Source organism: Anas acuta, chromosome 5, assembly GCF_963932015.1.
Source record: "Anas acuta chromosome 5, bAnaAcu1.1, whole genome shotgun sequence".
Lineage (NCBI taxonomy): Eukaryota > Metazoa > Chordata > Aves > Anseriformes > Anatidae > Anas > Anas acuta.
In genome coordinates this window covers 8,143,207-8,431,564 of record NC_088983.1, presented here as the reverse complement: position 1 = coordinate 8,431,564, position 288,358 = coordinate 8,143,207, and the positions used below count along the sequence as shown (strand labels likewise).

The following is a 288,358-nucleotide window of genomic DNA, read 5'->3' as shown; positions in this document are numbered from 1 at the left end:
AGGAATGTGTTTTACATTTCAAAATCTTCTGATGCTTGCCTGAGTGAGGGAAGAGAAAAAGGAGGACTTTTTCATGAATATCTGCCATGTTTTTTTTTGCAGCTGTGCCCACTGGCACTTCTGAGACTGCATGCACACTGTGTCAGCAGTTCCCGGTTTCAGGGGATTTCAGATTATGCTGGAAAAGATCCCTTCCCAGTTAGAATTTGGAATTCAAAGGCCTCAGCCCAGGAGCAGAATATTTCATCTCTCTTTTTCCATGGGTATTACTTATTCATATTTTTTGAAGTGAACAATTTTATTATTTTTTTTTAGCTTCCACTTTACAAACCGAAAGCCATGTAGCTCCCACGCACACTGAAATGGTTGTTGTTTTGTTTGTTTGGTTGGTTGGTTGGTTGGTTTGGTTTGGTTTGGTTTTTGTTTCTTGGTTGGTTGTTTGCTTTATTTATTTATTTAAAAGGTTTGTTTGTGGGAACAGTTTTTACATATTCTACAGTGCTAAATTCTTCCACTTTAAGAAACGAAAGCCACCTCCAAGATGAGGAAATAAAGCCAGGCATGGGATGGAGGTTAAGCATAGGAAGAAGTCCCCCAGCCGTGCATTTGAACACCCCTGTCCTGGTGCACTACCCCTGGCAGCAGCCAGCTGCAAAGATATTTATTTTTATTCTAACTTCAATTTGGCTGTTGATCATGAAAATGTTTGTTCGAAAAAGACATTAACACTCATCAGCATGGTGTATCTTGTATGCTGAAGGCCTATGAGGACTCAAAAGCTGTTTTTCCCCATGGTTGATGGTTGTTCTGTTCGGTTCGGTTCGGTTCGGTTCGGTTCGGTTCTGTTCTGTTCTGTTCTGTTCTGTTCTATTCTGTTCTGTTCTGTTCTATTCTATTCTATTCTATTCTATCCCATGCTATCCCATGCTATCCCATGCTATAAAAGTCCTGACAGTGACCTTTCCAAGTTGTGTTTTAGAGGAAAAAAGAGAACTCTGTTCTGCTCTATGAATGGAAGAAGCTCTCAGGAAAACTCTGGCCTCTGGAGGCCAAGCCAGTGGCCCCAGCAGAGCACGGGAAAGGGGATTTTGTATTTGTCATTTTCAGCATTGTTTCTTTATTGCCAGGTTCAAGGTTGCCTCCTCAGAGTCTTGGTTGCTTTGAACCTTCCTCTGAGAGGCCTTACCATCCCCAGGTACCGCAGAGGGCTCTGTGGTCCTCTCCTTTGTGGACACCAAGCATATAAAAGCTATCCACTACACTGCTTGATTTTTCACTGCTTCAGTCTTTTATTGACTTTGGGATTAGTGGGAATTTTAAGAGTACGTGAAGCTGTGGCAGCATTTGGAAAATGTTCCCTCTCGTGTGAGCCTGGCTGGAAGCAAGGGCAGAGCCTCTGGAGACAGCACACGGCTGTGCTGCAGAGTTGCTTTCCAGGGACCCAAAGACGAACCATGAGTGCTTTCTTCTGACCACGTGTAATGCCTGCTCCTTTTTACATTCTTAAATTAAACTCTGGATTTAGCCAGTTACTCAAAGAGTAACTATTCCATGTCCACATGAATCTTGCCAAGGAACTTGTCAAGAACCCAAGATTGGGTGCTCTTATGATTTCCGGGGGAGGCTGTAGCCAAGCTCGTGAACACCTTATTCTGCTCCCAGACACATTTGCAAGTCCCCCTTAAGACATTGACCACAGCTCCCTCGAAACAGGCACTTTTAGGGAGAGAGCGATCCATCTGACCTGCTCTGGGCACCTACCTAATGACTAAATAAATTAAAACCTCAAAATGCCCTTTTATTTCCACTGGCTAGGAAAGGTGACAAGCTCAGATGCACCCGGATTACCTGGACATACCTGATGCAACTTCTCCAAGACTTTACAGAGTTTTTCTGAAACCTTTCCTGCAGGACGATGCAACAGGAAAGATACTGGGAAGACAATCAGGAAGATACAACAGGAAATCTGATGCAAGGCTCTGTCACCTTCTCTCCCTCATGTAGGGTGCCTAGGAGGCAGGGCAGAGGGGTGGAGAATGGGTTTGTGTGACATGTTCGGACCCCAGGCTGCTGTTTGGATAAGTCACGTTTCTTGTATCTCTTGCCTGGATGAGCTTATAAGTGCAAATACTTGCAACTTCAAATGTGTCCATTCATTATTGAGTAAGAAAGGGCACCAGAGGGCTTCTGTCAGAGGATAGAAATTATAAAAGAAGCCATAAGTGATGTTGGTAAAAAACATGCTGTTACCAGAGGAAGTAAGGGGGTATGTAGAAGGCAAAACCTCTTCATTTATTCCTCTGAGACACAATTAAAACCTCAGTGAAGATTTTTGGGAAGGACTGTGTTCTCCCTTCTGTTTCATGCACCACGCTCAAAACGAATTATGGCTTTGCAACAGAAGGAAGTCTTTCATCCCAGCTTTAGCCACTTGATTCAAAGCCTGAGAATAATGAACCCACAGGGCACCATTCTGCTTTTGCACCAGCACAAGCCAGAAACATCTCGTTTGCTGTTGGGAGGGTGTCTGTGGTGCAAAGCCTGGCGTGAGGTGAAGGAGAGATCATGACAGCAGAATAGGGCAGATCTGTGCAAATTCAGCCATGGGTCAGGGTGAGACCGGCCATCTGGGGATTAGTTGGTAACATTCAGAGTTGTTGCTGCATGCCCAGAAGGAGAGCCTTCTCTTTCAAAGAGCCAATTCATTTTTCATGGCAGTTTGGAGTTGGCTTTTTGGTTTTTTCTTTGCCCCCCAAACTCAGAATTGTGGTGCAAAGAAGCTGTTAGAGGTGGCATGTGATTTATAAAGAATTAGCATCTCCTTTAGGTCAGGATATATAACAAGATACTTGGAAATCAAAAGCCAGCTTTATATGGAAGATTCTTTTCATTCTTCTCCTTCAAATGTAGAGAAGAACATTGGCCCAAGGTTTGTAAAAGCTCAGATAACCCATGAAAAATGGGAAGTGCCTTTCTTCAGCTGAAAGAGTTCCTCTTTGTCAACTTAAATGCAATTTTATTTAATCTATTTAACCAGATGAGCTCCCAGGGCAGCCTACAAATGCAAACAGCAACCACAGAGCTTACGTCTGGAAGCCGTAAGACAATCTTTCTCTTCCTTTGATAAGACTGACATAACCCATCCTGGGCTTGAAATAATCATCATTGTGTCGCTAAACAGTCAGGGGCTGGAGAGTTTAAAATTCCCTGGATGGAGATGAAGTTTCCCATTCACTATAGGAGTTAATCTTTTTTTATTAGGGAAGTTAATGTGATATTGATTTTGTGCGGGGGAAAAAAATATACTGCCATATTGCGAAACATGCGAAGGGCGAAGAGGGCTGACAAAAGGAGATTAATACTTTTTATTCATTTTGAGAACATTCCCAGCAAATCTGTAATTGCCCAACACGTGAAGCTTTTTCTGTGAGGTTAAACATTTTACACTGTTCTTCTTGCAGCTACAAGTCTCTTTCTTTGCCTTTCTGAACACATACGTAAGAGAAGGGTAATATTATTCCTTGCTATGAAGTGTTGCAGTTAGGTAGCAGCTGTGATGGTATCAGCCAATATGTTGCTTTTAATGATCTCACTCATACATTATGAATGAGGAATGTGAAAGGCAGGAAAACACAGCGTACATAATCTTTAACTGTTCAGCTGCTAAAGAGCTTTCTGCATGAAAGTTACAGTCCCCCTGACTTTCTGGTTTGCAAGAACAACTTGGCATCGTGCTCGGCGTTAGATCAATGTGAAATGGAGATGTGGTCGAACCGCAAGCCATGTTAATAGGTTGTCAGGAGTTCAGAAAAAATCATGCCTTTAGGTTCAGTCTGCTTCGTTCCACCCCAATAAAATTAACCTGTTCATTTCAAAGCAGTGATTTTGCCTACCAGGGGACATGCCATGAGTTTGGATGCACGTGTTTAACAGATGGTGGGTCTTTGGGGTGCACTGCTGAGTCTGCAGCCCCATTTTGAGATGACACCAGAAAGGCTCCATTTCATGACCCTCAGATCAGACACCAGATTTTCATTACTCAGGGCTGGATTAGCCTTGCTGGGGCTTCTGAAACACCCAGCCTGACCGGCAAGGCCAGGTCGACCTCTGAAGGGGCACTGAGGCAGCCTGGCCCCATCCACACCGCAGGGACTCCTCAGCCCCACGGTCTCTGCTCACCCAGGTGCCACTTGGCCTGGCAGACATGAAATGTCTCTTCTCACCACTCAGGATGTCACCTTCACCCTCTTTTTCCTTTCCATCAGTTATTTCCCTCCTTGTGCTGGAGAATCAGGGGCTGGCTGTAAAGACATCCTATAGGATGCTCCAGGCAGCTGCGTGTGATCATTTGTTTTTTTCTCTTACACCGAAAGGCTTGATGTTTTAGCCCTGAGTCACCAGAGATGAGAATCAGTTGCAAACTTCTCTAATGCTGCAGGAAGCTGCTGAATCTTACAGCCTGTCCTTCCTACCTGATTATTGCCCTCTGCCTTACAGCAACCTTTTGAATACTGTGGCAACCCCCACCCCTCCAGCCAGGCTCCAGGTCCTTAGGCTCTTGGAGTGGTTTTGCTGGCTGACCTACACCAGCTCCCATCACAACCACCCCTGTGCAGGAGCCAGTTGCAAGCACTGAGTTCTAAATTACCTGCTGATGCCCCTTCTTCTTCCTACAAGAGGTTTTGCTGCAACTTAAAAGACATCCCAATTTACCTTACTGGAAATGAGTCTCTTTTTTTCCTTCCACATTAGTAGCCCACTAAATATATTGCAATATATCCTCTTTCCTTCATACAGGATTGCAACATTCCCCTTGCGCAATGAAAGATTTGGAAGATTCTTGCTCATTTATTTTCACTGCATAGTAAAGGCTTTCTCCAATTTGGGGGCTGATGGGGTCAGATAAGAGGGGGAACAGGTCTCATTCCTGTACTTCTCTCAGAACCTTCAGCCAAGGGCATTGGAGGTGAATACAGCAGAGGAGGAAGAGAGAAAAAGTCACCCCACCAAGGAAAGAAGAGTCTTGGAAGATCTTTCTGCAGCTTTTGAGTCTGAATTTTCTTTGTGCAAACTCATGTAAAATCAAAGCAGGAATCACATGGAGAAAATTTGCAGGTAGTTCATTGCAGGAAATGAAAGCAGATTTTAATTTCTCTTGCTAATTTTAGGATACCATCACTCTAGATGCATTTCTGGATTATATTTATATGCAAATGTTTTAATATGGATGATATATTGGGAGAGGAATATTCACTGCCCTACTGACACTCACGAAAAATGAATATTTACATCTGCTTCAGGAGTCAGTCTGTGCATGGAGGGCAGCCAGGAGGAGACTCTCAGAAATGTTGATTTTATCCCTTATAGGCAGGTATGCCGAGCTGCTCCTGTCTTCACAGCATGGCACCCACTCAAGAAGAAGAAGAAAAAAATAATGCAATCACCTCACTGCAGGGTTCCCTTGTTCTTGGCATGAGGATTACTGAAGACAGGACGGGAAGCACAATGTGCAAAGGAAGAAGGGCAGAAAAGTATCCCACTGCTCCTCATGAGCTCTGCATGCGCCTGCAGAGCATTCTCACATTCATCATGTGAGCACCTAAAGTAATATATGGTACATCTGGCTGCTTGCACATGGCTGGGGGGATTGCTCTGTGGCTTTTTTGTGGCATTTGTGCCAGTCTGCATCCTCTTGGACCTTGCCCCACTGATAACACCTTGTGTCAGACTGCAGCCTCCCTCCCACCAACCACTTGTGCTGAGCCACTTGTGCTGACCCTGTAGGGATTCCCTCACCTTGGGCATCTTCAGAGAGCTGCTGCTGCCAGGCTTCACCAGGGCTGGGGGAGTGAGAGCCTCGCTGGCCCCTGCGTGGCTGTATGTGCACGTTTGCTGGGGAGATGTGTCTGTGTGGGTGTCCATAAGAGGAGGACATGCAGAGGGGTCCTTGCCCCCAGCTTCTGCAGCCAATATCAGGTGAACATGCTGGACATGAGCTCCTCCATGGGCAGCCCTGGTGCCAGGTAGGCTGGGATAGGGGCACTTGAGCTGGGATTTGCTGGGGTGAGTGGTTCCACATTGTGCTGGGGCCCTGCTTGCAGCATGGGCAGGCTATGGGAGTCTGCACCAAGCTAGGTTCAGTCCTTCCACAGAGGCAGAACTGGTCAGAGATGGCTCCACTGGGGATATCTGGCATCCAGCATTTCTTTTGAGGTCACCTCTGAAAGTCAGAGCACGTAAGTTTAGGGCTACGCCTTAAAGAAATCCATTTTTGGCCACACCTCCCACTCCGTCCTCCTTCAGGCTCCTTGCAGACACATCGCCTTACAGACAGTGGCTGTGATCCAAGGCTGGACATGATGAACTGTGACTGTCCTTCTTCCTATTCCACTTCATTCTTTGGATTTTTTGTTTTTAAATTAATTCCCTCTGCCTTTCATTTACCATTTTAAGTGAGAAAATGCCTAACTGGTTTATAAATTAGTTTGCTCACACTTTGCTTTACCATTTTCTGCTTCTGTTTATTTAACATCTATGACTTCCACAAATATGACCACCTGTAGACAGCAGGCTTTTTTGTTCTAAGTCAGTTTTTGGCACCTTAACCTGCATTTTTTACACCCTTCACTAAATACTGTTGTAGTTAGATGCCTGCAAAGAGAGGCGTTTGCTTACTTCTAGGCACCATGCTAATATTTACATATCGGAAACACAGCAGTGTTTATTTTCTCTTGAGAAAAAAGCATTTTAAGATCTTTAAATGAAAGACACCGGACCAGGAAGGATGACTTTGTGTCCCACTGCGTGCTGTCCCAAGCGCTGTCCCCCAGAAAGCTGAGCAGTGTGGACCTCTTCACCCTCCTGTGCAGACTTCTTGGAGTGTAATGCCCTAATAATTCCACCAAGAAGAAGAAAAAAAGAAAAGTCTGATGAAATTTTTTCATTATTAGTAGTATCGGTGGGCTCTTTTGATGGCTGCAGCACATTGCAGTTCATCTCTGCCGTTTACTTATGGCATTATCTTACGTTCATTTCTCCTTCATAGGGAAAATAAAATATTTTGTTAGGCTGACAGATGAGGATTCATGCTCTGTTCTTTCAGTAATTTGGAAAATGAAAATATACTGCTCACAGGGTGGTGGGTTTTTTTGGACAGATCTATATTTTATCCTTTCATGTCAGAAGCGAGACAGATTAATGGCTTCTGGAATTTATTTCCAATGCTGATTTTGTTTCCAAAGTTTCAAGAGCGACGAGACAGATCCACAGTCCTCTCTCTCCGCTGGGAGAAGGAAGTGGCATCTGTTCCTGCTTTGTCCTCAGAGCTGCCAGCGAGGGTGTCTGGATCAACCATCCATCCTCTGCCAGCGCATCCAGTCAGCTGGCAAAGCGGGCCAGAGAGCCCTTTTCTGACGATGTAAATGAGGATTGGCCCGAAGTGCTCTAATACATGGGAAGGAGCCAATAGTCCCTCAGTTTGCTGAGGGAACAAAAGAGTTTTAAATCATCTTTGTTCTGCTCATTCTTGGGTCTTGTGCTAAGCAAAGCTCAGCTGGACTTAAAGACCTTGGCTTCCTGCTCTGGCTGTTACTCTGATTTCTGTTGCACTGGCTGTCCCGATGCTGAGATACACAGCAGGTACACTCAGCTTTCTGTCCTAAATGCTCAGCTTCACACGTGGCCACACTACCTTACAAGTGAGCTACTGCTTCTGCCTGGCCCTACTGCGAGCCAGAAGATCTGTGCTGCAGCTCCTCAATCCTTCTATGAATGTTTTGATCAGCCCCAGCTTTCTGGAAGGCATTTTTTATGTCTTTCTGGACGTTGCTGATCCAGGATGGTAGCTTGCCAGTTACAGGCAGCACAGGGTAGACACAATCCAAAGAGAGCCAGAAATACAGAGGGTTTGCACAGGGCAGCTCTCCCAGCCAGGAGAGACCTGAGCACGAGGCAGCACGGGGGGATGAAGGCGAGGGCCAAAGAAGCTGCTGGCTGCATCAGATGCTGTTTCACCCTCACCTCCCTGCTGACTACAATATGCCACTGAAGCCAAATCAGATCAGCATGGTGCTTGCTCTGATGCAATTTTCAGTGTGAACTGGAGCGGGAAGAATAGCATATCTGAACTCCAGAAGAAACCGTTCGCACACTGGCTTTCTGACACAACAGATGCCCAAGCCTCCCTCCCTCCCTCCCACAGCAATCTCTGCCTCTCTCCATAGCTTGTCGCTGAGCTGGAGCATATTTTATAATCCAGACTTGATTTAAGCTCTTCGGGTGAATGGTGAATTCACAACCTACTGATCTAAATTGTTCTAATTAACTAAATGGTTAAGAATTTTCTGACTCATCCCTTATCTGAATTTATCTGTCTTCAGCTTCCAGCTGCAAAATCTTATTATGCCGTTGTCAATGAGATTAAGGTTTCCCCTCCATGCAGGTACGCAGGGTGGCATTAATCTGTCCAGTCTGAGCCATCTGCAGTGTACATCTATATCTGCACCAATTGTTGGTGCAACTTGTACGGTCAAAGGAGAGAAGCAGAGCCTAACACAATGCAAATTACCTCCCTTAAAATGCCAAGTACAGATCATCCTGCAGAATTGGTGATTTCGGGTAATTTTTTTATTTTTATTTTTTTTTTTTTTTTCAAGCTCGACATCCAGCTCATCTGTAGACATCAGTATTTTAGGGAGGTGAACCTCCACAGCCTAGAAGTAGTCACCGCTTCACCTAGTGAAGCTATTTGGACCAAGTTATTGTTAAACCTGCTGAGGAAAAAAACCTTTATGAAGCTGATAGAAATGCCAGGCCTTGAGCATACTTCTTAGGAAGATTCAGCTCTGTTCTTCACTCTGTACCAGCAAATGTTGGTTGGTGGCTGGAAATTACTTTCATCTCACTGCAGAGAATCAGTGCCATGTCTATTTGTCACTTTGGTCCCATTTCAGCTTTCAGGGTTTATGCATGTGCAAATTATACCTGTTTCCTGCTTTCAGTGTTTGAGTTACCTGGAATTTATCTTGCTTCCCCGCAAATAGATTACACAGAAGAAAGAATGTTGATTTTAAAACTGAAGAAACAGTGGTGTAATATTTCCTTTCCTTCATCTGATCTGATTTAGAAATTATTTCTACCTCACCCATGGAAGAGAATAAACTGTCGGTGTTACATCCAAAGAGAGTTCAAAGCCTGTTTTTAACTATACGGAGAAATGGGTTAAAATCAATAAGATTCAGCTTTAATTGATTTCCTATAGGGAAGAGTCTGCCTTATAATATCTGAAAGCCATTAGTCAATGTCTCTTTGAAGTATTAAATTTATTATGAAAACCCTGAAGATATTCTATTTTAAATCCATGGAAGCTTATGTGCTTACTGGATTATAGCTGTGTATTAAATCTAACACTCACCATCTAATGGATCACAGCAGCATTTTCACACTGCTATCGTTGCTCTGAATCTCTTCTTGGTCCTGCACGCTCACACAACAGTACCTATAAAATGCCTTTCTGGCATTATGCCCACTTAATTATCATCCTGGGGATTATAATAATGGGAGCAAGGGGATCTCCTTGGAGAGTACAAGGCCCATGCGATAGCTCCTTTTTATCCTTTAATGTTTAGGACCTTCCTCCGGATGCTCCAGGTGCTGGTTTGGGCTGTTAGTGTGGTTCGCTGTGCTTGTCTGTGTGCCTAGCCATGGGATTTTCTGTCCCTGCGTGATGTTTATATTTACTGTGCCTCACACCAGCAAAAGTGTGACTCGGTGAACGTCCCTCACCTCCACGGTGCTACAGCACAGAGCACAGAGCGTCTCAGCTTGTGGCTGCAGGCTACATCCACTGATTAAACCCACTGAGCATAAGTAGCCCTGACAGCTCTATCAGTGGGATGTTTTATGGGGCTCCAGCCAACCCAGCACAACAGACAACCACTGGGATTTCTGCCCGGTGCTCATGCGCCACTGCTGGCTTTGCAAAGCACGCGCAAAGGCTGATGGAGGAGCAGGAAGGTCTAATGCTGAAATCATGCTTTAGAAAGGGGGGAGGCAGGGGGCAGCACGTTGATGAGACCTGAGCTTGCAGAGGAAGAAAGGGAAAGGAGTTAGGACAGCTTTTTCTCAAGCTGAATGATCTTGGTAGTCAAGGATAGTGGTGGCACCACAGGACCTGGGACATGGCTGTGGCCCCTGACTATACACCCTGGCCGCATCCTGGCTTTCCTGGGTGGGAGCCACCCTCTGCCTCTCCTTGGCAGAAAACCTGTGAGAAATGATCCAGTAAGAGCAAGGCTCATGTGTTACCTTATTTTATCAGATTCTCAGCCAGGATTTCTCCTGGTAGCAGAGAAAAAAACTTTTGTAGTAAATAAAAACACTGCATTTCCAAAGCTCCTACAGGGTGTATCTGCAGACATTTATTCGGCTGCTGAGGAAACATGCCCAGGTCCATTAACAGAGAAAACAATTTATTCCCAAGAAATAAAACTGCTGAAAGATGAAAAATTAATTTAGATCAGGGGCCTTGTGTCAAATAGATTGCCTTTCTGTTTATGAGCTAGAAACAATGTCTTTTTTTTTTTTTCTCTTCATCCTTTTAAAACTTCTTTATCAATGTCCTGAATTGTTCGAGCTTTGGCAGTTCTAGTTCATGAACTGGGGAATTAGGTTTTAATTCCTTGTCTTACCTTAACATCTTTAATAAATCAGAGTTTCATCTCCTATCTTTTTTTTTTCTTTCTTTCTTTTTTTTTTTTTTGAGGAGGAGGGAAGGCAAGTGAAGTTATGAAGTTATAGGAAATGTTCATGTTCAGAGCTATGCAAGAGGAGCCAGTTTCGATGTAGAATGAGCTGGGCACACCCAGGCACACAACTAGGGAATAAATTCACTCTCTAATTACTCGCAATTTTTGCCCCATGGAACATTCAAACTGGGAGTTTCTGCCACGTTACCAGAAATAGGGCATTTCCCAGGTGAATGTAAATGCCTGAATGCAATTCCCTCCTTCCCACCTCGGTGAGAGTGGAGCTTGCTCAGCACCATGGGGATCTGAGCCTGCCTGTGCATTGCAGCAGTGCAGAGCTGGGGCTGTAAAAAAGGTGATGCCCTTGGATGGGACAGAGTTTGGGCTGCTAAATCCAAAGCTATTAGCTCTGGGCGTGTAAGCTGCAGGCTGCAGAAGTATGGAAGTTTGGGTATACCCAGAGAGAAAATTGCTGTCTGCATGCTCTGTCCATTGCCCTTTCCTGAGTAGCTGCTGTTGGCCACTGGTGCAAACATGGCACTGGGTGAAACAAGCCCTTGGTCTGAGCAAAAGGGTTCTCCCAAGGCTTTAACATACTCTTGGAGATGTGGCACCTACACCAGTCTGAGCAAGCAGGAGCTTGTTCTCATTAGTCTAAATACAGATCTAAAATTTTCTCAGTTCTAGTTTTGTTCCTTTTCAGGAGTATTTTCTGCCACAATTTTCAAACTAATGTGGAATTGGAGGTGGGCTGATACTACTCCAGTGTCTTGGAAGTCAGTGTGGCTGCATTAAGAGCAAAGCTCTTCATCAAGCTACAGTCTTACACCAACATCACCAGGCTGAAAGGTTGGATTCTCACAGTCACATATGGAAAATATCCCCAGTAAAGGGATGCAGCATTTCACTGGTGTCCTGGAGAACCAAGGGAATAAGAGAATAAACAAATAAATAAACAAAACAAACCAAAACAAACAACTCCACAGCTATTTCTCACATCCCAAAGGCCTCTTCAGGCTGCTTTTGCTCATATAAATGAACAGAGTGCAGAAATGGCTGTTATTCGGGAATAAAACTGTCCCACTGAGGGACAGAGAGCTTGGATACTCCCGTACAAACCAGCCCATCCATTTGTGAGATCAGAAGTGTCACATCAGGAGTGTACAAGGCTCCTGAGGAAGGGCATTGAAGTAATTTCACCCAAACAGGACAATCCTGCTGATCATTGCTTGCTCTTGTCTAAAAGGCTGCAGTTGTCCAATCAGGGCAGAAGCAGCAGCACCCCAAGAAGCATCTGCAGCAATCACATCTTGATGAAAAGTGCTTACAAAATCAGCAAATGAAGAAAAATGTGCACGAGTTCTGCAGCCTGGAGGGTCATCCCTCCTCTTGTGCTGTTTGAAGTAAGTTTTGAAAGTTTTTGCAGTTATTTCAGAACAAACAAAATGATAATTTTAATTTTAGGAGTGGGACTTTTTATGCTTTTAAAATTAAATCCAGGCAAATTTTGAACTGAACTATCACTTCAAACTGTAAAAGTCAATACTTTGCATTTTAAACACATCAAGACAAAACATTATAATTTATTTAATCCCCAAAGTTCTCTTCTGAAGGTCAATGGGGCTCATTCTTATATATTAAAATGATTTTGTATATTCAAAATGAATGTACAAGTAATTTGCCTAATATAAGGAGATTTTAGTAATACAGTATTTGCCAGAAAATTCTTCTCCTCTAGTTAAAGGCTTTTTAATAGTGAATAGAAGACAGGGCTATTCCCTAAAGCCTAAATACTTTTACATATGGATGTAGGCAGTGGTTCACTAGGTCAAACAACTAATTTTAATTTACTCTTGCTAAGTAGAGCAACATTTTAGACTTTTTAATAAAGACTTATGATGAACTTTCATGCTATTATATCCAGAGTTTCCAAACCCTGTTTGCTGACTCAGCACATTTTCTCCTTTGTTTGCAAAGTTTCCAGTAACTATTCGGACTACAAAAAGGAATGTTAAATATTATTAGGGGGTTCATACTTTACTGTTTGTGAAGGCTTTGATGGGGTAAGAATCAAAAGTCTGGAAATGACAAAATCTGGTGCTCATAATGGAAGAAGAAAGGAGATTAAGTGTTTGGTGAGACTCAGCAAATGAGAGACTCATGGCTGGGTAAGTATTCCTGAGTCAAAAACACAGAATTATCAAAATGCTGTATTTGTATTCAGACTTTGTATTTCAAGTCTGAAAAGAAAAGAGAGATGATGTGATGGGGAACTGCAGATCTCTTCCATGAGAAAAATCACTTTCCTCCATGCTTAGATGCCTTGGCAAAACAGCACATATAAATATAATACAAGAAAATAATGTATTGATTTTGCCATTAAACATTATAACACACGCTCTGCTGTTCCAGGAAAGGTTAATCGTGTTGCCCAAAAGAGAAACATGCTATTATGTTCTAACCTATTCCTTTAAGTAATGAAAGAACATTTAAAAGGTATTACCGTAGGCCACAACAGAGTGTAGGAGAGGCTAACTATTAACTTAGCATACATGATGAGAAACAGGCATCAGTGCTTACTGGAGGGCCAGGCTTTGCCAAACATAGTTTAAAAGACCGTTTATTTGTTAATGTGCCAAAGGCATCATCAGCCCCCTCACTTGTCACCCATCCCTGTTTTCCTGCATACAAATGAGTTTCTTTTATTTCTCTACCTCCGTCCAGTGGTAGTAGCAGTTAAAGCAGAGTGAGGCAGAGACACTCAAGTAAACAAAAGGAACTTTGCAGTTCACCTTGGCGTGGTCAATGAATCTTGCCTGTCAGTCTGTGCCATCCATTCAGTAAAGCTCTGCTACACTCTATGTTTGTCAGGTACTATGACCCTGTGGCTACCCAGTCCAAGGCATGTCCTCCAGCCTAGCCAAATAAATCCCCTACACGTATCTTATGGAGAGAGACAGGTCCTTGTAGAAGGCAATTCATCTGAGCATAGATGCCTGTTTTAGACTCAGATGAATGATCCACTAGCAAAACCTCCTTTTGCCTAGAGTCTGAGCATCAAGATTAGAACTAATTTTCAGACAGCTAGATGTAGATGACTCAGTTTGAGATTAAGATATCTAAATGTAGTCTTTTTTTTTTTTTTTTTTTGGTGCAAGAGCTATCTGCCCACATTACTTTTACAAGTCATGGCATCTGTGGACAATGCCATCAGTAGAGCTGAGGGAGATGAGCACGCACTGTTGACTGCAGGATGGGATGAATTATAGAATATCCCGAGTCATAAGGGACCCACAGGGATCAATGAGTCCATCTTCTGGCTCCACAGAGGACCACCCAAAAAACAGACCATCTGTTTGAGGCTGTTGTCCAAGTGCTTCTTGAACTCCGGCAGGCTCAGTGCCATGATCACTGCCCTGGGGAGCCTTTTCCAGTGCCTGACCACCCTGTCAGTTAAGTCTTTCTCCAGACTTCACTGACTGTAAAGATAAGGGAGAAGAAAATCTGCTCAGTTCATACATTTTAAATCAAATCAGGATAAGAGTGGTTTATTGGTTTATTAGCGACATAAAATTAATGAGTAGTCAACTTATATTCAGAATCAATATTAGCAATACAACAGATAAACCACAATAAGACATGCTTACACAGCACTAATACACAACTAAAATTTTCTAAACACCTCTCTTTAACTAATTGCCCAAATTCCTGTGTGACACCTACACCCTCACTGAGTTGTATACACCCACTAATGTGGGTTACAAGCACAACCTCCCTGGAAATGTGGGTTCCCCTGCTCCACTCCCCTGCTGATGGAAGTGTGGGTGCTCCAGCTCCATGCACATCTGGGCTGCTGCCTGCAATCCCCTGCCGTGCACACCAAGAAGAAAAACCCCATGAATTCCCTTCTATGTGCACACCAGGTGGAGGTCTTGACCCTATGGGCATGTGCCCTGGGGTATATGAGAGGTGTTGGGAAGACTGGTGTATGTGACATGAGACCTAGGTGAGACCCACGACTTCCTGGATAGTAGTTGGAAGTCTGATAGGATATCCTAAAACATTTCAGTTGACATTGGACAACTACATCCAGGTAACTGAAACCAAGCTGTGTTCTGTCCTCCTCATGTCTGCATCAGGATAGGCGTTCAGATGGGCTGTGATCAACTAATCAGTCCCAGAGGCTCAGTCCCGTGAAAACTTCCAGATTTCATGCCTTGCTGCTTGTACCTTACACGCTTTCTGCTCCTGAACAAGTTTAATGGCTTTTTACCTTTAGCTAGAGTTCCTCCCTTAGTGAAATAAAATGATAGCTCTTTAGGCTCCATGCTCCAGTCCCTCCATCACCTTTACCATTAAGTACAATTCTCCTAAGAGCTGAGGAGGGAGTGATGGAGAGACGGGAGACATATCTAAGAGTGCAGGAAGCTCTGAGTGCTGAGGCATGCCCTTTTTGCAAAATTGTGAGTATGTGAATTGATTTAGATTTCAAGGAGATCAAAGCAGACTAGCAATTAACCATTTCCAGGAATGACAGGCTGACCCCTGCAGCGTAATGCATGGGGAAGGCATTTTTACTGCCAAGCCTGCTGTTTTATTCAAAGTTTGGGGTACGAAGTGCTGGTTAGCTTGATAGGGTCAGATCCTGTCTCAGTCCAGTCTTGCCACCTCCTGTCTCTTGGGGTCCATGTGTGATGGAAAGCGGTATATGGGAAAGGGGGTGTCACCAGGCTCTGCAATGTAGGATGATGGAGCACTGTGAGAAGACATCTTGTCCTGACCTTCCCAAACCAAAACCCAGGTTGTCCCGTTAGCTGCTGAGATGGCCATTTCATAACAGCATCCAGGATGAGTGTTTATTCTTCGTACCTGGAGAATTTCCCCTCTGCCTCCATCCCTTCAGCTTTCACTCCTCCTCTGTCCCAGAGCAAGCCATATCTTCCAGATCTTTTCATCCATACTTCTTCAGGAATATTTACTCAATTACTGGAGGATTAGTGGTTGTCACTCATGGCAGGAACGTGCTCCTTGCAGCTCCCCACAAACACGGCTGGCAGAGGCGCATTGCAGGTTTCTCAGGAGTGAAAGGGATGAAGCAAGTCTTCTGTTTAAATAGAAACAACCCAAAACTGGGAATTTGGCTGTATTTGAGTTTGATACTGAATGCTGTGTTATTGCCAAATCAGCCTCTTTCTCCTGTTCTTTTCAGATTGGTTTTGTTTCTGTAATGATCACATTCAAAAATACCCTTTAAATCTTTTTCAACTAAAAAAATGACTTTTTAATGACATGGAAGTTTTGATGGAACTGTTTCCATTTTCATTCTTTCTAAAAAAAGAGCTACAGCAAACTTTTTCAATTTGCGAACAGAAATTTAAATACATGACAAAAGCACAACATTTTCAATGACATTTTTCTTTCTTTTCATGTAAAAAAGATTATATATATATATATGTATATACATATTTATATCTTCCCAAAGCTGTTTTTACAAAGAAATACAGAAGAAGCTCTCAAAATTGTTGCAGATGACTTTTCTTTTTCAAATTTGGAACAAGAGATTGCTTATGGGGACTGCTGAAGCCAGTCCTTCTCTCACAGGTTCCCCACCAGGAGAGGAAGGAAGGTTGAAAAATTTACTGCATTAATCTATGAGCTCCCCATGGAACACATCCTCTTGCTTCGTGCTGGAGTTTCCCAGAAATTCATGTATTCTGGCATACATAGGCATTTGTTCAGTTTCAGACAATGGAAGATGTAAATTACAAAGAGGTGTTTTATGAAGACTCAAACCCTCAAACCCACAAGGCAGTTCAGGGGGACAGTGCACAACACTGGTGTTTACAGGGTGGTTATTTTTTTATTATTTTTTTATTTTTTTTGGTGACTCTAGAGTCTTTCTTGGTTTTATCTGCCACCTCTCTAACTGCTCAGTCTCCTCTAACATCTTCTACATCTTCTGCTGAATCCTTTTGGAAAAAAAAAAAATAAATCACTTCCTTCAACTATAAGGAATTGTGGTTTGTTTTCTACATAGTCATTGTATCCTTCTCCTCCAAGCTCTGTGCTTTCTGACTGCTTACAGGTGTTACAGACTTGCCAATACTCAATACTAAGCCCCTGGACGTCCACCAAATCCTATTGTCTGATTTCCCATTAATATCTGAAGGCATTTCATTTTATCTATTTAATCCACTCCTCTAGAGACTAATTTTTTCTCTCTAGGAGGATACTTACGCACTGCAACAAAGACCCCTTTCATACTTCTTTCTTCCTTTTTACATAATCCAAGCTATTTAAGACTCTGAGGCAAAGGCATTTTCAGGAGCCTTCCCATCATTTCACACCTATCTTCAACAGTTGCCTCAAATTTGGAACAGCTGTAACACCAAATGTGCATGCACAATCCAGCACTGCACAATGTACCACATCCTGGAGATCAGTGCCCTGCACCGAGGACAAATCTCCCTTTTCCTTCTCACTGGTCTCCTGGTTTGGCAGGCAAGGACTGCAATAGCAGGCTTAAAGCCATGGCATCATCTGGAGTACAGGGTGTGATTCCACTTACAATTGAGCAGCTTCTACATTATTAATCTGACATCCTCTCCAGAAGTAGTGCTTTCAAACACATATTTTATGCATGCTCTATATAGGTTTTACATGCTTTCTGTGTTCCCATATTTTGCACCTTTCTGTTAAAACTCAAGTTGTTAGAGGCCCAGGTTAGTAAGCAAACCAGATTGCTTAGATGACTAACTGGTACTTTAATTTATTCAACAATTTTTGCATGAGACAAATATTTCTTGACTTTTTTTTTTTTTTTTTTAATTTATTATTATTATTATTATCATCTTTTATTTTAATTCGGATCATTGCTTATCTGGTTGGATACTGTTTGGCCTAGAACTGAAAGAAATTTTGTTAAGCATGTGTGATACAGGTGCATCTTCCTGCTCCTCCTGCTAATACTATAAAATTGCTTATGGGAAGTTTATGTCTGTGATGCACCACCACTACTCATCTCTCAACTTCCTCTTGACAATTAGCCTATCTCAGTTCTTCTTTTAAAATTCTTCATATTGTTCTTAAGGATGGATTTTTCTCTGGTGCTTTTATACTCATTTATAACTTTTCTGTACCTCATTAACTTCTCATTTATATTGATTGCTAGCTACTTTCCTTTTTTTCCTCCATTTATTATATAGGGCTATTTTATTTCCAATTGCTGCTTGCCTTCCATCGCTGAACTAGGATGGCCTCTTGCCAAGGTTCTCAGCTTGACATCAGTTAGTCTGCCGATACACCGAGACTATGAGCCGCCATCCTGACCAGTAACGTCTCCTTGCTTCTTACTTTCTCCCTTTCCTCCCAGGCAGTCTGCCTGTCTCCAGCTATTGTCTCATTTCCTACTTAGACAAAAAGCTTTTTGGTCGGAGATTTCTGTCTTTGCACAATATCTACCAGGGTTTGATCTATTGCAAGAACTCAGTGACTCTAAGCTACAGGTTGATGCCCACCAGAGGAAACTACTTCAGAAGGTGCCACCAGGCAACTGCAGCAAACAAAATGCCCGTGAGAGCATGCATAGACCGTTTTGGCACAGAAGAAGGCAAGGTAGCTGAAACCACTGCTAAAGGTGTTTGCAATAACCCTGGCTCACTTTGTATTGAAATGGATTAGGGCTGCTCGCATGGTTGGTTGACTTGTGTCAGTCAAGCAGGGGGGTGGTTTTTATGTACAATAATCTCATAAATCTTCCTCAAATATCATGTGAGCAAATGATAATAATGAATTGAATACAGACACAGGACACCGATGTCTTTGACCCTGACTTTCTTTGATTGGTTTTCCCATGCACGAAATGAGAGACAGGAGGTAAAAGCTCCCTCACATTCTGGTTGCAGTAGAAGCCACCCTGGTGACGTGAATACCTGTTTCCCTTTCTCTAAATAACACACTGCTGCATGTCATGATCAGCGGCTTTGACTAATGTAATTATTAAATCCTCAAAAGTTGTACTTGCATTTGTCAAAACAGATCAAAGTTATGCTTTTATTAGTCTCCATGCATGCAGTGTGGGTCTGATAATACATCAGTTACTACTTATTATTCAACCGGTACAAGTGGAATGAAAGAAGAAAAAGAGGGTTTGTGTGTGTGTAATGCTATTTTTCAATTAGTCTGCTTGTGGTTTTCAGCATTAAATTGGATAAGTGAAAGATGGTGGATAGGACCCATCTGCCAGGAAATTGCTAGCATGTGGCCATCTGTTGCTATCCTGCATTTGATCAGTGGTACAGAGTGTGTGCTGATTAATTCATTCAAGTCCCTCTGAGGTACACAGCCTGACTAAGAATATACATCCTAATAAATAAAAACTCAATCAGTGAAAAGCATTTCATGCAAATATTGACTATTGTCACTGTTGTGTAGAACAAACATGAGGGACTCTTCCCCTTCCTTCTTCCCTCCTCTCCCTGCTCCAGCACAGCTAGGATCCCATCCGAAAGAAAACCAACTCAGCTGCTCGGAAGGAGCCATTCCCACGTACTGTGCAGCTCTCTCTGACATTGAATAAGTAGGCACTGTGGAGAGAATAGATCAAATTCTTGGCAGTTTTAAGCTCACTAATGGCAGGACACTTTCACCAAGGACTCAGTCCATCAGTTCATCTGAGGTGATCCATGCCCTGCTCCCCTCCTTTCACTGGGGGCTTCCAGGCTCAACTCTGCTTGTTGGGCACCTGCTGAATTAAAGTGCACCCTGAAAGTCCCTGCATGCCCTCAGGCCATGTCAGAGACACAGCCAAGGGTGGCCAAGAAAAGCAATGCGCATCTGGAGATCCTGTAGTCATCTGCATGGGATCCTGAAGGTGCATATGCTTTCCTCAGCTTAGCAAAAGGATCTGCACGTGTTAAATGTCCTATCTCTGAGCTTTCCAAAGGGAAAAGCCTATATGGCTCTTTTTGAAATAATAATAATAATAATAATAATAATAATAATAATAATAATAATAATAATAATAATAATAATAATAATAAATCAGCATTATTAATTAATTAATATATAAATTATGATATAATATAATACAATGTAATGATTATTATTTGTAATATAATTAACATAATATGATTACTTACTTAATAATAATAGTAATTTATTGTTATAATATATATATTGTTATATATTGTTAATATATGTAATATATTGTTTTATTATTATTATTATTATTATTATTATTATTATTATTATTATTATTATTATTATTATTATTATTATTATTATTATTATTATTATGTAATGGAAACAATTAAAAATTGGAAAATGATAAAATGTTTCAGGACACTGAAGTCCTTTTCCTCTTTTACCAGTCCTTCTCCTCCACTAGCTCAAGATGGATAAATTGGATCTTTCATACTTTTTCAGGGTAGTTACAATTTTCAAAAACCCATAAACTGTAGCCCCTCCAGCCCTAATCCTCAACATCTTCCACGTGTCTCCTCTGTTTCACCTCCCCGTGCCTTCTGCAGTTCATGTTGGCTTTTCCATGCCTATCAGATGTGGATAGCCAGGGAATCCTAACACCAGTCCATAGAACTTCTGGGGAGTCACATACCCTGGGATTACAATAAGGTGGATGACGGTGAGCTTTGAGATGCCACAAACTGTCACACACAGATGGAACTAGAGAAAGATGTGTTTACAGCAGCAAGCAGGCTTTCTGGAAGTAGTAGCAACTATTCTGAACTGCTTGGGCTTCAGATATCAGACAAAAGTATTAGAAGGCATTCTAATGCTTGACAACATTCCTCTATTCCCCATTATATTTTCATTGCACAACATCCGCTTGCAAGGTGACCAGGGCCAGATTCCTAAATTCTTTGAGTGAACAGTTAAAGGTCTGAATACATCACACTGTTTACCCTCTAGAGTGCAGAGACTAAATATTTCCACTTACCAAAAAATTGTTATAAAACATCTACTTTTGTGGCTGTTCGGTTAGCGCATCACAGCTTGCTTCGCTAGACTCATCATTGCTTTTATAGCCTTGATAAGGTTTATGATTGTTTTAATACATCAGGTCCTTGGGTAAACCCAGCGGTACCATCCGAGGCTTTCATTAGGGATGTTATAACTAAAAATAGCAGTCATGCTCAGAAGGCGTAGTGATCAAGTACATCCCTTGCTACACCAAATAACTCCCGTGTTTATCTTTTTCTCAAAACATGTTTTAAATGCTGTGTTGTGTTTTGTTTTGTTTTTTACAGCATTTTATTCTAACAAAAAGTTCATAGCCTTTGTCCTTCCTTTTGTCATGCTTAGGCGTGGAGGAGCAACAGAATGACTGAGCAGTGGTAAGAGCTGAATTAAGAATGCTATCTTCTACAAAGCAAAATCACAGATTAAGTTGCTTCCAGGGAGAACTATTTACTATTCAGCCTTCAAATAAAAAAGCGAATGAATAGTATCCCTTAGCAACCCTGACAAAATCCTTGATTTATAGCTGGAAATAAACAGTTAAGCTTTATTAGATACAATCACGTAAGTCCTCAAATCAGAGGTAATTCAAAGCTGGTGAGGTCCAGAATGCTGTATTTGAGCCTTCAGATTTGAGTTCAGTTTATCCATCTTTGCAAAATTAGCTTTGTCGAAGTTGCAAAATGTGACTGTAGCATTGAAGAAAGAATGAAATTCACCCAAGGTGGCAGCAGTCCTCAGCAGCACAGCACTCTGGCTCCTGGGAATTTGCTGGGCCCTTCTCCTTCCTCCTCCTCTTGCAGGATTTACACCACTACAGGGGTGAGTGAGCCTTCCAGTTTGGGCCATTTATGAGCAGGGTTGCACATGCCTGAAAGAGACAGGGACTTCGGGGCCTCAGCTACTGCTGGATTGCTGTATCATGGCCCTGTTCTAGATTCTAAGAATATTTAGAGGTTTAGGGACCAAACCTGGATGCAGCTCCAGTCAGCATGGGAGAACTGGCTGAAAATTCACTCGTAGAGAATCCGCAAGTCTCTGATCCTTTCTCCTGCAGACGGATTTCTGCCCCTGGGACATTCTAACCTGACGTGCTTAACAGCAGGGAGAAATGGCTTGAACAGAAAATAACTATCCTTAAACATTTGTTTTTGCTTTCTCTACTATTCAGCTCGACATTTTGAAGGTGGGTGACTGTCACTACGGGAGGTACTATGAGAATTAGTGGGATAGTCGTCTGCAAGTATTTTAGGTGTCTGTGATCATTGCAAAGATGCTTTTTACCTCCAATACCAAATTCTGGGTGGACAGAACTAATTAATTGGAGCTTATTTTAATATTAAATAGGAAGCCCTTGTTAGTAGAATCTCAGAGAAAAATGTCAAGGTTTAATTGCTTTCTGTGCTTTTGCATACACACACGTACATGCACACACAGAGCTGTCACAGATTTTCCTTCACACCTTTGGGGTTCAAGTGCTCTTCCCACGCTCTTCCTGATTTTGGGGATTTTTTCCAGGGGCCTGTGGGCTTCCACATTCCTCAGCACAGCAAGCTCGCAAACCAGCACTGCAGGCAGCCGAAGGACTGCCCCGTTACCTTGCAGATACCCAAGAGCAGAGCTTTGCATGACTAAGCCAGGAGCTTATTTATAGGTATTGTTAAACCCAGAGGAATGGTTTCCTTGTGCTTGTGGCAGTTACCATGACATTTCTCGTTAAAAAGAAAAGAAAAAGAAAGATTTAGGTAAAAGCAAATGTAATAAGCAGCCAAAAAAATAAAAATAAAAAATCCAAGGTAGACAACATTTTTGCAGACATTTTAAAACCAGAAATGGAGAGAGTTTGGAGAGCTGTAGCCATTGCTCTCACCCTGCTTGCATCCAGCCCACAGGCTGTCAGACTGAAGAGCTCTGTACAGCCCTGATGTGTCTGGAGACACTGCTTTTCATATTACCCCTGTCCTCAATTAACAAATGAAATTGTCACGACTAACAAAAGACTTTCCATGCCCATGACCCAAGCAGCTTTATGAGTGTTTAGCAGGCACCAGCCTCACGTCTGTAATACAGGGCTGTTTGCTTCCAGTACTGACTTATACAGTTCCCCAAATGCCTGTTTATTACAGGATGTGAGAATGATGGGACATACAGACATCTGTGTTAACCTCACTGTGTTCCCTGTCTGAGTCCTGCCCTAATTAAATTTGGGAGCCTGGTAATTTCTCCATGGACCAGTTTGCAACACAGACAGCAAGTTCTCTGCTGAGATAATGAAACTGTTATAATCTGTAGGATATGCTTTCCTGGGCTGCAGAGTTTATATTTGGGGTTAAAAAAAGAGCAGAAAAGGCTTGAGTTTTTATCATTTTTCCATCTAGATGGTAACTAGCAGTTCTTCAGCTCCCTGGGAATTCCCCGCATGCCACTGACACCGTGAATCACGGTGCTCAGCTCCATCTCTGATGCTCAAACATGTCGAAGTTCACTTTAATTTGTAACAGGCTGTACTGTGGGGCCCTTTAGAAGCCAACATGATATATTTGTTATCAGTAGCCGGTGCCTTTGTTTTTCTCAGTGAGCAGAACGAGACGCCAGCAACCCTGCTGTGCTGAGATGGAGCTGGAGAATAACACAGCTCAGGCTCCGTCCTCGCAGCCCGGTCTGCGGAGCGGGCTAACGCTGCTCTCAGCATTCGTCTGACATCCACTGGGACGTGCAGGGGGATGTATTATCTTTATTTATTGAGGCCCCCACCATGGTTTGGATCACTCCTTAACAAGGTCACCATAATCACATTGCAATCAGGCTGCCCTTTTCCTTCCCAGTCCTGTAATTAGTGTTTGCCCTTGTAACTGGAAGATTAACCACATGACCTATTATTAACCTCTCTTCACCTATTATGGTCTCTTTGGTGTTCTTTTTTAATGCAGATACTGTTGAAACAGGGGCTGGTTTAATTATATTGTATTAACATGGGAGAGATTCTCAAACATGTAGGGAATGTGGTGATTATAGATTTAATGATAACTGCAGTATCTGAAAGTGTAAATGTTGTATAATTAGAGCAACTCCAGTGCAACAACACATGGTACTCTGTGCTTGCTACAAATCACAGTGGCTCCACTGTACAAATTGATGACATATGCAGATACACTCTGTCCCGTGGAGCCCCATTTCAGGGCATCCAGTCCTGGTGTTGACAGTCAAGAGCCTGATTAGGGCTCATAGCCTCATTCCGGGTGGTTTTCAGCTTATCTCCATTTCAGCATCCTTTCCGTTGGGGGGAAATGTGCCTTCACACATTTCCCCAGTGCTCATCCTGCATCTCCACCAAGGCCTGAAGTGGTCCAGAGGCCACCTGGTCCAGCCAAAGGCAGGATGCAAGAGCAACAAAACGTAAGAGGAAGGATAATGATATCAGCAATTACATTACAGTTATTACAAACTATTAATGGCACTGAATCACGCTATCTAATCAGGTCCTCCTGAGATTTCTTATCCTGTGAGTCTAATTGAACAAAACCTGAATAATAAACATAAACAGAACACTGGTGACCAACAGACCACATCATTATTTGGGGACTGAGGGCTCTGAGCCAGCAGGCCTTTCATATGCTGTGAATAGTCCCTACTAAGAGAATTAAATAGAGAATAGTCTGTATAAATGTTTTTGGGACTGCAAGCCACCTCAAAAAGTACTTGACATTTACTCACAGGTAAAACAAGCAAAGTGAGTTGTACAAGTGATACTCTGAATTATTCATCCAGTTTTGGCTCATTGGGAATGTGCTCTCATATCCTTCAGCAAGCTGCTGAATTACCTGTTACCCTTTCCGGTATTAAGGTCATGCCCTGCATCACTGTAGGAATGTGTATGCATATATATATATCTCTCCTGGTCCTTGTACCGTGATTAGATCACCTAATGCCAGGTCAGAACAGTCTCCTCTCCAGAAACACACCGCACTTTTACTTAAAAACACACCAGTTTTACTTAAATGGCTAGAGGAGAGTGGATAATGAGTTAGGTTAGGTAACAATGCTAGCTGCCACAGAGTGGAGGAGGAAGCTGGCAGCAGCACCTAATAGCTTATTTCCACTTTCTGTTGGTTCTTTGATGCAAACTCTACATTTATAAAGTAAAAAACCTTCTCGGATGAACATCAATCTGATGCTGTGTTTCCCTTCCTACTCATGGCGCCCCAAGTAGACTATGTGGGACAGCTGATGGCCAGTCTATGGTCATGTCTGAACTGGTAGACCAAGAGCTTTTGCTGGCTGGTGATGATATTCTGACTGGTGATTGTGTACCCACCTGCCCAGCAGCTGGAACGCAGACTGGGAGAAACCTCATATTAAACACACTCAACTGCTGCTCTGTGTGAGTCCTGAAAGTCAGGGAGGGCATACAGTTTCACCCTGTAAAATGAATCAGGCAAAACAGAGCTACTGAACTTCCTTACTGTGCCTCTAAAGCAGCAGTGGGTGAAGCGACTCCTTGATATGGAAGGTCCCATATGCCTACTTTGTGCATACCCTGTCTCTACTTGTCCCCAGCCGGTCTAGCACCCAATCCATATTCTGCCAAACTTATGGACGATCCTTCTTGTTGAACCAGGGCCCAAGAGCTCAGATGTTGGTCTCATCCTTCATAAATTCCCCATGAGCTGCAGATGGCAAGGTCTCTTTCCATGTGATAGGATCATTTGCTGAAACTGTGGCCCCAGTGAAGACAACGGATGGCAGCACACACGCAAAGGCAAAGATATCATGGAGCTGTGGGCACCACCACTATGTGCACTTCTCTCTCTGCCATGGTGCATGGTTCTGGATCTCCAGTGCTGTAACTTAACAGCCATCAGCACCCAAGGGCTTCCAGTGCTGCCCATAGTCTTGGACTTTGTTATGTAGAATATAATTCTGGGCATAGGTGCTGCAGACATATCAATTGAGGTTAAATTCGGGGATATCCCACTGGAAAAAAAAAAAAAAAAAAAAAAGAAAAATGACAGGGACCAGCTCAGTAGGATGCCATCTTTTTATTTCTGTTAGCAAAAAGAAGTAACAAATTTAAGCAGCATTTTAATCTAACAGCTTCATAACAAGTAAAAAACAAAAAAGAAACAAACAGAAAAACTCCTATATAACTGCATTTGTCGTCAAGATTATCACTATAAATTCATCTCATAAGTCTTATCCCTCTAAAAATACCTATAAACACTTTATGTTTGATCTCTATTACAATTTGCTGTAATCACTAGAGAAAAATTTGAAAGCTGTCTAAATCTCACAAACAAGTAGAAAGGAGGATTTTTATGATTTATAGTGTAATCTCCTTTCCTCAGTTTTTAGGGGATATCAAAAGTGATAGTTTAATCACACATCTATCTATGACAGGAAATAAAGGAGAGACACACGTAATATAAAAGGAGAATTCAATCCAAGCAGATATTCTATATCGTCTGGTGATGGGAAAAAAATCACCCATGTTTGCTGCTAATTCAAACTCACTCACCATAGATTGCCTCTTAAAATATTTCATTTTCTACTTAATTTGTTTGCAGTGAGTCTGAATTGTACTAACTGATTCTCATTTTTCATCTACACGCAGCTCGATTGCTGTTGTTTTCTGATCTATGCAGCCAAGGAAATACCTCCAATGGGGACCTGACAGAGTTGTTGGGATCTCTTTGCACTTAGAATTTTGCTTTCTGGTAGCATTCAGATGGTACCTTCCCAAACATCCTGCAGGAGAAGTTGAGAAAACTGTGCTGCATTTTCAAGTGAATAAAAATGCTACTGTCATGTATTTTCCATGTCCAAAATCATGTATACTGTTACTTCCCCCTGTGTTGTTGGACAGATAAAGTATCTGAGATTCACAGGTCAACAATGATACGATTTACTTAGGAATGTTTATGTACTACTCCAATTTCTTAAGCCTGGACAAGTAACCATAGGAGACCTGATGTTCAGTGGGCCCAGAACTGAGGACAGAAATATCTGCCTGGGGGCTGAAATCAGTAAAGACCCCCTAACATTCAGAATCCATTTGATAGAGAGGAGAGAACCCACAGTAAACTCTGAGATCAAGAAACCATGGGGCTCTACTCCTCGTGAAGGGCAAAAATGGAACATAGGATGTCTCTTAGTGATTCTATTAACAAGGGACAAGACTTTATTTGGATCTGAATCACAAATACTTCTCTGTTGGCTGCAGTAGTACAGTCTTCCACATGTCTAGCAGCATGGTAGATGACATCTGGTGTAGACTGGAGAGAGGGCAAAGTCTTTCATTTAGTGGCATAATGACAGCAATTACTGGAACTCATCTGGTAGCAGGAGATGGTGATTTTCTTGTGGGCTTTAGGTTGAGGCTTCAGACAATTAGCAAACTTCTTAAAGTCCTACAGAGATGCATGCAGATGGAAGGGTGCACTCGGGTGTAACTTTTTTCATTCTTGCCACAATAACAAGAGAAAAGGAGAATGGAGCTCCCTATTTGTAAGAGTAATTATGTCAAAGTTCCCCAGGAAATACTGAACAAAGCATTTTTTAAAGCCATTGCTCTGTGCCACTGGATAGATTGTAGTCATGGCCCTCATTATCTTTGAAATTAACCATCCCTGGTGTAGAGTTATAAAATTTTCTTCATACCCATCTCTACATAGTTCCTATACCACTACAGACCTATTACCCCTCCATTGCTCCCCATGGCTGCCACATATTCTGGCCCAGAGCACTTCTCACTGCTGGGCATTAAGGCAAGCACTTGTTCTTGATCATTGCTGTCCTCCACCACTGTGATTCCCTCCAGATTCATGGCATCCAATATGTCTCTTACCATCAAAATGACAAGCCATAAACTTTACCCCCTTTTCAACACCAAGAGAAGGCCACTTGGATCAGTCTTGGAGGATCAGAAGTACAGACCTGAGTGTTACTGCTGTTTGCCATGCTCTGAGGTGCTTTTTCTAAAGTTGTTCTGCTTATTTATAAGCCACGTGTTCACATCTTTTACATGCAGTGGTTTATTTCTTCTGCTTAATGAAAGCTGATGCTTTACATGGAGAAAGGCCTTTTTTAGTGAATCATGCAGAGCATTCAGGACACAATTTGCCTGTAAGAAATCCCAGAGCAAATGTGACCTGACAACAGAAAGTTTGGTTCTTCATGCCCAGTTCCCAAAGATTTGCCAACATGAAAGCTACAATTTATGACTAATACAGCTGCAATACAGTATTTGGAAGAAAAAAAATATCATTGATTTACACAGAAAACTCTAATTTATGTATTATCGAAGTATATGACCTTCCTGAGCCAGAACAATTTTGGTACCATTCAAAGTGAGCATTTTCCAGAGCTATGGCACTATTTCAATGACAAAGAAGGGAGTGACATGAGCAGGCTGTAATTTCCCCATAGAACTTTGTGTGGGAGTTCAGCTGCATGCGTGCATGTGAGTGAAAAAGAAAGGGACAGGCAGAGAGAAGAAGAAACTTGCTGCATTATGCATTAATGTGAGTGTATGTAGGCAGAGCACAAGCCAGAATTTTCTCTCTTGGGGGCCCAGAGTTAGGTCCTTAACTTCGTATTGAGGTACTTATGCAGAAGTGCTCCAAATGAATTCCGGGAGTGCACAACTGCCCACTACTTCAATTATGGTCATATTAAGAACTCAGCATTCACTCACATTGTTTAGTCCACTTACAAATCTGAATGGCTTAGAATAATAGGAGCTTGCATTGCAATTGTTCACCCTAAACTCAAACAAACCCCCTTTTCTGACTTCTCTTTTTCAATGCTACTAAGAAAACATACTGCTCTGTAAAAACAAACAAATGAACAGTCTTCCACTCCCCAGCAATTTAGGAAATATGTTTGGTTTACCTGACACTGAGCAAAAAGAGGAATCCTATGAGAGCATCTCATAGGATGAGATTCCTAAAACCCTCTCACATTTTGGGACTGGCTCCTTATCCATGGTGAACAGGGAGGACTGTACCACCACCTTCCCTTGATAACAGAGCTACTCCTGATAAGGTCTGAGCACTAACCAGCAGCATGACAGTGAGGAAGTCTAGAGCAGCAAGAGGAAACACGCAGAGATATGAGACCCAGTTTTGGAAGATGACTTCTCATGTTGACTTCTGACAGGGCAGAGTTCAGCACTCTCAGAGCAAAACGGCCTCCTAAATTTGTGGTGTGGGGGAGGACAGGTGTTGCAGAAGTGCTCTTTTGCTCTTTGAGGAATTGGCAAGGTTTCCAGTGGCACCGATAGGACCTGTCTATGAAGGTGGGAGCTTAAAACACTAAGGATTAGGCCTCTTCCTAATTCCATGGAAAATATACATGTTTCTTCAGAAAACAGGCACTGGGGCCCAGGGGCTGCTAGGCTTTCACATGCCACACAAACAGCACCCAGTGCTCCAGCTCACCTCCATTGTGCTGACAGTCTGAGCACTCCCAAACCCTCCTGCCAAACCGCATCAGACTTTTGTGAAAATTGTCACAATTATATCCACAAGCTCTGAACTGAAAAAAATAATATATATATATATATATATATTTTATTTTTTTTTTTCTTAAAAAGAAAAAGCTCCATCCAAAGCTTTCAGCCTAACAGACAGCTTCTCCTGAAATGACAGCTCCTCCATGTGCCATGTTATCTAACACCCCAGTTGTATCTTTATACATCTCTGTCACCTCCTCTCAGGCTCACAGACCTAGAGCCTGGTACTTTCACGGCTATCATTTTGCCAAGCCTCGTCTCCAATGCTCTCTCAAACACAGGGCCATGCTGATTATTTCTTTGATTCTGCAGCATGTTCAAAGCCATTTGCTCTTTTCTTTCTTGCTGTTTCTGATCTGGGCTCCAGCCTCAAGAAGAGCACTTAAATGTATGCTATGCTTAAAGCTAGTCTCTATGTGATAGCCTGAAAGAAGATGATTTTCTGGATCAAGGTCCCCTTCATCAGGACTATTCTTAAATAGCCCAGTCTTTTTGAAGGAATGGGACGCTTAAATGATTATTCCACTCCCTGAATGTTTCTCCAAGACAAATGAAGATGGCTTACTGTCATGCACCTTGGAGCTGATGTCTTGGACACACTGAGCAATGAGTGTTCCTGCAGGGCTCTGCTGCTCATTGTTTCCTCAGCCCCTGGGGTTATTCCCTTCCCTGGTAGCCCAGCCTGCCCCAGGCTCAGCTTCCTTTTGCCAAGCAGCATGAAAAAACAGCAAAGACCCAAATATGTAAGGATCTCTGTGTGGTCCAGGTGGTTCATTCAGCAGTGCCTCCAGGAACGGATGCTATAGTTTAGCAGCTCCATCCCTACTATTTTTTGGGAGAGGGTATATAGAATAGAATATTCTGAGTCGTAAGGAACTCAACAAGGATCACTGAGTCCAATACGTGGCCCCACACAGGACACTAAAAATCAGACACGATGTCTGACAGCATTGTCCAAGTGCTTCTTGAACTCTGTCAGGCTCTGTGCTCTGACCACTGCCCTGGGGAGCCTGTCCCAGTGACTGACCACCCTCTGGGTGCAGAACCTTTCCCTAACCCCCAGCCTGACCCTCCCCTGTCCCAGCTCCATGCCGTCCCCTCGGGTCCTGTCGCTGTCCCCAGAGAGCAGAGCTCAGCGCCTGCCCCTCCGCTCCCCTCGTGAGGGAGCTGCAGGCCGCCATGAGGCCTCCCCTCAGCCTGCTCTGCTTGGGGCTGAGCAAACCAAGGCACCTCAGCCACTCCTCATACATCCTCCCCTTCAGACCCCCCACTATCTTTGTAGTCCTCCTTTGGGCACTCTTTAATAGTTTTATCTGCTTATCTTGTGGCACCCAGAACTGCACACAGTATTGGAGGTGAGGCTGCACCAGTGCAGAGCAGAGCGGGACAATCCCTTCCCTCACCTGGCCAGCAGTGCCATGCTTGATTGTCTCCAGGGTACAGTTGGCCTTTTGGCTGCCAGGGCCCGCTTCTAACTCATATTCAACTTGCCATCAACAAAAGGAGTTTTCTTATTCCTCAGAGATGTACTTTTGCTATCACAGCCTGCATCACATGTATCAAACTGCCCTGGCCCTTAGCCAGCTTTCTGTTATGGTTCATCAACTTCTGAAACACCCCAAAGTATTGTTCCTACATACATGTGCACCTGTTTATATGGGTCTATACGCACAGGAATGAATTAAACCCTGTAGCATTTCAATATTAGTTTCCTTTACAAAGGAAAAAGTAGGACAGACTTGTAGCATTTGTAATGATCATGAAGTGGATTCACAACAGACCTGAAGCTGAACTATTATCCCCACCTAACCATTTACAATCACCCCGTTAGTCCACTCCTTACGCTTCTTAGGAAAACTGAATGTTTCATGATATCGACAAGCAAAAATCTCCCACAGGACATTTTCTGACTTTCTGTGGTTTTTAACCACATCTTGTTAATATTCTTTTCTTTTTTTTTTTTTTTTTTTCCCTCTATTCTCTTCACAAACATTACTTCTTAAAAACTGTCAGATATTTCTGCACCCTTAAAAGTCACCCCAGATCCAATCATGCAATAAACTATAGCCCCAGATGGCTTACAATTCTCAATTATTTTTCTGAAGTCCTTGTATAACACAATGCTTGCAAGAAAGATGGAGAACTTCAGTGGTGTGGTGTTTTTGTTTTTTTTTAAGAATTAGTGTCAAAACAATTCTATCAGCCCATGGCACTAAATACTTTAATTACTGTTTCTTAATTTCAAGAGACAAAACTTCAATTATAATAACAGAAACATCCATCAGAGAAGGCATCTTTGCTTTATGATTAACAGTTGTCCTGATAAAACTCAGAGAGCAAGATATTTGCAGGACTATATTTTAAAAACATAAGCAGAGGGAAATGAGCTTGAGTGACAGAGGAATATTTAGTACCTTCTCTATTGCTTCAGGGGCAGTAGGGAAGTAGGAAATTAGGAACAGTTTCTGGCATGATAGCCCTCACTATTTATAGGATTATATGCCTGGATTAGCTAGTACAATTCTTAAGATATTCTCAAAAATCTTGCCTCTAAAGCCAACATTTTAGTCTCTTAAAAAAAAAAAAAAAAAAAAAAAATATTACAGAAGCAGCCTGTGCAGCTATTTGCCTACTGTCAGAGCTGAGTGTTGCAAGTGATGACATGAAGCCAAAGCTAATTTTGTACTCGAAGAGTTTCTAAAATCTGTGTACATAGAAACAGACTTTTTTTTTTTTTTTTTTTTTTTTTTTTTTTTTTTTTTTTATCAGCAGAGTAATAAGACTGTTTGTATTTTCCCCTGTATAAGTTCACTAGATCACTCTGCTTACAAAATTAGCTCTGGGCAGAACTCTTCCAGGAGCTGAAGTAGGACCTCTCTCCTACTATACTCTGAATCCGTTTTTCTTTCCTTTATTTTATTTTATTTTATTTTATTTTATTTTATTTTATTTTATTTTATTTTATTTTATTTTATTTTATTTATTTTTTCCTCTTATTAGTATACAAAATCCTTGGCAAAATTCAGGCATGATTATGCAAAGAGCCACTGGTCGAGCTTCGTTACAGCTGTTGGTAATGCTGCTCCCTGCCACAAGCCAGTATAGGTGTAGGGCTGCACTTTCTGTAGTCAGTCACAGTTTTATATGCCTGACCTGGACCATGGCAAGGGGGTACATCTGTCAGAAAGGCCTAAGCACTTGTGCTCTCTAAGAAATGTCCTAGAGGTATTTCAAGAGGGACCCTCTGAAATTGGGACACCTTGCATGACTAAAGACCTTGCAAGTTGAGTCCATTGTGATTTCCCATCCACTATAGTGTAACTGTGCATGTATTTTTGAGTTGAATACTTTTTTTTTTTTTTTTTTTTTTTAAACATATGCCCAACTGATGAAGAAAAAATGCCACCTCTATAGAAGAGGGACAATAATCCAGAAATTAACACTGCAGCCCCTCAACTCCTTGGCTACAGTGAACTCTGTGCTGAAAGCACACTGAAGAGAGCAAGCTGGATTCTCTTTTTCATTAAAATGAAGTTATCATAGTTTTCTGCTTCACATGGACCTTTTCAGTAAATGTTATTAATTGTAAAACATCCCTCTACAACACTGATGGGGATTCTTCAGATCGCTATCAAAACTTTGGAAATGAATATAATTCATCCCAATACCTTCCTGAGTGGGGAGTTGAAAAATAATTCAATCTTCCTGATAAATTTCCAAGTAAAAAAATTAGTAATCATCAGTTACAGGAATGTATGTGAGACCTAAGTGTTTAAATCTTTGTAGGAATTTGTAGTTAATATGCCTAGGCTAATTAAATGCAGCAAAGGCAGTCCAGGCTAAACTCTCTACAGCCAGGGAAGGGAACTGGAAGGATATGAAGGATGGGAGTTTGTAATAATATGAGCAAAATTGTAATCAAAGTCCTGTCTGAGTAGAAGCCTGCTAGAACAGTGCTCTAGCACAACACTCTTGAACACTGGAGAAGACTTCTGGGCCAAGGCTGCGAAACATGCTACCAATGTAGCTGGGTCTGGAGGACAGGAGTGAAAGGGTCTCCTGTCTTCTCTCACCTATCTCTTCTCCTTGGCCCATGTGCCCTATATCAGTCATATATCCCATAGCAGTAATTTGGAAGGGGAAGGACATAAAGGAGAGAAGGAATTCCCATGCAGGGAAATGTTCAGAGTCTGAACACATTGGAGAGGGAGCAGCCATGGAAGCTATCAGCCATTATCCCCACCGAAGAGATGGGAAAGTGAGGCACTGACATTATACCACGCTGCACCATCCCAAGCACTCTTGAATGCCACTGTTCAGATGCAGCTGGAGGCAGTCAATGGACTGCCTGCAGCCTGTGCAGGTGCTAGGAGCAAACCCAGCTCTCCATTTCAAGCAATTCAAGAAAGATACAGAATCATAGAATTATAGTATCATTTAGATTGGGAAAGACCTCTAAAATCATCAAGTCCAACCTTTAATCTAGCACTACCAAGTCCGCCACTAAACCATGTCCCTAAGCACCACTCAGCTACTTCCCCAGGCAGCCTGTTCCAATGCTTCACAACCCTTTCAGAGAAAAATTTTTACCTAATATCCTACCTAGGCCTCTGGGGGAGCTTCTTTAGTCTCTGTCATGTGGGAAGTCAGGCGGGGTTAGGAAGATCACTTCAAGCATTCAAACTCTGCAAAACTCTGGTGTCTCAGGCAATCAGCTGAACCCCAGGGCCCCACTTCCTCTCTGGAAGCTGCAAAGTGAAGTGTGTGTTGATCATTTGTGGCTGTAAAAATCCTTTCCTCACTGAAAGACGGAAGCCTTTCTTCTCTTGCGGTTTCATTAGTTTAGAAATCAAACAACCAGCTCTGAAGGCAGCTGCTGGGACACAGATCTGTGAGCTTTCCATTAACCCCCTCTTCGGGCTTCTCCTGCACAGGGATAACATACGTCTTCTTTCTAAGCATGGCAAGATCTTTAGTTGCGATGGGCTGCTCTTTCATGCAGGTTCTCATGCAGACATCGCCTCTTTTATCACACTGGCAGATGAGGATCAGCTTCCTAGGAGGAAAGTGGGCAATGACCCTGATCGATCGTCCATCACAGTAGCCTTGGCTGAGTTTCAAAACAGCTGGAAAAGCGCAACAAACAGAGGAGCCTCAGAGCAGAATACAAGCTGCCCTGCTCCAGGCTCGGTCTTGCACCTGCCAAAGTACATGGCAGCTCCTGACTAAATCCAGTGCAAAAAGGTGTTTTTTTTTTTTTTTTTTTTTTTTTTTTTTTTTTCTGGTGTCTGCAGTGATCAATGAGGAACCAGTGCAGAGTGCCTGAATCTCCTGCGGCAGAAAGCAAGGCAGGTGCCGGTGAATTGGATTGCCGTGAAAGTGGCTCTCAAAAGAACTGCTGGCTCCTACGAGGGCTCATGCAGGGTCGTTCATCACCATGGCAGATACCAAGCGCTATCAGCAGCATGGAAAAGAAATTAAAAGTGGGTAAAAAAGACCTTTCTGTTTAGCCAGAGGATAAGTAATAGATCAAAACATTTAAAGTGTCAGCATATTGCTGCAGCCCAGGCATGCAAGTGGGTTCCTGCAGTGTGACACACGGCAGAGTTGTCACCTATGTGATGGAGCATGTTGGTGGGCGATAACCAGGAGAAAAGTGTGAGTGACCTGTGGCAGCTCACTGCCGTACCCATGTATCAGGCTCCTGGCTGAGCTTGAGAGCAGAGTGGGGAGAGCAGCTATCCTGGCCACACAGGAGCAGGATGAGGCTGGACACAGGGCACGGGACTCTGCCCATTGCCTGCTTGGCCTTGGAGAGGTAGAACTGTTCCCCAAGGCAGTCTTCTAGTGGTTTTTTTTTCGTTTTTTTTTTTTTGTTTGTTTGTTTGTTTTTTGTTTTGTTTTTACTACAGTAAAGACACCATTTCCTGGATTATTAAATTTTCTTTTCAGTTTTGAGGCTTTGCAGAGGGTGCTTATGCATTTAATAGGACCACAGCATGCTCACTGCTGTACAGAAGGAGGAGCGAAGAAGCAATCCCTGCCTATTAGGAATATTTGCTGCTCTTTGACATTGAAATTTTAGTTCCTTAACTTACTCCCTCCAATTGCATTGGGTCAACATCTGCAGAGGTGAAGGTGAGCTCAGAGCAACCAAAGGAGACAGACCCAATTGCCACGTGCTTTCTCCCAGCAAGGTGCATTTGCATGCTCTGCATCAAGTCCCTGGCGTCACCTCAGCAGGTTTCAGTGGCTTTCCAGGAAAGTAGCACTGCCCACCCCACCTACCCCAATGAGTTAAACCCTTGCTGGGCTCTCACCAGCATTTTGCAGCTTCTTCTGTCACAGGGAGGGAGCAGAGCAAGCTGGCTTCTCCTTGAAATTCAGTTCATACATGCATAAAACCCCACAAGACAGCAGATAACCAAAGTTTTCAAATACATATCACCTCTGTAAACTTATTTCTTGCAGGGCAGGGACAGGAGTGGATCTCCAACTCCTAGTGACACACCTGTGCCAGCAGCCCCCAGCCAAATGTGTGCTCCTGGCTGTCATTTCCCCACCTTCCTGGGTCACTTGTCCCCCTGCTCCCTCCTGCCATGGTCCCGCTGCCTGGTGGGTTGGGGTGTGCTCACCTGCACCCAGCCTGGCTGTGTTCACTGGAGTGGCAGTAACAGCCTTGCAGACCTCCCCTTTCTAGCTGAGTGCAAACCTGCTGAATTTATCAAAATAAATAATATTTATATGTATTATGCATATATGTGAGGAAATGGGCTGTCTGGTGAATGCAGGCTTCTGAGCTTACCTGGACACAGAGAGCACGTACAGACCTCTCAGGATTATGTATCCTGTAGGCATGTCAAAGTGGCCAGAAAACAGAAAAGCAGCTGTGCATGTTTTTCTCTCTCCTCTCACTTCGGGACTAAGCCTATAAAATAATAATGTGTCTTTCTAGTATTATCATTTGTCTTTGATTTTCTGTAGAGAATTGCATAACAGCAACAGTCCTATTAGCATTCAGCACTCCATTTTTTGCTTTGTGCTTTCTCCCTTATTCTTTTGGCTTAATAAAGAAATGAATTTTGCATTTGCTAGTTGCCTGACAGCCCAGGAGGCTGGGCTGTCCCCTGTTTAGCTGTTAAATAGGAAAACATGGGACTCACCTATGTGGTAGTCCCTTCACAGTTTGCCAGCTCTGTCCATACAGTAGGAAGCAGGGAAATTCAGATCACATGAAACTGGTGATGCTGATGGGAACTTAAATGAGGAACAGGGACTGAAAGCTGCCACTGCCAGGGGCAATTAGTACTAGATGGCCACATTTATAAACCCTTGGGTATGAATAGGTTGAAAGGTGCTGTGTGCAAGGTCTGCTTTTGATCATGGGTAGCGTGGATCCAGCACATGGCAATGGGGTTTGCAATGCCTGGCTGCTTCAGAGGGGCTAAAGGCCGGGAAATATTTGCAAAGAGCTGCTGCCTTTAAACATTGCCTAAGATGCCTCAGTCAGCATGGAGGGGTGCAACATTTCCCCCACAAGGAATCAGCATCAAGTTTGAGGCCCAGAGCAGTGGGGCTGGCTCTCCAGAGCAGCAACCAAACCCAGCAGCAGCTTCTCTTAATCTGGTTGCACAGCTGCAGAGCATCACAGCTGGGTCAGAAACACTGCTCCGAGAGTGTGAAGGACTTGCCCCTCTCCCTCCCCCTTTGGGTAACGCTGTGGAATAAAATATTTTTTATTTCTAGTGCCAAGAGAGGAAAAGCAAATTTTCCAGGGAATGAAGGTTATTGAAATTTCTGGCACAGCCACTAGATGCCCCTGTTTTCTGATGAGCGCTGCAGAGCGGGGCATGCGCCGGGTGCCGCAGGCAGGGCCTGGAGTTGGAGCTCAAACTATGCAGAAATCCTGATTGTTTCAGCCTTTTCCTCCCTAATGACCTTCTAATTAGCTGGGACTTTGCTAGCAATTAGGAGAGATGGCGATGCACAGCAAATGGGAATGGTCTCATGCACCTGCCTTTTCTGCTCCTGTTTTGTGGTGGCTCTGGAGGAGGGGACATAAAGCTTGGTCACCGATGGGCTTGGACCTGCACACCCCATCACTGTGACCACACAGCCTGTGTGGGTGGATCTGTCCCTACCAGAAAAAGTCACTCTCCAGCAAAGCCATTAACCCAAGCGGAAACATTTCCCTAATTAATCCCAAAGTGTTTCCTCGAACATTGTGTGCAGGTCCCAAAAGGAAGCTGACGCCATTCAAGTGGGAATTTGGCACTTGGTCAGCTTTTGTGGCTCTCAAATTGCCGTGCCTCCAAAAGGTAAATACTTGGGTGCCATTCTTCCAGCCCAAGGCAAGGCAGGCAGCAATGGTCAGCACTTGGTAGGGAACATATTCAGCATTTGCTCTGTCTGGAGTGGTGCCTCCCCAAAATGCAATGAGCAAGGATTTATCTGACGGTCTCTTAATTGAGGGAGAGCAAATGTTGCTGCTCTGGTAGAGTCAGTTCCCCAGTAAGGTTCGAGGGGCTTGCACCAGCTTGTTTCCTCTTACCAAAGTCCACAGCAGGCCTTCAAGTAAATATTACAGTCAGTTACCCAGCTCAGAAATCCTGTAAGATATAGAGCGGTGATTTATTGATTCAAGTGCAAAAAGGCCTTGTTTGTGTCTGGGCACTCAGTCTCACAAGGGAAATGATAGAGCTTGAGCTTTTTCCTTAATGAGCTGAGTAAAGTGCTGGGAAACCTTCAGAAGAGAACAAAAGTGGGCTCTCAGGATGACAACACCTATAAAGGTCTTTTGCTGCCTAATTCTTCCTGTTTTCAGGAGCATGGTGCCTAATTAGCACTTGTGAGCGTGATGGGAGCTCAGGGGGCTGAGTCATCTGGCAAGGCGCACTTTTTTTGGTTGACACTGCAGGAGGAGTAAAGAACAGCTCTGAAAAGGAGGCACAAAATATTCCCAGCTACCTAGTATCACACACACCAAAAAATAAACAATCGAAACAAAACAACAACAAAAAAATGTATTGGGATCCAAAATACCTTTGCAGATGTCTAGAAACCAGTAGTTGGTTTATACATCACACACTGCAATTAAACAAAACAAAACAAAACAACAACAAAAAAATTCTTCCTTCCAGAAGCTCCAGATCAGGGTGCAACCCTTGTGGCACCACTCCTTCCAGCATCCTGCTGCACACAGCTGTGTTTGGTGCAGCCTAATCCACAGGTTTTTGGATGTGAGACATGAAAGTTGTGTAGCTGTCCTTAAGATCACGATGGTGCCAGCACAACAGCGTTTCAGGCAGACTTACATGGATGTGTTACTGACACTGTGCAGGCCAAGCCATTTCTCTGCAAGCCACACATCGCCTGCCATTTTTTCCTAAATTAAAAAAAGACTCAGATGCACAATAGAAAATGAAGCCTGGATTAACTGATATCTCTCTTCTCTCAGTGATTTGCTTGTGTTTTCCCTTGGGCCTGTGCTGCTCTGTAGGATTATGGTGTTCCAGAGTCATTGGCATCGATAACATGACGAAGAAATATGGAGGCTCCCCCCTCTAGGCTAATCCATGCCAAGAGGATACTGAAGGCAGGAGATAAAGGAGTCACTAACACTGAGCTGCATTTCACTTCTAAGAATTGCCTCCCAGAGGCTGCAGCCATTTTGCAACCTTTTTAATTTTCAGAGAAAATGCCTCCTGTGCACATAATTAAGAGTTTAATATGCCACAGGGTCCTGTTTATCACGATAACTTATTTTGCCAGAGAATGCATAGATAGAGTCTATTTTATAGATCCTTTGAATATCTTCCCACCAGTCCATTAGATGGGGCTGTGATACTGAGGATTTTAATCACTGATATTTATTATTCCATTATTATTCTTTTATTTTAATAAAGAAGCTGCATATTTCCTTTGTTTCGCAGATAGCAAGATCTGGTGAGGGATTTCAGAGCACAGATTAGTATGGTTACCCCCACCACTGACTAACTATGTTCACAAGTTTGCAGGGTGAACATCAGGCTGAGCTTTCTCTTCCCCTCTCAGCATCAGACAGGAGGTATGTGGATCCAAGGCAAAAACACCTGTAAACGTGCCATACATCACAAGACATATGGAAGCGGTCTTTAGTCTCCTGTGATGATTAATTGCACGTTCCCAGCTGGAATACAGTTCGAGCTCTCTATGCAGTTCTTCGGTAGGGAAAATAAATAAATAAAAAAGGTCTGTGTAATCGCTCTAACAACTGTGAGCAGAGGGCCCTGGAAATGGAACATGGCATCGGTGCAATGTCCTATTAGGAGTGCACATGAGATTTTATGGCAAAAAAGTCAAGATTGCTTTAGTTTCTCCATGATGCAGGATCATACAAAGGGCAAAAGTAACTGAACTGCGGTACCTCAACCAAGAGGGATGGCTGTAAGCATGCTTGAGTGGCCAGAGAACAAGTGAGTTAACACACACGCTGTGGATGTGTGTGTGTATGCTAATGCACGGTGATGGTTTCTGTGACAAATATAGTATATAAATCACGGTGCCTCATGACTCGCTTCCTTGCTGTTCCACTTTGGTTCCAGGAGGCAGACTGATTTCCAGCTGACTTCTCTCCCAGCTCCCCTGCTTGTATATGCTGGTGGACGATGTGCCCTTGTTTAGTTTCTTTTTTCTTCGTTGTGCAGAGGACACAGGGAAATAGAAAGTCAGCCAGATGCACATCGAGGTGAGCAGGGAGGGAGTGCCTGTGGTACATTAGCTGTTAGGAATCAGTATGAAGAAAAGCTTTTAGGATGCCAATCTCAAATGGTTCGGGCCAATGTTAACAGCCTCAAGCTATGCCAATTGGATTTATTTTCTCTTTTCACCTGTCAGCAATGACAGTGTTGATTGGTGAGCAGCGCAATGAAAATCCTGCAGTCCAGTGGGTCTGGTTTTGTTGTTGTTTGCTTTGGTTCAGCTTAACCAGAAAGCTGTGACGCATTGAGGCAGACCTCAAATACCCATCCCATTTTCTGTTTACTACCTGGCTGCAAACATCTCTCAGCTTAGGGAAGACGCAGATGCTGGTTTGGAGGAGTGGGAAGGAAGACGTGAGGGGACAGCCACCCCTGCTTACTCCCAGCTGTTACCCTCTGCAGCACATCTGGATCCTGTCCTGAGTCTGCCTCCTCCATGCCAAAGTAGCTCACAGAGGTCTGTGATCCTCTATTTTGGGAAGGAGAGCTACCACTGACCTTATTGTCAGGAGTACAGGGGGACAACACTTGCCTGTGCTGCAGACCTCCAGCTCTGCCTCAGCAGATGCATTTTTAAGTTGGTAATTTTCCATACCACTTTGCGCTGCAGACAAGGCCTATTGAATGGTGTAAAATAGAGAGTGCCTAACATGCACAAAATCCGTAATTATACATATCTCAGCAGAGACCTTCACTTCACACTCTTGCATTTTGCTAGGCTGAGGCACTCAGACAGTAGAGGAACAGCTGCTTCTGTTTCAGGTCAGTTAAGTGTTGCGTCAGGATCAAAACATTCCTGTAGGCTGCTGTAAAATACAGCATTTAAACTGAGAAATGACTGGTTTCTCCGCTCCTGTACTTGCCGGTTTCTTGCTACAAAAAGGGATATTGCTGGAGAAAATACCCCGAGTTCCAGTAGCCCTACCAAACCCATAAGGGTCACTGTCTTCACTGAGACTTAACTGAAATAGTTTGGGCTGGATCACTTAGAAAGGGATACTACTGGAAAGGCCATTATATATTTACCCTTTACAGTGGCCACAGCCAGGGTCTAGGGCATGATTTGATTTTCCAGTTAGAAAGCAAAGAAGAAATCAGGTGTTGTAAGTCTAGCATGCTGCACACCACGAACTGACTGCCAGCTTTATGTTGTAATGAATGCAAACACAGCACTGAGGCCACCAGTCCCTAACAGGCAATTCCTGGCTGTTCAAAAGTGCCCCAAATACAGGGATCTATTAATCCAGCTGTTGTCTCATCAGATGTATCTGCTTCATTCCTTGCTCCTAATTATTTCCTGTATTACAGTACCAGAGGAGCTAGCCTACAGGTGATTTTTAACATGCTGTTTGCAAAGAAAAGATGACATCTTTAATAACCGTAAAGCTGGTCTGTGACAAGTCATTGGTTGGCACCATCTGATCCTAACTGTTGTTTCCTTGGGCTGTCAGATAAAGGCAATAATCCTCTGATGTACAGCGACACCAGGACTCTGTGTCAACCTGCGCTGCCGGTAACCACCCACATCCTGTGACATCCAAGCTAAGCTGCACGTTTGCACAGATTGGCATTGTTTCCAGCGTAAATCATCCAGCAACACACCTTTCTGTAGGAAAATGATTTAGTGACCTCCCCCTCACCTGCAGGATCTATCTGCATACCTTATGAAGCAGCCTAAAGGAGCTATATGTGACAGAGGCAATACTGAGCTGCCTGTATCCCTGTAGCCTTTGTAGGTTTTAATGTCTTCCCTGATGTCAAGGAGTCAAAGAAGAGAGAAGAGAGACATATTCAATATTTTGGAACCTCAAAAGCATGCAGGAATGCCACTTCCATACAGAAACCCAAGCCTACTGGATTTCCTCTAGCAATGTTCCAGCTTAAGCTGGGGAAAGAGAGAGAGATCTCCTAGAGTTTTTCCTGCCTTGAGAATATCATCTCTACCTTTAGCCCTTTCATGATTCAGATATACCAAATCACCGCATAGACACAGCTGGAAATATTGGGCTCCACTTTGGGCCAAGTACGTTTTCCTGGAAGTGTCCTCTCTTCCATCTAAGCTGTGTTCTTGGCTTTTACATGTTTGACCAAGGTCTCCAGGCTTCTTGTGCATGGGCGGTGTGGTAGCTCCCAGGAATTTCACTGGCTGCTGCATGAGTATCAGCTATAAGCAATGACACTAACCCTTCTGGAATAGGACCTGTTGTCCATTTGATGTGCAGTTGGTCTGGGTACATACAGAGTGTCTGATGCATCTCAGAAGTGTTAGACTCAATGTTGTATACATATTTTGGACTTGGGTTGTCCATGACAGTTATGTCCCCTTTATGAAATGTGTTGCTATGCACTCAGTCTTCGTAGTGCAGAGATTGTTAACTTTTGATACGTAGAAAGTTTCAGATATCTCCAAAATTATGGTTGTATTTTAAAAAGTTAAACTAGATGACTGGCTAGGAGAACCAATCAGAGGTAAGGATGACAGGAAAGTGGTTCATTTTATTACATTTAGTCCCCCTCCATGTTTGACTTTATTAGCAATCTAGGATACAGCATTTTAAGTTTCCTAGAAATGGGTAAAGAAGTAAAGAATGCAATAGTTTCAAGGATACTAATGCTAAAATACTGTGAAAAATAAAATGAAATAAAAACTGCTAGGAAGAGGGGAAAACTGATGAATAAAATATGAAGATGCAATAGAAAGTGGAGGGGAAAACAATAAAAAAATCAAAAGAAAACAAGCACACAAACAAAAAAAGAACAACCTTCCTCCTTCTGAACACACATCCACAGAGCTCCACAGAGGCCAATTTAGCATGAGGAATTTGCATTGCTCTCAGTGGTTGTGTTGTGTCCTCTGATGGAAAGGACAAATTTGCCACTAATGAGGAAACCAGTTAAGCACCTGATTATCTCCCATCATGCGTCGAGGTCCCACTGACTTCAGCAAGTTGGTCAAAAGTCAATGTACAGCCACGTTTACTCACCCCTCGCTTTGGCTCGGAGTGCTTCAGGGCAGAGATTATGGCCACTTTAGGAATGTGAAACTGGTCATCAAATCCAGACCCTCCCAGTTGCAGGAACTATGGAGCAGATGTTAAGACCAGAGGGATCTTCACAACATCTGTTCTACATCTTATCCCTCCTCCCCAACAAGCTGCCAAATACTTCTTAAGACTCTCTAACATAGTCTGAACCTTTCTTTGCTTGTGGAGCATCTAGCACTGCTTTGGGTTCACTTATGTAGAAAACTATGCAGCTTGTTTTTTATCCCTGCTTGGGAGGGAAATGAGCTGTTATTATACAAATTCTACCAAAAGGAGTCCGTGACCACTCTTTGTCTTATTACCTATGCTAAATCCCTGAGCAAAAAATAATAATAATAATAAATAAATAATAATAATTTAAAGATTTTTTTGGTTTTAGTTGACTTCTTTTTTTATTATAATTATTATTTTTTAAGTACATGGTTTATGGTTACATTTTATGAAAAAGTCCATTGAAATTGAAAATGGTCATTTGAGTTTTGAGTTTTTAAGTTCGCAAGAGTTCACCTCTGCTGTTCCTTCCTCCTCACACTCTTTCCCTGCTCCACCATGGGATCTCTTCCATGAGATGCAGTCCTTCAAGAACTGCTCCAGTGTGGGACCTTCTCGTGGGTTGTTCATCAAGAATGTCTCCAGCATGGGTCCCACCGGCAGGGTACTGTCCACAAGGAACAGACTGCTCCAGCGTGGTCTCTGCTTCACGGACCACAGCTCCTGGCAGGATGCTGCTCCTGTACTGGCTCTCCATGGGCTGCAGCTTCCTCCGGGACATATCCACCTGCTGTGGCATGGAGTCCTCCTGGGCTGCAGGGGAACAGCGTGGTTGTCTCCATGGTCCTCTGCTCCAGTGCCTGGAACATCTCTTCCCCTTCCTTCTTCACTTACATTGGTGCCTGTAGAGTTTTCTTTCTTGTTTTCTCATTCCTCTCTCTCACAGCTGCTGCACAGCATTTTTACCCTTTCTTAAGTATGCTATAACAGAGGTGTTACCAGCATCACTGATGGGCTCAGCTTTGGCCAGTGATGGGTTGCTTTTAGAGTTGGTTGGAGCTGTCTCTTACCCAACATGGGGCAGCTCCTGGTCTCTTCTCACATAGGCCAACTCTGCAGTCCTGCACTACCAGGACATTGTCAAATAAACCCCATAAAGCTGGCCAAGCCAATTCATAAGTCCTGTCCAGTACTCCTGTAAATGAGGGACATCATTGATGAGTGAGGTGATGAGCAAAGGTATAATACAGCTGAGAAACTCTTCAAGGCTTAGTCTGGCATCCATCAAAACAAGCCTTCATATTGTCCTTGCCCACACAAGGTGATAACTGAAAAAATGAAAGAAGAAGGAAATCAAGCACAAAGATAAAAGAAAATAGATATAAAAAGGGGATTTGATTCATGTTTTGGGGCCAGTTTTGTAACACATTCTCTTCAGAGTCAAGTTCACCCAGCTTTTTTGCCACCCTGCGTTGGATACATGCTATCAGTGATTTGGCAGGGCTGGGAGAGCCAGGTTGCCCGGGTGAATGTATCTCACAGATGAATAATCAATTGGCAGCCAGTCCAGGCTGAACCCTGACTGACCTTGAAAACATTTTCTTAACTGCATGGGGAGAGGACTGAACTTCAATATTTAGTGTTTTGTTTACCCTCCTCATCTCTCCACTGCAGAGAATGAACCATCACTATAATTCATATTTTAAATACTCATCTTGTTTTCCCATGCTTCTGGCTGGAAACCAAGCAGCAGACATTTCAGTATTTTGGTGGAAACCTGTAGAAATTTCACTCAAGATGTGCGACTGCCAAGCAATGCCAAGGAATGATGCTACCTTGTGACAGAGGAGGAAAATCAGAGTTCCCTGTTTCTACAAGCTTAAAAAAAGACTACAGAGCTGTACATAGAAGAAACAAATATGTACATCCCAGCTAAGCAAGACAAAGCTACCCTTAAGCGATGGCACAAAAGTTCAATGAGATAATCACATTAGCATTACTGAACTAGCCATGCATGTGAAGCACAATACAGCTCCTATTTCCTATTTGTCTGCATTATGAATCTAAAATATTCATATTTTATTGTCCTGTGTTGACAGCAGACTGTTAGAACAGAAGAATGGCTGGCTTTCTGTCTGGAGTTTCATGTCTTATTTAATGCAAGCTTGAATGGCAAGCAGAATTAATCAGGTTCTCAGCTTCACTTTATCCAAGGTTATTTGCACTAACAGTCCTTAAATAGAGCTGGGGATGGGAGACTGGTGTCCTTTTCATCGGCTTTGATATATATATTCAACCTGCCCAAAAAATCCTAAGAGAATTGAGCACTCAACTCTTGAGCAGTTTCAGTAGGATTTTGAGACTTAACCTATTTATGCCTCTCTGAAAAGCCTTGAGTCAAGCAATGACGGGCACCAGGCTGCAGTGTGCTCTGCCCTGAGTGTCCTTCAGCCCCACGTTGGTGCTGCTGGGACCTGCCAAAACAGACATAGATGCAGTCCCCACCCAGCTCTACTGGAAGGCAGGCACTGGGGAATATCAGCCCGTGACAAAATATCAGATGTATCCAAAACACCATTTGTACTTTAACAACCTTTGGTGTTTTCCCATGTGTTTGCAAAGGATGGCCAGCCAGAGACAAGAAATGCAATGTTCTTTGTGCAGCATCCCAGTGGGAGGGCCTGGTGGAAACCCCAGGGGGACATCTGTGATGTCTTCATGGGCTTTGAGTTGAGGAGCAGGCGCATCCTGCTGGCCCAGCAGCAGCTGCTGTGGCCTCCCCATCAGAGGGGAAGGGGACAAGCTGGGTGTGCTCCCCGTGGAGAGGCTTTCCCAGATGACACGTACACGGGGCCCTCAGCACAGGTGTCCACAAGGAGCATGGAGGCAGCCTCTGTCACAGGGAACTACAGCAAGCAGCTTTGCCTCAAGAGCTCAGCGTGGTGGAAGGCCCTGAGCAACCCCATGCTGCCTGCCACGCATGCCTCAAAAGGAAGCTGTAATGAAAACAAGTGATTTTCAATAAAGCCTGTGCATTCATTTAGAAATAATGAAAACAAGCACAGAGCAACTGAGGAGCCCTTCTCAGGCTGTGTACCACTGCTCTCCGTGGTCACACTGTCACCACTACCCTCTAGAATGGGGTCCCAAGTAGATACAGCCATCTGCCACAAGGTGCTGTGGCCCCACAGAGAACTGCAAACTAAGAGTTCCCACTAAAATTAATGAGTTATAGAAGAAAAGAAAAGAAAAGAAAAGAAAAGAAAAGAAAAGAAAAGAAAAGAAAAGAAAAGAAAAGAAAAGAAAAGAAAAGAAAAGAAAAGAAAAGAAAAGAAAAGAAAAGAAAAGAAAAGAAAAGAAAAGAAAAGAAAAGAAAAGAAGAAAAGAAAAGAAAAGAAAAGAAAAGAAAAGAAAAGAAAAGAAAAGAAAAGAAAAGAAAAGAAAAGAAAAGAAAAGAAAAGAAAAGAAAAGAAAAGAAAAGAAAAGAAAAGAAAAGAAAAGAAAAGAAAAGAAAAGAAAAGAAAAGAAAAGAAAAGAAAAGAAAAGAAAAGAAAAGAAAAAAGGGAAGGGAAGGGAAGGGAAGGGAAGGGAAGGGAAGGGAAGGGAAGGGAAGGGAAGGGAAGGGAAGGGAAGGGAAGGGAAGGGAAGGGAAGGGAAGGGAAGGGAAGGGAAGGGAAGGGAAGGGAAGGGAAGGGAAGGGAAGGGAAGGGAAGGGAAGGGAAGGGAAGGGAAGGGAAGGGAAGGGAAGGGAAGGGAAGGGAAGGGAAGGGAAGGGAAGGGAAGGGAAGAAAAAGGGAATTTTCCAATTATTACTCAATTACTAAAATTGGTGTTGCAGGCTGTTTTTCCTCCAGCACCTTGCAGAGCTCCTGTGCACTTAAAGCAAGGAGAGAATTCCCTGCTCTAGTGTTTTTCATGGAGCACCAGCCTGTCTCCATCCCCTCCACAGGACCAGGACTGTTCTGGGCTCTTCTTTACCATGGGATTTCCTGCCCCACTGACTCCCCTGGGAGCTGGCTGCAGGCACTGCACAAATTCAGTGTGAATTCGTGCAGTCGTGACCACCTGCAGATATCTTCAACCCAGATTATTCACTGTTCTTCCTTTACCTCTTCTTAGTTCTCAAGAAGTCATGCTAAAAGAGAGGGAGAGGAAAAAAAAAAATATTTCTATGAAGCCATCTGAATTACCTAATGGTTTTATTGATCATGTTGCTTGGAAAGAAATACCCCTAAAGAGAGTAGTCTGCATCCCTGAAGGTTTTAACCTCTTTTCAGTTGAACCTGATGGTCACTGCATGAGGACTGTGATAGTCCAGGAGGATGAACTACTCCAATAGTATGTTTTAAAGAAAACATTAAATCATTGATTTTTATTTTATTTATTTTTTTTTTTTATAATGCATTTCACAAGCTCATCTCCCATACCACAACTCAGCAAATCAGGGTCTTCCTCTCTTGCTTGTGATGACTGCTCAGCTTCTAAAGCTTCTCGAAAAATCTTGCTGGATCCCCACATGGCTTGGCTGACACACTACGTGTTTAAATTAGTGATTAAAGAGATGACTTAAAGTTTTTGTTCTTACCTTTGTCACTGACTGGGTGTGCACTGGGTGTGCCTGTCCCTTTCTCTGTTTTGTCTGCTGAATGAAGCTGAAACCCAGCTGTACCATTGTCAGGCATTTGCAACAGCAGCAGAAGGATAAAAGCAGCAAGTTTTCCTACTTTCACTCTTCACCTTATCATCCTCCATCAATGCAACCCCACCAAATCTAAAGTTTAAAAATACATCCAATAATCATTTCTTCCTACAGCACAAACCCAAACTATTAAGGCAAACTAGTAATTATTCTTCCACACTAACATCAACATAAAGCAGATTAGAAGAATTAAATGCACAAGAGTGCAGTTCTTTTATGATTATGTACCCTTAATCTTCAGAAGATGGTTAATTACATTTTAAGCAGCATAAGAACCCTAACATATTTGTATGTTAATAAAAATTCTCACCAGGGGTTTAAATCTAACATGTAGTCACAGGTATAACTAATGGCATTTTTCAGTAATGCTGTGAAAAAAATATGCCTGTAAGTTAGTAGCTTCACACAGAAAACTGCTGGGAGTTTTTAATTTACTCTCTAACTATTCTCCTAATCATTCTCTTATCATGCTGGGATGGCTAAATGCATACAGATTATAATGATGGTGTGCACCCACCATAGCAGTGTCAGCAATGACATTTGTCAGTGTTTGAAGTCAGGCTGCTGCAATCAGAGCTCTGCAGCCCAGGGAAGGAGGGAAACAAACAGGGATGATACTGCAGCTCTGCAGTTTCACTAGAACTTGTGTTTGCTGGTTTAAGGTTTATTCCAGTGCAGAAAGGGATTAGCTTCTACCCAGCACAGGCCCAGACATCTGTCTGTGATTCAGAGCTTTTAGGACTACTTGTTAACTGTGTCATAGTCAGAGATTTTGAAGGTCCAAACAGATTTCTTTCCTAGAAATCCTCATAAGGTAAGACAGAGCCTGTCATTAACCCTGCTTCCAACCTCTGGGAAGCTGGACCACTGGCATTAGAAGTTGAATTCACATTCACTACCCAGGGGAGAGAGGGACTTATTTCTTCCACTGAATGGTAGAGCAAGCTCAAGGCAACGAGTATGATGGAGAACAGGAAAAAGAGGGAGCTGGTAATGTCTCCTGGAAGTGCTGAGGTCAGTGGTCACAGGCTTTGCCCCTCCATCGAGTATGTTTATTCTGTTGGCTGATCTGCATCATGGCAGTTTCCTCCATGGGAACCACCTGAGTTTCAGGGGAAGGAAAAAAAAAAAAAAAACAGAAAGAAAAAAAATGAAATTTTACGGCTTAACTTCATTTTTCTTTACTATTTGGTCATTTCTTCCCACAGTGGATTTTCCTCACGTCTGCCTCCTAATGCAGGCATTGTCATTCCGAAATATCCCCAGGGCATAAAAGATAATTTGGGGAAGGAGGAAAGAACAGAACTTTTGAAATATGTTGCCTAATTATTAGTATTCCTCATTCTGAGCCTTATTTGTGGCAGGGATGACTCATTGCCCTTGAACACCCACTGCCTATCTATTTCCTCTAATGTTGCTTTCCTTTTTGATTTCCCAGATACGGATAGCTGACTGCTTATCTATTCCTACCGTTAAAATGATGCATAACTGCTGCATTTTGTGGATGGAAACATTATGGCCACTGAAATGTCTTCACAGCCCCATTTGCTCATCTGCTGTTATTTACTTTCCAGCAGACAATATTCGGTCCACAGGCACACACAATGCCGAAGCCAGCACAACATTCATCACACTGATATCAAGACACTCAACGCACACCGCCACTGATCAACAGCAACAGCCTGGACTGGAGGATTTACAGAGCTCCCCATCTCCCCTCAGGCTCTCGTACACATTTCTGAGATTTGGAAGCTCTGGGAAGGAGCCAAGGCATGGCTACCTGCCAATGGGAGGGGTTCCCAAAATAAGGGAACAGAGAGACCCATGGTCAGAGCAACCTTCCTCTCTAGTAGACACAACGGTGCACAGGTTCCCTCCACGGCCTACAGGAAACCCTATAATAGTTGTGAGGACTGTGGCAATATTCAGCCAACTATTGGGACTCCATCGATGGGGAGCCAGCATGAGTGAGGATGTTGGTCTGGGGCTCTGTGGGGATGTGTTCTCTGCTTCTGGGTGAGTCAGCAACAGCATGGGCATCTCTGGAAGTTAGGTGGTAGGTCACAGGTAGGCAAGGGCCTGTACCTCACAGGGCTTTAGGTCTCTGGAGGTTGGGAGATTGTCACTGCATACCTGCCTCCTTTTATTGCTTCATTAGCATCCACCCTCAGCCACTTGTTGAGAAAACGTCCTCTGTCAGCTGGTGGCCATTCTGATATGCTTAGTGACTCATACTCCTAGAGAGAAAGCTCAGTTATTAGAGAGGGATGGAAAGTGAATTTTGTTGTGTGATGAAGCTCTTTTGTTTCACATTTCTTTCTTATTGATTCAGTCAGCATTCACGATGTGTCAAAACTTCTGGCTTCACATTTGCATCAAGATGCTCCTCAGCCCAGAGCAGAGAACTGCCACACAATGCTGAAAAAGAGCAAAACAACCACCAAAATAACGCATACAAAAAGGTGTGCGGATGATAGCAAACAAACAGAGACATTTGGAGAGTACTGGGGGTGGTAGGCAGCTGGCTGCGAGGCGAAGAGATCTGGGATGAAATACTCAGCCCATGCAGGACTGGGGCTCAGCCCAGCTGCTTCCCTGGAGCCAGATCTGCTCCAAGTTGACGTTTCCCTTTTCTTCCACATGGTTCTGAATTTTTATCTTTTTCTTTTGATGCCCTTTCAAGCAAGGAGCTTTGCCATATGGAAATTTGCAATTCCACCAGCTTGTAGTTGCCTCGTATCTGCCACATAAAACAAAGCCAGTCGCTCCCAACATCTGGAAATAGCTGGCTTGAGAGGTCAGAACCAGCTTCAAACAGCACTCACATTTGTGGAGCTTGTCCTCCAACCCGGGTTCACACAACTGTTTTGACACAACCAGAAAGACAAGTGTGTAATTTTTCTAAGATGTCTCTTAATGCAAGAACAAGGAACAGCTGTACCAGGTCAGCCTCCACTCCGTGTGCCCTTTCCAACCTGGACAGGAGTGGATAGACATGAAGGGAAGAGGATATGGGCATACCAGGTAGGTGGCCGTACCTCCTCAACACCTAATAATTGAAGTAAAATAATGTGGTCAGATATATATTTATTTCTTGTGGAGGAAGGGAGGGTGCAAAAAAAGGTGCTGATCTGAATATGACTATACAAATTTCTGATATTGTCAGCTGCTGCCCCAACCCCTGTTCTTCACCTCCTTCTTCAGGGTTTGAGCCTGTGTCTCCTATTTACAAATTACTTGGCTTCATGATGATCACTATGTGGAGTCATTACGGATATGAATATGCACAGAAGACTGGGAATAAAAATGGTGGAAACTTAAGGCTTTCACAAAAAAAAAAAAAAAAAAAAAAAAAAAAGATGCATTTAGGAACTCAATTTTACTCATCTTAAGGTTGTGTTCTGGAGCATTGGTGTTCAGGGTGGCATGTCACCATCACCAAGAGCAATTTCTCCCCACTTGTTTCAAGCAGCTATGAGGAGATTTTCAGTCATGCAGAAAACTTCATCTGTGTAAGCTGTGTTCTGGAAACCTCTGCTCACAAAAGGAAGAGATTTTATTGGGACACCTAGAGGGTAGGAGGTTGCACATTTCCCATTTGCATCCTCCCACCCCACTCCAGCTGGGTGTAAATCCTTCCTGCTCCTGGGGGTCCGTCCACCCTCACCTTCCTTTTACAGCCCTCTGGCTGAGATGAAGCCAAAAGCCATTACCCAGAAATATGAGAAATCACAGAGAATCAGGAAATGTGGGGTCACCTCCTTTCTTGGCCAGAGACTTGCCATGACTCTGAGCAGGTCACTTAGTCTTACATCCAGACCACAAGCAATGAAGGTTTCTTTGGTATTGTATTAATCTGTAATCAAAGTGTCACAAAAGGATTACAGGAATAAGATACTGCAGCAACAGAATATTTTTTATCTGAATGATCCCTTTGTTCCAGGAGTCTGTGTGTATTATTGTGTGCCTTTTTCACATCTGTTCATCACTTGAAGAAACTTTCTTTTGTCCCTTAGTAAGCTCAAGCATCATCACTCTGCCACGCTCCCCCACACCATTATTTTTAAATCTAAATACATTTTCTAAAGGTTATGACATGTTGTGTAATTAAAATCAAGTTGGCAGCAAAGAACAATTTCTTTCACTACAACCCTTTTCATGAGCTGTATAATTCTTCGTCTGGAAAGCAGGTGGGGAATTTGAAGTGCTCTCATGCTTACTGACAACAGCAAGGCTGAGGTCACGGACATGACTGGTGACAGTGGCTGTTCACTGTGACACTTCTTATGGGAGCCTAATTTTCAGAAGCTTTATGCAGTGTGTTCTGAAAATGAGATCTCAAGGAGTATTTCCTGTTAGCATCCCCAAATCAGAAATCGCTTCTGCAAGTCGTGACTTTTGCACTCACACTGGGGATTGCACAGTGTAGGAAAGGTGGAAGCTGCTCAGCACTTCCACTGCTCCTGAGGCTTTTTCTCTCTTTTAACTTCCCCCTGTTTTATATGAAGTAGTGTCCTTCTCCTTGTAGACTCCTTCCCAATATCTTGTAAAAGTAAATGAACTTTAAAATTGGAGGTGGTTCTCCAGAGAAGCAATTCAGCAATAATTCAGTCTACAGAAGTTCCCAAGTCTGTAATTTATTGATTTAGCTAACAGTTTGTACTGACTAGATAACAGTTTCCTATCTTATTGCCCTGTGTTTTCATTATACCCAACCTGTCTGGTAGAAGGAATATTAATCTTTGGCAGCTTACAATTGCTGTTAAACATCTCTAAACTCTCCTCTGCTTCATTTTGGAGTCTCTTAAAGTTTCCCAGTTTGGAGGGCTGGCAGAGATTTAAAGAAGATACACTTATTTTTTTCCCAAGAAAACCAACAAAAAATATTTTGATCTGCACTTTTGTCTCCAAAACAGAGACAGACGGTTCTGCACTTCTGGTGCTTGCACAAAATCCTCTGCTGCGCTTCCCATCCAGCCTGCAGAAAGTGTTCACGAGCTTTTCGTCACGTCACCCCTCCCTCTTCCTAGCCATAAATGCAGACAATATGTGGTTGCCTAGTAGAAGGAATAACAGAAAGCATCGATGCACTTTATGATGCTTGGCATGGAAGACAGGCTAGATCTTACGGTGTTTTTAAGACAGACTAGGTGCAGATTGCTGACACTTGTAGCTGAGAAAAGGTTCCCGAGGTCGGAGCTGCTAAAATCAACCCAGTAAAGAGGAGTGTGTGAGGAAAGTGGGAATAACACAAAGCAAATGTTGGGTGAATTTGCATTTGTGAAACATCTATATTTCAACAATAGTCAAGTGTTTTTTTTTTCTTGCTTTTGAAGGCTATTTGAGTGATGAAGTAGCTAAAGGCCTGCAAATTGTCCATCTAAATTGCAAAGGGAAAAAATAGGTAAGGAATTCAGAGTTCACATACATGTCGCAGTACTGACACATGCGTTGGAAGCGTTCTTGTGCTCTTACAGAAATGCTGGTCCCATGGTGCAGACAAGAACGGGAAAAGCCCTCATGACTCACACGACCAGTCACAGCTGAACAAATGCCAAGTGCATGCTCCCTGCTCAAAGAGAAAAGGTCCAAGGACATTTTTAGGCAAGGGAAGCAAAGAAGCCCTTGAATTCATCAGTTACTGCAAGCTACAGTTACCTAGCTGAGTTTGTCAGCTCAGACCAGGCTCATCTGATGAAGAGCTCTAAGCTCTGCAGCAGGTATTTAGGGACCACTTGTCCCATATGGCTGATGACAGTGTTAATAAGGAGGTCTGCTCAGGCCTAGGAGAACACAGCGCCCACAAGTCCCATGTGAAAGAAAGTTTACAAACTTTCTATTGCACTAATGGAGACATAGTTATTTGTCTGGCTTTGCGTGAAACCAACAGCTGTTTCTTCTTCATTATGTGCAATGGCACTATTTTGTAAGAAATAGAACAAACCAGATCAATGCCATCCTCCTAATACACCTACCTGCCCAAATTGGGATGTTTTTAATGAAGAAAATCTATATACTCTGCTCTGTTTAAACAGATGACATTACTAGAGCTGAGGCTTTGCTCCCAGGCAGATCCTGGCTTTATCATCATTTGCATCTTACCCTGAGAGCAGACCCGTTGGGTTTCCTATTTCTGGGACTGCCCACGTTAATAAGGAGACTGTAAAAGGATCTGCACAGATGCCCTACATGCCTGTGTAGTGCCCACCCCCTCACCAGAGCCCAAATACCCCCTGATATCACCTCCTCTGCCCTGTCTTTTGTACACCCTCTTGGACAAATAACCACAGGATGTTTCTTAACTTTCCCAATGTCCCAAAAGAAATAAAACAGCTTCCTCTGCCTTTTTCCCCTTTTCTTGATCTCTGTGATGATCAAGTGACTCTTCTGCTCCTCCTGCCATTACTTAGAGCCTGAGGACTGCAGCAGTCTAGACACATTAGCACTTCTAATGTGGAGCTCACAGACTGTATCAATTAGTGGGCTGGCTTCAGCCCACATATCCCAGGAGGCAGCACATAGCTTCTCCTAGGTTGTAGCGGTGATGAGCTTCAAGAGGTGGCAGAGAGCCCTCACCCAGGGGACTGGTTAGTGTGTGCTATCCCTGTCCCTCTTTGCAGGGCTGAGATTTGCTTTCTCATCTTACTTCTTTCCAAGATACCCGGTTTCTTATAGAGTCGATGGGGTCTTGGTGGGGCTTTTAATGCAGCTTACAGCTTTCTTCTACTAAGAAGGGTCAAGCCAATTCCCTCTGCATGGCAGAGCACATACTCAGCCCTTAAGCAATATTTTTGTTCCCCGAGCTTCATCCCACTCATAAACCAGCCACTGGGAACTTCTACATCTGCTTCTTTTCCTTCTGAAACAACCAAAGAGGATGAATCCCCATAACCCCACCGCCTCCACATCCAGCGGCACGGCTCCGGCTGAGGCAGCCTGTGTGACTCAGCTCTCCCTGCCAATGTGACAACCTTTGTTAGGAACAAAGCCTACGGTTTGGGTACCAAAATAAACCCAGCCTTGAGTCTGGCTGATGTCATCAGACAGGCTGCATAGTGTGGTTCCAGCTCTACTCTCCCATCCCTCTTCTTGGTTGTCTCACTCAACACCCCCCGAGCCCCCTGGGCTGCCTATTCCCAGGTGTGAACAAAGAAGTCTGAGCTGTGCTTTATCTTCTTCTGCTGACAAATGCCCCAGTTTGAACTTTCCAGCCAGTTATTCCAAGCTGTGGTAGCATTAATCAAGCTAATGATATCTGGTGATCTGGAGGAGAATCACTATTATATGGCAAAAAATAGAATCGCAAAGTTAATGGCGTATTGTACAATATCTGGGTTCCCTTGCCAGTCTGGACATAATATAAATGACTTCAGCTTCTCTCTCTTATTTATTTATGTATGTCTATGTATGTCTACTCTCTGGAGGGAAATTTGGTGTAGTGACAGTTATTGGAACCTTGCAGCTGTTCAAGGAGGAGATAGTTTAGCTGTTGGCTTTGCTACGCTGCTCACCCAAGGTTATTATGGCCATGGATGCCAGCGACAGCTCAGAGTCTCTCTTCTGCCCAGACACTTCATGCAAAATGTTTGTACTGAAGGTAGAAGACCTAGGATAAAGCCGTGGAGAAAAGAGATTGCAAATCTAAATGAAACCTCAATGACCTGTGGTTTGGGGGATACCAAATCAGCTGTGTGAGGAGAGGTAACAGCCATCACCTCTGTCTGCTCTGTTCCTTTAGAAAAGAAAAATAAAGCATGGCCCCTTTCCTGCAAACAATGCAGTGGTCAGGAAAGGATTTATCTTAAATCTGTCTGCAGTACTCACTGCTGGGTTTTATGATTGTGGCTCTTCAGCAATCCAAGAGCAATAAGAATAATTCAGTGACCAAAAATTCTCTTCACGTCCCTGTCAGAGCTCTGAGCTCTGAGCTTTGTGCCCATTGCTGAAAAACCAATTTAACCCTTTTAGTGTGCTGCCAAGAAGTATTGTTTGATACGAGATCTTCCAACCCCTGCCCAGCTTTTCCAATAAAGGCAGTGCTGAACAACCAAGGAGATAAGAGAGATGTTAGACACTGGCTAAACCCAAGAGCAGGATCCTTTATGAAAAGACGCTGAATGTCTCAGCTCTTTCTAAGCAGACATTTTGATCCAAGTTGCTTGTAAAGGAGGCTCATTCTGGTAATGGGTGCTCTGCAGTGTCTTCAGTGACACACAGACCCCAAAAGCCCATCCAGCCTCCTGTCCCTTCCTCCTTCTGGTTACACAGGTATCTTTGAAATAATAATAAGGCAGCATGATGCCTTTTTCCTCTCTAGTGATGTCTTTCTCTAAATTTGTCAGCCCTGGGCTCCCTGTTCAGGGTCCCTCAGAGGCACACCTTCAACCTGTTCACTCAGATCAGGCAGATCCCCTTGGCACTGTGACCCAGGCAGATTCGACTGGCGGTGGGAAGAAGCAAGCAGAGAAAGCCACCCCCCACCGCAGCACGTATTCAGAGCCAGAAAAAAAAACCCTCACATTTCCTCTTTGTGCTGGAAAAGCCTTTGGTGAGGATGGGGTGTCAGCTGGAGGACGTGTCCCCCAGGCACATGGGGTGCTGGAATGGGGCAGGCAGCATCTGGACCCCGGCCACATCCGGACCCCATCTGCAGCATGTCCGAGGGAGAGGCAGGAGAGCAGAGAAGCAGACTCCTGCAGACTGCTTTAGGAGGCAGCTCTGCTTCCCCATCTGACATCCCCTGCTTCCCCAGTCATGTGGTTTGCATTTGTCTCTTTTTCATGTGGAGACGTTGCTTTCAAAGCCATCAGCGGGGACGAACACAGCAGCCGTGCAGCCACTGCCAGCACGCTGCTCCCACCTGCAACTCGGCAGCTTCTGACAAAGTGGGAAATCCTGAGGGGGCTCGCATGGCTTTGGCAGGTTTGTTTTTCTCTTGCATGCAGACAGTCTCAATAAACAGCAGGAGAAGGTGTCAGGGACGTGGAAGCAGGAGAGAGGTAAGTTAATTAGGAGGCAGTGACAATTACTGTGATGTGTAATATCAATTCTTTCCTTCTGATAGAGAGCTTTTTTTTTTTTGGGGGGGGGGGGGAGGAGTGGGGATCTGCTGCCAGCCTTAGACCAAATGCCAAACAAATAGACATCAGCAGAGTCTTTGCCCTTGGAGCCACATGAAATCACCCCTGTGGAGGACCCGGCCCTGCCCATGGTGCACAGCCCCATGCCCCATGGCTGTCTCAGCACATCCCTCCTGGAGCTCAACACAGGCACTTACAGACAACCTTGGACTTCATCATACAGATCTATTATTTCTTATAAGATTCTTTGGTTTTATTCAAATCTCCACTAGGACTTGTCACAGAAAAGCCATGAGTTGTTTGTTGTTTTTTGTTTGTTTGTTTGTTTGTTTAAAAAAAAAAAGGAAATAAATAAATAAATAAAATAATAAAAACCACAAACAGAAACAGGACAGAGCTTTCCTGCTGTTGAGTCCAAATTCACACTAATGAGATCTGAGCAGATAAATAAGAGGCAGAGCAAGACGCATGACTCAGAGTGTGCTTGCACTGCACTGCAGTCAGCAGCACTGATTGAAGCTAGGTGGAAATACTCCCCCTGGCCTTCCTCTGGCCATGCTGAAGAAGCAGTGCAGGTTCATTAATGACCCCCTGAGTACCTCCAAGACCACAGGGACTTTAGCAGCTACTTCAGATTGCAGTCCAGCCTGCTATTTCCCTCTAACTAAGTTCCTGACCAAAACTATCATGACGAGGTTAGCACATACTGCAAACACTCCTCTAAGCACAAGGCCTTCAGATGACTATGGCTAACTCCAGGGGATCGATCCAAGTCTCAAAAATGTGTCCCATACTCTCACCTCAGCACTCTGGCTGTCCATCATTTCTCCACTTTGAGAGTGCTGGATTCAGTTGGATTAGTTTTGAAAGATATGTCTAATGTGATTAGCTGTGAATGATTAATTTTCAGCCAAAGCAGCTCCCTGGTTCACTTGCCTGCCCCATTTTGTGCTAGTGCTTGCATAAACCACCATATTGTTTGGGAGGAGGGAATATGAACCCATTCCTTTCTATACCAATGTAGATTCAGATCAGCGTAAGCAGATGGAAAAATTGCAGACAAAAGCACTGGAATGGGAGACCAGGATATCTGGACTGATTCCTACTCAAGCTCTGAACTGCCTGTAGAACCTTGTGCATCTGTTCCCACTTTTCTGCCTCTGTGAAATAGCCTCCCAGGATTTCCAGTGTGATAAAAGAAAAAAGATGACCAGGGCAACTAAGTGAAGAGAGGAAAGGAAAAGGAAAGTGAAAAGTGAAAAGAGTGTCTGGGGAAAGGACTCCCAGTGCAAACAGTGGTCTCGTAAACTAAGCTAACAAGACTTTTTAGGCACATCTAAAATATAATGTTTTGTTTGGAAACTTTGACATGAAATAAAGTTATTCATTACTAGCGATCATTTCAAAAATATGAAGATATTGTCCCCCATCATTTATGTCAGTTTTCATAGAAAAAAAAAAATAGCACTGATTAAGGGATTTTCAATGAATCTTTGTGCTTAAAAGAGTAAAGAAGGATTGTGATTCAGAAACCAGTAAAGCCACTGCTTGATACTTGATGTTGATGGCACCTACACTGTCAAAGTCCTCTAAACTCTACTTATCTCTTCTTCTAGCTCCAGCATCACATTACTTCCCAACAACCAATGTATGAAAGACCTCTCAGTTTTCTCTTCCTCAGTAGGGCAGGAGAAAGAAGAAACGTTTGCAGGGATTTCTACCTGTTAGTGAACATCAGTGAAATGGCACCGACGCTTTGTCAAGCCTGGGAGAAGAAAGGTTCTTCCTGCTCAGGTCACACTTTGACTCTCCTTAAAACTCTTGGATGCCTGCACCAAAGTATTGTTGCTTTGGTCCAAAGCTCTCTTTGTCCAGTCAGTGGCAAAATCATTTGTAGGGACAGCAGAATTGCAGATGACCTCATGGGCACTCATTAATTTTGTGTTTGCACTTCTAAATAGCATAAGGAGCATTTCCTACTTTTCATTTTCCATCTCCATGCTTCAGCTGCTGGAGTGAAAGGTCAAACTGGAAGCATTCACAAGCCAGCTGTGGGCAGCTCTCTGCCCACATGCTGTCCCTCCCTGTCATCCCAGGAGATGAACATTGCATGGCATTCTCGGCCATGAGCAAGACCTTGCCAAGGAGATTGCCCATGGAGAATCAACAAATTCAGCTGTCACTTTCTTGCAACATGTGCAGTGAGGGCTCCAGCTAAGAAGGGATATTTTTAGCCTGGAGGTACTCGGCCAACTGGCCAGAGGCTGTCCCTGGTGCTTGAGGATATAAAAGGAACAAGGAGGTCCCAGAGGTCCCAGTACTGTCTCTATTTTGGGAAATCTGATGGTGATCTCCTTTGCAAGGAAGGCTGTTCCCCTCCTTGTGAGCCAGTGTCACATGTCAATCAAAACTGAAAAATTCATGCAGTTCTCTGGCGAATGTGTCCTGAGCCATTGTAAGGGGGAAAATGTATATATCAAATAATATATCACAGTGCCCTGGGGAAAAGGAGGGGATGGGAGCTGCCCTGATATACATTATATTAAGTGTGCCTGGCATGCACAGTCATGTTACAGAGCCAGTCCTTGAGTTCCTCCTTGCCTTTTGCTGCCTATTATTAACTTGAAGGAGAAATGCTCTAAGTGGTGCAGGGAGTCAGGGACAGCTACTGCAACAATCATCATCTCCAAATCAATAATGGACACCATCCAGAGATGCTTCAGGATAAGAGGCATTTCACTTTCAGAAGACCAGTCCTTGAAGGGAAGCAGCTGGTATTGTTAAAGACACAATGAAACAGCAGAGTGGGGTAAAAAGTGCTAAGAAAAGAGTGTTCATCAAAAAGTTCTTTGTCACTTGATTAAGAGGGGAAAAAAAAGGGCCAAATTCTTAGCTATTTTCAGCCATCGTAGTCCACTGAGACTGATGAATCAAACTTGAACACTGACATTGGGCCTGTGCAAAAACTTGCAGCCAAAAAGGTCTGCCCTGCCTGAGGTTCAGGGCCCACTTTAACAAATGAATCTTTGGTGATGCTGCAGATGGCCCCAGTGCTTGCTCACACACACAGTCGGACACACACACACGAAGAGAGTCTAAGAAAGAAGATTTTCCTCCATTTTGCCAATTTAATTCAAGGCCCCAGCATCTCCTGGCCCCGTGTTTGGACCTGGCTGCACAGATGCAGCTGGCAGGAGGCAGGAGGCTGTCCTGCAGCTCCATTAAAAAACTCAGTAAGCTGTGGTAAAGCAACAGGACATCTGTAAGAAACACATGCAGGCTTGAGTTGAAGTTTTGGCTGAATTCAGTTATGTGCCAGTTAATCTCACAGCAAGGACTGTGTACCTGGGACAGTCAGTCCCTGGTTGTGATGCTGGCCTTGGGCTGCCCTGTGCAACCCTAAGCAGTCACCTCCATCCACTGTGGCATGGACAGACTTTCTGTGAAATGGGATAATATCATTTCCTAGGATTAGGAAAAAGCTTGACCACAGTAAGTACCGCCTGGATCATCTGCTCTTGCTCTCGGGAGCCTATGGAGAAATTACTGTATACAAACACTTCCAGTAACTGCTTTTGTAGATTCAGTAAACAAAGTGGTTAAAAATTATACCCTGGGTGAGTATCCAACAGTGTAACCTTTTAAGGTTGGAAATGAGTTCTGGATTGCCTGAGTAAAAACAGCTTTTAACTAACAGGATGGAGTCTAATGAGAGATCAATGTCTATTGTGGGAGAATTATCCCCCTCCCCAGGAAGCTGAAGGAGACATTTGCCACCGTGAGGAGAGCTGAGATGAGGGAAAGAGGCTGGGAAAATGAAATAGGTTTGATTTTTGGTCATCGGCACCATGAGAGCAAAACATGGTCACACTACAGCCTGAGAAGAAACTGCCTCTAAGACCCAGCCTATTCAGGATTTTTGTTTTCACATTCAACCATCCTGCAGAATCTTTAATTAAATGCACAGCACATACTAGCATACAAGCTAATAAAACACAATGAAGCCCAAAATCACTCCTTCAATATCCTCCCTTTGCTGGCCAAAGCAGTCAGGTCAGCGGGAGATGTGCCCTGAAGGTGAAGAGCCCTGCAAGTGCCAGAGCAGCCAGAGGAGGATGGGAGAAGAGAAGTCAAGATCTGAGGACTTTATAACCCCACTACCATACTACAAGCTCCAGATAGATAAAGCCAAATGTTGTTTAGGAAAAAAAAAAAAATCCCTATTGTAATCCCATTCATTACAATAAAGCAGATGGGATTTGGGAGACTCCAGTCTCATCACAGGGCTTTATAAAAGAAAGAATTGAAACTCTATAAGTGAAAATTGTGTAAGTGAAACACATCTTGTATAAACATTTGGAAAGGATGCTAAGGAGAATCATCAGATTTGCCAGCTGGGAAGGCATCTGTAAATTTCAACCAAAGGGCAAATTACAGAGCTGATCTGATATGATGAAAAGACTCTATCGACCTCTCTGGGCATTGGGTGAGATCACCAGTTTCACTGAGGAGTTATTGTAGGCATTTCTTCAGGTGATGAAGTTGTTTAATCTTAGGTATCTCGAAAGGAATAAGCAACACCATCTTTGTCATGTTGACTAGCCAGTGGATGAATAGGAAAGATAACTCGGGAATAAGTCACCCGAAATTAATTCACTGTTGTTGGAATGAGAGGGGGGTTGATAGAGAACATGCACACCTCTGCAAACCTCCTTTGGGTAAGATACTTCAGACAAACAGCCTCTAAAACTTTTGCACTGGGCTGGGAAAAATCCTGGATGTGGTGAACCATTCAGCACATCATAGCAATAAAAAGGCGAAAGATGAAAATTGTTGTACAGCTCGAGGCTGGCCTTCCTGAGCACTTGGCTTCTGTGCACCATCTTGGTTTATGAGCTTTCTGGGGGCAGCTGGGTTAATGGTCTTACAAATCAATTTTATGGACTCAAGGTGCCTGATTCTACTTTAACCAGAAAATCATGCTTTACCAATAAATTGGAACAGGGGAGATGGACTCGGTGGCTTCTTAACGTCTCTTCCAGCTCTGTCTGGAGAGGTTAGTGATGTCTGACCAGTCAGCATCATCTAGCTTCTGCCTCACACTTTCATTGCTACCAGCAGGTTCAGAGGCTCAGGATACTTTATGCCCTTGGAAGATGTGCTACAAGGAAGCAGGGCAGATCCAAGACATAATCAGAGCAATGCTGTTTAACCAACAAAAAAAAGGGAATTTGATCCAGATTTTCCCTCCTTGCTTGGGTGGCAGGATGATGACTACTGAGGAAAGCGTTTTGCCTATAACATTCCTGCTGAGGAAGCTGCAGTGGGGTGCATGGCTGTAAAGCATAGCAAGGCTTGTTAGCAGCTAATGCTCTTCTTGTGGGGTCGTCTTTGTGTTCTGATTATCTGCCTAAGTGCTTCCATGCCTCTCTGCATAACAGCTCAGCCATTTCTACCTGGGTGAGTGATAAGGGAATCCATCACCATTACCTGCATTACCTGCTCATGTTCCCTGAGTAGTTCTGCTCTATGAAGTGTTGATAATGCTGTGCTTGCCTCTTAACACATTTATTTCCCACTCCCTGCATTTAGTGTATATTTGATTATGTCGGAAGAAAATCTCATTCTGAAACTGGAAACCTCCCTGTGCACAGCTCCTCTGCTGCTGACCTTCTTCAAAGTCACAAAGACAGCCTGTGCCCTTTAGGGATTTCTCCTCATCTGGAATTAATAACTTTCTTCCCAGGATAATCACCTCTCTGTTCAGCTCATCATGAATTTCCTGTAAAATAAAATAAAATATTAAAAAATATAATAAAATATAATAAAATAGTAGTAATAATAAATAAATAAATAAATAAATAAATAGATAGATAGATAAACAGTCTACCTAAGAGCACTGTCCTAGATTTGGAGCACCTGGTGTCTTTTTAGTTACTCAGACACAGGTGAGAGTTTTCGTTTGTTTGTTTGTTTGTTTGCTTGTTTTATCTTACAGCTGACCCTGTTTTGTGAAAGTGGATAGACTAGAGACTTCTTGAGGTCACCTCCAACCTGAGTTATTCTCTAATTCCATGATTCAATCTTTTTATCTGAGCATTTTTATCTTTTTTATTCAAAGGCAATCAGAGGCTAGAATTGCCCATAGTATCAGTCATCAATGGAAACTTCTTACACCTTTCCTCCTACCTTTGTGCATCCACACACATGCTGTTTATAACACCTTTTCTTTCCTATGGCGATCCACAAAACTGAAATGTCAGATTTCCATCGTTTCTAGAGGAAGCTCAGCATCTTATTTGGGACATATGCATGTGTTGTCAACTTAGACTGAAATCCTTGGCATCTGATTCTATATGATTGAGGTTCCAACATCCTAGAAATGTCCCAGCTGGAACTCCAGAAGGAATCTGTGAATTTGCCCCCGCACTGGAGCAGAGTCACTTTATACCCTTATTATATCTCCTTTGCATGAGGCACATGCAACTGTTTGCTGAGTTCCTGTGGTGCCTTCCATACAAGTCACGATGGAGGCATCGCTTTGCACCACACACTCACTTCATCTGGAGTTTTCTTTGTAAGATTTAGGCCAGAAACCACAGCAGAACTCAGGAGATAAAAATCTTTGGTGTATTTTACTTTTTTTTAAATTATTATTATTGTTTTTGTTGTTGTTTGTTATTGTTTGTTTATTTGTTTCTTTCTCACAGAATAGAGTAACAGAAAGAAGAATGAAATAAAATCATAATTTCACCTTCTGTAAACAACTTTGTAGATAAATGCAATGAGATGTGTCCTGAATATGAATACTGCCAGGCAACTCTTTATAGATCTTAAGCTTGTATTGATCTGTGCATCCATAAAAGCTCTTGTTCATCAGGCATAAGAGAACAGACTCAGTATGCATGACCACACATGCCAATGCCAATGGAGCTATAAAGCTGCACCCTCAGAAAAATAAATTGTAAGTCAGATTTTAGTTCAAAAGAATGGAAATATGTGACATTAAGAATTAAAAATCAAAGTCTTCTGACCCAGATTAACTTTCTTTGCTCAATCACCCATACATAACATACTCTAAATCAGCTCCTGGAGATGTTCTTTTGCATGTTTTTCATGATTAATTGAATTAGCAATTGATTTGTATAATATGACTCACTTAGAAATAAAGACACACCAGCCTGACACCAGGCATACCATTCAGGTGGCAAGAAATAACAGGCCCTACAGTTAATATCACCCTGACTTTCCCGGGCAAAGCAGATTTGCTATTTACCAACCAGAGCATCAATTCTCAGAGAAAGATAAGAGTGTCTGTGCATGCTCTGTGTGTGTGCATACTAAACAAACATGCATGCACTTGCACTATAAATGCTTAAATAAGTGTAGGCATTGCCGGTTCTTTCTATGGCTGATTTACAGATGCTCTGCTGAACCCTGAACTTGGCCCTGTGTGGTACAAAACAAAATAAAACAGAAATGGTTTTCCTTTCAGGCCAGGGAAGGATTGGGAGAATCATTTAAGTTATTTAAGATCGGAGGTGGGTGCTTTAGTGATCCTTGGCCTAGGTTAGAGTAGAACATTCTCTGTTCTGGGCTTGGGTTACGTTTTAGGCCTCACTAGCAAGATTTGGGGCTGAGGCCTATAGGCTTATCTCAGGGCAGAGCTGGCAAGGAGGATGGAATAGAGACTGCAGGGACATGTAAGGTTCCACAGAGTCAAACTGGGATTAAATGGGGTGAGGGGAGAGAAGAGCCCCACAGTCCCTGTGCTTAGAGCTGGTGCTGGGGCCTGCAGAGCCACCCAGGCTGCATTTGCGTTGTTCTTCAGGAAAAGGTCAAGGCTGTGGTTAAAGTTCATCCGAACAAGATCCACAGACTGTTTTTTGACACGAATGACTGAGCCTACCCCATAGTCCAGCACCATGTATATGGCTGGTGGCTCATGGCTGAGGAGGCCTCATTCATGAGGAGGTCCTTGCCCTAAGCATCCCATCCATAGCATGCCATACCATGATTTTAACCCACCAGGGTGAAGCATTTAATTGCTGTGCCCCAAGAAATGACTGCATATATTGGTTCCTTAACTCAGCCGTGGCTCCTCTGGTCCTCTGACGCTGTGCGCCCTTATGAGGTGCTAAAAGCTTTCACAGGAGCACAGCGAAGGAGGGCGGCTAACAGCAGTGGGAAGAGATGACCTTTCCCCAGCCCAATTATTTTGATATTTAAAATGTGAATCCAGAAATAAGAGTTCATCATTTCCTGTGCTGGAGATCATTATGCAGTGAGAAATGGGCAATACTGTGAATTATTATAAACTGGCACCAGACCGAGACTGCTCTTTTCTTTCCCCTGTTCTTTTTCTTTCCCAAGAAACATCCCCATTTGTGGAGAGAAGCAGCGGCTTTTCATGAGAAAATAACATTTTTATGCCTGTCAAAATTTCCTTTCATTTATGCCAAGAAGTCACGACTGATGCCGTGTCTCCTTTTCTCCAGGGCGCGAATCTCTCTCCCAGCACCAGTTAAGTGGAGTGAAGAGCGAACTTTATCTTTCCTGTCAGCTTGGCGAGACACTACTGGGAATGGGAAGGCACAACAAGGAGACCATTTTCTTCTCCCTTCTTCCACACCAGTTTAACCCTGCTGTTCATGGCACACTGTAATGCTTGGATGGATATTGTTTAACCTGGTCTAAGCCATAGTCATTTCCAGAGTCTCGGGGTCATTTCCCCTTACCCACTGCACAATTCGGAAAAGCAATCTTGACTTGTTAAAAACAGCATCCCCATGTGGAAAAGGAACAGGGTTTCTTCCTATTTGTCTCAGAAATATTTTCACTTCTTTGGAGTGGGACTGCAATTTTTAAGAGGTTCTCGAGCAGGCAGGGCCTCACTGACGTAAAGACCTCAGGATTTGGCTCGCTGGTCATCAATCTGCATAAGCATGCAGCAACTATTTGGTCATTACCATAGTAATTCCACCCTTTCAGAATTTCTGTGCTATGCATACGCACGCTGGGGGAAAGAGAATCATTTTGTTCTCTGCAACTGCATCATTACATTAAAGCAGTGTCCCTGCTGGCCTCGGCTCCTGCCTGAATAGAGCTGCTCAGCAAAGTTGTGTAGTGCCTTGTTTTGTTCAGAAATGCTGATTCCTAGAAATGAAAACTGGCTTTGTGGGAAATGGTCAGTTTTGATGCATTTTTCAACTTTTTTTATTCTCCCTTTTTTCTCTTTAGAGAAAAGGGTTTTGAAACAGTGAATTAGCTGTAACATATTCAAAACAAAAAATGCTGGTTGCTTTTTCTGCCTAGAAAATTAATTACACTGGTTAGAACAAAAATATTTTGAAACTAGGGTTGCTTTGAGTCAAAGGGAAATATTTCTGATACTTGAATTGCCTTTTTCTGATTTTCATTTCTCAATTGTGTTTAGCTTTTGATGTTTTTACCCTCTTTAGGTCCAGATTTTTTTTTATTTTTTTTTTAATCTTAAAAAATATTTGCAGGGTGGGAAAATCATCTCCTGAAAGACCCCTGAGTGGATGTTTCAGTGCACATAACAAATGTTACAAAGCAAGTCACTGTTCTCATCTGTTCCTGGGGGACCTGGTACTACTAGCTTTTTTTTTTTTTTTTTTCTCCTTGGAAGACAAGTTATCTAGTGTAAAAAAATCATTGTGCTCTTTTAGGGAAAAACAAAACAAAACAAAACAAAACAAAAAAAAACAGGCTTGAGTCTTCTCTCGGTATTGTTTTTATTTTTCTTTTAGTCTATTGAACAGGGAGTGGGGTTTAAATCAAATGCTGTGATCTGGTGCCAGCTGCTGTTACAGGGCTGCAGAGGCAGTGGTATAACGTTCACGTGGAAGCCACTAAGAAGACAACAGCTGTGCTGTTATTGTTTCTGCAGGTATGGTCTGGGTAGAAAGGAAAGCCCAGATCTAGGATTGATCTCTTTGAAAGTAGTAAAATGACATCTATGCATCTCTGAGCAACCCAATCTCGTATCTCTGCCCATGTCGAGGGGTGGAACTAGATGATATTTAAGATCCCTTCCAACCCAAGCCATTCTATGTGTCTATGACTCTGATCTTTAAGCTGAAGTCTACCTGCATGTCAGTAACCAACACATACTAACTCTGGCACAAATTTGCTTCTTGTGTGCCAGCTGTGACCAGCAGCACCACTTTAGATTTGAATGTGCCCAAATCTGGAGATAATAAACTTGATCTTCCCTGCTAATGACTGCATGGAATGAGGACAAAAGAGATCAAAAGAAACAGCAGCAAATCTCAGTATTTGGGTTAAAGTTCAAGGCCACTTGGAGCTTCTCTGCACTTCTCAAACTGAGAAATCCTGCAGCGTTTCCAGCTAAGCTTTTTCTTGCGGTCTCCCCTTACACAATTGCACACCTCTCAGATCACTCGCTCTGGGAGGGTCTGGGCTGGCAAAACTTCCAGACAAAAATACTCCACGTCTTTGCTACAGGCTACACAAACAGCAGGTGAAAACATCACTGCGCTGCATGGATCTTCCTAGCAGCTGGCAGGCAGCTCACAGGGAGGTTAACTCTTCAGGGCTCGTCAGTAAGATGGTTTTCCTCAGGTGCTTCAGACTTCCAGCAGCAGTCTGAGGTAAAGGCTGAAAAAATAGTGTTGGTAGGGTGTTTTGAGTAGGCGTAATGTAGTTACAAGATTGAAGAGTGTTTATATGGTCAGCATGAAGAAAATACCATAAGATCTTCATCTGGACATAGATTGCTTTGCAAACTCATCTCAGAATGGCTTTACTGGAGCAACTGGTTCTCCCCTTTACAGCCTTATGGGGGCTCTGATTTTTGGCCGCACTAAGCAGCAGGCCACCAAGAAGGCTTTGCTCGAGCACTCAGTTGTATTACAGAAATGCTCTGTCCCTATCCTGACTTGAACCAAGTTTACCCAGTTTAGGGGAGCAACCAGGATCACAGCAAAAAGCAGGGGCAAGGTGGGGAAAACAGATCTGCTCTTCTCATCAGATCCTGCAAAGAGGGGAAGAGGAGTGTGATTAGGGAAGGTGGTGAGAAAGTCTCCCATTTTGCCAAGAAATGTGCCTCTTCTTTTGATCATCTGGCTAGTCCACATTTCCTGGGATTTTCCATGATTTAAATTCACCTTTGGTGATAGCAGTGAGATTACAGTCGTGATGTGGGGTTGGTCATGTTTAATTTTGCTGGCAACCCACCTCGAAAGTCAGTCCAATATGCTGAATCGTATCCATCAACTTCTCAAACTTTGGGCCCAGCACTGTAAGCAGGTTTTCATGTCTTTGGCAGTACGTTTTCATCTGTTGAAACTTTAGTCAGTAACAACAGTAAAGATTTAAAAAAAAAAAAAATGTAATGGGACTCAGAGAGTAGCTTGGCTATTAGAGTCAAGAGTGAAGGTCATCATTAGTTTGGCTGCTTAGCATAAAGACAAGCATTTTGCAAATACTATAAAAATATAAAGATGCTATAAAGGTATAAAGATTTTTTATTTTTTTTTAGAGGTTGTCTCCCAGCCATCAGGCACAAGGAGATTAATGTGTATTCAGTGCCAGCGTCCCAGGGTGTGTGTCAGAGCAGGGCAGTGCTGTGGTGGTGGGACTCAGGGCTAATTAACGCCCGACAATGTGTCCCCAATTCATACCGACACTAGAAACAGTGGCTGATAGGGAAATTCAGGCACAGCAGCTGCTCTTTTCACAGCGGTACAATAACTATCTCTTTAATGAGAAGGGATGTGGGGGAGGGATGCAGCCCAAATAACAGCACCTGCCTGCTTATGCCACACCGAAAATCGCAACAGCTAATCCTCCTTGCCTGTCATGTTAATTGTTACGAAGCTCCTTTTGATATCAAACTATTTGTCCTTTGACTGAAATAAATCAGGCCTTAAGCACCGCATTTATCTCACTGCGATACAGGACCAGAGGTGAGCGCTGCGGGGAGATTTATACAATGGGAGCAACATACAGCACGCCGGGGCAGTATTTATGGGCTCAGGATCTTTTCATCAGGAAAAGCAGTCTGTTGACATTGTTCACTACAAAGAAAAGTTCAAATGCTATATATTACACTACAGCCCTAATACACCATTTGACATAAGCGGGAGGTAAATAATGCAAAGGAGGAGGGGGAATGCCTGGCCGGCTTTTACACAGAGAGCTGCTTCCAGCTGGTTCAGCAAGGTATTTAAGACTTGTACACAAATATGGGGCCCAGTAGCTTCATCCAGAGAGTTTGAGCATTTGATACTGAGGTTATATTTAATGGCATTTGTTGAAGCTGGCTCACATTATGGAAAATTGACTTCTGCAGAGCCCTTGGTGTGCACAGGCACAGCCCTCTTGGCACAGGGAGGAGTAGAATCATAGAATCACAGAAACTGGAGAGCAGAGGATAATGTCACAGGGGCTGAAGCGGCCCTGTCCCCTGCCCTTCCCACCTGTTACCCTCCACCACTGTGGTAAACCTCTCATCCAAGATACTGGGAGAAGATTCTCAGAGAAAATCACATGGAAGAGACTTCCAGACGTGTAGCTCAGGGAGGCTAGAGGGTGGGAAGTGAGGAATGGAGCCTGGACTTGTTTGCTCTTACCAGCATGTATTGTCAACAAAACTTCACCATTTCTTACAAATGACTGTAAATGGCCCTATCTGAAGAGCTGAAATGACTTCAGACTTAAGCTATTTGGTCCTTTTTATTTGTTCCAACAGTGTCCGGATGCTTGTGTTGGGTCCTCTATTCCTCATGCAATCCCATCTGAAGAGGTCCCAGGCTAATTGCTCCTAAGGGTCTCAAGGGGATCTCCAAAAGCAGAACCAGGATCTGCAGGGGCGAACAAACTGGGTATTTGCTGTAAGCACTCTTTGCCTGCAGGGATGGCAGTAACAGCAGGCACAAACCTGCCTGAATTTCAGTAAGCACCAGTGAAAGCTATTGAAAATTTTCCTATATTCTTGGTGGAGAAAAAAAAAAAAAAAGAAAGAAAGAAAGTAGATACCCTACAGTGACAGCGTCATCCACAATCCCAGAAAATCCTGTTAATCTTTCACACCTCCTAAGAAACACCTGTCCTCTATTTTTACTGCTTGTGTTACTAATGGAAACCAACCAGTTTAACTTTGTTCATGCAAACGTGCCATTCTGCCTGGGAGAGGGAAACCAGCAACTCCCTTTCAGATCTGTCGGTGTCACTAGGACAAAGATCTTGGGGTGTGTTGATGGGGCAAGTCCCGGAGCAGTGTAGAAGTGTTTTACACCATCTCTTCTAGCAGGGGTGAAATGGAGCTTTTACTGATTAAATGAGGCTCCCTTGTCCCTCATTGTGGAGGCCTCTCTATCTCCAGAGAAATGCTTCTGGCCTTCAGTGGGCTCCTCCATGAGCTCCCCCGATGTGGGCAGTGGTGGGGAGGTCCTGCTGCCCCCAGCAAGGTGGTTGTGATCTCCATCCTCCTGTGCTACTCTATAGAGCAATGCCAAAGCCATGCCTGTGCCTAGGAAGGAACAAGGCTTACATCTTCCTTTAGACTTCAAGCAGGTTCCCAGGTTCCCTTTCTTCTCTTTGTCAATGCAAAGTCTGCCCCCAAAAAATCAAGCCAAGCACTGAGTAGTATCTGACCTCCCTGCTCCACATCTACGAAGCTCTTGCACAACCCCCTTGCCAGGAAGAATAAGCCTCACGGTGAAGCTGGAAAATGCTACCCCAACTGCTTCAGGTTACAAGGTGTGCTAGAAATTATCAAACAGGGAATCCAAACTGTGGGGAATTCACTCAGAAAAAAGCATTGCATATGGTCCCAGAGCTCAAGGCAGGCATATTTGGGGATGATCTCACCCCCTTTAAAGCCAAGGGCTTCTTTCTGTTCATTGAAGTAGTTGCACATAACAGTGAACACAGTTGCTTGCTGAGGAGGAGGCTGTGCTGTGCCACACTCATCAGCTCCAGCTCCTCTCCCAAACCTGAGCTGCCCCAGGGTCTGCTCTGCCTGGCTTCCAGTAGGAGCCAGATGAATCTGGGCAGTGAGTCAATGCCTTTCCTACACACCCACCAGCCAGTCCCCTGTTCCCAGTAAATCCTGAAGCCCATTGACTCATTTTATTCAGATCTCCCAGAGAGGCAGAAGTCCCAGAAATATTACACTCCATTTCTCATGAAAATAAGCAGCCTCTGCAGGAGAGAGAACCTGTTAGCACCATCACCATGGGGGAGGCTGAGCCATGAGCTTAATTAGACATGGGGGAATCTGTAGAGACAATTGTGTCCCAACAGCTGGAAAGCCTTCAGTCATATCTTGCAACTTATTAGACAGCAGAGAGTCAGAGGTGTGTAGCTCAGAAGGATGCCATTGCACTCTGCTCATACAACTGTTTGTTGTACAGTCCAGCCCAGCTGCTTTCAGCATCACATAAAATTAATCTTCTGTTTTAAAAATGTACATGTATATGCTTATAACTTCATACCGATGATGGCAATATGCCATAAGTACACAGGCCCATCCATCAGTGAGAGCATTTATGTCCTGTGCGTGGCACCAGGTGATATGTGCCTTGGGTACAGGAGCTGTGATGCTCCTGGCATCGTGCACCACACAGAGGTAACTCAAGGGTCCCACACCTGCTTCAAGACATCCTCAAGCCACCCATTGCTGTGGGCAGGGAAGGCAGTTCTGGGGAGACACTGCTCTCTGATGGCTGTTCTGCACCTTTTGTGGCCATCTGGGTGAGATGGTCTTACCTCGAGCCAGAGCATCCCTTCATGTGGTCTTTAATGCTTGTGAAGTTTCTTCCAAACTGGGCTGCACCATAAATACCAGAGCACACCCTGTTCCCAGTACATCACAGTTCTGGAGAAAGTTGTGGTTTATGTTTGCTTGTAATTGGCTTTTTTTTTTTTTTTTCTTTGCAGTTACAGCCTGCTTGAGATTGAGTTACGGTTGGTTTTGCTTTTCCAACTTTAACACCATTTTACAGCAAAGGACAGGTTTTCTGTGAGAAGTGCTGTTCGCAGGCGGTGAGGCTGTGTTTGCAGGCTGCAGGGAGTTTGAATTTTAATTTCTTAATGACATTCTTTTTGGCTCTGAAACTTTCTGGCTCCATTACATGCTTTTTGTTGTTGTTTCTGTTGAAATTTGCAATTAACAGCCTCGCTACGTGAAAAGCAAGCCGTGAAACTGGCACCGCAACCTGGGTCCTGGGTCACTGCAGAGCACATCCACCCATCTGTGCCCACCAGCATCTTCTTAGGGCAGAATCACCCATTTGCATTACTTTGACTCCTTCCTTTTTGAAGCCTTTTTGCTCTCTCATTAATTTGCTTTCAGTGTCACCGGCAGGTCTAATCTCTCATCAATATGTACAAATTCACCCCCTTCCCCACTCGCCTCCCTCCAGCTCTGGGAGGGGTGGTACCTGCAGCCCACACGCATCTCACCTCGCCTCGGATGTGTCTGTGAAGGTTTCGTCACTGTTTACAAACATGTTAGATCTGCCCAATGGTCCCTGCTCTGCCTTTCATGTTCTGTGCACAGCAAACAGTGCTGAGCTGCGCCTTGATCTGTAGTCAGCAAAATCACTTGCTCGCATTTTCTACATCAAAGCAGGGAGGGGAGGGGGGAGCAGCCATCTGGTGAATTAGCTCTAATAAAAATAAAAGGGGTCTCTTTGCATAATAGAGTATTAGGGGATGATACTGTGGGGTTGTTGGGACAAATGGCTCTAAAGGGTTTTGACAGCTCACAGGCATCTTGGCTTATGTTGCAATATAAACATCATGAAACCAGAGCTCCATTAGAGTCGGTGGCAGCATGTCTATTGATTGCAATGAGGCCATGATTCCTTCCCCGCATAAATGCCTCGGTCAGCTGAATCCCATTACAGCAATGTGCAAAGTGTTTATTCAATACGGTTGTGCATCGTTTGTTGCTCCTTCCTTCTACCATCCCTGTAAAGTTTCTGTAACAGTTCTACTGTTTTTTGCTCATCTAAGCCATTACACTGCTGGGATCTTTTGGTGACTTGTATGGGTTTCTTGAAATGCTTAAAAGTTGGTCCTCATTTGATCCTTATTTAACTTCTCTTTGTAGGAGAGCAGTCCTCCTGAAAAGGAAGGGGATTTTTCTTGAAGGCATCAGGACCCACGGGGGCCACAGCCTTTCCCTGGTCAGCAGTTAGCATCAGCTGTGTTCAGTTCACAACCAAAACTTTTAATTCCCATGTCTTAGGGAACAGTGAATGGTTATTGGCTTGTTTCTGGTTCCAGTTGTGGGTGAAAGGAGATTGTACTCAAGAAGATATAGATGAGGATGACTAGCAGGTGGGGAGATTTTATTTTTAAAGTAGGTCCAGTTTACAGGCAGCTGGCATCAGCTCAGATTTCATTTGGAAACTATCTGCTCCAATTTGCTGTACAAAGAGAAGAGATTAGGAGTCTATTTCTGTTTGATTCTGATCAGACCTCTCCCTTCCCTTCCACCACACATCCATCCACACAAAGATGCACACACTCTCACTTCCAATGTATTTGAGGCTCTGGCTCTGCTAAAGAGTCAAAACAGATCCATTATTTGGTGGATAAACAGAAGACTGGTTGGCTGAAAAGGACTTTCAGTGATGGGGAAATGGCCACAGGTGCCTCACTGCAGGGAAACCACACCTGAAAACACAGATGAAGAGTGGTTATAGCAGATTTTGTCAGAGGTGAAGTCCCACTTCTGTTGAGTTACTCATGCACTGGAAAGTAACCACAGACATGCTCCTTTGCAGGAGGTATCTGTGATTTGCATGTGGGTCTCCACTGTGCTACGGCTCACAGCAGAAACAGAGCTAATGATAACCTCTGTCCCAAAAAAAAGAAAACCTTGAAGAAGGAGGATGGAGGTTGGAGCAGGCTGCTCCAGTGCTGCAGAGCCCTTTCCATCTGTCCAACCTGAACGTCCCAATTCACAGTCAAGGCCACTGCCTCCTATTCAAGAACAGCTTGGTTCCTTCATCACTCTAACTGTCCTACTGGCAGCTGTAGGCTGCCATCTGCTTGGTCATTAGCCTCCTCCTGGCCATAAAAATCAAGCCCAGATGCCTTGGTGTCTCTTCATGGGGATTTGAGACCCAAGATCATCTCCACAGCACCCTTTCCAGTTTTTTTCCAGTCCTCTTGAACAGGAAGACCCCAAACTGAAAGTGATATTCCAGGTGTGGCCTCACCCATGCCAAGCAGAGGAGGAAGGTAACTTCATATAACCTTCTGGCCACGCTCCAGCTTGTGTAGCTCAGCATGTGGCTTGCCTTATCTGAGCTGAGAGCATATGGTTGGCTCAAATTTGTCATAGCATCCTACATCCTTTTCATCAGGGCTGCTTATCCAGGTGGTTGTGTCCTGACCTGTAGCCATGACTGGCATTGTTACAGCCCTTGTGTAGAACTTTGCGTGTCACCTTGTGAACTCCTTGGCTTTCTTCCCTCTTATGGCTATCCTATGTGTACATAGATATACATATGTACGTTCATAAGTATAAGGCAAGAACAGTGATATGGGAATTCAAAACTGCTGGGGTCTAGGCATTAAAATCTGAGGGGGATACATTAAACAAAAAGTTTCTGTGGTAGCTGAAATTGTCCTTATCAGTGAGAGAACATGCAGCTATGAAGTGATCCAGAAGACCCATCCTGCAATTTTGAAAGAGCTGACCTGTAAAATGCTGGTGTTTCCAAATCATGAAGACCTAATGCCGGTAATTAGGTTTGTGTCAACATCCTTTCCCTTAACTCTGCCTCACACAAGAGCAGACCTGACTCCTTCACTCAGTTACACTTCAAACTTCAGCAGTCCACAAGCCCTCAGCCTCTCCTGGGCAGCTGAGTTGATTTCTTGCCCAACACCCCAGCTGGGCAACTTCCAGCAGCTGCAGCAGAGGGGAGCAATGGAAAGCTGCTGGCTAAGTCAGGGCACTACAGATCAAACAGCAGATGAAGAAAAGCTGCTCCTCCTCCCAGCTCCCCCAGGGCTGGGTGCAACGATTTATGGAGAGAGCCTGGCAAGCAGGTGATGTGGGGCAGGAAAACGCCCATGAAGTGCAGTGACTTGAATTCACCAACTCATTTTGGACTCTCCTTAACAACCCCTTGCCAAAATTGAGTGACCTGAGTGACCCTGGTACAGGCACTGTATGATGATGCAGGACATAACCCCTTGCTCCCCTCTTCTCACCACAGAGGTTTAGCTACTCTGGGTTGTTGCTCTCCATGTTAATTGGCTGCATCCAATATTGTGCTCACTGCTAGCTGTGCCTCCCCTTTCAAGCAGTGGGCAGGTCCAACATCTGCTCTGGGCAGCTGAATTGCATTATAATGACTTCTTTTTAGCTGTGTTGCAGACTTTGTTAAGTCTCCCTGCTCCAGTAGTGCTGTTGCTGCTGCTCCCCAGTGCTTCCCCCAAGGGGCTGATATTGTTTCATGTTACTTCTTTGGCTCAGGGTTGCATTAATATTTGCTAAACAGAATCAGACCCTTTGTGAAGAAACAGCATTTGGCTCTAATAATTACCAAAAATCAATGTATTGCACTGAAGAAGGAAAAGAGTACAAGAAACACAAGGCAAGCATAGATCTCATTCCCCTGTGATGTTGTTTAGTTTCAAGACTTCTGTTTGTGTTCTCCTATATCATGGTACCCACCAGCTTCTCAGAAGCAGAAAGACACAATCTGCTTCAACAGCAGCATTTCTAGAAGCACTGAGCATGTGGGGGGACAAGTAGAGCCTCCTCGCAATGGAGCTGTCAACAGAGCAGCTATTTGTAACACCACAGCTTGGCGGACCTCCTCCTATTTAACTGCTTTCCCTTTTGGTTTTGTTCTGCACTTCGCAGCTCTGGAGGAACAGAGTAAAAGTTTTTCTGGTGTAGGAGTGTTGGTTTGAGTGGGGATGGAAGAAGCAAGGCTGCAGCAGAGCAATTATCAGCCAGCAGTTAATTACAGGTGGCCATGGGTGTGAGAGCCAGGGTGGCACCAGAAACAGAAGCTGAGGATGGGGGACAGGCAGAGGTGGTGGTGCCCCAAAGACATCCATAAAATTGTCTGACTATCATGCAAGGGGGCACTCAGTACATTGTAAAATACACATGATCTTATATACAAAGTGCTGGTGAGCCAGGCCATGCATGGCCAGAAATGAGGATGAGGGGAGCTGCACATAGACTGGCTCTTGCAAAGTCTGGCTGCATGAGGTCGCTGCATTATGCAGACATGGTGTTGCATGCTGCTGCTCAGGTGGGAATTCAGAAAATGAATGAAGCCATCTGCAACCATATTGTTTGGCTGTGAGTGGTTCCTGAACACCACATTGCTGAGAGAGCAATCTTAGCAGGTTTATTGTATGTTTTGGCTTACCGAAATAAACATTTTAAAATGTTCGGCAGTTGGAAGAGTCTGAGACGGAGCCTGGGTGCAGCTGTACCAGAACTGTTCACCTCCCCACCCTTTGTCTCCCCACCCTTTGTCTCCCCACCCGTATCCATTCTCTGCTTCCTCTTCATTCTCAGCCACCATCTCCAGAAGAAGCATCCTTCTGCAAAGCCTCTGCGAGAGGCAGCAAAGCTCAGATGCAGCAGGACGCAGGTGCTGCCCACCTAGTTTGGGATTCACCTCATCTAACTTGGAGCAAGTCCCCTTTGCCTCCTCTCATAGTTAGCTGAGAGAGACAGGCTGGGACTGATTTGTCTCGCTCCAGAGCAGATGTCAGAAGGAGATCAGCTGTATCACACGTCGGGTGTGCCTGGTTTTCATTCAGCATGAAGGGAATGTGACAGCTTGTCCCAATGAGGGGTGTGCAGCCAGGCAGCTCAGCCTGACCCAGATGCTCCCGTGAGCAGCTGGGTTCCCTGACCTCTGCCTATGGATGAAGCAATGCTCATCAAATCAGTTCCCACTATTATGGGCCCGCTGTTCCCAGCGGGGCATTCCCTTGGGGATCATGGACAGGTCTTCCCAGAGAGTCTCAGACCTCCATGAGGCCAGGGGAGAGGGCAGGAAAATGGCCGACCCGGTGTGGGCAATGCACATTGATCCCCCAGCAAAGTGCCACCAAGGGGCCTGTGGGGCCTGTGGAAATGAGACAATCCTGCCTTGCCCTCGTAGGGTTCATGGGGTACCTGGTGCTATGGCAGCGGCTGACAGCGTGACACAAATGAAGTCATCCTGCCCTGATGCTGTCTGGGAGTTTTATCACCACTGAGATCATGCTAGGCCTGCAGCCTGCTAACAAGCCCATATGAGGGACAGCACCTTCACAGGGAAAGGCTGAGCAGCTTGGCAGAAATCAGCACACAAAGTTTTCTCCCAGAAGGCAGTAAAGAAAGAGACCTTACTCTGCTTTGGGCTGAATTGGGGGCCTATGGGTGCTGTGCAGGCCTGCTGGGCCGGACAGGGAGTGGTGGTGACACTTCCCTGGGAAGCCACTGCCAGCCTGCCACTCCATGCATTCAGCACTTAAAACAAGACAGGGATTCGCTAGGTGCTATAAGCAGATTTTGTCATTATTTGAGAGCAAGACCATTCAGGAAGGCTGTGCTTGATGTGGACTGGTTTGAAGCCCAAGGTGAACACCCTGGGTCTCAAAATGAGGCAGCTTGTTCTAATTAATAGTACTTCATCATTTAGTCCTCAAAATGAGATGTACACTACAGCTAGTGAAATTAGACTCACATATGGAAGCCTGTCTACACTACTGTCCAGAAGAAGATGATCTCCTGAATGCAGAGAGAGCAAGGAGTGCTTGGTTCTGGGACCAGCAATGTCCTCACCTTTTCAGCAGCCAGACCTCGGCCATCAGTCCCTGAAATAATCAGTGGGCTGGAAGAGTATTTTCTCTGTTCCTCCTGGAAATGGCTCTGGATAACACGGCTTTACTGAACCCTACAAGTGCCATGATGATCAGGTCTGAACAAGCTCTCTTGCTCAGAGACTGCTTTCTGCTCCCAAATTCCCTGCTGTGCTGGTGGGGTGGCACAGTCCCATACCCCAGGGTCATGTCACTTCCCCCAGGGGTGCTGCCGCGGCCACGGGGCCGTGACAATCACTGATGGTTTCAATAACTTCCACTAAAAAGGACTTGTGCAACCTAAAAGCAAACAAGTAAACAATCTCTTGAAGAACACAAACATTTTTAAATCATTAATGCCACTAGTTCTTCATTTGTCACTCCCTGTGTTTAAAGTTGAACACATGTAGCAAAAATCAGCTTGCCAGGCTTGATTTCTGGCACCGTTTATAACTGCCAGCTAATTGTACTGAATGATACATCTACTTGATTTATTTGCTATTCAAATAAAAAAGCAGAACATAAGACAATCATCATGAAAATGTCTTGAATGCATCACATGAATGTGAGAGGGATTAATTTATTAATATTTAATCAGTGATTTGAAAAGGTGAAGTGTCTAAAAATGAAAAGGGTTATGAGAACTCCGTTAATGATGAAAGATGCAGGAGATATTTTATTTATGCAGCTTGACAGTATAACAGCCAGAACAATGCGACTCCAAGCAAGGGCGAAGAGACAGTCCCTGCAACGGAGAGTTTTTCTCAGGAGACAAATTCTGGATCCATTAAATTAACAGCTTTCCTCTCCAAGAACAGCTTCTGTGCATCAGAGAGGTTTAAGTAAGGCCAGGTCAGTGCAACGTGCTGCTGCTGGTGACATGGTGAGATGTGAGATGCTCACCCTTCACCCATGTTCCCAGACTTGGACCTCACCCAGTTTCTGCTCCCCTCCTCTGCCTCAGAGATAATGTGTTTCTTGCACAGAGAAACTCAGGGTCAGGATCTCCACAAGGCTTTTTGCTGCCAGGCACAGCTTTGAGCTGTTTTGTGTAACGTAGGCTGAAAATCTCTGCTTTTCATGTCTCGATACTAAATATATATATATAAATAGATTTGCGTGCACCTCATGTACCACAAACAGTTGAACATAAATCAAACTGCCTGCAGGCAACGCATTTAGCAAATGCACACCCATCTGAGGTGTGAGCAAGAAGTAACTTTCAAAGCTATCAAAGTCTAATATTTGCTTGGGTTGGGAGGCCAAACAAAGGCCAAACCTTTCCTCTGACTACCTTGTACGGTCTTCACTTTGATATAATCTCAGCTGTTCCTATATCATTTTTTGCACATGCAGATACCTTGGAAAATATTGGAAAAAGCTTGTTAAATTTTCTTCCTTCCCTAAACTTTCCTGACTGGTTTTCATAAAGAAAAGGCTACAGTGAGAAAGAATAAATCTTGAGAAACAATCTATACTGCAGGTGGACGGCTGTGACCACCACCAGCATTCAGAGTGTCAGAACATTCATTGCCTTGTCTCTTGGAGACCATTAGGTGGACTTCAGATCTCCTCTCGCTGAGGTGGTGGTGGTAAGGGTGGTGTAAGCACATGCACTTAAGCTCTGCAGAGTGGGCAGCTAAAATTTCATCCTTCCCATGCCACTGGGGTGAGGTGGAGTCCCCTAACCCTAACCCTCCTAGCTGATCTAGGCACCTCTTGCCTTGTATTCTGAATCCCCAAAGACAGTCAGGATGTTTTTCTCCCTGGGGAAGAGCACTGTGACTTGTTACCAGGTGCCAAAACCTCCATGAAATTCCACCGGGAAGGGGAACAGGAGCTCATGTGAGCTCTATGACAGAGCAGCACTTTTCTGTTTTCTGTCCTGTCATACTGTTTGTCCTCACACAGCTCCTCTCAGGCCAGTGTCAGCCATGACAGACAAAAAACACTTATTGCCCTGGGAGACTGAGAAGTAGCTACTATTTTGTACTGTGTAATCACTCTTTAGAGGACAGAGCACTGCTGAGACACAGGCTCTGGGTTCACGGGTTCAAGGGTTGGTTTTGCTTTAGACTCTGGGTGAACTGGGACAAAACACTTGTTCCCTCTGAACACTTTCATGTGCATTAACATTTTTCCCATTCTGGTTTACAGAAAGTTCATAAGAGTCAGGAGGTCATGAAATCTGAGAACAAAGGGTCTGACACATGTGGTGTTATCTTACAGTGATGATACCTACACCAGAAGGGAAAAGAACACACTCATAAACACAGCCTTACCCACACAGACAGGTATTTTACTTTGGGCAGTTTAGTTTCCTGATGGAAGAGTTGTCCCTGCTAAGCATCCTCGTAGGAGAGCAGGCTGTGACCTGAACAGCCCTGTGTTGGGGGTGACAAGGTGCCCCAGGTTTGTGGGGTGGCAATGGGCCCTGCGGCTCTCAGAGGTTCCTTGTTTGGGTGTCCTAAATGAAAGTTCATGTAGCTGGTGTACAGCTTCACCCCCACAGTGCAACTGAAAGCAGTGGAAGAAATCAATCTTTTTCTCTTTGGACTCAATTGAAAGTGGTTTTCTCATACCAGCACCTGTGGAGCTCAGGTTCTGGGTTGTATTTTTGATGGGTTTGGGCTATAAAAATCTTTTTTGTCATCTATTCATTAATGCCACATATAATTTGAAGTCCCTCTTAGCAGCTACACATTTATTCCTTTTCTTCTAAACTTAGATGTGAACTCTCCATTACTCATATACTTGCTAAATGATATCACTTAATAGGTTCTCTGTGCCTCTACCACATTTCCATAACTTGTTCTTTAATCTTCCTTTGATCCTGAATACCAGAGAGATTTATGTGTAATTTATTCTTACGTTGTTGTACTTGTTTAATCTTTCATTTTCAGTTGGATTCATTTTCAAACAAGAGTGCTTGTTATAGGTTCAGATTATTGTTGACAGTTGGGACCTACCTGCTCTTTCTGAGACAAGTTTCCATTATTGTGTTTTATCTTTATCAGTTCCTCTCAACGTGTATTTAACTCAAGGGCTCTGAGAGACTCAGTATAACTCCTTTCTACCTTCAAATAGAGATTGGGGTTTTCCCTTTCTTTGGCACATGCTTGATTAGCCCTTCTTGCTCTAAAGGCAAAAAATACTACATCCGTTTTTCCATCACAGGCAGTTTGCCTCTGATCTGTAACATCAGCTCCATCCCTTTCCCTCCCCTTTGATCAATGAATGAAACTCTTTTTTCTTCTTTTTTTTTTCCTCTTTTTTTTTTTTTTTCTTTTTTTTTTTTTTTCTTTCTATAAGGAGTAAGATATCGACAAATTTGGTGCCTTATGAACACCCATATTCTGGTAGGTCTAACAGATGACTGGGGTCTCTGAAGCAAGAGGAGTCTCTACCTTGCAGAGGTTCCCGAATTAAAGCTTCCAGCTGCCCTCAGAGTTAAACACACCAACAAAGAAACAAGTTTGCTCTCCAGGTCCATCTCTCCACCTGATTCTTCAAAACAAAAGAAAGATGAGCAAGCAGCTGGCCAGCCACTGCATGGTGCCGGTCAGACAGCTCACCAATGCCACAGAAGGTGATCCATGAGTGAACAGTTTCCCAGAGTTTATTTTGGATCAAAGGAAGAAGGTTGCCTTTGGGAAGAAGCTGTGGTAACTGAAGCAAAGAAGAAAAAACCTTCCCAGCTGAGACAGAGACAGCCCACGCCTTTTCAAACTATATCAATCCCTGAAGAGCCCTGGGTTCACTTTGAAATCTGAGACCAGCCTAGATTTTGCCATCAAAATAATGCTTGTATCAAAAGAAAGAAAAAAAAAAAAAAAAAAGTAAAAAGAAAGTAAAAAAGCAATCAAAGTTTCTAGCTTGCTTGAGAGTAAATAATTTGTATAATTTGTGAATACTATGTGGTATTCAAGACCTGCAAAGCAGACACCCTTCAGACAGATGGCATTATGCTCTGGAGTAACCCTGAAAATCTCAGTGCTGCTCTCCAGCTCTCACATCCGCTCCTGGGAAACTGAGGTTGGGGACAACCCCTTGGCAGGGAACTCGGTACTGGACACACGGCAGGGACACAGACAGTGGCTGGGCTGCATGCCAGGAGCCAGCACCACCAGCATCGCCAGCATCGCCAGGTCTCTTGGCAGCTCCATGCTGCCTTTCTGACGCAGAGCTGCTATAAATACTGCCTGGCAAGCTGGTGCTCCTTGGCAGCTCCAGGATCCCAGTGAACCTGCCTTTAGCAGCCTTGCTGATGTGGGAAATCTGAAATATTTGGGGGGGGAAAAAATAAAAAGGAAATTCTCTGAAAAAAAAAGAAACGATAAGGGCCTAAAAACTAAAGACAGATTCTAAGAGAGAGGAATAGTAATTTAAAGACAAAAAATAAAAGGTACAATTGGAGGAAACTCTTGGTTTAGTTCCCCATATGGGATATAGACTTATTGTAAAGGAAAAACCACAAAGTGAGGAAGCTAAAAGGAAAACAAAAAAGTTAACTCTGCATTGTGATGGTGCCAGGAGGAAAAAATATGGGAGAAAAAAAGCCCATCGTCTCGTTAAAATAGATTTAATCTCATCTCAGACCACAGATGCTAAAGTGATTTCATCATAATTGTATTGTTATGGAATGACTGTTCCGTGTAATCTTCACTCTGAATTTCTCGGCGTTATAATGTTTGATTATGAGGGGAGGGAGGTTCAGCATTAATTCTTCCATTCAGCTTTGAAGAGGTGTAAGTAGGTATCAGAAGAAGGGATGTCTAATGGCGAGACGTGCAAATTTTGTAAAGTTGGAGACATTTTAAAAAGCAATTTGGTAGCAGACTTGATGTTTTACAGCTTTTTATTCTTTTATTTTGTTTTCCAAAGTTGAAGGAGAGGAAAAAAAACTTCATTTTCAGACCCGCTCTCCATTCTGAGCTGCTACAAAGCCGGCTGGGATGTCCCTGGAGGACAACGGTGTGCTCATGGGCAATGCCCAGCATCACTCTCTTCCATAATGAAATTAGGACCTCACAGTCTATTCACAGTCCAGGTACAGACCCTGGATAGAATGTATAAGATCTCACAAAAAAACAACACATTAGGCCATGGCTGCTCCAAAGGCGAGTGGGAAGTGGGTGTCACCTTCATCTTCTTCTGTAGGTAGAAAACACAAGGAACTTACAGCACTCCCTTGCACAGCTGACATAACCTGGATGTCCTGTACGCTTGCTTAAGGCTGTGCTGGGTTATGATTAGTCCCTGAACAGGAATTGCAGCTCCACCCCAAATCCCATATCAGCACATCAGAGCGAAATCAGTCTGGAGATAACCAAGGAGCTAAAGGGCATTCAGCTGTGCTCCTCCTTATCTGGGCTTGCACGAGGAGGCCAAGCAAGTGGATGGGAACCTTGATGCATAATTAAGTGGTTCTGGCAGCAGAAAATACAATTAAACCTGGATTCCTACAGATTTGCCTCTGAAGTCTTATGTGTGTCTCCTTTACAAAGCCAATAGATGTCCTGCAGCATCTTCAGTGCAGGATGCCCTCCCCAGGCTCTCTCCTGACCACCTCTATCTCCTCCATGCTTTTTCACCTAGGGCACACAGTGGTGACAATACCGTCTTGTGATGTGTTCTCTATCTCCAATTTTTGGGCAAAAAGCAGGACACGGAGCAGCCAGGAGCTTTCTAGGGGGTCTGATTGGGCATTGATTCAGCTCTCCCCCCAGTCTCTCCTTTAATACAGTACCCTCTTTTTACAAAACTTGTCAAGATTTCATAGCTTGAAAACATTTAGTCCCCTGACAAATTCTGTTGACATTGGCCAACAGATTGAGAAGGTGTGCGGAAGGGCAGGGGGTGTGGGCAGGCAGACCAAGGGTTCGTTGTCTTCAGCCCTGAGGCTAAGAACCAAATTGCCAAAGAGAAAATTCAACCATTTCCCCAGGATGTGTGACTTGGACAGGAGTCAGGTGGGCCTGATCCTGCTGCGATGAATGAGAGGGAAGGCATCCAGCTCCAGCAAGAGCAGCCGGGTGGGTTCACACATTCCTATGGAGACTTTGTGCTGCCCTTTATCCCCTCTTGCTAGTAAAGCCCTGTAACTGGCAGCACTTTGGAGCATTACACAATAAACACTCAAAATGGTGACAGAAGGGGAACAGCTTGATCAGAGCCTGCTGCTGCCACTAATCTGCCTGCTTCAACTTCTGTTGTTGCTATTTTGGCTGCTGCTTCTTCCATATTGTCTCTTGCAGCATGTTCAAGAAAGCTGGGCTATTGATCCTAAACTCAGATACACCAAACTCAAGCAAAGACCGAGCAGGGAGATGCCAGAACAACATTCAAGTGGAAAAAAAAAAAAAAAAAAAAAAAAAAAAAAAGAAGTCTATGGCCAGATATCCCACTTTGGTTGCTGCCATTCGGGATAGACCAGAGCTGCAGTGCCATCATTTAACATGGTTTATCTACAACTAAACCAAAGGAAGCACACAGGGGGTTCAGGGCACTTCCTCACCGTCCAGCCCTAGGGAGCTTTGCAGGGAGCAAAGCCCTTGATAACTTTTCCCGTTACCAGTAGAGAGCATTCCTCATGCTAAGCTTGGGAAAGGAGAGTTTTGCAAATCCAGGAGCAATTTACAGCTTAAAATCAGGCTCCGGTCTGACTTTTAGACACAGGAAGGGCTATGCAGGGGCACTGCTGGAGCATCAGGAGGGTGCTGCACCATGCCACGGAGCCCTGCAGTCCTCGGGGCTCCTGCAAAGGGGGAAAGGCACACAGCTTGTGCCAGGGGAGGGGTGAAGAAGCATTAGCGGCGATGAGCTTTGCTGAAAGGCATGTTTTAAGGAGGAATATGAATGAATAAAAGGAACTGTTGCCCTCGAAGATGGGAGAGTGAAGGTGATGGTTATAGAGAGGTTTGGGCTTATTCAGTCCATCCTGGACTTGATGTGGCTTCAAGGCCGCTGTTGGAGGTTAGCTGCTGTTTGGATGATAAATAATTGCTCTCTCGATTAGAAGCACTTTGGGTTTGTGTCTGTCAACCCCTGTGTCACCACCACAGTGCCCTGCACAACCCCGACAAGCCCCAAAGGACACAGCAGGGTCAGGCTCCAGCCAGGGAGAAAACCCCATGAGAATGGCAACAGGAAGGTAGTGGAGACACAGCGACAGTGAGACACATGTCCTGCCAAGCTGGGATGGAGACCAAATATACACCAGGCTTTGGTTTGGTGCAAAGGGCTGACAGCTTGGGCCTGAGGAAGCAAAGAGCCACCAAGGAGCTGTGGAAATGATGGCGGGACAGGGTAGGAGAGATGCTGAGGGAGAGGGGAGGGAAAAGGTTTTATAGAAAGGATGTCTACATTTGCAGGAAGGCAGAGCTCCAAAGGTTTACTGACAGTTAAATATCATTCTCCTCAGTTAATTAGTTTCATAGCTACTGTTAACAATATATCAAGCGAGCTGGAAACCTTGCCAGCAGCACTGGGGAATGCACTGAAAATGCTGCGACCGAGCACCCTCCCATCGAAAAACCCCTGTGCCTGTGAGATAAACCCCTGACATGCACCAGGCGAGCAGCCCAGGTGCTATCCACAGGACCTGCTCGGCACCATTTCAATAGCACGGGGACATTTTTGATGTTGGAAGAAAGGGAAGTTTGGATGGCAGGATTCCTGTCTAGGTGCTTGTGGAGTTTGTCTCAAGCCACCTCTCCTCTCTGGGATCCTTCCAGGCTCATCCTCACCCCTTATAAAAGAACACAGGCTCCTGCATCTGTGCTGACTCTGTGACTTTTAAAACAAAGTAAGCTTGAGCTTGTGGTGAGGTCTTTCAGAAGTGTGAGATGTGCCACAAGACCTGGATAGTATTGCCCTCAACAGCTCACTCTCAGAAGACTACCATCCAAAAACCACTACTCCCTCGTGAAAATCTCGGCTTGCAGGGATGATTTTGTCATAGATTTACCATTAAAAAAAAAAAAAAAAAGTGTCTCCAAGTCTGGAGATACATTCCCCTCAGTTTGCATCCCACAATCCTGCACATATTTTTAGATCACGTTCATTGTTTTAGGAGTAACCAAACCCTCTGGCTGGCTCAGGTGCTCCTTTTTCCAAAGAAACATCAGGCAATTTGTTAAGGAAAAAAAAAAAAAAGAGGACAGGTGGAAGATAAATTCCCAAGATCAGGCATAACCTTCGCTCCCATAACTCATCTCACTCCAGACCAACGCAGGAGAATTATTCTGTAAATGTCATTTTCCTTTACCCACCTTCCCTGCTGCCAGCTCCCCGACACCTGTGGCAGGGAAGCGGTGGTGGTGGCACACCATATGGCCGCTGCTGCTCCACGCTGCTGCACATCAGCTGTGCAATGAAGCCAGCCTCGGGTGGTGTTTTTTTTTTTTTTCAGCAGGACTCTGCTTGCTTCTTTCACAACCCCAAAGCACATCTTGGATCTCACTGCTGCTGCTTGCCTCGGGATCTGTAAGGGAACTGCTCGCTGCAATAGATGAGCGACAGCGGTGGAGACCTGGCGGGTGACAGGGCACGATCACTGGCTGCATGCTTTGCCTGGTACTTTCAGTTCTTCTCCCTGACTATTTTCTGTTTCCCCACACGTCATGGTGCTCAGCACTGGCTCAGGACAGGATCATCACCTCCCTCCCAACAGATGAGGCTTCAGTGCTGCTGTGGACATCCACCCTGGGACACACTCCCTGTTTCGCACATCGATCTCTCCCAGGATGACAGCAGTTCAAAGCCACATGGCAGGGAATTATTTATCCTTTTTTAATGCCGTGGCTCAGGAAAAACTTTTTTTCTCTTGTACCCCTTTGGGGCATGAATCATCCAATGGGGATGCCTGTGCCAGACACGCAACCTTTGGGCTTAACACAATAAAACAAGCATCACCAGGCAGCAAAGCCCAGCAAAGGCAACCCAGCCCAAAGAGAAGTGCTCAGGGAAGCCTTTTGGCACCACAGCACCCCAGGAAGCCTTGGGGGTGTCCTAGAGCAGCCCCATGCTATTCCCCTGCTGCTGGAGGACGCAGACAAGGGGTGGCCAAGTGGGACAAAAGCCAACTCCCTGTCCCATCTCTGGAGCCAGCAGAGCAGCCTAGCAGGTCGGCAGGATAGCAAGACCTGCTCACCACACTGGGGTACAATTTAACGTTTGATTCAATGATGCTTGAGATGCCTCCGAGGAGGAACAGAGGAGGGGGCAGGGGATTTCCCAGCGCTAATTATCACGCAGTCATTAGCCAGAGCGGCTCCCCCTGCCAAGGGATTAGACAAAGCATTGTTCCTTACTCAATAAATCTTTACAACAAATGCCTAATTCTCCAGGCGCCATGTAGGAAGATTAATCCCAATCCCTCCCCACTCTTTTTTTTTCTTTTTTTTTTTTCCTAATGTCTGGGATCTCTCCCTGCTCCCCACAGCCCCAGCAGTTATGCTTCGAGGTGGCACGGGGAAGGTGCACAGTGGGCTGTTGGGGACAGGGATGGGGACAGGGATGGTGCCCCTCGAATGTGCCCAGTGAGCAGGATAGCAGCCCTGGGAGCACTCGCACTCCGGCAGCAGGGTCATCAGTGGGAAGCACATCCTAGGAGAGAGCCAGGACCCCATGGTCCTGCTTCAGGCTCCCCGGGTGCAGCCAGGCAATGGCAAGGCTGCTTTCATCTCCGAGTGGCATCATTGATGGGTCAGCTAATTAGCGGCTGAGTGGGTTGTAGTGGCTGGGAAATGCCTCTTGTCTGGACATGAGGGCTGTGGTGGGAATTTCAGCACAAACATTGGCTCCGGGAGAAGAGAAGACTGAGAAGGTGCTGCAGGGTACAACAGCAGGCTGAGGGGCTCCAGCTGGCCACAGGGATATTTCTTACAAACCAGGCTTTTAGCAGGAGCTAGGAGCAGCAAGTCAGGGCAGAGCCAAGTGCCTCCGTGCCACGCGACCTCAGGAGCCTCCTAAATTCCTCCGTTTTACCAGCTCCTGGAGGACAGTGGAGAAACCATGCCCTAATCCCGCTCCAGCATCCCCGTTACATGCACACTCAGAAAGACCTATGGCAATGTTACTCCAGAGTTTCCACACAGCGACACTGGAGTCAGTGCACGCAATCCTCCCTCGGCAGCGCCGGGGCTGTCAATCTTTTCACACCTGCTAAGTGGTAGAGTGCTTCTCCCAATTTACTTATCCATCATTTTTATTGAGAAATCTGCTCCAGTCCCACACAGTTATATGAGTTAATGGAACGGTGATTAGGGGATTCTGTGGGAATGAGCTGTGATTTCAGGCACGCCGGTGCAAAGCCGGCATGACACCGCGCTGCTCCCAGCACAGCTGCTGCGAGCAGGATTTGTTCCCTGTGCTGCGGGTTTCTGATCATTTGCATACTCCTTTGCTTGTTTTTATCATTTTAAATATATATATATATATATATACACTTATCATTTTTAAAGCCATATGGGCAATTATTTCTGGGTTCTTTAGCAGGGATATTGCTGTGCCAGCCTGCTCACTGGAGAGCCTTTCCTCCTGATTAACCCTCTTGGTGCCAGCTCGATCCCCACTGAGCCGTGGTGCAGTCACTGCTGCTAACCCCGCAGCGAAGGCAGGGAGCAAGCAGACTCCCTGTCCATGGAGGCACTGAGGCACAGAAACTGAGTCATACAGAGGAATACAAGAGCAAAATTCATGGAGAAGAAAAAAAAAAAAAAGGTTCCCATTGAGTCCCATTTCAGTAGGATATGAAGTCTGGGAGATGTCATCAGTCAGGCCCTGAATATCCTAAGTCCCTGAGCACTTCAGCACCTTCAAACATGGATGAGAGCTTTCACAAAGCATCACCTATTAAAAAAGCAGGAGGTTGGAGGTTAAAGCTTGACTTGTGAAGTTTAGAGAGCTCCTGCTCTACCTCTGCAGATAAATGTTCTGTTCTGAGCTCAGATCTGGGCACAGGCCAAGGAGGAGCAAGAGGGACCAAGAGGAGGGTCTGGGGGTGAGTGTGACTCCAGCAATGTCCCTAGTTTAGTCTCAGCTTGGTAATCTGCACAGTCAATAGGAAAGCCAAAGCGAGGTTAGTCTCAGCCAATCTACAAGATATTTTAAATATGTGTGTTGAAAGGCACCGAGGGACATTCCCATCTCATCAGGCCTGGTGTTAATGGAAACTGGGTAAGTGCTCGGTCATCCACAAGGGAACGGAGCATCACCCTGATGTCCTTAATCACACACAGCCCAGCAAAAAGCACCTGCAACAAGGCACCTGACCAGTACCTGTAACACACAGGAAACATCTGCTGCTCCTTTCAAATGCTCGTTTTGTGCTCCTGCCCCTCTGACCTGTTTGAAGCAGGGCTGGGATTTGGCCTCAGAGCTGATGGAGGAAACATCAGGACCCAGGGAGCAGGTGAGCAACCAGTAGGTCCCATCCAGTGCCCACCCTACAATCTCGTCACCCTATATATGCAATAGCAGGAGACGTTTGAGCTGGATCAAGACCTCTCTAATCTACAGAGAGCAGCCAGACGTTGAGAGCGAGCTTTTCTCAGCCACTACAAACTGTGTCAAATCTGCCTCAACCCAAGAGCTGCTGTTCTGCATGTCTTTGACAGTCAAGTAGCTTGTTTAGCACATATATATCACAAAGCTCCAGGAACCGAACTCTCTTTAAATGACAATTGATTAAACATTCAAGCTATATAAAGTACTGAAGTATTGTAAATACATTTTAAAAGGGAAAAAAAAATCTTTGAAATTCACTTTCAGCTTTCTTTTCAATTATTTATCACAGAATCTAAGCCCATTAAAGTCAGGCTTAATGGGCTTGTTTATATATTACAGAAAACATTCTGCTTTTAATTGCCTGCTGAAAGGCTCTTACACTCCTCTCAGCTTTGCAGCAGTACTTAACCGGAAGGCAGGAGCCCAGCCAGGCAGGAGGAGGGCAAATCCCCCCCCGCACCTCCATCCTGAGATGCTGGGGGGATGAGACCCCACCACGGAGACCAATCTGTCCACTCAGAGGCCCTTTTTGCTGGTGAAAACACCTCTGCTTTCCTCCCTGGTCAGGCAGTACATTAGGAGATTGTGTTGAGTTGTGTTGACTCTTCCCATTTTTTGTTGTGTTGTTGATATTCCTTCCCATTCTGCAGCAGACGCATTATCTTCATGGTGTCGTATCCATAGCTATTCCCATGGTGCAGAATTGTTTTGCCCATGGCTTCCCTTCCCAAGATCCCTCTTTTTCTCCCTCCTTGCTTGCTGGAAATGATCAAAGCTGTTTCCGTGAGGACTGCCACAACTGGAGACCCGTGATACTTCAGAGCTCGAGGCCCCCAAGCCCTGTAGCAGCACTCCCCAGTGGGTCAGACACTGGCTGCACCCTTCTGCTTAGCCAGCCGTATCAGGCTTGCAAAACAAGGCTGAGTATAGGCTGAAGGGCACAGCTAAACAAAACGCATCATTAATTGAGGAAATGAGATGTATTCAGCAGCAACTACCTGAGAACTGGGGAGGGAAATAAGTTTCTTCTCCTGGCATACATTGGTGAGACTCCAGAATAAATGTCTGTGTGGGCTGGGAACATTACTGCTGGGAGCTCCGAGGGACAGGGACAGCCGTCCTTGTCTGCCATTACTGATATTAAAATAATGAGTCTGTACAAAAAGTCCATACAGCATGGGAAAAAAATGCCAGCTGTGGCATTTCTTACTTTAAAACCCATTCCAGACACAATGATCAGTCTGAAGATAGAGGAACAAGTTCTCTGAATTCACTTCAGGGAAACAGTTCCAGTTTCTTCAGAAGCTGATCCTCAGGTACCTTAAGTTTGGAAGAAAAAGAAGAGTTGATGTCATAATGACTTCTGGATTTTGTGCTGAAATTACATTTTTGGCGCCGTTAAATCCCACTGTGTGCTATGGAGGATATAATGTAATACTCATCAGAGGCAGGCAGCAGTGAGGTTTACTGGCACTAAAATCAATAGGCACTGAATAAAATGGCTCCAAATGATTTAGGATCATGCACACATCTTCTTTTTGTAAGCTTAAAACCATTTGGAGAAGCATTAATTCATTAAAGGCCTCTTGAAGAATGTCATCATACTGTGTAGTCTGGGCCTGTGCACATCAACAGCATCATAGATTGTGGCTTTTATTAAGGAGGCTGGAGAATATAATTCTTCCTGGAGTACAACAGGCTTTAAAATACAGTGCACTTTGAGATCAAAACAATGTTTATAGCAATGTAGTTACTAAATATTTTAACATGTACAATATAAAACATAGTGCATCCTGGAATGTGAGTTTATGCTACTGAAGTAGCCACAAGATTGTCAGATCCATTACAAACCACCATGTAGAGTATTTTATTTGTTTCCATTTCCTCCTTTCTTTTTTTTCTTTTCTTTTCTTTCCTTTTTTTTTTTTTTTTTTTTTTTTTTAATTTGGCTGCATGATATTAAAATTTATTTTTACGTAGCAACACCAACCCAAAACTCCATGCCTTTTCTCTCAAACATCGTGCAGACACGCAATTAGCACGTCTGTCCCTATTTGCTTACTTCTGAATACGGGCATCTGTATTTTCACACCGGTAATCAAATCCCTTACTGGGAGGCACAATCTGATCCCACTGAAAGGAAGGTTGTCTGCAAATAAGCGGGGACCTCCACATTGCCTCACCCAACACAAGCTTGCAGCTCACAGTGCAACTGTGGCACAGAAGGTAAAACTCAGAGCTTCTCATTCTGAACACTGGTTGATGGAAATCAGGGTGGCTCACTGACCCTAATATGGGCTGTGGGCATGGGAGCCACTGACACAGCGTGTCCTACTGCACCTCTGCAAAGCAGATGGAGATGGGCTATGGCACATCTGCTGGGGGAGACACACAGCAGAAGCTCCATGCACAGCAGAGAGGAGGGATCTGCCACGGTGCTGAGATGTGGGCAATGGATCCCAGCAACTCAGCATGAGAGCAAGGCCCCTTTGATGTAGGGTCTCTCTTCCTGGGGGTGGGATTTCAAGTGCAGGAAGGGACGGCCCTGTCCCTCTCTGCCTGCCAAACCACAACAGAGAAGCTGACCATTAGCTTTAATACTTAAAATCAGGCCCTTCCTTTCAAACAGCTGTGGCTTCCCAAACTTTCTGAATTAGCTACAGTCAGCTCAGGGCTGTGCAGCTTTTGAAGTTCTCAGCGCTCCCAACACCAGGAGGGAGGGCTGGTTTCACGGGGCTGAGTGCTGTGCTCGGCTGGGACACAGCTGGCTTCACGCCACCCTGGAAACTTCTCTGTCTGCACCCGTTAAGGGGTTAGCTTAGGGACACCAAGGACACGTATCCAGCTGTTTACGGCTGTAAATCAGACACTGTGAGGCGTTGAATCACATCAGCTAACTCTCAGCCCTGACCCTGCCCAGCCCAGGTGATTCTCCATCGTCAGCCTGAGCTGGTTCCTAGGCTGGCTTTTTCCATTTTACTTTAAACAGAGTGGGATTTTCTTTCTCAAATGTTGGAAACGCAGCACAGGGACAACAGAATGAACTAGATTTGACCGGGGAGTGTGGGTAAAATTGAAGCGTGCTCTTTTGTCCTCATCACATATGTTTGACAGAGCCTTCTCACGAAGATTTTGACAGGACGTGGGATGGAATTTCTGTTGTCACTAGACAGGGGGAGACCTAAGTAAAAATAAATAAATAAATAGATAAAACAATAAAGGACATTTTGGCTCAATTCTGTTTTACAAAAATCATTTTCAAGGATCATTCTTTACTCCTCCGCACTCCAAAAACTAATTAGAAAACTTCTGAAACTGACCCATGAACATGTCCTTACACCTGGTTTGTTGTTCTTGTTGTTTGGCAAGAACAAAATACTTCACTAAGGCTGGAGTTAGTCACACGTGCACCCTGTCCAGCCTCCCCATCCAAAACCTAACTGCAGCACCCAGGCACCTCCACAAGGAGTGAAGGGTCCACACAGAAGCACGAGAAACTTGAAATTAGGAAAACAAATCATGGCTGAACCATCATGCACATGAAGGAGAAAGGTTAGTTATCTTTGTGTGAAATTCCTGGGCATCTTCCAGCAACTGAAGTTCAAAGAAAATTATGTTATTTGAGAAAGCTTTGAAAATATTCATTGAAAGTTACAAAAAATCACTACTCAAATTCCAGGGCTTTTTCCCCATTAATTGGAATGCAAAACAGGTTCCTGCCTGTCCTGATTTTTCCACCATTTTACCTGTTAGTAGAAAAACATCATCCTCCATGGAATAAGCTTCAAGATATCCACAGCCAAAGAAGAGCTGAAATTTCAGGATTTATTTCATAAATATTAATATTTGCATACCTAACAGTTTCCCTCTTTCCTTTACAGAGTTTATATTCAGGTGTCTGAAAACAGAAATATTCTGGGGCAGAAAAATACCACTGCTTCCTTTTCATTATCAATCTGATATTGCACTGCACTGCCTTCCCATGGGGTGGAAGCTCCTGGCTCCCACCAATTTCAGCAGAAGCTGGAGTGCCTTCTGCCAAAGGAAGGTCTCCTGATGCCACCACAGCACCCTGATGGCAGTGGTAGGATGCTCTGACAAACCAGATGGTGCCAGGAAATCAAGGCGGATGTTTTCCCTTCTCTCGCTGCTGTTTTTCGGAGCACTGCACAGGGTGATGCAGAGGAAGAACAGACACTGCAGAGCCACGAGCGTGTGCTGGCAGCAAAGCCTCCCTTTGGGAAGTTTTTCCTCCTGACATTTATCCCTGCTCCCAACTGACCCTTTAAATGGTGTTAGGGCTGCACCCTGTCTACAACTACCTATGGTCCATGTCTGCTGCCCCTAGGACTAGAGGGTCCCTCTGAGCAGAAGCAAAATCTTAAGCACAGGCTGAAATCCCAGGGAACACAGGGCACAAGCGGGCACAGACTCAGCCTACTCAGGACGCTTCTGCAGTTGGTCTCCTTGCGGAAAAGAAACTGCGCCATAACGTCTCATCCCCTCTCCAGGGAAATGCAAAGCAATCAAGTCATTTAAGAATATATTTCAAGCTCTTCATAGCAGGTGTGAGACACCATTCTCTGGCTGCTGACAGGAAATGTGTGTGCAATTCTCCTTGGTACCATGCTCAGAATGTGCATCTTAAGGGCTTGCTGCTTAAAAAATTCTGCAAAGTGTAAATGGCTCTCATAAAATCAGATAGTAAATTGTCTTCTCTGTTTGTCCTGAAAGTGCTCAGCCAGCTGGGTCTTTACTACACATCAGAGCCAGCCAGACAGCACATCACGGGGCCATAATGAAACCTCGTGTGGAGCAGACAAATCCAGGCTCAGAGTTCATCTTAGGAGGACTTTTCAAAAACAAAGTGGAGTTCAAGGTCCCATGGGCTGAGAACAAATTAAAACGGGAAATCAGCGTTTCCACAGTGGCTTTGTAAAAGCATTTCCCACACCTTCCTTTGCCATCCTGGCCATGGGATGGAGGAACTAGTGCAATATAAGCCAGCAGGCAGAGATGTATTCTCATGGGGAAAAAAAAATTGCAGCCATATAGGCACTGAAGCTTGCTACTCATCATAGGGGTCATAAAAAAAAAAAAAAAAAAAAAAAAAAAAAAAAAAAAGCATAGGAAAAGAAAACCAACGAAGAGCAAAGGAGAATTTTAAAGCCTCCTTTCCTTCCTGTTCCCAAAATAAAGGTGATTGCATAACAACAGCCTCTGCAGAGAAACTCAGCGGACGTGTGCAGGATCACAGCAGGAGAGGGGTTTGGACTTCACGCACTGTCCAGTCCGACCCTGAGCACCACCTCTCCTCCAAACACTGGTGGTGCGTGACGGGGATGCTGGCGGGGGACACCCCTGTCAATGGGGACTGTCAGCACCAGTGATGGAGGTGCCGGGCAGGAGGGAGCAGGCAGCCAAGTGGGGTGCCCCCCAGGAGCATCTGTTGAGGCTTGGGACATATGGAGTCTTTATTCCTCCTTGTGGAGGCACGAGCGCTTTCCTCACCTTCTGCCATCCTCCCATTGTGCAAGGGGCTGCGGCCGGCTCCAGGGACAGCTGCTGCCACAAAGCTGCCTCCTTGGGGATGCCACAAAGGGCCCGTCCCCTTGTCCCCTGCCTGAATCCCCTCCATCACCCTCATCAATCAAGGCAAGGCGTGCTAGGGGGGTGGCTGATATCTTGGCTCTGGTTACCAGGGGACACGGAGGGGGAAGATGAGGTCGTGTTTTTTTTTTCCCTTTATTTTTTATTTTTTTTTTTTTAAGGAAAAAAATGAAAGCTCAGAAAAAAGTCTGGTAGGCTGCACCTTCTGTGAAAGGGAAAACCATCCTCCTTTTGAATTTCTGTGAATTTTGAAATATGGATATTTAAAGATGTGGAGGAAAAAAAAAGTAGTCATCCAGAGCTAATTATACAGCTGTTGAAAAGCCCAGTAAATATGTTACTCAGGGATATATAATACCTTTGATGTAGTTGTAATCCGACTGAAGTTATTATAGGTTTTCACAGCTGCAAAGCAATCCAGCTTAGGAGCATTTTTCCCCCCCTTTTTTTCTCTTTTTTTTTTTTTTTTGGTAATTTGCAGAAGCAAAAAAGAAATTCTGCTGCCAAAGCAAAATGAAGATCCTCATATAAACACGGTAACACAGCCTAAGAAAAATTATACCAATGCTGAGCAGTATTAACCTGTCCTAAGGCTTAAAAGAGTTTACTGGATAATAAACGGCATCAGTGACTCCAAAAGGGCTAGATTTCAGAAAGGCTCTTCTTTAAGACAATTAAAGCCTTAAATAAAAGTGTGACTTTGCAGTTGGGAATTCTCCATTTCTTTCAAACCCACAATAAGTATAAGCTGTAAATGTTCTGAAAAAAAAACGTATGTACTGATGCATGAAATACAGGAAGCTTGCTAGTAAACTTCCAACATGTTCATTTAAATTGATCATGGAAGCAATAATATCACGGGGCTTTGTAAATGGATGGGTTAAGAGCTGGAACTTTATTGCTGTTTTCATTCCCTAGGGCCCTGTGGTAAAACAAGTCTCCACACAAGATCTCTAGGCACTGAATGAATTATTCACTCAGTTATGGGTCATTAAATGAGGCTGAGCAAGGGCCAGTGTCCATTATTACATTGTGGTGTATGAAAAAAGACTCATTTTGTGGAGATTGACATGGGCATACTCTCAGGATCCCTGGTCATCCCTGCTATGGCTTCTTTTGCACTCCTGGCAGTGTGGGGAGGCTGTGGAGCAGCAGCACAGCTGCACAAAATAAGGCAAAAGAGGTTTGAGGTTAAAACCACAGGTAAAGAGAGGCAACATTAAGCACATTCAGATGCTAATTGCAGAGGTGTCTAAACTGGTTTAAGCTGCTGTTGTCCTGGAGCTGCTTTTTGTCACCTTCTTGCTTGAAGTTGCATCCCCCAATACATGACCCAGGCACCCACAATTTCCAACTGCTTTTGCCGCACCCCCATAACACATAGATGGGCACTCCTGGTTTGGTTTTAGAGACCTCTGCTCAGTTTTAGTCACAGAAAGACAGAATGGTTGAGGATGGAAGGGACCTCTGCAGGTCATCTGGTCCAACCTCCCTGCTCAGGCAGGGACACCCAGAGGATGTTGTCCAGAACCAAGACACTTTTATTATTATTATTATTATTATTATTATTACTATTACTATTACTATTACTATTACTATTACTATTACTATTATTGTTATTATTATTGTTGTTATTGTTATTATTATTATTATTATTATTATTATTATTATTATTATTATTATTATTAGGGTTGGTAATTTCTAAGCCAAATTCAAAATACACTAAAGTAAGCTTTTTCTGAGAATGATGTTTCCCCCTAAAATTCATCACTCAGTTAATAAACATGGGGCAACTTCTTTGCAATGTCGAAAAGTGCTGAAATACAGCTTTGCCCCTTGTCTCATTTTCTCCTTGGAAAGAAGAGATTTTGACTGAGATCAGGAAAAGAGTGAAGCTGTTGTTATCTAAGTAGCCCATGTTTCTGGTCACAGGCGGGATCCTTCAAACACACCATTCTCTGGGGCCATCATAGCCCCTAATCCAGTGCTATCTTGTATGATCAGAGACAGATTTGTCAACATGTCCCTGTTTGCACTGTCTCCACGGGAATGATTTAGCCAGACTTTTCCATTAGAAGGGCAAAAATTTCAGTTCAAACTTCTGGGGCATTTTCAATCCAAAAAATGGCTAGAGTTTTGTTGACCTAGACATTTTGGAAGTTATCTTGATTTCTTCATGTTGTTTTAGTTGAAAAAAAAAAAAAAACAACTAACATTTTTAATTGACATTTTCTAAATGAAATATGATGGCTTTTCAGTCGAAATGACCTTTTGCTTATAAATTCAAAAGAAAAACACTTCACAAATCAGCAAAAACAAACCAAAAAGGCGGTGAGCCCTAACTGCTTTCCTCCCACTCTTTCAGAGCTGTCAGAAAACCAACAGAAAAAAAAAAAAAAAAAAAAGAGAGAGAGAGAGAGAGAGGGAAAGAAAAAAAGAAAAGGTTATTATCATGGCCACATTTCTTGCTGCTTACTCAAGCAAAATTCCCAGTAGTTCAAATCCCAAGGCCTCCTTTCAGTTTTCAATCAGACAAAGAGGCATCCACTGAAGTTAATGAGAAAGCATCCAAGGTATGAGTGAAAACTGAGAAAGGACTTCAGGATTTGTCTTAATGACTTAAAAAAAACTGTAGTCTGAGTAAGAAGGTATTTGTAATGAAATGTAAGCTCAAGATGCAGCAAATGCAATTTAGCCTGTTATATTGCTTTTCTTAGCCTTACTCTTTTTAATTTTATTGTTGAGCTCGACATACACAACTAGTCTCGAGGGGTGAGGAGGGAATATCTGTTCTCTAATACAGCCTTTCATTCTGAACCCTCAGTTCAAGCCCTTCAGGACACTAATTATCCAAAGCTGTTATCATCTGACAGCTGTCAATGGCCTCTGTGAAATGAGGTGGTGGTGGCAGTCATGCTCCCGGTGGGCATGTGTCAGCATCACACAAACACGACTACAGTCTGCCTGGTATTTTAGTTGGCAGCCTCAGAAAATCAAGCGGAGCATTTATGGCAACAAACTTATCTTATTCCTAGCAGGAGACACTTCTCCTCAGATCTAATGCAAAGGGGTGAGTTACTAAAGAGCATGTCCCCAAAGTGCTAATGGTGCTGGTGTATCAGTGAAGAGCATGTCCGGCTGGTGTTAATGCTGCAGGGCATCCTTAGTGATCTTCAGACTCCAGAGATGTCACCTGGACATGCTTCAGGGATGCTGACTCCAGGCGGGAAGATTAATTCAGTAATTAACACACTAACAGGCAATGGGCAGCTCTCGGTTGCAGACCCATTATGGATATGTTCATGCTCCCTCGGGCCCTCGTGTAGATCCTCGACCCATTTATCTTGCTATGTCCCAATTAGCTCAGGGTCAGGTACACAGCTCAATGGGCAAGCAACAGATTTGAGATTCCTCTCTGCTCCATCCCTCTGCTAAAAAGAAGCAGCTTTGTTCGGCAACAGATAGGGCTGCGTGGTCCTGCACCCAGGCACTGGCTTCAGAGAGAAAGAGGCTGTAAGCAATACTGCATCATAGCTATCCATCACCAATATTTCTCTATGTATCACCTTTCTTACCTCACAATCACCTAGGAATAGATTTACCAGACTTTCCCTGACCAAAACTGGACAGCTCTGCCTTGCTGTCCTTGTACCACTTTCCAGTTTTCACCCAGTTTCTAAGATTTGAATTATCTTTGAAATACCAGGTGAGGACATGTCTTTTTTTTTTTTTTTTTTTTTTTTTTTTTTTTTTTTCCTGCAGCACTGTCCCCATGCAAGCAGGAATGAGAGACCTCCCAAAGCAAGAGATGACAGGCATGCAAGGTCACTTTTGCAGCCTGGTGCATACGGCACTCAGCCAGACAGGTGAATCTCATTTTTGTTCCCTTCTCTGGGCATGTTTTCCATATCTGCATATTTTATCCCATGTCTGCTAGAGAAATGCTGGGGTTGCAACACATACAGGAGGTGCTCCAGCATGCACAGTGGGGTTTAATCTCCTTTCCAGAATTGTGCCCATAGGAAATATCAGGAAATTGGGGCTGGAATGAGTTTAGGTTGTTAAAACTGTTTTGCCAATAGCCCCATCATTAGGACATGACCCTCCCTCAGTTAATAGATCATTCAGATACTACAACAGTGTAGAGCATATGCAGCTAGTTAAATGACTTAAAATCAAGCAGGAGGGTAAAAATGAATAATAATAAATAAATTGCTGCCTCTTCTCTCTGTAACACCTCTCCCACTTCATTAGATAGAAATTCACTCCTCTGAATATGACAAACTGGGCCAAAAATTCCTGGCATAACTCAGTCATCCCACTAGCTGTGATGAGTAACCAGAGGAAATATAATTTACTTCTTTTCTAGAACTTGCACTGGAGGAGTAAAATTCAAGAAGGGGGCAAGAAAGAATATTGTGTAATAGAACATGATTTATGTACACGTCTTGGGCAGATAATTCAGGCTGAATGATGCTTAAAAGGCTATTATAGACTTGCTTCCAGCAAAGAAATAGCCTGTACTGCTATAAAATGTCTGCCCAGGGCACTTCAGTGAGTTTGGGATTCTCATTCTAGATTAGCCAGGGGAAATAGCTGAAGTCTTTGATAATGTAACCTTCTTTTTGATGATGCTGGAACAACTCTATGCTGTTAGCATAAGGCTGCTGGAGATGACTGAAATATGTATTTTTAAACATCCAATTGTTTAAAAAAATATTAGCTTTTTTTTTCACACTGAAATGTTGGAAGATCTTCCATTAGGCCAATTGGTTACTACACATTTTTAGACCCACACTGAACCAAATGTGATGGGTAAAGTCTCTCTGCCAGGTACTCTCAGTCAATCCATTTATAATAAGCAGAAATAATTGGGATTTCTTCCTTCCAGCCAGAAAATGCTGATTCAGGAACATGAACCTTTTTGGCAGAAACCCATTGGTTGGGAGAGACCTGCTGGGAAATGCTGGAAAATGCCTCCGAGCTGCAGGAAAGCTCCTGCTCTCGCACAGAGACCCACGAAAAGAGATGGGCACACGGACAGGTACTCACTGCTGCTGCATCTGCATGGTTGTAGCAACCAGCTACCACATCCCCCATTTGAGAGGGCATTTTTCACTTCATTTTGAACAGTTAATTCAGTGTGGAGGAGCAGACATCACTGCTAGCTGTAAAGACTGACAGAGCACACAGCCCAAACTGGCTGATGAAGACCAACATTATGTTGCAGCACACTGATCTGTCACAAACCTAGCGTGCATTTTATTTCTGCATACAAGCAGAAAATACTGAAGTCCCAGAAAAGTCCCATGGCATAGGAACATCAATTTCTACTCAGCTCAGATAAAGTGTTTTTAAAAGCCAGCTCCATCCTTGTCAGACATGGGCACTGTAACAAGCACAAGATTTTCATTATTAACACCCCAAAGTACAAAAACCCCAGAGACATGGTGGAAGGGCTCTTATCAGATATAAAAACCAGGATAGTATGCAGCAATAGCCAAAGGAAACATCATAAATTGAAACACTGGTATATAAAATGTATAGTGCAGGTGTTGTTTAGAGACACCATTTTAAAAGGCCCTGTAAAAGCTCAGGCATGACTTTTTTTACACCCAAAGAGTGGCATACCCTATTTTTCTCCTGTAGTTTAAATACTTGGACCTTTTGTAGGTAACATTGGATGAGCAAAACTGGAAGGCAAACTGCAGGCTTGCCCTATAAAACCCAAGGTGCAGAAGAAGACATACATAGGATTTCTCAGCCATTTTTTCCTTCCATCAGATTGAGCCCATGCCTGGAAAAGAAAAAATAATTGGAGCGGGGGGGTTCCAGGGAGGAGAAAATTTCCAAAGCAAGGCGAAAGAACAGCTGTGTTTAACTGTTGGCTTCAGTCTTGAATCTATTTCCTTGCACACATTTAACGGAGTATCTGTGTTTAGTCTAATGGAAAGCGTCTGTCTGAAGGTGCTCGCTATTCCTATGAACGTTTTCACAGACACTGTGCTCAGCCCCAGCTGGCTGGGCTGGTGCTGATGTCATTTCACACAGTGCTGACCAAAACACTCTTAACAGTTTTTTTGTTTTGTTTTGTGTTTTTTGTTTTTTTCTTATAGTAGCTCTTCTACCATTTCAAGGAAATGCAGATCAGCACACGGCAAATGCCTGTCCTGTGCTGTGCCTGCTGTGCTATGGAGGAGGGTTTCCAGATTTACCTGTCTCTTGTTTGGAAGGGAAGGCTTTCACATGGGGAAACTGCCATCCGTAGGTAGGTTCAGAGAAGAGTTAAGGTCAAGGACATTCAGCTTTAAAGCACTTTGCAGACAGATGACTTTGGGTAAAAGACAGAATTTGCACAGACTGGTGGGGGTCAAGGAAGAGAGGAGAGTAAGGAGTAGTAGGATGTTAGGACTATAAAACTTTAAAGACACTGACAAAAAGTGAGTTTTTCTTTCTCTGTGTCACCAATAAATAAAATGCTTTGTAGTCTCCCCTTGGCCGTGGATTGCTTGGGTTCTGGTTCAATAAATAGCTTATAGTAAAGGTAGATGCTTTTTACTCATCTTTCCTTCACTGCCTCTTTGAAGGCACGGACTGCTGACAGCTGCCCAGGAGCAGATACATACTGTTGCTTTCACAATGCAATTTAGCACACTTGAGTCTTTATTTTGAAATCTGGGAGCTCCCAGGATGACTGGGGCTGCCAGTCCCACTGGTTGGACTGGAGCCCTGGGTACCAGGCTGCTGGCACAGGCCAGGGGCTGGCTGGGGCAAGGTGCACCCCTCTTTTCCCAGAGCAGACATCTGATTGCAAAGGATGCACAGCAGGCATGTTGCACCAAGGCTGCCCTACAAAAGCCCTTGGCTTACAAATGCCTTATAATGCTTGCCCTAAGCTTAACATGGAGGGCACCATGGCACTTACCCATCACCCTGGCTTGCAGATCAGGGAATCAATGAGAGCAAGTGGGCAACTATCTCCAGAGATAAAGGACACTGTTGTTCAAAAAAAATGTACAGAAATTAGTGAATTACTGCCTGGCTTTTTAATTTCTTTTGCTGGGGTGCCTGGTCTGGCTAAAAGGCTTTGTATAAAAGGTCACCCACAAAGTCTGCCACCCGCGCTGAGCCTGGATGCACTGCACTCTGCTGGAGCAAGACTGCATGGTGCTGCTCCCCAGGGCCCCTCTGGAAAATGAGATCTGTATCTTGAAAAGTTAACCCCTTCCAGGACATTTCAAAGTAAACAACCACCATCTCAAAGGCTTTCTTCCCACTCAGAAAGAGCACATGGCAAACAAGCCCAGGCAGGTAGGGCAGAGGGAAGCAGGAGCTGGCAGCTCCATGACAAAACGGTCACAAAGCAATGCCTGCAGCCACAAACACGGGCATGCATTGTCCTTCACCCTACTGAGAAATCAGCCCTGGTGAAAAAGTGTCTTCTAGATCCTACTAGAGGTCAAACACTGCAAGCCTGTCCACAGACAAGCAATGCATACCTCTATGGAGGGGAATATTTTCCTTAAATAAGTGGCCAGAGGCTGTTTCATAACTTCCCTGAGGTATTGCTAAATTCTGCATAGGTGAAAAGATTCAACAGACTGACAAGGAAAAATGAGAGTTCAGTGCTTGGCAAGTCCACATGAGGTTGGACATTTCAGGATGACTTTATCCTCATACAGAAATTATCACCAGTCTTCAATCTTTCAAAACTCTTGCGTGATGTTTGAGTACTCAGGCTGACTCCAGCTACATTTCTTGCACTGCCTGCTCCCTTTTCTCAGCATATGTACTCTGCAGAAATTTCTTGCAGTTTCTTTCACTGTTCTTTATCCTTTTAACCTCTAAAAAGTATCACTGTTACGAAAGGTTGGTGTAGAGACACCCTCAACTGTTTCTATAAAATATGTTAATCTCTCCATCTATGAAGTTACCTTGTTTTTAATGGAGAAATCATCTTCCATTAATATTAAATTATAAAAAGTTCTTCATTACATCAAGGGCCAAGCTCTGCTCTCAGAAGTGCGCACACAACACTGCAGAAAGGAATGGTGGTTCCACACAAGAATCCAACAGCAACATCTGGTCCCAGATGTTTTATTTATTCGTAATTTAACACAGCATTATACAATATTCATCATTTTGCTGTTTTCCATTTCAATGCCTGTTATTTGTATGACTTTAAGAGGCTGCCTGAATGCATTTTTAGTGTTCAAACAAGGAGAAATGAGCACAGCAAAGCAAATCTGCACGTATTTCTGGAGGTTTGGAAGCCTTCCTGAGAAACTACACCCGTTCAAGCAGCAAGAGATGCTGAACCACCATAATTCCATGGGAAACCAATTGGGAAAGCACTTACGGTCTGCACAAGAAATGGGTTCCAAAAACCAGCGCAGCTCACAGACGAGATGTCCATAAATTTTAGGAGAAGCAACTGGCCGGAGAGCACATGGAAACCTCATGGTGCAGATGGATGAGAGGACAGGTCTCAGTGCAGCAGCTTGCAAAGTTTTTTCCCCATGTGAGTCCATCTGGTTCATCCCCATGGCAGGGGCCAGGCTGAATGTGAGGGCACAAAGGCCTGACGTGGGAGCTGTCATTCAGCCTTTCAAAATTGCTATAAAATCACTATAAACCAAGTAAAAACTTCTGAGTTACCTGATTTTGCTAATTTAATACGTTTACGTATTTTGTCCCCTGTTTTCAACTAAACTGGACTCCTCGTGCCTGTAAAGTTAATCCTTCTCATAAAACAGAAATCATTGTTAATATTTGCAAATCTTAACACTGGAATGGAAATGGTGACCTGTGGGACTGTCCCACTTTTCAAGCAATTGAAGCATTAAGACATAATTTATGCACTTGAGAAGAAATTTCCATATCACAGAGATTGCTTCATTCCTTGTTATGACTTATGAAGGGTGTTACTAGTAAATGAAACCACAGAGATCTGTATTACATAAGAACTTGTTTTGACATGTATAGTGCATCTTATTTATGGTGATAGTCCAAATGTATTGTACATTAAAAAGGCAACTAAACATTATTTCAAGGTAAAGCAAGATCATAGGATCTTTGTTTCACTGTGCATCAAAATCACAGACACTTTGGACAAGCAATTCGTTTGTTGGATGTTTTTGTTTGGTTGGCTGGTTTTGGGTATTTCTATGGAAGATGGTCCACTGGGGAAGGGAGGGACAGAGTGAGAAAAGGAGGGAAAAGAGGGGAAGGAGAGAGAGGGAGGAAAGGGAGGAAGGAAGGAAGGAAGGAAGGAAGGAAGGAAGGAAGGAAGGAAGGAAGGAAGGAAGGAAGGAAGGAAGGAAGGAAGGAAGGAAGGAAGGAAGGAAGGAAGGAAGGAAGGAAGGAAAGAGCTGAGGACTGGACTGCCACTGCACCGCCTGTGTTCTTCACGTGTGATCCACTATGAGCAGCTTCCCTGAGATGTTTCTCTGGGTTTCCTTACTCCCCATCACACCCATGTCAAGCAGGGCTTCTCATCTCTCTTGTGCTCCTTGACTCACCAGTAACTTTCTGCAGGGGAATTAAACCTTTTCTCCCCACAACTACTTTTCCTCCCCAATTCTGACCAGTCCCATGACACCCTTGTGAGCGTATTACCTGTTGCAATGTTTTGCTCTGGCTGGAAAAAAGCAGAAAAACAGGGATTCCTCTGAAATCCCTCCCTTAAACATGTTATGTGCTTTGAAACCTTATCTGGCATTTGCTGTAAGAGCTCTGGATAGAATTATTACACACGTAATTGTCTTTGCTACAGGCTTGATCCAGCTCCATCCACAGGCAAGAAGTTGTTCTACTGCTGAACCATGTACTTTATAGACATACAAGAGGGTTTACTTAATTAGGGCCCATAATACATCCCACAAAGATAGTCATCAAAATACCAGCTGGTGATCCCCTGCATAGCCACTTTCCCTGTGAATCAAAAATAAATTATTCTTTTTTCCCCCTTGTAGAAGAGTGTTGCAGAAAACAAGCTACTAAATTTTGCTTTTAGGGCTCTCAAAAGACTAGGCGAAATATATTAGCTGTCTGAGGACAGAGAACTTTCTATTCTTGGTGGAATTCTTGTTGGTTTAATTGGGCTTTGTAGAAAAAATAATGTTATTTTAAAGGAGCAACTATAGAGTGTGGGTGTATTTTTATGCACTCAATTGCTGGTGTAGTAAAAGTCTGTTGTAGAGTTAACCTTACACATATTTATTATTTTTTGTGATGTGTATAAACAGTAGTTGGATATTTTAAAAATATACACAAGTATTACCATTACACAGTTGTAACACGCCACCCAGAATACCAGCATTTGTTCTCTTGATGGAGATTACAGTCTGGGCAGCTGCGAGGGAGTTTTTAACCATTTCACAGCAATCTGGAGTTCAACCAGGGGATTAATTGTCCCACATTCCCATTTTCACAGGTTTTTTCCAGTTCTGAGCCTCCTGGCCTCCAAGCTGCAAGAAGCCTTAGCAACACTTTAACACCCACAGGTGTTACGTGTTTGCATTGCCCTGGTTAATGTGTCCGAAATTTAGGAAGCGGGAGCTGTGCGATTTTGGGCAGAAAAACACTATTCTGCTACTGTGCTTTCCAAAACAGGGGACTCTGAAGTGCTTCTGCTAAGCAGCAAGCTGGAATTTCAGTCTCTGTCCCTTACAAGTAATGACATTGAGAGTCTGGCTGGGGTTTCATCCACAGACGCTTGGAAAACACTAGGGCTTTCAAACCAAGAGGACAGACTGATTTCCATGCCTCCATAAGAAAAAGACCAGTGATGAAGAACTGGAGGGTAAACCTGAAACTTAAGGTTTCATCAGGCATATGGCACTTCACCTTCCTTCTTGACTCCTTAGATTCAAGAAGCCACTACACCACAGTTAAAGCTATATTAAGTTCAAGCCTCGAACTTGCCAGGTGCTCTGCTGTAGTCTTTTTCTAACCAGAGTACGTATCTTCCACTTCATAATGAGTCAAAGCCCCATTGCTAGTATGAACTGATCAACATGAACTAATTTAAGGAAGCTAATGCAGGAAAGACATTATAAATTATACCTTTTGCTTTGGCGGAATGAAAGTTTCAATGGGTGTCACAATGAACAATGTCAGGCTCTTTCCCTCACTTTTTAAAAGTAGAGGAAAGAAAAGAACAACCACACAGTGTTAAGAAAAGCAACCTGGCAAGGAGCTGCTTTAGCTGTGCTCTTGTGTAACGCCTAACTGTTGTCAGCAGGCTACAGTTGAACCTGCCCAAGGAAATCAGAGCTATGAGTCCGGATTCCTCTGTCAGCATAAGCTTTTCATTCACACCTTACTACAGCTCCTGACAGCTGTGGCTTCCTTGTCAGATTAGATGTATCAGGCCTCTGCATCTAATTCCAAGCCAAGTAAGTAAAATAAAAGATTATTAAAAACATGCCAGTTGCGAAAAGATCCGAATAGCTGTACTGAGTGTACAGTCCTAATTACGTTTCATTAATCCTGAGAGCAAAGGTGGGGAATCATGAACACAGACCAAGGCAAGTAATCCTATTCACTAGGAGTACAATGACTTCTTATGTCATACACAGCTAACAGTTGTTACTTATTTGTGGTGGTGTCTAATACAATCTCAGCATTTCCCAAACACCCAGAGTTCATTTGCTCTGCAAGAAATTCAAACCCAAAGGGGATGCATTACAAACCTGTGGGAGGATGCTGAAGATGTGGGCACCCTGCTCCCCAGCCTGTGACAAACTAAGGACAGCCCAGCCAGCATAGGCAGGCGATGAAATCTCTCTCAAACTTGCACTTCTGGCTCTGAAGCTGACTCACAGAGCCATGCTGCAGAGCACCCTTTTAAAACTCAGTACCTTGGCTGCCGACAGGCTGCTGCTCCCTCATGGGGGATGCCCACAACGGTTACCCTCAAGTCTCTCCCAGTACCAACAAAATGTCAAGGTACAAGTAAAGGTAGTTGTTATAGTGCAAATTTTGCAGGCGTGCAGAAACAGTGTCTGTAGTTAGGGATATTTCCTCCAAGAGGCATTTCTTTGTCTCATTACCTAAAAAGCTGAAAGGGCACTTGCATAACTCCTGTAGGTGGAAACCCAATCCTGAAAATCACAATCTGGGAGTGACATGTCCTTAAATACACATTTCCTGCATACTTGAGTCTTTCCCCAGTGTGAACCAAATGATTCACAGTGCTTCCTGAAGATACCAGCTATAACACAGCAAGGACTATGTGTTGTCTCCATCTGACAGAAGGGACACGAATGTTAGATGGAGCAACGCAAGAGTAGCTATTAGGTGCGAGAGTTTTGCTTAACTCTAAGCCATCACAAAGGAGATGCTCTCATCTCACCATCAGGTTGGAAGAAACCAAACTCTATAAATTGAGACCTACTTAACACAAATTATGTCTATTGTTTGTACAAACAACCGGCATAATTTATCATTGTCTCTTCAAAAATCCTGGGCATGGTGGTAACCAAATATTTCATAATATTTGGTTGCTGTGGAGGTAAAATATTTGGTTAGTGTGGAGGTAACTGTGTCATTTGGGATTTTTTTATTGTAAGAATACTGAAGGGTATTTTCCTTGATGTGCACAAAACTGGATGATAGGATTAATCTGAAATTCTTGTTTGAACTCACATGTCTAACATAAAAGGGCCAAAAAAGAGGAGTGTCCACATGTGTTTTCAGATGTCCACGTGTTTTCAAATGCATCAGTATATGTTATTGCCATTTTTAACTATATCAACATATTTGCAGCTGGCTATACGGGCTATTATATGAGATTTTATGAGATCTCATAAGAGATATTATGAGTGGTGAAGCCCCTGTGGATGCCCCGTCCTTGGAAGTGTTCAAAGCCAGGCTGGATGGGGCTTTGTGCAATGTGGTCTGTGGAAGGTGTCCCTGCCCACGGCAGGGGGTTGGAACTGGGTGATCTTTAAGGTCCCTTCTAACTCAAACCACTCTGATTCTATGATTCTAAAAAAGAAAAAGAAAAAGAAAAAGAAAAAAAAGAAAAAGAAAAAGACAAAGAAAAAGACAAAGAAAAAGACAAAGAAAAAGAAAAAGAAAAAGAAAAAGAAAAAGAAAAAGAAAAAGAAAAAGAAAAAGAAAAAGAAAAAGAAAAAGAAAAAGAAAAAGAAAAAGAAAAAGAAAAAGAAAAAAAAAGAAATGAAAAAAAAAGAAAAAAGAAAAAGAAATTAAAAAAAAAAGAAAAAAGGAAAAGGAAAGGGAAAAGGAAAAGGAAAAGGAAAAGGAAAAGGAAAAGGAAAAGGAAAAGGAAAAGGAAAAGGAAAAGGAAAAGGAAAAGGAAAAGGAAAAGGAAAAGGAAAAGGAAAAGGAAAAGGAAAAGGAAAAGGAAAAGGAAGGGGAGTAATTGTCACCTGCTGGAAAAACTTAACCAACTGGTGAATAGATGTGCTAAAACTCTTCAGAAAATGAAAAGGTCTCTCCTAAACAAGCAACTGAACAAGGCAATGAAATGTATGACATCCAGGACTGATGGGACCTGTCCAGAGCAGAAATGACTTTCACTGACACATTGAGGACACAGAACAGTTTCCTGCACTGGGGTCCTGTTGCAGACGATGATGTGTGGAGGGTCTCACTGCTGTGCAATGGCATGTACAGCAGAGCTGTGCTAAAGAGGAGTCCAGATCTTTTTTTGAAGGGAAAGAGCAGTCAGCCTGCTGAAAACTGAACCTCCAGTGCCAAATGTTACCATAAAAGAAGCTCAGACAAAGTCCACTGACAAGAAAAGTATTTCATCCTCCAGAAAACAAGTTTGGAAATCTTCTGAAAAGCTTTCTATCACTGCCTGTTCTTATGAGTGGTGTTTCTGACACAGACTGATCTCAGTGATCCTTCACTTGAGAAGTACACACAGCCTGTATTATCCTGCTAATTTCCTTCTGACTCAGTGCAGGATGCAGGTGGAATCTCTAACAATTTCATTGCAGTCATTCTGTCTTGGACTCTAATCTCAGCAGATCTCAAAGATAAGCAAAATCAAGGCAAAAGCCAACCAAAAAGTCGCCAAGAAAAATCCAAATGCTGAGGAGAGAGGCAGAATGACTCAGAGCTCTTTCCCAAGGGTTGTTTCTGAATCTGCTCTCTTAAAGAGGTTGCAGAGGCCACTGAAGAGTAGAATATACTTTCAGATCAAGCAAGTTTCAGATCTAGCCATTTATAATCATTAGCAAGATTGTATCACAGGATAGGACCTATGAGTTAGTGTCATGGCTAAGGGTATTGAATTAGGCATTGAACTAACTCAGAACCAAAGACAATCTATAGGTCACAAAAGGTTACAGATGATCTTCTGAAGGAAAAAGGAGCATTAGAAGAAATCCATCTCCCCCTTCACTGTCCTTTCTCTTACATCCAAAGCTGTCCTTTTTTGTCTCAATTAGAGCCTGCTTAATGGTGACTTTTTTTCAAGTAAGAGGCCACATTGCCTTTGCTTGCAAAGAAATGTGTCTTTTTGGCAAATGAATGGCAAACCATGCTTTCGGATCTGTGGCTGGAGAGCACTTCATAAAAATATTAACGTAATTTGGTGCTGTCATTTCTAAAGCATCTCTTTAATGAGGGGAGCTGTTTACCGGTGACTGAGGCAGGCGTTGCTATCTCAGAGATCATTTATATTTCACAACGCTGTCAAATCCTGACAAGCAGCAGATTGTAACAGGATGGCTTCTGCTTTTTGATGCAATGTTTGGTACTCTCCGCTCACATGTAAGCGGGCTTGCTGTTTGTACGTTGTCAAACGAGGGGAGAGCAGCTCCGAGGAGGGGGGTAGGTGTTTCTGCTCAGCCTGACACATTCAATTTACATCAGTTATGCTTGCAACGGGGTAAACATTTTTCTAAAAGAGGGTGTTGGCAACAGCAGTGGTTGTCTCAGCACTTATTGATATGCTTTTGCAACTCTCACCAGATGGGGAGGCGCGTGCCCCCCCACCAGCCAGCAGTCACTCACATCAGCTAGCTGGGGAATATTTTGCTGCCAGCGTGCACTCTTCTCTTTGGCCACTGCAGTTTTCTCCATCCCTGGTGGAGTCAGCCCAACTTCTTAGAGGGGGACAGTCAACGCAGTTCTGCTGAAGGAAGCAGAGACACGGACCGTGGCTGGCTGGGATTTGAGCTCTCCAGGCTGCAGCCTCATATTTTCTACGAGCAACTGGTCTCACTTAAAGCAGTTTTCCACAAAGACCAGTGCAAAACTGCACACTTCTGGCATGTCTCCTGCAGCACCTGGTATTACAAGAGTCAGGCAGCAAGCTTGTAGTGAACAAGCAAACTGCCAAACTAGCAGATTATAAAAGAAACTGAACTGAATTAAAGCTAAAATGAGGTTTGCTAGAAAGAGACGGCCCAGCTGCAGAAATAGCTGGAGCAACTCTTTGCGAGGTATTACTTCAACTTCTCCCCTACCCACCCTCCTCGCTTGCACCAAAACAATTTATGATCGTTTAAAACAATCATAATTGTTTTAAATGGTTAGCTGTGCCATCAAGCAGATTTTCAGCCCTCTGACGGACCCGGGCTTGGCGAAGCCGCAAGGCCCAGAGCCTGCCTCTTTGGAGGCCGCGGTAGCCCCGTAGCAGCGCAGAGGCAGCCGAGGTGATGGGAGAGTACAGATTTTACAGCCTTGTGTGCCATTCAGCAGCTTGCTGGGACATAAAGGCTCTGCTTTCATGCACGGCCAGTGCTGGCAGAAGGCCTGGGCTGTGCCCTTTCAGTTAAGACAAAGGCTCTCACACTGCGGCCTCCGGTGTGGAGAAATCTTTTGTGCGTGCGGAGCCGGCGGGAGAAGGAGCCTTCTGGTCCCTGAGATTATAAAGAAAACCTCTTCCTTCTGCACATGGGCCAGATGAAGAACTGGAGCAATAATGCCTTTTTATCACAGTAATTACAGTGCCCATTGTTTTAATGACAGTGTTGTTGGGAAACAGGAATAGGCCACAGTCCCAAGGAGTTGTTCCAGTGTACACAAATAAACGATTTATTATATTGTTGTCAGATTAGGCAGAACACTCAGCCTTTACTTATAGGACCATTTTCCCCCACAACCCTTTTGTGCATGTGTGTATTCGTTGTATTTAACAAGATTATGCAAACGACACGGTCCAGAGGAGACAAAAGGCCTTTTTCTCTGGAGAACTTCCTTCAGGACCTGCAAAGACAGGCTGGGACGAGTGAGGGAGACCTCATCTGACCACAAAGCAGCTTGCTTAATGTGTTATTTATTTACAGGGAAGCAATACTCTGCTCATAGAAAACATGCTTAAAATAAACTTTCAGACACACATCTATCTATGTTCCTGTGTGTGTGTTATCAAATAGAAAAGTACGCAGAAGCCTCTACAGGCTGAAAGGCCTAGGTTTAAGGAAAGTGGGTTTATAAAGGAAGTAAAGAAAAATGGCAATGAAGCAAAGTAGCTGTGCAGGAACTGAAATCAGTCCTGGAAGGAATTAATGTATCAGTGACTACTGCTAGAGATAGCTGGCAAGACATGGTGACTCACATTGGAACATATCTGGGAAAGTAATCTTGAAGAAAAGGGTCATGGTCTGGTGACTGCCTCAGTCACTGAGTGGGAAGCACAAACCCAGAGGGTTCCTCTGGGTACAGCTTACGGGATGTGGAGCACAAGGTCAAGACATGTCTTACCTCCAGCCCACAACAAAACTCAACGACCAGCCACGTTCTGAGTCAGTAGGACTTTTTGTTTCATCACTAGGGACAGATAGGCATCTGCAGAGGTCTGTGCTCCCTGTGGACGGCAGGAATCACCTCTGGCAGTGTTTCCTGCCCTCCACTGACTTTGGAGAGAGGAAGCCTGAAGCTTCGGCTATATGTTGGCTTGTAGATGGACAGAACTGGTTGCAGGGAGTCCCTTGCAGAGGAGTTTGTATAGTAAGAGATTGCTCACAGGCCAAGACAATGAAGATCACAGCTCTCTAAGAAAATTTGTAGACTATCTTTCTGAGTCTCAATTTGTAACAGCTCTTGGAAAATTAGAGGAGTCATGAAGCCTGGGAGTTGCTATTGTGTCAGTTTAGAAAGAGGCCACTGATAAAAACTTACATAACTATCGGTTGTTTCATCTGGAATTGATGGCACGCAAAATCTGATATGGGAGAAAATCAGGAAATAATTAACAGATAGTAGCATAATTAATGCAATCAAGATGAAATTATGGAGAATAAGCCTGATCGCAAAGAAAGTTCATTCTGTCTTCTTCAGGACATCAGCTGGTATGTTTGAGAAAGTTAGCTTTGTTCATAGAATCATAGAATATCCTGAGTTGGAAGGGACCCTTAAGGATCATCAAGTCCAACTCTTGACACCGCACAGGTCTACCCAAGTTCAGACCATGTGACTAAGTGCACAGCCCAATCTCTTCTTAAATTTGACATCAGGTACCACCTCTGGTTAGTCCTGTCTTCACTGTGCAGTTTGACATCGATGCTGCAAAAAGGATTTTGAAAAACTATGAAAAGTAAGAGATGACTTGATCTCATCCTGTTGAAAAGAAGATTTCTGTAATCAGATGTATACAGCGTGCCCTGGATGACGGCGCTAAACTGAAACTAAAGATAGGTGTAGGAAAATGAGATGTGCTTGTAAACATAATGGGCAATTATATATCAGAACAGTGTGTCCAGATATCTGCTAATTTTTCTGTCCTGCAGTAAAGTGTCTAAAATGTTTAAAACGCTATGAGGTCATTTGGCTTCTATCTGCATCCACTCGCTGTAGATAGACCCCAAATGCACTTAGCACTCTGTACACCTTGCTGAGCAGCAAACACAAGTTACAGTTCTGCAGTGCAGAGGGCATCAAGGGAGGGCTTGCTTTTGTGGACCCCTCAGCCTAGATGGCATGGGGCAGGACCCACCTTCTGATCAAATTCAGTAGTGCTTGAATGACATGACCCTGATTTACACACCTCCCATATTGTGCTTGTGCCACTCTCACCATAGATCCTCTGCTCCTTAATTGCACCTGACCTTCTCCACAAATGCAAAGGGCACCTTAGGATTTGGCTTATTAACCACCATAGCAGAAAGCCCTCGGGTAGTAATGGAGAGTAATTGGTATCATTCCAAGCTCACAATAATTTGTGACACTGGGATCAAATGTTTTCCAGTTTCAGGAGAATTTAGCTCACAGATTGTTACTAGTTTTGTTATGTTTTGTTTTGTTGGTTTTCTTTCTTTCTTTCTTTTTTTCCTTATTTATTTATTAATTTATTTTAGTTGGCAGATTGGAAATAGTAATTACAAAGTGATTTGAGCCTAATTCTCTTATGAAGTTTTTAGACTGAACTCTGGGAACTTGTTTTCTTTTATCATTTTTGGAGGCTTGTGATGGTGGTAGTACAGAGAAAAAAACAGACATACAATATTCACAGATTTGTAAAAGTACAAATCATTCAACCCTACAAAATTTCACTTTTGTTGATTCCAGGCCTAACACTTCAGGAAACCAATCTGATCCCATTCCATAGCAATTTAAAAAGGGCGAGGGATGGAAAATCAGTGCTGGTTTTGTAAGATTTTGTGTGTGTGTATGTGTGTGTGTGTGTGTGTGTGTGTGTGTGTGTGTGTGTTTAAACACTCTTACTTATTTTTAATTTGAAGTAGCTTAGCATCAACTCACAGCAAGTGGCTATTGCTACTTAAGAAGCTTTCCTGGCATTGAGAAGTAAACAATTGGGAAGAAAAAAAAAAAAAAAAACTTTCTGCAAAGTTGTGTTAAAATAATCATGAAGACAGAGCAAACCATCATCCATAACTTTGAAGATATTCTGTTTGACATTAATAAAGCTTAGTTGGATCACAGTCCGGGGATCAGCCAACTCAACTCACAGAGTGGAAAGCTGCTATTCAGTTCAGCAATATAGCTTGTGCTTTCCCCAGACAGCTTGCAGGCAAGTGATCAAGAGTAAGGTGCCTACTTTGATGCGTAAGTGGCTGGTTTCAAGGTGGACATTCTGCTTTGGTGCTGGGCTGCCCCTCAGGTGAGCTACACATGCAGTAAATGAATGTTTTAATGTGTTTTTTAATAAAACAAGGACAGCTGCCAAGTGAGGACCATGGTGTTTCATCTCTGGAGCATTTCTGCCATCTCTCTCCAATGCAAACCTTTGGCTGCAGTTGCTGCAAGCAAAATGCATTTGGTTAAAGCAAGAAGGGTAAGTCCAACTGGGCTAAATGTCATAGCTCCTGCAGCAGCCAATAAGTGCTTATTACTGCCTATGGAGGGTTGGCCAGGGTAGTAGGGAATGAGCCCAGCACACACACACGCACACACTCACTCCCTGGACAACAGTCAAGTCCCACACCTCACTGAATCCTACTAGCAAAGTGATAAAATAAGAACTGCCCTCACCCTCCTTGCAGGACAGAGGAAAAGCTGCATGTCTTCCCCTGTATGTTCAGAGACTGTACAGTTCAATGATAAAACAGAAAATTACCACTTTTTTTTTCTTCCCCTAACCTAGAATTCACTTTAAAAACAAACAAACAAACAAACAAACAAACAACAACAACAAACACATCCTTCTGGATCATTTAGGAATGTTGTGGTGTTACAAAATGAAAACTACCCTTCAGAGCACCAGCTCCATATACTTGCCAAGGCTGTTCTCGATGCATTTGATTTTAATTTAACCCTGCATTTCACCTTCACAGCAAATAATTTCACATACATGTACTAATTATTGATGGGGAAACCTCAGCAGGTTTTGAGTCTGGCTTCAGTTTAAAAAAGGAAAAATCTGGATGTTTTTTGTAAACCTCGTGAGGACAAATACACAGGAAATTGGAAAACTTGTCATAAGAACAAGGTTTCTTGTAAGACTTTTGCTTGTTTCAGTTTCATTTTGAGACAGAAACCAGAAATGACAGAACCTCCCTGGACATTTCTGAGCCATTATGCAGAGATGGTTCTAAAAGAGAGATCTTAAAACTGAATTGAATACAGATTTTAACTATTCTTTGGTTTTCCTGATTCCTGGCCTAGACAAAACTTGTCTTGACCTTATCTGTTTATAATACTACTGAAAAAGGAAAGAGAGAAAAAAAAAAGATTTTCTTGTTACACTTCTACCACTAGGGCATTATTTTTTTCCATGAGAATATTGCTTAAAGTAATATATTATGTGCATATATATATACACACACACACACACATATATATATATATGTACACACACACATAATAGAAGAAAACTGAAATCTGCAGAAAAAAAATGTTTTGGTAGATAATTCCATTTTTTGTTTGGGGATAAAAATCAAGATATTGTGCAAGGTTTTATGTTATTCTCTAGGGAGGGGTAAGATGAATGTCCAACAGCTTTTGAAAAAAAAAAAAAAAAAGGTTCAGGAGAAAATGCAGATTTTTTACACCTCCCTCTAAGCCCATATCTCTCCACAAATCCTGGTGTCATGGAGGCAGAAGTAGAGGCTTGGATCTCAGGAAGGAATTCCGAGAAAAGAAGACAAGGGACCGAAGTTTGCTGCATACCTTTTCCAGTGGCGTTGGCTGGGAAAGGATGCTGCCAAGGTACCCTGCATCTTGTAGGTAGGGTGTAAAATTGGCACAGCCATACCAGCTTGCTACCTGCCAAGCCAAACATCTTAGCTTTTGATTTTCCTGAGAAGGGTTTTCTGGAAAGACCTTTATATTTAAAAAACAAACAAACAAATGAAAAAAAAAAAAAAAAGCTTTTTGTTGTCTGTTCCTGTACAGTTGGATTACAAAAAAAAAAAAAAAATAATAAAATAAAATAAAAAGTCATTGCCACTCTTCAGCCATCCTCTGTCTGTCCTATTATCCTATGTATACCTGACTGGTGATTTTCTTGCTCCACAGCAACCCACACATTCTCCTTGCCTTCCTCTCTTAAAAGCAGTGTCAAGCCACTGAGACATTGACACCCCCGGCTCCCATCACACCCCCAGCACTCACCACCCCCTCACCAAGTTTCCCCAAAACATGCACAATGTTTTATCCCCAGATAATATTTTATTCCTGTCTTATATGAAGCAGCCAGCATGCCATGGCTAGATCAGTCTTCCCATTCCCTCCTGCTCCTCCTTTTTGCTTGTGGTGTCCAAACACTCTGCCAGTTGCCTCCTACCCAAGGTCAGAGCACTCAGGGAGGAGAAACCCTCTTTTTACTACATTTTACACCAATTATGGTGAAGTCCTGATTTCTGGCTTGAGCCAGTAGGTGCTGCTATGTTCAAACAATAAATAATAACCATTCTTAACCACAACCATTTAAAAATAATCATGTTTTGGCTCCCGAAACACTTAGCTGCTTTTATATTTGAATGCTCTCAATGTAACCCATGTAGGTTTAGCAGTGGTATTTGTTGTTCTGGGTGGTTAAAAACATTTCTTCTGAACAGGAGGATGCCAATCAATGCAGCTACACCACTGAACAAATACAACTCCCTGCTCCAATCCATAATCTGAAGAGTTATTTCTGTATCCACTTACAGAGGAAAGTCATTTTAAAGAAATACCACGGATAACAAACACAGCCTTCTCCACTATTACAATTTTCACACGTGGATGAGTTTGGGTGATTGTTCTTGGGCCATGACACTGGAGCAAAACAGTCAGCAAGTGAATTTATGTAGTGTATTCCTTTTATTGCATTTATATGTGGAAAGCGTGTTCATCCAAACAGGCACATCCTCATTGCAGGCTCTGCTCTCTGGCTCCCCTTTGCATATTATCCCTTCAGATAGCCAAGGAGAAGATACTGAGGAAGCTTCTTAAAAACAATGATTAGGTAAAACACAGCATTGATTCAAACAGGCAAGAGGGAGACAGCTCTGTCCCTTGGCCTCTGGACCTGTGAGGCCATCAGTAGCTGTCATTTATTCCTCCAGGTCTGCCACTGGTCTATGTTGATACCCCATGCAGGGATCTGTTTGTCACCATCTCTGTTTACTGGTTCTTAGTGGTTTAGGTGGGAGAAAAGGTACCTGCAGCCCAATGCTTCATATAGCCCATCACCACTGTGACATTTTTCTGGGTCAACCCTTATAGCATTTTGTTGTCCAACTAGCCAAAAGGGCTTCAAAATCTGCTTGCCACCATGAAATGGAAAGTTTCCCCATCTCAGGTGTGTGCTGCAGTACTGTGGGAGAAGAGCCACCTCCCCATGTGTTTGCACGCACAGGTCTCCGGTCCCTGCCCACCAGGGACTGGTCCCTGCTTGCCCCTGCGCCCAGTGAGCCCGGGCAGGATGGTCACTGCCCTGAAAGTGACTCAGAAAGCACTCAGGCACATAATCGTGCTTATTACCACAGAAAGAGCGGAAAGCAGGGGTCTCAGATTTCACCACAAGCCTTGTGTTATTAAATGCTTTAACCACGCTAGTCTAGAGGATAGTTGGCTGATTTTCTTCTTCTTTCAGACCAAAAAAAATGGTTAAAAAATGACAACAACTTTCCCTTTGAAGCTCATTTCATCAAGTGACTAGACCAAGATAGAGCTGAAAGAGAGGTGCAGAAATTGCGCTGTCAGTCAGAGATGGCAGGACTCAGATCATCCCCTACCTCCCATGCCACTAGAAAACTGAGTCACCCTTTCTTTAAGGTGGAACATCTGTATTATTTGGTTTTATTATTACAGGAAAAGGTGCTGTGGGGGTGATTCCCAAGGTCTTCTTTTCCAGCCACTCCCTTATGAATCCTTTCCTCCCTCTAATGACTGTCAGGAAACTTTGGACATCTGTACCTAACATAAGCATTCAGCTGCTAATATTTAGGTGTAGAAGTGGATTGTCCTTGGAAAATAAGAAAGCACTAGCTCCGAGGGTAGGAAAGCTGTTTAGGATGGGCATGTCCCAGATCTTACTGCCTGCTCAAAATCCCAGAGAAATGCCCTGGCCACCAGGTTTTGACGTATTATTAAGTACAAGTGTGCATTGATCATGTACTTTGAAAACTTCAGTGTCTTTCACAAGTCAGTGTGGTTTCCTCATGCCCAATTTCTGATGTGTATCATTGAAGGAAAAAATCCATTAATACAGTTGCCAAGCATCATCTCAGAACTCAGAGAACAGAAGGCAAATGACTCTGATAATTGACTTTTCATGACTTCCAAGGCAATCACAGGATTTTCTGGAATCCATCTAAGTTTTGAGGCATTGGCAGTTCTGTGAAGCTGCTCTGTGATAACCACACGGACAACAGGGGAGATGGTGCCTCTGGACTTTGCTTCAGTATTAAGCAGGTGCAAATTCATTGCTTATGGAGTTGGTTGCTGCATCATTATTCCAGGGCTTCTGCCAGCTTTGGCTAACTCACCAGCTGATGCACCTCACACCTAAATCACCAATAAATACACAACATTCATCATCATTAATCGTATAAGTAGGGCTAGAATATAGCTGGGGAAGGGAAGAGAGGTGCAAGTGCTTCACTTTCCTTCTGAAGGGGGGACAGGGAGTGGGCAGCCCTGGGGTCTCTCTGCAACCCCCATGATGGGCACTGGTTGTTCAAATCTGTCTGAAGAGCCCCACCGGGACCAGGCTCTGATTCCACAGAAAGCTATGCTGCCGTTTTAATTAAACCACTTCATGCCAACAGCAACAAGTTACCCTAATGAGAGCAGATGTATCCAGTAAACAGTGGCATGTTTTTAGTTTAATCTACTTAAACCCTGATATATTCTAATTCCTAAGTAAATACCTTAGTGGCCGGTAAAATGAGGAACAGATGATAAAAGAAGAAGTTTGCTTGTGACCCTTGAGACACGACTATAATGTTTGGCTTGGCATCATTAATCTTATGGTCAGAAGAATACAGCCTCAGCATGTTTAATGTGAGAGAGAGCTGCTCACAATGAAGTTTCTTCTCTACAGTGCCCTCTGCAAACAGTAATTTCCACATTTTTCTCTCTTCCCTCTAATTAGGTTCCCTTTGGCCTGACACACTCTGAAAGCATTGCCAGCTGAAGAGACCTATCTATCTCCTCTCTTGAATAAAAACATGAGCTAATAGAGTTGAAGGTATTTAAGCACAGAGAAATGTATAAGGTATCAGATGCCTCAAGATAACTGATTCTTAAAGAACAGCACCTTAAATAAATCCTTTCAAAATGCTCTCTCAAGCTGATGGGTAAATAATTAATTGCTCTCCAGAGTGTCAATAAAAATCAATCCTCTGACATGAGGTTAAATGAATGGGAATTTTGTCACCAGTTTCAGTGGGGCCAGCATTTCACTGTACACAACATGGCTAGATATGATATAGACCATTTTTTTAATTTTGTAGGAGAAAGACTCCATCTCAATCTGACAAACTTTTGATGTCAGCAGCTAACTGCAAAAAATGAGTTCTATGAAAAACATAGATGGCTTTGATTTCCTCCCTCCTCTGCAACCAGTGAGAAACAGCTCTTGATACTTACTGAACTGATCAAAACACTCATTTCAAATAATGCATGTTATGAATTTTGCTCTTTCTATGGTTAGTGAATCATTGGCAAATTGATCCTGATTCCTGGAAATGTCATTCTTAAGCAGGCTATGATTAGTGACTAGTATCACACAATATTTTCTCATCAGCTGCCTGTTTGCAAGCCTGTAACCTTTAGGTATTCAGTATCCAGATTTTATAATTGGTGACTTCAATCACAAGGCTTATACTCCCTGATTGGATGATATGCATTTCAAAATAAAGTCTTCCCAAAAGATAAATGAAATCTTCTATCCTACATATAACACTTGTGACATACAAATATCATGACAAATAAACAAAGCTATTTGCACAGAGAACAACCGATTTACAACCCCAACTTCATCAAGCTAAAGGAAGTACTTTCACTAAAAACAAAATACACTGTTGTATTTTATTTTATTTTATTTTTTGATTCACTCCATTCAGAAACATCCCCATGTCATCACACTCCATCCATGGATTCCTACTTGGGGTCCAGTGGGACCCAGAATCACACTTGGGTCTGACACAGATCACAAGCTGTGTGATCATAAGCTTCCCTTATCTATGCAAAGTGCCTCATTTAATGGTCCTTCACACCATGTAAAAACTGAAAGGAACTTGACAATATCACAAGCAGTTGATATTATATCAGGAAGAAAAAATAAATAAAGTCAAAGTATGACTGTAGTTAATTTCATTAAGTGGTTTCCTATCTCCTGGGCTGACACATGAGGTGACTAAGAATGAATCATGCCAGGTTGCCTATTTATTGATAGATTTGCATAACAGCTGAAGCACAGTGCATTGAGACTGGCCATTTATTGGTTCACCAAAAGTTTGTGACAAGCCGGGGCTTATTCTGTGACTGATCCATTCCCTTGCAGATAGCGCTGTTGTAACTTGCCATGGAGTGACGCCTCCTCTTAGTAATGCTAAGAGGTAAACGTGTGTGAAGCTGCTTACTTAGACAAAACTATTTTTTTTTTCCTTCTCCATGATAGGAAACTTAAGATGCTTTTCCAGATTCCAAATGGAAAGTTGAAGACCATAAATCATTCCTTGTGAGTGTTATCTTTTATATGCCCCTCAGGTTTAGGCTCAGGGAGGAATTTGATGTAAAGAACACAAATCCTTGGAGAAAAAGGGAAATTATTTTTTTAAAAATAGTTGTTGAAAGTTATGCATACAGAAGTGATTAACAAATAACAGGATTTGTACTTGTTCTCTTTGCAGACCACTAAAAATTCTCCCCTCACCAGGCTGGCATATTAGCAAATCATACGATTTGTACCACTTTCTGAGCCTGTTCTAAAGAAATGAAAAAAAGAACAACAGGGAGGCAGAGAAAACAACTGCAAGTGAAAACAGTCATCTTCCCCACTGTACTTTCCATAAAAAGATTTCCTCCCCTCTATTAAGGTGAAGTACCTTGTTAATCCTCATGCAGCCAATGAGTGCTTTTTTCCCCACTCTTCTTCAAAATGGGATTATTATTTTTTTTTCCTTTTTAAATATAGGTTATTAGAAATAGAAGAGCTGCAAAAGCCAGTTTCAGACTGAGCCTTGTTCATGTTCACCCCTGCTTGCTGGCCAGCTGCACCATTTTGCAGCCAAACCCCATTCAAGCTGTCCGTGAAAGTCGCTGCCTTTAAGCAGACTCCCCCTGACATAACACAACAAAATTACTGCTCCACCAACACAGGTGCATTTACTTTGTCTGCCCTATAAATCTGGCCTAGAGGATGACTTATATAAATAAAGTGAATGATTTTGTACTTGTAAGGACTTGATAGGGGTCAGCGATTTGCTGAACACTAGCAGAATTTCTCAGCTCAGAGTGGGTGAACCAGGAGGGCTTAATGCAAAGTGTTAGATTATCCAGGCGTGATGGCTTAATACAAGTGGGAGTAAGGCATAATACAGGGAATCATTACTCAGACACGTGCATTTATGAAATCATTATTGGGCTAAAGCAGTTCATTTGTCTGCCTTTTTAACTACAGACCTTTGGTTCGAAGAAGACCAACCGTGTATCCACTAGTAGGAGCTCTGGGCTGAACCCTGATCACCTGTAAATGAGGATTTTCCATTAACCACTTGATGCCCCGAGCTTGCTCCTTCTGGAAAGGTGCCAGGCTCATTTCTGTCCCTCTCCAGGTGGAGGAGAGATGCCAGAGGCATCTTGTCTTTGTTAGGTTAATTTGGAGAGGCTCTGGGCTCTCAGGGAACGCTAGCTCCTGATTGAATGAGACACTGTGAACCCTTCAATTTTCACTTATTTCTTCTATGCTTACTTTTATTTGAACAGATTTTGCTGGGCTTATTTGAGGCCTTGTCAATACTCTTTTGTGACCAAAAAATCAGTCCTGCTCTGGCCTTGATTAAAAAGGCATAGAGGCAAGTATTAAAAGGCTTTGTCTTTTCCAGTTCAACAAGCCTGTGGGTCTCATTGTCGGCTGCCTTCCTTCAGCTGTCTCACCACAAAAAGCAGATGTTGTAGGCAGCCATTTGCATTGGGTGATGTGTGGGAGAGGAGAGCTTTGTCTGTATGAACACCCTCCTTGGCCCTTGGCTTCACCTCAGCTCTTCAGGGACATCTCTCCTCCAAGGCACTGTATGGCCTGGAGAAGCACCAAGTAGCGGTGAGGACAAAACAACCCCAACCCCTTCCCACACATCCCACCCTCCTTCACCTTCAACCATCACTGTGAGGACACAAAGAGGAAACACCAAGCCCAGCCCAAATGAAAACAATCCTTGGCAGTATAAACCATGTCAGAATGATTTTATACAATACTGCCAACAAAAACATGAATCTTGTCTTCTAATCCTTCTCCTGTTTGTATCCAGCACTACAGCCTCAGATTTGAAGTCTTTCTTGGAAAACGTAGGGGCAGGATGTTCTCCCCAGATGATCTTATTTCCAGCTATCTCTTGCCCGTCAACTGTTTCGGCTGAGGTACATTTAGGAATGAGTTTGCTGCTTGCAGAGATGAAGGACAGCAGGAAAGGCTCTGCCCAAGTCAGCAGTGTCTGTGTTTGAATAAGATCAGGGTCAAGCACTCAGTAACTCTGAATAAGACATGTGAAGCATCTGATCATCACCAGAGTTAGCTTTTTCTGCTTATGCCTGACCTCTGGCAAGTTTGCTTTTATCTCTACCTTTTCAGTAATACCATTTCTCAAAGACTGTTGGGCCTAAAATGAGATGCTTCTGATCACAGATCAGTCATTACACCAAAAATACAGGGCCTGCACACAGGAACTCGAAGCAGCCAGGATATTCATTTGAATTCTTTAAAGAATTTGCCTCAGACTTGCTGGTTTTGTTTTCCATGTTTTCCCAATGTTAGCCAAAAAGCAAATCTATTTCAAACAAATTTTAAATATTTCAGGACACTTTTTCAGAGCATCAAAATTCAGATATGGTATTACTCAGAACAGAAAATATATGGTATGAATGGTATTACTCAGAACAGAAATTCAAACTTCAAGAGACACACTCATCTACCAGGGAACAGATCCTACCAGGGAACAGACACACCTAATAAAAATAGCTCAAGTTGCAAACTTTGAATGTGAAATGCTCCCAGCAAATTGCTCTCCAAGAAGCTGCCAGAGAAGAATGATTTCCAGAAGTGATTCAGCAAACAGCTCAAGAAAATTACAATCTCTTCGTGGACGATTCACAAATGGAAGATGCAGTTTGTTGAATGATATTCATTACAAACAATTCTTCTGCCTATATTTATCCCTGTGAAAACAGTCAGGGCTCTCAGGTGGGCCCTTTAACATTTACAAAACCTGTAATGCACAGTGTCTCCAGGCCAGGCAATTTTATGCAGAACTTTTGCACAAAGTAATAAAGAAATTATGCCTAATGTCTAAAACAAGATATGGTGAAAGATTTTCCTCTTTTTCCTGTTTTTCCTGTTTTCCCTTTCCACATCGTGTAGCGATTATTGCACAAAGGGCAGTAATACTACCTTAGATAATGTAATGTCATCCTGAAGGACTGCATTTTTCAAGCAGTGCCTTTTTTTTTGGAGGTGAGGGAGTTTTTGCTTTTGTGTGGCAACACTGACAGAAGCTGGACTACAGGGTCATTTCTGTGTGCCTTTGCCAACATGATATGCATCTTTAGCAGTTTCTACCAGAGAAGCACTCTAAGTTTATAAAGCATGTCCTGAAAAACAAAGTAGGAAGAAATTGATTTTCACATTGTTTTTCTCAATTCCCAAGGGCTGGATTCACTTGCAAAATAAAAAGTTGGGCCATGAGATCAGTGGGATTTCTTCAGAGCCTCCTTCTCAAGTGTCTGGTGCTGGCCTCACAAAAGCCCAAGGGGACACAAGAGAGAAAGGATAACCAGGGAGACACAAGAACTGCTATTTCCTAAAATGCACAGCATCGTTCCTTGGTACATGCTCCTGTCTTGTTTGAAAAAAAAAAAAAAAAGTTGGAAAGCTTAATATTTTTATTATTACTGTTATTATTTAATGACAGTTTTACGATAGCTCGGTTTGTTTGCTGTTTCCTTCTTGTGGTAATGTCAGCTGTTCTGGAATTATATTTATATCAAAAAGAGACAAACATTTTCTGCCATTCTCCTGCCTTGCCTGGTTATTCCCTCACTGCTAAATCCCTCGGGAAGCAAACAGAAGCTTCAGGGATTAGCAGCAAGGCCAGCGGAGGCTTCGCTGCTCAGCTGTGTTTGCCCACTGAGTCACAGCTTGGTGTCTGCCTTGGGTGCAATGGGGCTGGGGAGACCTCTCCCTGCTCCTGCCTGGACCTGCCACCTTGGAACATGTGGTACGTGAGCTCCCGAGCCGAAAACAAGTGGTTTGCCAGGTGCTGGCAATAGCATCACTGCTCAGGGCTTGCTCCTAGTCCTTTTTTTTTTTTTTTTTTTTTAATTTCCTAGGGTGCAGAAGCCCATGTGCACATGCACTCATAAATTCTCCCCTCCCAGCTGACAACCCCCCGGGGTGGCCTGAGCACCCTGTACTCACCGGAGGGAGATTGGCAGCGCCACGGCGTGATTCATCACATCGGAGGAAGACATCGAGACAAAGGGAGTCTTTTATTCAAGAGGGAACTCGAACAGTTGCTAGTGCTGCAAAATCAAGAGAAGTTTGATAAATAAAAGTTCAATTAGGTTTAACAAAGGCTGGGGTACCTCTGTGCTGTCAAAACAGAGACACCGCTTCAGCTGCCTCAGAGCACAGAGCCTCAGAGCACAGAGCATCTTTAGCACAAAGCCTGTAGATAACAGAATGACATATATTTTTTCTTTGTTTTATTTTTTTCGGTGTATTATTTTAATAGCTTTATTATTATTAAAATACAGATGGTATACCCAAAATACTTTGGAGTATTTTATTCAACATTTTAAGTCTTCCTAGACTCAGCTGTCAGGCTGACACAGGGCACTGAAAAATAAGAAAGTTTCCTCCTCTGTTCTTTCCACAATACTTGACACAGCAGTGAGGCTAAAGTAGTGAAGAAGACACAGTATCACCCAAAAATGTATTTCAAAAGGAGTGTCAGAGGGCAGATTAGGGATGAGGCAGGCTGTCTGGATGCCCATTCCCATACATTGCAATGAGCTGGTAAACAACAGTGAGGAGCTGAAAGCCACCAAGAGGTGTCAGTGCAGAAAATCACTGAAACCATAGTGAAACCACACCTCTGTAGGGCAGCTCTGGGGCTGAGCAGAGCCTGGCACTCCCATAGATTCACAGCGATGCTGCTTGGTGGTGACTGGAAATCTCTAGCACAACCTCTGCCTGAACCGAGACGATCGCCCACATAAGATGACATCAGCCAGCAGACTGGCAGGAAAACTATAATCATGAATAAGAAGGGACAGAGTTAATGAGGTCCTGGGAAGTAAAGAGTCAGAAAGAACGAGCGTTGAGGATCAAGGAAAGGTCATGTATGGCACAGACTTGAAGGCTGTTTTCCACAGAAGGGTCTCGCATCTGCTTCTGGACTCCACAAGCACTGAGGCATCACATCCCACAGTCCCCTAGATGGTTTCCTGTTTCCATGGGTTTCACCTACCATGGTGTATCAATCTGCTGTCCCTTATCTTAAACTCTAGATGTACTTTCCCTGAAACTGGTCTTGAACCTGTTATCTGAGGCAAAACAAGCGAGGACAGTCAGATTGATTTGGAAGTAAATGAACCCATGCTTCCTCATTGCACTCTCTACAGTCATAAGCCTGCCTTTCCCATGAACGTTTGAAACTTGGCAGCTCGGTTTTGCTTTGCTTGTTATTGGGAGTGATTGCCCTGGCAGGGATCCTGAACCAGCACACCACATGCAGTGGGACATTCTCTGCATCTCGTTCAGAGCCTTAGGGAGCCAGGTTTCCACAAAAGAAATTGGGTTTGGAAATTCTTTACCCTCCAGTAGAGCGAATGCATGAATATTTCTGTTCCTGACCTGATTTTCCATCAGTTCCAGGGGGTTTTTCAATTCTTTCTTTTCTCTTGATTAGTGGTGGAGAGACCGCCTTGCTTTGCTGTTTCTTTTCCAAGTTCACTGGCTAGCTGGTTCTGAATGTCCTGGGTGTTTCCCTGTCCCCTCCCCAGTAACCCTTTCCGGAGGTTTCCTGGTTAGGATTTTGATGCGTTTTGAATAGCCAGTTACTCCCAGCTGGTTTCTCTACCACTCCCTTCTGAGGTCAGCCCGCCAGAAGTCAGAGGAGGTGGAAGTCGCTCCTTTCGGCTCTCAGATGCTATTCCAAGAAAGATAGAAGCTGACCAGTCACAGACGGTGATGCTTTCTGCTCGCACGCCAGATCCACTCAATCACAGCCTTTCCCTGACTCACCGAATTACCTCACCTATCCTTTCTTCAAGTTGGGTCCCTAAATCACTAGGAAGATGACAGACATGCAACTGAGATAAACACCATGTGTCTGTTGGTGAGACGTGCCTAATGCCATGCTCACAGCAGTTCTGTGAGCAAGCTGTGTCAAAGCATCCTCTCCATCCTCAGAGACAAATTTTCTGCCCTCCATGCCCTTCTGTGACTTCCATGGCTTTATGGCAGGGCCTGAGGCAGACTAGGGTCATCTCTTTGCACTAATGGACAAAGCAAGGTCTGGTTTATCTCCAGCTATACACCAGAGCTCGCTTCCAAGTCTCACTTGTGTGAGAGTCCAGTTTGATCAGTTTGGATGCTGGGTGAGAATTGGCTCAAAGCCTTGATGTGAGCCCACTGACGCGAGCAAACTGATGTGAGCCCATACCCAAGAGGTCTCCTGAGCCCAGCCTACCTCCGGACAGTGTGCAAGATCCACCCGGGGTGATGGAAGAGGAGAAGCCACCTTTTGTGGCTGCACTGCCTCACCCCCAGGTTGGGAGCAGGCTCAATGCTTCTCATATCAGACAAATTTCATCCTGGTTGTGCAATGTTGTCAGAAGCCAGAGTGAGGAATGTTTGAGGGAGTTTTCCTTCTTTTGCAACTGGCGGCTGGCTTTCAAGTTACCTCCATGCAGCAAAGCTGTAGTCGCTCAGCTAATACCTATCTCCCATGTAAATGCAAGCTGAGTAATTACTGTGTAGCAGGGAAGGTTTTTTCAGTCATTTGTCTGTCCCTGAGACGTATGACTACATCCTGTCAGCATGTATCACAAGCACATCATTCGTGAGTTATTCCAGAAAAAAAGGAATAAATTATTTTTTGAGTCCTATACCCAATACTTGTAAAAAACTTGGTGCATTTAATTCACCCCAAAATTCTTGATTTGCTGGGTCAGCCTCTCCTGGCAATGCAACTTTGTGTATCCGTGATGTGATGTGCGGTATCAGTCTCTCCAGGTTCTTCTCCTTTTTTCTTCTTCCTTTAATGTATAACTTGCTCCCAGCAATCAATCTGAAAATACCAGCTAGTGTGAGGGAGCACGCTGTCAGTCCAACAAAGAAATAGAAGCTCTTCTATCAGATCCATGTTTTTCACAAAATTTACGGTTATAAGAAACTGCTTTTTACAATCAGATTATTCAGGTCGTGAAGAAATAAGGACGAAAACTGTCCACTGCATGTTTGAAAGAAAAAAAAAAAAAGAAAAAAAGAAAAAAGGAAAGAGATTTATCTCTAGTGGTTTCCACCTTATGGTGAAATCCATACCTACAAATTAAAATATTAAGTGATAATTGGTGTTTTATCAATAGAAACTGATTTAACAGTTGCCTATTACTCTTCCATTACAGGGCATGCACTATGAGGTATAAAATGTTTGACCTTTTATTCATGGGATTACAGCTCTTCTGGGACTACAAAATCCCTGGGAAGGGACCTCTGGCAGTCATCTGGTCCATCACCCTGCTCTCACGCAGGATCAGCTTGACCTGCACTGCTCCAGGAGGTCATTCTTAAGGACCCCAAGCGGCAGATTCCCTGACCTCCCTAAGCAATCTCAGTTTCACTGAAGACTTCCACAACCAAAACATTAGCTGCTTATTTCTACTAATGAGATACACTGGCTGAGGCAGCCTTGCACATATCCACTGCCTGATGGGCACGTTCACCGTGGGTTATGTGGGCATCTCTTTAGCTGAAATCTCAGGAATCCTCACAGTAAAGAATTTGACAGTAAGGGCCCGATTTAACAACTATTTATGAAGGAGGGAGCGGTTTAGATGAATATGGATCTATCCATCTCCTATTCATGAGGCTCTATAGACATGAACCTTGAAATTCAGCTTGCCTGTGTGCTTGATGTTAGATGAATGTTAAAGTACTTTGATGAATTGAGCCCAAACATCCACGTTTCTCTTCCTTAAGTAGCTAAAGCAGTATTAATTAAAGAATTTGGACAGCACAAGAAACCTTAAATTGGCTGGCAATCAGTCACAGTAAAGTTAATCCCTGTGCTTGATTTCCTACGTCTGTGTGAGGGCAAGTGCAAATAAAGCACTACCACAAGTGAGTCTGATGCCATCTTCACACCAGTACAAAAAGATGGGCCTTTAACATCAGGCATGTAGTTACCTCTTCCATTTCAGAGTCTGACCATGTATTAACCCTCAATTTGTTTCCATTGCCTATTATTTCATAAGGATGTCTATCATCAAATGCAATACACAATTATAGGTTTAATAAATAAATAAATAAATAAATAAATCATGGCAGGCTTCATCTATAACACCACGAAGCAGCCTCAGAAAACTTCCCAGAACAGGAACGCTCTACTTAGATTCTGACAAAAGTGAGGGATGAAAGATCCTGGGAGATTCAGCCACCACAAAGTGGTAATAATGCGTTACTAGATATCCCACAATGATTTCAAGTTCTTGGCAAGCTGGTCATGTTGTCTGGGTTAGTGTAAACTTGTCTGTTCTGGATCTATGAATATCTGCAATACATCTTCACGTAAGAGTAACAAGTGGGAAATGTATGCAATTTCAACAGTGACGCTCAGTTACATTTACTCTTTTTTTTTTTTTTTTTTTTTTTTTTTTTTTTTTTTTTTTTTTAAGGAGAAATTAGCTGTCTTATTGCAAGCTGCATTATCAGGAACCTGTTGGCAGTCAGGTCTTCCTCGGGAAGCCTTCATGTTTCCTAGCTCCAGAGCTCTGTTGTTCAGAAATTTGACATCTGCAAAGACACATGCAGTTAATTCCATAAAAGTTTCAGATCATTTGCTGATTTATGCAGCGTTCCAGCCAGCTAAATTTGTCTCAATAATTAATGCATTTACACCAGCAAGCTGCCTTCCTTTTGAACCATCTTCAAAAATTGTCACTAGCCTCTTCACGTATCCTTCAGCAACCAAATAGAAATAAATGTATGTGTTCAGAGTCCATACTGTTGTGGTCCAGGCCAAACTCTAATTAATGAATGGTGTTTCAATGAATTACTTCTGTCTTCCAGCATTGATTAAGGATGATTGGTGACCATGGGGTGCCTTCAAGCAGTTAGCTTTTTGCAGAGAACTGTTTTGTTTGTGTTTTTTTGTTTGTTTGTTTGTTTGTTTTTTGACTTTTAAAATTGTGTTCGGATACTGTAGAGCACTATGATATGGAAAATACAAGGTCAAGTCGCTAGTTATGCTTGAGACAAAGCAGATTTTTTTTAATTTATTTTTTATTTTTATTTTTCTGTCCTACGGAATATGTGTGTTATGCACCATTGTTCATGTAAGTCCCAGAAGCTCCTGGCTAGCCCAGAGCTGGTAAATTAGCCAGAAGAGAACTGCTCCTATAGAGCTGAGTTAGCAGGGCCACCTCTATTGTACATCCACTGTGATGGATAAAATCCCTTAATCCCCACCAGAATAAGCACCAAGGCTGTGCCTTTGCTTTTCACCATTCTCCTGCCTTCTCTCTCAAATACCATCCAAAATCAGTCCATAACTGCAAAACAGTCCAGCAACACAAACCATAGAGGAAAACTGTTCACCAAAATGCTTTCCAAGCAGCTGTGGCTTGAGCAATGGTTTGGCTGGCTTTCCTCCCAACCCTCAAACAAGAGCAAGGCAATTACACTCCAAATATCTCAAAAGGAAAGCTTCTGTAATTGAAGATCTGCTTTTCACCCGGATATAGTGACTGGCTGAAAATTCCTTAGATAAGACCAGAGGGCTTGCCAATAGTGACTGCTCTAATTAAAAGCAAAACAATGTTAATTACTGCCACTTTGCTTCACACAACAGCAGCTTCCTGAAACAGTCACCTTGTTAGCCTGTGTCTGTCACTGTAAGAGAGGCCTCCATTCTGCAAATGTTGTCTGCTCAGGCAATGCAAACAAATAATCTCTCTAGAATTTTAGAAGAAAGCTGTAATTCCCCATGACTGAGATGAACACCCACGGTCAGTGTGCACCAGGTCTCCTCTCTTTCCATGTAACATTCTCCCACCTGTGGTGAAATGAGACTTCAGCCACCAGCTCTGAATCTCCAGCCTGGCTCACAGTCAAGCCATGCTCTTTCTGGCATTGTGCTTCACAACCTCCTGTCCTGACCCAGGTGGGTTAGATGATCAGTAGTGAAATGATGGTAGTGCCTTGACTGTGTATTTTAGGGTAAAGCTTCTGGAACTAGGGCTTATTAATTGCATGAGTGCTGGCAGCAATTTTCACTCCTATCTTCCACTGCTTTGTCACTTCTGCAGCCCTCGAGGATTAAGGGAAAAAAATGTTTTGTTTCTGAAGGAGCTGGAAATGGCTGATCCCCTGCAGAGAACAAATCTGGGTGAACAAAGGACCAGACTATCACTATTCTCAACACAGAGAATCCAAAGCAGAAAACTGTCTGCATGTATGTGCAGAGGAGAGGATGCTCAGTGTGTGGGTGCCAGGAAATGCAGTTTCTCACTTCCAAAGTAAAATCAGCTTATGTTTGAAGCATGACATGACTGCAGCCCTCACTGAGGGCTAGCTCCTCCGCCTGCCATGGGGAAATTACCATGACTCTAAAGCTGACATGATGGCTTGTGCAGCAAAATGCTGCTCTAAGCAGCAGGTGAAGCTAGTCAGCATCTGTAGGCTCAAGAACAAACAGAAACTCCTAGTCCCATGCTGCAGAGCACTGGACTTGAGCTGAGAGATTCCAACTGCCTTCACTAGACTCCAGTTCACAGTGTTCATTTAGGATGCTCACTGTTTACATTAAAAAGCAGACAGTGAGCTGGTTCACAGGCCTGAGCCAGCTGCAAAGCAACCACGCTACTGTTTGGTAGGGTTAGTCAGGCAGCATGAACTCATGGATGAAGCAGGGATGGGGGTTGGGATTTGTCTTTCAAGCAGCTGTGCAGACTTATATTGACTTTAACCAGCCAGGAGAGATCTCACCCATGCTGGATCCCCAAGCTTGGTGCAGTGTCTGGCAGGAACAGGCAGAGGGGCCTGGGAGCTTATAGTGTATCCATCTTCACAAGAGCCTTGCTCTTCCTCACCAACTTCTGCAGTGTTCAGCATGGGTAGGACTCCTACTCAAAGGTCCCAATTCAATCTCACTCATCTAACGCACCTCAAGTTAAAAAAGTATTAGAAACAATGAAATGAAATGATTACAACCTAAATCCCAGCAGTCAGGGAATGCGAGAGGTAAGATTTCAAGTGTAAAGTTAGTTTAGCTGTTCTGTCAGTAGAAAATATTTTCCACACTTGCTGTTTCCACTAATCTTTGTAGCAGCACCATACTGATGGCTCCATCAAATACACTTCCAGAAGAGCAGCCAGGTCAGAACAGCAGCATAGGTGATATTTTCTATCACTCCTTCCCTTTTTCACTGAGTGAACTCAAGCACACGGTCTTGTGTTGCGGTCAGAAGGGCTTGTTCTTCTCATTTTGTCACAGGGAGACTATTCCTATTGACAGCTTGGAGAAAGCCTGGTGTAGCTGCTCTGAAAGGGATGCCAAGCTCACATACTCTGCTCAGGTTCAGGTTAGGTATGTGCAGTGAAGGCACATTCACTGAGCAGATCCCACAATTTCCTCTGGAGGTCTGAGATGTACACAGGTGAAGGTTTGCATCCTCATCAAATCAAAGGGTTAAATGTGTCCCTGTGGAATAGCTTTACCTCCCTTTGGGATGCACAGTGCAGTGCCTTATCAGGATCTGTCAGATCTGCTTGGTGAATGCACTCTCCTTTACAGGGAGAGAAGTTTTCAGCTGTGATATAAAACCTCGAAGCAAGATATTTTGCATCTTTGCTCCCATTTGTTATTTAAGACACAGGGCTCCTCATGCTACATTGACCATACATAACAAATCGTTTCAAAGGTTGTTTTAGTATCTGTTCCACAAATCTACATAGGCATCCTCTCTGACACTTTATTAAAGCCAATAAACACATGCTTACAACCAAGAACTGCTGTAGCAGCACTTGGCTTTTTGACTGGGGTATCAATTCCCCCTTTGTGCACCAGAAAAGGGGGTATTTATTTAGTTGTGCTTCCTTCTCCTGGGCTCCACAGTTCATGCCGTTCCCAGTCATGCTCCATGGAACCTGGAGGATGTCAGCTTCACCGCTAATACAGCGGGAGCTGAACCTTGTCGGGATCAGCCAAGGATTTCATCAGTGCAAGGTCAGTGCCGACACCTCCCTCCCTTCCTGTGAGAAAACTCTGCTGTGAAGCAGCTTCCCGGCCCTGAGCTCTGTGGCACCGGGAGTGCTTTCTGGAAGCTGCAGATGCCATTTTGGGGCTGAGACGGCTATCGAGATCAAATTGCAGCCACCTGAGCGTAATGCGGGGAGCACTGCACACCGCAGAGCCAGCAGTGGTGCGAGGAGGTGCACACACGGGCTGGGCTGAGCTCTGCAGCGAGCCTCAGCAGCGGCTCTGTGTGAGAGGAGCTGAGCACAGGCAGGCAAAATGAAGGAGAAGAATTACTCCTGGCACTTCTCTTCAAGAGGAACATAGGCACAGGGGTCTGCATCCATGCACAAAAGTGTCCCTGTGCACAGGCACTCTCAACAGGGAGGCAAGCACATGAAGATATACATTAACCCAGGCAGCATCCTTGCTACTCCTGACCCTTTTTTCCATGCTGCTCTGCATTTTCCTTGGAATTTAGCAGTGTTAAGCCCTGTATGAGCACAGAAAGCCCTTTCAGCTTAGAGGCCTGGGCAATGTGTTTTACTGTATGCTATTTAATTTGGGTTCCTGCCTCCCTCAGAATCATGCCTGCCACAAGCCAGTATGAGTAAGTCGAGTTCCCAAAAGAAACAAAGCTTTTGGGGTCCCCTCACTTTTATGCTAAACACACAAAGAAAAAATCAGAAAATCAGTAGAAAAGATTAACCCCAAGTACTTCATTTGCTGGTCAGAAAGATTTGTTTCAGATATGATTCATCAGCAAATGGGACATGGAAGATCATCATTTTCACAAAGTGGCTTCAGAGGACAGAGCCAGACTTCAAATAAATGGTCGTGTTATTTAAAAGGTTGCAAAGTATTAGAATCAGAACGTGTTCCTCCCTAAGAAAAATAATAGGACAAAAATAGAAGATAATGAAGGAGGCATTAGGAAAATGTAGCAGCATGAAAGGCACTAAAAGCAGTTACACGGTGCAGATGGATGCATTAGGGGGGTCCTCTCCTGAGTCTAGAAGATCAGGCTCCAGAAGAGCACATGCAAAGAAACAAATCTTAACAGGGATGAATAGGGCAAGGAACTCACAATGAAGTGATTTCTAGGAGGTGGAGTAATCCTTGCTTCCAACTATCCCCTTTAGATAGGAGTTAATGTCCAGGTAATTGCTTAGCTTAAACAGTCTGAGTCTGTTGAACTGGTTGCCGCTGAGCAATGTTGAAGGTCAGGTCTTAATCTCCAACCTGTCTAAAAGAGAAGCTTCCACTTATACATTTGCTCAAATCACTCAGCAATACGGGTCTGATCTAAGATGCTGTTTCTTGCAATTTGCCAGGTTTTCTTTTCATATGATATTTAGAAAGCACTACCAAAATGTTTAAAAATAGGATGAAAGAAAACTTTTTAGCAATATTTGAAGAAAAGAAAAAACATTTCTTCATTTCCCATGCTATGTTCACGTACTGCACTAAAACTAATGAATAGTTTGGAAATCTCAACCTGTATATCCTAGAGGATGATAGAATGAGGATAATATTTAGATAGTGATGGCCCCACAATAGTTCCTAGGTAATGAGAGGGTAAAATCTTTATCAGATTTCTATTACCAGTAACACCTTTGTTATATATGTGCCATTGGTAATAGACTTTTCTGGGCATTTGTTTTTCAAACTCATTGGAGGTAAGCCCTACAAGTCCTGCTGTTCATGGGCCAAACAGAAAAAACAACACCTCTCTCAAATGCATCACCACTCTCTCTTTTGACTTCGTGGCACCCTAGACTTGTGAGCATTGCTGAATTTTCTGAGTTTCTCAGAGCCTGACAAGCAGCTCCTAGAGCTGCTGGCTGTTAGAGGCACCTCTGCCAAAACACACTGTGCGTGCAGGCACCGCGAGCTGTCAGATCCAGCAGGGACTCCGACAGCAAGCCCTGCCACTCAGGAATGAGTAACTCTCAGGTGCTTGTGATATCGTATCTGTTGACAGTCTGTCTGACTTATCCTTACGTTTCTCTGCCCACTTCTAACAGCCAGTCTGCAATAACAACAGCCCATGTGTGCACCAACGCTCAGGTGAGGTGGATGATACAGACCAGGACAGAAGCGTGCAACTCCTGGAAAACTCCAGCATGACCAAAAAGAGATATCACCAAGCAAAGCAATGATTTTTTTACATGAAACACTTTGGTGCATTTTGAGTTGCACTTGTGTTTCTGACTTTGGGTCTTTTTGTATTCCCTTTTTTTCTAATTTTAAATCCATACACCCTTATTAATATGAGGCAGTATCTGAGGTACTTTATTGCAGTTTGAAAGTACTGCAGCCCAGGTTCATGCCACCTAAACTGCACTGAAGTTGCTGTGCTTAAAGTTTTCCATTGCTGGTCTGAAGCCTTTAGTTGTGGCCAGCTATTATGTATGAAACTCAAGGCATAGAGACAAATGCTAAAGTAACAATCTAGCTTCAGTTTTCACCTCAGTTCTCCCTTCATAATAAAGTTAGCACTAAAAAGAGCTGAAGAGATAGGACAAGTGCCTTTGGACTGATGCAGAAATAAAAAAACTTACACTGTAATTTCCCTCTGTGCAAAGATTTCATCTTAGATAGACTATAAGCATAGGAATCACAAACCCAAATGGTCTATGCAAAATGTATGATCAATCAAAAAAGGAGGGAAGGAAGGGAGACTACATGGGGTGATGGAAGGCTCAAAACAGAAATTGCTGTTATTTCCAGTGTGATACTCTGGAAGGTAGCTATAAAAGCCACTTACTTCTCTTAAAGTACGATGCAATTTGTACCTAGCATGGTTGTCGTATCAGCCTGAGGTATCTGCAAACTATTGACTAGAGGACTCTGTATTTGTTACAGTGATTCACTGAGGTTTAACATTTGCTATCCTTTATCATAGCCTCACGCATCTGTATTTCTCCTTTAAAACATAGTTATTAGAGTTATTAAACCAAAGGCGCTACATCCTGAACAAATTTAGAGCCTAACTTCTGCTATAATACACCCATGCAGTCCCATGATAGATAGTTAGACAGATAGCTAGATAGACAGACAGACAGATGTCAAAAGACAATGTGAATGCATAATTAGACAAGCAATGAACCTAGTAGAAAAGCTTGGATGCCCTACCCTGCACACGCAGGGTATGCGCATTCAGAGTGTGGATGTGCCTACGTGTATGTGGATATATGCAAGAAAACACACCCTTTCTAAAATCAGATGCAGTTTAATATCAATTGCATCAAATCCTATCATAGATTTCCTCTCAAAACCGTATTAAATGTGGCAGGTTGGGCTGTAAAGATAGCAAACCACTATTTTCAGCTTTCTTTGCAACTTCTTAGGTTACCAAAATGTCTAGCTGCTGTGGAAAATCAGATGGGTCTGGAAATTTGCCCAAAACAGTTGCCAACTCAGTATATCTCTAATACTTGGAATCCTCTAAATATAGGCCTTTTATTCTGCAAGAAGCAGGCGCTGAGGACACTACTCTGCTTCCCGGAGCAGTGGTTTCATTTTCCCTTCCGAGACCCACGGTTCAAACTGAAGGGGGAACAAAGCACAAGCTGTTCTCCCTATTCAAATTAATTTATTTAATAAACAACTTAATAATTTCTTCTTTGTTACAGGGATTTTTTTAGGGTCTTTATTTTGGAAACATATTTTCTCCAGAGGAATTGCCAGGGGCCCATCTAGTCCAGTATCCTGTCTCTGACAGTAGCTAATGCCACGGAGAGTTATGGACTAACCTATTTATAAGGGAAGTTTCTTAGCCCTGAGGACTTTGAGGTTGTCTGTGCCTGGAAGCTTGTGAGTTTATAATGCTTATTTTTATCCATCCATACATAACCACAGATGCTCTCGCTAGCCCTCTCCAGCTCTAATCCTTCCTGCTAGACGCCCTGGCTCGGTGATGCCTAATGGCAGTGATTTCCCACAGGTTACTCGTGTGCTGCATTGCCAAGGGATAAATATGCCTCTCAGTGTTACTGGAAGTCCCTGTCTAATGAGGAGGGGGAGTAGCGAAGCCTGATTTGCATTCCCTGCACTATTTGATAGAGGGCGGGTGTACTTTTGGGAGTCTTTTTTCTTTTTTTCATTTTATCCCATTGCCTTCCATTTCTCCCTTCCCACACTTCTAATTTTTCACTGCCTCTTTTCAAAGAGCTCGCTGTGTCTTAGCATTTCTGTTATCCCACCTATAGCTCTTTTTCCCTCCCCCTCCCCCCCAGTATCTTCTTAGAAACGTAGGACTGGAAAGACTCAGGAGACTACTCCAAATCCATCAAGCTCCTTCTTAAAACTAGTCTGTAACACTCTCCCTCTTACTCCTGTAGGAGCTCACGGCTCTGATGGCTGCAAACCCCCACATGCTAATGTGGAGACTGTTTGCTGTGGCCCAGCTTACACTTTTTTTGTCCTTGTGACCGTCCAGGAGGTTTTCCACCCACCAGCTCTGTGTGTGGCTGATGTAGAGGGCATCCATCACCCCTCACATTGTAAACTTAACTGAAAAGGAGATGCTTTTCTTCTCTTTTCCCCAAAGATACCTTCCTCTATCCCCTTGCTCAGATGGAAATGTCAGTACTGCTGATCTGTGAAATGGTGAAACCTTCTCAATGTTGTGTGCTAAGGGCTTTCTTTCCCATTTTTATACATCCTTGAGTTTTATTTGCTCTCCTAACTGACCCTGCCCAGCGTGCAAGGAATATCACAGCCTTCCACAGGCCTGTTCCTGGGCAGTGACAGCTGCCCATGCACCCAGCAGAGACGTACCCAAACCTACCAGCTGTCTTCACACCCAGATCCAACACGGAGAGGCAGAGCAGGATTGATGTCTCAACTTGTATCAGTGGCAGGGATGCTCTGCAGATGGTACCCTCACCTCCTTCGGGTTCTGGGAACAGATGGTGCTGGTGCTGGCCAGAACCTGGCTGGGGAGCTGATTGTTCCTAAGAGCACGAGGGCACCATGGACGAGACTTTTCCAGCATGTGAAGTGGTGCCTCACCTCTTTTCCTCTTGAAAGACTGATTCAGAGTAGCATCCACTCACTGATAACCCAATTTCTAGGACCCAAGGAGCCATCTTGCTAGGTCAGACAGCAGGAGGGAGAGAGGGGTGGACAGCCCTTGTGCTCCCTGCAGGGGAGGTTAGAGATTTAGAGACCTTCATTAGGCAAAAGACTGACTGGAGATATTTCCTCACAGTCTGAGGCAAGGATGGGAGAGCTGATGTGCCCAGGGTTACCTACGCTGCTCCCTTGGCATCTCCCAGGTCCTGCTGGAGCTGCAGCCCTTCGTGGTGTGGGCTGATGAGCATGGGAGGGACGGGTCTGCCACAGGCAGAGCAGGATGGGGAGCATCAGGAGGTGGCAGGAGGTGGCTGCGTGAGGGCAGTGTCTGGCCAGGGCAAAACCACAGCTGATGCCACCCAGAGGAGAGGTAAGAGATGGGAGAAGAGGAGCTGCCTACACAGATGCTCTGTTGGGAAGGGCAGAGGTAGGAATGGGCACGGACAGCTCTGCCAGAGGGGACAGAGAGGGGACATTTGCTTCAGCTCACACCATGAGAGAAGTGAAAACCAGCCAACAGAGGCGGACTTTCATCTCAGTGCTGTGTTTCTTGCTCTTCACTAGCAGCAGGCTCCCCTTTCTAAGATTAAAGCTTCAGGAAGGCTCCAGGGCCTCAGCCTTCCTAATGCCTCTGCCCAACTCATGGCAGCAGTAGCCAGAAAGACAGAACACTTCAGTGACAGCCCACCAGCTAGAGGGGAAGACCAAAGGCCAACCATTACCAAATACCTTGATTAGCAAATATGTGCAGCCAGAAACAGCTAGATGATGCCTGAAGGGTGGAGAGAGTCCCATGATTAGAAATGGACTGGAAGGCAGCAAGGAACAACAGGAGTATCAAAGAAGGGTTTTGATGAACAGAGAGGTAAATTTTACACAGACAAGGCAAAGCACTGAGCTTTCTTACCTGTGCCACTGGGAGAAGGAAAGATATCAAAGGACATCAGGACAGAACTGAATGAAGCAAATAATTAGGCAAATTAAATACTTGCCTTCTTTGCACTCAGATATGCTGAGGCCATCACTCACTCTGGGACCTGCTAAGCCTGTTCAGGGAACGTAGCCCACTCCTCTCTGCACACAGCCAGAAGAGAGTAGCCTGAAACAGCTCCACCTGAACCACCCCAAACAGATGTGCATCTAACCAGGGTTAAAATCCCAGGGCTGGGGAGTCCACCCTCTCCCTAGACAATCCCTTCTAGCATTCGACAGTTCACTTCCAGAAGATTTTTCCTAACAATTAATCCATGTCTTTCCTTGTTCTAATGTCAGGACCTTGCTTCTTTTCCTATCACCTGCAGAAAAATGGGGAATGGATTTCTCTCTCTGTCTTTGCAGCCACCTTTTGCATATTTAGAGCCAGTTGCTGCATCTGCACTTTCACCACCCTCGCTGTCCAAGGCTGCTGGAAGGACCCCATTAGCACAGAAGCCAACAGTCTCACGTCTCTAATTTTGTCATCCCATAAACAACACCCATTTGTGCGTGGCCAGGCCACTATTCCCAGTTTATGGCCTAAATCCTAATGAGGCTACGTGACTTTCCTGAGGTCAAATGAAAATCCTTGGAGAGAAATAAGCTGAGCCTCCTGCTCTCCCTCTCCTCCAAGCCCACCTGCTGGTCTCTCCCCCTCCTGCTCCAGGAAGCAGGGTGAGAAGCGAATGCTGTAGGCTGTGTTCCTCCAAATGACTCACTTTCTCAGTGTTTTCATAACGTGGCAAAGAAGGTGACTCAGAAACAGCTCCTCAATAAATAAATCATGCATTGTTCACCAGGGGTGAGCTGCAAAAGGGACAGCGAGTCTTTTCAGTGCTGCACAAGCAGCTTACGTTGCACCTCCCGACCACTTCATGGCTGGAGTCTCTCCAACATCTACCAGACCGTTTAAGATAATCTGCCTGCTTTATCTTGCGAATGGTGCTGCGAGATTGTCTGGGGGGCCCTGTCCAAAAGGCAAGCCCCCCCGTTTATAAACACGTACTATTGGGCGGCCTCTCCTCGGCTCCCCCGCGGGGCAGCAGGTTGGAGAGGTGTGATTTTGCAGACAGGGAATGAGGCCCAGGGAGATTTGGTGACCAGCCAAGAATCACACAGGAAAGCCATGTCAGCTCCAGGAATTAAACCCCACTCTGCTGAGCCCCAGCCCGACCGTGCACTTGAGCCCAGCTCCTGCCTGTGACCGCAACAGTGGTTCATGCTGAGTGTGCAGGGCTCAAAAGCTGCCCGTGGAGCTCTACCAGAAAGGGGCTGGAGGCAAAGTATTTGGAACCACACTCCTGGTTACCTGGGTTTAGACATTTGGTTTTTAACCCTTCCACTGAAAAAGAGAGGACTTTCAAAAAGAATGAGTTATTTTCAGAGATCAGTTTTCCCACTGAGGGTCAGGGTGCTAGAAATAAGGGTGGATGGCTCCAGTCCTTGACTTGTTTCCAATTTTTATACTGTTCACGGGGATCTCCTTGCCCTCCACTGTCTCTGAATACAGCAGCTCCATAGGGGTACTTCATACTCCTCTGCCCTGCGTTGCCAGAGTGCCTCAGCATATTAAAAAAGAATGATTACTTTTTTTCTAAATTCTTCATTGAATTTTTCAAGGAAAAAAATATTATAAAATATAAGCCTTAAATCACCAAAGTCCTCGTCAGGATAACCACACCCTTGCAAAAGAGTGGATGCTGCTCCCAAGGGACATCATCTCATCATGCTGCTGAGGATGACTGCAGGCAGCAGCCAGCCCTGAAGCATCACTTACAGCACCCTGCCCATTTTCCTGCTTGACAAACTGCCTTCAGAGCTTTTCCAGCCTCCTCTTTGGTCCACTGGGAGCCTGAAAGTCCCTGAACTACCTCCAAAGCTCTGGGGTAATCCAAAGAATTTCAGATATTTACAGGGTGAGTAATATGCGAACACTTCTCTGTGCAAACGCCCATCTCTAACCTGTCCCAAAGAGAAACCTGATGGCACACACAGCCATCCTTACCAGATGCTTGTTTCCATGGAAGGAAAATCCAGACTTGCAGCCAAGATGCATACTTGATCTAGAAAATTAGGAAAGCAGGGCTGCAGGATACTCTTAGCCCAGTGTATAATAAGTGCAGTCACAGCCTGCACAAGTCTAAAATATATTTATATTTTCCAAAGATAAAAATCCAAAGTTGTCTTGATTTTCACACTGACCTGTCCCACTCATTTACCTCCTACTCCCAATCTGTGGGAAATCTTGAAACGTAATTTTGTTGCATTTCATAATAATACATATTTTTCCTTCCAAAATTAAAATTTCTAGTGAGCTCTGCTCATCAGCCCATTAGTACTATGTTAATAAGCAAACGTTATTTAAGCAGTGCTGCTCTCACACTACCTGATCTTTTATCGGTGTCTTTTAAAGAGAAGTTTAAAGGAAGAAGTCCTCTGAAGGCACAAAACTCCATTTTGAGTGACCAGGAAAACAGACCTCAATTCACTATAGAAGTGTTTGGTGCATTTTATGTAATCCCAAATTGTAGTATTTTGTGTTCCTTATTTATGAGTTCGGAGATTGGTAAACAACCACGGTATGTTTGGAATAGAATACTGATGTGATTTCCCAGGTGACAGGTTTAATACTCGATATATTCGATTCAAGAACTGACAGCTACAGTGTAGAGCAGGAAAGATTTGATTTAACAAGAGGTGCATCTAGCAGTTGGCAATTTGGTTAACACGGGAAGGAATTTGGTGTGCAACTTATCCATTCCCATCATAAAAGGTGAATAAGTTCAGCCAGCAGTGCCTGTGTTTCAGCACCCTGAATTAATTCCTCTCTATGCTCCATTTCAGCACATGAGATATGCATTTCCCAATTAATAAACATCTCATACTTGACTTCTTTGGTGTGTCAAGTACCTGCAGCATTTCCAAATACAGAGCAGCCTTCCAGCACCTCACCAGTGAGCGGCGGAGTGACCTGAGCACCCGAGGTGGACGCTTCATCATCCGCGCAGGAACTATGCAGGACCAGTGTCAGGGCGGGAGGTGAGAGCTCTTAAATCCTATGCATCTGCAACTAAGAAAACAAACAGAGAGGCAGGGCATTTTGGAAAGACAAAAGAAAAGGAAATATATCTTCAGGACAGATTTTCTTCCTCCTGAAGGGAAAATAAAAAATAAAAAAAAAAATAAAAAAAATAAAAAAGGAAAAAAAGAAAAGAAGAAAAGAAGAAAAGAAGAAAAGAAGAAAAAAAAAAAGAAAAAAGAAAAGTCACGGGAGGACAGAACTACTTTAATTTTGATGCAAGAGAGATCAACTGGGCTGAATTCACCAAGATGTGGACTTGCAGAAGCAGACCTTGCAAACCACAGCTTCTGTGTCAGTGGAAGGGGAGTGTGAAGGCATGTGTAAGGCACGTGTTGGGGTATTATTCCCAGAGCTCTCAGCTCTCACCTAGGGCAAATGGGGTGGAGGAGATGGGAGGGTGGGCTCTGGTCCCCGAGCATCTACACAAGAACAGAGATGGCTGGTACCAAGCAATGCAGGGAGGAAAAGTTGTACTGCATTTACTTACTTTCTCCAAAATAATTATAAAAAGAAAAAAAAAAAAAAGTATATTTCTCTTTTTCTTCTTTCTTTTCCAATGAAAAATTAGTGGTTTCTGAAAAAGGTGGACAGTTTCCTTATTTCTGGACAATATGAACATATACTCTTTTTTTTTTTCTTTTTTTTTTTTTTTTCCCCCAATAAAAAGTACTCAGTCCCCTTGCCCCCTCCTTCTCCTTGAGGAAATGACACCGTATCTTCTCAGAATCACAAAAAAGGAATGTTTATTTTTTCAGTGCAAGTATAGCAGTGATGACTATATATTTATATTTTTTCCCTTCTCTTCCTCTGGTAAGGAAGTGCAATGTGACCTTAAAACACCCGTATGACAAGCCCTGCAGAGGAGAGCCCAGCAGCAAGCAATATCTGAAGGCAAGAGGCTTGGGTGTCCCACATGTGCTGACCCCCCCATAGGGAAGATGGAGAAGGGGGTGTCCATGTCACTCGAAAGGAGCAAAGGGGTGGCAGGTCCAGGAAAATGTGACAGCTCTGCAGCACAGGCAACGGCTGCCGTTGGCTGATGTGACAAGGGCAGCTACTGGATGGCTGTGGGTGGCTTCAGCTCCTTGCCTGTCCCCATGTGTAATTTATGCAGGGCACAAAATCCAGCCTCTCGCCTGTAGCCATGCCCTGGCTCGCGCACACATGATCTGATTAACTCGAGTGAACGTGCAGAGGGTAAGGGGTTAACCTGTTCATTTGGAGTTCGGTTCCACTGCACTCATGAGAATTGAATCCACCGACACTTGCTCTCTCTCCAAATCACATTAGTCCTCCGGGTTCCACAGGGAAGGAGATAAAAAAAAAAAAAAAAAAAAAAAAAAAGGGAGAAGAAAACGAATGAGAAACCCCCAGAGCCTGATCAGACAGTGCTTACAATCTGGTTAGAAGGGTTTAGAGACTCACCGCCCCTCCGCTGCGAGGCGATACACAGATTTACTCGACTGCAGCAGCTCATCGGACTGTGTCCTGATGACAGACCCGTCCCTGCAATTAGCAGTGCTGTGCCTGGCTGTGCTCCCTCCTGGAAAACTGCGACCCACCAGAACACACCAGGGCTCAGCAGCTCATCCGCCAGCACAGGGTCAGGGCTGTCCCCAGGGATCAGAGCAGCTCCATCCAGGTGCCAGGGACATGGCCAGGCCCCCGAGCTGTTCAGCCAGAAGGGTTTCAGTGCTACTCCTTAACCGCAATCCCCTTTAAAAACACAGGCACAGTTTTTAATTAAGCCTTCGGTGTCTATTTTCAACACCAGATATCTTAGTGCTGCTGTCCTTTCTTTTTTAATCTAATTTGATTGGGAGTGTGTTTGGCCGTATCATATACATGACAAAAGGCGTTTTTTTTTTTCCTCATTGCCTCAAATTATTTTTCCAATCATGTTCTATATACTGTGCACAGGAGTGAATTATAAGGAGTTAGGCAACATACATGGTGCTAATTAGATAGGGGACGTAGAAGGCAATTTTTCCATGACTCCAGGGAAACCTTTCTGTTATGCTTATAAAGCAAATGCAAACGGCCACGCAATACAAAGTGCTTCTTAAAAATCAAGTTACACACCGAAATAAAATACTAAGAGCAAAATTAGTTTCTCCAATTTAATTCAGTAAAACTTTAATAGCATCTGACTGCTCTCTGCAAAAGTCATTAAAAAAATTATAAGGAATTCACAAATGACTGATAATATAAAAACACGGTGGCTCCGATTCTGCGTCCTGATGCAGCACAGCGCTGGAGCCCACACCTAATCCTGCGCTGCAGGAATGTGCTCACGGGCCAAAGTTAACAGCCAAAGTTGCACTGACTTCAGCAGGAGACTGATGTGGCGCGGGAGGACGTGGGAGCTTTGATCTAGTAGGAAAGGTTCAGGGAACATTCACAGCCCAAGCTGAGCCTTACGCACACATCAGTAATTGCGTGTGCTAATCAGGTAAACACTCCTGAAAATAGGACAAGCTTGAGCAGGAGAAAGGCAGGCAGAGTGAATTAGGCGAGCCAGTGGGTTTCTTTAATCTCTGACACCACAATAACCAGTGGAGGATGGTGGAAGTTTCGTGGCATGCACAATAAAATACAGAAGGAAATTTTCCTAAATGTCATTCAGTAACTACAGACAATAGCTCGTTCTCATGAAAACTGAACTGTTAGTAGCAGGAAGATGAGAGGAGGCAGAGCTGCCACGCACGCCTTTGCTACAGTGGCTCAGAAGAGCAGAGTGCTATGAAAAATACTCTCTGGAAGTGCAACTTTTCCAGGAGGGATTTACAGAGTTATAACCTACCTTCTGTATTTTCTTATTTTCTTTTGTGTTACATGAAGGGCATAATGCATGACTGATCAGACATGGAACTTTTCTTTCCTGCTAAGAATTTTTCCACCATTTTTGTGATGATTAACACTCCTTCATTAAAATGCTGGGTCCCCCCTGGCCAGAGCAAAGCTGTGCATGCCTTATACCCTGCTCTTAATAATGTTTCTAAGGTCATAAATCTTATCAATTAATATTTCAGGGTGATTCATACCATTTCTAATATGCAGTAGCGGGGCAGGATCTTGCAGATAAAAATATTTTCTGAACAGATTCAAAATAATTGCTTTTTGAAATTGCTGATGGGGGTTCTGCCACTCAAGCGGTTAAGCCTGAAAATGTGCTTAAGAGATTAAACAAGGAAAACTGAGCTGGTCTGGAAGCTGGCCCCTTTCCATGTGCTGAAGAGTTGTCACTACTCCAGCTGCAAGGAGATGAGTTAGGATTTGCTTTGGTTCATCCTGCACACAAGAGGTACAAGGTACAGAAGTTGTTGTGTTCAACCAGGCTTTGCACAGCTTTTGCACGCAGCCACTAAGGCACTGAGGGATTCAGCCAAGGCAAATACATGTGCCAGGGAGCGATATGGTACTTGGAAGAGGAAAACTGCTGCCATTGCATCCAAATAGGCAGCTTGCAGCTTCTGCAGTGAGGTTTGCAGGACGATAGCTGCAGCCCCAGCAGGACTAGAGATGTTTCACCACCGTGCATCCAGCAGGAGGGGACCTTTCCTGTCCTTCCCACAACAAGTTCCCCAACCTGCTTGTTCAAATTGTTCAAAAATACAATTTCTTATCAGGGTGGTACTTTCTGAGGAATCGTGCCCTGTGCTCAGGGCTTGTTTACTACATAAATAAGTGTTGGACCCATCATCAAACTATAATTTAATGTATGTGTGAGTGTATATGTACACACACACACCTCTCTGCTGTTCAATATTGTGTATTTGTACAGTGGTATACATGTTTTTATACATTCATTTATAAAAATAAACAACGAGGACGTCTTTGAAGTTTCTATGTATGCAAAACAAAAAGCAGATGGATTTTTTCTCTCTCTTTTTTTATATAAATAGAGTTGAATCACTGCATATTTAACACTCGTTTCTTCTAGAAGGAAAGCCTGGTGCTCAGCCTCCCAATGTACTTGTGGAGCCAAACTATCAGGTAATTAGAGGTTTTGGCTGCTCCCATATCAGGTGCCTAAAGACATGTCAAAGCTACTTAATTTCCCTACACTGCTATATCTAATCTTTCATATTCCATTTTCAGCAATTTTATGTACTGCAGTATTAAGAGAAGTGAAGTCTCTGGTCTGTCCTTGACATCTGGTTAAATGTCCTGATATCACAAACCTAAAACTCCCAAAGTAGCCAGAAAACCTTCATAAAACTGGAGAGGACCTAACCACTTAAACTTTTCTCTTTTTTCACTCTTTCTCTCAAAACCCAGTCTGTTTTTTCAGGCTGACATTTCCAAGGATGTCTTCCAGAGCTCCGTGCTTCATCTCCATGGGAAGTCTATGCAAAAAGTAAAGAAAGGGGGCAGCACACAAGTTAATTCAGTGTAAGCCACACCACTAGCCTAATTAACCCCCTGTGAAGCTGAAGAGATGTAGCTGAAAAGCTGTAGGTGAAAGCTGAGGGAGGTGCAGGACAAGGAAACCCATGCAGGAAGGTAAGCCAAGAAAGCAAGCCAAGAAAGAAGGCAAGGAAATGATGTTAAGAGGCCCCAAAGGCAGAAGGCAAAGCCCAAAGCTTCATAATAATTAACTCACAGGCTCTCCCTGGAGGCTCCCAACTTTGCATTCACAGAACTGCCCTACTTTCCTCTCTCAGGTGCTTTTGACTTTGCAGAGCAATTTCGTTACGTGCTTTCCACCAAGAGGGCTCCATCCCTCCCTGGTGCTGACTTCAGGAGCCAGCCACTCTCCTTGCTTTCACACATGGTAGAAATACGACACTGAGTCCTTTTTGAGGTAACTTTGTGCCTTCAAATAAATAAATAAATAAATCATTTCTGAGGAAAACGCCAGCCATGCCACACTAGTAGAGATGATGTATCAGGCAAAGGGGAAAGGTGAACAAGGCAATTAGTGGGACAATCTAACGTCTGAGCTACGAGCAGAGGGTTTGTTCTTCTGAAATTAAGCCTTGAATTTTATTCTCCATTAATAATGCAAAATTTGACTGATAAATAAAACATGATCAGTGGTGTGGAACAGAGATAATAACACAGGAATAAATGCTAATAACTATGCCATGCTCTCATGTAGCCAGCCTTCTAAATGCGAAAGGAGGAAAGCTACCTGTGATAATGGTAATGTGCTGAGTTTTGTGAATAGCTGACTTTTGCTTCTGATCTTGCTGTATCCAGTAGCATCTTCAAATTCTACATGGCATATGCTGTTTCTCTGAACACCAGACAAGTACCATACAAAAACAGATCATAAGGATGACACTATAAACATAAAATGTACATGCCTCAGTCCTTGAGACAATTTAATGCATGCTGATCTCCTACACTGCATAAATCTGAATTTTTAGGGAAATACATGTAGCAACAAAAATATCAACTTTTATCTCAAAAAAGTTGGATGATGCTTGAAACATCTCATCTTTGCCTGGATAGTAAATTTGTCCTAATCATACCATTCATCAAAGAAAGATCATAAAACCTTCCATCCCAAAGACCCAGGTACTTCATAGGATTAACTCCCCCCCCACCAAAAACAAACAAACAAACAAAAAAAAACATTACTTCTGATTACTTATTGGTTATTTTAAATTAGGTCAGACAGATTCAAAGAGCCTGTGAAATCCCATTTAGAAATAAGACAATCCAGAAAACATTTCACTGCAAGTAATATGCATTTTTATCATAAGTGAATTTTAGGGAACATACAGTACTTTTCTCCTCATTTCACATTGTTTTTCTGACATCTAGAATCCAAAACTTTCTGAATATAAAGCAGAGACTCAGGAAGTATCTTGGAAGTATCAAACTTGCACATCTGGAGTAGTAAAGAAGCAAGTGCAAATTCTTAGCTGGGATAGAGTTAATTTTCCTCCCCTAGTAGCCGGTATTGTACTGTGTCTGGGATTTAGGATGTGAATAATGCTGATAACATACCGATGTTAGTTGTTGTAGACCAGTGACTACACTAAGTCAAGGACTTCTCAGCTTCTTGTGCTGCCCTGGCAGCAAGGAGGCTGGAGGTGCACACGGAGCTGGGGGGGAGGGGGGGCACAACCAGGGCAGCTGACCCAAAGTGGACAAAGGGATATCCCATACCATGTGGTGTCATGCTGAACAATTAATATGGGCTGGCTTTGGTCCCTCTCTAACAGGCCTTGTGCTGGGGGCCCAGAGCTGAATGCAGAGCGCCTGGTGGGGTTTCATGAGAGCAGAGTACAGAGGGAGAATCCCCTCCCTCAACCTGCTGGCCACGCTGCTTTTGATACAAACCAGTATATGGTTGGTTTTCTGGGCTGCGAGCACACATTGCTGGCTCATATTCATTTGGTATTTGGTCCACCAGTATGCCTCTGAGCTGTTCTCAATCCACTTATCACCCTGTATTCATGCTTAGGATTGGCCTGACCCAGGTGCAGGACCTGTAGCTGGAGGACTGCACCCCATCATTGCCCAGGTTCAGATCATCCTTGTCTGGCAGAGAAATAACTTTTCAGAAAAATCTTTAGTTTTGTGCTTTCTTCTTGTCTTCTAAAAAAGGAAAACGCCGAATTTGAAAGACATTTAATTAAAAACGAAAGGGGATTACCACTTGATTAGCTGGGACTGGTTGGATGAGGGTATCCAAGGTAAAGTGTTCTCCAGCAGATCAAAGGCCTTTCCTATACAGCTATCCCATCACTTAATTAGACCAAATTACTTCTGAGACCTGATAAACCCTGGTCTAACAATCCTTTGCATGGAGAAGGGCCTCAGGTCCCCATTATACCAAGAAGATCAGCAATGCCAGCCACTGAGTGCCCAGAGCGCCAGGCTTCCCTGGTGCTCCTGCAGGAAAAGCACCTGTCTCAGGTAGAAGTACTCACATGGGCAATAAATATGTCTTGAAGCCTTCCAGCAGAGCACAGCAGAAAGCAGGTTTCTCAGCACTAACACAAGCAAATCTCACACAAGGAAGCTAGCAAGATTAAGTACAATATTAGGCTGCTGCCATGAATGGCTTTCCAACGGTGGTGCTATACCACGGTTATTTAACTAAATGTAGAACCCAGCTCCAGGGAAACACTTGAGAAGAGTGCTTGAGAAGAGAAAAGTACTTAGGAATTGGAACAAGGCCAGAAAGTGCTGACTTTAGTTTTCTCTCTTGCTCTGTTGTGTGTTGGATAGAGATGTTGGGTACACCGTAGTCACACGAGACAAGGTGAACTGATCTAACAACCAAAACGAGACATCCCCATGCACACCTTCACCCATCACAGTCCTAACTTTGTGCTAACTCCAATGCCCATCAGATCCCCTCGTGAGCTGACTTGCCTCACTAAAATGGAAGAAGACAGTCAGAAAAAGCTCTAACTCACAGATCCACACGAGCTCCCAGATCAGCACCAGCAGCACTGTCAAGCTGGGAGAAACTGGGAAGAGGAGAAAGAGGGAGAGAAACACGGAGTCACTCCTGTCACCACACCTTTTGTCATCAGCTGTTGGCCCATGGCCATACACAGCTGCCAGATGGGAGGGCAGCATGAGAATATACTGCTGGAATTCACTGTCTCATGAAAGTGTTCATAAAGCCCTAGCAATATAATGAGGGTGCATAAATCAGGCGATCAGTGCACTTCCCCTATGGAGAGGAAAGAAGAAGGCTGGTCTGAGCCAAAATCTGTAAAAATATAGAATCTCTTTCCACTATTACCCCAGGCTTGTGTTGGAAAGGTTTAAATCCTTCCTGAGTGCGGAAGAGGGGAGAGTGAGTTGAAATGGGGTCCAGCCGAGGACATGGCTTTCAGCACAAGGCCACGAGTTCCCCAGTGGGCAGCTGCCCCAAACCTCCTCTGCTCAGCTCTGTTTACCTTGCTGTCCTCTCCATGGGGTTTCCACCCACGCAGGGCAGGAGGAGAAAGAAAGCAGGAGGGTTTCTGCTGAAAACTGCAGAGTTGCAAAGCACGGAGCAGTTCACAGGCTGAAGAAAACGCAGTCTCTTGGATGCAAATTGCAGCACTGCAGAATTTCCATGGGGGATTTGGAAAGGTGTGAAGGGCAGCAAACCAATGGCAGGCAGTAGATTTATTTGAACAAGTTTTAGATGGCAGGTTAAGTCTGTATTTGATTATAGACTCTGTGTTTTAGCTGCCATTTTCTCGCTCTTTCTGAGAGGCTGACACTGTTTTGATAACCTTTCTTCCAGAAGCCTGCTGAGCCACCTAAGTGACACATCAAAAAGAGCTCAAATGTCAAGATCTGGGTGCTTTCTGCACTGTGCTGAGCCCTGTGGACCACTCATAACACCAATCACCTCTGCCCAGGTGGCCTGGCTTTCCTTTTGGTTGCTCTGCCCTATTTGTTCCCAGATAGGATCCCCACTTGAAAATCTCTTGCTTGCTCCAGCTTTTATGTACAGGTCCCCCGCACTCAGATCTGCCAGTGCAATAGCTGGTCTCACAGCCATTTTCTGTCTTGTCACTGCCTTCTTGCTCCAAAAAATCTTTATCTCGGAGCTGCAAAGGAAAAATTGTCCATAAAAAGGCAAGCTTCTCAGCTTAACTCCCATCTCTGCTGGAGCCGAAGGGAAATTTGCCAATGACTTGAACAACACCAGGAGATAACGCTCTTCCTTTATCTGCACATTAATGGTCTTCTGCTGCCAATCTCCCCAGCGAGACAGTCTTGTCAGTCCCGACACAGTGCACAAAGGCACTATTACTTATGTCTCTAACACAAGATAGGCCCATTAGACATTTTTCTCGTTGCCTTGGATAGAGTTACTGTGTGCTAATACACATGTAATTTGAACATCTGCTTTGGTTTCGCAAAAAGACAATAGCTTTTTGAATGGAGGAAAAAAAAATAAGGAAACAGTAGAAGCAAGCATCCTTGCACTAAATAGGATGACCCAGGACAGCCTTCACCCCAGGCTAAGGTGTGCAGCTGTATTGCAGAAGATGTCTCTTCTGCCTTGGACCACACAACCAGACATGGGGCTGAGGAACCCAGCTCCAACTTCCTACACATTTATCACTGCATGGGGAGAGAACAACCTCCCAGGATGTCAGCCTGGGAGAAGGAAACAGGGGGAACTGGGGACAAGATGGCATGCGGAGGATTTTGACCATCCCCGTATTTCAATAATCCTCATTCACGCTATATATGAGGAGGTTGTTCCATGGTGCATGAGATGATGAACACATTACTGCTTGCAGGGTCAACTCTGAAACTTAGTCCAAGCCAAATCCCAGGTAACACTCAGTGACCAAAAAGTTATTCTCAAGACTTTTCTTCATTATTAGTGCAGAGAACCAATAAGCCAATCTACAAATATACATATATTTGAGAAAAAGCAAACAGATGGATTACAGACATTGGTTGCCTATTATTTCACGCTTAAAAGACAAGCAAAATCTTCAGAAAATATGCATGGCTATTTCAGAAATAAAATTAGAATTAAGTAACACAATCTTTATTGGTTTTACTGTTGGCTATATATAGCGTGTCCAAAGCTGTGGAAACAGGAATAGCCTACCTTACTGCTTTAATGATTTCAATATGTACTGGTGTTCAGCTTTGGTAATCTATGGATACACACATAGATACAGGCACTGGGTGTGTTGCACACCTGGATGCATATGTACTATTTATCCCAGATCTCTTTGGGATAAAATAAAATAAAATAAAATAAAATAAAATAAAATAAAATAAAATAAAATAAAATAAAATAAAATAAAAAATAAAATAAAATAAAATAAAATAAAATAAAATAAAATAAAATAAAATAAAATAAAATAAAATAAAATAAAAAGATGAGGGGCATATATCAGAGTCACTGGTTATAAAGGATTTCCATATTGTGTTTACCCAGTCACTGTACCAGCATTATCTCTCCCTTCACACAATGTCCCCTTAAACCTTAAAGCATCCTTCCCAAATGTGTCCCAGAAGCTGGAGATCTTCCTTTTGATACAGGTTTGGCCTCAGGTAAATACGATTTGTCAAAGGAGCTATGCCAAGCATCAGCCCCCTAGTCTGCATGTCTACCCACACCTACATGTGGCAGAAAGAGGTGTTACCACTTACTACTTTACACTGCCTACACGCAATACAACCCTGCTCTCAACTGCTGCAAATTTTGCTAAATACTAACTAAAGGAGATAAAGTTTCCTATGTGGGTGTTCTCTTTCAGTCGAATTTTGCAATCCTTACCTAGGGGGGAAAAAGCAGGAAAAAAAAAAAAAATACCTATATTTCAAAATCCTGAGGAAATCCTTGTTTGGAGCTTACATTTGGGGGTAGGAGCTTGGCAGTGGTAGCTGGAGGGCAGGAGTTTAATCAAGGACATGCTTCCCACACCCCCACTAGATTAAAAAATTTTGCCCATATTTAGCCAAGTTTATACTTGAAAGATAACCAGTTCCAGAGGCTCACGCTCACTTCTCAGAGCCTGCCCTCCTTGCCCAGGCAAACAGGGTGTGAAGCAGCTTTACCCAAACCCTGTAGCTGCTGCCTGGGTCTATACCTGTGCTGAAAGCAAGGACATTATTTGTCCCCCTCATTCTCTCATCTGCATTTTTATGAGTAAATTAAGCAGCACCGAGGCCCGTAGCACAGTCTATAGTGTTTAATTATTAGCATGCTCCCTGGCACGGTTTTGGCTTGTCCTAGGGAGTACTCTCAGATACCATGTCTGGGCAGGGTTCAGAGAGCAGCACTTGCCAAGGGCTGTTCCCAGTAGGCAAAAAGGATAAAGCCATACTGTTATGGGAGGAAGAGAGTTTAGATGTATGGACGTGAGCCAGACTGTGCCACTTGCTTTTAGTGCCAGAGAATGGGCTCTGGCCCAGTTTAATTACAATGAAGACATATAATCAGCAACTCCTTCTCTGTCAGGCGTTGGCACCGAGGAAAGAGAAAAATCAAACTGTGTAGACGGAAAAGCTGAAGGCACTGGAGGGGGAGGGATGGCGGAGGGAGAGGGTAAACTGAGAGCTGGAGTTTGGGGTAGAAGATGGGAGTGGGAGCTGGTGCAAGGGAGAAGGTAGGAATGGATGGGAAGAGAGATAAGAGGTGGTGAAGAAGGACTTGGTAGGTGATGGGAATTGCTGTTTATTAAGTGGAATAAAATGAGGTTTCTGGTCAAAAATGGAGAACGAGATTAGGGGAAAAAAGAAAAAGAAGAAAAAGATGAGGGAAAAATGAGATGGTGGAAACTGATGGCTCAGAAGGATGGGGAAAAAAGTCAATCTGGACCAAGCAGAGGCTGAGAACAGTGAGAACTTCTGTACTCCAGAATGTATGGCTGGTTCTAGAAGAGAGCCCAGGCTTCATCATATTTTGTGCATTGCACACACATTTCTGAATCTCTATCTTTGGCTTTCACCTGTGTCTGATCTCATTCTTACAGGAGTAACTTAATCCTCCCATCTCGGCAGCCTCATGGTCAGACAGAAGAAATGTCAGAAACAGTTAAGGTAACCAGCCTGTGTGTAGCCCTGAGAGAAAACATGGAGCAGCAGTTTCCATCAATAACTCCCCACGGAGGTTTGGAATGGCTCCCTGTTCCCTTAAAGGTATCCTTGAAGAATCATTTTAATTAACCATTTACCTGCTGTACGTTGCCTGAGGCTTTCAGTAGCTAACACTGCAGTCACTTTAGCATCAGCTTGTCACTAGTCATATGAGCAGTCTAGGCAGGATGCACTTGCAGTCTTTGATTTCTGTCAAGAGAAGTACAAGCTCCACTAGGGTAAAAATCCATACTGGGAACCATTCCACCTGAAATTTGAGACACAAGGGGAGACCTCAGACTTCCTTCTCACTGCTACTGTAACATAAATATATCTTTCCTCTTTTTTTTTTTTTTCTTTGTAACAGAATATTTTACTGACCCTGGAAAAGAGAAATTCTCTTACCATGATCACTAACGAACAAAAAAGCAGAAAGCTCCCACTGCTATTGTGCTTGGAATATAATAGTCAAGGTTAGAGCATAATAGCTAAACAATATGCATTTGAAAGCCGTCAAGAGAATAGTGCTTTGTTCTAATGAAAAGGATTGAAATGTTTTCTACTGTCTGCCTTGACACCTCATGTTACAGTACTTGGAATTACTTCAGTCAGGGAAACTGTCACATCACTCATAAAGTGCCTATAGAGCAGCAGCACTGCAGCAGCAGCACCGAGCCAGGGCAGTGCACCCACAAACGGAGGATCATTTTTATCTTCGGTTACTGCCAGAACCACGTTTGCTTGGTGAACACCAGAAGAAAGTGTTTTTGGGCTGCTCTGGTATTTGTTTGTTTGTTTGTTTGTTTTCTTTTTTGGTTGCTCCTTTGGCACCACACCAGTGTATCTTGTGGGCCAAGACTCAGCACTTGGCAAGTTCAGTGACTGCATGGATTTTGCCAGTTATTTCAAGAAATAAACCAAATGATGGAAATTCTGGTTCTGACCACATCAGGAGGGCAAGCAATTCCAGCTACAGACTCTTCCTGGGTTGTTATCAGGCAGGTGTCCTAAGATGGGGGCAAATAAGGAACTCCCCTAACAGGGGCAAGCCCGGTTTTGTAGAGGGAGGAGGTGTATTATCAAGCTGGATGAGATGCTGTTGGGTTTTGGAAATACATAAGCTCAGAGTCAGGAAGCAATTACCCTTTCAGGTGTAAACCAGTTCCAGAAGGACATTCTGGCTTGTGGAAACAGCTCTGAGCAAAAACCTGCTTGGTTTGGAGGGTAATTAGTGAGATGGCAATTAAAGGCGCACTGAAGTCATTCCTCCTGCCCTCCTCCCCCACTAGTAAAGGACAGCCATGAACATAGTCTCATAGGATTAATTCATTCACAGTAATTGCACAAAATTGTGTAATGGGAAAGTACAAAAGCAAAGCTCTCTAAACCAAAATGAAAAAGAAAAAAGAGGGCAATGACACACAAAAATATTTAGCCAGTTCTTCTGGGGTGAGGCTCATTTTCAACTTTGTTAGTGTTTCATTCATGCAAAGGTAGATCTGCAGTCTTGTACTAAGTATTGCCAGGGAACCTAAACTGCATCCTTCTTATCACGCAGTACCAAGGTAGGGCAGCCCGGGGCACACAGAAGCAGTGAACTAGAAATGTAGAGACCTCTGATGTCAAAGACAGACAGATACTGAACCCTGACACACTCTCTCAGCTGGCTGATGTTACAGTTTTGGCCTGCAGGACCTAATTTTACCTCTCTCCTGCTCTGGGTACTTAAATCCTCATCTGGAACAAGCCTCAGACTAAACACCCACTTCCCTGGAGCAAAGCATCGCTCCTATTTTCATTTCTACCTGGGAACCATCCACCCCCTCTCCCTATCTAGCCTGGAACTAATCAGCCCCACATGTCTTTGCTATGCAGTAGTAATTACCCTCAACCTCAAGGCAGGGTTTTCACGCCTAAGCCAAGCATAAGTCAACAGAAAAACCTTCGCATCTATGAGCAGCAGGCATTCTCACCACTGGCTAGCAGGTCAAAGCTCCAGGGAAAATCTGGTAGCCAAAAGAGAGACACGGTTACACGGTCATTAAATGGTTCCTTACCCTGCTTTGGCACATCTCTTTCATGTGCTTCCATCCAGCCCCCTGGATATCCCCCAACCATCTGAATGCTATTTTCAGTACCTCCTTGTGTTGACTTTAGGTGTTTTCCCAGCAAACAATCCAGCACCGATATCCTGAAGAGTTGACAGGGAGGTCTGTCAGGGGGCAATTACTGAACTCCATTCTTCAAAATGGAACGGCCTTCAGGACAAGGTAGCCTGTGACAACAGGGAAAAAAAAAATCCAGTGTGTGCTCCACTTTAAGTAGCTCTTAGAAATGCTCAGTTTTAAGAACAAAACTCTCCTCACTCATCCAAGAAAATGAAACCTTAGTCCTCAGCTCAGTGAAATAATAAAGTGTTTTTATTTATTTATTTATTTATTAATGCTGAGGATACAGTTGGCATTAATTTAAAAAAAAAAAAAAATGTGTTCATGGTAATATTTTAAATGATCTTTCTTTAATTTAGCTGAAATAAAGAAGTTAATTAAGGGATAATATTCACGGTGTCGGAGTATATCAGGCAATAAATGTTTTTTGCAGGTAATTAAGAACTGAGTCTTTCTGATAACCACACAAGTGTACTGCAAGCTTATATTCCAATGCAATTAATATAGCTCCTATTTTTAACTATGTAAAATATGATGATGAAGGAAGGAACAATCTTAAAAATACTGTACAAAATACATTGCTCTTCATTCTTCACCAGAAGGCAGCTCGTCCTGTGAGAAATGCCAACATATTCATGAATTCTGGAACACTTAGGCTCAGGAATTTTAATAGGATAGGATAGGATAGGATAGGATAGGATAGGATAGGATAGGATAGGATAGGATAGGATAGGATAGGATAGGATAGGATAGAACAGTTGGAAGGGACCTTCAAGATCATCTAGTCCAACTGCCTGGGCTCTTCAGGGCTAATGAAAAGTTAGAGCATGGTATTGAGGTCATTATCCAAACATCTCTTCAACACTGACAGGCAAGGGGCATTGACTACCTTTCTAGGAAGACTGTTCCAGTGTTTGACTACCTTTGTGGTAAAGAATTTTTTCCTTATATCTACCCTGAACCTCCCCTGGCACAGCTTTATGCCATTCCTGTGTGTCCTGTCATCAGTTACCTGGGAGAAGAGATGGGTCCCTCCCTCTCAACTTCCTTTGCTCAGGAAGTTGTAGAGAGAGGAAGTTGTATTTTGAAATATTTTGTTATCAAATATAATCATTAAATTAGCTGTTAAATTCAGTAGCAATAACAAATATTGAAAATTGTTTAAAAAAAAATAGTTCTGACATGAGGGAAATACTATCAGAAAAGTAAATTTTGTTGTTGTTGTTGTTTGTTTGTTTTTTGATGCTGTCACTTTTTACTCAGGAGTTCACAGGCAAAAACTGGATTTTTATGATGTTGCCATTTTCTTGACCATATAGCCACATAGTATCTGAGAGGACACTAAGACACTGCTCACCAGGTCAGAGGCTCTGGGTTCAGTTTCTACCTCTGTTCTTCTATGGCTTGTTTATATCACCTCAGGCAAACCATTTAGCATCTCCAAGCCTTGATTTGATCTCAGTAGTCAAGGTAATATTTATTTTCCCCTGTCTTTGCCTTGTTTGGTTAGCTCATATGCTCTTTGAAGAAAGACCTGCCTTTTCCTCATTTAAATAACACCTCCCAAGAGGGCAAAGAGGAATAGCTTCATCTTGGTTGTACGTACAAATAATGAATGACATTCACCTGAATGGGTCTGCAGTCACCTTCAGCTCTTTGCTGATGTGATCCTGTGCTGTGGAAGTAACTGCATCCCTTGTGAAGCTGTGCACTGCACTCTCCCAGCCCAATCTTTTCCCTGTTTCGATAAAGCAGTTTTGACAAATGGGATCTTACTAGCAAAACTAGCAGTAGCAAAATGAAAAATAATGAGGCTAGGAAGCAGCGAGAAGCATAGGAACTAGTGTCTGAATAAAGGCATGGTGCTGCACGCCAAGGGCAATGCCTTTCTGATATCACCCCTAAGCTGCATTGCTGAGCAGCCAGTAAGCAAGGCTTACAGCAGGTCCGGAGGGATGGCACACACTCTGCTCCTGCTGAGAAGTACGCAGGACAGCAGATGCAGAAGTGGGATGCCACTTCATCACACCCTCTTCCAGGTCAAAGAAAACCAACTGAAATCCATAATAATACTACCATTGTCTTTGGATAGGGCGTGTGGGAGAATGGTGCAGCCCTCAGCGGGGCCGCCTACAGCCATAACCACTGCAGGTGTCAGAGGAGTTGCACGTCAGTGTCTGGGCTTTCAACCTTAGCTCCTTATTTTAATGGAAAGTTTAGCTAAATTTGGCTTGTTTCTCTGACAATACATGGAGGTAGAAGGACAGTGAGGAAAATCTCTGCTGTGTTTCAGAGTCATGGCAGGACAACAGAAAAAGTCTTGAGCTGTCCTTCCCCAGCTCTCCCTCCAAAATGTATTGTTGCTTTGTAGATAAAATATCATAGCTCAGATGAAAGAAATCACCTTTAACATCCAAAAGTATGAAATTCACTTCTTCAGCAGAGTCAAATTCCAGAGGCAGGGTTGGTTGGGGAAATGCATATACCAAAGTCGAGGACGGTGGGTCCCTGGGATGGTCCTTCCCATCAGCTGAAGTTTGTTTGAGGATCCTGGATCCACAGACCCAACTGGCCTGTTACCCAGAGCAGCCTCCTGAGCTAGAGCCAGATGAAGTGGCATCAATACCAAATCTCCAGCACAATGAGGGATTCACAGGAATACTCCTAGGGTACATATGTGGTCAAAGCCAAAATCTACCACTGTGGCAGGAGCTTGCTTCACGGTGACTGATCACAGGATTTTTCCATCTCAAGTGATAGCCAAAACAGACAATAAGCACTCAATAAAAACAGCTTAAAGGAAGCAGAGACACTAAGTGCAGGTCAGCTCCCAGTATCCAGACCAGGGCTCTGCTTAAAATCTGAGTCAAATTTTATTCAAAACTGAGATAAAGATTTCATTCTAAATGTCTCAGTTCAAAAGCTTTGTCACCTGCCAGCTGCAGGAAAAGACCCCTTCTTCTTGGAGTGGTGTGGTTCAGGCACTTCCCAAGGGGAAAGAATTAAAAACTGCCAATGGGACGATCAAAGATCATATTAAATTTCAAGAGCAATGGATTGTCCAACAGCCATAGAGTCCAATCTACCCTTTTCTTAATGTTAAACCAGTGCAGCTTCATATACGTTAATAGAGCTGCTTTTGTGCTGGGTTTTGTTTAAGCTTGTGTGGCTTAATTCACCAGCCCCTCAAACAACTGCCTTTAAAACTTGTCCTTTCCTCCTGACCTGCTTCACCCTTTCAGAGACAACACCAGAGGTTTTTCAACATGCATTTTCTGAATGCTTTCTATCAAAGTTGCCCCCCTCTTTTTCTTCATTTGGCTCAGCTCTGCTTTCCTGTGAATGTGCACAAGCTACTTTTAAGAAACTAGAAAAGGGCTGAAAGAAATAACATGCAGGCAAAGGAAGCCAAAAAAATGATGTATATATATATATATATATATATATATATTTATTTTTTTTTTTGGTTTGATTATTCAAATGTTCACGAGTTGTCAGGAAACTGGACAGGTAATACCTGTTCTAAACAGAGTCCTTAATTGTAAAAAATACTAAAAACTCAGCATTTCACTCCACTGAGATATGCCTCTGGCCACCCTTTTATTTTTCATGCTGTGTTTTCTGAAACATTACATTCAAGAGAATATATTCCCTTCAAATCATGTACACATGCATGTTTATTAAGTCATTACCATAGCCTTAAGTCCATAAAATCACTGTGGACTGCAATACCACATGTGCATCCAGCAATTAGATGAATAAATTAACCCTGAAAATTTTCTGCTTGGGGTGGAATAGAACAAGCAGTACTGTGAAAGTTGAAATAACACTCCAGAATGGAGAAATCATTTTGTATTTAAAAGACTGGTACCTGAACTAAAGCTCAGAAAAAAAATAAATAATAAAGCCACCACCTAATCATGCTGATGACTACCAATAGCTTGAAATTTCTGAAGTAAAAGGAGGAAAAAATAGTAAACACGGAGCTGGCAGAGCACAGAGTTCCAAAGTGCATTACTCCGTCAGTGTCATTTTCTATGCGGCAGTGTTCTTTCAATTATTTTTTCCCCTCTCTTCCTCTCTGGAAAGAAAATTGGCAGAAAAAGTTGCCTGCAGGATCAGAGAGGGGTATTTTTATCAACCTACGACTAGATTAAAAATCCTTTATCTGAAATGCAGCAGAGGACTGGCCTAAATTAAATCCCATCTCCCTTTGCTTCTAGGCTGTGAAGGAGTATCACACAAAGGGCATTTTGCTTAATTTGTATTATTTTTTAATTTCTCTTGTTTTTACTTGGCATTTGCATAACTTACCCATGCAAAAAGGAGCAAGGGGGGGAGCAGAGAGCTACACGGTGAATGTCCAAGGGGACATGCCAGATGGGGGCTGCTCACTAAAACCCCTGGTGGGCCCAGCAGTTGAGGGCACAGGGGTACATTGAGCCCAAAGCTCTGAGGGGCAACTTGTAGCCAGCACATCATTAGCCCGGACATCAGCTTTCTACACTTGCTGTCGTGCCCTCTTTATCTCCGCAGAGACTGTTCACATGGCAGAGCATTTGCAGAACCTGAGCTTGCATGAATTTTTAATGGTATTAATAATCACTGTTTGCAGTTTTGCACTGCAGCGTGACTACCAGAGAGCCTTTCAGTAACTGGGTCAACAGAAATGCCCTTTGTCACCATGCCCACCATGTTACTGACATAATCACCAGGTGTTAATTGTACCCACACAGATGTGCTCACTTAATTACGCCCATTTGATGCAAGCCTCTTTCACCTGCACAGCCCCAATGCCCAGGGGTGTTGATGTTGCAACAGAGATACAGTTTGATAAAAATGGGGAAGAAGACAGTAAACAAAGTCAGGAAACAGAGGCAGGAGCAAGGAGGTCCCAAGAAGGTGTCATCACTACCTAACTTGTTACCCTCTCTGCATAAATCCTTCTTTTTTTCCAGGAAGGACTTTAAAAATGTGGGTCTTTTCCCTTTCATATCTCTAAAGGACTCTACCGCTGAGAACAGCACTGGGTGAAGAATCAACAGACATCCTGTCCAGGATATTTGTGGGTGGTTGTGCCAATTTCTGTGCGGCTGGCTTCTCTGTCTCCATCTCATGTCAGAGTGTACAGGAGCAAACAGCTATTAATTTGGCTCAGCAGCGATTGCTGAGCACAGTGGCCTGGGCAGAGATTTTTCATTTCATTTTCATACATCATTTACAGCTTGCTGCAGCCATTCCAGAAAGTCAGCACCAATCTCCATAAGTTAACATGGAACAAACAGGAAAGGAGATAGAATTCTTCTGTTGTTATTTAAAAGTCTTGTCATGTCTGGGCACATTTGGTGCTACCACTGATTTCATTTTCAATATACTTCACTGATATAACAAAGTCATTTCCTTGAGAATACACAGGGGAGGCCTGGACAGCATTAATGTAGGGAAAAAAAAAAGGCAAACAAACATAGCCAATTTGCTCATAAGAAACCTATTGTCTGTAATGCCCTTTGCTTGTTGTTGGGTACTTTTTTGTGACATTTTATGTTAATGTGATGGGCCAGATTCTTACTTTCAGCATTCCTGTAAACCCCTTGTGTGTCCTCAAGGAGCAAATAGAATTTCTCCAGATTTATAAGTGTAACAAAGATGAGAATAAGGTCCTGAAGCTTTTCTAAAAGTAGCTCACAAAACTCCTCCTGCTTATTCCTCAGCTGAGACTGCTAAAAAAAAAAAAAAAAAAAAAAAAAAAAAAAAAAAAACAGGCAAAGGGTGCTCCAGAAATGTCCAAAAGCCCTTCTGCACCCAAGTTCAGACAATCATTATATCTGCTTTCTTTAATCATTTATCCCCTCTGCTTCAGTTGCACACTCTTGAAGAGAAGTATAATAATAACTCCTTTGCAGCCTCCAGTGGCTATAAGGAGGATTAATTAGTTAATGTTTGCACAGTACAGAGGCCAGACCCTGTGCTGATTTATGCTTGGTGTGTGTCAGCTGGGGTGGATTAAGATGTGAGCCAACACAGAATTGAGCCTCTCACAAAGAGCACACCAGGTCCAATGCTACTAATTTGCCATTTGCTTAGTTTTTTTCTGTCTTTATGATGGTTTCATGGAACTGGCATGGCTTCATACCTCTAGTGAGCTCTGTGCCTCAGTGACTGGGTGTGGGGACCCCGCCTGGTGGTGGTCTTCAGAGAACATCTGAGTCTGCAGAGGTGGAATTATAATAAGCAAACCCCCAGAAAAAGGAGTGGTGGCACAGGGCTCTGATTCCACAAAGCAGAGAACAAGCAGACTTTGCTACGAAACAAACTCAGGCAGTGGAGAAACTTACTTAAGGAGGCAAGTGTTTCCTGTGATCTCATAGATCTCTGATTTGCACAGGTGCAAGCAGTACACGTAGGTACTTTAGTAATACTGGTGAAGAAGCAATGGTGTATATCCGCAGAGTAATGCAAAGCAAGCAAAAAATTACTCTAGTTTTTTGTTGGTGGTGGTTTTGTTTTCCAAATGCAAAGGCTTCTAGGCAGTGATTGCATTTTACTGCATCAGAGCATATGGCACTATTACTTGATCCACTTACCAAGGGCAACATTAATGACTTTCCCTCAACCCAGCAGTGTACTCTGTTGAATGGTTAAAAGGATGTTCCAGTAAACAAAATGCTCAAAAGCTGGAGTCGGCTCTGTTATCCTTCTCCCCTTTGCCCTTTGAAACCAGGCCAGGAACATCTCATGTATCATACGAAAGGGCTGTCGTAGTGAGAGCGCAGTGACAGTCGTACTGATACCAGCTGCAGCAGTGAGCAGTGGTGTGCAGAGCAGATCTGCTGCTGAGCTCGATTTAGTGCCTGCCTGTTCCGGGAATCATGAGAAAAGGCAAAAATACAGTATTATTCCCCCCATGCAAACTCAGTCCCAGTGTAATTTTTCCAGGAGGTGCACCCAATAGACTTCCTACAATATTCAAAGAATAATATTTGGATGAGCTTTCACAGGAAACAGGCCAGATTAATTTCTGTGAAGGAATAAGAAGCTTTGATGCTTATTGTTGCCATCTATGTTAGCTGCCCAAAACCAGACAGTGTAAATAGCACTTGTGAAATAATTGTAGTGCTGAAATCACCTTAATGTGCAGTATACAGTAATAATCCTGATCATCCAAACATCCTGACAGATACTAAACTTCAGAATATATAAAGCAAAAACATGCCAAAGAGGAGAATAGAATTTAAAAAAAAAAAAAAAAAAAAAAAAAAAAAAAAAAAAAAAAACTGTATTTAAGACTACCATGGCTTACACAGCACCTTTTGTCAGGATCAGCTCTCAGGATGTCTGCTAATGGAAGAATCTTGCCAGGGAAGGTTCTTTGCCTTGCTGAAGTTAATAGCTAACTGAATTCAATGGAGTAAAATTCCTCTCTCCCTGTGTGCTCAGTGGAATACCGCACTTGTTTAGTCCCTTATACTTGGTCCTACTGCCCTCTGCTACATGAAACATTACTGCATTCCCAGATAAAATTTTCTCTTTTTGTTGCCTCAGTCATTGGCCCATAAAAACAGCTTCAATTGATAGAATTGTTAATTGCAGGAATGGGGAAATAGATCTGCCATCAATGTTAATGTTCTTTGATAAGTAGCTGTCTAGAAATCACTTCAAAGTAAAGGAGAGACATTGAAGTAATTTCCATCGAGAACAGTGCTTGATAGACAGACACATGAGCAGGTAAATAGAACCCTAAGTTAGCAGGATGGCACATACATATTTATATATAAATGCATGCTGATGTAAAAGGGCGCTTTCAACAGATACAAAGAGATACGAAATATTTTGGTGAGTCACTCTATTAACCAGGCTCAAGAGCCATTAAATGAGTCAGGAATTGGTAGGCTAGAAGAAGACAACAGGCTCCTGGTGACCCTCTCACAGGAAAAAAAAAATAAAAAAATGAGGGAGTATTTCCTGAAATTGCAAGGACAAATGAAAGGACAAAACAACTACGACAAAGAGTCAGAACAAGAGTGACAGCCCGAGAAAGGTAGCTTGAAATACTGAAGTAGACATGAAGAATTCCAGTCATGGCTTTGAGGAGACTCTGAGCCAATCAGTCACAGAATGGCATAGAGTGAAAGTGAAGAAGATTAAAAGGATTTAAAATAGAATGTGTTAATAGAAAGAATAGGAAGTCTGAGTAGTGAATAAACAGGAAGGAATTTAAAAGTATTTGTTAAATTAAATGAATCTGTGAGTTAAAAAATAAAATAAAAAAAAAAAAAAAACTTTTTATGAGCTTTAATTGAAGATGCTCCAAGCACAGACTGATGTAGGGGTATCGATAAAAGATTTTTAGGGACAAAAACTCCAAAAACAAATCCTAAGGAAGAGGGAAGCTTGGAAAATATCCAAAAGGGATTATCACATAAGAGACAAAGCAGGAACACTGCTTCTTTATATTCCTCTTCACATTAAACTGCTAGTAAGCCGATGTTTTTCAAAGCAACCACAAAAAATTGATCATCAGAGTGATGTGCATATGACCAGTCTGGAAGCGTCAAAGTAGGAGTTCACCAGTCTGATCTGTGTGCAGTCAAAAAAAGGATCATTCATCGCAGTATTACAGCGGTGTCTAGGGGCCAGGCTATGATCTCTTTGTTCTAGGCTCTGAACAAACATTGCAGAGAGAGTTTGTTGGAGGAACTAATGACCTTAATAGGCAAGACAAAAGGTTGGGGAATGAAAAAATCCAGGGAAAATGGACTACTCTCCCCACATGTGCCAAGACAGGTCTACATCCTTGTATCAGCTAGGGCCAACTTCCAAGAGTGGGGTAGAAGACCCCAGTCCTTTGAACATACAACCATTGCTGAGCACGTTTGTCAATGGCACATTGCCATTTACCTTTGATTTGGGGGCAGAGGGGCATAAGTCAAAACTTAGACCTCCTAGGAAGCTGCAGGACAAAAAAATGTAGCTTGTACTTTTTGTAGCTGTGAGGAGGCTGACTGCAGCATATGTGAAAGATTAAAAGAACATCAGGCAGCTGTTAGAGGTTTGCAAGTTATGAACTCAGCTTTGGCAGCATCTTCTGTGAACAGAGAGGTAGACAGAAGTGGATAAAATTTGGTAGCGGAGTCCAGCGATCTTGGTGGATTCACAGGATTTCTGCCCCTAAGAATGCTGTTGCATAGCTACGCCATACATGAGACCATTTTTTTGGCCATATTTATTAACCAGTCACATTTTCTTAACCATTTGACCTCACCTACCTTTATTCCTTAGACAACACTGAGCGCTGGTCTGTGCTTCCCTGGCATTTCTCTCTGTGACCTGCTGCCTACCAGAGCCCAGAGAAAAAACTGACTCTACTTCCAAATGAAAAGGTGCCTGGAAATTAAACAGAAATGGCAAGCACATACTGTGCAGAGCTGAGTGTTACCCTGGCCTTTATAAGAATTCAAAGGAAGGAAAACCAAATATAAATTACTGTTATCTTCCTGTGTTAGCTCTGCCCATGACCTTGGAATCATTTTGGAGGCACTGTAAGCTGTAGTACACTAAGGTCCTTGGTTTGTCACTGGACACGGGGTCATAGAAGCAGCCCTACAGACTAGAAGTCCATCTTGCCCCAAACAATGGCCAAAGGCAGATGTCCCACGCAGGACATCAGAGAAAGATCATTTCCTTAGAATAAACACTTTGGTTTCAACAGCTTTCTGAGTCAGAGGTGCTGTCAGTAGTTTTCACTAGCTGTTTTCTTCCATTAATCTCTCTAGTTTTTTGGGGTCGTTTTGTTGTTGTGAGATTTTGTGTATCTGTTTTTCTTTTGGTTTTGTATTTGTTTTTAATCTATATAAACAAGCATAGCAACGTGTGGCAAGAAGAAATTTCACACAGCTACGTGCTATGTGAAATAAAGCATTTCTTTCTGCCTGCTTTGAACAAAATATCTGCCCGTTTCTCCTGATAACCTCTTCTATTCCCTTAAATGGGAGAGGATAATGAACAATTCTTCCTTATTTACCATCTTTATGATATCCTATCCATCAATATAGATACCTTCTCCAGCTTATCCTTTCTCCAGCTTAAATACTTTTATTCGGGTCAGTTTTTCCTTAGACAGAAGCTCTTCCACGTTTTACTCTTGCTGCCCATCTCTGAACCTATTCCATTTGTGCTGTATCCTTTATGAGATGGGATGTACCAGAAATGCATACAGCAATAAAGAGTTACAAAGTGACATAAAATTGCTCTGTATTGTGTTCTCTCTTCCTCTCTAGATTTTTTAACATTTGATTTACTTCTTTATCAATATCACAGATGATGTACCACGTCATTAAAGAAGGAAATTTGAGAGAAATAAATACAGTTTCATAGATACAGAAGCTACTACTTGCAGCATGGCCAAACAGACTTATATGTAATTGCCAACAAATTAATTCACCAAAGAGTGCTGAACCACTGATGCTATTTTAGGCTTCGTTTTGGTAAATAGCAAGCACATTACAGGAGAAGCGATCAAAGAAAATAACCTTTGACTGAGCAATCACAAGTTGATTCAGTTTAAATTAAATGGAAGAGTAAACAAAAATAGGTCTGTAATTAAGGTTCTACATTTCAAATGGGCAGAATCTGAGAAATTAAGGGAACTAATTAGTGAACTCAACTGGACTAAAGAACTGAAAGTCCTGAATGTGGGAAAGGCCTGAGATTCCTTTCAGCCAAAAGTATAGAAACTACCTCCAGCACATCTCCCAAGCCAGGGAAAAACAAAGCCTGTAAAATTACTCTAAATTTAAGTGAATGAGTAAGCCACCTCAACAAAGGATAATAGCAATCAACCAAGAGCCAGCAAAGAATGGAAAAAAAAGACAGCTCAGCAAAGTGAAGGTACTTTAGAGGTCAAGAAGCTTGAGAATAAAATGAGAAATGCCAGAAGTTAAGCAGAATGAGGCCTTGCAAGGGGTAGATTTAAACAGAAACGTACCTTTCAGCCCTATGAATAAAATAAACAGTGGGGAAAGGAGTGGGGTAGCTAGGCAGAACTTAAAAACTTGAAGGTCCCTGCCCCAAAATTAAATGGATAACTTACACTGATATTTCAGCAAAGATAACAGTGATAAAGAATGGTAGCTGATGATGATGATAACAAAAGGATGACAAGGACCAAATCTGAGAGAGAAGCTGAGCTCAGACAGCTCAATGTCATCAGTAGCATCTCTGTCTTCTCAGGGTTGCAGCTACCAGCGTGAGCCAGCATACTGAATCAGAGAGTTGGTAGATGGGAGAGTGCAAAGAAAGGGGAGAGAAAAGGAAAGGGAATGGGAGATGAGGGGAATTACGCAAGCTAAGAAAGGAGTGTAAGATGAACTGTGTGAAGTACTGTTGAATTGTCCCCAGGCACTTGTCCTTGTAACTCCAGAGGCAGTGAAGACCCCAGCAGGACAAGAAGCATTTTCACCCCCTATACCTGTGCTCGCCTTCTTTAAGAGCAGATGATTAGCTCCAAAAGCTCCTTTCACTTCATTCCTTCTTATGGGAGAGATGCAAATTTGAAAAATCTTCCAAACAATCTTGAGAAGAGCTGGAGTGGGCTAATGAGAGTGTTCTCCTATATAAATATTGGCTATTGGTTAGTCTCCAAAAATCCTTGGAACAAATGGGATGACCTTTTTGTTTGGGAGAGCTTAAAATGTGAATCTCCCTGCAGGGAAAATGCAAGAGAAAAGCCTCTAGGCAATTTCTCACTGCTCAATTTCTGTGTTAATACCATTCTAAATTAGAGCAAAATTAAGTAAATTTTGTTCTGCATGGGGAGGGCTAATCAGGTGGGGATCTAGTCTACCTGAGCTACTAAGTGAGACAATAACTCACTTAAAAAATTATTTAGCTATCAGCTGAGAAACACATCACTCTCATTTGGCAGGGCATGCACAACTCACAAGACATTAATCAGGTATCCATTGGAGAAGAAAATAGTGATACTTTTACAATAGACTGTAATTTCAAGGGTGGTTAATAAGTGAATAAATAAAACAGCCAGCCATCAGTACCAGTAGGTGCATTTTTTTTTTTTCTCTAGAGAGTTCCATTAAAAGAGTCACACAGCACTTCCATCACATTGAAGTCAGACTGAAATATCTCCCTGACCCCAGATGCACTGTGCAGCCTTCCATCTTGCACCATATTCTTCAAGGAGCCTCACAATGAAGAGCTTCGTCACCTTTTCTTGCTGTACTCAGGACTTTCACATGCAGCATCTGTCCTACCAAATACCCCATCATGGAGTCCAAGCCGTGCTCAGCGTCTGCTCTGGAAAATACGCTGAAATCAGCAGCAGCTGGAAGTCCGAAGTCCTTTGAAAATTATGGTCTCAGTCACATTGCAGAGCATCAGCCATAGGGTTGCCAGGTTTTCAGGAAGCATCCGACATCCTATGCCTACGTTTCACAGATGGTCTGTGCATGGAAACACATGGCATTTATTGTGCATATATAGACCATCTGTCCAGTGTAGAGACCAAAGGCCCACGGCTCCTGGAAGTTCTGGACACACCTCATGTGCTCTATAACTTATCTTTGTGCATGCAGGGAACGTAGCTGAAGTTTTTACTCTGCCTGAGCACTCAGAGCCTCTGAAATCCCAGTCAGAGGTAAAAAATTGCATAACTTCAAATTCCTTGGGGAAGAGGGTGCATGTTCACAGTGTACAATTACCACACTCACTGCCACAGGGGACAACTGGAGCTGCTGCCACATGTATCCCAGGGTCAATGCTCCTGGAATAAAGGAACATAAAGATCTAACACAGTTTCCCCTATGGTCAAGTTCCCCAGCCACCTCTTCCCACAGCTCTTTCAGAAAGGTGTTGCAAGGAGCATGAAGCCGGTAAATCTCAGAAGGCACAGCTTCTCTGGGGTCATTCTCAGTCAGTGCCATCCAACCTTTTGGGAGGGTGGCAGGTCCCTACACAACTTTCAAGCTGTGATGCTGTCATTTGTTCAGAAATGTTTTTTTTTCTTTATTGTCTAGGCAATCACAAATGCATGAATACCACACTGAGCTGCAAGGCATTTCTTGGACCTCCTGTAAAGGCAAAGAGTTGCACAGGATCTTCTCCAGCACCAGGGAGATACACCCACCTCTCAGGAGTCGCACATACATGTGCAAATTGCTGCTCCTGGTGGGAAGCAGCACACCCACATGTGATTATAATATACCCCCTAATAGAAAGCAAGTTATATAGAGCTGATCGGTATATTTGATACCTGGATATTTCAGGCAGCCCTGCCCTGAGGTTCTTCTCCGAATCGTCCGATCCCATGTCACCTCAGCTGTAGCTCGGTGGGTGGAGAGGAAGAGTGATGATAGCGTATGACTTCTCCAAAGGTTACACCTGCCAGACGGAAAGGCCTCCTGAAGATGCAGTAGCAGCTAGAGGTTACTCAGCTGCTCGCCACCTCTCGCTTTCTGTTCTCCACATAAAGGGCAGCCGAGCAATTACTGAAGGAAAGGAATGAGCCACCTACGCCTGCACACGTGAGGATCCCATCACACAAGCATAAATCCTGAGTCGATGGCATTAAAATGCAGCCTGAAAAACACCGGCTTTGACAAAGCTCTGCTAGCACTGTTTAATCACAGAAAGGTCCCTGGGTGCTGACCAGACCGAGAATACCTATGTGCTGCCACCACTAGCTAAATGACACCATGGGGACCTGCCAGGCAGAGCAGGAGCTGCAGACAGGGACACCCCTGCAATAACAATGTGCCCAGCAGGAGACAGCCTCATGTGCTTTCAGCAAACACCCCCTCACCCTCCTTGAACGCCCTGCTCAGCATGTGTCCCTTGGGGCAGCAAGGAGGTGGAAAGCAGCCCTGGATGGAGGATGCTAGAGTGGGAGGCCTGTTACAGAGTCTGTGACAGCACAGCCCATGTCCTGGGGGAAGACTGATGGAAGGGACTCATGTCCTGATGGCTGGGCTCACCCACACCCACAGAGCACACTCAGAAAACCACCAGATCTTGTGAAGCCATAAGAAAAAGAATCAACTCAACTGAACAAAACTGAACAGCTCAACTGAATGAAGAACAAGCAAGGTGGGGACCCGCCACCACTGTCTGAGGAAGAGGAAGGCAGCGTAGCCGGACAGCCTGCTTGCCATCTGGGAGCAACAGGAGAGCCATGAAGGTGAGCCTGGGAGAGGGGAAATGACTCAGGGCTCGCAGCGTCAGGCAAATGGGAGGCATAAATAAGAACAGACACCCAGATGCTTAGAGCCGGGCGGCCACAGGAGATAGCCAGATTAGAAAAGGCAAATAAATGTGTGTGGGAGTGGATATGAGATCAGAGAAGCAGGGTCAGGCGAGTTCAAAAACAAGCTCTGGAAGTCCTTTGCATGCTACTGAGCTCGATGGTGAGGAAAGGAAGCCTTTGAAAGTGGTGAAGGGACAGGGTGATATAATACCACAGCCTGCGTGAAGAGAATAGCATGGCTTCGGCATAATGAAAATCTCAGTGCACTATTCTTCTCTCGCTTAGCCTCGTTTAAATCATGAATAATGACATGGCAAACTACAACAGGTTAAATCCGGTGGGAGGGAGAGAAGAATCACATCCCTTTTGTTTAGAAGGGACCCACAAAAAAAAAATGCAATAGGAGATTTACAGCAGTCAAGAGGAAAACCATGATGGATGACATGAATAGGCATTGAATCAGCAGAGCTGTGACTGTGTAAGGTCTGGAGGAGGAAGCAAAGGAGACTGCAGGTGCTGGAGGCTAAGCAAAATTAAGGGCAAGTAAAATTCAGTATAGTTTCAGTTAGAGATATAGCTTTGCCACATGCCCCATAACAAGGCTTCCTTTTCTAACTACAGATGTGAAGCAAGGAATGATGGTGCTAGCACACATGGATCCACGCTAATCTCTTCAGAGGACTTGATAAGGGAGGCCAGTGCTTCCGCCACCTCCTTTTCTAGAGGCTGAACTACTTGAAAAAGTCTGCTAAAAATATACACGGAACCAGCCATTACTTTGCCATGAAATCGGTTGTTCTGGCTCCCACATGACAGCTGTGCAGCTGCGGATGGCGGAGGGCAAGCTGAGTCGGAAGGGTGTGGGGACCCTATCTGTGCTTTTGAAACATGGTCCTCACATGAGTAAGGAATTACACATTGTGAGACCTTACTTTGAATGTGACTTGCTCCCAAGTCACCAGCTAGACACCCTATTTTGCAGCCACACACTTACCAGAGAGCTCCAAACATTCTGGTGCCTGCTACAGCGTGTGTTAAACCAGAGGTAGGCTGCAACGCAGTTTATCATGCAGAGAAATCTCTCCAGAGATGTTGTCATTTTAGATGGAGTTTGCAGGGCAAGAGGTTACATGAGATACCTTTTAAGACAGATAATAGTTGCTTCATTCATCACAAGGAAAGAAAAATGAGTTTGAGACTCCATAAAAGAATAGTTTAGGGGTCATAATTTTGTGTTTATGCACTTCTGATGTAAAAACAGAATTTCTAATGAAGAATGAATATGAAAAATCCTTGGGGATTGTAAGTGAATCTCCATACTTTAAACTGGCCCTCGTACATAGTCTTGCAGTGCACCATCAAATGCATAATATACATCCCACTACCAATGTCTTATCAAAAATGACAAATACTGCCTAGCCATGCTGTTTCTGCAAGAGATGCAGGCTTCTGTTTATTTCTCATTTGGAAAAAAATGACACTGATAGCAAGCAAGAGATTAGTGTGTGTTGCTGGATACGAAGAATAGCAGTGGTGGAAAATATCCCCTATTCCCAAATGATAGGGATGAGTATATCTAATTAAAAAGTAATCTTTTATTGTCTGCCAACTCAATCTAAGTTTCAATATACAAACCAGCAATTACAGGAAGTAGATAATCAGTTATGCATTTAAAAGACTTTCTGCTGAATTACATGTCCTTTAATTTGATGTACATTTTTAAAAAAATGTATTTTGGGGAAGTGAAGGAGAAGCAGTTGCTATACTAGAAATGGACTTACTCTATCCATGGCCAACAGAAACTATCTGGAGTAACAAAAATGAATCATCTTATTTTAGACCATGTGTCACAAGTACCTCCAAGAGCTAAATTTCAATGCCCCAAGCCACCTTGTATCTATGTTATCCTTCCAAGTTTTGAAGCACAAACATCGCTGAATTTTAAGATATGAAAATGAATGCTAAATGCTTTAAAGTTGTGTCTGGCACATACATCTATGCAATGATGGTACTAGCTGCATCCACATTTTTCTCTTATATACATGCTTAATACACAACAACTGCTACGGAGATTACAGTGCAGTGGTGCATCCTTTTCAAACCACGTTCAGGATGCCAAACCTTCTGCAGATAGTAAGACAGAGGATGTAAATGTCAGGCTTAAAATATTCTGGGTTAGAAGCCGATGCAGGCATCCTCTTACTGTAAGCAAGGCCCAGGAGTGAATGTCATTTCAGCAGCATGTTTCTGCCATTATCACAACCTCAGTGCTCATTAAAGCCTGTTCAAGTGTTCCTCACAAAAGACAGAGGAGGGTGTGCTGGTTTGCAGACACACCACAGGTATGAAGGGGCAAGGGGAAAAAAAGTGAGGGGGCCTTACAAATTGTTTCACAATTACAGATACCTTTTGGTAATTTTCATCTTCCAAGATGCACTGCTAAGCATTGCTAGATCCCCCACATCTTCTCTGTTTGCTAGTGTGTGCTAGTGTGTAGTGCTGTTTGCCCTATCACACAATTCCCTCCAGAAAAACTTGTAGCCCTCTCCTTTAAATGTGACCTTTTAACAGTGATGGGTATCATTACAACTTCCTCATAACAAATTTTTGCTACAGGCACAAATTCTTCCTCCGCACCTGGCAGTCCACGGCACTGGGTAGCTATAAATCTAGCTGTAATATCTATGGAATTAAACATCTGATTGGGTCTTCTCTTTTTAGAATTCTGGGGGATTTTTTTTTGTTTTAATGCAAAATAACCCATACAAATGTATGCATCTATGATCCCTAGGCATGCAGGGGTGACTCTCTCCAATCTTAGCTTAGATTAAGCTTGTTTTTCCATCAGCTCACCAGCATGTTCAGAAAGCGTTCTCCCTTTCTGCAGTGTTCAGGACTGAGCACATTCCTGCTCTCCAATACAGGCTGTAAATTGCAGACAGTGAAGCTCCTTCAATGGCCTAGAAAGACAAAGGGGTGACAAGGTCCTGGAGAAGGTCGGCTTTGGCACAGGTGCTCCATGCAGGGCTGCAGGCCTTCCTCCCACATCCACTGATGAAGAAGATGGGGGCAAAGTGCAGACTCTAGGCCACAGGGCTAAGACAGCAACGTTTAAGCTGATTGATAGCTCCAGAAGGTAGAGAGGAATCTGTCTGCTTCGTCTCCATGTTCTCCACTTTTGAGCAATCACTCCAACTCAGATGTGAGCTGCTGCCAAAAAAATTCAAAACCATTTCCTTTGAATTGCAGGGTAAGGGATTACCAATTTCCCAGCCATACTTATGAGCAGATTTATGTTCATCCCAGATTGCTAGAGGAAAAAATGTCACTGGCATCCCACTGCAGCTGTGTCTATCCCACTCAAGTGTGAGATATCAGATTGGCACCAGCCCACTTATCCTGACTAATTGGATAAAATTATTGACTTCCTGCAATTTAGTGTTTTATCGGGAATTTGTTTGTAAGGGAACCTTGGAATTGCCAGGTTTTAGTTAGTAGTGCTTTTATGTTTTGGTTTGCCTGGACAGCTGCTAGGTGGCAATGCTCTTATCGCTCTTTGCATGACCATTTTGTGAAGGTGAAGAGATTCGAAGGAGATGTCTAAGAAGAGCTTCATTTTCAGCTGTTGCTGATGCGTCTTACTTACATGGGTTCACTGTTTAATAGGAAGGGCTATTGGTATTTGGCCTTTATTTACTAGCTATTAATACATTAAAATTATCACCCAGATATATTTTAATATACATAAATCTCATTCTCTCAAGCCAATATCTATTCTTTGATGAACACTCCTCTTAGCATTTCAGAAGATATTGATTATAACACCTTTCACCTCTGAAGTAAGCCTATATATTGCTGCAACAGCCATTTTAAGGTGACAAACAGAAAAGTTAAACCTTACCTCAACAGATTTTATTCTGATTAAAAAAAAAAAAAAAACAAAAAAAAACAAAAAAAAAACAAACAGTTGTTTTTACCTTAAGGCTCTTTAGGCTTATTTTCTATAGGAAAGAATTTCCAGAAAAGTGCCAGTATGTATGCGTTAATTAAAATGGCTTTGTTGATCTCTGTCAAGGCCTCTTTCCCAACCCTCTGCTTAAGAAGTACTGTCCTCCTTCTCAAAGAGTTTTCCCATTGTCCCCAGTCCTCATGCAAAATCCTAAAATATGCAATTAGCTAAGCAGGTCACAGATAGAAAAAGAACATTCCAGTTTCAAGAGGAATTTTTGGCAACACAATGCTCAAGTAGTTTGCAAGCAGGCTGAAGCTGTGCTTGGAGCCAAGGGAAGCTATGTGGACAGCACTGGCAAGTTTGGCTGGCGCTGTTGCATCCTGTCTCCCAGTAAGGTTATTAGTTCCAGCTCAGCACCATGTTCACATGGCTTCAGTGACAAGGAACACGGGCAGACCACACTCATCTCTGCCTGGATGATATCTTGCAGACACTAACAAATCCTCTATTATCCCCCTTTGGATTAGGAACAGGACTCCACAATGCCTCTGCAAAATCAAATGATTTTTTCTCCTGGACAACCACCCCTAGCAGGAAGAAGCAACATATCCCTTTGCCAGTGCTCAGTTCAGCAAGGGACATTTAATTCCTTACTGTGCAATTCCTCCTTCTGTCTGCTTACTTCTTCATGAAGAGATGTTCATTTCACTCCAGCCAGATGCCTGAGCACACACCATTGCATTGGTTCTGGAGAGGACTGCTGGGGATTCTGGCATTAGCCAGAGCTCCCAGCACAGCCAGGTGGGTGGACCTGGGGGAAATTCAAAGACTGAAACTGGAAAAGAGAAGAGAGAGAAAATAAATTTTCAGCACACGTAAAAGCAATCTAAGAAATACACGTTCCTTGAATAATAACTAGTTAAAATGCAGTTTCCAAAGAACACGTTTCCTTAAATACCATATAGTCAAGTTACTTGGTCATATTGCTTGGCCTCAGCTATGCCAGAGGTCAGGCTTGAGGCTCGTAATGGTCCCTACTGGCTGTGAAAGTCCATGAGTGAATATTCACTTGCAGTTTCACATTTTCTGAAAAATGTATTCCAGCCTCTACTTTATATCCAGATAACACGGCTGATAATGAGTAAAAAAAAGGCTTTAAATGAACAGAGTAAATCAATAGGGATGCAAAAGGATTTTCTCTGAGTACCAAGATACACCTCTCACAAAGGAGACAATAGCCTGCCTAGTTTTCCCCAGGGTTTCTCAATTAATAAATATGTTTTCATTATGGTGATGATGATGGTATGTGGTAAAGTTGTATAAGAAACAAGACAAGCAGCAAGAAGGAAATGCATTTTACCATACATCAGGTATTGCCTTTTAGGATCAAGCAGTCATTTCTGGCCTGCACTAAGAATGTGCATTAGAGAAGCACAAACTGGTGTCTCCTAAAAGAAAGCAAGACCTATAGGAGCTACAGAAGGCGGCAGTGCTGACTTTCCTTTCCACCCTTCTCACATCCCATCAACCTGTCAGGACGATGGCTCTGTCTTCCTTGGCTGAGCCTTGGCTGGCTCCTCATACTTGTAAGGGCAAAACAGTGAAGACGAAGAATATTTCCTCCCTTTCTGACTCCCATGAAATTCTCAGTCTAATCTGAAGCCTTTTAATCTGTGAAATGATCCAGAAACACCAATGTGAGTCACACCAGTTCCTGACAGAAACTTTAACTTTCCTAATCATGCTGGGCCTCTCATGTAACTGATCAACACATGGCAAAATGATTATACCTTTACTCCTGACCCTAAGTATATCCTTAGCAGGAATGATGTATATTTGCTTTGTTCACCTGAGCTCCTCAGGACTCAATAGCTTGCAAGTCTCGATTGCAATCCTGACCTGTGTCTATCATGGTTATTGTTCCTTTCACTCCAACATGCCTGGGTCTGAGTGACTCAGAACTAGTTTTTTAGAACAAGACAGGAAATTTGTCTGCCCATGGTTATTAGTTCACCCTTCTTCCACCCTACACTGACCCACTAAATCTGCTGCAGTTGTGTCACCCTGTATTTAGCTCTGATTCACTTTAAAATACAAGTAGTTTGGGGCAGAAACCACATAGTCCCGGCTGAGAAGGATTTTAATCCTTGTGCCTATAGATATTAGCCAAGAAAATCCCATGAAATCAAAGGGAAATAATTTATTCCACATACAGCTACCCTAGGGCACTATCACCATCATCCAAAGTATTGTTTTCAGAGATAGGCCACTGGCTGAATAGGACTGTGGTGACAAACCAGTCTTGCAGTTCTGAGGTTTCTTAAAGCACAATCTTCATTTATGGTGGCTGCCAAATCCTGAATAATTTACCACCTTATGTCAAAGTGGTTGGATCTGTGCACCATAATTGCAGATGATGTCAGCTCAGGGATTTGTCCTGGGAGGCTAAAAGCCACTGCAGAGCCATTGTCTCTTGTGGCCATTTTTTCAGCTCCTAAAGCAACAAGTAATTCAGAAGTATAGGTCTGAAAAAAGATAACCTATAATTAATATCCTACACACACAGTTAAAATGCTGTTGAGAAGGATGGAGAGCAGCTGATTTACAGTCACTGAAGTCTGATCTCAGCAGCAGTTCTGATCAGCTGCAGCAAGTGAAGAATTTCACTAGTGGTGGCAAAGGCACCTGGTCTGAGTGACAGGACGCACCAGACTGGCAGGACTGTATATTACTAAGACAGACCACTGTCACCGAGAAACTCCTCACCCAAGCAGATACCTGTTCCTGGTTTGGAAATCCGTCTGTGTTGTACATGAACAGTGGGATGCAGAGCCCAGGCCAATGCAAGGGGCACTGCAGACTCCTGAGTCCCCTTTCTGCAAAGAACCTGTTCCTGGAAATGCTGGGAGCCAGAACAGGCATGCACTGCTTGTAGCATGCCCAGGAGCAAAGGGAAGAAGACAATCTCTCATATCCATTTTACCATCCCTTTCTGAGTTGTGGAGTCAGACTGTAACACTAATACCAGAGCTAAGGAGTAGAGGGAGGAGGTGGAGGGACTAGAGAGACAGGAGGACACTCGGGTGCAACTGGACTCAACAGCTGGTTGGTGAAGGCTTACAGCTAGGACAATATTCCTCTTTGTGCCTAACATGCAATTATGTTTATTTTGTCATTTATAGGGTTCAAATCATTTTTTACTCAACTGCTTAACTTGAAGTTGTGCTTATACACACAGCACAACCAGTATGAAGCTAAGATAAAGCCTCTGACTTGCACTTTTTGTTTTTCCAGAGGAATTACAAGGATGTCACCACCCTGCAGGTTCTGACATGACAGATCTTCCCCAGAACTGCAACACAGAACAACAGACTGAGTCATGCCTGAGAGTGCTACCCACGGAAATTTCCCAGCAGGCTGGGCTGGCTGGTCTCACCTCCTGAGCCTGACATTGCTAAAGAGCAGCCTGATGTGCGATAATTAATCAAGTAGCTCTTGTGGAGCCAGGCACAGTCCATGTATGCAGTAAAACACAGGGATGGTTCAACTCCATTCAGAACACAAGGGCCCAGCCTGGAGCTGGCATTCATTGCTAAGCTTTAACTTGTTTGCAGGATGTGAGGATTTGGCTCACTTCAGTTACCCATAGATTTACCTGTTGCCTCGAGCAGCTTTCAGGGGAAATAGACAAAAAGCTAACATTACAAAGAGAAAAGAAGAAAGTCTTGGGAGGTCTGAATGGGTCTCTGAGAGATGCAGAACTATGACTCATTACCATGGTCTCCAGGTCTCCCCAGGGCTCAGGGACAGGGTGTCTGCTCAGAGGGAAGATAACTCCAAAGCCACCTTGTTTTTCCCATTAAGTTACTCTGGGCACAGATAGCTGGTTTCCACACAGCTTTACATTTACTAGTAATCAAATATCAGACCCAGCTGATTACTTGACCTCATACAAACAAAGTTTAAAGGCTACAGTTATGTTCAAGCTGCTATGCTAAAGTTTACAATGTTTTATTGCAGTGCAGTTCCCAGGACTGGCATTCTGGCACTGCAGGCAATTCCCATATGGCAACTGTAAAGTACTTGCAAATATCCAAGAGAAATACTAACATAGTAAAAGGGGAAATATGTTTCTTGCACAGCTTTGAGCCATTTTATTTTTCTTGACATGGAAGATGGGGAGATGGGGGATCAGGATGTCCTATACTGCAGGTATTCTTGACTCCTAGCTGTTCAGGGAAGGAAGCCCTTTAAGCCAGTGTTTCAAAGCCCCTTGCTCGTCATTTGGATAGAAACAGCGTAGACTGAAGTCTCAGAGGGAGTAAAAGAGATGGGGCTAAAGTTAAATAGTGCAAAAGAAGTGCAGCTAGGAATGAAGGCCATGAGCAAGCCTCCTCTGGGAACTTTGCACTTGGGCTCTTGACAGAATGGAGGAGCTGCAAGAAATAAGGGACAGAATTACCATGGAGAAGGTGGCCCCTGGTGGAGCAGAACCTGACTCACATGACAGAACAATTCAGGAATATCTGATAATATCCTGACAAGGAACTTGACAGAGACCTCCCTCTTACGCAGGTTTGCCAGGGAACAGTCATTTTCAGGAAATCCCTTTGTCTTTGCTTTGTCCTCGCCCACATAACCAAAGGTGAAATGATCATAACCAGAAGTTACAGGACCATAAACCAGAGGCTATTCTTGCTACCACCATTCACTTATCAGTTTGGAACATGTCTCCCTAGGGTGATTCTGTAGCAAGGGTGAATGCTGTTGCAGCTCCTAGCTTAATTCTGCAGCAGATTCCATAAAAATATTTTCAGTTCTAGGAATTCCCCGTGTATAGGAGGAATGAGAGTGAACAAAGGGGCAAGGAAGGGTTGTTAGGCAAGGAAGGGTTGTTAGCTTGCTTGTTTTCACTGAAAGTTTAATCATCTGTGGAACGTTGTCTTTTCATGCATTTTCTAGAATGAGTGAAAAATGACACTTCCCAACGAAAATCATTACTTTTTGTCAGAAACAAACAAACAAAAACAATCCAAACCAATCACCTAGGAACTAGTAAAGAGAGGAAGATTTTGCCTGAAAAGAGTAACTTTGAATATATTCTGGCATTTCAAGGAGAGATATTTCATAGTTCAGAAATGTGAATAGTCCATCTCAAGCCATCGTCATGCCCCGTTGGGAACTATAGTTCCTCAGAGCTGCCCATAAGCCTGACTGTACTGTATCCTCCTAGAGGCCTTGTTGCCTCCAAGTGAGGCAATGCAATGAGACACTTACTTAGAAGGCAAAAGAACAGAGATCAGGGACCTGGGAGACAATGCTGTAACTCCCATTAGCCACTGTGCAAGCAGGAACTCTCCAGTGAGATGCCAAAGTACATCATTTTGGCTTGGATTGGCTCATCCCCAAATGTGCTGTTTGGATTTTGTTTTCCCATGGGGCACTTTGATTTTCATTGAGAAAAAAAAAAAAAAAAAAAAAAAGCCTAAGGTTTTCAATAGACAGTATTCTTCCATGGCAAAATTTAAAGAAAAATGTCTTTTCATTTACATTTTCATCATGATAGACAAATGGATATATAGATAAATATATATAATCTTACGAGCCCTGTGATGTATAACTACATAATCCATGCTGAACTCCAAAAGACATGTAAGAGCAGTAATACTGTTTGCCCGAAGTCCAAGTCACAAAGCATGATCATCTGTGAGAGGAGAATATGATTAGTGGAAATGATAGAAAATAGGGCTGAAAGCAACTTCTAGAGACCATTCTTGCCAATGATGACACCAATCTAAACCACCTTTAACAGATACTGATTTAGCCTGTTGTGGAAAACCTTCAATGAGCCTCCACACCTAACCCAGACAATATCACCCAGTCCTTAACTACCTTTACAGCAGGAAGTTTTCCCTAATGCTTTAATGAAGTTTCCCTTTCTGAACTTTAAGCCCATTACTTCTTCTTCTGTCCATTGTGGAGACCAGATTGCCCGTTCTGCTCTGCAACAGCCTGTTGCACCTCTGAAGATCACCAAATGACACACCAGTCTGCTCTTTTCTAGACTAAACATCCCCAGCTTTTTTCAGAGCCATGTTTTCTGTTCTCCTCTGAACTACCGTCTTTCTGTTTACCTACATTTTTCAAGGAGCGCAGTGTCCAAAAGCAGACACGATATCCCAGCTGGGGTTTAAACACAGCTATGTAAAGCAGAAGGATGCTTTCACACGTCTCGTCTCTGTTAGTTTTCAAGTAAATTCTTGTTTCAGTCCCTAAAGTTAGGCAAGGCCTCATTAATTCTTCGTCTTCATGAGATAAATCTTAAAGAAATTCCACAGTTTCAGCTGGTGTGACCCTAATCAATGAAACTGTGCCTTGTCTTTCTAACAGAGTGCCACAAAATGGTTGAAGCCTTTTAATATTCAAGACTTGACAGCCTGTTTATGTTCTAGGATTGGGATATTTTCCTTTGACAGCAAGAAGAGCAAATTTGCAGCTTGTGATACTGCGAAGAGCCTGGAAACCCTTTGGCACTTTTAAACATCAAGATTTACTTAGAAGAGCAGTGGGTTTTTTAAACTATCTAAATATATCCTCTTAATTATTAGTTTGACTGTAACGTGCCTCAGAATGTAAAGGCTTAAATCCTCATGTCTAATTAAAGATACGTATGGAGAGAGAGCCAGCGGATTAGGAGGGAGCAGTCTGTCTTTGCAGCAACTAGCAAGTTGCCGTTTTATCTATTTTGAACCAAACACAGTAGCCTTTTAAAGATGAAGAACAGGACAACAAGTGCAATATGTACCAGTCCTACCACTCAGTGGTGAAACTAATTACAGAAGAAAGCAAAACCAGACAAGCAATACAGCACTACGCTTCCAATCAAGAGAAATGTGACAAACATTTACTGTGATCAAACCAATAACTTAAAGTGCACATTACAAATATTTCTTATTCATCTCTAATTCCGGAAGCCCTTCTTTCCCCCTGTTGTGCTAATTGTCTTATATCCAAGGCTTCTGGCTCCCGGCCAGATATTTGCTGTTCTCTGAAAGGCTTCTCTATTCTGGAAGATAAATGCCAACCCAGCATGGAAATGATTTAGCAGCCAAAGAACTGATGGATTTCCAGTTTTGATTCACTCTACTCCAGGACCACTGTAGCTCTAAATACTGTCTGTCTCTTAGTAATAGGTGTTGTCATTTTTTTTTTAACACCACTGATGTTTGATGGCAGAATCAATAGAAGGGAATATCAAAGGAATTTTAAATAGAATATTCAGACATGGAAAGAATGTTTTTTGGTACTTTGAAAACAAACACCACTTTCAGATCAAAGTTCCCAAACAAGGGCTTAGCTGAAAGATTAAAATAAATGAACCCTAACTAAATAAATTAGGTGTTGGGATTTTTTAAATGTCATCTGCAAAACAGTGCAGCACAACATTGACTTCGAGCCTTGTAAGTTCAAGCATGTTACATATCTAATATTTAGCTGAAGTAAAGCAGGAGGAAACTTGTCCCTGTTCTTTTCTCTGGCTATAGGGATGGAAATGGTCCTTCTGGATTTGTACCTAGTCCAAGACAACAGCACAGTCAGGATCTGAAACCCTTAAAAAATGGTAGAGGAAGAACTAAGATGGACACAGGGCCTATCACCTTAAGCTCTCAGCCGCACTCCAGGTTCACTGCAGAATCTCTTGCCCGCAGTCCATCTCCCTCTGTGCACCAACCACCTACCCCAAGAGAAGATGGCCAATGCACCAGCTTTAAGGCATCAAGCCACCCAGAGAAGACATCCTTTTCAATAAAGTATTCATTGGCCCCCCATGGAGCCCACAAGCTTCCAACCTGATGCTGACCCAAGGAATACAAGGGACATGGGAATATGACTTTCTGCTATAGAATCCCAGGGGTCTGGGAATTAAACTTTCTGCTTCCTTAGTGCAGCATACACTGGACTACATCTTGACTGAGCAGTTCAGAAAGGAAAAAAAAAATCGTAATAATATCAAATGTCCTTTTCATCAGTAGTCTCTACCACAGTTTCACTGCAACTCGGGGAATGAACTGAGCACTAGTTGCAAACATCTGCCCATGTATGTATTTTGGGGCTCTTTTACCTTATTATTTGAGCTTCTATCCTCTACTGAGTGATAATGAACTAACACTCATTGACTGTATGCCAATGAGGACATATTCACATCTCTCTGCAAACAGGCAATTGTGCACCATCAGCATTTCATGTCATTATGATGCAGCTACAGTACTTCAGCGCTTTCCTGTACTTTGATCAGCAAAGATTAATTACCCTCAACTGAATTATTAGTGGTGATTAAACCTAACAGAAAATAAATGGGACTGCAATAGTAGTGGGTTATAATTTTGCCAGTGTGGTCATTTGCAAGCAATTTCATTGTGCGCAAATTTTTCTTAATCATTATTCTCTACGAGTTTTTATCATGTATTAATTAGGAGGAGACAGCTCAAACACAATACCATGTTGTCCATTACATGACATATGCAAATTATGCACAAAGCCCACATAGAGCTATATGTGCAAAGCTCAAGTTGACTTGGGCAAAATTTTAATTGAAGTCAGAGGAGACTTGCTTGCGGTAGAGTGCAAACTTTGTACATGCAGCTATACGTGAGCTTTGCATATGATTTGCATATGCCATGTCATCTTGACCCAAGATTTGATCAGTTGGTTTACAGGGTCAATTTCCATCAAAACTACAACTTAGAGTGATTTGGTATGAATTCTGAATGTAATAAATATTACACGAGGGACTTCCTTCAATCACAGCACAGCGAGGCGGGAGCATTAGATGACTCTTCCTCAGACAGTACATGCCCCGTACTTGAAAATCTCTCCCACGTTACTCAGATCACATATTAAAAGACCTGCAGAAGCAGACTCATGAATGTGAACAGGGATGTGTCGCACCCTGGGCCATCCTTTGAGAGTGCTGACATATCACTGTCAACCTTACCTTCCTCTCTGTGTAGTTCAGTTCCTAGAGCATCATGAAATACAACCCTCCTGCCTTTCTCTTTGGCTCCTCAATAGAACCAGATCTCCTCAGATGTTTTCTCACCAGAAGAGATCAGTACTACCTCACTCGCAAAGGCATCTAGGACTTAAAAAATCATTGTCAGGGACATCACATCATATTTCTTTTCCCTCCAACACACCAATTCTACAGTAGCAAAAATAATAATAGTAGTAATAATGATCCTTTTTTGCATGCCTCCTCCACACCATATCAGTCCAAGAAGAAAATGTATTTTTCTCCTCAGGCTTTTCATTTCGCAGCCAGGAACCTCTGGAAAGAGAAGGAATTGCTGGAACAAGTCTTCTTTCATATAATGACAGCCCACAATCCCGCAGTCTGTGCAAGTCTTGGTCTTGGCTTGAGCCATAAGGTCACACAGTAATTAGCCCAATCCCCCTCTTGGGTCAGAGTTTGTCTTGTTCGCAACAACTGGTTGCTCAAATGTTTTTGCTGCCTTATTCTCAAGCAGTTCTGATGGCAGGCGGTGAATACCACGGTGAGCACCATGGTTTTAAACTACTCTAACGTAACTCAAGCCTGGAAGTGCCCTCTTCATCTCGCAGAATACCACTTAATGGTCTCCCGCAGACCGTGCCATTACCTGGGAGGCCTCAGAGCTCCTGCAGCGGGGTTGGCTCCAGCGCCAGAAATAACCAGCAAAGATTTTTCTCTGAGCAGAAAATCTCTGCTCTAAACCAGAAAACAACTTGCTTTTTATAAGAATGTAATAAGGTCAATAAGAGGCCTTCCAGGCCAATACTCTGTCTCCCGCAGTGACCAGTAGTAAACACACAGGGAAGAGAGAGGGCTTGGGCTTTCTGAGTTTTAACTCTTCATTGGCAGAAGAAAAAAAAAAAATCATTCTTAATATCTGAACTAGTGCAAATATTTTATTTACAATTCTGGCTCAAGATGTATAACATGCAGTCAATAGGAATTCCTTGGTTTGTCCAACCTCTGCAGTTACAGAAAAATCTACACCTCTATGAATGACTTTGTTAAGTCTTTTGTTTTTCCATCGCTTGGCTCCCAAACCAGGTCTCATTTCTGGACAGGCATCACGCACAACATGCATCCAACCACCCTAGGCCTTGCAAAGTGCTGAATCCTACAGCCCAGCTGAAAAGTTTTGCCATATAACCCATCAATCTTTGGGAAACAAACCACAGGACTGGCTTTTCTTCAGCAAAATCTGCACGACAGCCTTATAATTTCACAGTGCCACATGAAAGAAAATGTTTTATACAACTGCAGGGGACTACAAATACCAAAAAGGAACCTCTGCACTTGATACTGGAGTATGTACATCAGCCCTATATTTGTTTAAATGTTCAGATAAGCCATTCATGACTGAGCCGAAATGATAGAGCTGAGATTGTGTATAAATATACATGTATGCACTCGTGCACACTGCAGATCAAAAAGGCACCTGGCTGTCAAACATGGGAAAGAAACGAAAGGTGTAATTGTCGGCTGTCTCCCTTGCACACCTGGTGCTACAGCCAATGCATTTCCCGAAGGGCAGCTCCCAGCACTTGCCATGGCTGTGGCTTTCACATGAGGCAGACCCTTCCTCCAAAGGCAGCTAAAAGCCCACAGAGTTTGACTTGATTTCTCTCCCCTTTTGTGAGCCCCACAGCAAACAGATGCAGACAGTGCAGCTTGTTTTCTCACTTTAGGGAATGTTTGTTTTTCTACAGCTCAGAGGGTTTTCTAATGGCTACAGCCACCATTCCCCTTTTGCTTTATGCATTAGATGTGCACATCTGTGGTTGATAGAGACGTGATTTCACACCAGCCTTTCTTTTTTTCCTAGCAGTCCTGGTGAAATATATGTATACACACAAACACACACGTGAGTGTCTCTGCATGGCTGGCTCTGAGAAGTAGTCCCTGCCCTTGCTGCCTCCTGCAGCAGTCACCTCTCGCCAGATGGTGCTTTGCCTGTGCGGACCAGCACGTGCACAGCCCAAGGCCAGCCCTTCCTGCAGCAAATCCCTCTGGATCCGGCCACCCGTCTGCAGCAGCTCTGCTTATGGGCGCAGCTGCCATCGCGGCACCTTGCTGGGTGTCGGAGGAGGCAGGCAAGCAGCTGCTTCGGAGGCGCCGCTGGCTCCGATGGAGGAGATGCCAGCAGGCAGTGCTGAAGCTACTGTGCAGCCTGCACGCTGCTGCTGAGAGCTCATACGTGTCTCTGCCAGTCTGTACTGCTCTTCTCTTCGACTAGTCCTGGGCTTGGGCACTCTCTGAGCCCATTGATCCCTTTAGATTAAGCAGAAAATCCCCCTGCTGATGTGCAGGGCCAGCCAAGAAAGAGCTGTGTTATGCTTCACCCGGATTTTGTCCCTTTTGAATTGGTGGCATCTCCCCGCCTGGAGCTGGCGGGCAAGGGGAACAGCCTGCGGACGGGCAGCAGCAGATCAGTAACAGCAGCAGCATGTCCCAGGGCTCAGCTCCTCAGGGGACATGGCTCTTTGCCACACAATGTGCATGCAATCGCTCTCCTCATGCCGCCTTAGGACTGGCACACGGGTCACCCTCCCCATCCTGGGGGGCGTGCCAGCCAGGACTCGACGTGGAAACACAGATGTACTTTTCCTGTATGAGGCAGGATTTTCATCTAGGGGACTTTCCTTATCTTGTGAGACAGCCTTAGAAACCGACACCCCCTCAGGCATGTTGCTGCAATGTCCTCTTACTATTAAAACTATCCTTTTCTCCTTTAGCCTCAGGTATTACATCTATTGCTAGCAAGGAGGTTTTGTGAAGGCACTGCAAATCAATTACATCAGAACTGGGTTATATGCTAGCACAGAAATGCAAATCAAGTTATTTATTTCTAGCATCAGTACCCTGAATTCAGGGTTCAGTACCCCAAGCCACCTTTTTGGGGTATTACAAGCTCAGCTTAATTATACTCCTTTGAATTGATAGAGCTATGCACATGCACAGCAAATGGGCGTCTGGATCTTAAAGAGAAAATAATACAGCAAAACCCTACCTGGCCCTTAACTGATTGGGAGGAGGAAGGAAGAGCAGATGCCAAGGGGAATCTCTGAGTGCTATTGACTCCCAGGCACAGGAAGCAGAGCAATTTCCAGCAGATCTGGAAGTCCCACTTGTTTTATTTTGCAGGGAGATCCCCATCCCATCTGCGGTGCCAGAACACATGCTGGGAACATTTTAACTGGAACTGGCACATAGACCTTGAAGAAGCTGCTAATTCCCACTGCATATAAGCAGCTACAGCCGCTCTGTGTCATGGTCATATGAAATAGAGAGACAACCTTATTCCCTAGAGGGTGTTATTATCCCCCCAATATTATTATTCCCCAAATTCTATAATATTCCAGATATTATTATTCCTCCAAAGCCTTGTCAGCAGGAGGCTGCTTGTAATCCCATCCCCACCGTACGGCAGCCAAAGATAGAGCCACCCCGTGAGGCATTTGGCTCGTCTCTCGCTGACTCGAGCCCTGATGGATCCGAAGGGGCTTTAAACACTCTCTGCTCCCAGCAGCACCACCCAGCCACACATGCACACCACCGCCTGCCTCCTGGGGCTAGAACAAAGGGGCACAGCAGCAGAGATGCACGTGATGGGCATCAAAGCCCCCAGTCGTGGCGTTGGGTTAATCCTGCTGCGCCCGGTGAATGGGAAAGCCCAGGACGCTGTCCATTCCGGTCACTTGCAGCCTTTGATCACGAAACTGATGCAAATTGTATAAAAAGGCAGCAATCCTTGCAGGCCCTCCACTCATTCCCCTTCTGAGCCAGGCTGCTCGCCCCAGGATGCGAGAGGCAAAACTTGGGGGTGGATTCACCTCTCCTGCGCATCCAGAGTGATTGCACTGGTGTTTGTGGGGTGGTTTCAGGTTTGGGCTTGTGTAAAAAGAGATCAGATCCTCATTGAAAAGTTCTTGCTCAGGGCAACATTTAGTTTTGTTCTTAGTGATTGCATTAGAAAACCTGGATCACACTTACACCATCTCTTACACAGTCAAGCTGGAACGATGTTGTTTGACAATGTATATTAAGCAGCTAATTCAGCAGTAGAAAGGAGACTGGGTTGGGATGGGGAAAACCAAGACTATTTCTAAATTTGCTCCAAGCAAAGGAGGAAAAAAATTACAACTGAGGGCAGAGAGGCAAGGAAAGATTTGGGTGTTCCTAACCCACCTAAGCACACTGTCTGTCCTTCAGTCATTCACGACAAGAAACTGCTTTAAAACCATAAAATCTCATATTTTAAAAAGCAGCCTTTCTTAGAAATATTGCCTTTTGCTTATTCAAACTTAACCTATATATAACCGTTAAAAAAGAAAAAAAAATCTGCCATTTCTCCCACTTTATTTTCTTCAGATTCAGTCCAGTGGAAATGCAGCAGCCCAGAATTACTCGAGCGTTTTGAAGTCAGGCTGTGGTTCCTGCTACCTGATCCCACTCGTCTGGCATCTGGCACAGTCCTGCTTTTGTTTCCTATGACTTCAGCATCAGGCTTTACTGATGTGTGGCCATATTTTGTTCAGCCCTGCGGGTCAAGTGAATTCCACGTCTGTATTGGTTCCCAAGGGGCCAAGAAGGCGGTCGGGTATAAGCTCTCACATAACCTCTTCTTCTGCAGCCAACTTTCCAAACGGCTCTTATTGCTCTTCATGTTCACTGAGGGGCTTTTATTTAACTTGGCAACTGCTGTCACTTTTCATGTCCATTTCCGCTCCCTCCTTTTGATGTGTAAATTATCCATGGATGTTGGCAAACAGGACAATTTGGGTATTGCTGAGGGCCCCCAGCCTGACTTCCCCCCCACCTTCTACAATCATACAGGCCTCATTGACCGTCTTTCCTCCACCTCCCACTTTTAATTTGTTCAAGTAGCCTGAGCATATATGGTCAGTAATTTGACTGTGTATAATAGGACACTGCAGCTTTCTGTACCCTGGTTCGTTTCTGAGTTAATGCATGTGCAGCCTGGCTGTGGTGCCAGAGGTCCTCATCCAGCAAAGAGTTTCAGTATATGTGCAGCTGGAAAGAGCAGAGCTTTATGCTTCGGAGGGACCGAACTCCCCAGCTACTTTTCAAAGTTAAGAGAAGGCTGAGACACAATATATTTCGTGACCCCTGGTGGTGCAGCAGTCCTGCAGGTTCATACTGTCCACCACCCAGTGTCTGGAATGAGCCAGGTTCAAGATGTGAGTGAGTCCATAGCCCACGCAGGCAGACCAGGCCTAACCCAGCCAAACCACACAGGCAGGAGCTGGGCCCTCACAGTGATACCAACCCAAAGCAGAGGTTGCCTTCCTCAGCACAAGAAAAGGTGTTTTCAAGAAGAGTAATGGACAAACCTGGTCTTCAAATCTATGCTCACCTTAGCTGAGCTTCTACTGCCTTGGTAGGGATGGTTCCCACAACAGCCTTGTGCTGTAACTCTTGGGACAGACACACTGTGTGACAGTACCCGAATAAGAAGATCCTATAACATGAGATCTGTGTTTTAAGGCCTGATGGCACAGGTCCTTCCAGCCATCTCCAACTCCTCTACACATACATGTATACACTGCATAAAAGCTGTATCTCTGTGAAGGCCCAGTATATCATGTCCCAGTCTCTCCTTTCCATTCACTTCCTCTCTTACTATGCCAGAAAACAGAGAACTACCCCTGAGCCATCTGTACCTTATAAAATAAACAAGGTGTAGCCCAGCTCTCACCTCACTCCCCAAATATACTGAAATAAAGTGCAGAGAAACCGACCAAAGCAACAACTATGGCTGGCTGATAGGAGTAGCGTTGGCTGCTCTATACCATAAAGGACCTCAGGGGCCTAAACCAGGTACTACTGAAGGGGTTCTCCTAGAGAACAAAAATTACTCTGCTTGAGGTAGTTGGTCAGCAGTGGAAAGGAGAGGGATGCTGAGGCTGGTTAGCTATGAGAGAGGGGGGCTTATTTCCTCTTTGCTTTGCTTGAATGGCTTTCAGGAAAGGGAACAGCTGTCAGTTGGTTACAGTGGCACATGCTTTTTCTGTATTTGCATTTCAACTCAAGGGCATCGAGAGCAGCTGGAGAGCAGCTATTTTGTCCTGTTTAAATAAATAATGTGTGTGTGGCGGGTTAGTGTTCTCACCATATCCAGCCTTTGCTGTAATATCAGCTGTGGGAGATGCTTATGGTTTGAGACTTGCAAAATCCTAGGAGCACGTAAGAGCTTTCTGACTGTTTCTCTGAAGGCTCACCAACAGGTCCAAAGAAACCCCTTTCTGCACAGGCTCATGCAGTTAAACGCATGCTTTGTGCTTTTCAGAGCAGGGTTAGCTAAGTTATGGGTTGTCCCAGCCATCAAGAGATGGCCCCCACCTCCTTCAATCCTAAGAGATGAGCCACCCTAAAGAGTGGCCAGGCTGAGTCAGGGACTGCAGTGTCCAACAAAACATCTCTGGGTGTGAGAGATGGCAAGGCAGTGTCTTTAAATACAACATCCCAGCCAAGTGAGGGAATAAACTTAGTGCAAGGTATTATCATTTGAATAGATTCACACAAAACACACTCTCAAGCCCTTTAGTTGTTCCAGGCTAAAGCAAGGGCACTAATCTTGTTTTCCTGGGACTGTTAACACCTGAAAAGTCAGGAGTTCATCTCAGTCACTTTGAAGCAGTAAAACCTTAAAGATATAATGTGGTTTAAACACATGGAAATTCCTCCAGGCCTTAATTAATTTAGTATTCTTCCACAGAAAGACTGTTGGCGTTGTAAATTATTCATAAGATATTATAGTCTCACTGATCTCAAATTTCATACAAAATTACAGCAAAGCTTTCAAAATGTGAAGAAAAAAAAAAAAAAACAGCTCTCAAATTAACCCCTTGCATAATGTGTTTCTAAAATTACATCCATAGGGGGTGTTTTTTGTGCTTTTTTTTCCCCCCTCATATGACTATTGTTATTGCTAATACATATAATTGCCTTTTGTTTAATGAGATATTCTACCAATTTCATATGAAAAACAGCAGCTACTACTAGCAAAACCCAGGAGCTCATTTTATGGAAAACTGAGACATATTCATCACTAGTGCTGAAGTTCGTTCACTCCAGTTTTAGTGAACTCTGCCAGTGGACGGATCATGCCAAAGAGCAGTTGCTGGTCTCAAACTGTGCATTTCACTTTGCCTGCATAATTCTCTTGATCAAACCACATCATGCTACAAAATAAATAAATAAACAGAGCATAGCATAATGATAGCTTTTTCCAAACTAAAATGACACCCAGTTTGGTGCTCTCTTACAGTACAATTTTGCAAATATTCCTTTCCTGAAGCACCAAGAATATAAACAAAACACTGAATCATTGCTTTGAATCGTTGCAGAGAGTTCAAAATGCTGGCAAGTTAGTTCCACAGCAGGCTACAAAATGTTCCAAGAGCTGCATTTGTTTACTGCAAAACGGTGAAATTTTCAAAATTTCTTCTCTAGAGGAGCACACTGGGTAATGGGAGCTTCTCTTAAGAATTTTCTCACAAAGAATAAATCTAATTTTCAGAAAGAGACAGTTCATATGTATGCAGCGACAGTAAAAATTGTTTGAATTCATATTAATGCAGCCAAACAAACCACTTATTGTTAAAAGTACTCTGTGATTTTGTTTAGTTAATAAGATGTTAGAAAGTACTGTGTGCAACCAATGCCACAATATTATTCAATAGGGAAATCAAGATGCTAAATACAATTGTTCTGGACTAAGATTAGACAGACCATCATCAAACACTCAATAATCAGTTGTCTAACTACTTGTTGTCACCCACTGAGTAGCTGGGATACAAAATGAACAAACAGAATTGCAAATACATCTCACCTTTTCTCTGTGCCTTAAGGACTACATAAGACTGGAGTTCAAACTGAGAAATGTTGAAATACAGTGTATCTAGTGAAAACAAGCTTAAAAATTTATTCCCTAGGCAGTGGGACTAGCCTCGTTCCTTACTGATTTGTCTTTAACATCCCACTTTTCACGCACAGTCCTACAAGTCCTACAGTCCTTCCCCACTGTGTCCCCTTCACCACACGCACCACAAATCCTAGCCCTCCCCATGTTTCCTAACCTTCATGTATCCTACTTTTCTCCTCCCCACACCTCCAGACTTACCCACATCCATGTCCAGGTGCCCTCATGTCCAAGCCCCATGCAGTGGCTGACCTGGAAGTAGCCCCACACCAACCCGCAGGCTGGTCATGGGGCTGCTGCTGCTGCCTGCAGGCATCCCAGTCGTTCCCTTGGGGGGGTTTCTAGTAGTCTTTCTCCTTGACCTAGCTGTTGATTTGCACAAAGTGGGTAGGAATGCAATATCTGAGAGGTGGCTATCCCATGTCAAAGGTGGCTGAAGCCAGCCAGTGGATTCAAAAGTTATTAAGAAATTGATTGGCAGGAATAAGAACATAAGTCTCATTCCCTTAGGAAACCAGAACAGAAGGGACTAGATTTTTTTTTCTTTAATCCAGCCACAATGAACTCAAGAAACATCTATTATTCAAGTGTAGGGTCACGACAATCATGAGGTTCCGGGGGGGTGGGGGGGGAACTATAGCAATTTTATTTATCTTAATTTTACAGCACATTCAGATTTTTGCAATGATATTTTTTAGCATATTAAAATATTTTTTAAACTAAGCCTACAATTTTGGCCTAATTAAATATGGTCAGAAGTTTACTACAGAAACAGACCAAATAGCATGCAGTTAGCCAGAAAGTCATGAGAAACTGAGTCGCCAACCTGGATAAAGTTTGACATAACTGAACGTTAAGACTCAGTTTTAACATAGTCAGAGAAAGCTATTGACTGCATAAATACAAACGTGTATTTTGTTCCTGTGTAAGAGTTTTGCACAGATCGTTTCTGTCTTTAGGAAAATGAGGATTAGTGATTGGAGATCAGCCTACAATCTGTCAGAGAGATACATAAACCTTACACATGAATTTCAAAAATGAAATAAATGAAATCTTTGTGCAATATTTCTCGCCATAAAGAGTCTAACGGAAAGAAAGTAATCATGCCAAATGTTTCCTGTGTGCGGTTCAGACACTGCTAGCAGAGATTCTTGAAAATTTTTGGCTGAAAGAAGGGTCATCAAAATGATTTGCTGAGTTGAAAAAATTATTAAAAAAAAAATCTTGACAAATGTTGACCTAATCCACTACAGGCTCTTGAGCGAACCTTAAGATTCCTTATAGCTCTGCTGTCTTGGCTAGCAAGGTGTACTAGTCCCAGAGCAGACAGACTTGGCAGATATTCTCCACGATCTGAAGTCAGGAGCTTTTAACCCCTCAGCTACTCACGAATTTAGCAATCCTTCCACCTTTAAACCCAAATCAAATTTTAAAAAGAATCTTCAGCAAACTGGAAATCTTTCTTTTGCAGCCAACTTTCCTGAATATATTTGTCTTTGTAGAACTGCCATTTTCTAAATGTGCTGTTCTTAGTAAAAGGAACATCAAATCCCACTTCAGCCTAGCCCCTTGGAGGGGAAGTCACCTCTGCCAGACAGACATATAAAAAATGGGACATTTGTCATAGGTCTGCTCCTCAACCCTCTGGACAGCAAAACACACATGTGGTTCACACACAGGTGTTCAGCCCATTTTAGATGCTGCTGGGAATCCTGTTTGGCTGCTAACTACCTCTCCAGAGAAGCATGGGTCCGATGTAGGTCCTATGTTATCTCTTCAGCCCCTTACAAGATGTCTCAGACACTCTTGCACATCTCACATGGCCTTACATAATGCCTGAGGAACTGGATCTCACCCAGCAGGTCAAAGGGATCTTGTGCAAACAGACGTTCATTCATCTTGCCCACACACCGAAATAACTAGACACAACCTAGCTCTAATCCAAAAGCCACATCATCATATCAACACAACACTGAGCTTACACTAATCAACCCAGACTCACAGTTCATCTCTGCTTGCAAAAGACCATGTAAACATAACCCTTCCCAGAAAGAAACTTCTTCCAAGAAGCAGAAAGAAGAAACAGGAGCACATTCCCACAGTTACTTCTATTCCTACTGACGCAGTACACAAGCTTCTAAGCTTTCCTTATCGCTATGTAGGACATCTCTGTTTTGTTGGGTTGGCCTACCATAGTTCACCATAAGATGCACAGGTGGGACAATTACTTATTTATAAGACTTTGTGATGTTTAAAGCTGGCAACAATGTCTTACTAAGTGACTCATGCCTTTCTGCGCCATGACATACCATCCTCCACTTTGTACAGGAATTGCACAATGTTCCCAGTGTGAGCCATCAACGGCTCAAGAATTTTACAGAAAAGGCTAAATGATGTGGGAGAAAAAAAAATGAAGTCTTCAGGGAACCAGAAGGAGGAGGGGAAATGACAGCAAAGTATCTGTCCACCTGAGACACATACATACAAATCTGGGAAACATCTGCATATTGCATGCGACAGGTTGCATCACTTAACAATGTTTTTCTTCTTAACTGCTCATTTCAAGCTCTTCCACAAAAGAAATCAATTACTAATGACACACAGCCCTACTTTTCTTCCTGAACCTATAATTGCTTCCAATTTTAAGCTAAAATTAGCCATTCATGCTATCCAAATGAGCATAGTTTAGTGCTGATGTACGTAAGAGATGCTTTAGATTGTTGAGCGGAGCTGATCTTTGACAGTTTCTTCTTATAAATAACAGTTTCCTCTTTACACTGAGAACTTTTCAGAGGCGACAGATGTTTGAAAGATGGGACTGAATTAGCTGAATAGCCTGTAAACCCCCCCAACCTGAGATTTGCAAACATGAAAGCTAAGAATTCTTACAAAGGCAGCTTGCACGAAGCATAAATCACATCTGCATAAATGCCTCTCTTTCAGCCTATATCTTTTGCGTGTCACATTGTCAGCATTTAGTGCATAATAACTAATAAACAACAGTAATAATTTAAAGTGCTGACACAGATAGGCTACGTTGCACAGAAGACAGCACCAGGAAACCATTAAATGAAATAAAAAGTAATAATAACAATAGTATTATCAAAACTTTTTCATTGTTCAACAAGCTAGAACACGTATACTTTGTATATGAGCACTGACTGGATATGCAGCTGCATCCAGCTCTTGCTATTTAACTTGGAACAAACTTTGCAAGTTCTCCAAAATAAGAGGAGGTTCCAGCTCTGCCAAGGTGTCAGCCACAGGTTGAATAGGAGGATAGGGTTTTATCCATGCTGTTTACTTTCCTAAAACTGTATTATTTCAAGTGGGAGACGTTGCAGTCTCTAAAGCTTTGTCTGAGCTCCTGGTACAGGAATTGCTTTAGTGCCTAAGGCTGTACAGACAGTTTCCTCATGTCTCCCGTTCCACACTTCACTGACCCCCAGTTTCTGAAGCTGGTCACATCAACAGTATTTAATAGAAAGCCAACCATGGGTAAACGCTGCCCAGAGAACAAGTTATGTAACAGAAGTCCCAAGCCATACTTTGCATTACTGAAAGGATTTATGTCACCCAAAACAGGCCTCCTCTAAAGCTGGACCCCCTTCACAGCTGGGGCAGAGAAATGGAACATGCACTAGAAATGAATGTTAAAAAGCAGGACCCAGACCACCATCAGAAGAAACTGTCCCTTCTGTGTAGTGAGCTTTGAAAGACTTAACGCAAATCTCTCTGTAGCCAGGTGCTCGTGCCAGACAGGGTCAGTAACTGTTGGCAGAAAATGCTGTGCTTCAGTGCAAAACTCAGCATCAAGGTCTGAATCAGGCCTCCAAGACCAGAGTGCTCACCAAAAGGGCTGAAGTTAGATTCACAGTCCCACCCTTACTGTGATGGTCACCATCACCAGAGTCACCAAAGTCCCATGGAGCACAAGAGAGAACTGAACTGTGTGTCACACTGATGTTCTGCATGAAAAAGTGATGACTGTTTTGCTTGCTCGTTTTTTGTTCACTTGTTTGGACCATGAGTTTTCTTCACAGGACCAGGGCCCAAGAAAAGCAGTTTCTAAGAAGGAGACTGTTTAATCACTTCCCTCAATTTCTTTTGTTTAAGGGAAAAAAAAAAAAATCTTTTTAGAAGCAGCAAATAAGAGCTGGGTCAAAAAATCCTGTCCTCCATCACAAGTCCATGGTCCTGTACTGAACTGACGATATTAGAGGCAGGTTCCTCTTACTCCTTAATGCAGCAAACAATATAAAGGTAAAAGTCATCCTCGTGGGAAAGCATTACGTCGACATTTCATTCGTTTCTTTCAATTTTTTTTTATTATTATTTTTTTAATAAAAAATAAAGAAAAATCTTTTGAACCTTGCTCCGTTGAAGGAAACAAGCATGTTCCAGCAGTACTTCAAATGACATGATGCGCAATTGTCATGCACGTAATCTGTTCTCTCAGCAGGCAGAGCAGGGAGTCTTTAAGTGATAGACATTTTGTTTTTATTTACACAAACATATGCAAGTACATGTGTATGCTTGAGGAGGCAAAACCAAAGAAACGTGCTTGGCACTTGGAGAGCTTCACAGTGGTGCCTTTGTTTGGGGGGAAAAAGAGAGGGACTCAAACCACAACCTCACAGCATCCCCCACATCTTCTCTGTTCTCTACTCCCTCCCAATGTAGATAGGAGCATGGAAGGGAGCACACAATCTCCTCCATCTCAAGGGCCACCCAGTAGGTTTTTTCACCTGTTAAATCTGTCCAGAGTCATTACAACAGGGACTACCCAGCACACAAGTTAATATTCCAGCACTACTGAGAGACAAATTCACCCACTGACAAGTTGGTTCTCAAAATTCTGTTTTCAACGTGATTTATATCAGTAAATAAAGCAGCCAGTTCCAACCACACTGTTATTACATAAACTTCACACTCTGATTAGCTATTCCGTATGGAAAATTCATGCACCAGTCCCAGACTAAATGCACGTTCTCTGTTCAAGACATTTTCTGTACTCCATGCTTCTTAAAGAAAATGGTTTCAGATTAGTAAAAATTGCAATGGCTGTTTTATTATGCTCTCTCTCAGCTACCCAGTATACGCTTTGCAAAAGTCTCCCACAAGAAATAAGATAAATAGCACCATCCCACTGCTTCCTAAGGTAGCAGGCAAAAACAAATTACCTAGCTAACACACAAAGTATACTACCAAAAAAAAAAAAAAAAGTATGTGTTATTAGCTCTAAATTTATACACCAATTAAGTTGTCTGTCTCTTTGAAATCAGATATATTACCTAACTACTTTCAGGCTTGTGAATAGCAGCTGTGAACATTAAAAAGCAGGGGTACTAGGACAGCTTTCATTTTTCACACTGTCATTACAGGAACAATGTTTTAAAGGTAATAACAGTCCATGGGCTTCAGGTGACTGGTGCAAGTCCAGTCCCACCCTAGCATCAGTCACCACCTCTTTGCAAACATTCATCCAGTTAATGGTCCCTCAAGTTACAAAGTAAAGTATTAAATGAATGCCCTGTATAGAGTGACCGGAGAGAGGCTGCTGTAACCAAACCCAGAGGATCAGGCCTTAAATAACCACCTCTAATTCACTCCATCCTTCTTGTGTGACCTCAGCCATTGAGACCGCACCTTCTCCATGCTGAAACATCTCTTAATAAACCCCACTTGTTCTGATGGCTTTTATGAATCCTTCTGGTTGTTCCTTTTTTTCCTGGCTCAGCTAACAGGATATGTGCTTCTTCAAGCAGGAATTGTCCCTTATTCCATAACTAGAAATAACAAAGCATTACTGAGTACTCCCACTAAGAAATAATAATTCAATGCATAACGGAAAGGCATTCATCACAGAAATTCCGATGCTTTTCTTGACCAATTCCCTCTGTATTACAGTGAGATTACAGCAATGAATAAGCTGCAGAAACAGGAGAGCAAACTTCCAGACACAGTAAGCCAGGTGAATATTGCAAACAAAATAATATAAGCATCCACTTGGAAATAATAATTTAAAAACAAACATACAAAAAAAAAAAAACAACCAATGAAAAAAAATCCTCCTGCATATCCTATTATGGCATCATGCTTCAGCAGATTTTGCCAATTGTATTCATAATGTCAGAGAATGACGTATTTGGAGATTCCTACTACAGTAAGAACTAATTGCAGATTTCAAGGACGCATAAAAGGAATTAAAAGGTAGTTTATTTGCTTATGTTAGAAGGGTCCCACTAGCTTTCTCTCTATCAGAGCACTCATTCCACAAAATGAAATAAATTGCAACTCTCTTTGAGGTCATCTTGTAGTTTCTTCTCTTTCGGATATTTTCTAGCTGCTAATCTACCTAGAGACTCAGACAGAAAGGCAGTATGCGATCACATAATTAAAGATCATATCTGCAAGCAGATGCCTGAAAGTCAAATTAAGCCTGAACAGGCCACTATTTCTGTCACTGAACACACAAGTTTTAGTATGATTTCATAAAGTGGCTTGGGTTGGAGGAGACCTTTAAGATCATGTAGTTCCAACCCCCTGCCACAGGCAAGGATGTCAACCACTAGACCAGGATGCCCAGGGCCCCATCCAGCCTGATGTTGAGCACCTCCAGGGATGGGGCATCCACAGCCTTTCTGGACAGCCTGTGCCAGTGCCTCACCACTCCCAAAACGAATAATTTCTTCCTAACCTCTAATTTAAATCTTCTCTCTTTTACTTTAAAACAATTGCCCCTTATCCTCTCACTATCTGCCCAAGCAGAGCTTTCTCCGTCTTTTTTATAAGCTCTTGTTAAGTACTGGAAAGCCACAATGAGGTCTCCCCACAGCCTTCTGCTTTCCACATTGCACTTCCCCAGCTCTCTCAGCCAGTCTCCATAGGACAGGTGCTCATGGCCCTCCTCTAGACCCACACTAACAGATCCACATCCTCCTTGTACTGGGGGCCCCAGGCGTGGATGCAGGACTCCAGGTGAGATCTCAGAAGGGACAGACACAGTACTCAAGTGGGGCAGAGCAGAGGGGAACAATCACTTTATGCTGGCCATGTCTAGGTTCATGCAGCCCAGTTACAGATTTCCAGGAGTTTCACCTCCTACAAGACTGGAGAGATAACCCAAATCCTTTGGACAGAACAGCAGAATTCAAACACTACCCACCTCCCCCCCAAAAAAACACAGATCCCATATAGCCAATTAATAAACACGCCAGTCAAAATCCTGTTGCACATGCAATCAACGTCTGGGCATTTTCAGGATATAGGTTTACCTGCAGAGCAAGATTTAGCACTTCAAGACTACTTAAATAATTACAAAATCAAAGATATCTTCCCAGGGAAAAGAAAAAAAAAAAAGGCAAGAAATGTTAACCCCTTACACTCATGAATCTGAATCTTTCACTTATTTCCAGATTTCTGTAAAAAGACACAAAAAAAAAAAAAAAAAAAAAAAAAGTACTAAGATCTAGGGTATCAGGTTGTAGCTCCCATTATTAATAAGACTATAATGTATAACTGCACTGCAAATGGACATACGTATCAGGAAACAAAGCAGAAACAGGAATTAACATCCTTGTATTCCTACAGTTTCATACTGGTGCTGGTACACAGCCTCACCTGGTTTGCACAGCAGAAAAAGTAGCAGAGCGATACAGAACGTTCTGCTCATAAAACAGATCCTCCTCCTCATTTAGAGATTAGCAAATTTTCACCACTTACCCGCCATGTTCACACTTTGCATAATTAACCTATTTCATTAAAAGAAGGAGTGCTTTTCTTATGAGAGATAGGAACCCAGGTGTTGTGCATTACAAAGCTTTCCTTGGAAAATCCTATTTTTAAATACTGCTCAGGTGCATTTTCTAGACTAAAAACAGTAATATCACTGATTGAGACAAAATTACAAGGTGGGAAGAGGAGTGAAAAATACTAAGAATCAAGGACATCACAAAAATGAATAATGTTTAATCCGCCTTAATGCTGCCAGGAAAATTAAGTTTAAGCTGCACACTTAATTAGTCTGCTAATGCTGCTTGATGGGCCCCCTCGTAATGCCGAGACCACTGGGATCTTCTGCGTGTCCCCAAGAAACCTGAGATTTTTCATTATGTCTGCATCTATAGCAGATACGACTTAGTTATCTCTTCTCTTGGGCTTCGAGTCTACCACTGTTTACACATAATTCATGTCCCTTTTGCTTATGCGTTCGCAGGAAGATGGCGCATGCTGCTCACAAAGAGTTTTCGTACTGCTACAGCTGTGGATGTGAAAATCTCACCTACTGCACAGGGCAAGTCAAGTATCTTTAGGCTTTAAACCACTGAATGTGCTTGTCAGGTGTAGAGGTGCCTGCTAGCAGAATTGTGTATCGCTGCAGTCTTAAAAATAATGTTGTAGGAGAGTGGCCTCTGAGCAAGATGCGCGAAACACAGCTCAGGGGGTTATCAGCCTTTGTGTTAAGAACAGTAGAAAATCATTCCCCTTATAGCACTGGATTAAAACCACTAAAGAGTAGGAAGATATAAAGACCTCAAAGTTACTCTGTTTCATTGATTAGCTTAAAGAATTTGTTTGTTAGAGATTGGATAAGGTCAGGAAGTCCAAAGGCTCCTTAAGTCTCTTTTTGGTTAATGGATTTTGAACAGCACCACAGCACTTTAACCTTTCATCCCAGAGCTGGAGGCCAAAAGAAGCTCTCCAGCTTTAATTACCGAAGGTCAGATTTACTCCTAGCAACAGGGTCCACAAACCAGCAGGTCAAATGCCATGCTTTGGATTAAAAAAAAAAAATCTTAAATGAACATACAATACCAGTCTGATCCTTCTGGGCATGCTGGACACTGGCTCCAGGGACATTAATTAGTGCTATAAGGAAACACTTGGGGATATTCAGCCAGACCTGACTGCAGCACCATCTCTCTTTCAAATGCAAACCAGCTACTGACAGTAACAGGCTTATGCTTCATCCCCATCGTACTGCTTAGCCCCCACTCTGATTCTAGTCTGATCTCCGAGAAAATGTTTTAATACAGTATAACAAAACCTGACAGCCTATATTTCAAGCTGAGTCAAGGAAGACAGTTGGGGATTACATACATCTTGAGCCAAGTTAGTCAGATTTTTCCTCTTTTTTTTTGGCTGACAATGGTGGCTTTTGGATATCAGCTTGGTGGCTTTTTTTTTTTTCCTCCAAAAGAGGAAAAAAATACCTAAAAATTTAGGAGAGATACTTGATAGAAACAGTGCTTTTCCTTAAATTATGCAAAGACACACTTGCATATGCATGCATTAAAGTTATATGTAAATATGCATCTGTGACCAGGATCATCAATACAGACAAGGTTATTTTTATCAACTGCCCTGTACACCTTCAGCATTTCAATGTGTGATCTGCAGCAACTGTTTGTGACTTCTGCAACACCTTTTGCTCTTTGATACATCACATAAATACTCTTTGCATCCAGCAGTGGGAAATACTTCAGTACACGCATTGTTGATTTATAAGTTTAATTAGCAACTTTTATGCTTTATACTGAAATACCTTGAGAACAGTTTGACTTGTCTGAGCATAAACAGCAAAATTAGAATTCCAAACAGATCTCCCCTGTATCTTCATGCAATTGCCCATGATTTCTTCAGCAACCTACAAGCAGAGCATTGCGAGGCACGCAACAAAGAACTGGCATCAAAGCCCCTGTTCTTACCTTCCAATTCGTCTAGATACTTCAGCACGTGCCAAATAATATGCAAAAGAGGAGTTTCTCTGAAGGTGACAAGGAAGAACGTGTAAGAACTGTGATAGGGCAGGACCTGACCACAGCTCCTGTAGTCTTTCACAGATGGCACTGCCTTGAACCCCACAAATGTAACGTATTAACATGCAAACCATTCACTGATTTTAATGGTGTCAAGTAACAAGCACAGGTCTTGGAGCTGAGTGTTCAGCAAGCGAAATAACAGCACATAGCACTTTTGGAACGACGCAAAACCTGAGGTTAATAAAACATTATCTTTACCTCACAGTTAAAGAAATCAAGGCACAAATTTGGAGTGATCTTCATCATTAACGGGAAAGCGAGGGATACAATTACTATTCTTGTGACTGTTCATCCCCTCTCTTGCCCATTACTTTATCAGAGGGTTCACAAAAACAATAGCTCCCAGCCAAGTTTGAAGGCATACAGGAGGAACAAGAGGATTCTGTGTTTAAATCTCCAGAATTAGGGCTTAGAGCAGCAAAATTGAGATTTTAGCTCTGCTACAGGCTCACTGAAAGATACTGAATGGTTCATTTAGTCCTATCATATTGGAGGTCACCAGCTGTAAAACGAGATTAAATACGTTTTATTTCTTGCAAATGCAGAGCATCTTTCTGTCTCCTCAGTAGATTTTTCCACATATGTATTCAGTTTGGCAAAAATCCTTTTTGCTTAAAAGATACTGCTCAAAAAAAAATATATATTCTGCCTGCTTTAAACAGGACAGGAACTTTTTCATTATGTAATTTTATCAAAGTGTGGAAAGGTCTTGGTCTTTTCTGAGGCATGTGCACAATACTGTAGCACAAACAAATTGTAATCCTGGTACAGTACAGAATAATCTCATTCAGAGCATCTGCAGAATAGGCTCATTACCTTAAGACACAAAGCATTACTTCTGAACACAATCTCATGCTTAGACACAGTAATAAGTTAGAAACAGCTGCAGCCAGAATTTCAGAAGAAAGCACATCCCACAAACTATTTGGTCTCTGAGCAATGTGGCCAAGACATTAAATAAAAGGCTCAAGGTGGGCTCAGAAATAAGGACAGGGCTATGGAAATCCTCCAACTATGGCAATAGGATTTCTACCTGCTTTATTTCACCAAACACCTTAACAATGACTGCACCCCTGAATGTTTTTGCCCAGAGAAGGGAGTAGCACCACCTTTAACAACACGCATTCTGTAAAGACTGGGGACTTTGGGAACAGGTGAAGATGGGGAGGATAAGAAAATGTAAAACTGTTTGATAATTTCCCTACTTTTATCTTTTAGTCCTCCCCATTCCTCTTTAACACAGGAAAACTGAGCATAAAATAAACTTAGCACAAAGATGTCCCGACCGGCTCTGTCTCTGTCCCCATCACACGCTGACGTGGTGCTTCTTCCCAGAGCCTCTGTGCTGATGCTGTAGCAGAGGAAAATCCCTTTGCCTGTGAAGAAGGACAAAGAGCACGAACTGCACCAGCACCTCAGTAACAACAAGCACTGGGGAAGAGGAAAATCCAGGTCTGAACTCCCCTCAAAGAGCCAGGACTCTGAGTCCAGCATAATCCATGGTTTTACCAGATAACTTTGATAAGGTAGCTAATTATTGGATGAGTAACCCCTTGCTAGCCCTAAAATCAATTACCCCTCCTTCTATATTGATTTAAACTACCTGACGCTATTTTCTCACGATCCTGACTGTCAGCAGCCCTGTTAGATGCTCTTTCTGTGAGCAGACTATTCTCCCCCAGCTTTTGCAAGTGCAACTCATCTGCAGAGGATCAGGCAGTGGGAAGATATATTTTTTTTCTCCTTTTCTCCCCACATCTTCCACTCATTGAAGTTTTTTACTGACACACCAAACTGAAACTATTTTAACTCCATACATTTAACACATTAATGATCTGGAAGCTATAATGTAGCATTTTCTCATTTAAAACATGCACCCTGGTGTGTTATACCCTTTATTTGTAAGTCAACGAATTAATTATTGAGCCAATAAGCCCTGTTTCATAATAGTGACTGGATCGTGCCCATGGAAACAAAAGCAGACAGTATCTCTTTACTCCTCTAAAGTACTCCTCTGATAAAACTTTTGGGGTTTCATGTTCAGTTATATTGTTTGCAAAGCTTTCAACAACCAGCAGAGCTAGGATATGCAGTGCTTGGACCACAAGCTTTATATCTTTGTATTCTCCCTTTGCATACTACATTTTGGTAGGATGAGGGAAAAAAAAAAAAAAAAAAGAAAAAAAAAAAAAAGACTTTTCCAAAGATCAGACCCAGAAATACATACAAAAACAGAACTACTTGTAGTATTTGTGACGCAAACACACCAACCGTTGCATGGGTTAACAAATAGCAGACAATATTTTGGGGACATCCAACTCCTGCATACACCTAGCAGGTCTCAAAACAGCAGCACACTGAAAGAGGGGGTGAGAGAGAGGGGCATAAGGAATAGCAGTATCTTTCTCACAGCTAACCCAGAAAAGCACTGTCAGAGCCAGGAGTAAAGTCTCTCCCAGTCTCTACAGTGACAACCACAGACGTGAATTTGCTGCAAGTCAGGCTCAGTGACTATAGTTAATCCTACCCATGGCTCTGATTTTGAGGATTTTGAAACAAGGAAAAAGAAAGTTTGAAGCATAACCCTGCTACTATACACTGCCTATCCTTAAATTACCTTTAAATAACTTTTACATATCCCAAACTCATGGAATTGTCCCTTCGGTGTTAGATATCATAAAGCCGAAGCTGAGGGGCATGTTGATGCAAACAAAAGGCTGAGAAGTAGGCGTGTGTCTGGATTGCCTTAATTTTGTGGTTTTATGTCAAATGCTGAATCGTACTCTAAATGCTCTTGCATATTTAATTTCCCTTGTTCTTTTCAAACACTAACAAATGTGACTGCTTGCAGTGCCAAGACGCTGCAAATTAAAACAATATCCACAGTCAAAATGTGATATTGAACTATTGCTAGAGCACAGCCCTGCTCATACAAGACACTCCAGCAGGCACGTTCCTCTCACAGTGTAGTCCTGTCTCATGGTACATTATGAATTATTCCAACATGATAGTCTTACAATGCAAAGTCCATTGAAATCATGGCATAGTCCAAACTTCCTATTCATTGCAATGGGAGATTTTCTAGTAAAAATAATTAGACCTGCAGGGAACTGTTCCAGAGTCTTGCCAACACCAGTGAACAAAACCCTCAAAACTTACCAGTTTTAGCTCAGAAGTTCACTGATGTTCTCCCAGTAGGATCACTCTTCATCATGAAAGCTGAATGTAACATTGATATTTTGTGTGATGAAGACCAAGGCCTAATGAAAGGCATTTAAATCTGTGCCAGTGAAGGGGAAATTCAGACTTCTGAAAAGCTAAGAGATGTCAGAGCAGCTGGAAATATTCAGTATGATCCTCCAGCTGAATACAACTGTGCTGGCAGGCAAGAAGAAAAGGCAGGAAGAAAGCAGGGCTTGCTCTTACACACCATCCCATCAACTACCCTCTTAAGGGCTTCCCCCTGCCAAAAAAAATAGGAGAGGAGACAGGAGGGAGAGATCAAGAGCACCACATGAGAGAAACAAGCCTAAAGCAAAGTCTCTGCATTAACCATACTCCAACACAAATGAAATACAGAAGGTTTTGCTACAGCAGGACATATAGCTGGTGTCCTTCACCAATCTTTCTAACAACAGGACTAAATTATTCAGCTAACTTCTGCATATAGAAGTAGGAAGAATAGGGATACACGGTACACATGAGGAGAACGGTAATGCTGGCCCAAAGGCTCCATATAGCAAAAGCACTTGGTTAAACCAAGAAGATAAAGCCACTAGAGATGGGAAAGAGTTCTTGTTTTGTGTCTGCATTAGAACAGCTGACTTCAGAACTGGTTAAGAGATGAAGATCGGTCAGGATGAAGAACCAGTTTCACAAGAGAAGACAAACGAGACTCGGCTTGCTTAGACTAGCAAAATAGCTGGTGAAAGGGGGAAGACTCTTCTCTACAAATCTATCCTGAGGATAAACACCAGAAGACAAAAGAACTACTTAAGTTAATGGCCAACGCTGGCACAAGAACAAATGAATATAAATTGGCCATGAATACATTTAGGTTGGAAATTAAAAGAGGGTTTCTAACCACCACAGCAATTAGGGTTTGAAAGAGCCCACCAGTGGGAACACCAGAATAAAATAAATCCAACTGCTGTTGAACTCAGACTCACTCACTACCTTTATGAAGAGCATAGAGTGTGGTGCCTCTAACAGCCTGGGAGTTGGGAACATTAATTCCATGGACTTCTCCACAAAGTCACTTCTCAAAGCAGCACACATTGGTCTATGGTTTTTCACAGTCTTAACAGTAGGTCCTTCACATCCAACCTGCCCACAGACCCTGAGTTATTCCTTTAGAATTTCCTCCAGAAAATGAGTCCCTGGTGGGACTCCAGGGATGAGTCCCAGGGACTCAAAGTCCCTGGTGGGGACTTTGATCCATAAAGGCATTTAAGATACCAGATTCCCACTAACTGCACTATCCTTATCCATTTGTCTCACGTAATGCAGTACCATTACAAGCGCAGTCATTATCACCCATCAGGGCCTCTGAGCTTCTCACTGGAGCATGCAAAACTGCCAAGGGCCAGAGAGAGACCAGACCGATTTTCTACATGATAGTGTGTACTGCCTATCTGGTAGTTCCCAGCTTCTAGCATCAGAAAAACAAAGGGTTATAGACAAGTATCTCCATAATTGCATAGTACCTCACTGAATACGGGGAGAAACTCTTTTCTCCCCCAGGTTGATGGTAGCTTTGCCACTGACTGCAGTAAGACTGGGACTGAGCGTGGCTGTCTCATGCTGAGTTGTACAGCCCAGGAACAGAGAAGTGACAGGTGGTAATTTGATTAAACACACTGGTATGAGCTGAACAGAAGCCAGCATAACCAGAACAGAACTAATAGGAAGGAGCAGCTGGTGGCTACTGCTCCTGCTTGAAGAGTACTCTGTCGAGTCAAAGACCATCCTAGGACCAGGACGGATGATTACTTATCCTCCAGCAGATGTACCCAGGATTAAGCAACAGGCTGTAAATCCCTGAGTACCTAGCCACAAGGCAGGAGACTGTGCAGGAATTAGTGAGAGAAGCTCATCGTGCAAACAGTCAGAATATAAAATCACGTGGCTCTCACTGGCCTGTTCATTCCATGAAACAAAATGTTTGCCTACATGTTTTTTTAAAAAGTTTCTTTCAATTTTAAATGGCTTCACAGCTATACAGATAATATATTTCCTAATTGAAAACCATTTAAATGTCTCTCCTCCAGTGATATGCGGAACAATTACCACAGCAAATGCATCTGTAGATTTTGTTTTCTTATTATCAGTGGTTGAGTGGATTTGTATTGTTTACTTGGAATTTAAAATGCTGTTTTTCAGTATACTATGGGAGACCACAGATTGCAGGTTAACCTGTCTTGTTTAAAATAAATTGAAAGTCTGAATTTCACCCAATCAATCCCTAATTAGTTAAGCAAGACAGATGGGTCAACCCAGCCTTCCCTGCCAAGAGAATGGAGGGATATCATTAACTCTGATAGCCTGGGAGGAGGAAGCCACATAAGCATGGAGCGTACCTCAACCAACGTCATGAGGCCTTGAATATCAGAAGGGCCTGTGTAGTCAGACCCCCTTTCTTTCTACCAGAAAAGAAACACCAATGAGTCTTGATTAGAGAGCTCTAAGAAGCCAGAAGCCTAAGCTTCACTTATCAGAAATCCTTAGGTTGACTTTTTACACGCTTACTCTTGACAGTGAAACCAGATCCAAATGTCACTGTCCCTCACCTGTGTAGGAGGTGAAGTTAAGAAAGCCAGGATTGTTTAGCCCAGACAAGAGAAGGTTGAGGAGGATCTTATCAATGTGTAGAAATATCTTACAGGGATAAGTAAAGATAATGCAGACAGATAAATCTCAGTGTTGCCCAGTGAAAGGATAACAAGTAATGGGCAAAACATTATATACAGGAAACTATACATAAACATAATGAAAAAAAATTAATTGCAAGGGTAGTCAAATGCTAGAACTCATTGCTCAGTGAGGTTGTGGACTCTCCATTCCTGGAGGTATTCAAACATGACTGGACATGACCATTCTATGATTCTATGCTTTTTGACTCATACTAGGTCATCCGTCTATTTTCTACTGTTTTCAAAAAAGACAGTACCTTCAACACTACTGAAGGGGGTTTATAAAACCTGTGTGACAAAAGCAGAAGGCAGGAACAATAAGCCAGTAATGAGGCTGGGTAAGTGAGGAGAGCCTCTTCACACAGCTTTGTCAGACTGAAAAAGGCCTCATGAGAAGATTATTCTTATTTCTACATCTTCCAAGGCATTGAGGTGCTGTAATCATCTCACTGTAATGTCAAAAGTACACAAACAGGTTTGATACTCCACTCCTACTTGATTTCAGTGTAGAAACGACAGTATCTTGATGCCTCGCATTATTAAGACACTTCTGAGACTCTAATTAGGTAATTATCAGCCTCTAAAAGTAGTTAGAAAATTTGGACATGGTCCTTCATCTCTCTCTACTTCAACTGTTTCTCTGTAGAATGGATACCAAAGCACTATCTACCACAGCAGCTTTTGAAGACAAGCCTACCCCTTAATATACAAACTAACCAGAATGGACATAATGTCAAGGAACTGCTGAAAGCAAAAACTTTTTTTTCCTCCTTCCTGAGCAAACAAACTGACTGACTTCAATGGCTGATGACTCAGGATAGGTTTATTCGTGACTGCAGAAAAAACTTGCCAATGTTTCATATTAAAAGAAACCCATGAGACCTGAATAATTAATAACCTTACCAGTGAAAAATTGGCCCTAATTACCAAAGCAATCCTAAAAAAAAAAAAAATGTTAATTGCTTGGCCTATGTTCTTCCCTCAATGGGTAGCTATATTGACAAACCACATATAGCAAGAGAAATCCGGTGACCATGAAATACACTTGTTACAAATTGATCAATGGCAATTATGAGGTTTTGTTGCATTTCTGAAACAGCTTCAGGATTCAATCTGCCTTAAGGTAATATTATACAGTTTTATTAAGGTGGGGTTACTGTTTCTTTTTTTTTTTTTTTTTTCTTTCTTCAACTGACAAAGATTCACATTTTGCAGGGGGACAGAATGAAATAAATATGATGAAAACTTAAATGGTTTTAACAAAGCAAGTCATTATCAAGCATTGGCAAAAGCATTCAGTTAAATTGCACTCGTGGTTGAAATTAATTTTCTGAAGTAAACTCGGAAAGGGGTAGAAGCCAACAATCAATAATCTCTTAATGAGGTGCAAGAAAAACATGTGTAGACATGACAGGTTTTGATGGCTAATGAGCTTCAGAGGAAGAACACTGTTCAGTGGAAAACTCTGAAAGGCACTGAAAATTGATTAATTGCCAGCCCAAGATATTGCAGGAAAGTATTTTGAAATTCATCAGCCCTCAGACCTCATATCATTTACACCTCCAATGCGACATGTTAACTTTAGGAAACCTTATAGCTGAAGGGTGTTGTTTTTCCTCCTTCTCTCTCCTTGGTAGCTAACTCATGATCAATCTGCTTGCTGTGATTTTTTGCTTCAGAAGCAAAGTTACCTGATAAAAATTTCCTAAATTGTTTACTGGAATGAATAACAAAATGCAAAAGACAGACCGCAGGGGGTCCCGTTTCTCTTTTGTGTTAATAGCTGCTTTGCTGCATGTAAGACATAACTAGGCTAACAGACATTTTGGTCTTCTGTCACATTCACAAGTGTCAGCAATACAACATAAAAGAGTTCTCATTTATCAAGAAAATGATCAAAAGATCATGACCTATTTTCCTTCAGTTAAACACCTTCAGATGCAGAACTAACCTCTGTTCTACTTCCTGTCAGCAGCTCATGCAAGTGGGAACACGGGACCTGAGCCTGGGAAACTTGATGCTCCCTTCGCTTGGGTCTTGAATAAGACTGGTCTTGATGAACCCCAAGTCCATGAGCCCAGCAGAAGAGTCTGGCACAAAGAAGATTTAGCCTCTGTAGAGAAGGACCATTTTAGGGGATGTTTAACAAACTGGACAAAAAAAGTCCATGGGATATGAAGGGATTCATCCAAGAATGCTAGGGGCAGGTGACCAATGTCACTGCAAGGGGATGGGGAAGGTTCCTCTGGTTTGGACAAAAGCAAGTGCTGCTCTTATCTTCAAAAACGACAAGAAGGAGGATCCAGAGAACCACAGGCACATCAGCTTCACCCTGATCCCTAGGAAGCTGATGGAACAAATCATCCTAAAAACCATTTCTAAATACGTGAAGGACAAGAAGATGACTGCAAGTAAGCAGCATGGATTTAAAAAGGGCAAAGCATTCCTATCCAACCTGTTAGCCCTTTACAATGAGATGGCTCACTTTGTAGATAGGGCAAAGGCAGAGGATCTTGCTTCTTTTGACCCTGGAAAGGCTTTTGACACTGTCTCTCATGACGTCTTCATAGACAAACTGATAATTGACATTTTCCAGTCTTCATAGACTGGAAAAATGGACTGTGAGGTGGACGGAAAACTGCCTGAGCTGTTGTTCTCAAAGGGTTGTGATCACTGGCACAAAGTCCAGATGAAGGCCACTAGTGGTGTGCCCCAGGGCTTGGTACTGGTGCCGATAGGTAATCTTCAGTAATGACCTGGGCACTGACATAGAGTACAAGTTTACAGTGATAGAAAACTGGGAAGAGTGTTTGATACACCAAATAGTTTTGTCATTAGGAGGCACATTGGTAGGCTGGAGGAAGGGACAAACAGGGATCTCATGAAGGTCAACAAATGGAAATGCAAAGTCCTATATGCAGGGAAGGAAAAGTTCATTTGCCAGTACAGGCTGAGGAGGACCTACCATTTGGAAGGGCATAGGGTTCTGATGGAAAATAAATTGATCATGAGTTAACAATATGCCCATGCAACAAGGTCAACAGCATAATGCATAGAATTAGGAGGAACATTCCCAGCAGGTCAAAGGAGGTGATTCTTTCTCAGTGGTGCTGAGAAAAGTGAAGACCCAGTGGGAACAGACTGAAATACAGAAAATTCCATATAATTTTTTTTTTTTTTTTTAACTGTGAGGGTTGTCAAGCACTGGAACAGGTTGCCAAGAGAGGCTGTGAAGTCTCAATCCTTAGAGGCAGTCAAAACCCAGCACAGTCCTGAGCAGACCCTGTTTTGAGCAAGGGAGCCAAACTAGACAATCTTGGTTTCTTCCAATGTCAACCATCCTGTACTTCTGGGAGACAGACTCACTCACAGGGATGCAAGTGAAAATTAAATCTAAGAACAAATTCTCATTAATATGAGGACACTGCTAGAGAGGACCATGGCTGGAGCTTCTCAGCAGGATCTGAAGGGGCTGTACAAAAGGCCTTTCTTCTCACTGTTAGAGCCTCAAATTCCCATCATTACAAGTGTGTGAAACTGGTCATTATACCAGCTGAGTTAAGGTAGCCCACTCACTCTCCTGCCCTCTACCACACCACAGCAAAAGATTTTCACTTTCAGATGTAGTAAGGACTATGCCCAATATCCCCTTTTGCATTTCAGCACAGCCTGCATTTGAGTTTTGCTGCCATTAATACTGCCAACATTAATTTTCTACGCAAGAAATGCTTCTTAATTGTATACTCAAAATTTTACATATTCATGAAGTTTATTTAAGGTTTTGCTCAGCAGCTTCTTCCTTGTTTTTTTTTTTTTAAAGTAAGTAGCTGGAGGTACAGGCCACTGCTCCTGCTCTCATTCTCCACTAAAGATTTCACAGAACAAAAGCAGGGAAGATAATGGCAGTGGACGAATAGGGAATGACTCTGGAAGGCAGGGGAGTGCCACAAAATAAACTTCAGCTGGAACTCGGAAGAGGTCCCTCAGGGGTTAGCCTGGCTGCAGTATCCACTACGCTCTTAAGGGAAGTGCTAAATTAGTGGGTAACACCCAGCAGAACTCTATCCAGCCCCTGGAGAGGAAACAAGGCCTATAAACCAGACAATCCTTCTGTCCAGTTTTGTTTTCCTAACCTGAGGTGTGGCATCCTTAGCCAGAATCAGGAGACAAGGAAATGGCCTATTTGTTTTCCCATGTGTAGAGCATAATGTATATATGCACAGAATGTACAAGAAATATCTTTTCTACAATCAATAAACATACCTCATTAAGTTACAAAACACCCAAAAACCTTGAGGCTTTACCAGCCTTTTTTTATTATTTTTATTTTTTTAATTCTACAAAGGAATCATTCAATTAAGAATACATATGAGAAGTGAAGCAAAGGACAGACCTGCACCAGCCCCTGAGCAAAACATGTAAGGCTGTCCAGTTTTAACTTCTGACCTAGTGATAAGTGTGTTTGGCTGGAATATGGGAAGTCAGGGTTCAAATTAACCCTCCTTTCCCAGAGGCTGAGCTTCTTCTCGAGTCACTTATTGAAGCTTATTCAAAGCTGTTCCATATCAGATACAGAAATACAGAAACACAGCTTGCAACTCATATTGTCTTAATCTAAATGTGCAGACATGCAGCAGGGCCATCTGTCCATGGAACAGGTCAGACCACAAGAAAGAATAGTTCGTTGGCCCAGCTGGAAGCAGACAAACCTCACATACTCTTGCTTGTCCTCAGGGCCATGACAGAAGAGAGGGGGCAATGCTGGAATTCAGCCAAAGCCTCACATAAAGAAACTGCTACTCAGTTTATCAAGCAGTCTTGTCTACTAAAGTGGTTATAGGCCTGTGAGTGTCCTAACCAAAATCTTCAGAAGGGCTCACTAAGACAATGTAATTATTCCCATGTAAAAGAGAAGAGCGCTAAGAGCAAGTGCCAAGTATCCCCTGTCTTAGAAGAACCCCCAACCTAGCTAATTCTGTTTCCCTGTCCCTCAGGCAGAGGGATGATTTGAATCACATCTCAGTCCCAGGCCCTAAGACAGTTACCTAAACAGGGAGCTGGGTGGGGGGCAGAAGGGAATGGCATTTCTTCTGATGGCTGCTTTGTGAGGGCAGAACCCTTCCCCAATTCCAGGATAGAGTTCATGACAGCAAGCCCTAGCTGGGGAAGCGTCACTGAAATTTAGGAACCACCACACAGAGTCCTTCCGCTCATCAAACCTTCAGAGCTTGATTCAAGACTCATCAGGTCAATACGGAGTCACACAGATTCCAGTGAGCTAATTAAGTTCTGAGTACCCATAAGCTTTACTGTGACCTAATCCCCATTAGAGCTGTAATTGTATACATTGATTTATCTTTTGATACTGAAATTGGTTACTCTCCAAGCAATAAACTCTTTCTGACAATTTTCTTTTTCTTTTTTTTTTTTTGATCAAAAAATGTTCCACAAAAATCAAGCTTTGTGCAGGAGGACAAAATTCTACCAAATTTATTTTTCTGAGGAAAGCTATTTCAATGGCATTTTGACTGTCAAAACATGTCAGAATGAAAGTTTCACATTTTTTCTTTTACTTAGAAACCACTGTGAAGTTAAAATAAAAATTAAAATAGTCTGATATAAGTATGCAAGAAGGGCATAATTCTTGCTTATCCTGTTTGCCACCCCTCCGCTCTCAAATTTACAACATCTTCACAGAAATTGTAATCTGTCCCCTGACAGCTCTGCTCCCAGGAGCTCCCACAGTTGCCCCTAGGTTCCGTGTTTTCTTCCCCACCCAGTCCCTGGAGGAGCAGAGTCTGCTAAAGTTGCCAAAACCGAGCTTTTGCCAGAAGTCCCACATCCTCGAAAGTTGTTCCATAAGCAATGGAACTGTTGAAACTTTTTTTTTTTTAAATGTCTTGCAGACAGATTCTCCTGTGTCTAACAAGGTGCTAGACCTTCCCTTCCAAGGTCTTCCTGTAGCTACAGCGTTATTCTAATCTTATTCTAGTCTGTGCCCATGTGGATTCCTTCACATCTAACAAGAGAGGGACTCAAACTGCCTGTCCCTCCCCATCCACTCTTCACATTATGATGCAAACTATCATCTCTCTGTCAAACCTGGCTAGAACAGACCTGTAGATTTAGAAGTTGTGAGGATGGTGAACAGGCAGACAGGTATACATGTATACACACACACAAATATACCCCATTTGCTCACAAGCCTGGTTTCCTAAGGAAACCAGCCTAAAAATAACTGTGTTTGGGTTATGAACAGCTACAGTTTTAATATAAGTCTCGTCCCTGCTCCTTGTCAGTATGCATTAGAGAAGTTTTTAATTACATATTTCCACGGCCTGTCTCAAAAGATGATCTGTTATTTCTCCTATGATCTTCTCCTAGCTTCTTGATATTTTTACCACCGTGTTGATACTGTTTTCTTGTCAGAACAGCCCCAGGAAGACTGCCTGTCTTCTATAGGCATAGACATTCTGTGTGAAACTCCTTTGCAATAAGTATTTTATAAGATGTGAATTTTCATAGTTGTTAGAGCAGTACATTTTGTTTTCAACCTGCAGCATAGCCCACTTTATATGCAAGTCATGCAGAAAGCTACAAAAAGTAATTTAGCTGTTAACTGACAATCTATATATGCCAGCAAAAATGCACCGTCACTCAAAACCACTATATTTAGTAAGAATATAGCATAAGGAGTTAACAGAGGTCTTTTTTTCCTCTTCACAGAAACTATTTCTGTAGATTCAGTCTGGTGCATGCAAAGTAACACATGCTGAAGGCTTCTGCACAAGTATACCTCTGCTCTTAAAAAAAAAAAAAGGTTTGTATGGCAGTATTTGAGACCTGCTGGGTCTGCTGTATGCTTTTGCCTTTAAAATCACACTCGAAAGTTTGCACTTGCTTTTTCCCTACTGTCTGCTTCTAACTGACCACCATACTCTCTTCTTCAGCATAGTTTTTTGTCTTATATGTTTTTTTTGAAAGCATGAGCATCACAAAATTGCCTTTTTTTTTCTTGGTCTTTCCTTAAAATAATAGTTCTTCATCTTCACAGAGTCTCCAGAAATCCATTATAAGCTACTTATTTTCAACACATTCTGTAACAGAGCCTCCGCTCCCAAGACAGACTTCTGGAAAAATAATAATCCTGTATAATACATCTAAATCCCTCCTGATCAGTGGTATATTCCCAAATCATTTTCTCGATTCAGCCAAGTTTCCATTCAGAGGCACAAAAATTTGGAGGGGGAAAGCTGAGCCGTCCAGGTGGCACAGACAGGATTTCATACCATTCCAGCAGCTCAGGAGCTCCAGCCTCTCCTTACAGTCCCACCGTTGTCTCTGATGGGGAGAGTTCAGGGGAGGGACACAGACAGAAGCAGAAGAAAGAACTGCAGTGTTTGCCAAGCATCAGATCTCCTTACAGCAGAGCAGAGACCCAAATATTTCATGAATTGTGAGGACAGGCTCGAATACAGAGCACCAAGAAGGAAAATGGTGCAGTTAGCACCAAAGCGCACTGTTTTTGTTTATGTTTGCCAGAGCTTTCAACTGTTTATCAGAATGGCAACAGATGGCACAAGGCAAACGCACACACTTTTTCACAGTTTCCTACAAAACGAACAGATGTCTTCATTACATGCTACATGACCGCGTTTAACAAAATGTGACAAGAAGCAGAGGTAGAGAGAAATGGCATCTCCCTTTCCTAACCTGAATTGTCTCTTGGCACAGATTTCAGTTGTGCCTGAGCATGGCACTGAATGCACAAGAGGAGGAAACTGAGGGAGTTTTTCATCTGTACCTGCTCCACCATATCCAGTAAGCATGGAAAACTGGAGCAGGACTTTGTGGTGGTTTCATCTCTAGGAAAACAGTGACTCCCTGGACTGGCCAAGCTGGAGGCAGGAGTCATCACTATCTCTTCTTTGGTTTGTTTTCAAAGTATGACTGTATTCACCTGGGTGGTGGAGAGCCCCAGCAAAAGCAGCCATGTGTTCCTAGTCACCTTCTGGCTCTGCTGAAGATATGTTACTCACAGTCCACCACTGATGGAGCCACAGACAGCCTTTGTCTTTGCTCTTGTTCTGTCAGAGTCTGAACAAGAGCAGAGTAGCAAGAAGATTCAGCAAACATGAATGGCCTGAGATGTTTGGGATTTCTCTATGCAAGTCTGATGCAAGTTGGTAGAGACCAATCAACAAAATATCTCTCATGAAAACCAAGCCTGAGATAGGTTAAATACTGCCCTGCCTTTCTCTGCTTGTCTGAGTGGCTCAGTGTCTTTCTACAGGAGGCAGGATGAGGCCAGCTCCACACCAGAAAGCTGGGCTTTTCAACCTACATTTTTGCTAATAGCTGCTGTAGAAATCAGACAGGCTAACAGCAAATAATTCCCTTTATTTTCAAATCAACTAAAGAAGAAATGGAGAGAAGTATTCAGGTTTGGTGGGTAATGGGCACTTGACGTCCATTCATTCAGGTGTTTTGTAATTAGCTACTATTCTTAGCACAGAATGGATCAGAGACAGCTCAGAGCAAATTTACGGTTGATGGGAAATTTTTACAGCAGAGCAACAGACATTTTAATTCCAAATCATACGTTCCATTTTGTTTCTGCTGAAGGGAACAAAGCTAGCCATTTGAGACAACTCCCCCAGTTAGACCACAGACAAAAATTGCTTACATTTCTGTACTCGTGGACTGCGAGAATAGAGATGGGGGGAGAAAGGGTTATAGCAAAGCACAGCCTTGGACATATTTTTTCCAGCTGGAAGCTCTGAATTGCTTCAATACAGAACCATACTCGAGCCTCTCAAGGAAAACTTCAGACTCTTCGTAATACAGCCAGAATCCATTTCCAAGTCTGCCTGTCACAACACAGCAGGAGGACAAAGCCATAGCAAATGAGACAGAACAGACTTTGCAGGCAGTCTCTTTTGTCCACAGTATACACAGTTACAAAGGAAGAGAGGCTTAATGACGTCCCTTACCAGAACATCTCCAAATAGGTCAACACAGGCAGAACTTTCAGATTTTCACATGCCAGTTCTGATAGCCCAGGGTTTTGTCAGACACCAGCTGTGCCAGTGAGACAAAGTCTCTTTCCAGCAGCATCAGCCTCCCCTGCTCCTTGGGACTGGCTGTCTCTCTACCTCTAGACTCTAAGGGCTGTATAACCCCTGAGAGCAGCTTTATTCAGTCAAAGGTAAGAGCATGTAACACGCAGGCAGACCCCCTTTTTGGAAGGTGTTATCTGCCAGCCCAAGCAACAGAGGCCCAGACCCTTCTCCAGCTGGTACCAACTCACTTCAAAGGCACTGAGCTACCTGCAGATTTGCTCATAAAAACACCTGCTGCCAGTTATTTATCAACACCTATTGGCACTGAAGAGGTCCTTCACAGACATGACAGCATCCCTGAGCTGTGGTCTCCTCTCACTTACGGACAGGGCTGGTGTCTGCACATTACAGGGTCCTCCCACAAAGACCCCAACAGCTTCTAAATCCCTGGACTCTGCAGAACAGCCATCTGCTTATTGTTTCTGCACTTTAATTTGTTAGAGGCAAAATTGTCTGCAGTTCTCAAAGGGAAAATAGTCTCCCCTGCAGTCTCAAAGAGAGTTTTATGCAGTGCAGTCCTCTTCTACACACCCATGGCTGGCTGTCCTCTTTGGGATTAGGAGCTCAAGATAACAGAGGCAGCCTTTGCTGCTAGTAAAATTCTTCCATGTAAAATGAAATATGTAAAAAATAGCTAAAAATCTGGAAAACTAACCCAAGTAAATCTTTTGGCTTTCAGATAACTTGTCTTCAATCTAACCAGCTGAGTTTTGTTAGGAAGATGCCAATCAGGTTTCTGTTGCAGAACACCATTTCCAATGCTCAATCCCACATTGATAGGAGGGCAAAGGAGCTTTACCACAGATCCTAGCAGTCACAGAGACAGGACCTCTGGTACCACCAAAAGCAGCAGTAAGAACAGGCAGTTTCTGTAAGATGCCTATATTCCCCTGAGGAGAGAAGAAATGTCAGAATGCAGTAGAGCAGGAGTTCCCCCAAGCAGCAAGACAGAAAATGTTTGTTGCGTTTTAGGGGAGGAGCACTCTTGCCATTCTTTCAGCCTTCAAATGACTTTAATGACTGGCTTCTCTCAGGGTCTTAGCAGCTCACAGAGTTTTCTCCTCCCTACTTCTCATCTCTGCCTCCCATATTTGCTCTGAAGGTGTCACCTGCAGCTGCTCACAGTGGTGCTGTCCATCTGGAAAACAGTGTGTGCTAAACCCAAAGTTTCTTGCAGAACTACCATTCTCAGCAAACTGCTTCTCACAAGCCTTACGTTCCTCACCAGCTCTCTCAGCCCCTTCCCAGTGGACATGGGAAGCCCCTCCAGCGCTAAACAATCATGTAGGACCTAATTAGCAGTGCAAGGCACTCCACAGCAGGGGCTCTCTGAACCAGCTGCTGTGATGTCCTGAGTATTTATTTCCTGAAGGAAAGACTAAAAATACAGGCAATGGTGACACAGAACACTTCTGTATGTGATTCTGAAGTCCAAGGCAGTGTTTTCATTTATTACACAAAAAGGCTGAAACCTAAATTAATGCTGTGCAACTCTTAAGACTGTTCATAATGCATGCACCACTGTATAGGAAGTGCAGTTATTTCTACGCCATGCAAAGACAAAAAGCTAAAAGTGAGAGAGGCCTCAAGTGTCTAAATTGAAACTAAAATGGCTAAATCCTGTGTGTTTCTAAAGCTGTGATTTGGATGTCCTTTCCACAAGAGGGTCAAATATGGACATAATCATTGAAATTCTCATGTTTTTCAAGTAAAAGCTACTGATTACAATATTCACTATAGAAAAGGGCATCTTGGTTTCAGATTCTCTACAGCCTGAGAGTACGCATTCAGTTCCTCACTTTACCTCATATGAGTCTCGTTTTCAGTAGGCTTGCGTCTTATCCTGCTGGAGCCATCTGTGTCTTAACCATTTTGCCAGAGCTCATGAGAGTAATAGGCAGGACCAATCCACAGTCAGCTGGCACAAAGAGCTGTCAAAAAGAGGCCTTGACATCATTCACACCATCTGCAAAAAGGCCATCTGATGCTCAGATTATACCTCTGTATCAGTAGGAGCTGGCTTTGTTGTTGTTTTAAAACGATTCAGCTGTATAACTCCACACTCTTATGGCTCTGTTGAAGAAAATGCATGTTAAAAGTTTTTTTCTTCACCTACTAATAACAACATATTCCCTGGTACACAGGAAGGGTCTCTGATATTGGCATCTCATTGGTAGAAAGATCAGAAGGCTAAATACTTTGAATTATTCAGACTATAACACACTCAGTAGAGAGACCATCGCAAGAATCCTCAAGCAATGTTTCTCCTCCCGAAATACCACCCTAAACTCAAATTGTGTCATCCCAAAAGAGGCTATGTTGTATGAATTGTCATCAGACAGAGAACAAGAAGAGAGCATTCACTATTTGCTATAACTCTGCTCAAAGATCACTGCATAATGAAAAGAGAGGCCAAATCAAACAGCAGGTCTTCCATAGACTGAACATTTGCTTACAAACCAGAAAAGGAACTCCTAAGACTATGTTTAACACCATCTGGGGATCCTTCCATACAATATTACCATCAATAATAACAGAAGCCTAGCTACAGATTGTTACACTCTGTGACAGCTAAATATATCAGACCTAATTAGATAACACAGGCCAAAAATCAAAAATCAGCAAACACGAGGGAATGCTACCACAAGGACCAGGAAGACAGAAGGGGGAGAGAAGGGGGGGAACCTGCAAATTAAGAGTAGGGATGAACCTGGCTTGAAATCACCCATCTAAACACCATAATTGAAATTTAGGAAAGGTCAGCTCTAAATAGAGAGCCTGGTTTGAACTGCACAGCTGGGTTCTCTCAGTGACTCAAACCAGAGCTCAGGCTCCAAACACTCGTGAGAGCTAGGAAGAATGCACTGGGGAATTTACCTCAGCTGGTATATATCAGCCTAGCTCCATTGACTTCAATTAGCATGATGTTAAATCTTCAGCATTGACTTCAATGGGATTACAGTGATTTACATCAGCTGAGGAGCTAACATTTCACTTTTAGGCAGACTCTTCTGTAGCATCTTCATTAGCGGAAATTCTATATAAAGAAAAGAAAAGCAGATATACTCTTTTCTTAAGGCCCCAGTTACCTACTGTAATGGGTATCTCATAAATGCAAGAGATAGACTAGTAGCCAAATATAATTAGCTCCACTTTCCTGCAGTTCAATCTGTGGTTACAATTACCCTTTCTTTGCTATAAACATCCAGCTAAGAATTGCTGGAGCTATTCCTTCCACTTCCTGCCTCTCCCCCTTATTTAACAGCTCTAAATGCAGGTTTTCATAAAGGAGCCAGGTTCTTGCCCTTTCCTGCACATGCACAGCTGGCAATTACTGCTAGCAGTCAGCCTTCCCACTTCCTAGCTCTCTCTTCCTGTCTGTTTTCCCTAACTCTGTAAACAGAAGGGTAACTCTCGTTTCACTGGATGTTACACGTGTATCCCAGGTCTGAGTACTCTAAGATGTTTAAGTTCAGTAAACTGTGAAGCATGCAACAAGGCACCGTGGTCCTCTCACAGGTTGCATTGCCAGATGTTGCTGGAAAATAAAAGTGCTGGTACCTCCTGGATTCTAGCGGAGCTGCCACCCTGTGCCTGTTAAACACTGAAAATATCATCTCAAACTCCCAAATGTGATCCTTTGAGGAATCCAAGCAAAGCATCCATATCTCCTACCTCTGACTGCCCAGTCTGAGTGCCTTGCTTAGGCTGCTTTGTAGTCAATGAGATGTCAGAGATTATTTAAGACCTAAACTAGGAGTTTACCTCTCTCCATGGAGTATATAACCTGTCTAGGCTTCTAAACAAGGTACCTTTATTAGATGCCTAAAGAGGTCATGAATATTCTCAAAATACCTATATGTCACATTTCCCTCCTGAACCCTTTAATCATATGAATCAGAGAAAGAAAGAAAGTTTATCTGGTCTGGGGTTCTCTTAAAATGTTAAGACCTTGAGATTTATGCGGTTGTGGAACATCAGGTCCCTCTGCTTAGTACCAAAACTGCGTTTTGGGTGGAATTATGTAAATGACTGACAATGCATTTCCTGGTCAAATTGCAGCAGCTCCAGGATGACTTTAAATGTAAGCATTTGAATGTCTCAGTGAAATGAGTTATACAAAATACCACTATGTTCAACACAATTCTTTCAGCCTGAAATGAAGTATTTCTTTCCAAAGTCATTTTAAATTTAAATTTTGCTACCATTCACTGCAAATCAGAATGTTTAAATATTCAACTTAAAAAATCAAAAGTCTTAACATTTAATTAAGCAATGTTCTCTTCCGATTTCTTTTTGATCTGAAAGTGTAAGAGACCAAACCCAGTGTTGATGGACAAGCCCTTCCAGTTTCCTCAAAATCTCCTCTTCAGTAAATACACAGTTTAAATGAAAAAACATCCAGTTCTGGTTTGGGACTCAGGTAAAAACACACACATAGCAGTACTGAAGCACTGTCCTTAAGCAGTGGACAAACACGGCAGGTTCCCAGCCCTTTCAGGACTACTTTGAAGAACAAAGTTCCTCTATGACCCAGACACTCTTCAGAAGAAAGATTGGTTTGATGCACAGAATGTCAAAAATCCTATTTCATCACTATTTTGCAGCCTTTTTATATTCTTCAGTGATCTAAGAACAGAAAAGAAAGTCACATATAAGCTCTAGAATAAAAACACCTGTTTTACTGGGACTGTAACTCGGCTACAGGAAAGATGCAATATTTTCTCCTTGCACACACACTTTACAAGCTAGGATACCTCACATTCTCCTGTTTCCTTGTTTCCTCTTCTATCTTCCTACCCTCAAGGGCCTAATACCCAGCCGTGCTTTCTTGGCAAACAACAAGAATCATTCTCTCCATGGAGACAAAGCTCTCCTTTCTGGTAATTAAACAATATTGTCAACTTAATGGAATGTCAAGGACGGATTCAGACTGACTGGGGAAGGAAATCAAAGTGCACACACCATATAAAAGCTTTGAAAAGTAGTCATCTATAGGAAAAAAAGTCATATTCCCTTGGAAGAAGTTTATTCTTTCCTTGTGTGTATTGTACAGCAGTTTCATTTCACAGTATGGGGGTTAAGATTCTTGCTTCCCCACATTTGGTCATCATCTCCTATACAGTTACTAAGCCCAAGAAAATGCCTTTTTATGTCATGAATTACTCAGAAAACACTCTAACAAAAGTTTTTTATAGATAGCTGAATTCACTATTACTAGTAAAACGTCACCAAAATCTCAAAGACACACTGCCCACTTTGGTTTTTATTGTTTCATTGTTACTATATATTTATGGATTTCCTCTGCAAGCCTCCAGTTTTCAGGACTTTTCCTTCTCCCACCTTCCTCCAACAGCCTCCCCAGCCATTCCCTCTGGTGTTGCATCATTCCACTTCCTAGTCATGGTTTTCAGAACAAACTTCAACTCCGCTGTGTTTCTAAGCCTCAAGATAAAGGAAAAATTGCTGCCACTTCTGCAAAGTTCAGCTTTAGGCATACGATCAAATTCATCTCTTCTGAAGGTGTTTATTGTATACTGAAATGAGATGGGACGCTTTGGTCTTCTTTCAAAAAGCCAGTCAGCTGCAAAGCACATCAAGTACTAACAGTCAGCAGGTAGCTCAGGAAAAAAAGACTGTGAAATTATTGATAACTTTGTCAGAAACCAGGGCGAGAGGAGGCATGGATGATGGTCAGATAATTCTCACTTTATTGAAAATCCCAAAGGAAAAAGACTGACAGGAGAGGATGGGGAAGTTCTGGTTAGCTGCTCTGAAATGAGACTTAAACCTACAAGAGCAGCTTGAAAGCCATGCAGATTGTATGAAGTAACACCCTTCTAGTTCCTCTTTCCTGTCTTTTGAGCAACTGAATACAAATCACATTTCCAGCTTGATTTCTCACTTAAAAAGGCCTAGATTATGCTTTTATTATGCTATTATTAAAATCCCATATTTTTTTTTCTGGATCTTATCTCCCCTCTGTTGTCTCCTCCTTTCTTAACTTCTTTGTTTCTTCCTCTTTCTCAGTGGTCTCTCTCCAGATTCAAACGTGGTGCTCTCCCTGCACCAACCCTCTTTGCTCCCATTGCACTCTGTCCCAGCCAGAGGTGCTGAGGACATCTCCTCCTGTCATTACCAGAGTTTTCCAACAACAGCCTCACAGCCCCACAGCTGTACCCTTATCCTTCCACCCCTTGCAATAAACCTTAATTACCTGCTGTGCTTTGTCAGAGAAATAAAGAATCTCTATCATTAGGCAGTTTTGTTTTTTTCAAATATTAGCTGCATTTTTACTGCCTTAAAGAGAGTTTTACCTTTACATGACAGTTCATGTTGTTCTGTGTTTTTCCGTATACAATGACACAAGAAATTAAGACAAAGTCTGTTTTCTAAGGTCACATATTGAACATTTACCTAGGAGCTGGAGAATGGCAATCCAATGAGTTGCATAAAAGCAGTAACAACTATATGATTTTGTAAGCATTTTAGACATATCTCTGTCAAGTCAATGTTTTAAAAATCTTGATCATAATCAACATTTGTGGGGAAAAAAAAAAAAAGTTCATTCAAAAATCTTTCCCCTTTATTTAATCTTTGCCTCTGTTTCTTATTCAACGTTTTAATGGCCATTTTTCTAATACCACATTCACCTCAAGTGACATTAAGCTGATGTAATAGAACCATTTTAATCAGTAACAATCAATTTTATTACTATGAAAACCTTAGGGACAGAACATTAAATACATACCATGTAATTAGTTTTGATAAAACAAGCTTTCATCTTCGCAAATCAAATATAATGAAAAGGAAATTTAACAGCTATAAAAATCTACAGCATAAAGAAGGTGTGAATATGCATTCCGTATATGCAACGGTATATAATCACATTTCATTTCATCCACACGCATAATCCAAGTGAGGGTAAAGAACATTTCTGGAAAGTCTTAGGACTTTCCTGTAGGAGTGTCCAAACTGTTCTTTTGTGGAGAGCAATCTACTTTATATGCTGTCTATAAAGTACATTAGCAGCTACATCTTAGAAGATAACTGAGATTGCACTGAATCTGCAAAATCTCTTAATGAATGCACTTCTTGATGCAATGAAACCAAGATGAAAAGTGGTACTGAGAAAAGTAAATATCCGCTACCTAGCTAGTGATAAAAATAGACTTTCTATCCCTGTATTTATTCACAGCACAATTAATATCTGTCATGATTGTGCATCCTCTATGCCACCAAGGCTGGAAGTGTTTACAAACAACTCTTAGTGTGGTGTTGAAAGTGCAGGCTGGGCACATTACAGCCTCCCCCATAGGCACAGACCAATATTTCTCCAGCAACCAGGAATTCCCACTGAGGTCACTAGCAGCATGCAGGCACTTTATTCTGTTACTTGCAAGGACCACATCCTTGTACAGATCATGATATTCCTCGAGCAGGAACACTTAACAGGACTGAAGGGATTTGGTGATGAATTTTTCTCTTTTTCATTAGCCAGGGGTTGTTTTGTTTGAAATTATTTGGAAAACATAAATAATGTTTCCACACTTACTAATCATCCACTGGGGGCATATTTAAGTTGCTATTCATCAGCGTGGAGTTTTGCCACACAGAGCGTAACAGCAAGCTACAAAAACACTCTCGAAGACACCACCTTCCCGGGCAGGAATCAGCAGAGATTCCCACTCCAGCCTCCACTCCTGCCCTTGGTTTCTTGGCCAGGTGACCTCCTGCTTCGAGGGGTAATTCTCACTTTATTTTTCAGATAACCATTAAGATTACTTTGTACTATTCTCCCCCGGGGGAACTGAAGGGCTTCCCCAAAATCCAGAACAAGTGGCTTTTTTTTTTTTCTCTTCACAGAAAATCAGATTTTCTACTTAGCTTAAAATCTCTTCAAGGAAAATAGATTATTTCAGAAAGTCTTCTAATTTAAAATCAGTTTTCCCAAAGCAGATTTTGATTCAACATTTTCAGGCATTTTGGGAGGGCTGGGGGGAGGGGATTCAAAACCAACAAAGCTTCAAAAATAAGAAAGTCCTGATCCTCTCCTAAGAAAAATTTCTCCACTAAGTTATGCCTATGAAAATTAAAGATATATACTATTTCCTCAGATTTTGCCACAAGAAAACAAAGCATTTTCTGATAAGTTCTAGACAAACATTCAGTCACCACAAGTCCTGCTTTGTCTCTCACCCTTCCTCAGGTATATCAGGAACCACATCATAGCCAAGAGGCCATGCTGATATCTGATGGAGCCCTCTACATTTAAAAAATAATAATGGTTTACATAAATAATCCATCACAGAAACCAAGAAACCTGATGCTGTGGAAACCCCATTGACCCAGAGCTGGGGAAATCCACACAAGATTTGGGAATGACTCCTGAATTTGGCTGTGTCAGGCTTAAGGAGATGGGGTTTCTTGAGTCTCCAGCCCTGGGCATGCCATCACGCACATCACTGAAGGACAGAGGAGCCTTGATCTCCATGTCATGGGCGTGGGATGGGAGTTGGGGCCCAAGTGGACCTATCTCTGTTGTAGAGCTGGGACAGCAAAAGCAGGAGCAGAGCTGGCTCTAGCCCAGCCACAAATCCTGAGACACAAGCAGCTGCTACCAGCAGCAGGACTGACAAGATCATCTATTTCTCTGAGAAGCTGCAGCATCTGGGGAACATATTTCATTTCAGAAACACTGCGCATTGATGTGTCTGAAACAGACTTTTCTTAGGATTGCTCGTTCATGTGAAGTATTGAGGAAGGCTTGCTTTCGTCTGGAAAAAAAAAAAAAAAAAGTTTTCCACCACCTGGAAACGCTGGGGTTTTAGCTGTCTCTGTTTGCAATAGTCTATGTCTGAGGTAGGAAAAGAGTCAGGCCAAGAATCCCCCAGGACCAACCTGACCCGTCCATTCAATTTTGCTTATTATCCTTTCAGCCGAGGCTGCTCAGAGCCCTGCATAGGCCTCATCAGCTCCAGCAAGTGGGAAGTATGGGCACGTACAGCCTTATGCTTCTCTGAACTGAGGTGGCTCGTGCACATGGATAGAATTCTCCCAAGTCATTGCAAGTCTCACAAGCCGAAGATAAGTGTTTGAAAGAAACATTTAACACTCTAACCTGAATCCTTAATTCAAGGTGACCTTGGAATTTTTATTAATGCTTTGATCACCTCCATGTCTATGAAATGACATGATTCGATTACCATGTGTTACATCCTTGCATTTACTTATACCTCAGAGGGCCTAATTTGTGCCTCTGATGTATTTCTGAAGTGATTTCTATGGAAAGATAGTTTTTAAATTCCTTTAAGTGTTTAAATTGTATTATTAATTCAACATACTACTTTTGCTCCATTGTTCTTTTTTTCCTCCTGCTGTTGGAATACGTGAGAGGAAATTTAAGTTGATGAGATATTAGAAATGCATCACCTCTGTACATCACAGAAGGAAACATTTTGCTTCCATTCTTGTCCGTGTAGAGATAGGTGCTTGAATTCCTGCACAGATGGATACTTCGAGATGAAAATCTGTGATCCACCATTGTCAGTAGCAAAATTCTTACTGATTTAAATAAGGTAGAATTAAACCTAGAGAGCGACAACAAGGCATCTCTGTTCAGCACGTTGGTCCCTCCTGTTATCTGTGCAACACATGGAGGTTGTTGATATCTTAATATGAATAAAATATTCATTGACATGTTTTATGTGTGTCTGCATATGCACTGCAGCTGGATGTACAAGTCATCATTCCAAAATCTTAACCCTTTTGTCTGATCACAAATTACAAGCCAAGGCAGTGATTTTCATCACTTTTATTCTATTTTCTTTAAGCATGCAATGGATCCATTTAGGAATGCAAGCTGTATTTTGCAACTTGCTCACAAATAGTCTCTTCATGTCTGCCTTGATTCAAGAAAGAACTTAAATGCATCCACAGAAGGAGCTGCACAACATTTTTAATATTTCTTTGCCCACTAACTGGCGTCAGTAAGAGCCCCAGACTTTGAGAAACAGAGGTGCCTCACTGGTGGTTAATGACTCCACATGGAAATCTTTTCCAAGAACTCATCTAGTCTCCCTTTAAGTTCATACAAACTTTCAGCTTCTACATCACCCTGCAACAAGGAATTCCACAGCTTCGTTTCATGTTACATGAAAAAACATTGACTTGCTTTACACCTTCCAACCCAAAGGGGATAAGAACTGATAAAACAGTTTTAGTAAATATCTAAGGCTCTTGAATGTATATCAATATTCTTTTTCCACTAGAGAAGAAGAAATAATACATTATCAAACAACGGTCAAATACAACGGCCAGCTCTTTATTCTGTTTCTTTCTACATTCTGCATTACAAGGAAATTTCAAAAAAGGCTACAGCATCATTTGTAGTACAAACATTCTCATGTATAATTATTTACTGCATATTTGCTACAATTCCTGCTTTCTGCAAAAATTATGGAGGGATAAAACCTCTCTTGCTCAGCTGTTCACAAATAAACCAATAAGCCGGGCTGCAATTGCATACACTAGAAAATCAATCATTGAAACTTCAGTTGTTTTAGCTCATTTGGAAAGACATACACAAATATATTGGTGTGGTGTTTGCTTAATTCCAATATGGGTTCACGTGCCTGTATACATTTCCATGTCAAGATACAGTAATTAGATCTATAAAATACAAACAGCTCACATTTTTACACCATTCTCCCTCCCCTCCTCCCCAGTGCTCCTATATTAGTAACTAGAAAGAGCAACATGAGGCAATGGGGGAAGGGAAGGCTTAAAAAATGGCTGATAGCCACAAAACCTTCTTAGGGAAAACTTACTAAGTGGTTCAGTGTACCAAGGTGACCTGACAGTCTACTCTTTAATTACCCGTACTTGATGTGACATGTCACAGCACTGCAATGCACATCTGGCTCCAGAAAACACCACCTTAAAAGAGCAGTTTTCACAGTATACGTTACCTCCCTCTGAAAACAGGAACCAAAGGAACAATGGTTGTGTCTTTGTCCTGGGCAGGACAGAGAGGTGCAAAGGGGGAGGCTAATACCAACACAGTAACTTTGTTTTGGGGGCTCTGGGTGAGCCTAAGACACTTCTGATAACTGAAATGCTTGGGATTTCAAGTTAGCCATGTTTGTTTTTAAAAGGTCTTCAAAGAAATCAGGATGAATTCCCTTCTGCTGATGAGAATCCAATGTCATAAATTGTCCCTTAAAACAAGGACACTCTGCCGGACCGGAGGGAACAGGTATAAGTTTGTCCAAAACCCTAGAGCGTGTTCATGTGTGCATCTGTGTGTATATGTGTAGACAAGAGAATTATTAGTGGAAAACAGCTCTTGCTTTTTAAATGAAGTCTGGCTTGTGAACCCCTCCACCAGGAATCAATATGCAAATGGCAATACAGATGTTACCTAAGGTGCAAGCAAGATCAAAGTGGTGCTTGCAAAGTTCGACTTCAGTTCTTGGCAAAGGTGCTGATGGTGAAGAGGGATTAAAAATAAGTAGGGCACAATAGCTCCAGCGTGAAACTCCACTCCTTGCAGGTAACGCAGCAACCTACACAGAGACTGCTGAAATGCTGAAACCAGCTAGACTGGCAGGCCTGATAGGGAAATGGAGTCCATCACACTTGAACTTCAAACAGGGTCAGGTAGCACACTGATCTGCATGCCAGGGGCTGGGAAGGTAAAAGGAGAGCAGAAGATCCGATACCAGGGAATTCATACCTGGCTTGCTGCCAGCAGAAGGGTCAGAGGCAGAGAAGGGCGCAGTGAAGGAGAGGGAAAGCATTTTGCAGCAGGAAAACGCATTACTCAGGTCGTTTCAGTGCTCTGAAGGATGTCATTCAAGCTACTTTAATATCTGCAGAGTACAAAAACACGCGTTACCGGTGATTTTAGTTATCCTGCCTGTTTAGCTTTAGTTAAGGTTTCATTGCTTGCTATTTAGTAAGTCTTGCTGGTCTGAATCACCAGTGCTTTTATCATAGACACGATAGCTACACACAAACTCTCTCAAAGAAGATCTATACCATCCACTTTTGCTAGAAGATCATTTGCCTCCCTCCAGACTCTTAGCCAAAAGATGCAGATGGAGGCATTCCCACCAGTAAAAGTATCCCAAATAGAGCTTCTCTTGGTGAACTCTGAGGTCTGAGAATGAGGCAAGTTTGGAGGAAGAGATGGAGAAGGAAGGAGGGAGGGAAGGATACAGATACACACAGATGTAGCTGGAAAACACTCCACAGAAAGAGCAAAGGCAGCTCTTCTTTAGGTCAGAGACAGAAGCAAAATCTTCAAGCTAAAGAGATTCTGAGAACAAATGTTCTGAGATTCACTTAATTGTGGGAATCACCTTGTCACCCACTCTCTGATAAATGCATGCCAGTACTCATTGCTGCCTGAATGACAAGCTAAATTAAAAGGCCTAAGGTGAGAAAAATTTAGAGTATTAAAAGAAAGATACTAGACTATTCTCCTTTTATTGGAGGTCTCTTACATCAAAATGCCCCCAGCAGCTCTTACAGTGAATACGGATCTGGCCCATTGTCTTTTAAACAAAGTGTCAGGAAATAAATGTATATTGCACCTTTTACATTTCTTCTCTCATTGTTCATATAATAATGAGCAAACCCTGTCACAGGACCCAGAAGATTACATTTCCCATCTGTTACAGACAGCACAGAGCAATGGTTTTACATTACCATGTAGGGTTCAGGAGCTGTGTTCAGAAAAGTCTATTAGGAATGCACACTGACAGGCAATTCCAATTAGGCAGCAGAGGAAAGCAAAAAAGAAAGAAAGAAAAAAAAAAAAAAAAGGAGAGATTGCATTAAAAAGTTTGGCACAGAGTCTGAATTTCCTGGAAGACTATGGTGTTTTGGGCTAGTTCTTCTCCAGGTAAATATGCAGAGCTCATAGCACAATGAGGACAGCATCAAGACTGGCCACGCATCGTCTATTGTTCAATGTAAGAAATGCAAATCAGCCTTGTGCATGATTTTGCACAGAAGAGTCAATGAAATGTATTGACTAGTTTAATTCAGCTGAAGAGGAAGGTCAGGGACTCTGTTGGGAGAAAGAGGAGTTTAGACCACGCCTGGTAAACAGGAAGGGCAGGGACCAGAGGGACAATACCCAAATGGGTGTGCTGAAAGTTGGTAAGCAAAACAGCCACAGGATGGGTCTGTCACCACTTTGTAGACTACATTACCCAATGCTAGTCCCAGGAGGACAGGTGACTTGAAAAGCATGAACTCTACCACACAGCCTGTGATATTTGTCACCTCCCTTAGTCTCTGGTCCACCATGAGAAGGCTGACCCTTTCTCCTGAACTTGAAAGGAAACTGGCTAGAGAAGTTGGCCTTTGACATTAGTTCTCAGCTTTGACTTTAATCACAAACATTGGCTAAAGATCAGTAGTCCCCCTTCTTATTCCTTATTTGTTCATCTTCTTTCCCACTTTTGATGTATTTTCTGTCCTTTTTTTTTTTTTTCTTTTTCTATATTCTTTTCAGCAAAGAAAAATAAAAAGCCTTTAGTTTAGGTGGCCAGCACTGATCTTTCTCCAAAGCTACTGTGACCAGAGAGATGGATAAGAACATCATTTGTAAAATCAGCAATTGCTCTACTGCTGGTGGAAACACCAGCCTGAGAGAAGCCCATAGCTTCATTTCCCATCTGCCTGACTTCCTGGGCTCAGACTCCAAGCCATGGACACCGAGCCAAGCTTAGGTTACCTGTGGGTCAACTCATCCACTCATGAAGGGAATTTGCTCATGTGCCAGGTGATAAGCTCTTGGCCTCAAGGTGTGGTGCCCAGCTCAGACCTGATCTGTGCTTGCAGAAAACCGAAGCAGAAGGTTGGCACATACAAGCTTGTCTACCAATGTCAGGCAGACCTACAACTGAGAGTCCATAGCACTTGGCAACAGAAATGGAAACAGCAGTCTCCCCGTGGGTGCTTTTTTCCCCTTTGCTTTTTGAACATGCTAGTCTCGAAGGGATCACGGTCAGGCTCCTAGAACAAGAGAAGGTCTAGTCCAGCTCAGCTTACCTCCTCCCCCAGAAGGAGGTTGTTATCCTCTTTCATGACATCAAAAAGACAAGCAGATGAGGAGGTGGGTCTTCCTAAACGATCCTCTGCTACCAAAAGGATACCACAGGTACTGTTAGAATATCATATTCTGATATTCTTTATATTTTATATAGCAAACATTTGTGGGATTTTTTTTTTCTGTTTCCTGTACCTTTAAGAAAAAGATTAAGAGGTTTTAATAGTGCAATTGTTTGTGCTAGAATTCAGCAATATGAAGACTTCACCCTCAAAGCCTGTACCCGATGTAGCTGTTTAATATTGCACAAGTCACAGAATTCACATTGACGCCTTTGAGACTCCAGGTCCTTTCAGTACTTTCAAATTAATCACAGCACACTCCGGTGCACCCCCAGTGAACCATGGCTGATACAGAAACCCACTGCACAGCTGGTACTGCCAACACTTTGTGTCCAACCACTGGCAGGCACAGCTCTAGGAGTTTCTGGAAGAGCTTTGTTTTCCAGGGCACATGAAATCTGTGTCTCCAGGGCAGTGTTGGGCTGAGCAGCCCCAGGTCCCTCTGCTCTGCAAACACAGCTGTGGCCCGGGGCATGCCAGTAGAGCAGCGTGCAAGTTAGGACCTTCTGCAGCACAGAAATGGCCAAGAGCTCTCTGTGCCTTTTCCCTGTCAGTCTGGAGCACACTCTGAGCCATGCATGTCCCAGGAGCAATGCAATGATGTTAGCTTTTACCCTCCTGCCATCGTGTGAGGCAGAGGGTCTAAACATAGAAAAGATTTCACAGCTTTTATAGCATCCTCCCTAAAGCTCCACCTGGTTGGCAATATACGATGGTGCTTACACAGTCAAAGAAGCTACAGCAAAGCAACCGAGGGAGGCAGCTGTGATTCCAGACACGAATGCTGCAGCAGAGCAGGCTCTGTGCTCAGAGCCCTGCGACAGCCCACAGACAGCTCTTGCAGGAGAGGCTTGCAGGTCCCATGGGTATAAAACTTTAAACCACTATTTGATCACTCACTCCATCTGCATGCAAACCTGTTCCAGGCTTCAAAGCAAGAGTTACACATGGCCTCGCCACACAAGCAAGCTCTGTACACAAAAGCCAAGTTAAAAATTAACTTGGGAAAGGAGGAAAGAAAGGGGGTCACCTGGCCAAGCCGTGAGCTTATGAGCAAAACACTCCAAGTAAACTTATTACACATAATGTGGTCACATATGTTCACTAACTGGACCAGTCCCCTGCCCTCCTAGCAAAGCAGAACAGATGTCTCTGAAATCATATCACCTAAATGCTCTCTATTTTTGGGCATCACCTTTTTTCCCTTGCTGCCAGATTTGAAAGTCCAATTTGCCAGGATAATATCCCCTGCGTGCATGGAGGCTTTCAAAGTTGAAGCATCCGTCTCTTAGCAACTGGAGCAGCTTGAAGGAACCTTTTCTTTTTCCCCTGGTACCCACTGAGACATGTCAATCTCTCCAGATAAAGATACAGGACCAGATGTCCTCTCCCCTTCTGCCCTCACCCCAGCCACATAGTGCAGAAGGAATGCACTCCACATAGGGGGTAAAAAAATCAGTTACTTGGCAAAGGACGAACGGGGCAGACAGGCTGTTGCATCCTTCTGTCCATTGACTCCGGGGCAAGAGTTACGTGTAGATGCTTGGTCTTGTAATAGAGGCGACAATGCCAGGAGGGAAGGCAGGAACCACAGGCCTGTCAGCCTGACCTTGGTGCTGGGGAAGGTTATGGAACAGATCAGCTTGAGTACAATCACACAGCATGTGCAAGACAACAAGGGGATCCAGCCTAGACAGCGTGGGTTCATAAAAGACAAGTCCTGCCTGACCAACCTCATTTTCTACAACCAGGTAACCTACCTGGTAGATTAGGGAAAGGCTGTTGATGTAGTTAACCTAGCCTTCAGCAAGGCCTTTGACATGGTCTCGCACAGTATTCTCCTGGAGGAGCTGGCAGGCCATGGATTGCACAGGTACACACTTTGCTGGGTTAAAAACTGGCTGGATGGCCAGGCCCGGAGAGTGGTGGTGAATGGAATGACATTCAGCTGGCAACTTGTCACCAGTGGTGTTCCCCAGGGGTTGGTGTTGGGGCCCATCATCTTAAAATAAATAATAAAGTCATCTTTAGGGACCCAGACAGGACGGGTTGATGGGATGAGGTCCAACATGGCTAAGTACCAGGTCCTGCACTTTGGCCACAACAACCCCATGCAGTGCTACAGGCTTGGGGCAGAGCAGCTGGAAAGCTGTGCAGAGGAAAAGGATCTGGGGATGCTGGTCAGTGCTTGCCTGAACATGGCCAGCTGTGTGCCCAGGTGGCCAAGAAGGCCAACAGCATCCTGGCTTGTATCAGGAGTAGCATAGCCAGCAGAACCAGGGAGGTGATCGCCAGGGGAGGTTCAGGTTGGAAATGAGGAGACATTTCTTGTCAGAAAGAGTGGTCAGGCATTGGGACAGGTTGCCCAGGGAGGTGGTGGTGTCACCATTCCTGGGGGTGTTCAAATGAAGGTTGGATCTGGTGCTTAGGGACATGGTTTAGTGGGCGACATTGGTGGCAGATGGACGGTTGGACCAGATGATCTTGGAGGTCTTTTCCAACCTTAATAATTCTATGATAAACCCATAGACTAACATACAGTACATCAGACACTACAAAAGCAATTACATTTGTCAGCGTAATTTCAAGAGCATTGCAGAGATCTTCAGTGTAAATAGCAGGGATCTCCAGTGTAAATAGTGGGGCGATGGAACCTGAGGGGATTGAGACAAGTTTGGGATGAGGCAGGATTCAACACTCAGTAACAGAAAATGGAGACATTGCCTCTTCTACCTCACCCTCAGTTGTGCTTTTAGGCATCTCAGAAAGCAGGGATCAAAGGGGCCACATTTCTGGCTGGATTCCCAGCTCTAATCCAAATGCAATACTGTCCGCTACATAGATTTTTAACAGAGCAAAATACACTTGAAATAATTTGTGCTGTAATTAGAAACCTTGCCTGCAATTTTAATTGAAAAAAATATCTCCAATAAACAGAATCTATTAAATACTCACCGCTTCTCTGAGGTGTTTATTATACCATATTTACAAGTTTCCGTTCAACCTTTGGAAGGTTTAACAGGAATGAAAATACACGATACAAAAATAAATCTATATCTACCTATGCCTTTCTTTACACACACACAAGCACAGTAAAATGCAACTAACCTAAGAAACCAAACCTGAATTAACATCTCCCTGTAATAAAGAGAGCAAAAACCCAAGAAGGATATTACATTTCTAGAGACACCTGTCTGAAAGCAATGGGCTGATCATTACAATTTCTTATATTAAGTTAGGAGATGATAGATAATTTTGTGGAAACAAGAGTCTCCTTTGCAACATCTACATCTCCTGCTAACTCGTCACACAGATGCGAGCATATTTGCTGATGGAATATCCCTGAGAATGTGGGTGTGAGAAGAGGTAAGGCCAGTACTAAGTGCTTAAAAACCCACTCATGTCGAGTGATCTGGTCAGCAATACTTAGCCAGCAGGCAGGACACCAAGTAATTATGATGGGATTATAACAGTTCAGACCAGCAAGCGATGAAGTTGCTGAATTCTGAACAAGCTGCAAATGGACAGGGCAGTCCCAGCAACAAGAACCCTACAGAGAGACACAAGTTCAGCCTAATGCATCTCTCTGCTTTTAGCAGCAAGGGCTGTTCCCACAAGGTCACCTCGGACCTCAAGGAGCAGTTAATGGAAGCAGCTGTCTCAGAAAGCTCTTCTCACATGTCCCAACCCTTGTCTTACAGCTGGGAAGCAGTACATAGGACCATCACCCCACGCCCAAAAAATAGTTCTGCAATTTTGGAGTACTGCTGGGAGTGAGCAGCACCCCAGATGCCTTTGCAGGGCCTGTCCTCTGACTGAATGCGAGCTGGGGCTGAGGAATTCGGAGGAAAGTTCTTGAGCTGCTTTTGCACAAGGATTTCTTCTTGCTTTACCCCTTCTCTGGGCTGAGCCCTCAGCGGTACACATGGGAAAGTCCACTTCATAGGTGTACAGGAGGGCAGGATGAAAACTTAGCCATGCATCAAGACTCACCATGAAGTGGAATAGCTTACATTTTGGATTTAGAAAACAGACCAAATTATGGGATCCAGTAAGAGTACACAGGGTAGCTCTGGTCTACTGCAATAAGTGAAAAAATAAGGCATAAAACAACTGTCTGTCTAGTGATTGTGTCCCATCAGAAATTTAAAGGCAAAAGTTCCAGCCATTGCCTGCCCTTTTTTAAATTACTTTTGTCCCTATTCAATGTGATGCTACTGCAACTTTTTTATTGTTTACACCAGCTGCTGATAAATTACCATTTTTGGACTTGTAATTATTTGCAAAACTCAAAGAATATCAGCAGTGAGAAGGATGGCATTGTTTTGAGGTTATCTTTATTATTTCCTCAAAGGAACATAGCCCACTAAGACTGTTTAGTTTGCATAAACCTTGTAATCTTTTCTAACAAATCACGTACAGAAATATTTCCCAGTGTCTGTTGAACATCGTGATAGCAAATACATGTAGGCACAGCATGTAATTTAGAGAATATTTTTGTTTTATTTATAACATGGAAGTGAACAGGATGGTCTGTTTGCAGTTGCCATGGAAATTGCTGGCGTTAGCTGACTTCTTACCAAAGAAGAAGCAAAGAGCTTTTCACTTTCTACTATTTAACCTCTTTTAATATTAAAACCCTATATACTGCAGTAGTATAACTCTCTCCTCTTTGGAAGGTCAAGGGCATTCTAGAGATATCATAGCTAAAAATAAATTAGCTAAAAAGAAATTTTGAGTACTGTGCATATGCTTTGTGAACATGATATTTCTTGAAACAGATTGAGCTCATCTGCTTAGAAGCATTTCTTTTTTTTTTTTTTTTTGCTTTTTTAATATTTAAGACAAACCTTTGGATTGTGAAACAACAAAAACTATGGCAAAAGATTGGCTAAGGAAGTTAATGCAAAGCACCTCCACATAATTTTTACTAACTTCTTCCTACCACATTGCTGCTCTGAGGTGTAATCCCAAGGGATGGAGAGTCACACCAATGACAAATACCTACTGCACTGACATCCTTCTCCACTCTTAAAGTTCAAACAACAAAAGCAATACAAAATCCCTTCTCCCTTGCAGAATTACAACCTTGAAGAGGGAGAGGTGACTCCATGAATCCGTATGGCATTTCACTTTACCTTTGCAGCTAATGGCAACTAAAATTTTCTGTTTGATAATCAGGTCAGGTAACAGCATAAAACCCCTCCTGGATATGACAGCAAAATCCATTTTCAGTGACACTTAATTCTGCCAGGATCTGTACAACTACAAAGCAGCTATAATGAATCTAACACAACTCCATTCTGTCAAGACTGAGTGTCCTCCAGAAAAAGGAGAGAAGGATCCACCTGGTCTCAATCACCAGTGGTTTACAGTGTTATCAAAGAATAAGAAGCCTGGAGGGCCCACTTCTGCCTCTAAGTCTGACCACTGTTTGAAAATATATATATATTTACTTAAACTAGAGTATATCTTTAAAGAGAAGATTTGAAAGTTTCTGGTGATGGAAAATGAACCAACCCTTTGAGAAAGGGGTTAATCCCTCCATCTGGAGTAGATATGTTAAATAAGCCTATCTGGTTCAGGGAGGAAACAGGTCAGCCTAGGAAAGGTGGCAAGGAGAATTTTTTGCAAACTCCTGGAACATACAGGGAATAACATGCTCCTCTGCTTCCTCTATGCCCCAAATATCAAGGCTGTAAAATGTTATAGCTGTAAAGAAAACGGAATTGGGCAAAACCATCAAAAACTTCCTTCCCAAAACATAGTCTCCCTTTTTCAGCCAATCACAGAAATTGAAAATATTTTAAATACAGGGGGAAGAAAAAAAATAATGCTAGAAGTAAAGCAGTCCAACCACCTTGTTTTTAGTTAGATTGTGCACAATACCCCATTTCAACTGTCTCTTGCACCTCTTCTGCCTGCAAGGACCCCTGGTACTCATTTTTTGGTTGGCACTTGGCAGTTTCCTGCAGTCTCCCAGTGTTTCTGGTACCACAACGTGGTGCATGGTGTGAGATGATTTCTCATCTACGTGTCTGCTGATGCAGGCTGTGTGCAGGCTTAGCTCCACAGCGCAGGGTACAGAAACTGCTGCATTTAGCCACAGAGGATCTCCTGCATCCAGTTTTGTGAAACACAGGGCTTATCAGCCAGCAGAGCAGGCAGGACCTGGCAGACATAGCCAACATCAAGTCAGGTTTTTACTATTAGGGTAGGAAATTAAAAAGATACAGGAAAAAAATAGGCTGGGCTCGTGCCATCCTGTTTAGAGGTGAGCTGCAGACAGTCTGTTAGTAACGTGGGTGATGTGCAGTGAGGTGCCAAGTAACCTTCCTATCATCATTACACAGGGCAGTCAGCACCTAGCTAGGCTTTCATCTCACTTCTCAAAGCACGCGCGTGTGTTTGTGAATAAAAAAGTGCAGTTCATCTTTAACAGGGAGCTCTTCAAGTCAATATATTGCTTAACTGGCAAATAACACAGCGCTTTGGACAGAGGTGAAATGTGGAGATCATCTCTCTATTACGAGAGCCTGGCAGCAGCATTCAGCACCAGCTGGAAATTGTACGGGGCCTTATCGGGCCAGGCTGTCAGGAGGGAGTCACAATAATCTAATCTTGATGTGAGAAATGCACGGGTAACCAATTCAAGGTCAGGACAGATACAGACCATAGATATTTGTTAAAAGATAAGGCAGCCTCTGAAATAACTTTCAGGATCTTGATTTGCTGAGGTAGACAAAATTTAAAAAAAAAAAAAAAAAAAAAAAGCTTTCCGGTGAGGGAAAGTGCAGGTAGCAGTGATGGACAAAGAGCGTTTCACCTCAGACAGAGCTGCCTTTCAGCACTGTTTCAGACGGTGATCCATCTGCATCATTCGTAAGGAACAGTAATAGGCTGCCAATATTTTAATAAGAAGCTGCCACAAAATTCCCTCTCAGCTGTGATAAATCTACAGGCTCCAGGGAAGGGTTGTTTGTGGAAGGAGCGGGCAAGAAATTAGAAAACTATCCATTTTTCTTGCCCTTCCCACTGAAACGTGCACTTCAGTAAAGCAGACCCAGGGAAGGAGACGCTGATACCATGAGGTGCAGCTCTCCACCCACACTCTGTGCTGGCAAGCCATGAGCTTCCTCCAGAACCTATTTAGACTCATTAGTGCACACTGAGCCTGTGCTAATGACTCCTGTCTCTCAGCAGGGCTCACCCCCATGCAGGGTTTTTGAACAGGAGTGAGCTGATGCCTGTCTGGCTCTGAGGTGCAGAAGTAACCCACACACCAGCACCCAACCGTGCTGCCAACACCCAAGAGACCGAAACAGAGAGCTGTAGGGCCAGGGGGCAAGGGGGCTGGGGTAGGAGCAGATAGAAAGAAGGGAGAGCAGGATGCCAAGCAGAAAGGCAGGGCTGAAGGGTTTCAGGATGATAATCATGTACTGGCACACCCTGCGGTATCAACGTTGATCTGGTTTTCCTCCTGTACATTCATCCTACCTCCCAGCCCACACCAACGCACACCGAAAAACAGGCTCTGCCCTGGGTTCACAGCACAGCTGTGCACCAGACGCTGTGGAAGGGGTTCGCCCAGCAGCAGTACCTTTGAACAGAAGTGTGATTTTTTCAGCTTGTTTGGCCCGTGCCCATCTGAAAAGCAGTACTTTTGGCTTTCCAGTTGCTTACGAATATGTGGAGCTTGTAAAATGGGCGAGACTTCCTTGGGTAGAGTTCAAAGTCACAGCAATCAGTGCTAAGAAAGACACGGGCAGTGTTGAGAACTGATCCAAACCCAGAAACCTGGAGTAAGATATAAAAGCAATTTTTGTCAGATTGCTAAATTAAGAGACAAAAGGGGCCTCAAATAGACAATTAGATACCACCGTGCTACTGTTGCTGTCTGCTCCCTCCTTGTCCCTGGTTCCAGTGTACTACCACTGCCTGCTATTATTACTGAACGTCTGCAATCAAATGCATGCTAATATTTTACTTCTGAGTGACAATCAGCTGTTATAATGACAGTGCATAACCCTACAAAATGCACTGCTGATCAAACACAACAGCTGACGCACAGCACATAGCTAAGGGCTTCTTTTTTTCTTTTTTTTTTTTTTTTAAGGAATCATTGTTGGCATTTCTTTCCTTTTTTTTTTTTTTTTTTTCTTTTCTTTTCTTTTCTCAATTATTCAGTAAAAATTCTGGTATAATGGACAAGTTAGTGGCTTGTTGGCTTTGCTTGTTTGTTTTGTAAACATTAGCCAAGATAATTTTTTAACAGAATGATCCTATTTTGCCAGCTTTTCAGTTGTTAATCTAATACAAGGAGTAAAGTCGTTGCAGTCCTTTGAATTCTTTTACTTTGGTCAAATAAATTTCTATAGAGGATGTTTTTCTTTCTAGCTATTGTAATGAAACACATTTGTTGACTTCACTCCAGAGATTGTAAATAGGTATCTATCCTTGTTTAATTTCACAGTAAATAAGGTTTTCTATACAGCTGAAATAGTTTAAGCTAGATTTATTTCCATTTCTAGTTCTTATGGCTTTGTAAATACTAATAGAAAACTATGCTGAACTGCTGCAAGGTAATCAGATCTCTGGTGGTAAAGCAAAAAAAGGCACCAAATACATACTCTGAAGTAAAACGAAACAGCTATCTAGAGAGAACTGAAAATGCATTAATTTTGTCACCTCTCCCTAGCCCCCTTTGGCACCCCAGGGAATACAGAGCTGGTGAAGACTAGCGTTCTTCAGAAAATGATAGAAAAAGACAATTTCTTGTATTCCCATATGCTGCTGCTGCCAAATGGAAGAGGGGAAAGTAGCTGAATATAAGAGGAGCAGCAGCACCTTCCCCTCATTGCCACTATTTCATTGTGAAAACAGAGAAAAGACTGATGGAGAAGGCCAGTAGCACCTGATCCAAAGCTATGATTGACACTGGGAAGGAATCACTATTCCTGTTTCATATTCTACCACTGCAGTTCTCTGTGTACTTCTAGAAAAGGTAATGATGCTTTATTAGATTTCCAGAGAGTCTCTTTCCATTCTGCGGTCAGTTCTGTTGTATAACTTCTATTTTTCCATTATTTCCCCCCCTTCCACTTAATTCGTAATTGCCATTTTCCCCCTCCAAAGCTCCTGCCAGTCAACCATCACACTGGTGATTTAGACTGAGGTAGTGCTGAGTAAGCTTTACGACAGCCCAGGGACCCCGCTGTGCTAGGTAGGCTGCAGACACAGGAAGAAAGAGTCTTTTGCCGCAGAGGGCTTGCATTCCCAGCCCCTTCAGTCTGTAACGCTTTGTCTTCTGAGTCTTAAAACCTTATTTAACAGCATCCAGCTAACGTATTGCTGAGGGCTGTGCAGCCCTCCACACACACACACACACACACCCCTCAGGAGACCTGCATTGTAGGGGATACTTCCAAACCAATAACAGCTCGGCCTCAAAGTCTTCATTCAGCAGCTTTCTTCATTCCTCCTTCTCTGATTGTATACCCAGGCTCCCAGGGCTCATTGCCTTGGGCTGTCTTACAGGCTGGTAGAACAACCTCCTCTCTGAAGCCTCCCAGCACTACCTTGGCCTAGCTGGGCCCTGCTGTAACAACAGGCTCCTTGTTCTCCTCCAGGAGAACCTTTCCACGTAGCACCTCGCACAGGGAGCCCGCAGCCCGGGCTCGCTTCCTGCCAGCGCGTTGGCCAAATTCACAGCCATTAAACATGAATCCTGAGCTCTCCTGGATGCCCAGCGCAGCTCCAGTGCTTTGAGCATGAATAGCACAATTCGGGGCTTTATCCAGCTCCAGCCAAGAGCTGGATGCGAGGGACTTTTGAGCACAGTGAGCTTACTCACTGCAGACCTACAAAGCAACCAGGGTCACCTCAACGACACGCTGAAAATTGGCTTTGATAGTAAGGGGACGCCAACTCTGAAGGCTCCCTGTGTTTCATCATACACATGGGGTTAACAATCTAAACACCCGAATAAGAAATGATGGAAAGTCTCTTTCCAAAGACGAAAGTGAAAATGCCGTTGGATATCATTATACCAAGAGGAAGCTTATCATTCCTGGGGTACGACAGGAGAGAGAGACCAAAGGTGATACGGCTTAATGGCTTCTGAGGCTGCAAGGCAAGCTGTAGGAGTTGTGTATCATTTTTCAGTCACAAACATTAAACCACAGTGACCACAAAGATAAATACAAGTGCCCACACAGGATCCAAATTAAATAGAGTCAGGAAGGGCACCATGAATACAGAGAATTAATCAATAAGCTTTGCTATCAACAGAGCTGGGACAAGACTGGATTTTTTTATTTATTTTTTTTTATCAGAATGATAACCTCAAAATGAAATATTTTGGTAGGCTTTGGTTTGCCCCAGTTTTCAGTTTTCTGTTAAGATGCTATCTTATGATGACAAATTCTTCCTTTCATATCATTATCTCCTTCCAAGTAAACTTAGGTTTATCCATTGTACTTCCATTGGTCCTCATCATACGAAGGCAAGCAGATGACAAAAACTTTCAGACACAATAACATTTCAGAAATAAAATTTGCATCTTTCTCAGTTTCACTGCTCCCTATCCACAGAACCAGTGGATTGTACCAGAGTACAATCTGAAAGAGACTAATAATCTGTGAAAGACTGTAATTACCAGTAACAGCCAGCTATACCAATACTACGCTTCAGGGAAAGAACAGATAGCCCAACATTATTAAGCCAGGGAAGGAAAGCATAGGGGGAAAAAAAAAAAAAAAAAAAGCTTTTCAAAGGAAAAGATGACTATTAGTCTTATACTAAAATCTGTTTTATGAGAGTTTATATTAAATACTCCTTATTGTAAAATTAATACAAGTAAATTTTGCTCATGCTTGTATTGAAAGCTACATATTCAGAAGGCAAAATATATATTGCTTATATATTCAGGGCAAAAAATCAGGGTTGCTCCGTATTCTAAAAATAATAATGTTGGTACTGATTCCATAATCAATAAAACAGGAAGAAGCCTTTCCAAGCACTTTAGTACATCTCAGAGCAAAACTTCAGCAGCTAACAGATACTGAATGACCTGACTTTTCTGGTACAACTTCAGGGTGACCAAGAGCAAGGACACATCATCTGAGAACATTAAACCCAGCAGGGCACCCAGCAGCTTAGTAAGGCAGTGAAATATATTGATATATACTGAAATATACTGATCTTTCAAAAGACATGGAATTAATAGTTCCCTGCAAGTCTGCAGGCTTCTAGTAGAACAGGAAAAATCACCTGGTCCCACTCAGCTAGCACGAGCCTAAAAAATTCCAGATGAAAATGTGAAACAAACTAGCACGACCAGGCCAAAGTGGAAAAGAAAGACACAATTCTATTCAGAAATGGTCATAACTTAGTATTTCTCTGCTGCTGAGAATTCAAACATTCAAACATGTATGAAAACTTTAAAACCTCAGGTTCTTGTAGGAAGCAAAAGATTTTAATTATTTTTTTCTGAAATAATTTTTTCCATTTTTTTTCTCCAAATGAGCTGCAGAAATTGGTAGTCCTGGCTCCAAGAAATCCTCCAAGCAGCCACAAATTTGAGGGAAAACTAAATTGCCTCCTGGAATCAAAAGAGCTCCCACTGTGAAACAGAAGACTCTTTGTCACAGCTCAACCCCTAGGTCTCCAGCTGGTGGTATGAAGGCAGCTCTGCGCATTGGTACTGCTGCTATTAACCTTAGTGCTGTAAAGAAACCTCCCACCAGGCTACATCTGGAGTTCCTGCCCAAGACAACTTCATCTATGTTTCAGTGAAGTCCACTGAAATAAGAAATAGTCAATAGGCTTCTCAGGACAACTGGAGTTTTCCCTAGACCCTAAATTTCTCATGACAGAGAGAGAGAGAGAGAGATAAAACACCCCAAAAGTAATGAAAATAATGTTACTCCAGCACCTTTCTCTTCCAACAATCTTAGAAAACTAGATTACCATACTGGGATGTTCCTTCAAAGCCCAGTCTTCCCTACCTACAAGCGATTATTTAAATACGAGGCATTCAATGCAAGGATTCAAATATACAAACTTTACTGGCAAGGAGCAAAGTGTGAGCAGTCCTGCCCAAAGGTCTAGGCTTGCAGCCAGGAGACACGATGACGAACACCCACAGCGCATTCACAGCCTTCTATTACTGGACAAGTTAGGAGCAACTGTAGGTGCTGCCCTAAAGAAACTCAGTGTTCACAGCAGCTGTTTACAGAAGAAAACACTCCCTGAACAACCACAGCCCACATGAAAGACTTTAACTTAGCCTCAGGTGAAGAGAACGAAGGTCCAAAAACAATTGCCCTTGGCTCATCACAGCTCTAAACTAGTGGGTCTTAACTTTCTGTTAGAGGATAAGGATGGCACCCTAGAAATGTCAGAGGAGTGAAGGAACCAGTGGGAAGCGTTGTCTCTACAGAGTCTTGTATTCCCTCCAGTCTTTGTAGTCCATGCCTTGCCCCAAATACTAAGTTCATACCTCTTCATGAGAAGTAGGTGAGCTGCCTCAAAGTGTGTCATGCCTCACTGCTTTCTACAGAGAGACATATGCATCTACCTCACAGTTGCCCAAACGCTGGGTTGCTCTTCTCCTTGTTTACAGAAAGAGGATAGCTGTGAGCTTCCAAATTTCCTGGACTTCACACTACCATGCTCCTCGTTCTTCCAGAAGCTGCAATATGCACGATGGTTGTTGGCCAGGCTGCCTTTAGGAAGAGACTGGAAGATACAAGCCAGCTCCGATTGAGGAGGTGGCTAGCCAAAACACGCACTAAACTTCCAAACTGCTTTCTCCTTATTTCTGAAGATGACCCTTTATCAGGGCAAGCACAGCATCTTCAGGCAAGCCTGGCCGCTCACAGTTAAAAAAGAGGCCCTGAAGGAGACAAAGGAAAAGCATGCAAGCCCTTTCCAGAAATGCTTTTAATTAGTGCTGTAACAGGCTGCCTTCTTTCAAAGACAGTAATGGCGAATTCCCTCCCACCTCTTTAACTAAAAATTAAGATTATAAATGAGATGGCGTATTTTAAAAGAAACCTATTTTGATTTTAGAATCCCACACTTATCTTTACACACAGTGTCAGGATGCCTTAAAGTGTTAAATAATTCCCTGCCATCCTCCTCTTTGCAGAAATGTCATTCCTCTATTGCTCCCTCCTCCTCCTTTGACATTAATAATTATAATTGACATTATTGCTCTGGCCTAGAACTCAGACTGTCTTGTGCTAGGTCTTAGCTCTGCCGCAGCATTCTTGTATGACCTTGGAAAAGTCATTTCATACCCATTCTTTAGTTTCCATGTGGCCGGATGAAGAAAATTTTACTTTATAACCTCCTTCTCCTCTTTGGCTCACGGGATGCATAGTGCTTAACAGAATATGGTCCCGTTTTAGGTTATCACCAGTAGGCATTACTGCTAAATAAATCCTGCTATGCTGCTGTGCATCTTTCCCACAAGCACTGCCAAAAACACAACACAAAAACCAATGAGGCATAACCTGAGCCTTCTGGTGGGAGAGACAAGGATGATTTTAGGACTCAGCTTCAAAGGATAAATGTTTCCATTGTAAAAGAGCTCCATATTCAGTATTACAAGATCAAATCAGGACATCCTACAACACATCACAGCTACAATCAGTCAAAAAATAGCACCTAAAGCAGCAGAACAGCCAAATGCTAGTGAACATCAGTGGGATCTCGGTGCCCAATTCCCTTCCTGCTGTTTTGAAAGGCCGGGATGGAAGAACAGTTGATAACTTTTGGAGCTTCCATTATCCCTGCTCCCCATCGCGCTTCTCTCTGTACGCTGGGCCCTTGTCAGTGATATCCATTTAAGAGCACTCTCCTCAGCAGAGGCCAATAGCTTCACCTAAAATAAATTGCTCTGCTAATCAGCAAAAGCTGAAGTTAAAGGGCTGAGTGGTTCTGTGAATATCAAGAGTGGCATTCCATCTGTGGGATGCCATCTGTGGCTTAGGTTCAACCAGAGAGCCTATGTTTAATTAATGTGGCTGTAATTTGCTCTGATCTTAATAGATCATGGACCGTTCCACTTAATCACAACATGCAGTTTGGCATATCTGAGCCATCCCGCATGGTGCTCTGTGGGCTGAGCAAACACAGAGGCTGAACTACCTCTCACCCTCCGTAAAAAGTCCAGGTCACTGCAGAGGTCAGTGCTGTGTGAAGCAGCATGGCAAATCTCACATCGCCATTGCCTGGCCGGTACCTGACCTGGAAATATTCACAGGATTGATGCGCATAGCTTTGCCAGCGCCTTCTGCAAAAGCAGAGGTCTCTCACTTGAAACGCACGAGCGAATCCTGTAAGCAAAGTGAGGAAAAGCAGCCAAAGGCCAGAAGCAGAGAGAAGTCATGGGTAAACTCCTGCTGGACTCTGGAGGAGCAACTTCAAGTGGTGTTAGCAGCAGGGAAGAGGGGAGCACAGCTTGAAGGAGGTTGTGGCTGAACAGAGGATGCTGAGATGCATGGGATGTGTGGGGAGGAAGGAGAGGAGTACTCTCTCACAGTGCCCTTCTTACTTTTTCATTCAGTGTAAGGCTTGAGTATGTATCATCATACATAATTCAAAAGATTTAAAAAATCAAAAAGTAGGCAGCTACTGACATAGGTCAGACATCATCACTGTTTATTAGCTAAGACACGTATTTAATGTTGCTTAGGAGCTGAAAAATAAATAAAAATAAATAAAAATAGAAATAAAAACATAAAAACAAAAAAAAAAGAAAGAGCTGTTAGCATTCCTTGACCTAATCCTTATTAATAAGGTCCCACTTTAAAAATAAGATCACTGGCCCACCTTAACCCTTACCCCATACCTCCAGTCGTTCCCCAGACCCAGCAGCCCACCCACCGTTCATTTCCTGCTGTTCTCCCTTCAGCCACATGGCCAAAATTTAGTGACTGGTTAAGTGAACGTGCACAGGCACTGAAGCTTGAGGTCTGAGCAACCCAAAGCTGAGGATTAGCTGTTGTGATGGTTTGTCCATTACATAGTACGTTCTCAGGGCTGACACAGAAGAGAGCTGAACAAACAAGCTGCTCTGATATATCCTCTCCTAAGTAACAAGCATACAAAGGCTTCCAAAGTAGAGGGCTTTCTCCATGTGCATGTCCAAATTGCTTGTCAGCCACCTCTTAAACATTTGGGCTGCAGGGACCATATGAGTGCACGTGCTTAAGTGCACACACAGACAGAAGGATGGGGACCAAAGGACAAGAAGGTGCCAATAAGGTGTTTCCCCGTTAGCATGGGAGCACTAGGGCTGCTAAACAGAATGGGACAAGGAAATACAAATATTTTGAGCATTTATTTTTACATTTTTGTTATAATACTAGCACGAACTGCAGCAAGTGATTGCATTTCATCCTCTCGAACAATAATGAAGAGGTGCCAGTTCGTGTAAACACCGGATGTTTGCTTTCCTTAATGAAGCTTGATGAAAGCTGAGGACGTGCAGCAGAGAGGAGCCGGGGATGCTCAGCTCAGAAGAGCCAGTGGGGACCTGTATTTCATGGCATCTAGCTGACGAGCCTGCAACACGATCCAGTGGAGGAGAGCTGGAGAAAGACAGATTCTGCTGGAACATCGGCACTGATCGGCCCTTTGCTGCTGCTTTTTGTTACAGAACTAACTGACCTACAAGAGATGTGGGAGATCTGCCATCATCTGCAGCCCAAACACTTCTCCAGAGTGCTGTTTCTGAGATCGTGATGTCTGTACCACCAGTAGGAAGTGACCCAGCACAGGAACAGGAGGCAGCGTCACCAAAAGCTGTGCCATCAGCTGGCCGTGGCGTCCTCCGTGTCACCCCTTTGTACCGCCAGCTCTATGCAGCAAAACCCTCAGCACAAAGGCTTGTAAATTGCTTTGGAGGGCAGAGAGACTCTCAAAAACACATCTCAAACACTGCCTTACTCAGCCAGCGTTAAATCAGTCTCTCTGGCATCTCTAGCATGTAGCCATGGATCACCCTGAAATATCAACACAAGTGTTTCCCAGCAGTAGTAAATCCATCAGTTCTGCACATATCATGCCTGAGCTGCAGACGTTTCAGCCTGCTATGGCTGTTGTACTTGACGCTTTCTCAGGCCATACGACTCAGTGCCCCATTTCACCATTCTTCCTGGGACTTGTAGATGTTTCCCATTACCCTGAGCAAGTGTTTTCCTAAATAACAGCACCTCCCAGCTGCTGGGACACCTTTCATAGCAGTGCTGCTGTTTGCAGCTATTGTTTCCAATTTCAGACACTCGCAGCAGCATCCTCACAAAGTCCTGGCAGCACGCATGGCTTCAGCTGCCTGTACTCTACCCAGCACTTTATACACAAGCAAGTTGCCACTTTTCAGCAGGCCACAACTCATGCCGTGCCAGTGATGCTTCACCAAACCACAGCCAGGCCAGAGCCTCAGCCCGGAGACCTGTTTAGCAGATAACTTACAGGACTGGCATTGCTTCCCTTCAGCCCACAGAATTACAGATAATTGGAATTAGCAGCAATATGCGCTCACTGCAAAACGCTTAAATTTACGCCATGAAATTCTGGATCACTGTCAGAGTTAATAAGTCTACTCAAAATAGATGTGACAGGTCTCATCCCAGAGTTTGCTGATGTAGGAGGACAGCAGTGCTGTGCTATCAATCCGGTGTGGTCCCACTGCGTGTCCAGCCTAGTAGGTCTCTTTCTTTGGTACATCCCTCTCTTTTCTAGGTTAACCTTCCTTATAGTTTTTTGGATTACTGTATGCTTTCTATATATTTCAGTTTAGGCTTGATAACTTCATTGTCCTGGCAAACAATACTTTGTGCAGTTTCATTCTTTTTCAGTTATCCTTGCCCCATGCAACAGTTATGAATACAGTGAGGATCTCAGCAACCTAAATCCTGTTGCTAAACCAGTTCAGTCCCAGACTAGCACCCAATCCACCATAAACTCCAGTTCTCCTTAAATTTCAGTATTTCATGTTTGTGCTCCTGAGCTACAGAAAAACTAGTAAAAACATCAGGGAGGAAAAAAAAAAAAAAAAAAGGTATAATTGAAATCAGGCTGCCTTCTGCCACATTCCAGTTTGAGGGCACTTGTACCTTGCAGACACAGTGTAAAATATTGGGGATACATCTCCCCACCCCCCAGATAGCTTGTATTTTTAAAAATGCTTGACTCTATCAGAACTGTTACTTGCTAAGTTTTTCCACTCAGCATAATTTCATGTTTTTGTTGTTGTTGTTTTTAAATCTTCTGGACCCCCAAGTTGTTCAGAAATCACTTAAAGCCAAAGCACTGGAGAGTGGCTTGATTTGAAATATTTCATCTCCAAGATGCAGTTCCTTGTGACTGACCCTTTGGGGCATCGACATATGCTAAGGAAGGGCAGCGATTTAAATACAAATGGCTGGAAAAAACTTGTCAGAGCCATAGCAGTACACCAAGTATGAGCATCAGTTAGGAAGAGGGTGGAGGGGGAGGATGGAAAAATACCAGCATTTAACAACAGAATTGTAATCTGCTAACAAAACAATCAGCAAAACAAATAGCATCTCCCCAGCACACAGAGAGGAGATGCAGGGAGGGAGACCCTTAGAGTGCCAGAGATAAGAAAATCACATCTGCTGTGCTCTGCTGGTGGGGCTGGCCCCCGGCCCTTAATGATCCCTAGCACAGCCACGTTTATGTCCCTGAACCAGAGTCCGCAGTTTACCAGCTGGAGCAAACAGGCACCAAAATTCCAATCCAGCCAATTTTTTCCTGAAAAATCATCACGAAATTGTTCATGTCTGGTCATTAAAATGATTTCAGCCCAAGCAGATGGACTTTAAAGATTTAACAAATGGTCAATACAGCACAAAAAAAGCCACCGGTGTTTCTGTTCCTGAATACAAAGCCCTAGTGGTAGCTGTGCCCATGGTGAGTTTGCCATAAGGGGAGGGGAGGCTTTTCCCCCTCCCTCAAGCCTGCCTTTTGCTGGGAAAAAAGGCAGAGGGTGGGCAAGGAGGCACACGGTACAAGTCCAAGGGGGCCTGGCTAATGGCAGATGTCTGCAGCGACCATGTCACACACTGCCCAAAAGGGAGTGACTCAGGACACGGAACAAGGTGGCAAAGCCAACAAACCTGCCAGTGTTGCACTATGAGAATGAAGGGGAGAGCAGGGCTTTGAGAAAGGGTTAAAAAAGCATCAGACCAAGCATGGAGTTGGAAGGGATGCATAGAGGGAAAAGTGGAGTGGTAAAGGCAAACCAGGAACCAAGAAGATGCCTAATTTGTAGCAGCCAGACAGCACCACTCCCACCCCTTTAGCAGCTGGAGCATCGGGCAGCTGAACTCTAATGGAGTCAATTTGCTGCTGGAAATAATGACTAAATTACTCCCATTTGCCCAGTGAAGAGGCTGAAGTCTAAGTAGATGAACATCGGGAGGTAACAAACTGTTAGGAGCAGACTGCTGTGTTGTGAGGCCTTCGGTGCCTGTGAAAGGGAGCTGACACCCCCAGCACCCTTCAGCATCCCTGGGCTCCCGTTACTACTGCAGAGCCCTTCCACCAGGTTAAACAAGTTTCTCTCTCAGTCCCTGCCAAGCCCCAAGGAAAGAGAGCTTGGCCGAAATGTCAGCTAATAAACGGAAGGGTTTATTTGAGGAATAAATGAGGGACAAGGCTTTCGGCAGCAGCACTTTCCACCCTGCACTGCGCACCCCTCTCAGAGCTGGGGGAGACGATCAGGATGCTCAAGAGAAATGTGAAGGGCTGGTTATTTGCCACTTCTGTCAGGCAGGAGCAGAGTGGAGCTGTTTGCTCTCATGGTAAGGGGGGATTTGATGGCTCTTGGGATTCTGATGGCATGCTGGGACAGCTCCCTGCACAGCCCTTTGGGGTTCCTTCAGGGCTAACATCTCAGCCCCACAGAATGCTCACACTAAATACTGAATTGCAGCACAGATGTCAGGCACCTCGTACTTAGGTATTGTGATACCTGGCTTTTAGGATCTCATTTTCCTTGGATCTTTTCCTAAAGGCCATCATGATGTTTATCTCCCCATCCCATCCAGACAATTACTCAATTACTGTTCCCAGGGTAACACCCAGAGTAAGTCCTTGACTTTACAAGCCCCACATGTGACAAGCCCTGGGGAGCCCTGTCAAAGGGGAAGTGAGGCTGCAGGAGACAGCATCCCCCCCCCTTCAGTGCCAGCTGATGATTCATGTGCTCCCTGTCACTCAGTGAGGGAAATATATTGCAACACTCCATCAGCATCACCCAGCCCTGATCCACGCAGACATCCCTCAGCCCGGAAAACTTCAGAGTTAAAATCAGCAGCAGCAGCAAGGGAGGACACCAGGCTATTCCACAGTGAGCCTGGACCAGCTGAGGATTGCTGTAGATATATTCCCATGACCACGCAGCAGTTCAGCAGCAGGCACTGCTCTGTGAATCCACTCACCTCCCTGATTCCTGTCACCTCTGTCACTCCATCCTCCCAGTGCAGCTGTGAAGGATCCCTGCAAATCCCTGCTAGCATTGTCTTTAGCTGTTTGGCATTTTGGGAGCATGTGTTCATTTTATTTCCTAAAGGAGGTTGTCAGTTCTGGGCCCAATTAGGGCCCATGTAAGTTTGCAGGAGGAGTCAGGGTGACTTCCTGCAATGCCCTGCTCCTGGATTTGATGAGGAGCACCTCCCCACACTTTGCTATGGACAGGCACGAGCCACTTCAAGCTGCACGCACATGTCCAGCACCCCCACGGACTGCATTTACAGGATGCCTGTCAGATGGCAGGACTGGCTCCTCCAAATAAAGCTTTGCCTTGAGAAGGGAGGGGATCTACCAGCCCATTACAGGCTCTTAAAATAGCTGCATTTTCAAACACGCTTCAGCTGTCAGCTGCAGCAATCCCTCCCCACCCCGAGCCTCCCAGACACATGCCGTGAGCCAGGACCACAGTGCAGGCATGAGGCGGTGATCCCAAACACCATGCTGCCCCGGCATTTCAGTGGATGTGCTAGCAGAGATGCCCAGAGCACTTGGACTGCCACCCCATCGCTGGCTCCCAGCTTCAGCCTCGGGGCAGCAGGACAGGGCTCGGTCTGCTGGTAAGCAGATCTCTCGCCATCATCCCTCTGGCATGGGCCTGCTGTGTGAGTCATGCATTTAAGCAGATTAGGGCTACAGATAAGGTGCTCTGCGCATTAGCCGTGACAGAGAAGCAGGTAGTGAATGAGCAGAGCTGTTTCAGTTGTCTTCCTAACAGGAATGATCTTTCGCTCTTCATTACCCAGCTTACTGCATCGCAGCATTAGCATGCATGTCCCAGTGACTCTCCGGGTGAGTCACCAAATGTAACATATTACAGTGCAACTGAAGCTCTAATAAACAGGGCTCTTGTGGTGTTTTTTTTTTTTTTTTTTTAACTTGATCTCTATTTCCATAATAAAAGCTTTCTGTTATTATCTGTGCATGTACTTGTCAAATCAGAATATTCACAGGGATATTCTCAATTCCCAATCACTCAATAACTTATAAGGAATGCAGAGCAGACACAAAACCCAGGACACCTGGGTCCTGCGTCTTGGAGAACAAACAGAGCAACACAGCCCTGAGTGAATGTACTGCATATCTTCCTGGGAAGACTTCCCAGCCTGCGTCAGACCAGAGAAGGAGCAACAGCATCATCTTCTGAAACAGAAAACCCTCAAACTTTGTGGAAAAAGGCTCTGGTAGACATCTACCTCTGTCTCCCAGGGGATGTAGCATGATGCCTGTAACCCAGCCATGAGGAGGATTTCCACACTAAGCTGTCTTGGTGTGTGCTGTCCTGCAGACGGTCTTGCGCTTAGCTTAGGCACCTGAGTCTTCCCAGAATAAGGACCCCAGACATCCAAACTGGGGCATAGGCCCTACTAACTGCCAAAATGCCTGCATGGTCCATGTCATGCTCAGTGCTGAGACATTTACATCCCTTCACAGCTTACAGACCTTACAGGATACAACCAATTTGTGTTTTTTGTTGGTTTGTTTTAATAACTCTTTTCCAGCACTTCCTCCTCATGAAGGATCATCTTCATCCTACATTTGCACTCAGTCCACTCACTGTATCATCCAGGACTTCCATGACCCACATTTAACAAAAAAATGTGTTCTTCAGATGAGTTTCTCTTGGGGAATGCACAGCTTCAGCACCCTGCACAGGCACTGAAGAGCCACGTCACTTACTGTGTCGCTTGTGGCACATCTGCTAGTAGGTGGCCAGGCTGTGCCACCTTTCTGGCTGAGCAGTGACCATGGTGGCCTGGACTTGGCACCACGCTACTGATCTAGGTGTTACAGCACTGCTTCCAACTCCTAAAGCAATAACTTTCTGCTGTCTCCTCTTACCTCCAACTGTTCATTCAGTGTGGGCTGGCTCACCTTGGCTCAGAGACAGACAAAAAATCAATACTTGACCTATCTTTTGGTGGCACACCTGACATATCTCTCTTCAGTGCTTCTATCATATTTGTTTACCTACAATGAAGTAATGTTTTCAAGACTTTCTAATCGATATCACACAGGGCATTAAGAAGGTGCTGAGCAAGATTATTTAAAAATAATCTAAATGAATCAATGAAGACAGCTAGACCATCAACAAAGTTATTACTGTCATCATATTGGAAAGATGGAGGGGGCTGCTGGGTCAGGCTGATGTTCTGGGAGTTTGCTCTGAGACTCTGTGATGGAAGTCCTTGGGGCTGGGCCTCAGTAACACCACTATAAACTCATAAGGAGAGTAATTGTGGAAAGACTTGGGAGGCAGCAGGCTCAGAAGAACAGATCTACAGGTAGAGATGGTTTGGAGGTTGGTTTCAGGAAGCGTTGGAAGACCAAGGAGGTGAAGGGACAGGAGGGGCTGACACTGAGATTTGTGCTGGAGGCCCAGGGAGGGAGCAGAAAGGGGCAAGAGGAGAAAGGGGGGACAGGAGACACGGGCAATCCAGGGTGAAACCTAGACCATCGTGGCGTACTCATGTTGCCCACCTTCAGACATTCACATTTGGTGCCTGAGAACTTTGGTCCACCTGGGTGCCCAGCAAGGATGGCAGAGAGGGCCTGCTGGAGGGGGGCAGGGTCTGAGGGGCTTCTTCACCCAGTCCCTCAAATTAGGCAATTAAATTAATTGAATTGCCTCCTGGCAGCGAGCCATGACAGGAGGCATCTGGGCTGCAGCTGTGCCCTTAGAGGCTTGGCAGGCTGGTGCTGGCCCTGCTGCAGCCACAGGAGAGGTGCTGTGCAGGGGACAGCGGGATCCTCACACCACCACCATGCCTCTGTGTGGAGACCTCTGTGTACCATGGTGGGGGATTTCTGCACAGCCAGAGGCTTTAAGAACATGCTTTTGTTTCCTCTCAAAGGAAGCAGAGTGCATTCAAACCCTGCTGGTGAGGTTTTTTGCAAGTGCATCCTTTCTAAGGAGAGGTCCGCATGGGGTCTTGCCCAGCTCTCCTGCAGCCGAATGGGTTGTCACACAGCACTTCGTTTCTCCCTCTGGCCCCAATCCTTCTGCCATAATCCCATCTATGAGCCCGACTTTGAAACTCTTCCTTTGAACTTTTTTTTTTTTCCTTTTTCCTTCCACAGTCAAAACTGTAACAGCTTAACCTCAGTGCAGCATCACAGGGGACACTACGCAGGGGAACTCACCCCTGGGACATCTCGCTCTGTCATGTCACAGCCCTTTGCTCCTGTCTCCTCCCCGCCAGGCAGGGTCTCTCCTTCACTCAGGCAGTACATTGCTAAATTATGCTTTCCGCCCAAGAGGATTTTTTTTTTCTTTTTTTTTTTTTTTTCACCCCCCCCCCCAGGTTAAAAATGGCCACAGCCACACAGTCAGAAGTCTTGGTGACCTGACCCAGAGCTCACTCCAGCTGTGCTGGGTGCACTCTTCTGCCTTGCAGAAGGCCAGCAGCAAGGGAATTGCAGTCGGTTCAGATGGCAAAGGCCTATAGTATTGCACATAATCCTCTGAGACATCCTAAATCCTGGGAGCTAAGGCTACATGAGAAAGCGAGGGTTTCAGGCTCAGACTTCACCATCCAGCAAATCCCGAAACAAGAGCTGATAAATACAGGCTTGGGGGAGCAATGCAAGAGCAAACTGTACCAGTCAAAGGAGTCAGGAAAGGAAACAGTCAAGGAAAGGGTGGTACTGCAGGTCTGGAGCTCAGAGGAGACGAGCAAACAGCCTGTAGGGACACCATAGAGACTGCTTGGAGGGGACAGCTCCAAGGGTGAAATATCTCCAGAACAATACCTGGATTTAGACCCAAAGGAAAATAGCTGATTTCCTCCAAGGACTTTTCCAGACCAGAGCAACATTTGTAGAGCACTGGCAATAAAGGAACATGAAGGTGGGAGCAAACCAGGACACTGGTTTATTTGACAGTGCAGGTAACACCCCCAAAAGTACGGGTTAGTTGTGGAGAAGGCAGGTGCCTTATTGGGAGAGAAAGAAGTGGAGGACATTGCCTTCAAGACATACAGAAAGGTCCTGCCTTGACCAGGCTGGCCTCAAGGTACCCAACAAGAAATAACAAATCTGAATTTCCTTCTTCTGTACCAAAGGGAAGGTCTTTCACCTTTTTTTGGATCCAGCTTGGGCATCTCTGCAGGACAGCATGACGCACTGACAAGACGTTCTCAGGGAGGCTTTTTGTGTCCCTACTAATTACCTATATTTTTAATTGCAGGAAGGGAATTTTGAAAGCCACACAAAGAAAAATCTAAAAGCAGATTAGTTAAGATGAAATAAAAAAGTCCTGAAAGTATACGTTCAGGTAGCAATAAAAAGACTTTTTATCATTGCTTAGAGGCATACAATAAAAGTATATTTTCAGTGCTTGCCTGCCACAAATAACTGAACTACAATTAGATGTGTGTATTATAAAATTGTGTGGGTGTGGTAATTATCACCCTCTGCAGCAGAATATATTTATACAGATCCTAAATTACAGCACAAAGAAACATCATTTGAGAAGGCTGGGGAAAAAATAGGGGGGGGGTTAAACTTTCCATCTTATTTTGGGGAAATATTCTATGAAAAAAGTAGAATGCATCACTTACGGTGTCGGTCTCTAAAAGTGTAACTAAACATCAGACACGGGGCTGGGAGAGGCAGCCTGCATACATTTCTCTTCATTCATCACAGGAGTGCATGAGGGAGTGCGTATGCAGGCACACACACCGGGCAGGGCCTCTACACAGATATTTTTAGAGCCGCACGCAGTGTGAGCTCCTCCTCGCTGCGAGCTGTGCCCAGCATAGCAATCCAGACCTAACTTTGGATGTACAGCCATACAGTGCCAGGGTGAACTCATACCTGCAGAACTAAGATGAGAATCGGCCCTGCTCTGCCGAACCTTTTTGGTACTTCTGCACCTGCAGCACTTCAGCACACAGAAAATTCATGGGTACAGCCATGGGAGCAGCTGGACCCAGCACCCACGGGTTAACCTCTCCAAGGATCTTCCCTGTTTCCTCATCTCTTCCGCTGTAACCTCCTTGCATTTGATTTCCAAATGCAAGAAGCCCTTGATCCTATAATCTACTCACCATATAGCCTCTGAATTAATTGGCCCCTTACGCTGCAGTTCATACAGTAGCCTCAGATGAATCCATCACAGCATTCAGCTTTGCCTCTACTGTGGTTTTGGGGAGATTCTCTTTATCCTAAGAAGTGCTTCTACCGCATGTGGATCCATCATGTTTATCTCTTGTATAAGACTGCTTAAGCGCTTGCTTGCAACCTCTTAGCATCTGCCTAAAGCCACTACAGCTCTTTGCAATGAGATGGGGCTTGACTGGGAGCTTCTTATTATTTGAATCCAATATTCCCAGCTTGCATATTATATTCACAGAAGCCTTGTGAAGCTTTATAAAAATTCTGTCACATATTCTGATAGGGCTATTTTCATTGTGTTTCCACCTCTATTATTTAAGAATTTTCTAGCTTGCTCTCCCAAATGCCATTTTCATGCAATTTCTTCTTCTAATTTGATGAGCGCCTACTATGTCTCTCTTGCTTGTTATATAGCTCTGTTGAAATTTCCTAAAAGGTCAGCTTAGAGGGCAGGACATTTTCACTATAACCGCTGTATTCTGGATTTTCTTAGCTGTGTAAATGAAATTAATATGTTATCCTTCAGCAACATTGTATTGACTCTCCTACTGTAGAAGGCTGTAGTTTTATTTGGTCACACTATTGTTTGCCTGAATAGGGGGCCAGAGGTTAGTAAGGTCACAGCTTCACTACAATAGTTCTGTCTTCATGTGCCTCGTTTCCTCCCTTGCACATTGGTGTTTTCAAAGGACCAGCAGAGCTGGCCTGATGAAACATTTCTGCCTGCAAATTCAGCATGGAGCAAGACACAGAACTGCCTGGTCTTTGTGCTGGTACCACACTGCAGGATGATGCCAGGGAGGGAAGTTTTCTTAGTGTGTCCTTGAACTAATTCACAAAGCTATTATTCCCTGCTCCCTCAAGTGCTTTCTCAAGACACACTTTATATGATACCTACAGCAATACGACATATTAAAAACGCCAAGCTGTTGTGACCAGTGCACACCTATGACAGACACTCCATGAACAGAAGCCTGTGCTGCACCAGTCCCCAGCTTCCAGGGAGTGGGAGGAGGCTGAGAGAACATGTGGGTAGCATGAGGAATCTCCTGTTCTTCCAGCCTTTCTAACATTACTGGCCCTGTGTGACACCTGGGGCAGACCTGGTTTCAGGTCAGGCATCTGGACTGCAGGTGCCACCTAGAAGGTGAAGTCAGTTGTGACAAGCAATCTGTCAAGGCAGCTTTTCCAGTTTGCATAAAGAAAAAACTCCTACTGTACATCTGGTGAAAGCCAGGTTTCTTACAGCAACATTGATAGGGCTGGTGGGGGCCTGGCCAACACTGTCCATGCGTGACTGTGGTCAAATCCAGCAAGTGTACAGATTTTTTTGTGAAATACGTAGTGGAAGAACCAGTACTGCTGTGAAGACAGGGTGAATGCTGAAGACACAAGGATAGAAAGGAAACTGAATGATATCATGAGCCTAAAGATCTTCAGCTTGCACAACAAAAACAGCCATAACAACCAAGTCTCAGTCTACAGAGTGATGCCTGAATGAAACAGCACTTCCATATCTGTCAGAAACGTTGCACCTGTTGATCAGACAGTATTCAGAATGAACAAACAGCCAAATATGCCGATAACAAAACACCGGCATCTCCTGACACAACTCTAAATTCAGATTTCAGTGTTTGTTTACTAATCATGATATATTCTCCTACACAGCAATGCCACAGAGAACTGCTAAAGTGGGAGAAAATACAACAATTCAAGTGCAAAATGTTAGCAGCAGCTACCACCCCAACATTCATTAAATCTTTACTGGAAATATTTTTTTTCTTTACCCTAAAACTTTAAAGAAAAAAAATATTTTGGCATACCATAGTTAAAGGAACTGTAGTTCCTTTCTTGGATTCTCTTTTCTATGGTGCCCAGTCCTCACATGTCTATTTTCCCATAACGTATCCAGGAAAAGGTAAGTGAGAGAACTGAAATATGATCAAAAAGGAGGAGGCACATCTGAGGAGCACAGAATAGGGGCACAAGGGCCACTTAAAAGTCAATCAAAAAAACACCTTTTAATTATTATTTAAAGGTTTATTAAAGGTATAACAATTACTATTACCAACAGTTTCAATAACATTTTTTGTTAAGCCATTCTTAAAGCCAGCTTTCCAAGAAAGATGCCGAGTAGTCTTAAGAGAAATTGCCCATATTGACCCTATTTCTGGTTAGCCCACAGTTCCATGGCTTGCCAGCTTTTTGTAGCACCTTATCCTGAAGAGTTGCATGTCATAACATTAAACTGAACAGAAGAGTTCACTGTTGAACTCCTGACTAGCTGAACAGAGGCAGCCTGAGACCCTATAGCAGTGCTCAGGGTGCCAAACCCCAGGCATTGCCAACCGGCTGCATATGGGGACACAAAGTTCAGTTAGGGCCAGTCCTACAACCAGCAGACAGCTCAGCTGTTCACAGATGGCCATTCTGCTCCCTCTGACCACAAACCCCTCCCTTGAACAGAAAAATTTCTTCCCAACCCAAAGACTTCATTTTCCCAGGCTCTGTGATCAACGAGTCCCTCCGGCTGCTCCCTCCTAGATACCTTCAGCTTTGCCAATGTGCAGCCTACTCCATGCAGTCCCAAAGGGCTAATCTTTGCTCTTTCAAGGATTTAAGGTCAGAAGCTCAGAAAGATTGCTACACTGGCTACCACAAACCAAAGAGTCACCACCACTGGCCAGGTTTGGCCTACAACTGCTTTTTGAGCTAGCTTCTTTCTGACTGACCACAAGCATCAGAGCAACCATCCCAACCATCAACAGGCCCAGGCACAGAGCAACACAGCCCATAGCATTCTGCTGAGGGACAAAAAGGAGCCTAAAGCCATGTCTGCACCACCCCAGAGCCTTTCTGAGGCATGAACCATCGCTACCCTGCTCTACATCCACTCTGATGGCAATGCGGTTTTATCTCATCTCAAGGTTCCCTGACTGTCTACAGTTATTTCAGAGCCATTGAAGATCTTTTCCTGTGATGTGACAGGAAGATTTATAACAAGATGCACTTCTGGAATATATTTACCCTTTTCTCCCAGCCAAAAATAAAAATAAAAAACAGTAATATGCTGTACAAATAACTGTGTAAATAAATGACATTTGAAAATGTGCAGAAGTTTTATCACAGAAGTTTTCTCCTTTCTGCTTGTACTTGAGTTTTTTGATGAAAGGAAGATATTAAAAAGAAGCATCTTCTTTCTTTGAAAGTTTCCATTTTTAACTGAAAAAAAAAAAAAGAACAACCACTTCAGATGAGAACGAGAGCATTCAGTCAAAACCCTTGAGATTTTTCTCTGACAATTTCAACAGACTTGTTTTGGGGTCCATTGTTTGTATGCTGAAGGAAAAACTGTGTGAGAATGTTTTCCCCAGTCAGTTCTGTAAATGAAAATTAGAAGTTCCTGCTTCTTTTATTGTGTTTTTCTCCACCGAGCCCTTCTCACCCAGGTTTACTATTTTTATATTGTGTCCCAGCTGCTAACTAAGCCTTGGCTTAGTGCTCTTACTGCAATGATGAGGCATTTCCATTTCTGATTTCTAGCATATGTTGCACTTAATATAGCACTGCCCTTGTGTACCAGTTACCCCAGAAAAATGACTGTGCCAGCAACATAACAGTGGTAAAGTCCCCGGAGAACAACCAGGGCATGAAACCTTGTGTGAATATGCAGATATCACAGTTCATAGAACAATAATAGATCATTGAATTGTATAGAGGGGGTTCGGGGGTTGTTTTGTTTCTAATGTATACAGAAATATGTTTGATACTGTGATGAAAGCTTTTTTTTTTTAGCTTTCTCTTAAATGAACTTGGAAAAAAATATCTGCAAAAGAGCCAAGAGATAATGATGAAAATCTGAACAATTAATTCTGGGGATGAGGCATCCATAGACTGCACTGATTTTTTTTCACTCTTAGGTCTGTAGCCTGGACTAACTGATTGCAAACATGAGGTTCTTGTACACGATCTATGGGACTTTATCCTTTCCAGAGAGAAGACGCTATACTGCAAGAGCTTCCTAGCCCATGCAAAGTGTTTTAGGACTTTTGCTTTGGACAACCAGAGTAGAATGGAAAATGGAAAATAAGCAACAGATTTGAAACCACTATTGAACATAAGTAGTAATAATTATTTGCTGATTTCTGACGTTCTACACGATGCCATGAGCAATGTCAGTGGAGATCTTAAAACAGTGGCATCCTGCAAGATGTTGAGCTTGCAGCATTTCTTCTGGAGACAACAGGAGAGGACAATTGCCAGCATTTTGCCAGGCTGGCCCCATCAGTGACATGACTGGGTTCTGTACAAGGCAGACCTTATGACTTCATGAGTGAGGTTTTTGTTTTGTTTTTTCCTTCTAGGAAAGGTTCAGCTGAGCAAACATCTTCAGGGCCAAGGTGGCCATGATGGGCAGCCAGTTTTCAGTACCTAGTAAGTGTAGTTCATCTCCTTGTTCTGGGACTCAGCCCAGAGCTGACTTTTGTGAAGGCACGAACAATTATTCCACTACTTCCTATCTGAATTGCCCAGAAGCCTGATCTGAACAACAGATCTGTCTAGCAAAATCCACCTTAAAACCCAGCTTTTGGCTGATATAGGAATTTTGAAAACAAGTGTCATCTCCCATCCATGCAGTGCAGCAGAAGCAAGATGGGTAAACACAAAATGAAAATACTTGCAAAAGGGGGCAGCTTACACCCTCCTGCAGGAGTAGTTGTTTGTATTTCCAGCTAAGTCAAAAGTCAAAGGAAATTCTACCCAGGAGACAAAGTGTGCATTACATAAGACTTCATATAACGTAAATTGTCATCAGATTTATTGCAGCTAGAGAAAGGCTGGTCTGTCTGTTGACATAAAATACGGACTTTGTTTTAAGATGTTGGTGAGGAAGAAGGAAATGGTATATTTGGGGTTCCTTGTCCTGAGGCTGTGTAGAGATCTGTCAAGCTTTTGGAGCTGAAATATTTCAAGGCATAAAATACAAATGTGAAGCAGCAGTTTTTGATCAATTTTGGTTGTATGCATAGTATCAAAACAAAGAAATCAGACTTTATATTCCACAGTAAATTCTGAACTTTCACTGTTTTTCTCTCCAATCTGGAGAAAAAGCTAAGATAAAGACCTTCTCAGAATTTGAGTTCAAAGATTATTTAAACCATGGAAGATCTTATTTTAATGTGTCGTTAGGAACAGCTTGCTCGAAGGCTATTTGGCAGCAAATGACTCAAGTGACAGTCGTCAGTGTCTACTGCAAGGGGGTGTTTGTGAGCGCATTACTCTTACCCTTTTTGTGGTGGGCTGGGCTTCATACCTGGAATACATGTCTTATGATGCCTCTGTAGGGAGGACCTTCATGACACACCACAAAGCCCAGTCAAAACAGAAATAGCAGTCAGTGGGCCAGGTTTGTGCAGCAGACAGCACTTGTAAGGCATAGACAGACCTGATTTAACAGCAAGCCGATTCAAAACTGGATGCTTCTGTTTGGTTCAACAACTATTTTTATTCAGAGAAAAAACATTGCATTCATCTTTTTCCTACCTCATGTTTTTTTTAATATAATGCTTTTCTTACACTAAATGATAGTTTTGTAAAAAACTGTGTAGCACCCAAAAAAGTGTACTATTCTTTCTTAAATCTTATGGATAGGAGTATTAAAAATAAGATCATTTTTCCCCCCTCAAAAAAAAAAGTTTAGGACTGTAAAACCTGATATCTCAATTCTTTGTCCGTTAAGCTGATACTTTCCTGTAAGTCACACAAAAACATCTACAGACAGGAAAGACAATGAATCTTGATTGGAAAGACAAGGAGGACAGTCAGTAAACTCCGATCACAATTAGCACCAGCTGTAACCCAAGTGAACTCCCCAATTTAATGGTTCACAGGAGAACACATGAATACAGTAAAGCTACCAACCAGATCAATTCACTCTTCTTCCCCCAGACTCTCCCCCTCCTCCAGGTCCTTCAGACAAAAGTCTATTTCCCTTCGTAGCTGTAAAAAATATTTTTAGAGCTCTTCAGATAGAGAAAGCAGAAAAGGAAGAAAAAAAAAAAAAACAATAGAATTTGACACAAAAGCACCCTTCTCATTAGGGCTTTTTAAATAGCATTAGAGCTCATTGAATTTCATGCACTAATAACATTCCCACTCAATCCAAGGCAAACCAGTCAAATCTAAATCTATCAAATTTTACAAGCAAAGGAATATTGCCAAGTTCTAATATTTCTTCTGCATTCACTGTCAGAACAGGGTAGGGACTCTCATCCAAGCTCCATATTTCCTTTTTTCAAATCCCTTCTTAAGCTACTACTCCATGGTGGGGAAGGAAAAAAAAATAAGAGTTAAAAAATAAAATCTCAAGAGCGACATCTATGCAGGGTTGTCAGACACACAATGTTTTTGGAGTGAAGCAGTCATGAAGCTGGCTTTAACTCAATCAGCCAGGATTTGAGATTAAAAAGTTGCTAAAATCCTACCAGACAAAGCTCTTGGACAGATGAAGCTGATTGCAGGAATAATTAAGCCCCTAAAGATGCAGAGACTTGTCTGAATCCTTGTTCCTCGAATCCTTCAGCCATACAACACTGAGCTATGCCTCCAACTTTGACAAAGCAGCCTGCAAGCCTTGTGCTGCTGCAGTCAGTGAGACCAGACATGGACCTGGCACTGAGCACAGGCTGTTGGCTCTTCTGGGGCTTCAGGACCCTGGATGCAGCTGGATTCATAGGAACACAGAACCACTGAGGTTAGAAAAGGCCTCCAGGATCATCTGGTCCAACCACCACCCTACCACCAATGCCACCCACTAAACCATGTCCTTAAGCACCACATCCAACCTTTCCTTGAACACCCCCAGGGACAGTGACTCCTCCACCTCCCTGGAGGACCCATTCTAATGCCTAACCAAAATTGAGCCACTCCTGTGAGTCAGGCTCACAGGGCTGATGGCAGAGACATGTTATCAACCCTGCTAAAAGTGCCAGCAGAACACCAGTAGGAGCTGTACAAGGCGTTGTGGCTGAGCAAATAACCACTGATGGGGTGTGCAGCACGTTTCCATTGAAAGACTGGTGAATATAAACAATAAGAAGAAATACAACACTAGTCAGAGCTCATTTTGTATGGTACAGGGCATTTTGGGGTTTTAATACATTTGCTTCTCACGTTGGGTCTCAGCACAGCCCTCCAGATGAGAATACCTACTTGTGATGCAGGTCGCACTACAACTCATCCATAATGAGTAAAACAACTTGTGAAGTGGATTTAGAAGTCATTGAGTTATAGATTATCTGGCTAAATAGGGTGCAAGAACTGTGGCAAGAACCTCATGAAGCCCATTTAAGTATTAAGGAGAGTTATAAACTGAGAGCAGAATGAATAGCAGGATAATATCACAGCAGAACATGCCCTCCAGTGAGGGACCTGCTGCCATGTATTGATTAGAAAGAGCTCCAGAAATCATTGAGAAAACCCATAAGAAGTTGGTCATAAATGTGGACAGAAATATGAGCCCACAAAGCCCAGAGGAGAGACGGGATCCAGAAGATGGACCAAACCCTGTCTGCCTTACCTCATGAGAGATCCCACAGCAGTTTCCTCTCCCCTGGTCTGTAGGGTCTGCACTAATGCAGTGTTAATCTATTGAGTAGGAGTGGAAGAATCAAACCTTTTGACTGAAAACCCACTTCTGGGAGGATTTTCACCATGTGAGTATTACTTCTCCAAGTGTCCACACATGCATCTTTCTTGTGTCTAAACCATCTTGTACCTGGAGAGGTAAGAAGATGCTATGTAGTTGTCTCATTTTTCATTGTGTCCAAGGGTTCAGATGGCTTGGAGTAAGAATTACAGAATTAACCCTCTGCTGAAGGTGTCCAAAGCAAATCTTGGGCTGTGAATTGCCAGCTGGACCTAGCACAGGGATTTATTCCTGCTACTGCCATGTAGGAAGTTATTCTTGGAGCTAGGGGAGAAGCCTTACTGATTTCAACCTAAAATTGATGTCAAAAGAAGAAAACCGAGACTGCCCTTAGTGCTAAGAGCTTTCACAGCAATACTGAGCACACCCTGAGCTGACCAAAAACATACAGCTCATGGCTGCTTTGAAGCCACTCAAAGCAGAATCTGATGTGTGCCTGGAAAAGCCTGAAGGGCTTCAGATGCAGCAGTCCAGGTGAGCCACCTGGGCACAACCATTACCAGCAGTCACCATCACTCGCTGCAGCACCCAGCCAAGGCAGGGAGGACAGAAGCAGCCTCTCCCAGAGGAGCAAATTGCAAGAGAAGTACTCAACCCTGTAAGGCACAGCCAGGGAAGGAAAAGTTAATGATTGCCCAGGACAGAAACACAGGTGGCTCTTTCAAACCATGCCCATACTGTGAGCAGCAAAATGGGCTTTGCAAAACTTTCCTGGCGCACAAGCCCTGCTCAGTGCTGAGGTGTTTCATTAATGCTTCAGAGCAGCTCTTGAACCCAGCACCGTCCCTCCCTGCTGTGTTGTGCACAGTGAGATGAGGTCGCATGTTCCAGTGCTAAATCCTCAGCCAGAGGCATCAGCAGCAGCCAATTCAAGTGCATGCAGAGCCTTGAAAAATCAAGAGGTTCCTGTTCAGCATGCAAGGGCCCTTTGAAACACAAAAGCACTACTCTAGTTCCTTTGGGTTTGTCTCATTCCCTCCCCCCAGACATGTCTAGAGACTTCTCCCCTATTTTGGGGGATTAAGGGAAAAGGCTCTACAGCTGGCTGATGGGCCAGAAGCACCCTCTGCATGAGGCTAGGAGCTGCTTTTATCAGGAAAATTGAAGCTGTTTTGGAGGATGAAGCACTCTACCCAGCTGAAAAAAGTGCTGAAGAGCAAAATTCAGGGTGAAGTGCAGGAAACTGTGAAGGTGTGAACTGTCACTCGGCCAGCACAAAGAGAAACATGCTCCTGGTGATACAGGGAGAACGGATAGCTCTGTCACGGTGTTACACCTAACCTTAATTTATCGCATGACATTATAACCAGTAATAACAATCTAATGGGAGGGCATAGCTGGCACTTCTGAAACTCTAGGATGTGAAGGTCACTCATTTTTATCATCTAGACAATCTTCTAAGAACACCGTTGGTGTGAAGCATTAACAGGAGGTGATGAAGGCTTTTAATCTAAAGCCTTTTATCAGCAGCAGGCTGTAGCAGCACGCCACGCACCTGAAGCCTGGGATGCTCCAGTGAGCAAACACAGCACAGCAGCAGCACTGGACTCAAATTGCCCACAAATCCAGGAAGGAGGCTTCACACTACGCTGCTTCTTGCAGGCTGCCACCTGTAGTGGTGGCTGGTGGCATGGTGCAAAGGCAAAACCCCATAACTCCATCCCGAGCATCTGCTGTGCTGTCACCCGGGTTGTGGCACAGTGGAGGCACCGTGCCAAAGGGGTGGCTTTCATTTAGGTCAGGCCCCACCTACAGCAATTAAGTATCAAAGCCTCATAACGGGATTAATTAGGATATTGCCAGAGAGACTTATTTTCTACCATGAGGCTATTTAACCCCTTTCTTGACCTCTAAGTGACTAGTGAGCGCTCAGCAAGCAATGTGCACACAGAGTCAAAGGCAGGTAAGGAGGAATGGAGCAGCAACAGGCTGTAAGATTTCTCTATAAATCACACGGACAAAGTCCAGCCAAACTCTGCTGACTAAAGCCACACTAATACCAATCGATGACAGTCTCTTCACTGCTAATATTTTGAGCTCCAGAATTCATTTTATCTAATGAGTAGGTGAGTAATTTATATTAAGAATGACAAAACAGCAGTTATTTTCCTTCTGCTGTGACACTGAACTCCTTTCAGACCAGAATTAGAAACACGTTAAATACAATTAATCTAGTGGATTACATTCCATATTTTATCTTTTCCAGACACTTAAGATCATTGCTTTATGCAAGGCTTTTTACATGTGCAGAGTGGAGACAATACTCAAACCTCACTCATTCTCCTAGTTTATAAAACCCAGGGATCAACAAGCCCATTACACTCGAGGAATGTGAACTATCGGATACACCTCTTCTCCAGGAAAAATGAGCTCTTCAGTTAGAGTGAAGCCCTGAAATCTGCTCCCTTGCATTTTGTTGTTGCCCTAGGGTTATAAATTGGAGGTGCTGTGAGACAAGCCCATGGCACCTCCACCTTACTCCTGCCGTGGGCCACATGGGAAAAATACACTCCAGCTCCACACAACAGTTCTCGGAAACATTCATCCCAAGCTCTGGCCACAGGCCAGCACTTCAAACATTTTTGGTTACACTGGAATCCCCCAGGACTGCATTTTGGAAACTTCAAAGCCCAACATGCTCCCCAGCACTCTCCAGCTGCTCGTCTGGCATGCAGCAATGAAACCATAGCTGCTTCATATTAAAATTGGCACTGTTTCATTCTCACCTACCCCTTGAACTAGGTTTAAAATCCGTTGTTGCTGCTGTTTCAAAGGCCTGAACCTTTGAAAAGCACATCACAGTCTGCAAGTGTGAATCAAGGTCTTTCGGAGCAGCCCCCCAGCCTTACTGGGTGCCCGGGTCCTTCACCGCCCATCTGGGATTCATGGCTCAGCAGCTGGCAAGAAGCCAGACAGGTGAGCTGGCAAGAAACTAAGAGTTTATTGGAGAGGTCTAGCATTGAGAAAGACCTCCAGGAGAAGTCAAGGTCCCTGAGGAGGTGCAGTTAGCCAACAGCAGCGCTCTCATCCTGGGCTCACCCACACCAAGTGGCTGCTGTAAATCCACCGAGGGGAATTGCACGCTCTCGGGTTTCCTAGTATTGCACCAGCACAAAGATCTGGGCATGCTAATTGCTGCTTAATGATCACTGTGCACAGCAGGATTTATTTTACAGCAGGATTTATTTTACCAGGTGCATCCAGCTTCCCTGGAGGAAAAGCCTGCACCAGCAGTGGTCAGGTGTGGCTTGGGGGAAGATCTGACCCAGAACAAGGGAGGCAAGGAGAGAACAAGTGAGGAGCAGTGGGAACTGGAAAGAGCTAGATGTCAGGAGAACAAAATCTGGACTAACCATGAGATGCTTCCAGCTGGGAGTTTCAGTTCCCTCCTGAGGAAGGAGCAACCACATGTAAGGGCAGCACTCACCCTGGCTTCTACCACACAGCAGCAGACACTACAAGAAAATTTTCAGGCTTAGGAAAGAGGGATTGCCAGCCTCCCTGTCCAAGCCTGACACCAGGACCTGGTTTCCCAACTCACAGCAAGGCTGCAGAATGAACACAGGGCACTTGCTCCATCACCTGAGCAATGAGGCTTCCCAGCAGGCTGAGCAATTGCTCTCACCCTGATATGCGGAGCTGACCGCCAGCCATCCCTCACTGTGAAAGTTGTGTTTGCGCTGCACATCTGGGGTGCTGGGTAACTGTGTTCAGCCTCCCTCTTATTCCTTCTTCCACTTGTCCATGTGGATATTTTATTGAGTTAGAGTAGTCGTTCTGCTCTGCCCTGGCCTTCCCCCCCTCCCCCCCCCCCCCCAGCCAGGGTGATTTTAGTAAAATTAATTATTTGTTTATTCCAGTAAAGTTTTCCCCCACTCTGGAGCCAGGCAAGAAAGAGAAATAAGCTTAATTTAGAAAGATTTGAAATTCCTGAAATAGATGACAGCTGAGAGAAGACTGGCATGTTAAATCATTCCACTTCATAAACACCCAGCTCTCATTTAGGCTTGACAGATGTAAATGCCAGCCAGGTACTACCTACCAGCAATGCTCTCTCTCCTTTATTTATGCAAATACATAATAAAAAAATCCTTTTTATGTACATTAGCTGTCTGTAGAAGAGCGGATCTACAGCCATTTTTCCCCAGTTTCTCATACATGTCATGTGCAGTGGTAGGAGGACAGGCTTGACATCTTTTTCAGGTTAAATAGCTAAGAGATCATCAAACGCTTCACCTTAACCTCATAAATCATGTCACATGTTCTGCCAGTGTCCTGTCCTGAATAACATTTTTCTTATGCAACCACCAAGAAAAAAAATACAGCAGGCCTGTAGTAACTCTGGTAAGACGACAGCAGGATAAGCCCAATCAGTAAGAAAGCCAGTCCTTGCAAATATACAGCATATAAAAACACCTACCTGTCAAAACATAACTGAAACACACTATCCATTTAGAAATCAGGAAGAGAAATAATATTAAAAAAGAACATTCTGTGCCAGATTGAAACTCAAACAGAACAGGAGGTTTCAAGCCAATTGCCAGGTCTACCAAGAAGCAACACCTGGTCTGCGTGGCAGAGCCTGGGTTATGTTGGCAGGCACAGAGCTGTTCTGGGCATGGCACTAAGGTCACAATGCTGCTTTTCCCAAGGTCACCCTGAGCACAACATGCTCCAGAGACCGGTTATCACAACTGGAGATGCAGGGGGTAGAAGGACAGGATGGTGACATACTTCAGATAAGCAGATCTCCGTGTTTTACATTCATCACTAAAGCAAGATTTTCCACTAAGGAAATTCCCAGCTGCAATTTCAGATTCGGGAGCTGCCCCCTGTTTAAGAGGTGGTTGGCTTGAACAGTTTCCCAGCCATGACATTTTCTTGCTCAGAAAGGGAGTGCCAAGCTAGAACTTGGTCAAAACTGGCTGGTTTTGAGCTGGGAAGTTTGGTTATTACACTGCTCCCTGCTTTGCTGACAGAAGCCTACTGCGGGAAGAGAGATGGATGCACCTGCTTGTTTTTATCCTGGATGAGGGACTGATCAGAGAACAGGAAAAAAGTCAGGGCCACCTGTTTTACCCAAGCACTGGGTAAGTGACAGTCCATACACCGAAGAAGGACACCTCAGACATCCACCGTGGGGGCCCAAGAGCACCAGCCCAAATCTGCTAGGCACTATGCAATTGTGCATGGACATCAGCTGCATGAAGCCAGACCCTGACCCAAGCAACCTGCAGAGATTTTAAGATGCTATGCATGATTCAAGAGGAAAAAAGGGTAGAGGCAGAGATAGGTACTGTCACATCTGCACTGAGGAGACTACCCCATCCAGCCACCCCCATACCAAAACCTTATCTCCTGCCTCTCTTCTTTTTTAAGCCTGGGAAAGGAAATAAAACATGCTCAGAGCCCCAGGTCTTATTCTAATTCAATCATTCTAATCCAACCTCCTTTGGAAAATGCCAAGACTCAGCCTAATTTTTTTTTTTTTTTGGGGGGGGGGGGAGGCAGTCAGGGCAGGGGCAATATCAGAATGTGGCCCAGGGATGACAGAAACCTCTGGCATCCACAAGTGGGCAGATCCAGCACTCTGCATTAGCTCCTATTCACAGATGTGCAGCTTTAACAGGATTGTTCACAGCTCCTTCTTCTCAAGGCATTGACAGATGCCAAGCTGAGCTCACCCCTTGTTAATTACATCCTTCATTGCAGCACTGGGACAACATTTCAGACATCTCTCCAAAAAAAAATTAAGGAAGAAAACAGAGCTTTGCTCTCCTCACCTTCTTGTTAATTCTAGTCAGCCTCGTGCTCTTCTGATGTTGCCCAGCTCTGCTGTCTGGGTAAGAGAGGCTCTTGTAACGAGACAAAAAGACGCTTGACACATCCTGAGAACTGCAGGCAGCTTCCACACTGCCAAGCGCAGCTGAAAACCTTGGGGGCAACAATTTGGAGGGCCGCAGGTTTGTGCCTGTGGCAAGCTCTGATGCCAAGGCACAGATAACAAAACCTGCCCCAGAGAAGCATATCTCAGAGAAGCAGCTCTGGTGCCACCAGCTCCGCAGGGGCAAGTAGGGCAGGGCTGGTGTCCAAAAATCCCTGCATGACCCCTCCAAATGCTCTGCTGGGGCTGCCAGGACTTACCATGGCCAGGCCCTGGGGACAAGGTCTCCCTGGTGAGCTGCTGAGCATCTCTTGCTTGTATGGTTCCTTGTGAGACCTCACAGCAGCTGGCTGTGCCCAGGAGGTGACAAATTGCAGGTAAGGCCAAGACTTAAGTTAGCAGGAGCAGAACATACAGTACCCTGCAAAATTATGAGTCTGCAACAAGTAAGAGCAAAGCTAAGTGCAATAGACACTGTACCTATACATACTTGCACAGAATTCCCACTATAGAGAATGTAATATTTTATATAGGATATTAAATACATAAGGTATCAAATTCTGTCTTGCAGTGCCCCTTGGATTGCTGAGTAGTGGCAGCTCTGGCAGGGTTGGGATGTACTGCAGTGCCAGCTCCAGCAGGGATGTGTCCCTCCTACTCGGTAGCTGAGCATATCCTCTGGGAAGAGGCATCCCTCAGTGCAGGGAAAACATTTTAAACCTACCTCTAAATAACCCTGAAAATCTTTCCAAAAAAAAAAAAAGTTCCATTTCCTTTGGCAGCAACTTCTGCTGCACACCCAGCTACTCCCTGTGCCCACCCCAGCGCCTCAGTCCAGCCCAAAATCTGTCAGGATCTCTGGCAGAAGTAAGCCCAGAAGAACAGCCCTTCACTCCTCCAGATGCACAGAAAAAATCCCTTCCTCCCTGCAAAGCAAATTCCAGCATTCTTCACACCTTTCCTATGCCCATCTCTCTGCTACTATCCCTGAGCTTAGCTGCCACCAAATTTGACTGATGAAAGGTGACAGCTCTATTATGTTAATTCTCTCTAGAAAATGGAAAAAAAAGTCTTGCATGCTTTTTATACCAAACAACACGTTTCAGAGTTTCTCTGCATGTGCTGTGGCTTGTCTGGTTCCTCTTCCACATGAAACATGGCCACTGAGCAGAGCGTTCCCCGGACTAGAAGATGCTCTTGACAAACAAATGGCAGGTTTTCACTTAATTCCATATTACGCACACATCTAAGATTAAGTATGCTTGTCCTATGTTGGGCTGATCCAGTACGATTGCTGCCTGCAACTTCTGTTCTAATGGACCCAAGCCCTGTCTGCACTGCCAGAAAGGTATTTGTAGAAGACAGCCCTCAGGCTATAGTCTTCAACACACAGATTCACACCAGAAACTCTGGCTTACTGGAAAAATAAACAAAGACGAAAAGCCCCAAACTTTCCCCAAGTAGGAAACTTTCTCTTCACACTGTCACTGTATGAACTTGAATTAAAGCACATCCTATAATTTCATCTTCATTTTAATGACAGCCTGCTTCCATCCTCACAATCCTCTGCCCATTGCACTATCATGGATGCTTTTTACAGCTTAAACACCATCTTGGTAACAGCTAATTGCACCAATCAGCGTGAAGTTTCTCCACATGACAGTAATTCCCCACTAACACTGCCATTAGATCTCATGTGTCTCCAGATTTTTCCATAGCTCCCTTTTACAAAGCCTGTGCTATGGTTTGTCCCAATACTGCACCATGCACATGGGCAAAACTGCCTTTTCACCACAAGAAAAGGATCTGGGCTAAAGACCTCCTCTCACCTAATATAAAGGTTATTTACAGATCACCTTCACAAATCTTTCAAGCCAAAGCACAACAAGGGAGAAGGTTGTCTTTTGTGTCTTCAGCAACATCAGTCCTTGGTTGTTTCCCCACACTACATTTGTTTCCCAAGCAAGGCAGCTCACACAGCCCCAGCCCCAAGGGCAAGGCATTTCCTGGAGGACACCCTCCCACCCACAGCACCCGGTTTCCAGAGCAAGTTGAGCCCCTGAAGAAGCAAAGCAAATGCCCAGAACACCCATATTAAGACACTGGCCCATGCAGCCAGCTTTGTATTAAGCATGAATCAGCCAGAAAACTGAAAACACTTGACTGTTGCCTTCTCCATCTGGGTACAAAGGAAGGAGCAAACCTCCCAGCCTGCAGCCGGAGGACTCGCAAACACTAGCTAAGCCCCATCTAACCCAGGCAGCAGGATGCGGAAACTTCCCTTGGCAGCCAGACATTCCTTGGACAAAAGCAGGGGAACTAACTGCATTTTGCCACTCCTTGGTTTTGTGCCAGCTCCTCAATGCTGAAGCCTCTTTGTGCCGACCACCCAGAGGAACAAAGAGCTCAGGGACAGCCCCGGCTTCGGGCTACTGCTGCTCTCCTTGGCAGGAGGCTCTTCCTCCAAAGCCCTCCCGAGCCTTTTCCCTTAAGACTTGGTCCAAAATCCTCCTGTTTGTGGACTGCACACCATTCAATGGCCTCTGAGCCAGACCTTTCCAATCCATTGCCCTATGGACCACAGCTCCTGGGAAACAGAGGAAAAGCAACAGGCGGTGGGACACGCATCGCTTCCTTAGCACAGATCACTGGTGCAGAGACCGACCAGTGCTGCATGCAGGAGGCTGACTTCATCAGAAGAGGGTTATTTTAAAACCCAACAATGAGGGACTGTTCCTATTGCAAAAGGAAAATATATATAGAGAGAAGGAAAGTCTCCTCTGCAGCAATTTCTCAGGAGCAAGAGAGGGTATGAGCAGGTTTTGGAGGGAGGAGCCTGTAGAGATGGAGAATTGGGAGCTCCCCTTTACTGCCTTTAAATATTGTGCTGAGAAAAGGGCAGGAACACTCTGAAGCTGGGAAACACATGTAAGACTAAAATGGATGCACATGCAGACATGCACAGTTGTTCAGTTCTGCTCCTGGGGGCTCTGCAGCCAGAAGTCCCAGTGACTGGGTGTCTCCACACCACAGCCTGTCCCCACACCCCAACGGGCTGGTCTGGGGGAGCTCCACAGGCCCCTGAGCACATGGGGAGACCATGGCTCTCCAAAATTAGCTCTCTCCTCTTGTCAGATGACATCTTCTACTTCACCTCCCCAGCACAGGAACATCTCCCCAACCCAAAGTTTTCCTTTGAGTGTGTCAACCAGACCAGACATCTTGCAAAGGACAAAGAGATTGTGAGGGTGCTTTCACAGGAAGGAACAACACCCCCCAGATAACTTTGTGTAGCCCAAATGGCCAAAGGATTGCCTTCAACTGCTGTCAGTATATGCTGACCTTAAATACATAAGAAAATCTTGAAGGTTTTAGAAAAACTGGAACATCTGTATCTGTTCAAGTTGGGCAGAGGAGGCAATGTGGGTGTGCAGAGGACACTGAGGCATCTGGGGACAACTGCATTCTGCCTTTCATGGCCCCAGCACTGATGTACTGAACAACTTGTGATAACTCCCTCTTTTCTGAAGCCCCAGCCTGCTGTCACAGGGCTGTGTGTGTTCAGCACCTTGCTGGAAACAGGGCCTGACCTCAGCTGGGCCTTCAAGCCTCACTGAAACCAGACGTGGTTGTAGCACCTATAAGAACAGGCACTCATTAATTTACTGGTTCAGGAAACTCATCTGCTGGTGGATTTAGTGAGAAGTAAGGCATCATACAGTCATGCCATCCAAATCCAGCATGCAGCATCCACTGTGACAGGCCACTGTAGCTTTGGGAGGACAGATGTAGCAGCATCTGAGAGCTACAAAAAGAAAAAGCTTCCTGACCATCAGAAAAGTAGGAGGCCCATAATCTCACCCACCATGACCTGTGCATCTTGACATGCTTTTAAAAGGTTATTCCCCTGCCATCAGAGCGATGCAGCTCTGCTAGGGATTTTGTATTCATTTGCTCTCCTGTCCCAGGCCTGTCTCCCAAGAAAGAGACTTCGCAGCCCTCTGCTCTTAGCCTCCCTGACAGACCTGCCACTGATGTATTTAGTGTTGACCTCTCCATTTATGTTAGCTTCACAACCTTGACTTGTATTATAAACAATGGTTCACCTGCTGACTTTGACAAAGAAGCAGGAAGGACCGGGACTGCGGTTTCTTCCACAGCTCAAAGATCCCACATGCCCAAGGAATTTCCTTCCCTTCCTTCATTACTAGCACTGTAAGTGAGCAATGGGGGCAAATCCATTATCCCATTAAACTCTGGAGCATCTGTGCTCACCTTCCCTGCTGTTCCCCACTGGATGGGAAGTGTGAACACTTCTCCCTCACACCCAGCACGTGGAGGGACCTGCAGCTCCGCCGTGGGGGCAGCGCAGCACAGTTTGGGTTTCTTGCCAAGGGAGCAGAGAGGCAATCCAGCGTGGTGAAAAATCACCACAAGTGCTGCACTTTGAACTCCTCCAGCTCTGTCTCCATCAACTCATCTCTTATCCAGCTGTGAAAAAACTCCTGGAGTGCTCAGAGGTTATGTACTATGCTGTGGCTTTTTGCCAGTTCAGTGAGGATTTAAAAAAAAAAAAAGATTAAGGCTTTAAAATTCCTATTAGAACCAAGTCCTGCAACACAAACCTTCATTTCTGTATCTCAGATGCCAAAACATTGCATCAGCCACCACAATAGCCTGGCACCAACTGAAGAAATACTGTATCATCCCCTCATGCTCAGCTCACAGATGCCAAAGCCATCAGTGGCTTGAGCTGCTCAGAAATTTAGGGATGAAACCAAAGTTTGTCAAAACATCCAAGTTCACTGGAATGAGAACTATTTTATTCAAAGCCTCCAGGCTGATAAACATTAGCTCAGCATAAGGCAGAGGCTTCCAGTAGGTCAGCAACACAAGCTGGGACCAGTTCTAAGGCAGGTGATGGATACAGTCAAGACTGCAGGGCCCCAAACAGCTGTATACTGTCATTGCAGTGTTGGCCACCATCCTGATAACAAAACTGCCTTCACTGAGCAGCTGTATGGTCTGGGGACATCCACTTTGCCAAAAAACTGGAAATATTTTAGTTATATTCATAGTGAGATCAAAAGCAGACATACAGAAACCAAAACTTCTGGCCAAACAGACTGCCTGGCTTCCAGATAACTGTCTTCACAGTCCCAGATCCAGCTCTCCACCTCCATTCTCCTTACACTCCCCCATCCTCATTCAAATCCTCAGGAAGGCAAGATGATTATTTTCTTTCGGCTTCCATTATACTTTTCTGTCCTATGTCTACTCACACTTCCCTCCACCTCTCTGAAGGCTCTCTTCATCTCCCATCACCTTCTGAGTAGACCCCACTGGATTCTGCCCTCAATGCTGTGTTGTCTCACTGAAGTTTGCCTCTGATGCCACCTCCACCCTGGACATGAATTCAACCATCATCTCCGTGTGGATGAATCCTGGCTCAATCCTGACTCCAGACCTGCTCAAACAAAACCTTGCACTGTCCCTCCAGTATGAACCTAGCTCAAGGCCCTCGGACAGACTACAGCCTCTCTCTTCTTTCCACACCAAAGTTCAAGATCACCTTTCCAGGAGGCATTTCCATCTATAACCTTTCCAGGGTCAGCACCACCAAGCCAAACCTTCCAGGTTAAGTCCATGTGATACCATTCAGGTTTGGTTGTACAGATTAATGGAAAAGGCCATAAGAGCAGCCCAACTTTTAGCATCTCAGTTACTACAGCATCATCTCTTCTGCTACTCATCAATACAACCCTCACCTTTTTCAGAACCACTCTGAATGTTACAGAATCACAGAATTTCTAGGTTGGAAGAGACCTCAAGATCATCGAGTCCAACCTCTAACCTAACACTAACAGTCCCCACTAAACCATATCCCTAAGCTCTACATCTAAACGTCTTTTAAAGACTTCCAGGGATGGCGCTGCAGAGAAACAATACTCACACTTCATACCTATGTATTTTGTCCCCCCACCCCATCAACAACACAGGCCACTTTTCTTTCCCATCTCCTTTCCCCACAACTTATCCCTAGGCCAAGAGGCCACCTTTAAGGGCTCAGCCTGCCATGCAGTTTTCTATAGTCACTTTCAGCCACACTGCTTTCCACATCCTGCTCTCAGCAGATCCTTCAGATTTCTCTTTGCTTCAACACCTCCAAAAATCTGTATCCTTCCTAAACTGCTAAGGTGCCACCACAGCCCACTCTGCTGGCTGTCATCACATTACTGCCTCCTTGTGAGTCCCTATCTGTCCAGTACCTGCCTGCTGCTTCTAATCCTATGTACAGGATGCAGCCTGTGAGGAGAGCCTGAGTTTTTCTTTGTTAGTACAGCGCCTGGCACCACCAAGTTCTGGCAGTATTCAGATTTAAAAGTTATGATTACTACTATTATCAGTATTTTAGGGACTAGTGTGCTTAACAATTTTTGGAAGAGATTTAAGGCAGCTCATATTTATCAGCTCCATTCACTCCCTAAGCACATCACTGCTCCCCATCACTCTCCTCCCAGTGCAGCTTCCTCAAGTCCACCAGCATCAGGCTGGTATCACAGCACAAACTATGGCCAACCCCAGAAGCACCATGCTCAAAGCACGGACAGATCAGTATCCAAGTCATCTTCTGGATGGGAATCCAGTGAGCTGCCTTGCCCTGCTTGAGAAAAGTGTTATTGTCCTACACAGTGTTTTTATGAGCTTTGATGGACTGTGCCACATGTGGATTTTTATGAGCCACCTCACCATACCTGCAGCATCATCATTCCTGTGCAGGAATCCAGCCATCCAGCAGTTTCTTTAGGCTGTGTGCTAAACAGTGCCACTAATCTTTAAGAGGCACAGTACGTTACAGCCATAGTCAGGCATGTTTCAACTCTGAGATAATGCTCACTGAGAAGAGACCAAGCTCTGCAGACACTAAACAAGGTCTGTTTAATGGGTCTGATTTTAATTTCAACTAACTGTTCAAATCCCATGTTAGCCAGTGGCTCTCATTTTGGCCCTAGGAAGTCCAGAGGTGGCTGCTCACTCTGTTTGGTATGGTCATCCCAGCTGGTTCCAGTTCCATATGCTCACCCTCAGATATTGCTGGTCTCTATAGGACACAGCCGTAGGCAATGATCTGGAGGATCAGAAGAACAGGTGTTAGGGCTATGCTGAGTGATGGGACATGCCTCCATCCTGAGATTCCTGCTCCCCATGGGAGAAAACTGGTCAGCCTGGAGCTGCACCAAGCAGAACACTGTCCCTGCTAAACAGGTCCTGACACTCAGGATGACCCAGCCATCCCACACATCACCCTGTGCTGAACAGACAGGCCAGCCTGCTCAGAGGCACCTTGGTGAGCTCTGTTCTGATGGAGATGTGCCCTCAGCTAGCTATGGCTATGACCCCACCTGGAAGGCCTTTAAGTTGCATTAGCCAGATAAATGGAGTTGATCCGGAGTCACCTCTGCCTACTTTTTGTTCCCTTAAGTGCCCTTCTTCCTCCCCCCGCCACCCCTCAGTACCAAAGATTGTCCCCTCTCCCTGTAATGTGTAACTACCTATGTTGTACTTACCCTCGTGAGCTCTCCTCTGTGTCAAACAGACACAAAGCAGAGAAAACAGACACCTTTGAGCAGAAAGGGAGTGCTGAAGCTGCCAGCTGGGTACATAGCTTGGCCACATCCTAACTTTGTGTTGGAATGAAACCCATACACCCACCTTCCTATAACACCCATGTTTCCACTGGGAAAATTTTCCAAGCCTGGACTTTTAAGTCTGAAAACCATGTGTGTGTTTCCCATGCAAGGTAATTTGCCTTAGCTCAACAGAGGATCAAAGAAACAGAATTAAGAAAGTGCCAAGCCAAGCAGCCAGCTACAATAAATGCCACAGGCTAGAGACTGCTGTGCTTAGATGGGCAAGCCTGCATCTGGTCATCAAATGCCATATGAAAAAAACACAGCAAGAAGCAGAAACCCAAGCTGTGGTGGGAACCACACAACATGTGAAATTAGGTACAACTCAGGACATAAGGGAGATAGTTTCTGATAACTGCACAGAGGCAGACAAAGCTCAAAAGGATGGCTGCAGGAGCAGGGCTTAGATCAAGAAAATCCCTCAGCTACAACTGTTTAAGATGCCAGAAAGTCAGAGGAAGCAGAGGAAGACCATCCAGAGACAACCTTACCCAGTGGAGACAGTCAGACACCAGGAGCAGATCCCCTGCAAATAACAATTATGCCAAGATGAAACGGCCCTAGTTCAAAGCCCAGCATGCCCATAGGATGTGGGAGCCTGCTAGACCACAACAGAACGACAGTAAAAGCTATGTCCTTAGGGTGGCCTACATACTGGCAACCACTGGCTCCAGGAAGTCAACAAAATGCCATACCCAAAGTAATAAAGGTTGCCAAAAGATGCAGTATCTTGCCTGTAACCAGGAGAAGAGGTATCCAAGCTGCAGAAGGAAAAAACTTATGAGAAGCATCAGAAGTAAACCAGGATGCTATGAATGCCATCTCCAGACACATTTTGGAGATAATTCTGCTAATAAGGAACCTATGTCATTGCACAAGAAGCAAATGTCTCGTATTCCCCAGCACCTGATGCACAGAACAAAGGGCCTCCTATATAAACACCAACTCTACCCAGATCATTTTTAGCTCATAAATCTGTTGCTGCTTCCAAGCCTGTACTTCAAAGCAGCCAGGCCAAACAAACTTCACTCAGATGTAAGTAAAGAAAAGGTAAAGTGCCTAGCAAGCCAAAAAATAGTCTAGAAAAGGGAAAATTTATAAGTTTTCTTGTAAAATAAACTTGCACGGATGAAGGAAATGATCTGGTAATGAGCTGAAAGGCAGCACCAGAGAAATTAAAGACTCCTATAACATCATCGCCCAAAGAGATGGTGTTTCTGGACTGCAGAAAGCAGATCAGTCATTTCACAGAAGAGCTGAGAAGGAAGCAAACAGATGGTGTCACTGAGAGGAGATCAGCATTTGAGTGCAAAGGAAAAAGGCCCCGCGCTCCCTGGATTCCCAGGGAGCAGGAGCATGAAGCCAGCTCACAGGCCAAGGAGGTGACCATGGCCAAACTCTGGGCCACTAACACCAGGACCTGCACTTACCTCCCTACCTGAGGAAAACACTGCTTTATTTGAAGGAACCCCAAATCCAACAATGACAACTTGCTGAGTGTGCAGAGAGCCTGAAACCTCACTTGGGCTCCACAGTGAACACAGACAAAACACTGCACAAAGGCCTCCAGAGCCTGCAGCTACTGGTCAGAAGCTATCCACAGCTGGCAGCATGTCTTTTCTGCCAGCAAGAACCAAGCTAACTCCCCCTTTATTTTTATTTTTATTTTTTTTTAAGGGACACTGACATACATCAACAGTTTTTCAGCCACCTCGAGGCCTTCTGCAAGCTCGTATTGGCTGGACAATGCATGCAAGGTGGACTTCTAATATCCCAACCTGCACATCAAGCCTTCACCCATACATCTGTGTTTCTATTCAGATAACATCTTCCCCTTTGTCATGATTGCCTCCACTTCTCCTTTTTGCAGGAAGGGGGAGGAAATCCAGCTCATCTCCTCTGCTTCGAAGTTGGCTTCCAGCAACATAATAGCTCTGTCTTGAATCTCCCTCCCCGGTGTGTTATGCCAATTCATCTCCACTGCCATAAACCATGTGAATAGAGCTAGGTGTGCAGGGAGACGGGCCAACATAGAAGGAACAATTCACAGGCTATGAAAGGAAAAAGGGTTGGAAAGCTCCCAAAAAAAGGTCTCACACAGGTCAGTGCAGGAGGCTCAGCTCCGTAGCAGTGTGGGAGGAAGCAGCTTCATGTTACCAGTAGGTGAGGTGCCTGAAAGTACAATAAACACCTCGTCTGGGGGATGCTTTAGGTTACGCTCGGATGTTTCACCTCACACCTGAATTAGCACAAGGAAGTGACATTCACAATGGCTGTAATGCCACTGAGAGGCTGCAGCAGAAGCATAGGGTTTCATTGCATTAGTCCTCCCTGGAAGTCACAGCCTCCACTTGCACCCACAGAAAGGCACCTTGTCATCTGCCTGGGGAAGCAGAACAGTCTCACAGTGGTCACAAACATCTTCATCGTAGCACCCTTCACTCTGGCAGGGGGCTGAACATGGCCCCATAGCACAAATTAGAGCCCCATCCAACCTATTCTCTTAAGGGACCATACTGCCTGCATTAGCACAGTAAACTTTTTTCTTCCACAAGAAACTAGGTTCAGAGGACAAAAAAATTAATTTAAAAGCATATAAGCTATAGGATGACATGGTAGTTTTCTTACAGGGTCATCACAACAATTTCCCTCTTGTTATGCAGATTTGGTCTGTTAGTATTTTCTCAACATAGATGTTGAGTCCATATAGCACCTTTCAGAAGCACAGCTGGATTTTCAGCTAAGGTGCATTGATATAGCTGGTCTCTTCTTTTCAAGCTGAATTTATTTTTCTCCAAAGTCAGGAAGGGAAAAAAGAAAAGAAAAACACAGGTCTTCCCTGAGCCTCGGGCATCTCAGATCTAGGTTACTGCTGAAAAATTAGTCATTCATCCACAGCCAAGTTCTGCTTTCCCAGAAACTTCAGCGGGGGCCCGATCTTCCACCACCAAGCCCCAAATGCCCTTCCTTCCAGGCAGCACGATCTGTTTATGGGTTACAAACATCGCTGCAGGCAGAGAAAAATATTTTTAAGCAAAGCCACACCTTGCCCCAGACACTCCCGCGCCCCTGGCAATGCCACGGCCAGATTCTGCCAGCAGATCTGTGAGTAGACGGGGACCAGGACGTGGTGCTGAGCTCCTGGCTCGCAGGCAGTGCCCAAAAGGCTGCAGGTTCGCACGAACGCCTGACAGTGTGTGGTCGGGAATTAGGTTAGCATTGATTGGGGCGAGCTGGCGGGAGCATCCTTCGCTTTGCCCGTAGACAGGCAGTCACATGAGGAACAGCTGGAGTGCACACAGAGCCTTCTTTAATTAAAGTGCGACTCGCCATTTCTCTGGCAGGGCGCCCAGAAAAGCAATAAAATGGCAGCAGAGAAAACAAATGCTACATAACACGCTTCCCCACTCCTTTATGTTCCCAACTCCCCCTTCTCTCTCAAATGCAATCATCTTATTTTCTTTTTTACATTATTTTTTATTTTTTTAATAATCATTCTTTATGTGTGACAGGCTAGGAAAGGAAAAGGTCAGGAGTGAAGAAAAAGGGGTCAGAAGAATTGAAGCAGGCATTCATTGCCATTCATGATTAAACATGTGGAACAACGTACCTGCTTATTAGGACATCTCCTGCTCTGAGAAAACATCTGCAAAGTATACACACCTTTTTTTAGGAGATGCATGTGTCATGAACACATGCCTGCACCTTGTGGGGATGCTAACAGCATTCACGTCTCAGTCGTTATGGTAACATTTTTATTTCCCCCACCCCTTCTTCCTCAGATCTAATGCTTAAACAAGCTTGGGATTGTCAACGCACCAATTGCTGCTGTTGCCTTCCAAATTAGCCAAAGTTCGTTTGGTTTGGGTTCATATTTCTCCAGCCTCCATCTCCTATTGCAAGCACACGGATGCAGGAGGACCGCCCTCTGCTATGGCATACAGCCCATTTCACAGACTGATCTGTTCCCAGCACAAAACCTGCCTGGTGCTAATAATAACCATTATACTATTTTTGTTGTTGCTGTTATATTATTAGGCTCTTTTCTGTACAGGGCATAGAAGGAAAGACACAGGGACAGGCAGAACAGAAGTGTGAAACCAAAGGCAGGTACACGCTGCTCCCATTATAAAGGAAATGAGTAACCATACTCTGAACAGGAGAAAGGTTATAAGGGACGTGCATGCTGAAAAAGGGTATTTCATGCTGGGAGAGCACCTTGGAGCTGAGAAATCGGGCACTTATCCAGTACAGGCAGTATAACTGGGGCTCAGTGGGACAGGGCCTGAGCAAGCATCTCCCAGCACGAGGAAGGAAGCTGGACCTAAATTAGAAACTAGCACCAGATCCTCAAACCCAAAGCCCACAAAGGAGCTGATCTGAAAGAGAGAGCATCAGAAGTCTGGATCTTAATTTTTCAGCTTGAGCCCATCTCTGCGTCAGATTTACAGTTTGACATGTTTATATTGAAACAAGATGGCTATAAATACAGTATATTTCTCTCCCAGTAGAGTCTGAGGAGAAGAATGTTTAAAAGCACTCAGCAGGGGTCTAGCACAGCTCCCAGTGAATTTAATTATAAACTCTCCCTGTTTTTACTCCGAGTAGTTTAGGCTGGGAGCAGTTAGACTGCTTTTGAAAATCCCGCTTTATTTGTGTAGAGCTACAAATCATCTATATTTATATAGCTGGATGTGCATCATAAGAACATACACAAGAACATTTTTATTAGCACAGGAATTTTCCATGCAGGATTTTTTTTTTAATTTAGGGGCTGAGGGAGAAAATACAAATTGAGTTTAGTCCATAGGCCAAAAACAGATTTTGACAGAAAAGTTGATATAGTGAATAGTCAAATTATTTCACTTGAGCTGAGCTGGGGCTGAACCATCACCTCTGTGCACTGCCAGCATGTCTGAGGTACTGAGGACTGAGGGAAAGACAAGTTCATCTCCCAGGGCTAGACTCTCTCTGGCCAAACTGTGTGCCCCCCTCTTGCATCAGTCTCACTGCTGCTCTAAAAGCAGCCTGGTATCATTCTGAATAAAACCAACACTGCTGTAAGTAGGCCAGCATTGCACAAGAAGTGGCGAGTTTTATCAGATTTGACTGATGATCCACAGCAGGGACAAGAACCTGTTGCAAGAAGTGTTATCTGTGGCTGTGTAATCTTACCTGATTACTTTGCTCATTGTCTGAGCAGAAGTAGCTTGTATCATAAGCATTTCTGGCCTTTTGGTCTGCGCAGAATGAACCAATTTTAAAAGTGAAAAAAGGTTGAAGGCACAAAAGCTATTGTGGCTGTACAGAGCCCTTAATTATAACACTTTACCTTTGGAGAAAACTATTTTTCATTAACTGAACGGGTAATAGGATATGATGGTGATTAAGTTTAATGGAGCAGAGTCCAAGGTGGAGAAGATAAAGTTACAACTGAGAATCCACTCTAAGTGCAAAACCAGCTTCTGTTTGGAAAGGTGTTTGATGGAAAACTGCACTGCTTCTAACTAAATGAGGTTTAAATAGGCGTAATTTTGTATGTATTAAAATTAAGATTCCTTTAGGTATAAACCATGCAAGTTTCCATGCAATTACCACTCTTGAGAAGCAGAGGAGAGCACACACCATAAAGAAAATGGCACTTTCTAATTTTATAAATGAGACTAAACACATGCTTTTCCAATGGGAGAAGGAAATAGATCCATCAATGAGCTAGGTTTAGCCAAAATAACTGAACAAACTTCAAAACCGTTCACTCCAGTGAGTTTTGCCTGTTCCAACCTAAGGGAAATATTTTCCTTCCTTATCCTGGCTCTGTTGACTTGGTCCGTATCACTTCTCCTCCCTGGGTCTGTCTCTCCCCCCGCCTCCTGTGCGCCTTCCAGTTCCTCAACCCCAGCTGTAACCACAAGGCCAGGAACTTGCACAGCCTTTTTGGCATCTTTTACCTGCCTCAGCTCCCTGCACTTAACCCAGGGATTTCCCCATGAAGAGGAAGGGGCAGATGTTGCAAGTGGGAATTTCTTCACTTGGGAAATTTTAGTGGGCTTTTTAGTCAGCCCCCACAGGCTATTGCAGTGATCTGCCCCCCATCTCTCAAGCACTGAAAAACATGGAAAAGACTTCATCAACCATTGTCCCCAGACAGAGCACAGTAATAAAGCAAGGGGGGGGGGAGAGATAATAAACAGACACCATCTCACAAGGATGTCTTGATGAGACAAATATCAGACACCGAACAAAATGCATCCCCTCTTAAGTGGCATTTCTATATTTAACACCAGCTAAAATGTGATAATTTACACTGTCACAACATGTCTCTTAGAAACAGTCCCATTTTATTTGCAGTCAGCTGAAGTCTGGAACTCAATTTCTGACCTCCTTTCTAGGAGGGGGAAAAAAAGGAAAGCTAACATCTGGCAGAGCTGGGTATTTATTAGACTTTATAAAACTCCATGCTTCTGTTATACATAAGACAGGCACAAAAGGGGCCCCCAAAGTGTTATTTCCTCACTAGTGTGAAACAAGTGGCTTATTCAGTAAGTTTTCAAAGAACAGAGGCAAATGGATTATCTCAAGGAGAAGTCAAACACAGAGAAACGCACTGTAGCTCACTGTTGGGTTTAGCTGCCTGGTGCTCGTGGAGGGAACGAGGGGAAATCTATAAAATCCATCATCACAGTGTCCAGCTGAGACTTTACACTTCTCAGGGAAATCTGAGCTGTGAACCACCAACAGCTGCTTTTCTCCCAACCTGTGAAATCACCCATGGAAGGAAAGTGTTTTCTTAAAAAATTCTCAAAACACAACAAGAAAGAGGCCGCTAAATCCTCCAACTCCTTGTGTTGGGTCAAGACAACAAGATTTTTCCAGACTAGCTGTGACCATCAGGTGTGATGAGGCGTGATTTGCAACTAACATAGCTGTGCTGGCAAAAGCCCCAGTCTGGTGAGAATTACATGGGTTTTTGCTTGTTTTCCTTCTCCATCACCAAAGCACAGGTTGCCCACTCACAGCCAGGCCCTCCCCAGGGTGCTCAGCTGGTTTCCCACCCCCAGATCTCTGAGCACGGACCTGGCTCAGACCTGACTTGGCCTAAGGTAAAACCCGCTGTCTCCTACACATCCCACCCTAGGGTGATGCTCCTGGAATCTGCTTTAATCACAGGACCCCACACAAAAAGTGGTATTTTCTGAGGTGCATGTACAAGGAGGAAAGAAAAAGGCACCAATGCTTGGTAGTGAAGTTCAGCCAGCAAAATCAAGGAACTGCAAGTGACCTGTAACAATGAGAGTAATTTTTCCACCTGACTTAAAAGAAGCAAAACTGTTCTCAGTTCAGCTTCTTAAGTCATTGCACTTACTGCCAACAGCAAGGCCCCTCAGATGGAAGAGGAGAGTAGGTTTGCACCCCCACACCTGGATACAACTCCTCTCTTCCATCTCATCCACTGCTGCTGATGCAATGGGGCACAGGCAGCAAAGACTTGTGTATACCAGTAAACCACAGTCTTTAAACACACTATGGAAAGCAACGGGTGCTTTTAAGGTAATTATTTTGGGGAGTGAAGTGTTCCCAGTCTTTTGGGGATGGAGGCTACCAGGAAGATGGAGGGAGACCCTGCTGGGATGGGCAATGTGGTACTTGGTCCTAGGGCTGTTGTTTGAAGTGAGGCAGAGCTGCCAGACAGCGGAGGAACAAAAGAGTTCTGGCTGACCCCTGGCTCTGACCATGGCACAAGTCTTCCCCCACCAGAGAACACCAGAGGGCTGAAACTGAGCCCTTCCCAGGTGGGACCCACCAGCCAAGCTAGTTAATCTTCAGTTAATCTTTCTTCTCCACACTAAAGAAATTACAGTTGCTACAGGTTCTTAACACCAAGATATCATCAACCAGTAACACCAGTTTACTGATGGGCTGTGTTTCTGCTTAGTGCAGCAGTACAAACTGTAGGAGGCTGACCTGACATAGGGGAAGAATTATCTAAAAACAAATCAGAGCGAAGCTGTTAAAAGATCCTCTTTCGACCAACCTAGAACAATTTGGGTTGTGCTCAACAAATACTCTTAAGTGTATAAACAGTTTCAGGGCATTTGGCACCCTTCACAGACAGACACGGATGATGTCTCTTATTGCAGCATTTCAGGCATTAATCTCAGTTCAAATCCCCTCCCTGTTGAATTCAAGGTCTTTTTCCTCCAAAAATAGCCTGACCATCCAGAGGTGGGCACAACATGGTCTCTCCATACACCAGGATCTGTGCTCCCCTCCGGGGCTCAGCCCCAGCAGACCAAGGGCAGAGCCAGTTCCTCTTTCCCCCCCCCCATCTCCTCATGTTTCATACAGGCAGCAGCAGAGGTGGAAAGCAGCCCACAGCATAGGCACCCTGCTTGAGGATCCACCTCCTCACCCCAGGTTATTGTCTCATAAACAAGGAGCCATGTAGTGAAAAGAGGAGAGAGTCAGGCCAGGTATCTGTTCCTATTCTGTGAGTCCAGCCCTTCAGTCTTATTTATAGGACTCATGAATAATGCATTTTTGGTCGAATAAAGCACTCATTTAACCCTGAAACATCTTTTTTTCCTTTTACTTTGCAAATTCAAAAAACAGTCAATTGGAGGCCAACCTAAGTAATTGCAATAATTACTTTAAGGTTGAGCTATTGACTCAGCCTAAATCAATTTATTCATTCAGCCTGTGCCCTTCGCCCCACCGGCCAGGTTTTATACCACCTAGCCCAGGGTGGCAGGTCCACCCAAAGAGAGAGACCAAAACAGCCGCCTCCGTCCCTGCCTCCCTCCATCTGCAGCAGAGATGTGCCGGTTACCTAATGGCATCAAATTAACAAATGAACAGGTCTGGTAGACCAATTAGCAGAGAGTGCAAGCAATTTTCAAACAGGCTGCAATTGTCAGCTAATGACCTTGGGAGACGCTTTTTTTTTTTGCCTCTCAGAAAAGTCCACATTAAAACAGAGTTGATAGCAGCTGAGTGTCACTTACTGGGCTTTCATCTCATGGAAATGCACTGGGTGAAAAAGAGAAAAGAGGGCAAAACCAGGAGGCTGTGTCAGTGTAATTCAAGCTTTACCAGTCAGTTAAGAGGGCTGCAACTCTGCTCAGCAGACGGATCAGTTTCTCTCCAGGAGCATGAGCTTCTCCACACTGAGTCGTGCACTAGACACGAGCTGTGGGGACCATGCAATGAACTGGGAAACAACAAGATCCCCTCATTTCCTTATTAGCCCAGGTTTTCATTAGGGCTTCCATTAGTAAAAGACAACCACCTCCTCACAGCACTCAAGGAACAGCCCAAGACAGTCTGGCCAAGAGACTTTCTCTATTACTCCTATTTTAAAAACCAAACAGAAGCAATTATCTGCCTCTACCCATGCAACTATCAAGGGTTAGCTGCACTTCAGGCTCTCACTGGAGAGCACAGTGATGAACATAAGGTGGGACAAGCTGGGTGTTGGCACACTAGTGCATCTTGTCTGGGACCATGGCTCCATGTAGTTGCTCTGTGGGTCATGTTATCTCCTTCCTCCAGCCAGCCCCTTTGCAGGAGCTGCAATCAGTCCTGGACAGACCACCAAGGGAGCTGACAGTCACCATCACAGGAGATCTCAGGGCTAAAGGTGAAAGGCCAGGTCTTAAAGGCAGCAATGTCCCAGTGATATGCATCATGGAAGATGCATCACACTTCTGGGAAGGAAAATCCTGAGCTCCCCGAGCATGCAGGTTTTGTTCCACATCTCTCCACTGCAGCACAGCAAAATCTTAGTAAGATTTAGAGGAATTCAGAGCAGGTTTCTGGTTTGCTTGGCATTCCCTACCCCTCTCTTGGATTTCACAATTCCCAGATGGGTATCACAGGAGAGCTGGAAGAGGGAATAAGGTAGTCCATGAGAACAGAACTACAGCTGTGTGGTTTTCTTGAATGGCATTCACTACACCCCTTTGTAACAGTCCATGTTTTCTCCCAAGCTCATGATACTTCAGATCCTCCCCTTTCTACCACCCTCTACCCTACCTGAATTTGGGAAGGTCATGCTGGAATCTCTGGTGGTGGTCCCCATAGGGTTTCTTTCTGCTGCCACTTCCACAAAAAAAACAAGACTGAAGTACCTCTGAGATCTCTCCCTCTCTGTCAGCTCCAGTTGGCATCAACAGAGGGGCTCCTCCTTATTAAAGGTCAAGGGGAAGATAAGAGACTGCAGGTGTATGGCTCCTGCAATTGCATCTGTCTTGTTCCTTTAGAAAAACAAGTTAAAGATGGGACTGAAGGGATTAAATTCTCTTAAAATGCTTCAGGGACAGCTTTGCTGGGAAATATACTGCATATCCACCACTCCTCACAGGGAAGAACAAGATGTAAAGATTTTAATGGTAATTTGCCTAGGAGGAACAAATCACAAATTACTTTTGTCTTGGATGCTCCTGACTAAAGGATCAGGCCAAAATGAGCCTGACAAAGCCTCTGTAATATCTCCTTACTATGAGGTAGTAATAGCATCATCTGTCCTACAGCGTCAGGGTCACAGATGATTGTGTAAATCAATGAACTAGACAAGCATCTTTCATCTGAATCAGCTATTCTGTAAGCTATTTGGTAGTGCAGTGGCTCTGAAGTCTTAATTCCAGTTCTGTTATCAGGCCTGGTCTGAGACCTTCACAGGCTCCTGTGCCTCAGGTTTCCCACAACATAATGGGGATATTAGCAACAAACCAGCTTCAGAAAGGGCTTAGAAACAGAAACTGATATTAAAAGGTTACCGTGAACTACATAAAACCTCCTGCTGTCACATAGCCTTCAATGTTTGCACTTTTTTGACTTGTTACAGCAATAAAAAACTAATAACACTTGTACAGGTGTAGACAAGCTGTCCTTTAGGCACCACCAGAAGTCAGGAGAGAATAAAATCAAGTGCGAAAGTGGACTGTCATCCACCTTTTAGCAGCCACTGTATTGAGGCTACAAGCACAGATCCCTACCTCTAGGGGCTTGTACCCCCCTCAGCCTGCCCTGGGCCCTCCCTGGGGGACTGGGACAGGCCCAGGCTGGCAGTCCCCCCGCAGTGCTTTGCTCCCCTTCTCTTACAGGGCAAACATCAGGCTAGTCACAAGATTTCCACAAGTATAACTTAAGCATTGCCGTTCCTTGCTGATAGCCAGGGAATTGACAACATAACTTGACAAAAAAAAAAAAACAACTGTCAGCCTTTTTTCCCCATGGTCTGGTTGTATACTGAGTGGCTTCATGTAAACTATCCCCACATTACCTCCGGGAAACCAAAGGACAGAAACATTCCCCTAAATAAGAAGAGTGAGCCAGAAGGATTCAGTAAGAGACAAGACATTTTCTGCTGAGATGGGAAGTGAGCTGATGAGCTGATAAGAGGGAGAGATTTTATGTGGCTGTGAATATGTTGTGTTCATGTGGCCTTATACCATGAGTATGAGTTAATAAACAAGATCTACTTATATGGCTATCTATCACATCCAGCTGGTGATAAGTACATTGTAATGACATAACCCTACATCCTATATATCCTGATATGCCTTGCTTCTTTTAGCAATTTATTATAGTGTTTGTGGACATAAATGTATCTATTTGGCATTTATTTGGTGTATACTGTGTGACTGGGATTACATTTTACACACTTGAGTGTGTGTATGTATGCTTGTGCTTGCAACCCTGCTACAGACACCTTAAAATCTCTTAGGATTTTAAGCACGCTTATCTCCTACTGCCCAAGAGCTCACCTGCACATTTCTGTAGGGAACAAGATGTTGGGTTCAGAGCACTGCAAGACTGGGAGGGTGCCCATCCTGAAGAACCCTCTGTCCATAACGATGAGCACCCTGGTTTTTACCCCATCACTTTGAAATCACACTTGACACAAGCCAGGTTAAGCCAAAACCTAGCAAAATAAAATCTAAAGTGAACCACGATATTTCAAAGGTTTGTAAAGACGTCTATTAGACAACAGAAAGAAAAGGACATTTCATGTCGTTGCTTTAAGCTCAAAACCGGTAGAAAAACCAACTCCACAGGGGTTAATTGAGAGCCTGGAGACTCTTACCTCACCAGGCTTGGTCACAGGATGCCCGTTCTGCATTCTCAGTTTGCATTCATGGAAAAAAAAGTCCTGGATGAACACAGCACGTTGCCTCACCTTCTCAAATTCAAACTAAGTCATCACATCGAGGATGCATTGATCCCCCTCCAACTGGAGGTAATTTCACCAATCTTCCCTCTGGGCTAGGGAGAGCTCTTCTTTTCTTGGAAATGCAAATATGCAGTTGGGTGGCCAGGTGCAGCCATCTCCTGTGCTTGAAACCCATTAGCAAATCATTCAGCTCCTGAAGAACAATCTGATCTTTCCTACCTGGGCAGGTGCTCGGCAGCCCTCAGCGTGCAGCCTTTCTCCATCCTTTATCGCAGGAAAGTGCAAATTGCCGGCTCAAATCTGACTGAACATGCACATATGTTAATGCGGGGTGCTCTCAAATGCCTCTTGGTTGAGACCAGACCCAAGCAGAATCAGTCGCTTTAGGATGCAAATGCCCTCTGGGGGGAATGACCCCCACATCCCCTCCAGTAGAAATACCGTGATACCCTCCTACTCTACCGGAGATGAATGGCTTTAATACCTCCTAGAAACTTGCTGCAGGTGTGAGCAGCAGCAAGGGAGTGCCCCCATATATTTCCAATTTGTACTTATCACAAAGAGCACTTGTACTTAATTTACGTTAAAAAAAAAAAAAAAAAAAAAAAAAAAAAAAAAAAAAACCTTGTAAGCAGTTAAAGTTCATTTGGAGCACGCTGAAATAGTCACAGTATTTTTCCAGCCCCCCTGGTCAGACAAAGGGATTTGCAAAAATATGCTCATTTTCCCCTTTTCTTCCTCAAATTCTCTAAACTTCTGACACATCCTCCCTAGCTCTAACTGACATCAGAGATGTTTTAGATTTCAGTAGCGTAGCAGTAGGTTTTGTTTTGTTTTTAAGCATTGGCCA

At 43.5% G+C, this 288,358-nt stretch overlaps 2 long non-coding RNA genes across 5 annotated transcripts; both read right to left on the bottom strand.

Moving 5' to 3' along the window:
• Positions 1 to 35,826: 35,826 nt before the first annotated feature.
• On the bottom strand, positions 35,827 to 36,782 carry LOC137857720 (uncharacterized). The gene is made up of 3 exons (XR_011097251.1): positions 36,399 to 36,782; positions 36,041 to 36,163; positions 35,827 to 35,950 (listed from the first exon to the last, which is right to left on the bottom strand). It is a non-coding gene; the product is annotated as an uncharacterized lncRNA (long non-coding RNA).
• Positions 36,783 to 164,099: 127,317 nt separating this feature from the next.
• LOC137856806 (uncharacterized) lies at positions 164,100 to 288,000 on the bottom strand. Of its 4 annotated transcripts, XR_011096804.1 has the most exons (6): positions 287,728 to 288,000; positions 174,010 to 174,162; positions 172,229 to 172,335; positions 170,370 to 170,514; positions 168,386 to 168,513; positions 164,100 to 167,896 (listed from the first exon to the last, which is right to left on the bottom strand). It is a non-coding gene; the product is annotated as an uncharacterized lncRNA (long non-coding RNA). The 4 variants fall into 4 exon arrangements; XR_011096805.1 differs by lacking the exon at positions 170,370 to 170,514 and having other exon boundaries at positions 173,982 to 174,162; XR_011096806.1 differs by lacking the exon at positions 170,370 to 170,514 and having other exon boundaries at positions 172,229 to 172,585.
• Between the last annotated feature and the right edge of the window lie 358 nt (positions 288,001 to 288,358).